General features: G+C 37.3%; 12 protein-coding genes, 2 long non-coding RNA genes and 1 pseudogene across 50 annotated transcripts in view; 13 read left to right on the top strand and 2 right to left on the bottom strand.

The window, feature by feature from the left end:
• Positions 1–877: 877 nt before the first annotated feature.
• Positions 878–17656, top strand: LOC127972269 (alpha-2-macroglobulin). The gene is made up of 34 exons (XM_052575665.1): positions 878–984; positions 1427–1607; positions 1754–1910; positions 7587–7639; positions 8045–8065; positions 8616–8781; positions 8885–8969; positions 9137–9251; positions 9359–9479; positions 9576–9685; positions 9801–9971; positions 10058–10297; positions 10409–10621; positions 10708–10857; positions 11031–11156; positions 11285–11372; positions 11628–11769; positions 11989–12214; positions 12285–12411; positions 12490–12611; positions 12709–12760; positions 13209–13292; positions 13379–13555; positions 13704–13779; positions 13953–14109; positions 14521–14595; positions 14674–14836; positions 14925–15118; positions 15200–15412; positions 15535–15653; positions 16377–16458; positions 16536–16607; positions 17200–17305; positions 17429–17656. Exons 1-34 carry the CDS (start codon positions 899–901, stop codon positions 17467–17469), a joined length of 4311 nt encoding a protein of 1436 aa, XP_052431625.1. The 5' UTR covers positions 878–898; the 3' UTR covers positions 17470–17656.
• A 4073-nt stretch (positions 17657–21729) lies between these two features.
• On the top strand, positions 21730–50303 carry LOC127972281 (alpha-2-macroglobulin). Its single transcript, XM_052575686.1, has 34 exons — positions 21730–21870; positions 22057–22237; positions 32058–32214; positions 32813–32865; positions 32989–33009; positions 33118–33283; positions 33372–33456; positions 34335–34452; positions 34557–34677; positions 34765–34874; positions 34963–35130; positions 35223–35456; positions 35568–35780; positions 35882–36031; positions 37076–37201; positions 37377–37464; positions 37829–37952; positions 38180–38405; positions 38476–38602; positions 38681–38802; positions 38901–38952; positions 39023–39106; positions 39187–39363; positions 39473–39548; positions 43418–43574; positions 43665–43739; positions 43818–43980; positions 44069–44262; positions 44344–44556; positions 44682–44800; positions 45046–45127; positions 45786–45878; positions 45972–46077; positions 49063–50303. The coding sequence occupies exons 1-34, from the start codon at positions 21788–21790 to the stop codon at positions 49101–49103; spliced, it is 4305 nt and encodes a 1434-aa protein (XP_052431646.1). The 5' UTR covers positions 21730–21787; the 3' UTR covers positions 49104–50303.
• A 2296-nt stretch (positions 50304–52599) lies between these two features.
• Positions 52600–103604, top strand: LOC127972265 (alpha-2-macroglobulin). 27 transcript variants are annotated; one of them, XM_052575656.1, is made up of 36 exons: positions 52618–52822; positions 89996–90144; positions 90318–90498; positions 90586–90742; positions 91385–91437; positions 91553–91573; positions 91958–92123; positions 92215–92299; positions 92369–92486; positions 92591–92711; positions 92798–92907; positions 92990–93157; positions 93250–93483; positions 93595–93807; positions 93910–94059; positions 94660–94794; positions 94971–95046; positions 95730–95853; positions 96176–96401; positions 96472–96598; positions 96677–96798; positions 96897–96948; positions 97027–97110; positions 97191–97367; positions 97467–97542; positions 97701–97857; positions 97948–98022; positions 98102–98264; positions 98353–98546; positions 98628–98840; positions 98963–99081; positions 99264–99345; positions 99538–99630; positions 99724–99829; positions 102893–102969; positions 103083–103604. In XM_052575656.1, the coding sequence occupies exons 2-35, from the start codon at positions 90059–90061 to the stop codon at positions 102931–102933; spliced, it is 4305 nt and encodes a 1434-aa protein (XP_052431616.1). In that variant the 5' UTR covers positions 52618–52822; positions 89996–90058; the 3' UTR covers positions 102934–102969; positions 103083–103604. The 27 variants fall into 27 exon arrangements, with proteins under 27 accessions (XP_052431615.1, XP_052431616.1, XP_052431614.1 ...); XM_052575652.1 differs by lacking the exons at positions 52618–52822; positions 89996–90144; positions 90318–90498; ... (24 more) ...; positions 98102–98264; positions 98353–98546 and adding exons at positions 57634–57782; positions 57978–58158; positions 58265–58421; ... (24 more) ...; positions 74587–74780; positions 75324–75425 and having other exon boundaries at positions 98730–98840; XM_052575655.1 differs by lacking the exons at positions 89996–90144; positions 90318–90498; positions 90586–90742; ... (30 more) ...; positions 102893–102969; positions 103083–103604 and adding exons at positions 57634–57782; positions 57978–58158; positions 58265–58421; ... (29 more) ...; positions 76359–76464; positions 80979–81364 and having other exon boundaries at positions 52600–52822.
• Positions 103605–103756: 152 nt separating this feature from the next.
• Positions 103757–105335, top strand: LOC127972280 (alpha-2-macroglobulin-like; annotated as a pseudogene).
• A 9833-nt stretch (positions 105336–115168) lies between these two features.
• On the top strand, positions 115169–148370 carry LOC127973058 (alpha-2-macroglobulin-like). The gene is made up of 34 exons (XM_052577090.1): positions 115169–115316; positions 137720–137977; positions 138151–138331; positions 138436–138592; positions 139204–139256; positions 139369–139389; positions 139783–139948; positions 140040–140124; positions 140194–140311; positions 140416–140536; positions 140622–140731; positions 140820–140987; positions 141080–141313; positions 141425–141637; positions 141732–141881; positions 142162–142168; positions 142904–143027; positions 143350–143575; positions 143646–143772; positions 143851–143972; positions 144071–144122; positions 144201–144284; positions 144371–144547; positions 144647–144722; positions 144881–145037; positions 145128–145202; positions 145282–145444; positions 145533–145726; positions 145808–146020; positions 146135–146253; positions 146485–146566; positions 146738–146830; positions 146922–147027; positions 148084–148370. The coding sequence occupies exons 2-33, from the start codon at positions 137892–137894 to the stop codon at positions 147015–147017; spliced, it is 4050 nt and encodes a 1349-aa protein (XP_052433050.1). The 5' UTR covers positions 115169–115316; positions 137720–137891; the 3' UTR covers positions 147018–147027; positions 148084–148370.
• Positions 115417–139755, top strand: LOC127972279 (ovostatin). 4 transcript variants are annotated; one of them, XM_052575683.1, is made up of 6 exons: positions 115417–115574; positions 115751–115931; positions 116036–116192; positions 116840–116892; positions 117010–117025; positions 139530–139755. In XM_052575683.1, exons 1-5 carry the CDS (start codon positions 115489–115491, stop codon positions 117010–117012), a joined length of 480 nt encoding a protein of 159 aa, XP_052431643.1. In that variant the 5' UTR covers positions 115417–115488; the 3' UTR covers positions 117013–117025; positions 139530–139755. The 4 variants fall into 4 exon arrangements, with proteins under 4 accessions (XP_052431643.1, XP_052431645.1, XP_052431642.1 ...); XM_052575685.1 differs by lacking the exon at positions 139530–139755 and adding an exon at positions 117170–117187; XM_052575682.1 differs by lacking the exon at positions 139530–139755 and adding an exon at positions 117361–117488 and having other exon boundaries at positions 115418–115574.
• Positions 148371–153462: 5092 nt separating the features above from the next.
• LOC127972267 (alpha-2-macroglobulin) lies at positions 153463–174879 on the top strand. 2 transcript variants are annotated; one of them, XM_052575660.1, is made up of 35 exons: positions 153463–153629; positions 153772–153952; positions 154231–154381; positions 154480–154532; positions 154765–154785; positions 154896–155064; positions 156717–156801; positions 156881–156992; positions 157107–157227; positions 157477–157586; positions 157791–157949; positions 158183–158404; positions 158493–158705; positions 160556–160705; positions 160793–160981; positions 161143–161239; positions 161344–161502; positions 163796–163889; positions 163991–164216; positions 166199–166325; positions 166404–166525; positions 167568–167619; positions 167719–167802; positions 167887–168063; positions 168152–168227; positions 168394–168550; positions 168884–168958; positions 169037–169199; positions 169282–169475; positions 173256–173468; positions 173555–173676; positions 173785–173875; positions 173969–174031; positions 174163–174268; positions 174348–174879. In XM_052575660.1, exons 1-35 carry the CDS (start codon positions 153541–153543, stop codon positions 174386–174388), a joined length of 4464 nt encoding a protein of 1487 aa, XP_052431620.1. In that variant the 5' UTR covers positions 153463–153540; the 3' UTR covers positions 174389–174879. The 2 variants fall into 2 exon arrangements, with proteins under 2 accessions (XP_052431620.1, XP_052431621.1); XM_052575661.1 differs by lacking the exons at positions 173555–173676; positions 173785–173875; positions 173969–174031; positions 174163–174268; positions 174348–174879 and adding an exon at positions 169562–169622 and having other exon boundaries at positions 173256–173405.
• Positions 174880–182820: 7941 nt separating this feature from the next.
• Positions 182821–207888, top strand: LOC127972268 (alpha-2-macroglobulin-like). 2 transcript variants are annotated; one of them, XM_052575664.1, is made up of 35 exons: positions 182821–182980; positions 183132–183312; positions 183542–183733; positions 183832–183884; positions 184105–184125; positions 185825–185993; positions 187273–187357; positions 187432–187540; positions 187646–187766; positions 187895–188004; positions 189875–190030; positions 190265–190486; positions 190572–190784; positions 191235–191384; positions 191471–191650; positions 191794–191884; positions 191977–192126; positions 197382–197478; positions 197587–197812; positions 197883–198009; positions 198088–198209; positions 198763–198814; positions 198916–198999; positions 199086–199262; positions 199351–199426; positions 199590–199746; positions 205713–205787; positions 205866–206028; positions 206141–206334; positions 206416–206628; positions 206715–206836; positions 206945–207035; positions 207139–207201; positions 207361–207466; positions 207552–207888. In XM_052575664.1, the coding sequence occupies exons 3-35, from the start codon at positions 183547–183549 to the stop codon at positions 207590–207592; spliced, it is 4203 nt and encodes a 1400-aa protein (XP_052431624.1). In that variant the 5' UTR covers positions 182821–182980; positions 183132–183312; positions 183542–183546; the 3' UTR covers positions 207593–207888. The 2 variants fall into 2 exon arrangements, with proteins under 2 accessions (XP_052431624.1, XP_052431623.1); XM_052575663.1 differs by having other exon boundaries at positions 183583–183733.
• Positions 192133–196141, top strand: LOC127972283 (uncharacterized). Its single transcript, XR_008157063.1, has 2 exons — positions 192133–194619; positions 194770–196141. It is a non-coding gene; the product is annotated as an uncharacterized LOC127972283 (long non-coding RNA).
• A 3886-nt stretch (positions 207889–211774) lies between the features above and the next one.
• Positions 211775–213213, bottom strand: LOC127972282 (uncharacterized). The gene is made up of 4 exons (XR_008157062.1): positions 212641–213213; positions 212239–212394; positions 211994–212064; positions 211775–211846 (listed from the first exon to the last, which is right to left on the bottom strand). It is a non-coding gene; the product is annotated as an uncharacterized LOC127972282 (long non-coding RNA).
• Positions 213214–216874: 3661 nt separating this feature from the next.
• On the top strand, positions 216875–223719 carry tbcela (tubulin folding cofactor E-like a). Its single transcript, XM_052575675.1, has 7 exons — positions 216875–217017; positions 217164–217303; positions 217792–217973; positions 218105–218361; positions 218501–218627; positions 218754–218870; positions 220312–223719. The coding sequence occupies exons 1-7, from the start codon at positions 216876–216878 to the stop codon at positions 220628–220630; spliced, it is 1284 nt and encodes a 427-aa protein (XP_052431635.1). The 5' UTR covers position 216875; the 3' UTR covers positions 220631–223719.
• A 695-nt stretch (positions 223720–224414) lies between these two features.
• usp2a (ubiquitin specific peptidase 2a) lies at positions 224415–247555 on the top strand. 3 transcript variants are annotated; one of them, XM_052575673.1, is made up of 14 exons: positions 224415–224605; positions 226842–226929; positions 230809–231499; positions 240353–240403; positions 241291–241414; positions 241502–241613; positions 241922–242032; positions 242125–242189; positions 243657–243760; positions 243842–243919; positions 244010–244088; positions 244285–244392; positions 245201–245321; positions 246442–247555. In XM_052575673.1, the coding sequence occupies exons 3-14, from the start codon at positions 230855–230857 to the stop codon at positions 246515–246517; spliced, it is 1674 nt and encodes a 557-aa protein (XP_052431633.1). In that variant the 5' UTR covers positions 224415–224605; positions 226842–226929; positions 230809–230854; the 3' UTR covers positions 246518–247555. The 3 variants fall into 3 exon arrangements, with proteins under 3 accessions (XP_052431633.1, XP_052431632.1, XP_052431634.1); XM_052575672.1 differs by lacking the exon at positions 224415–224605 and adding an exon at positions 226241–226353; XM_052575674.1 differs by lacking the exons at positions 224415–224605; positions 226842–226929; positions 230809–231499 and adding an exon at positions 236360–236881.
• Positions 247556–248814: 1259 nt separating this feature from the next.
• On the top strand, positions 248815–250129 carry LOC127972278 (GTPase IMAP family member 8). Its single transcript, XM_052575680.1, has 2 exons — positions 248815–249238; positions 249417–250129. Exons 1-2 carry the CDS (start codon positions 249211–249213, stop codon positions 249986–249988), a joined length of 600 nt encoding a protein of 199 aa, XP_052431640.1. The 5' UTR covers positions 248815–249210; the 3' UTR covers positions 249989–250129.
• Positions 250130–251332: 1203 nt separating this feature from the next.
• LOC127972272 (serine/threonine-protein kinase ULK2) lies at positions 251333–280299 on the bottom strand. Of its 3 annotated transcripts, none has more exons than XM_052575667.1 (27): positions 279245–280299; positions 276833–276925; positions 276316–276357; positions 268306–268338; positions 267606–267642; positions 265225–265398; positions 264837–264910; positions 264623–264724; positions 264461–264519; positions 263636–263718; positions 263515–263565; positions 263347–263435; positions 263022–263193; positions 261880–261940; positions 260003–260152; positions 258672–258817; positions 258484–258567; positions 257023–257294; positions 256735–256931; positions 256006–256115; positions 255686–255820; positions 255302–255513; positions 254894–255072; positions 254687–254805; positions 253465–253622; positions 253254–253389; positions 251333–253155 (listed from the first exon to the last, which is right to left on the bottom strand). In XM_052575667.1, exons 1-27 carry the CDS (start codon positions 279332–279334, stop codon positions 253091–253093), a joined length of 3123 nt encoding a protein of 1040 aa, XP_052431627.1. In that variant the 5' UTR covers positions 279335–280299; the 3' UTR covers positions 251333–253090. The 3 variants fall into 3 exon arrangements, with proteins under 3 accessions (XP_052431627.1, XP_052431628.1, XP_052431629.1); XM_052575668.1 differs by having other exon boundaries at positions 255302–255510; positions 279245–280259; XM_052575669.1 differs by lacking the exon at positions 255686–255820 and having other exon boundaries at positions 279245–280260.
• A 1592-nt stretch (positions 280300–281891) lies between these two features.
• The window catches only part of aldh3a2a (aldehyde dehydrogenase 3 family, member A2a), a 7561-nt gene continuing 1094 nt past the window's right edge, over positions 281892–288358 (top strand). Inside the window, exons 1-11 of one of the 2 annotated variants that reach the window (XM_052576436.1) lie at positions 281992–282021; positions 282413–282625; positions 283226–283414; positions 283498–283729; positions 283899–283981; positions 285415–285623; positions 287149–287266; positions 287345–287486; positions 287563–287729; positions 287795–287894; positions 287964–288202. In XM_052576436.1, the coding sequence (XP_052432396.1) occupies positions 283253–283414; positions 283498–283729; positions 283899–283981; positions 285415–285623; positions 287149–287266; positions 287345–287486; positions 287563–287729; positions 287795–287894; positions 287964–288202 (1452 nt within the window). In that variant the 5' untranslated portion in view covers positions 281992–282021; positions 282413–282625; positions 283226–283252. Of the gene's footprint in view, positions 282022–282412; positions 282626–283225; positions 283415–283497; positions 283730–283898; positions 283982–285414; positions 285624–287148; positions 287267–287344; positions 287487–287562; positions 287730–287794; positions 287895–287963; positions 288203–288358 lie in introns of both variants that reach the window. The other variant, XM_052576437.1, reaches the window with a different exon arrangement.

A 288358-nucleotide genomic window follows, 5' to 3' on the forward strand; every position in this document is an offset into this window, starting at 1 on the left:
GCGTGAACATTTAGCCAGCATTATGCAAATCTTCCCACACAGTGATGTAGACATGTGGGGGCGTGTTTAAACAAGCAGTTTTATGGGGACGTGGACAAGTCTTAAATTTATAAAGAATATCTCTTTGGATTTGAGACTTTAGTATTTGCAACTTTACAGATCTTCTTTATGCACCAAGAGCTTCTAACACTCCAAAGAGAAAGGAAAACATTTAAATCGCATCATATGACACCTTTAAGTTTTGCTTCAAAAAAAGTAAACTTCAGTTTTTGCTTTTCAAATAAAAGAGTGATTTTAGTTCAATATGATGCAGGCTCATTTATTGGTAATAAATAATAATAAGTAACACTGATGACAATAAACAATCAAATAATTCTTTTCTTGTTGGGGGCTTGTTTCTGAAAAGCTGTGGTTGCTTATTTTTCTTGTGAGAGTTGACAACTGTTCTCTGAACTTTAAAGATTTCAGTTGAGTGCCTTCATATTATTTACTAAGATTTTAACTGTTCAGTTTATTTTTTGACTGCAAATAAAATTACTATTTAGACTGTTTACATGCTTGGACATTCCAATATGCAACATTTAAGTTTTAAGCTATGTTGTCAACTCAGAATTACATTGTGAAGAACTTAATGTTTATTGAATGTGTATTTTGTGTGTGAATAAAGTTTTATTATATCTTCACCTGAATTTAATCTACTTGTAATATTTTGATGCTTGGTCTTGATCAAACTCATCATTACAAAATAACCAACCAACGCACATTGGCACAAACGGTGTTGTCTACATGGTTGAATCATTAATCAGAGGATCAATACAACTGTTTTTTAAGGACCTCCTTTAGCATGAGACTGCCTTTATAAGAGACATTTCAGTTAATGTCATGATCACTCGTCATCATGGATCTGAACATTACCTGCTGTTGGAAGGGGCTATTTCTGTTCGCTTTCCTTCTTTTCTGTGTCAATGGACAAACATCAGGGCCGTAAGTTTTTTATGATTTCTGCTAAAGACAGGAATTTTATTTTATTTGTAATAAAATCTTGAATGGCAAAAGAATATTTAAATAGTAATAATTAACCTTTAAATTGTGCAGATTCTTAAATATTCTTCATTATACTTTCATTTTAAATATTTAAATTATATATTATTATTATTATCATTTTATTTTATTTTTTCAAAAACTTTTCACTTTAAATAAAAAAGCTGTACTTTTCTGGGACAACTAGAAATGTTTTGATTTTTAGATGTAAAAAAAATTACATTACATTACATTAATCATTGTACTTTGATTTCTCCTGTATTTATTTAACTGGACTGTGTTGCAAGAAAAAAGGTTGGGTTTTTGAAAGACAACTTATAGCATAAGAAACATGCATATCTAAGGACTTCGGGACTATTGTATGATTATTATCTTTTTTAAATAGATATTTCATGGTGACATTTCCTGCAGTGATTGAGTCAGGATCTGAGGCCAAACTGTGTGCAAGTCTTCTCAAACCCAATGAAAGCCTTGTCATGAACATTTATCTTGTAAATGGTGATCAGAGCACTTTACTACTGCAGGAGAAAGCTGAGGAAGAGTTCCACCGCTGCTTTAATTTCAAGGTTTGTCATCAGTAAATTATAATATGTTTGTATAATCATAATGCATCTAGTTTTTTGAGATTGCATGTTTGCAGAGGTTGTGAATTATATAATGTCTACATTAATATATATATATTTTTTACTTTTTTATATATTTTTTTAATCAGGCTCCTCTGGTAGAAACGGAATCTGTGCAGAAAATGAAGGTAGAACTTCAAGGAGAGTCCTTTAAGCTGTCTGAAGAGAGAAAAGTCATGTTCAGATATTACCATCCTCTGACCTTTATCCAGACTGATAAGCCCATCTATATTCCAGGACAGACAGGTGAGCTGTGAATGTTTCAAGTAAAACATGTTATCATCATGCAATGAACTGATGTAGAAACATAGATCAATAATGACTACTGTTGCAAAGTCCAGCATACGAGTAAACATTTCAATGGGTTTGTAAACAGACAAGGGGTTGGGGGGGGGGGGGGGTAGTGAATGTACAGTGCTCTCACCCGCTTTCAGTACCATGAATGAGGTGCTCTTGAGCAACAACCCAAACCCCCAACTGTTACCCGATCGTGCTCCACAGTGACAGAACTAAAGCATATGCACTAGGAGGTAATAAAAATGAAGCAGCAAGCTCACATTAGTGGGTTATACAAACATTGTCAAATAGAATGCAGCCTTGAATGGTGCATGTTTGATTTGTCGAGCCCTCTCGCAGGATACACATACATCACACATCCATACTAATGTCACAAAGTGGGGTACAATCACTAGTTATATTAGTAGTAGGGGTTAAACGACTAGTGATTTTTGAAAGTCAAATTTTATGTGATGAAGTCGACTAGTCGCTGATGACGTCATTAATGAACAAAACCCTAGTTTTTCTATTAGTGAAGCTGTGGGATTTAGTTATTAACAAATACATTATAAAACTTTTCAGTTTCTAAACCATTTTTGTTGAAAAATCACAGAACAGCATTGAGAGTACTTTTCCACGCCGAATGATTCTGTGCCCAAGTGATCTGCAGATGACATACAAGCTGCTGTCTATAGCCTATGTGTGTGCATTAAAGTGCAGCTGTGCATTAGATTAGAATAGCGATTACCTTACCTGTACAATAAGCAGTTTAGAATGTGCGTTCTCCTGTTCAATTTCGAGCATCCAGTAATATAGTCACACATGTCTTGTGGACCTTTCAGAGTATACATTTACTTGTCATTTAAACTGTTTGGAAAGGTAAATTTGGAGCGTAAATGTGGAATTCCTTCAAATGTTTATCCTGTTGCACCCTCTATAGGACCGGCGACAAGTCGACATCAAGCTTAAAGGGTTAGTTCGCCCAAAAATGAAAATTATGTCATTAATAACTCACCCTTATGCTGTTCCAAACATGTAAGGCCTCCGTTTATCTTCGGAACACAGTTTAAGATATTTTAGATTTAGTCCAAGAGCTCTCAGTCCCTCCATTGAAGCTGTGTGTACGGTATACTGTCCATGTCCAGAAAGGTAAGAAAAACATCATCAAAGTAGTGCATGTGACATCAGAGGGTCCGTTAGAATTTTTTGAAGCATCGAAAATACATTTTGGTCCAAAAATAGCAAAAACAACGACTTTATTCAGCATTATCTTCTCTTCCGTGTCTGTTGTGAGAAAGAGTTCAAATCAAAGCAGTCTGGATATCCGGTTCGCAAAGAATCATTCAGTTCACCAAGTCGAACTGAATCGTTTTAAACGGTTCGCATCTCTAATACACATTAATCCACAAATGACTTAAGATGTTAACTTTTTTTTAATGTGGCTGACACTCCCTCCGAGTTCAAACAAACCAATATCCCGGAGTAATGCATGCACACAAACAGTACACTGCTTGAAATGCTGTGAAGATGAACACCGAACACCATTCGGATCACCAGTAGTTCTTTCGGACAGTTCGATTCAATAAACCGGTTGAAGAAAACGGTTCACCAGTTCTTTTGCGCTCGACGTAATGGCATCATTGGCGAGGATTGCCCTTGATTCAAGCCTTCGGTTTACCCGCGCCCATAACACTAGCACAGAATCAGTTCAGAATCAAATCACCAAAAGAATCAGTTCAGTTCAGACGCTCTGTGTGTCAGTCTGCTTCACGCTGAATCACACATGCACAGTATCATCGGCTCCTCGGTTCACGAATCGGACGCGTCTGACAGAAACGGTTCTTGACTCGTGACGAGTCAATGTTTTGTTGGTTATCTGGCTCGGCTCGGTGTTCTTCTTCAGTTCTCGCTTCACAGCAGTTCAGTCAATGTACTGTTTGAGTACATGAATTACTCCGGGATATTGGTTTGTTTGAACTTAAAGGGAGTGTCAGCCATGTTAAAAAAGTTTTTTTTGGGCGAACTAACCCTTTAAAGCGTCATGGCAGGACACTGAAGTCGACTATTCGACTAATCGAGTAGTCGGTGCAAGCCTTAATTAGTAGAGTAGCTAGCTACATGAAAATCATTGAATGTAACTTGAAAAAAGTAATTGTGCTATGGGTGTATAGGCTGCACATACACAGTCACTGTTAATGCGAGCTACAGCATGGCATACCAGCCTAAACAATCTAGCTGAAGCACATGCCGGAGATTCGTCCAGTGGCTGTTCCCTTGCACAGACAAAACAATGCGGTGCAAAAGAGGGAATTATAAAACCTATCAAATGTGGCTTTTAAAGACTATCATGCTGCTCAACAAATATCCTGTAAAGACATACCTTTAGATAAGGCCCATGACAATGCCAAACTCCTCATGGAGTGGGCTCAAACACCTATTGGGCAGTCAACTCTTCTGGAGGCTTAAAACAGACTAATAGCTTCCACTATTTAGTGCAACAGTCTCTTCTCCTGGACTGGATGGCATGTTTAGCACCCACAAAGTAGACAAACAGCTGCTCGTTCACGCAAAACTGGTTGGTTGTGTTCATAAGTCTGCAATGCCCGAGCCAGTCCCAATGACAGGTCCCACTATTTGACAATATTTCTCTGCACAAGCTGGACATGTAGCAGGACGAGAGGAGAACACCCTATTTGTTTGATTTGAAATTCTTATTGCCTGGACCTTTGTCCAGGATTTTCTGAAAATTATGGCAAGAAGCCATTATAGTGACTGACATATGCCAACGCCTATGAAGTAGACATATTTTTGGTCCACCGACACGGTCCAGTCCCTTGGCCACCAATGAGTGCGACCACAGCCAAATCACTTTGTGCAAAAAAGTTGTTTTGTACCATCCATGAGAGATCACAGTTCTGGGGTGGGAAGCATGCTATGAGGGTTAGCGGGCACCCCCCCCCCTCTCTCATTTTATTGGCGGGTCGCAACTAACTTGTTCAGGTGCATACCTCCACCTACTGTACCGGGGTTTGCAACTTCAAGGCTTCACGTACTTCGCATGGAAACACCCTATATGCTGTGCTCTAACCCTGTATATTTAAGAAACTTAAAGATTTAGTGGGCACCCATAGGAAATTGTTCTTTATATCAGGCAGACCACCACTCTGAGAGGGGGAGTGACTGCCACGCATAGCAATTCACCAGTGGAGTGGTGCTATAAACATAGCAGGTAGCAGCTGAAGTGGGGCTCTACACTCACCTAAAGAATTATTAGGAACACCTGTTCAGTTTCTCATTAATGCAATTATGTAATCAACCAATCACATGGCTGTTGCTTCAGTGCATTTACGGTTGTGTTCCTGGTCAAGACAATCTCCTGAACTCCAAACTGAATGTCAGAATGGGAAAGAAAGGTGATTTAAGCAATTTTGAGCGTTGCATGGTTGTTGGAGTCAGACGGTCCAGTCTGAGGATTTCACAATCTGCTCAGTTACTGGGATTTTCACGCTCCACCATTTCTAGGGTTTACAAAGAATGGTGTGAAAAGGGAAAAACATCCAGTATGCGGCAGTCCTGTGGGCGAAAATGCCTTGTTGATTCTAGAGATCAGAGGAAAATGGGCCGACTGATTCAAGCTGATAAAAGAGCAACTTTGACTGAAATAACCACTTGTTACAACTGAGGTATGCAGCAAAGCATAAAGTGATAATTGTGAAGCCACAACACGCACAACCATCTCTAAGCAGGTACTGCTTAAAGCACATGAACAAATGAGAAACTGGTACTCCTCTGAACTCTCCTCACTGCTGACCACTGTGCTGAGACAGGGGACTGTTTGCATCGCATGAATGATTGAGTGACTGAGACTTCTCTATGCTCTGCTCATGGCGTGTCACAACTTAAATGCAGGGGGCTGTCTACATCACGTAAATAAGTGAGCAACCGGACTGTCTCTGCTCTTTTCATGACTGGCCTGAAGGATCTGCTCGCATGCAGTGAACGAGTGAGTGATTGGAAATGCCCTGTGCTTTGCACACTGCTGGCCACCACTCTAAGGTAGGGGGCTGATTACATTAGGGTTGCCTAAACATTGCTTTGAGGCAAGGGGCTGCTGCCATCACATGAATGAAAATGTTCCATACACTGCTGGCCACTGATCTGAGGCAAGGGGCTTCTGATATTGTGCAAATTAATGAGTAATTGGAACTTTTCAATGACCTACACACGACTGTCCAATGTACTAAGGCAGGGGCTGCTAATGTTGTGTAAATAAGTGATCAATTGAAACTGCACTACACTCTGCACACAGCTGACTGCTGCTTGGAAGCTAGTGGCTGCTAATATAGTGTGAATTCATGAGCAACTGGGGCTTTCCTGAGCTCTATATACAACTGGCTGCTGTTTTGAGCCAAGGGGCTACTGGTATGATATAATTGAGCAATTGAGTAACAGGAAATTCTTCATGCTCTGCACGGCAGACCACTGCTCAGAGGCAGGGGGCTGCTTGTGTCTTGCAAATGAGGAACTTTGAGCCTCTGTAAAACTCCTCTTGTAAGCAGCACTGTCAGTTGCAAGGCCATTTTCCCGTCAACTTGAGATCCTGACTTGGAAATGGGGTGAGGAGAATGCTGGAGTCCTGTAGGCCTCATTCACTGGAGAATAGACAAACTCATTTAGCACTGCAACTGCATGGGACAGCCCAGGTAGAGAGGCAGCAAATATCCTTTCCAAAGGTTAGACATGGGAGGTTTAGGTGAACAGGGGATTGACCTATCACAGGGTCCACACCTAAACTCCTAATCTCACTGTGCTGCCACTTCGGTCTCTGCTGTTCGTATAGAGTGGCCTGCTGCTCAGAGAAATTTGCTGTACCGGACAAATCTGTCTTTCTCTCTCTGTTAGAATTAGATGTCGTGAAAGGGGCCGAGTTTCAAGATACACAATGGAGTACACCAAACTAAATGGGGAGGGAGGGCAAAACACTCACATGCAAACAAAACACACTCCTTGTCGGCCGCGCGATCGACTCTCTCATCCATTTGCATAGACAAGAGATGTAAAATCATGATTTCTATCATTTAAAAAAAAAAAAAAAAAAAAAAAATTATATATATATACTGTGTGGGCCAGCCCACATTGGCCATATTTCATTTATATTTTTGTTTAAATTAATACATTTGTTTGTTTAAATTAATAAATGTTTAAATTTAAAATTGTCACTCAAAGCACACTTAGTAATTAACCTCTGCTGCATTTTGAATCAAAAAGCACATTAAAAAACAAATACTACTTAGATTAATATATTGATGCGATGTTCAAAGTAACGTGACTGCAAACTAAACCAACAGGATACTAGAACTGCGGTCCTGAAACTGCAGCCATCGCTATATCGTCCAGTACGGTAGGTGGCGCTGTCACGGAAAACTAGGGTCCTAGAACTGCGGTCCTTGATCAGCGGTCCTGAATCTGCAGCCTCTGGTTGTGCAGGAACATACTATTGCCTGGCTTCAGTACATTTTGGAGAAAGGCGTTTTCCCTAGCAATTACGCAATATTGAGAGAGTGACCTAATAGGGAACTTCATTTTTTTTTATCTTGTAGTGTGAACGCAAAGCAGAGGTTTTAATACACATTTTTGTTTTCACAGTGAACTTTAGAGTTGTTACCATGGATACAAACTTGGCACCGCTTGATCAGCAGGTCTGATTTGTTTTGTCTTAGATTTTTATCTCCCTCATCTTCTTTTGCATTCTGAATACAGATAGATATATATATATATATATATATATATATATGGAGTTCAGATGCAAAAGCCTCTAAATGCCATCTGAAATTTTCATTTAAAATTAGGATTTTTATTAAGCTCCATATGCTTAGGTTGAGTCATTTTACTTTAATGGCAATGTGCAGGTCCTTTTCCAGGCTATTAAAGTGAAAATACTGATCATAAATATAGGAGCCTGATAAAAATCCTAATTTTAGATGAAAATTTCAAATGGCACTTAGAGGCTTTTGCATCTGAACTCTTCATATATATATATATATATATAGCTATTAATCCTTTTGATATCCCAAATAATTTCATAATTATTTGTTATTTTGCAGTATGGTTCTGTCGTGCTTGAGGTAAGAAAAAAAAAACTTCTGTACAGTCATAACAAACACACATTTTAAATTCTTTGCTTCTTTGGCAATTAATGCTTGTGGCTTACCCTCCTTGTGAAGTGTGTCAATTATTGTCATCTGGACAATTGTCAGACCAGCAGTATTCCCCCATGATTGTGTAGCCTAGTGAACCAAACTGAGAGCCCTTTTTGAAGGCTCAGGAAACCTTTGCAGGTGTTTTGAGTTGATTAGCTGATCGGCATGTCACCAGATTCAAATTTGTTGAGATAGTGAATTGGTGTTTTTTTTTTTTTTTTTTTTTTAAATGAGAGCCAAAATCATCACAATTAAAAGAACCAAAGACTTAAACTACTTTAGTGTATGTACATTGAATTTACTTAAAACACAAGTTTCACAGTTTGAGTTGAATTACTTTTCCACAATTTTCTAATTTATTGAGATGCACCTGTATATATTATATTTGCAATTATTGTATTTTCATTAATTCTTTAATGATCAGGAGGACATGTAGTGCTAACTGTAACTAAATATCTGAACTGTGTCTAAATAGGACAATCAGGGTAACAGAATTGGTCAATGGACAAATGTTTCTTCAACAAGATGGATTTTGCAGCGTTCTTATGAATTAAACCCAGAGACACGTCAAGGTGTGTACAGACTGAAGACTTATATTGGGGACAGGATGATATCACATGATTTTGAGGTGAAAAAATATGGTAAGTCATAAAAAGAAATAATTTTCAATATTTCAGTAATATCTTTGTATATTAATTTCTAGTTTGACTACTAAAAATCTAATTTCTACCTTCTGATTTCCAGTTTTGCCAAAGTTTGAAGTTACTATAAAACGACCCAATAAAGTGAGTGTTGATGAAGAAGAACTGGTTATTGAGGTTTGCGGAAAGTGAGTGGTTTATTTTATTAGCTGCGTTAAGAGAGAGTATTTTCTTCTATTGTATTATTTTGAATTCATTTTTTTTTTTTTTTTTTACTGTAATTTTTTTTTATCCTAATTTATTATTTTGTTAACTCAACCCTTGGCTGTATCTGTTGCTTGTACCTTTTTCACAGATACACTTATGGGCAGCCTGTACCTGGTAAATCATGGGTAAAAGTGTGCCGTAATATTCTGCCCTACCATTATGCCTCTGATAGTAATCCATTATGTTTAGAGGAGACCACTGAGGTATGCGAGCTGAAATTCAATACAAGTAATGGTACACAATATATTTCTTCCATTGATCCAAGCAAATCACTCTTTAGTAAATTTATGTGTTCATTTACTATAATTAGATAAAAAAGACAGGCTGTGCCATCCATACCATAGATGTATCAGTCTTTTTGAACTCCACACTAAAGACAAATCTGCAGAATTCTCTTCATGTTGAAGCAACAGTCACAGAAGAAGGAACAGGTGAGATGTTGGATTTGGTCAGATCCTTGTTACACACATTTTCTTTTTTTCTATTTCTTTTTAGAAATGAAAAATAAATATTTTTACCATTTACAGAGATCACCATGACAAAATCTGAAACTATTTCTCTCACTTATGAAATTGGAAAAGTAACACTTACTGACTTGCCCAAAACATATGAACATGGATCAGTTATAGAAGGAAAAGTAAGTCTAAAATTAGTTTGTCTCAGTCTTACAACATTGATTCAACTTCTTCGTCTTCTTCTTCTTCTTCTTCTTCTTATATCATTTATTCCTTAAAAAAACTTATTTTCAACAGATCCAACTCTCAAATTTCAAAGATGCACCAATTCAAAACAAAGTGGTTTATCTTTTGGAGGGCCAAACCTGGTCCTCAAAACTGCTCCTAAATCTCACTACAGACAGTGATGGACTGGCCAGCTTCTCTCTTAATACATCTAGTCTTCCTGAAAAAGATATGACTCTGATGGTATGATCACTTTATTTACCTAGTTTTCTTTTGTGTTTGCTGGAGGGTTCAGTTGTTTGAGCAAATTTATTTTCTTTGTTTTTCAGGCAAGTGTGTATCCAGAGTTACTTTATCATGGTTATGGTTACAAAACACCTTACTTCGCTAATGATAAAAAAACAATTCAGCTTCTCCGGCCTGTCACTCCATACACCCCATCATTAAGTGAACTGATTATAGAAAATATTGAGCAACCATTAAAGTGTGATGCTGAGTTTACAGTGACCATCAAGTATTATTTTATTGGAGAGACTGCTAAAGACTTCAAAACTGACATTGTCTATATGGTGAGAATGTGCAGAATGTACACTGATACACTGATGAATTCATTGTTTATTAACAGTATTAACTGGCTGCACTGGTCAGTTTGTCATTGGAGTGTCATCTGTCTGTTTCAGGTCTTGTCCAGAGGAGTGATTGTTCATCATGGATATGAGAAGGTTGAAGTCAAGTCTTCTAATGGAGCAGCAAGTGGCACAATGTCATTCAAACTGTCTGTTGGTGCAGATCTAGCTCCTGAAGTGCAGATTCTGGCCTACTGTGTTCTGCCCAGTGAAAATGTTGTTGTTCATAGCACAAAATTTGATGTGGAAAAATGTTTCAGTAACAAGGTATGTATTGTATCTTGACAAATAAGCCTCTTGAAACTGTATTTCTGGCTCAGTCCTAAAATAAATAATATTTACTGTCATCACAGGTTTCTCTGCAGTTTTCTCCTGCTAGAGCAGTTCCTGGTGAGAAAAACACTCTCCATCTCTCAGCTCAACCTGGTTCACTGTGCGGCCTCAGTGCTGTAGATCAGAGCGTCCTGATCTTGGAGTCAGGAAAACGTCTGGATACTGACAAGGTGTAAATAATTAAAAATTCATATTGACTACCTGTGTCTTTTCTGGGAATCTACCGGATGAATCAAATGAGAACAGACTATACTTAAATATTTCTACTATGATCCATCTATATTTAAGATTGCATCCTGATCTTACGAGAATAGACATTAATGTGAATGTGGTCATATGACAGATCTTCAACCTGCTGCCAGTGCAATCAGTGTCTGGTTATACTCAAACTGTTGAAGATGAGCAGGGGTGTCTGCATGTGAGACCCCGAAGAGATCTGTCAACAGACAAGGCCTATGAATCCTTAAAGGTTGGTGGATTATATGAATGACAGTGCTGTAGATAATGATTGGGTCAGTTCTGTACATTCATAAGTAATTGCACAAGAAAGCCAAACTGATTGTTCTGACAATTAAAAGTGCCATTTTTCTTTCACAGAGAGTGGGATTGAAGATGGCAACAAATTTGGCTGTGCGACTCCCTCAGTGTTTGTCATACAGAGGCTTGACTTATCACAGATACAGAAGTATAGTTACATGAAGTATCTTTATAATTCACTAAATTATTAAATCTAAATAAAATTCAATTAAAGTTAATGCATTAACTATGACAGCTCTAAAATATAAAAACTACAGTTAGTAAACTAAAATAATTTAAACAAAAAAACTCCACTAAAATAAAACTGTATTATGATGATCTGTTTTCTATTCACTGTTTTACTTTGTATATCTGTTTACTTTGTATACACTGTTTAACTGTACATATTTCCACATCTTTTCAGTTATGTATCGTCAACATGTCTCATATGAGGCAAGGTTAGGGATGTCTCCACTGCCAGATGCTACATCCAGCAGAGATTCTCCAGCAGTGACGATTCGAACCGTTTTTCCAGAAACATGGATCTGGGAGCTTGCTGAAGTGGGGTCTGTGAAACATAATCAGTACTTCTGAAATCATATTGAAACATATCTTTAATAAATCATGTTCCCTCAAGTCCAGATGGAAAAAAAAATCATACTTTCTTTACAGATTCTAAGTAAAAAAAAAAATACTGTGCTGAATATTAAATATAACAGGGAAAAATGGATGCTTAATGCCAGAGTCTGAATCAAATAGACCTGTTGTTGTAATTCCACAAATAGAGACTCTGGATCAGCTCAGGTTCCTGTGACGGTTCCTGACACCATCACCTCTTGGGAGACGGAGGCCTTCTGTCTGTCCTCCAAAGGTCTGGGTCTGGCTCCTCCTGCTCAGCTGACAGTTTTCCAGCCCTTCTTCCTGGAGCTCTCTCTGCCTTACTCCATCATCCGTGGGGAGATCTTTGAGCTGAAGGCCACTGTCTTCAACTATCTGTCCAAGTGCATCATGGTGAGACTTCAGACTTAGTCTTATTCAATCATATCAAATCTGCCACTAATCATGTGTGTTTGATTGACAGGTTAAAGTGACTCCAGCTCCTTCCTCAGACTACACTCTCAAAGCCTCCTCTGATGAACAGTATTCATCCTGTCTGTGTGCTAATGGAAGAAAAACCTTTAAATGGATCCTCACTCCTTCTGTTCTTGGTGAGTTTTCCAGTCTGAATCATTGTTTCTCTGTGTTTGTGTATGTTTGTATCTTCACGTACATGTCTTGTGTTGTAGGAGTCTTGAATATTACAGTCAGTGCAGAGGCTGAGTCGTCCCAGACTGTGTGTGACAATGAGATTGTGAGCGTGCCAGAGAGAGGACGCATTGACACAGTCACACGAAGTCTGCTTGTACAGGTAATTTATCCATGATTTGTCCATGACATCATTTATCCATTACCCTAATGCTGGTTAATACAGTATGGTGTGTTGATTTTATTGTTTTATGTTGCAGGCTGAAGGAACTGAGAAGACTGAGACCTACAGCTGGTTACTGTGTCCAAAGGGTTTGTATACAATTATTTTGAGTCTTAAGAAACAATAATGCTGTGATTATTTGGCTTGTGTTTAGTTTTTAGGGGACCAAGAAAGATTTCAACTAACAAAAAGTTGCTCAGAGAATTTTGATTAATTAAATTTGTTTGGCCGGTTTGTTCTGTAAAGACTAATTAGCCCATTATTTTCTAAACATAAACCATATACCAAAATATGCTCATATGTCTGTTATATTAAAGAGAGCTGAAATTTGTAAACCTTTCATGACAACTGTAATTTCAAAATTGTGGCTATTTTGTCTTATTTTTTACAAAGTGTATTAATCGCAATAATATCTGGCTGTGATTTTATTTAATTTTTATTATTATTTATGGGACTTTACAGACAGTATTAGAATGTTAATTCTATAATGTTACTCTGCTAATCAATGATATTTGTTTCTATCTCTCTGGTTCATAGGTGACAGTCTCACAGTGGAAGTGGATCTGAATCTTCCTAAAGATGTGATAGAGGGATCAGCCAGATCTACTGTTTCAGTCATTGGTAACATTTACATACACAAGCAGAAATTAAGAGTTTGTGTTTGGATTTTTTAAATGTAGTGATTTTGATTTGTCTTTGGTTTTTAGGGGACATACTGGGTCGTGCACTGACAAATCTTCACGGATTACTAAAGATGCCGTACGGCTGTGGAGAACAAAACATGGCTGTTCTTTCTCCTAATATTTACATTCTGCAGTATCTGGAAAACACAGAGCAGCTCACTTCAGCCATCAGAGAGAGAGCCACCGGCTTCCTTAAGAGTGGTGAGAGAAAACAATCATTTCTCAAGAAAGTACTGAGACTGATAATAAATTGTTCATTTTTCAACACGAATGAATGTCAGTCCATTGAGCTGAACAGTCAGATCACCCCAAACAAACAGTTAAAGTAAATTATTATCACAATAAACAGGATACCAGAGACAGCTGAACTACAAGCATTTTGATGGGGCATACAGCACATTTGGTCATGGTGATGGAAATACATGGTAAATATATATATTTTTTTCAATCTTTTGTTAAGGGAGTTTTGTTTGTATTCTACAATTACAGTTAAAAAAGGAAGAAATTTCTATGTTTAAATCATTTGGTTTGAGATATTTTGGGTTTGTTTATACAATGATGACATCTTTTTTTTTTAAATAAAACTTTAAAACACCAGGTTGACTGCCTTTGTCCTGAGGTCTTTTGGCAAAGCACAGAAATACATATTTATTGATCCACAAATTATTCAGAGTGCAAAGGAATGGTTAATAAGCAGACGGGATTCAGACGGCTGTTTTATCCAACAGGGAAGACTGTTCAACAACAGAATGAAGGTCTATCTATCTATCTATCTATCTATCTATCTATCTATCTATCTATCTATCTATCTATCTATCTATCTATCTATCTATCTATCTATCTATCTATCTATCTATCTGTCTGTCTGTCTGTCTGTCTGTCTGTCTGTCTGTCTGTCTGTCTGTCTGTCTGTCTGTCTGTCTGTCTGTCTGTCTGTCTGTCTGTCTGTCTGTCTGTCTGTCTGTCTGTCTGTCTGTCTGTCTGTCTGTCTGTCTGTCTGTCTGTCTGTCTGTCTATCCGTCTCTGTCTGTCTGTCACCTGTAAAATTGTAAATTGACTTAAAAATATATTTTGGCTTTAATTTTAACATCAGTCTTGTGTATATGAACTTTCCTCTAATAGTTTTGAGTGTTACTTTATTTAACTCTATTTCTCCTCTATTCCAGGGTGGAGTGAATGATAATGTGACCATGACGGCCTACATTACTGCATCACTACTTGAACTAGAAACTCCAGTCACAGTAAGTTCATCTACAGGAAACACAGTATAATCTCATAGAAAAAAATACTCACAGCTGCTGTTTCTCTGTTTCTTTCAGGACCCTGTCATCAGTAAAGGTTTGTCCTGCTTGAGGTCTGTCATTGAGGATGTCAAAAACACTTACACCACTGCTCTGCTCGCCTACACCTTCAGTCTGGCTAATGACACAGACACTCGACAGCAGCTTTTCAAGAAACTGGAGGATGTTGCTATTTCAGATGGTAAGATATTTGTTTCTGATGACTTTCTGTTGTCCTATATGACTATACTTTTTTATACTGGTGTCTCTTTTGTCCATGTGTCCTAAAGGGTCTCATCTCCACTGGTCTCAGTCTGCTTCTGCTGATGACTCTGATTCTCTGGCAGTGGAGATCAGCTCATATGTGCTGCTAGCTGTTCTCTCTGCTGATTCACTCACTACAGCTGATCTGGGCTTTGCTAACAGGATTGTCAGCTGGCTTGTGAAGCAGCAGAATGCCTATGGAGGATTCTCCTCCACACAGGTGACTCAAACTACTCAATTCAAACACATGATTGCTGAATAATGGGTAAAAGTCACATTACTGAACACATTTATTTCTCAGGACACAGTGGTGGCTCTTCAGGCTCTGTCTTTGTACGCTACCAAAGTGTTCAGCTCTGACGGCTCCAGCACAGTGACTGTACAGTCAGCAGCAGACACTCACCACTTTGATGTCAATCAGGACAATAAGTTACTGTACCAGGAGAAGCAGCTGCAGGACGTCCCAGCCAAATACAGCATTGAAGTGAAGGGCTCAGCCTGTGTGTCTGTGCAGGTCTGTAGAGATTTCAGCTTCACTCTCTTTCTGTATTTCCTCTCTTAGCTTTTTGCATCTGTTCTGCTATGATATGGTTCATTCGTTTATTTATTTAATTTTGTTCATGTTGACTCTCTCAGGTCGCTCAGTTCTACAACATCCCGACTCCTACTGAAACTAAAACATTGAGCATTGATGCAAAGATTGAGGGAGATTGCAAAACACTGGGGCAAATTTTTTTCTTGAACTTCACTGTCAAGTAAGAACACACAAATACACATTATATATAGGTGTGTGTGTGTGTGTGTGTGTGTGTGTGTGTGTGTGTGTGTGTGTGTGTGTGTGTGTGTGTGTGTGGTTGTGTGTCTCGACTAAAACCTGGCCACAGCTAAAGATTTTCCTAGTTTAGTACTAGTTGACATTTATGCTATTAGTCATGTATCATGATATTAATTTAATTTGTGGCAAGACAGAGACTGTCTCTTGTCTAATATCTAATGTCTTGTCATCTCCCAGTGTTACATAGCAAATGACACTTGTTGTGAAAGGCCAAAATAGCAAATGTTCAATTATATAATGCATATCTCTGGAACAACTCATGGAATATTGTTAAATTTGTGGAAAATAGTGTGATTGCATAGCAAAATGCAAAGCCGACGTATGGCTTAAATGTATGGCTTAAAATTTTATTGTACCTCTCTCATTCAGCACAAATCCAAATGTTCCATAGTTGATATGTAATAATTAATTGTTAAACTATTATTTATTTTGCAATCAAAACTTTCTCCTAAACTTGTTTAAAATAGCATTAACATACAAAAATGGTATAACCATAAGTGGTTCTTGGTCAAGGGTGGTTGTCAAAGTTGACTAATGATTAGGGGACATCACTAATGTATTAACAACAATTTTCACTAATTTGTAATTTTGTTACAGTATGAGGCATTTAAAACCATTTTATCTGTTTGCTTTTTTTTTCCAGATATGATGGTCTACAGGAAAGGACTAACATGGTCATCGTGGATATTAAACTCTTATCTGGATTCACAGCTGATACATCAATGGTGCAGTGTTTCATCACAAACTTCTACAATTTCTAGAGTTCAATAATTTGAGAATAACCATCAATTTTTCCACGCAGCTTGGAATGTACTCCTCACTTGTGGAGCGTGTTGATGCTAAAGATGATCATGTCATAGTGTATTTGAAGGAGGTGAGAGAACAGCAACATTTATATAATTTTATGTCATCCCTAATTTTGAGAATGGGAGAAAACAGGGTGCAATACTGAAAAGTAAAACCTTGTACTATTTGATTCAACCTCTCAATTTTTTCTTTTTTTTTATCAAAATGTTCTTTTTACCTTGCCATTACTTATTTTGCAATCAAGTAATCAAGATGTTTTTAACATTTCAAAACACATTCTCCTGTTAAAAGATGGAATACATTTTGACATGTGACCAACAATTCCAAATCTTGATTTATTGTACAATCTTCTTTTTCTTACCTCACTTCTTAATACAAGTCTGACTTGCTAACAATATGTGACCCTGGAGCACAAAACCAGTCTTAAGTTGCTGGAGTAAAACCTTGTAGGGGTTAAAATGATTTTTTATTTATTTTATGTGTGTGTGTGTGTAATATATATATATATATATATATATATATATATATATATATACCTCATAGCATTTACAATTGCTGAAGATGTTTTGTCCCATGTTTCAAGAATCACTGTCATATTAACTGATTCATAAACATTTTATTATTAATGTCCATGACTGATCAGTTTTTTCCTCCTGCAGATCCCCAAAAATATTCCAAAGAACTACCTGATACAAATGAAACAGGTTCTTCCAGTAAAGAATCTCAAGCCAGCTGTTGTCAAAGTGTATGATTACTACCAAACAAGTAAGATTTTATATGTCAGTGCTGAAAGTTGTTGTCATGTGAGATATTAATTGTTTATTCAGATCGATTCTATGTACATTTTTCCATCGTTGTAAGCATGTTAACATCTTTATTTTTCTTCAGGTGATCAATCAGAGACTGAATACTCCTTCCACTGTCAATGAAGCTGCAGAACTGTGTATGTCACCTCTTTATTCATCCTGGATGAAGATGTTTGAATTTTATCATTTTAATCTTGTATAATAGGCATACTTTTTTCCTTTTCATAAGCCTAAATTTTAATAAACCTCCAAATTGTTTGGCCATGTCTCAACAACCTGAGAATATGATGCATAAAACGGTTGAAAACAAGTTATGGTGATTTGGTTTTGATTTTTCTATGTGTAGAAGCTTTAGCTAAGACAGCATTTCAGAATCAGATGAGGTTTGATACTGAAGAATGATTCCTGTCACAAGCTCAACATTTAATGTCTTCCTGCCCGTCACAAGACCAGTCACCTATGTGCACTACATTTCCCAGAATCCTCCATGGCACACACCTGCTTACTGTACACAATCACTGCACCTGTCTACCATCAGCGTCATCAGTCTTTATAATCAAGCACTCTCACGCTATTTGGTTTCAAGTTTGCTACTCTTCACTCTTATCTGACTCCATTTACCTACCTGTGTTCTCCTACAATCCCTTTGCGCCCTCACCATCTGAAAGACAAAGGAAGGACTCTTGTGACTCACTCAGTTTAGTTCGATTACTGAACTGTTGATGCCTACCTTGCCCCTCTGTTGAATATCCTGCCGTCCTTATCCTCTGTCCATCCATTGAGCCTGTTGTGATTTCCCACTTACCTGAGTGTTCCCTGTGTGTGTTGCTGACAGATACTTTGTAAAATCTTCAGAACACAGTTTAAGATATTTTAGATTTAATTTTAGATTGTAAAGTTTCCACAGTCAGTGATGTTTTGGGGTGCCATGCCATCTGCTGGTGTTGGTCACTGTGGTCCACTGTGATTTCAGAGGTCAAAGGTCAACACAGCTGTATACCAGGAAGTTTTAGAGCACTTCATGCTTCCTGCTGCTGACTAACTTTATGGAAATGTAGATTTCATTTTCCAACAGGACTTGGCACCTGCACACAGTGCCAAAGCTACCAGTACCTGGTTTTAGGACCATGGTGTACTTGTTCTTAATTGTCCAGCAAACTCGCCTGATCTTAACCCCATAGAAAATCTATGGGGTATTTTGAAGATGGAGATGCATGCGATATGCCAGACCCAACAATACAGAAGAGCTAAAGGCCACTATCGGAGGACCCTGGGCTCTCATAACAGCTGAGCATTGCCACAGATTGATCGACTCCATGCCACGCTGCAGTAATTACAAGCAAAACGAGCCCCAACTAAGTTCACGTTCGTACAATGTTTCTAAAAATCCTTTCTTTGTGTTGGTTTTAAGTAATATAATAACTATTTGGGATTTTCCTTAGTTGTCAGTTATAATCATCAAAATTAAAAGAAATAAACATTTGAAATATATATCAGTCTGTGTGTAATGAATGAATATACAAGTTTCACTTTTTGTATGGAATAAGCTAAATAAATCAACTTTTTAATGATATTCTAATTATATGACCAGCACCTGTAGGTTGTAGAATTTTTATATTCTCCTGCATTGTTAATTGAACAGCATCAGCCAACAACTAAATTACATTTAAAAAATAGAAAGAAAAAAAATATAAATGACTAGCAATTTACCCCAAATTATCAGCCTGTCTTAACCCATCAGTCAAGAAAGTAAAGAATGCTATTATTCCGAAAAGTTAAACAACTGTATAAATATAATATGAAAGTGAGATAAAGAGAAAAAAGAATAACAAAAATAAATGATATTACCCCTTTAAACAGAAAAAGTATGTATTAATCCTGTGCAACCAGGATTACCAAAATTATTCCAGAGTTTAGGAGTCATGCGGAAAAGCTCTACACCCTCACATGGACTTTGTTATTCTCTGTGCATTATACAAAACAAAAATATAGTATTGGAACAGCAGCTTCACAAGTCTCTACGTTGAAGGGCAAATTATGGTACTGAATCTCAAGTAAGTATTTTTAAACTGAGTTTCATGACGAGCTTTCAGAAGTAATTTTAGAAGTGTCAAATGATTTTGCAAACATATTACGGTAATTCTCTTACTCCGAATGAGTGGGTGTAGGTGATGTTTGACCCTCAGATTCAGTGTCATTGTTTGTTTAATCAAGGAAGACATCAGCAGCCTTACGTTTTGTTCACTTTACAGTTTGTTCAGATGATACACTATATATATTGTTTACTACAGGTCGTGTGAATTGATAATATAACATTTAGCACAAATTAGCTCAATTCTAATTCACCACTCATGTTTTCATAACAAAATACCTGCATGGTTGAATCATTAATCAGATTTTGTAAGACCTCCTTTAGAATGAAAGTCCATTTATTAGAGACATTTATCTCATGACCTGGATAGTATGGGATGGTCACTCGTCATCAAGACAGTAAATGTTAGCTGCTGTTGGAAATGGCTCCTCTCTTTCTTTCTCGTCTATGTCAATGGACAAACATCAGGCAAGGCACCTCCATCTGCAATGCCCCTTAATAATTTTTGAAGCATCATATAAAAGTTTAACTGGACCATGATCAGAAATCACAATAGACCCATAGGAGATCAAGATCAAAAATCTGATCTGAAGAAAGCCTTGAACAATTAGATATCTGCCTGACTTGTATGAAACCTTTGATATATTAAATTGGATGGCTTTATGAATCAGAATCTTTACTCCCCTTGAGTTGGATGTATATGAAGAAGAGATCCCTTAAACCAGGCCATCTTCTACGAACTGTACTTTAAGTAGTTAGCTAGACAAAAGGTGGGTTTCTTGATGCACAATAGATTCTTTAAATTGTTTGTCTATTTTAACTTGGAAAGTTTGGGGCTGGGTAAGTCAGTAGAATATCTTAAAGAGTCTTAAAAAAAAACTAGAAATCTGGTTGTCTGTGGTAGCCCTAGAGACAAAAAAAGTTTACCAAATATACTTGCAGCCAGACTAATTGTCAGTGTACTTCAAGTGTGTTAATGATTAGTTAACTTGAAGTGTGCTATTTTGGAACAACTTTTTGAATCAACTTTTTTGTACTAAGTGTATTTAAGTTGTAATTAAATTATCCTAAAGTACAACTTTAAGTGTATTTAGTCTACTTTTTGTGCTAAATTGGAACAACTTCAAGTATACTTAGTACATTTTAAGTATAAACCTATTTACAAATTGAACATGTGAGAGAAAATTCACAATTATCTTATTGTTTTTTTATTAATTAGAGGAACCAGACTTCCATTGAAACTTCTCATCCCCTCACTCCCAAGTAAAAACAGAAGGATTCACAATATTATACTAGAAATTGTCAAACTTTGCCAATCTGCATATTCATCTCAAAATCACAACAAAAAAACAACAAAAAAAAACATGGTATATAATCTTCATCATGGTCTAGAATCTTCAGTATTAACAGATTCACACATTTTAATGAGCTGAGGTTTCAGAAGCCATATAAGAAGAGGTCAAAGTATTTGCAGATATGAAGAAACATTTACTCTGAGTGGGTGTAGGGGATTCTTGACCCTTGATTTCAGTATTGATTGTTGACACTGGAAGGAGCCCTAGGGGTATTTTGGTTGTGTGTGTGTGTGTGTGTGTTTGTGTGTGTGTGAGCTTGTTTATGTGGTTAACGAGGACACACATTTTTGGATTATGACATAGGTATGACACAGGTATTACAAAGAGGAGGTGGTTTATGAGGACATTTTTAGTGTCCCTGTAATTCATACTAAATCATACAGAATTAGTTATTTTGAAAATCCAAAAATGCAATGAAAGTTTCCTGTGAGGGTTAGGTTTAGGTGTAGGGTTGGGGTAGGGCAATAGAAAATACAGTTTGTACAGAATAAAACCCATTATGCCTATGGAGAGTCCCCATAAACCACATATACCAACATATGTGTGTGTGTGTGTGTGTGTGGTTTGTTCAGATGATGATGTGTGTATATTTAACCATTTTCTACAGGTTGTGTAAATGACTAAAAACATTTATAAAATATAAAAATAAATATACATTTCCTTGTAAAATAGCAGCATAAATTCACTGTAAACTTTGTTGTTAAACTGTAAACTATGTTTTGAAAATATCTGTATAAGTATTTGTTACAAAGTCATCTATATTGTATTGCAGAAATACTGTAATCATTTTAATATTTACTGTAGCACAGATGTATTTTTCAGGTTTTTGTAGTGCTTATATTACACAGGTTTTCAAACGTTATTGCCTACATGCATGGTTGAATCATTAATCAAATAATCAATATAAATGTTTTTGAAGGACTACCTTTAGCATGCGACTCCTTTTATAAGAGACGGCTCAGTTTATGTCAAGACCTGGATATCACTCGTCATCATGGATCTGAACGTTAGCTACTGTAGGAAATGGCTCCTGTTCTCTCTCCTTCTTGTCTGTGTCAATGGGGAAACATCAGGGCCGTAAGTAAATATGTTTCTATTCATTTAAATTTCTGTATTAATCTTATGTCGCTTTTTCTAAGTTAAAAAAGTGGCAACTAGATCAACACATTAACTTTGTTCTGCAATAAAATCCATAAAAAAAAGTAAATTAAGAAAAAAGAATGTACTACTCAAATCATTGAATGCCTTATCATATCTTTACAGATCTTTCACAGTGACGTTTCCTGCAGTGATTGAGTCAGGATCTGAGGCCAGACTGTGTGCAAGTCTTCTCAAGCCCAATGAAAGCCTTGTCATGAACATTTATCTGGTTGATGGTGATCAGAGCATTTTACTGCTGCAGGAGAAAGCTGAGGAAGAGTTTCACCGCTGCTTTAACTTCAAGGTCTGCCCTTAGCATATTATAATAAATACAGGTGCTTCTCAATGAATTAGAATGTCATGAAAAAGTTCATATATTTCCGTAATTCAACTTAAATTGTGAAACTCGGGTATTAAATAAATTCATTGCACACAGACTGAAGTAGTTTAAGTCTTTGGTTCTTTTCATTGTGATGATTTAGGCTCAGGTCTAATATATCAACTCATAAATAATCATAACAATTATAATACATCATAATACTTACGTATATGTGGTTATAAGTTTAACAGTATGATTATTTATAACACACAATGAGCACCATATTAAATCTACTTCATTAACAGTATAATGGACTGTATCCTATCTTGACATTGTTTATTTAAGATTTTTTTCAAAGTAATTTATTTATTTTATTTGTAGAAAAAAAAAGACAAAAGGGACAATACATATTAATGAAAATATTTCACAAATGTAAATATGCCAGATTATAGCCAAAGGCTAATTTCCATCTGCAGACCCCCAAACAGGTAGATGTTACACATAAATACACATAACTACATACAGACACACTATGCACAGTCTATATACAGAGAAGCAAGTACAATAACAGTGATCACAACATACATGTCCATAATACACTATATCCATGCTACACTAACTCCTATTACACAACCCATATCACACTGATAGTTCTATCCCCTTTATTTTTACAAAACACTAACTCTATTTTACATCTAGTATATATATTTATGATTACTAAACATGCTCACATATTTGTGTGTTCCTCAACCATACTTTTAAACGATTCCTAAAAATAGGCAAACTTGTGCTTTCCCTCACTGACTGAGGGATACTATTCCAAAAGCTCACCCACTGATATGATAGAGCGTTCTGTGAAAAGGATGTCCGCCTAAACGCCAAGACACAGTCACCTCTCATATTGGCTCTAGTCACTCAAGACCCGACAGCACTGATAGACCTTTGTTTAATAAAATCACTCAATGGTAGAGGTGCCAGACCATGTGTAACTTTATAGTTTAAACAGGCTGATTTAAATAATTTGAAATTCGCAAAATTTAAAAACTTATATTTATCTAAAATATTACAATGATGATATGAGGAAGGTTTCTTATCTAATATTTTCAATGCTCTTTTGTAGCATACCTCAATTGGCCCGATAGCAGCATGACTCGTATAAGACCAACTTGTGATACAGTACTCAATATGAGCCAGTATCATAGAGTGCAAGAACGTAATCGCTGCTGTATCCGATAATGAGGTACGCATTTGTTTAAAGTTCCGTAAATTAAAATTTACAGTATTCACAACTTTTTTTATATGTTTTTTAAAAGATAATTTTGAGTCTATCAGAACTCCCAGATACCTGAATTCCTCAACATTAGTTAATTCTTGTCCACTCAAGCAAACTTTTACTGTGGCCACAGTTGTTTTAGGTTTACTAAAACACATTGATACAGTCTTTTTAACATTAAGACACAAGCATTAATCATTCAGCCATTTTTGCAAATCATCTAAAGCGAATGAAAGCTGATGGGCTGCATCCTCAGCACTTTTGGCATGTGTAAAAATCACCGTATCATCAGCATACATAATCGTGTCAACATTTTTGCATACATTGGGCAAACTATTCACATACAATGAAAATAGCAGAGGTCCTAAAATTGATCCCTGAGGAACACCCTGTGTATATTGAAGATTGGGTGACTTACAATTCTTTATTTGCATACATTGTTTTCTATCCGATAAATAAGACTGTATCCATTTAACTGTTTGATTACTAAAGCCAAATGTTAACAGTCTAGACAAAAGCTTTAAGTGATTCACAGTATCAAACAAACGCTTAAGATCAACAAAAACAGCAGCAACATAACTGTTTTTATCTAAATAGAACTTCACCTTCTCGACAAAAACACAAATAGCCATTTCAGTTGAGTGTAGAGATCGAAATCCAAATTGCATAGGGTGCAGACCCGGATTGGAATCATTAAAATGTGCAATGATAGAGTCGGCTATCCACTTCTCCGCTATTTTAGAAAAGATAGGAAGTATGCTGATAGGTCGATAAATAGCAGGGTCTAGTTTATCACCCGATTTGTATATTGGTATGACATTTGCAACCTTCCAACTCAAGGGAACGACTGCCTGCGTAATTGACAAATTAATAAGATGGGTCACAGGCACCAAAATACAAGATTTAAAAAGCTTCAGAAGATTGGTATCAAATCCAAACACATCCCTTGCTTTAGAATTTTTAAATTTAGAGATTATGTTATCTACTTCATTTTCTGTAATTGCGTGTATATTAAACGTAGAATTTGGAGTTACGGCATCCATATAAAGGTCAATGTGGGCCATATTTTGTTGAGAGTCACAAGAGCTAGAAAACAATTGAGCGATCTCATCAATGGTATTTTGAAAATAACTATTTAATTTAGTTGCTAGGTTGAAAGGCTCTGATACCAATTCATTAGCAAATTTTAGTTCAAGGTCTTTATCAGCAATATGCTTGCTTGTACCCAGGAGTTTGTTAATATTTTCCCAAATCAACTTACAATTTCCTCTGGCACCATTAATTACAGACATGAAGATATTTGCTTTTGCTATTCTCAAGGTTTGTGTGACTTTATTTCTTGCGGATACAAAATGTAATCGATCAGTAGTTAATCCAGATTGTAATGATTTTTTTAGTAATTTATCTCTGAGTATCATAAACTGTTTACACTGATTATTGATCCAAGGCAAGGAATAAACTCGTTTCTTTAAATGACCCACTTTCTGAAATTGAGACAGAATCATTTTAATAGTAGAGTATATTAAATCACAACATTGATTAGTGTCATCACATATTACTATACTAGACCAATAAAAAGTATTTAGAGCTGCAATTAAGCATTGTTCTTGGCTCTTTGGAATAAACGTTTGTTTTATATGAATGTTTTTACAGACACTTCTCAATCGTTTTTTAGTCAGCTTTCTAGAAAAGAATATAGCATTGTGGTCAGACAAGCCAGTTAGGAAATGTACTTTTTTATTATTCTATCTGGTTTGTTAGAAAACACCAGGTCTATCAAAGTTTTAGAATGATTTGTTATTCTAGTGGGATCACTGATCATTTGTGTTAATCCAAAATTATCTGTAGTTTCTTTCAGTTTCTTTCTGTCACTTTTGCTGTCCCAATTTACATTTAAGTCTCCCATTAGAATAACCTCATTATTAAAGTCACAACAACTCAGAAGTGCTTTAAATTGATCATAAAAATCTACTTTTGCTGACGGCGGACGATAAAGACATAGAATAGTAAATGACATTTCTGTTGAAAGTGGCACTTTAACTCCAACACATTCAATTGATATTTCAGTAAGCCAAATTATTTGTGTACATTTTAAAGAGTCCTTCATATAAATTAACACCCCTCCTCCCTTCCCTTGATGCCTATCCATTCTAAAGACATTGTAGCCCTGTAATGATACCACTGCTTGTGGGGAAGAGGGTTTAAGCCAAGTTTCTGAAAGTCCTAAGAAATCCACATTTGAGTTAAAGAGAAGATGCTCTAATTGTTCCCTCTTAGGGGCCATACTGCGTATATTCAGATGGCCTCCTAAGAGCCCTTTATTTTTACACTGTGGATCCCATAGTCCTGGCTTGATTAAGAGTCTGAAATAACTTACATGATCGATATTTTTTAAATACCGGGTTCCTTTGTGTGCACATGGATATGATGCGTTGTGAAGCCATACTAGACTTAGTTGTAACAGAATCCAGTAGAGGTGTTATTAGCCCAGATGGCTGCTGTAGCCCAGGTAGCAAAGGTGGTATTAGCCCAAATGACTGCTGTAGCCCGGGTGATGGTATTAGCCCAAGTAGCTGCTGTAGCCCGGGTGATGGTATTAGCCCAAGTAGCTGCTGTAGCCCAGGTATCAAAGGTGGTATTAGCCCAGGTCGTTGCTGTAAACCAAGTAGCAGTGATGGTAATAGCCCAGGTAGCTGCTGTAACCCAGGTAGCGGAGAATGAATTTGCCCGGAGAACTGCTGTAATCCAGGTAGCAATGATGGTATTAGCCCAGGTAGCTGCTGTAACCGAGGTAGCAGTGATGGTAATAGGTCAGGTGGCTGCTGTAGCCCAGGTAGCAGAGATGGTATTAACCCAGGGGGCTGGTGTAATCCAGGCAGCTGTAATGGTATTAGCACAAAGAACTGCTGTAGCCTAGGTAGCAAAGGTGGTGTTAGCCAAGACAACAGCTGTAGTTGTGATACAGGGCTTAAAACAGGCCAGGATTCTGCTCAACATCACCAGCCAGAAGTAGTATCATCAAAAGATTCATAACCCCAGGGAATGATCTAGATGCTGTTTGAACAAGTTTACCTGGGGGCGGTCTAGCATGTCCACAATCCAGGATTCTTGCATACAAAAGATGTTGGCTCCTCTTTGCTGGATAGAGAGTTATCCATTTTCCTTGGACATGTTAAATTCAATAGGATGTAAAAGGACAGGAGAAGACCAGACAAACATAGCAAAGTCCAAGGGTTTTTGATGTACTTTTGTTGCAAACAAACGGGACCTGCCAAACCATGCTGCTGCACCACGGCGGCCATCTTGAGATCTGCACAGTATCTTACTATAGCTTGTGAGTACAGATGTTTAGTGTTTCCTGTGGAGCCAATGTTTATTATTTGATGTGAGCTTAATACTCCTACTGAAAAAAATTATATCTTTTATATGGTTACATTTTATTTTGCTGGTCCCCTTAATCAATTGACTATCAACAACTTTGCAACTACATGCCAACTAACTCTCATTAGAATATTAGTATGCTCAAGAATGGTAGAATGTAGTATGGTAGAATAAGCTGATGTACTTCCAAAGACACAGTTTATCTGTTTGTTGACCATCAAAATATAGTCTTAGCATACAGTACATTTACAGTAGCAGACATACTAATACTCCAATGATCACTAGTTGATATGCAGTTGCAGAGTTACTTATCAACAGCTGTCTAAAGGGTACTATCAAAATAATCAAACTGATATAACAATAAAAATAGTTCAAAGCAAATGTGTCATATTACACATTCATCTGATCTGTTACGTGATCTTATGGCTGTTTGAGAGAGAGTTTTTTAGTTTTTGTTATTATTATTATTTTCATTGCTACTTATAAGTGGGTTTTGTCCATTTTAAGTAAAGTAGCATCAGAAAAATGGCAAGATATGAGGCTTATAATACATTATAACTATATATAAATATAATCCATTTGAAAAGTGAATGCAACGTGTTCATTGTGTTATAAATAATCATACTCTTAATAGCTATAACCTCAAATAAGTAAATATTATAATATATTACAACTTTACTTATGAATATTCATGAGAAGATACAACATATTATAAGTTTTATTATACTGCATAATTCATTCATTATAATGCTTTAAGAATATCCTTATAATGTATTATAAAAATGGGCTTCATAGAGTGTTAATGTAAAACATTTTGCTATTTTTTTTTTTTTTTTTTTGTGAATTGTTGGCCTTCTGGAAAATATTTTTATTTACTGTATATGTACTCAATACCTGGAATACTTTTGCTTTAATTACTGCCTCAAATCAGTGTGGCATGGAGGTGATCAGTTTGTGGCACTGCCAATATGATATGGAAGGCCAGGTTTTTTGACAGTGGCCTTCAGCTCATCTGCATTGTTTGGTTTCTTGTTTCTCATTTTCCTCTTGACGATACTAGATTCTCTATGGGGTTCAGGTTAAGGGAGTGAAAGTGTGAACACACTGTGAACAGTGCAGTTGGGGGATCAGTGCCTTGCTCAAGGGCACATAAGTTGTGGTATTGCCAGCCAGAGATTCAAACCCACAACCCTAGGGTTAGGAGTCAAACTCTTTAACCACTAGGCCACAACTTCCCCAAGGTCTGATGAGTTTGCTGGCCAGTCAAGCACACCAACACCATGGTCATTTAACTTTTTGTGCTTTTGGCATTGTGGGCAGGTGCCAAATCCTTCTGGAAAATGAAATCAGCATCTACAAATGATGGTCAGCAGAAGGCAGCATGAAGTGCTCTAACATTTTTTGGTAAATGGGTGCAATTTCTTTGGTTTCCAAAAAACACAATGGACCAATACCAGCAGATTACATCGCACCCCAAATCATCACAGACTGTGGAAACTTAGCACTGGACTTCAAGCAACTTGGGCTATGAGCTTCTCCACCCTTCCTCCAGACTTTAGGACCTTGGTTTCCAAATGAAATACAAAACTTGCTCTCATCTGAAAAGAGGACTTTGGACCACTGGGCAACAGTCCAGTTCTTCTTCTCCTTAGCCCAGGGAAGACGCCTCAGGAGTGGCATAACAAAAGAAACACGACAACTGTATCCAAATTCCTTGACACGTCTGTGTGTGGTGGCTCTTGATGCCTTGACCCCAGGCTCAGTCCATTTCTTGTGAAGTTCACTCAAATTCTTGAATCGATTTTTCTTGACATTCCTCATATGGTAGCAGTTCTCTCAGTTGGTTGTGTGTCTTTTTCTTCCACACATTTTCCTTCCACTCAACCCTCTGTTAACATGCTTTGATACAGCACTCTGTGAACAGCCAGCTTCTTTGGCAATGAATGTTTGTGGCTCCTTGTGAAGGGTGTCAATGATTGTCTTATGGACAACTGTCAGATCAGCAGTCTTCCCCATGATTGTGTAGCCTAGTGAATAAAACTGAGAGACCATTTTGAAGGCTCAGGAAACCTTGCAGATGTTTTGGATTGATTAGTTGATAGACTGTTGTGAATTGGTGGGTTTTTATTAAATGTGAGCCAAATCATCACAATTAAAAGAACCAAAGACTTAAACTACTTCAGTCTGTGTGCATTGAATTTATTTAATACACGAGTTTCACAATTTGAGTTGAATTACTGAAATAAACTTTTTTACGCCATTCTAATTCAATGAGAAGCACCTGTATTTTCAAATAAATTTCAATCCAATTCAAGTTTTTGTATAGCGTTTTTACAATACAAATCATTGCAAAGCAACTTTACAGAAAATTTAGTTTCTACAATATTAAGTAGTAGCTTATCAGTGGTGACTGTCAGTTTATGTGCATATGGGAGACATTTTCTTAGAAATTAATACAAGATGTAGTCAAACAGACGTTGAACACTTTTAACAGCAATTATTATATGATCACACTTGTAGTAATATTTTGTAGTTCTGTATGTTGTTTCAAGGTTAGCATCATCTGAGGTCCTCTGAGGGGTGGGCATCATCTTTTTTCTGGTGTTCTTGATCCAGACTGAAGCTTGTGTAAATCATATTGGCAAAACAGATAAACAAATAGAGCCATAATTAGCGTAGTTGCTGTTCCAACCAAGTAAAATAAATTAATTTAACCCAAGCTAAAGAATAATAATGCACATTTGATCAGATACAACTGCAGTCACAAATTATGAGATGCATTGTTTGAATGCTTGACGAAAGAGATGTGTTTTTGATCTACTGTAGATTTAAACTGAGAGAGTGTGTCTGAACCCCAAACATTATCAGGAAGGCTATTCCAGAGTTTGGGAGCCAAATGCGAAAGAGCTCTACCTCCTATAGTGGACTTTGCTATCATAGGAACTACCAAAAAGTAGAGTAGCATGGTATAAGGGTAGTTAGGTATGCAGGAGCTAGTCCATTTAGGTCCCTATAGGTAAGTAATAATCATTTGTAACTGATAACTGAACATAATAACTTGCTAGTGCAGCGACTATAAAATTGGCATAATATGATCATATTTTCTTTACCTGGTAAGGTCTCTAGCTGCTGCATTGGACTACCTGTAGCTTTTTTTATTGAAGATGCAGAATAAGCACCTAGACGTCCATTACAATATTCCAGTCTAGAGGTCATTAATGCTAGCTGAACTAGCTTCAGAAACCGATAACATGTTTCGTAGATTGGCAATGTTTCTAAAATGGAAGAATGCTGTTTATGTAACATATTAGACATCAACTTGTCTTTTGAAATTTTCCATAAGACCCAGATTTTTGACTGTAGAGGAAGTAACAGTACAACCGCCTAGTTGCAAACTGTAATCTAAGAGATTGTGTGTACTGTTTTTTGGTCTAATATATATCTCTGTCTCATCCAAATTTAATAGGAGAAAATTATTGGTCATCCTATCTTTTACATTTTTAACACACTCCGTTATCTTAGATAATTTAGAAGTTTCATATGATCTCGTTGAGATCTACTGTATAGTTGAGTATCATCAGCATAACAGTGGAAACTAATGCCGTATTTTCTAATAATATTACCAAAGGGCAACATGTGTATATTGAAAATAGCAAAGGACCTAGGATAGATCCTTGTGGCACTTCATATTTTACTGGTGATAAATGAGATCCTCCCTATTTAAATAAACAAGGATCTAAACCATCTTAGAGCCTGCCCTTGAATACCTGTATAGTTTTGTAATCAACCTATGTGTATGTCATGATATATGGTGTCGGACACAGCACCAAGATCAAGTAAAACTAGCAATGAGATGCAGCCCTGATCTGACACAAGAAGCAAGTATAATTTTAACAAGTGCAGTTTCTGTGCTATGGTGGGGCCCGAAACCTGACTGAAATTGTTCAAACAGATCTTTTTTTTTTTTTTTTTTTTTTTTTTTTTTTTTGCAGGAAGAAGCATAATTGAGCAGACACAACTTTTTCAAATTTTTTGACATAAATGGAAGATTTTAAATGGGCCTATAATTTGCCAGTTCACTAGGATGGTTGTGGTTTTTTAATAAGAGGCTTAATAACTGCCAGCTTGAATGGTTTTGGGATGTGAACTAAAGATAATGAGTTAATAATATTGAGAATCGGTTCTTCAGCTTCAGGTAACAACAACTCTTTCAGTAATTTAGTGGGTACAGGATCTAATAAACATGTTGTTGGTTTAGATGCAGTGATAAGTTTTATTAGCTCTTCCTGTCCTATAGTTGTAAAGCACTGCAGTTTATCTTTGGGTGCGATGGATGAAATGGAAGAATTAGACGCTGTAGAATCTACATTTGTTATTGTATTTCTGATGTTATCTATTTTATCAGTGAAAAAAGTCATTAAGTCATGACTATTAAATGTTGGTGGAATATTTGAATTGGGTAGTGTCTGGTTATTTGTTAATCTAGCCACTGTGCTGAATAAAAACCTTGGGTTGTTTTGTTTATTTTCAATGAATTTGTGGATATGCTTGGTCCTCGCAGTTTTAAGATCCTGTCTGTACTGTAGCTGGACTTACTGTTTTTCCACGCAGTTCTAAAAACTTCCATGTTATTCGTTGGGGGCAACAATTTCTAATGTATTAGAGAAAATAGTGCCCATGTTGCCAGTCATTTAATCTAGTTCATGTGTATTTTGGGGTACAGATGAGATAAATTAGGCAGGTTATTATCAAATCTGTCTTTGGTGGAACAATAGTTCTGCCCTGACAGTAACACTGAGCCATATAGTTAATATCAGCAATATGCACCATGCACAATACAAGGAAATGGTCAATAACATCATCACTTTGAGGTACGATATCAGCAAAATCGTTTTCATCCGATATAATTAAATATAGTGTAAGATTAAAGTGATGAGTGGGCCCAATGACATTTTGCTTGACTTTTTTTTAGGTCAGTAAACGCAAGTCCTAATGCATCGTTTGTATTATCAACATGAATATTAAAATCTCAGACAAATAGTGCTTTATCAACTGTAACCAAAAGGTCATTATAATTCATAATTCATCATAACAGTTTTTGAGATGGTGTGTTTGTAGAGGTTGTGAATACAGGATATTATTTCTCATCAGGCTCCTCTGGTAGAAACAAAATCTGTTCAGAAAATGAAGGTAGAACTTCAAGGAGAGTCTTTCAAGATGGCTGAAGAGAGAAAAGTCATGTTCAGACCTTACCATCCTCTGACGTTTATCCAGACTGATAAACCCATCTATATTCCAGGACAGACAGGTAAGCTGTTAATGTTTAAATATCATCAAATATAGGCCTATACCCCCTCCTTGACAAAGCCTAATATTAGTAAACAATATATTGATACAGTATATTGAGCATCACAGTTTGATATTAACCCGGCTTTGTAATGTCAAACATGTACAGTGTAAAACGAAGCAGTGTCAAAATATCAGTGTCATGGATAAAACATGATGGAAATACTGTATGCTGTATAAACAGTCTTTTAGCTTTTGAGATAAAAAATTGTCAAATGTTGATGGAAAATGATGGAGAGTGTTTTATTCTTTTAGTCAACCTAAAAGTCCATTCAGGAAAAAAAGCTGAAAGTGCAGTGCTGCAGCCTTCATGTAAACAGGTCGCCATGCTAGTGTATTGATGCAGTCAATGAGACTGACTCCATGAACATTAACATTAGAACATTAAACCCAGGAAATATACAGAGTAAAATGTAAGATAAAGAATATCTATAATTTACAGTGAATGAGCATCGTAGAATGGTAGAGTCAGGAAGCTTATGGTGTATTAGATCTGAAATACTCGTTATCAAAATACAAACATGGATTATAATTGTATTTAACATACCTTTTTTTCACAGTGAATTTTAGAATTGTTACCATGGATAAAAAGTTTTCGCCGCTTGATCAGCAGGTCTGGCATGTTTTTTTTTTTTTTCTCCTTTATTTTTAAATATGTTCAACAAGCAAACATGTTGGCTTTTAATCATATCAGTTTTACAACTTTTTTAATTACTATTTGTTTGTTTATTTACAGTATAGTTCAGTGGTACTTGAGGTAAGAACACATTGTGTTTTCAATAATTATTCTGTATGTCTTCATTATTGATCAAAAAATTTGAAAGCTGGTTGTAACTAACTTCACTTTTTGCTTTGTATTAAATAGGACAGTAAAGGTAACAGAATTGGTCAATGGACAAATGTGTCTTCAACAAGGTGGATTTTGCAGCGTTCTTATGAATTAAACCCGGAGGGGCATCAAGGCATGTACAAACTGAAGGCTTATATTGGTGACAGGATGATATCCCATGATTTTGAGGTGAAAAAATATGGTAAGTAATGAATAATTTGCAATGTTTGCATGGGACAAATTTCATACAAAATTAAAATGTGATTAACAATAACTTTCTTACTTTGTAGTTTTGCCTAAGTTTGAAGTTACTGTTACAGCACCAAAAACAGTGAGTATAGATGATGAGTCATTGGCAGTTGAGGTTTGTGGAAAGTGAGTAGCATCTTTACTTAAATTTATTAGAGGGGTCATATGATGCTGCTAAAAGTTGATTCTTTACAAATCTCTTTATTCTGAAAAGTGAGGTGTGCTCTGATTGGCCAGAAATCCAGTGCATTGTGATTGGCTGAATCCTTCAAGTGTGTTACGCCCCTTACCATACTGCAATGCCATCTCTGGGCACGACGAGACAAAACCAATAAAACCCATTGCAAACTAGGCATTTTTTTTTTGCATCTAGTGAGGACTTAATTACTAATTGTAATTACTTATACTGTTTTTTGTTTGTTTGTTTGTTTTTATGTGTTGTGTATTGCACTGCGTAAACATAAAACCATGTTTGCATTTGTAATTGGAGAAACGACAAACAGCAAGTGCTACCCTACACTGCTCATAACTTGCACTTGAAATGTTAGTGGCAAATCAGAAACAGCCTTTGTGTGTAGACGGCATTGTAGGCTACTTTTCAGGAAACAGTCCTCAATAAAATGAGCTGCATAGATTTCTGAATATTTGGATTGAACTGCTCTGGAAAAGTACCGTAAATACAGCTTAATCACTGATTTCTAGTTGTGTCCCCTTTTGGAAGGCCAAACAAAGTAATTTTGCTTTCACAAAGAAACACACAGCATCACACATGGCAGGCTTGAGGACCGGCTGACGGGTGTGGACAAGTCTTAACTTTTAAAAAGAAAATCTCTTTGAGTTTGAGACTTTAGTCTTTGCAAATTTATGGAATTTATCTATTCACAAACAGATTGTAACACTCCAAAGAGAAAGGGACATTTAAAATTGCATCATATGACCCCTTTAAAAACATAAAGAAAGTATTGTTTCCTTCCATCCATCTTTGACTTGTACATGTTTTACAGATACACATACGGGCAACCTTTATCTGGTAAATCATGGGTGAAAGTGTGTCGTGATATTCCACGCTACTCTTACAGGCGTGACAAACACAGTCCAATATGTGTGAATGAAACTACTGAGGTTTGTTAGTGCAGTACCAAAAGTGTCATGTGGCATTTATTTCCTAAATGCAGATTATTAAATTACTCTAATGTATTGTGTTTATGTTCATTAATTTCCATTAGATGAAAAGGACAGGCTGTGCCATCCATACCTTAGATCTATCTGCCTTTTTAAACTCCACATATGAGAATCAGCTGGAAAATTCTCTTCACGTTGAAGCAACAGTCACAGAAGAAGGAACAGGTGAGCTGTTAAGTCTTGAAAGGAGAGCTTTAAAATATGATTTCATTAAAATGCAAGTTTCACACTCCATATATTTGTATTTCACAGAGATTATGATGACAAAATCTGAAACTGTATCTCTTACTTTTGAAATTGGAAAATGCACACTTACTGACCTGCCCAAAACATATGAACATGGATCAGTTATAGAAGGAAAAGTAAGTGTAAAATCATGTTGTCTCAGTTTAACAGGATTATTTGATATGTACAGAATCATTTATTCCTTCAAAATCTTATCTTAAACAGATAAAACTCTCAAATTTCAAAGGCGCACCAATACAAAACAAAGTGGTTTATCTTTTGGAGGGATCCTGGTCTTCACAACTGCTCCTTAATCTCACTACAGACAGCGATGGACTGGCCAGCTTCTCTCTTAATACATCTAGTCTTCCTAAAGTAGACATTACTCTGATGGTATGACAGTTGCTGCTCATCCAACAATTGTTTGATCAGTTAATATTTTGATAACATGAAAATATTGGCACATTCTTTTTCTTTTTTTCCAGGCAAGTGTGTATCCAACGTTTCATGGTTATGGTTACAAAACACCATACTTCTCTACGGACAGAAAAACAGTTAATCTTTTCCAGTCTGCCACTCCATACACCCCATCATTAAGTGAACTGATCATAGAAAACATTGAGCAACCATTAAAGTGTGATGCTGAGTTAACAGTGACCATCAAGTATTATTTTATTGGAGAGACTGCTAAAGACTTCAAAACTGACATTGTCTATATGGTGAGAATGTGCAGAATGTACACTGATACACTGATGAATTCATTGTTTGTTAACAGTATTAACTGGCTGCACTGGTCAGTTTGTCATTGGAGTGTCATCTGTCTGTTTCAGGTCTTGTCCAGAGGAGTGATCGTTCATCATGGATATGAGAAGGTTGAAGTCAAGTCTTCTAATGGAGCAGCAAGTGGCACAATGTCATTCAAACTGTCTGTTGGTGCAGATCTAGCTCCTGCAGTGCAGATTCTGGCCTACTGTGTTCTGCCCAGTGAAAATGTTGTTGCTCGTAGCAAAACATTTGAGATCGAAAAGTGTTTCAAAAACAAGGCATGTCAAAAAAACAAAAAACAAAAACATTTTCCCATTTACACAATAACAGTCATTCTGATTTAATACTGAAATGACTCATCCTGCTGTTGTGGTCACAGGTTTCTCTGCAGTTTTCTCCTGCTAGAGCAGTTCCTGGTGAGAAAAACACTCTCCATCTCTCAGCTCAGCCTGGTTCACTGTGCGGCCTCAGTGCTGTAGATCAGAGCGTCCTGATCCTGAAGCCAGAAAAACGTCTGGATATTGAAAAGGTGTATATGCAGAGATTCAATGTTGTTTACCTACATGTATGTCTTCATAGTTGGAATATATGAGTCTCTTCTATAATCATCATTATTGTTTATGGTGACATGAAGGGAAGGGAAAATTCACCCAAAAATGAAAATTAGTCCATGATTTACTCACTCTCAAGCAATCCTATGTGTAAATTACTATCTTATTTCAGACAAATATAAACAAAGTTATATTTAAAAATATAATGTCTCTTCCAAGTTTTATAATGTTAGTAGCAGTCTAGATTTTGTAGTAAAATAAAGTGCATCCTTTAAATCATAAAAAGTACTCCACATGATTCCGGGTGGTTAATAAAAGCCTTCTGAAGTGAATTGATGCATTTGTATAAGAATAATATCCATATTTACAACTTTATATACCTCTCCATCTCTCTCTTCTGTTAATTGTTGTGCATGTGTCAAACAAAACACTGCTCGTTAATTATTTCAAAAAGAGTTAATTAAGTACAAAATGAGGATTTCTAATGGAAAATGTTGGAGGATTTCAGTATAAGCCAAGAGGAGTCTGGTTTTCTTGTGGTGTAAACAAAACTTAGTCCTTGAGAGACTAGAGTATTCTCACCGGAGCTTATGCTACAGCTACATCATCCATTGAATTGTCACTCTTTTGTGAATGTGCATACGACAGTTAGTGGAAGCTAGAGATTACGGTTGATAAAATTTTACATATGGTTATTTTTCTTACTCAAATGCATCTTTATTAACCCCATGGAGCATTGTGGAGTACTTTTTTATGACAGATGGATGTTCTTTATTTTGCTTCAAAATCTTGTCAACTATTTACTGCCATTATAAAGGTTGGAAGAGCCAGGACATTTTTTAATATAACTCCAACTGTATTCATCTAAGAGAAGAAAGTCAAATTGCCTTGAGGGTGAGTAAATCATGGGGCAATTTTTGGGTGAACTATCCCTTTAAACCTAATTTTCTTTCCCACCGCAACATAAAGATTAAGAGGTACCCTGACATGAATTGTTTAGTGTGAATGTGCTCTCATCACAGATCTTCAACCTGCTGCCAGTGCAATCAGTATCAGATTACCCTTACAGCGTTGAAGATGAGCAAGAGTGTCTCCATGTGAGACCCCGTCGAGCTGTACTGACAGACAATGCCTATGAATCCTTAGAGGTAACAAGTGGATTAATATGTGTAACAATACAGTAGATTAGTTGAGTAACTACATAAATATATCAATGCATGTACTTACAATTCCTCTTATCCTGACAGCAAAAATGATTTATTATTATTATTTTTTTTTTTAATTTATGTTACATTTAATGTGGTTCATTTTGCTGTTGGACAGAGTGTGGGGCTGAAAATGGCTACAAATTTGGCTGTACGAGTCCCTGAGTGTCTGTCATACAAGGGCTTGAGTTATTACAGAAATGAAGGTATAGGTTATATCTGTTATGCATGTATGAGTTCATTAATGCATGCATTTGCTATCAATGATTTAAAATGACTGGAATTATATGTATAAACCTGAATAGATTTTTTTTTAATTCTACTAAAGCTGATACCCCTTTTTTAAAAAAAAAAAAAAGTTACAGTGTAAACTATAAAAAAGAAAATGATATTGTGGTTGAAATGTTGTCATTATATTAATATGAACACAATGTTGTGAATATAGTTTAGATATTTCAGAATATTTCAGTATATAATGTGACTGAGATACAAGACATTATTTCTGTACTAAATTGCTATAGTACATGTTCTGATATGGGTATCACATCATATTGTGTGCTTTTTCCATAGTGATGTATGATTATATGAGTCGATCTGGTATAATGCTTAATTCGGATGATAGAGACTCTTCAGTTGAAGTGACAGTTCGTACTGTCTTTCCTGAAACATGGATTTGGCAACTTGCTGCACTTGGGTTAGTGACAATACTGTCAACTGTCATTCAATATAATCATCAATATAATCAAGTTTAGGGTTCATATAAACACAACTTTCATTGGATTCATTCAGAGTGACAAAAAATAGACAAACTAGAGACCTACTGTGAATCAGATTACCAGTATTTTATGTCTGTGCTGAATATTGTAAAAACAAAACAGCATCATAAAAGGCCAATCAAATACTCTTGTAATATCAACACAGAGACTCTGGATCAGCTCAGGTTCCTGTGACGGTTCCTGACACCATCACCTCTTGGGAGACGGAGGCCTTCTGTCTGTCCTCCAAAGGTCTGGGTCTGGCTCCTCCTGCTCAGCTGACAGTTTTCCAGCCCTTCTTCCTGGAGCTCTCTCTGCCTTACTCCATCATCCGTGGGGAGATCTTTGAGCTGAAGGCCACTGTCTTCAACTATCTGTCCAAGTGCATCATGGTGAGACTTCAGACTCAGTCTTATCCAATAATATCAAATATGCCACTAATCATGTGTGTTTGATTGACAGGTTAAAGTGACTCCAGCTCCTTCCTCAGACTACACTCTCAAAGCCTCCTCTGATGAACAGTATTCATCCTGTCTGTGTGCTAATGGAAGAAAAACCTTTAAATGGATCCTCACTCCTTCTGTTCTTGGTGAGTTTTCCAGTCTGAATCATTGTTTCTCTGTGTTTGTGTATGTTTGTATCTTCACGTACATGTCTTGTGTTGTAGGAGTCTTGAATATTACAGTCAGTGCAGAGGCTGAGTCGTCCCAGACTGTGTGTGACAATGAGATTGTGAGCGTGCCAGAGAGAGGACGCATTGACACAGTCACACGAAGTCTGCTTGTGCAGGTCAGCGCAGGTCAAACAGCTCTCAGACGTCATTTCTTCATGATCCTAATGCTGATTATGTCAGTATGATGTGTTGATGTTACTGTTTTATGCTGCAGGCTGAAGGAACTGAGAAGACAGAGACCTACAGCTGGTTACTGTGTCCAAAGGGTTTGTCTGCAGACAATATTTAGCATTATACGGTTTTTCTGCTCATCACTGATGTGTTTCTGGTCCATAGGCGACACTCTCTCCGAAGAAGTGGATCTGAATCTTCCTAAAGATGTGATAAAGGGATCAGCCAGATCCTCTGTTTCAGTCATTGGTAACATTTACATACACAAGCAGAAATGAGGAGTTTGTGTTTCTAAAATGTAATGAGTTTCACTGGTGTTTGGTTTTTAGGGGACATACTGGGTCGTGCACTGACAAATCTTCACGGATTACTAAAGATGCCGTACGGCTGTGGAGAACAAAACATGGCTATTCTTTCTCCCAATATTTACATTCTGCAGTATCTGGAAAACACAGAGCAGCTCACTTCAGCCATCAGAGAGAGAGCCACCGGCTTCCTTAAGAGTGGTGAGAGAAAACAATCATGTCAAGAGAATACTGAAATACTGAAAAATTAAGTCACAAAACATTTGACTTCAGAAACACGTGATCAACCCAGAATGTTTAAACTTAAGAGGGGACCAGAGACAACTGAACTACAGACATACTAGTGGTGGATACAGCACATTTGGACACGGAGATGAGAATACATGGTAAATATTTGTAACTTTTTACTCTACATAGTTACAAGGTTAAAATTAGTATTTTTATTTTACATCAATGGTATTTAGTTCAATAACGTATAGACTGTCAAATAATTGGTCAGGAATAATCACCAACTTTTATTTTCTGAAATAAAAGTCTGGGTTTACATAATGTGTGTACTGTGTATATTTATTACGTATATATATATAAATACACACATACATGAATATATATATTCAACTATAACATAGTTATAATTCTGAATATATACATGTACATTTTGAATATATAGTTATAAGCCTTAATATATAAATGTAAATTGTGAATATATAGAAGTGAATCTAAATATATACTGTAGTTATAAGTCTGAATATATTCATGTAAATCATTGATATACAGTAAATGCATATCATGAAATCTGAAAATGTGTAAATCCTGAATATACTGTATAGATGCAAATATGGATATATACTGTATTATCTTAATATAACTATCTTTATTATAAGGCTAATCAATATACTTTTTATTATATTTGTGCATACTGTATATAGTTATTTATATAAATATTTACTATATTAATTATCGTAAGTGCAACTCACTAATCTAAACCAAAAGGAGTATTTTTCATATACTTTAAAAAAGGTTGGCTGTGGTGCCAAAATGTCATCACAGTCAATGACAATGCTAATACCCATCTTTTCTACACAGTTCAGTATGGCTGAGAGGGCTAGGACATTGCCAAAACTATATATATATATATATATATATATATATATATATATATATATATATATATATATATATATATATATATATATATATATATATATATATATATATATATATATATATATACAGTATTGTTCAAAATAATAGCAGTACAATGTGACTAACCAGAATAATCAAGGTTTTTAGTATATTTTTTATTGCTACGTGGCTAACAAGTTACCAGTAGGTTCAGTAGATTGTCAGAAAACAAACAAGACCCAGCATTCATGATATGCACGCTCTTAAGGCTGTGCAATTGGGCAATTAGTTGAAAGGGGTGTGTTCAAAAAAATAGCAGTGTCTACCTTTGACTGTACAAACTCAAAACTATTTTGTACAAACATTTTTTTTTTCTGGGATTTAGCAATCCTGTGAATCACTAAACTAATATTTAGTTGTATGACCACAGTTTTTTTAAAACTGCTTGACATCTGTGTGGCATGGAGTCAACCAACTTGTGGCACCTCTCAGCTGTTATTCCACTCCATGATTCTTTAACAACATTCCACAATTCATTCACATTTCTTGGTTTTGCTTCAGAAACAGCATTTTTGATATCACCCCACAAGTTCTCAATTGGATTAAGGTCTGGAGATTGGGCTGGCCACTCCATAACATTAATTTTGTTGGTTTGGAACCAAGACTTTGCCCGTTTACTAGTGTGTTTTGGGTCATTGTCTTGTTGAAACAACCATTTCAAGGGCATGTCCTCTTCAGCATAGGGCAACATGACCTCTTCAAGTATTTTAACATATGCAAACTGATCCATGATCCCTGGTATGCGATAAATAGGCCCAACACCATAGTAGGAGAAACATGCCCATATCATGATGCTTGCACCTCCATGCTTCACTGTCTTCACTGTGTACTGTGGCTTGAATTCAGAGTTTGGGGGTCGTCTCACAAACTGCCTGTGGCCCTTGGACCCAAAAAGAACAATTTTACTCTCATCAGTCCACAAAATGTTCCTCCATTTCTCTTTAGGCCAGTTGATGTGTTCTTTGGCAAATTGTAACCTCTTCTGCACATGCCTTTTTTTTAACAGAGGGACTTTGCGGGGGATTCTTGAAAATAGATTAGCTTCACACAGACGTCTTCTAACTGTCACAGTACTTACAGGTAACTCCAGACTGTCTTTGATCATCCTGGAGGTGATCATTGGCTGAGCCTTTGCCATTCTGGTTATTCTTCTATCCATTTTGATGGTTGTCTTCCGTTTTCTTCCACGTTTCTCTGGTTTTGCTCTCCATTTTAAGGCATTGGAGATCATTTTAGCTGAACAGCCTATCATTTTTTGCACCTCTTTATAGGTTTTCCCCTCTCTAATCAACTTTTTAATCAAAGTACGCTGTTCTTCTGAACAATGTCTTGAATGACCCATTTTCCTCAGCTTTCAAGTGCATGTTCAACAAGTGTTGGCTTCATCCTTAAATAGGGGCCACCTGATTCACACCTGTTTCTTCACAAAATTGATGACCTCAGTGATTGAATGCCACACTGCTATTTTTTTGAACACACCCCTTTCAACTAATTCAACTAATTGCCCAATTGCACAGCCTTAAGAGCGTGCATATCATGAATGCTGGGTCTCATTTGTTTTCTGAGAATCTACTGAACCTACTGGTAACTTGTTTGCCACGTAGCAATAAAAAAATATACGAAAAACCTTGATTATTCTGGTTAGTCACATTGTACTGCTATTATTTTGAACAATACTGTATATATATATATAGTGACTGAGGTGAAAAGAGACAATTGCAGCAGCATGTGATAGACAGTAAAAGTTAAAATAACTAATATAGTAAGATATTTGCATTGATACAAGTACATACATAAGGTGTTACTGAAAAAGTTTATCCCTGACTGTAGTAAAGCAAGTTTTTACACACACACACCCACGCATACATGCACACACACGCAGTGAAGTAATATGATTAATAAATGAGCATGCCAGCTGATGTTAAATTAATACACCATGGCTTTGTGTAAAAAACACAAAAGACAAGATACAATATTAAAAGTAAAGAGTTTATGAATTACATACATAGGCATAGCGTTTACATAAAAAAGAAAAAAGTAAGAACATTTAACTATTGACATAACTAATAATAAAGATATTATATTTATGCTGAAATGTAGACTGTATACTGTATATTCAGATATGCATTTATATATTAAAGATTTATGAACATTGTGATTTACTGTTACACAATTAGAATAATAAATATAAATTCACAAATTACATTGATGTATTCAAAATTCATATTTACCTCATTCTCTCAGACTTTAACTATATATATTTAGATTTACATTTATATATTCAGAATTGTAACTATATATTCAGATTTATAGCATATTTTTCTTAAAACTGCTGTAATGTGGGGAAGCTGGATGAAACAGGCTGAGGCTTGAATCTAGGTGCAAGTAGTTTAAATAAGATGACTAAGTGAACAAAAACAGGAAACACAGGGAACTAAGAAACAAAAGCACGGGTAGAAACGACACCAATAACATTCAACAACTGACAAAACACAAGTTTGACACAAGGGCCATATTTATACACAGTGGAACACAAGGAACCAATGAATTGCTATGGAGACTGGGAGTCGGTGTGGTGGTTCAATGAGTGTCTATGCCAACTAATGAGGATAGCTATGGACACAGACACAGCAGACAGGGGAAAAACACACAAGGAACATGTGACAGCTGCTCGAAATGTACAAAATGTATATATTAAATGATCATGAATCAATTTGCCAAACTGTGTTTCTGTCTTATCCTGAATCAATACAGTAAACCTATAATAAGTTTTTATATTCAGACTATTTTAGATTGGTTTCTGTTAGTAACTACTGCAGGGTAGCCCAATATCTGCCAGTTTCCTGCTACAGTGTTTTTCAGCAAGATGCATTCGGTTCTCTTTATTTCTGCTAGAAAAATTTTACAAACTGCAGCTTTAAATATATACATGCGTGCATAATAAATATAGACAGTACATACACATAAACACAGTATTTTATTTTGGATGTTATTAATCGCAATTAATTGTTTGACTAATCAACTGAAAATAAATAATGACATTGTTTAAATGAAAACTTTCAAAAACCAGGTTGACTGCCTTTGTCCTGAGGTCTTTTGGCAAAGCACAGAAATACATATTTATTGATCCACAAATTATTCAGAGTGCAAAGGAATGGTTAATAAGCAGACGGGATTCAGACGGCTGTTTTATCCAACAGGGAAGACTGTTCAACAACAGAATGAAGGTGTGCTATTGGTCACTAAACATTATCACAGAAACAATCTATCTGTAACAAAAATGTTTTACTTAATGTTCCTCTAATATAAAACTGCAGGGTGGAGTGAATGATAATGTGACCATGACGGCCTACATTACTGCATCACTACTTGAACTAAAAACTCCAGTCACAGTAAGTTCATCTACAGGAAACACAGTATAAACTCTGAAAATTACGCTCACAGCTGCTATTTCTCTGTTTTTGTCTCAGGATCCTGTCGTCAGTAAAGGTTTGTCCTGTTGTAAGTCCATCATTGAGGATGTCAAAAACACTTACAACACTGCTCTGCTCGCCTACACCTTCAGTCTGGCTAATGACACAGACACTCGACAGCAGCTTTTCAAGAAACTGGAGGATGTTGCTATTTCAGACGGTAAGATATTTGTTTCTGATGACTTTCTGTTGTCCTATATGACTATACTTTTTTATACTGGTGTCTCTTTTGCCCATGTGTCCTAAAGGGTCTCATCTCCACTGGTCTCAGTCTGCTTCTGCTGATGACTCTGATTCTCTGGCAGTGGAGATCAGCTCATATGTGCTGCTAGCTGTTCTCTCTGCTGATTCACTCACTACAGCTGATCTGGGCTTTGCTAACAGGATTGTCAGCTGGCTTGTGAAGCAGCAGAATGCCTATGGAGGATTCTCCTCCACACAGGTGACTCAAACTACTCAATTCAAACACATGATTGCTGAATAATGGGTAAAAGACACGTTACTGAACACATTTATTTCTCAGGACACAGTGGTGGCTCTTCAGGCTCTGTCTTTCTATGCCACCAAAGTGTTCAGCTCTGACGGCTCCAGCACAGTGACTGTACAGTCAGCAGCAGACACTCACCACTTTGATGTCAATCAGGACAATAAGTTACTGTACCAGGAGAAGCAGCTGCAGGACGTCCCAGCCAAATACAGCATTGAAGTGAAGGGCTCAGCCTGTGTGTCTGTGCAGGTCTGTAGTGCATTCAGCTTCATTGACTCAATCTCACGCTTTCCTTTCTTAGAATTTTGTGGTTAATTTGCTGTGAGGTGGATTGTAAATGTTTTTTGTTTGTTTGTTTGTTTGTGTTGAATCAGGTGGCTCAGTTCTACAACATTCCCACTCCTACTGAAGCTAAAACACTGAGCATTGATGCTAAGATTGAGGGAGATTGCAAAACATTGGAACAAAATTTCTTTTTGAACTTCACTGTCAAGTAAAAACAGATTTAAATTATTATTATGGCTACTGTTTTGTTTTAATATGTATAATCACATCTTTAGTGAATGCCTAAAATTACTGACAATGTGAAAAATTATTTCTCTGTAGTATCAGTTGTAAAATGCTGTAATTACTTAGAAAAAAAAATGGATGCATTTGCTTGTTTAAATGCATATGTTTTGTTCCCGTTTGTTTGTGTTTTTAGCATTAAATAAGGCCTGTTAATTTGCTCTTTTTAAGGTACGTTGGTCCCCAGGAAACAACTAACATGCTCATTGTGGATATTAAAATCTTATCAGGATTCACAGCTGATACATCAATGGTGTGTTTGGATGTATACAGTAATGTGTATTAAAGTGCCCCCATTATGGGTAATGAAAGGTTAATATTTTGATTTTGGGAGTTCCCAACAACAGGTTGACATGCAGCTCAAAAAACAATTTATTGTCTTATAATAGGCTTTTTTTTTTTTTACCTCACTTGCTCAATGACTCCCAAACGATTCGCTCAACAATTAATTTTTCCACACTTGGATTACGAGTCCGAATCTCTAATCATTAGGCTATTTTTCACTGCTCCTAAAGCACACCTTGTGGCAAAGAATGAATTTGCATTTTCATTCAGACAAACGTGAAAAGACAAACAATTGGGCAGGCAATACAGCTTGGGATTCATTTAAAAAACTACTAATTTCATCGAAACAGAATCAACTTTCTTCAAAGAGATAATAACATTATACATGGTGTACTTTCACATTTAACACTTTACAGGATGTTTTCATTTACTTTGAGCTGTGTTGCACACTGCATAAAACGTCATTTTCAAAAATCCATAATAAGGGCACTTTAAAACAAAGATGTTTAAACATTTTTACTTCTGTTTCCTTGCATGTTTGATTTACTTTGCAAGAACTAAAAGAAAAAACACATAATCATCATCATAATCCTATTTTCATATTAGTAATTCTATTTTCCCTATAGCTTAGAACATCAATTGGTTCAGCAGTCCTTGCTCAGAAGTATGTGGAGCGGGTCGACACAAAAGAAGACCATGTCCTAGTTTATTTAACAGAGGTAAATAAATAATAACAATTATAAAATTAGCTTGTATTAAATAATTTCCATGACTAGTACTGTATATATGTATTTTTGTTTATCCTCCTGCAGATTCCAAAACATATTTCTATGAATTACATGATGCAAATGAAACAGGTTCTTCCAGTGAAGAATCTCAAGCCAGCCGTGGTCAAAGTGTATGATTACTACCAAACAAGTAAGATTTTATTTTAACATAAAAAAAAAAGTAAAGGTATAGAGTTTAATGCCATTTTGATTAAATAAATAAATTACAGAGCATGTAATTCATAAACTCTTTACTTTTAATATTGTATCTTGTCTTTTGTGTTTTTGACACAAAGCCATGCTGAATTAACTTACCATCAGCTGGCATGCTCATTTATTAATCATATTACTTCACTGCGTGTGTGTGTGTGTGTGTGTGCATGTGGGCGTGTGTGTAAAAACTTGCTTTACTACAGTGAGCGATAAACTTTTTCAGTAACACCTTATGATAACTTTCATTAATAAATAAAAAATAAAAAAGGAATCATTACTTAATATATGTTCACTTATCTAATGGTGCTTGTTAATGTTAACTAATGAACATTCAATGCATTAAACTTTAAGTTAAAAAAGTAGAATATGCTAATTACGTTTGACTTTATTTTAGATTGTAGTTTAAGCAAGTTTTATTTGAAAAAGCTTAATAGTAAATAAGACACAATTAGACAATATTTGAATAAAATAATAATAATGATAACAACAATGAGAACAAATATATATTTGCAACAACTGGTAGAGTGCTTAATGCTGCATGCATGCGCACTGTTGTCAAGGTAACATTTGGTCAGTCATTCCCTTTGCCAAGAGAGTTCCAAATAATTATATGAGACAGTAATGCCCTACATCCTTCCAAAAAACACCCTTTAAGGGCTCTCCCCATCGAAGGGGGTAGAGGATAGGGATACTCACTTCTGTTTGGAATTCGCCCATTATAAAACAGATAGTTCCGGTCCTTGATTCTGATTGGTTGACCCATGTTCGAAGCTGTTGTAAATTAAACTACAAACTGTAATGTATTCAAGTGTGATACGTGATGATGTAAGTGAATAACATAAAAAAAAAAAACATGTGACATGTAAGAACAAGGAGGTAGAAAAAGCATGAGAGTTCTAGAGTCATAGTGTGTCATCTCATTTAATGATTAAAAAGCAACAATACACAAACATACACCTTTGTTTACTTCTGTGTGATGCTCAGCAACCACTTTGTTAGAACCCCAACTGTTTCTGAGGAACTACATAGCTGCGTCCCAAATGGCGCACTCATAAACTATGCACTTATGCATTATGTACTCAACCATGTGGTGTATGAATTATATAAAGTTTTTTTTCATAATCAGAGACTGATAGCCCTACCCATTCACTACGTAATTAAAGCTGTGACAGATGAGGACATGAAGTGTCCAACATGCCACACTTTTTCTCGGTTAGTTAAGCGCATCAAAATTCACCTTTTCTATTGGGAATTTTCAGTGTTAACTGAACACTGCACTACTTGCACTATTTATACTACAAAAGGTCATAGAATATTGTATAAGTATTTTATGTATTGTATAAGTGGATGTACCTTATGTTTAATAAAGTTTGCTAAGATGGTCTACTACTTCCGGTTAGTGTAGATGGATACACACTCTTACGGCTTATATCGCCTACAACACATTTTGTGGGGGTGAAAGTAAAAGTGATGTGACATTCAGCCAAGTATGGTGACCCATACTAAGAATTCATTATCTGCAGTTAACCCATCCAAAGTGCACACACACAGCAGTGATTATACACACACACTGTGAACACACACCCGGAGCAGAGGGCAGCCATTTATGCTGCAGCGCCCGGGAGCAGTTGGGGGTTCGGTGCCTTGCTCAAGTGCACCTTAGTCATGGTATTGCAGGCCCAGGACTCTAACCCACAACCCTAGGAGTCATACTCTCTAACCACTAGGCCCAAAACAAACAAGCATAAAAGTGTTAAATAAAAACTACGAATATGGCAGGTAGAGAGAGCAATTTGAGTGATAAATAATCAATGTCTAACCTAATGAAAAATATTAATTCAATGTTATACGTTATATTTCAGCTGCAGCAACACTGTAAACTTTTTTAATGATACATTAAGTCATTAACTTTTAATTGCATCATGCAAACACATGAGCAGAGTTCTCAACATGATAGACCCACGACTAGCAGATCAACGTGCCTCTTCATTCTCTCCAATACAGTAGGAAATAAAATTTAAATGGAATGAAAAATAAAAATTTGGATGATGTTAACTGAGAAAAGATGACTGAGAGTGCAGTTTAAACAGTAAAGGAATCCACATAACTAAGCAACAGAGCAACCGTTAAAAAGAAGCAGCTACGACAAAGTAGTAGTGTATGTCCCAAAGCTTGTGTGCTATTCTTCTACATGCTCAAAAGTATAAATTCAATGTTATAAATTCACAGTAAATCACAGCTTCTTAGGGCTTATTGCTTTAATCATGGTCATATATCTGGTCTGTTTGATGCATAGACTTCTATTATTTGCACATCTTAAATCATTTATTAATTATTTGTTAATGTTTTTGCAGTATCCAATCTAAAGTGGAAACTATTCATCAATTGTAAATGTTTAAAAACATTTACTGATCATTAATACCTTTTATGAGCAGTCATTTCGATGGCAAAAATAACCAGAGCTTACCAAATTTCACATCTTCAAATTGATCCCTGTACACTTCTGACCAGTTCCCCAACCTTAAACTTTCCTTTACGACCAAACCTGTCCCTAACTCTAACCGTATCACACCTCAACAGCAGCAGTTGTGCGTAAAAAAAAGCTTTTAATCATTGTATAAGATCTGATACAATTATTTGTAGATTTTCAAGATGTCCATGATATGAATTAGAAGTTTAATGACATTTGTAAGCATTTAAATTTACATGAAATGTTAATTGTTAGGTAATGTTTAATACATGTATTAATAAACATTAACAAGGCATATTATTTCACATTTCTAGATATGAGAATATATATAACTAATGGTTCATTAAGCATTACATAATGTTTGTTAATGTTTTATTAATGAAAGTTATTATAAAGTGTTACCACTGCTATTCTTCTCCTAATTTGTGTGTTGATGTAATCTTCTTCCTTCAGGTGATCAGTCAGAGACAGAGTACTCCTTCCACTGTCAATGAGGTCATCACCTTCAGTTCTGCAGCTCATAATGTGAGCAGTTATTCTCAGTGGCATTGGTTTATTTTATTTCTCATTTTCCATTTGCATTTTCAAATGTGTAATCAGCGGCACTCACAATTTTATTTGTTATTTTTTCTTTTAGCAGAATGTGTTTGATCTCATTATAGAAAATTATGAAACCACCAAAATATTGTACAATAAACTGTAACGTCTTCAGAACATCCCAGGAAAAAGCTGCTCTATAAATCTATGCTGCCTTCAAAAATCGATCAGGTGAAGGAGACAGGAATAGAAGCTGACATTGGATTCAGACATGCCTTGCTGCCTTCCTACCTTGGAATGCATCCTCCAAAGGCATCATTTTTCAGCTTTCGGGTGCAGCCAGGGATAAAGTGCTTCTAAATACTCTTTTCCTAAATCCTCTGTTCTAAAGCCTAGCCATAGCTATCTTGAAGGACATTTTTTCTCTCTTGTTGGACTGCAAGGAGACGAGGAATGAATATGAAGGAGTGAGGAAGCATCCAGGAGAGCTATAAGTGAGAATGCATAGGTGCATGCTTATGCAGAAGTCTTGTTTTATTTTGGAAAACCTGATGCATGTAAAAATTCTCCTCCCCTGCCATCATTTTGTTTCACCTTTCACCTTTGTTTCTCAGTGTTTGGACCCTCTAACTCTAGCACTCTCTACTCTAATTATATTCTTTAAAAAAGACTTGCACTCTATTAATTTACTGCTTGTTTTCTTAAAAACTTGTTTTCTTGCTTTCTAATCTTTTTTATTCTGTATTTTTATAATTTTGTATTATATGTTTTCTTTTCATTATACAATTAACAAAATAAAAAACCTCTAACACTGTTTGCTCTATTTTTTCTATTCTATTCTATTATCTCTTTTCTTTTCTTTTTATTCATTATAATATTTTAAAACCCCTTGCTATGTGTACTGCGTTAAGCTAAATGAGACTTATAGCACTTATATATCATTGATCTTTTGTTGATATTGATTGCTTCCATTGTCCTCATTTGTAAGTAGCGTTGGATAAAAGCATCTGCTAAATATAAATGTAATGTAGATTAAAATAAGCATTGAAAACAATGGTGAAATTTTACGTGTAGAAGCTGCTATGGCAACAACATTACATTTCAGAATCAGATGTTTTATGGTGATGCTGTAAGAAAATAAAGATGAGCTTGATGAAGATGTTTATTGCAACATAGCAGTGTCAATGTACATTTAGTACCTTGGATTCAATGGAGTCAGAATGAACACCTAACATCCTAAACTCAAAACATTGTTTTAAACAGTTACAGTTTACCTCCCTTAATGTAAATTAAGTTGCTAATCTTGTAACAGCTGTGGTGCATGAGTTCTGACACTCCATTGTCTAAGATGGTTCTCAGTGTTTCACACCTATTCCCATTCTACCATTGGTCACCATTTGCTCAGGATGTGATCATCACAAATGATCTAGAAACAACTGAACTGACTTTCTTCTTTTCAGAATCAGAAATCAGAATCAGAAAGAGCTTTATTGGCAAGTATGTTTGCGCATACAAGGAATTTGTTTTAGTGACATAAGCTTCCAGTACACAGAGACACCAACACACAGACAAACAAAAAAAAAAAAAAAAAAAAAAATGTAGTCAAATAAATATGTATATAAACAATTGTGCTATAAATGATAATGGGATAGGATTGAAAAAGATGCAGGGATGTACTAGGATGGAGGGGTAACAAATAAATATAAGGATGTTGCACTTTTGTTTGCATAAGCATAAGTGGGGAACATTTAACTGTTCATGAGGTAGATTGCCTGGGGGAAGAAACTGTTTTTGTGCCTTGCTGTTCTGGTATTTGCGGCTCTGAGACGCCGGCCAGATGGCAAAAGTTCAAAAATGGGGTGACTTGGATGTGAGGGATCCAGAGTGATTTTATGAGCCCTTTTCCTCACTCTGGATGTATACAGTTCTTGAAGGGTGGGCAGGGGAGCACCAATAATCCTTTCAGCAGTCCGAACAGTTCTCTGTAGTCTTCTGATGTCCGATTTTGTTGCTGAGCCAAACCAGACAGTTATAGAAGTACACAGTACAGACTCAATGACGGCTGAGTAGAACTGTTTCAGCAGCTCCTGTGGCAAGTTAAACTTCCTCAGCTGGCGAAGGAAATACAACCTTTGTTGGGCCTTTTTTACAATGGAGTCAATGTGATTGTCCCACTTCAGGTCCTGAGAGATGGTGGTTCCCAGGAATCTGAATGACTCCACTGCAGTCACAGGGCTGTTCATGATGGTGAGTGGGGAAAGTGCAGGGGGGTTTCTCCTGAAGTCTACGATCATCTCCACTGTTTTGAGCGTGTTCAGCTCCAGGTTGTTAAGACTGCACCAGACAGCCAGCTGCTCAACCTCTTGTCTGTAAGCAGACTCATCACCGTCCTGGATGAGGCCGATGACTGTAGTGTCATCTGCAAACTTCAGGAACTTGACAGAGGGGTCTTTAGAGGTGCAGTCGTTGGTGTAAAGGGAGAAGAGCAGAGGGGAGAGAACACATCCCTGAGGGGCGCCAGTGTTGGTGGAGCAGCTGTTTGATGTGAATTTCCCCAGTCTCACTAACTGTTGCCTATCTGTCAGAAAGCTGGTGATCCACCGACAGATAGAGCTAGGAACAGAGAGCTGGGTCAGTTTGGTCTGGAGGGTTGTTGGGATGATGGTGTTGAAAGCCGAACTAAAGTCCACAAATAGGATCCTCACATAAGTCCCTGTTTTGTCCAGATGTTGCAGGATGAAGTGCAATCCTATGTTGATTGCATCATCCACGGACCTGTTTGCTCGGTAAGCAAACTGCAGGGGGTCCAGTAAGGGTCCATTGATGTCCTTCAGATAACCCAGAACCAGTTTTTCAAACGACTTCATGACGACAGATGTTAGAGCCACAGGTCTGTAGTCGTTAAGTCCTGTTATCTTGGGTTTCTTTGGGATAGGGATGATGGTGGAGCGTTTGAAGCAGGAAGGTACTTCACACAACTCCAGGGATCTGTTGAAGATCCTAACAATTAAGCCATGTTGGGAAATAATCATGATTGAACCTCTATTGTTACAGGATATATGGGTTGGGGCAGCCTGTTGTTTCTTACAATACCTTGTGAAATGTTGTTATATTTGAGATCTGCTTTTTAACCTTCTTAAATTAATGATGTCCATTTTATTTTATTTTTTACTATTGTGAAAGTCATGAAATTTGCCAAGTATGTTAACTCATACTCGGAACTGGTGCTCTGCATTTAACCCACCCATCCAAGTGCACACACACAGCAGTGAACACACACCTGGAGCAATGGGCAGATATCCTTCAACCAGGAATCCTTCCCCAACTCCTGCCAGCAACAAGACTCGACCTGTGTGACCTTCGCGTTTTATTTCATGTGATATCATTCAATGCAAGAGCCTGCAATGACGCGGTTTGACCAGTGTGGCGCAAGACTGTAATTCAGTCACCCCAGATGCAATTCAAGAGAAGAAGACAGCGCTTCAGAGTGGAAAACGCAGCAGAGCTGAACTTGAGACTGCTGAGGGGCGTTTGGATGATTATGTAAACATATGCTGCGCACTTTCATCTCAATAACATAATTAATACAACCAAAACTGATTGCAGTGTGAAAGCAGCAGTGTAAAACGCATCTGATTACAGCGATCTGGATGTTTGCACGAGCTCTTGCAGTTCGGTAAAGTACTCCAGTTAAATCATGTCATGTTTATTATACTGTATTACTTTAGTACTTTATGCAATACATATTGTTAAATCGAGCAGCTTTACAATATTAAACATGAAAAATCAGAGTCATTGTTGCTTTCATTTCGAATTACAACCTGATTTTCTGTTATAAAGCAGATCTGCAGTATGAAGTGAAGGTAGCTTTAGGGCTGGTCCGAATACCACGTGATGAGCTTTTCGGTTCGCGAAAGAACTGAACTGACAGTTGACAGAACTGCTGTGAACAGGGCCATAGCTGGGGTTTACAGGGCCCCGGTGAAGGTTGTACCAGTAGGTCCTGTTCGAAATTGTTTACTTTTTATGTTCGTGCTATTTATTTGTGCCGTTTACACATAAGTTTTTTTTCAAGTCTGTAGGTATCCAGGATCAGAAACTGAATAATTAAATGTAAAATAGTACTGCATAGTATTCAATGTAAAAATTAAATATACAATCATACCAAAATGTATTCAGATGCTGTCAACATTTCTCACATTACCACAGTTTATTTGCTATAGTATGGAAAATCTAATTCTGTGTCGAAGTGATGATGTGCATTATTCGCAACTCTTTTACTGGCTTTTTGAAGAAAGATCAAGATTTTTTCGCCCCGAAAAAAAATATGTGCAAACTGTAATGAAGCAGAGATCCGTTAGTTCCTCACTTTCTGCACTGACGCAGAGATTGTTTGCTTGCTTCAGTGAAAGTATAGCATGCCTAACATTTTCGACTTGTACATTACACGTCACGCGTCCTTTCGGGATCTTTACGGGTTGTGTGTGAAAGCACGCACATATCCCGGGTAATCACTGGTAGTGTGAAAGTGCAAAACCTAGCGACCAGGGAACAATTGCCGACACACTTTACCCGTGTATTTGCCGGAATGGCAGTGTGAAAGGGGCTTATAAGAGACAACCAATGCATGCAATATAATACACATCCAATTTTTTTCTACTTTAACCTAAGACATAACCGAAAGTTTTTTTTTTTAAACATACTTTCCAAAACGGGTAATTTTAACTATTTTTTTATGTATTTGTTGGCAAAAGAGCAAAAAGTATGGAGTCAAAATAATGCCGTAGGCTATAGATACGGAAAAAAAAATTGCAAACAAAATTAAAGAATTGCAAAAGAAAATACATAATTGGGAGAAAAAAATTAAGTGTTGCAAACAAAAATAAAGAATTGCAAAACTTAAATGAAATAACGGGAATGCAATGATTTTGCAAAACATATTGTCCATGGCCATATCTACTAATTTATTTGCAATTCTGCTTTTATTTTGCTTGTCAATTTAGTTTGAGCTTGCGATACTGTTCTCCCTTTGCGCTTCATTTTCCTGCTCGTCTCGCTTTGTGACACTGTTTTGACATGGGGGTGGAGTCAAATGCTATTGAATAAAAAGAAGCAATCCACCCGCAAGCCTCTGCTCATCATGACAGTACCTGGATCAGTGAACTGCATCAAAAACGTCACTTCCAAGTAGGCATGTTGTACACGTCCATGTCTTTTGTCTCCACCCCCACGTCAAAACAGTAGCAAAAAGCGAGACTCTAAAGACTCTATAGTCCCTTTTGCACTGCAATTCCAGAAGATACACGGGTAATGTGTCCCGGCAATTGTTCCCGGGTCACTAGATTTAGCATTTTCACGCTGCCAGTGATTACCTGGAATATGTGCGTGCATACACACACAACCCATAAAGACACTTGACATCAGGGTGTGACGTGTAATATATGAATAAAAAACGCTAGGCACATTAACTTTCACTTAAGCTGACGAACGATTTCAGCTTCAACACAGAAACTGAAGAACTAACTGACCTCTTCTTCGTTACAGTTTGCACATAATTGTTTTGTTGCGAACGTTGATCTGCCTTCAAAACAGCTGGTAAAAGAGTCATGCGTCATCACTACAACACAGCCTTTACGGCATTAGTCCTGGCTTTTGTTCACAAAGTGAACTGAACCCAGCAATGTTACTAGGTCCCCGACCCGGGATCAATCCCGGGACATGTTTGAGTTCACACAGAAGGCGACCCGGCAGTTTTCCGGCATTTTTCCGGGTCCGATGTGCAATTTGAAAGGGGTTTCTGTTTAATAGGAATAAGGGATGATTTAGGAAATACCTGTACTGTATTTATAGTTAAATACGCAAATACGTTGTGCGTTTAACAGTTTCTGTAACTTATTACACAAAGGGCAACGCTGTTTAGCTGTGTTAACTAGATGGTAAGGCTGTGCAAAAAAATCGAACGCAATTTTCATACACATCTCGTCAGTAAAAACGCTCCTGTGATTATAAGTACATCTCCAGCACGTGCGTTCAGATCAGGATTGCCAGGTTTTCAAAACAAATCCTGCCCACTTGCTTCTCAAAACTAGCCCAATCGCGTTTCCAGGAGGGCAGCGTGCGTGCAGCTGGTGTCGAATCACAACACAGGAACCACTGGCCCAACTCATTACGTATTTCTGAAGGAGGGACTTTATAGAACGAGGAAGTCATCAGCCCGTTTTTATGACATTGAAAACAGCGGTATACAGATAGGAGAATTGTGTGAAAATTTTTTTTTTACATGCGAACCATGAACACATGTTAAATTGCACAATGTAAACACAATCAAAGCATCAAAAAGCACGAAAAACAGGGCCTTTAAAGATGACAAGTTCACAATTTGAGTTTGTTGTGAATAGAGCATGAACATGAGTAGAGCAGGTCATGATACTCATCTGCAGTGTGCTGGTTAGAGCGGTTCTCGTTCTCGAGTCAAGAACTGGTTGTATCAGTTTTCGGATAACCAGTACACTGAACTGAGAACCATTTCTTTTGGACGCATCCGATTTGAGAACCGAGGAGCTGATGATTCTGCGTGAAGCAGACAGACACACAGAGCGTCTGAACCGAACTGGTTCTTTTGGTGATTGATTCTGAACTGATTCTTTGCTAATGTTATGAGCGCAGGTAAACTGAACGTTTGAATGAACACAACATTAACATTTAGCCAACCATGTTAGAACACACACAAATCAAGAAAAACAACACTGGAGAGAGGCAAATCATGTGAATTCTCGCGAATCCTACTGCTGCGCTTCTGATCTGTTTCTGGTGTGAGTAGGCACCGCGTGGAGGACGTAACAAAATCTCATCGGAGCCATAATGCGCTGCTGACACATGCATTGGAAATCAGGGGTAAGGGGACATTCACATATCGCGACTTTTGCTCGCTCAATTTCGTTATTTCAAATGTAGGCGCGTTCATAATAGAAACCACATGCGTGTGGTGCGACGTGCTGGTTTTTTCCAGGCGTTTCTGCACTACATTGAGTTAAAAACATCTCAACTTTTCATAACGCCGCAAGTGCACCACAGGTCATGTGACAAGAACCAACCAACCAGCTTCCTCATCATTTCCATTCATTTGAAACCTCAGCAGAATTTTTTTTGAAGAATGGGGTGCACCATTTTCTTTTTAAATAAATCTTGTAGCAGAGTTACAGCAAGTGTCTTTCGGTGGTGGAAATCCATTGCTGAAATTTCCTTAAAAATTAATCTCAAAATTTAAAATCAAATGCCAACCCACTGAACGCATATTCGAATTATCGAATATTCTGATCCAACCCTGCTAATGATAAAATATTTTTATTAGTGGGAAAAAAATATTACTTAATTTAAGTGAAAGTCAGGTAAGTCGTGGGTTAGTGGTTAGCCCTAGGGTTGTGGGTTCGAGTCTTGGGCTGGCAATACCACGACTTAGGTGCCCTTGAGCAAGGCATTGAACCCCCAACTGCGCCCCAACTGTGAAGGTTGTGCTTGAATAAAATATTTTATCCCAAAATAAAGCATATCATCCCTTACCTTTATTTTGTTTCATATCTATATGACTTACAAAAAAGGAGATGTCATGCAGAATAATGTCATTCAGTGACTTTTTCATATGTCTAACTAAATGGTGAATGAGAGAGTTTATCTGTATTATCTCATTTAGTGCCAAATACATTTATTTGTATTAATTAACTGTATAATAATTGTAATTACATAATATGATTTTCAAAAGCTAATTACCTTCATTTATTCGTTACAGTATGTATAACTCAATATTTTAACTAATTGCAAAAGCTGAATAATCAAATTCTACTGATTAATCAGTGAAATAATCAACGATTAGTCGATTAATCATAATCATTAGATTAATTGATTATCAAAATAATATTTTGTTGCAGCCCTAATCTCGAGTATTATCAGATTTAAAAAATAAATAAAAATAATGAGCTTCTGAGGTTTCAGAAGCTATATGAGAAGAGGTCCAAGGATTTGCAGATATGAAGAAACATTTACTCTGTGTGGGTGTAGGGGATTCTTGATCTTGACCCTTGATTTCAGTATTGTTTGTTGACTCTGGAAAGTGCCCTAGGAGTATTGTGTGTGTGTGTGCGTGTGTGTGTAGTTTGTTCAGATGATGATGATGTGTATATGTTACCATTGAAAAACAATCTAAAATAAAATATAGAAATAAATATACATTTTCTCATATAACGGCAGCATAAATTCATTGTATAACTTGAAGTTTTTTCACTGTTAAATTTTTCTAAATAGCTATATTTATAACATAATGTGTCTTTTATATTTAGCTGCATAAATTTTAATATTTACTGTAGCACAGATGTATTTTTCAGGTTTTAGTAGTGCTTATATTGCACAGGTTTTCAAATGTTATTGCCTACATGCATGGTTGAATCATTAATCAAATGATAAATATAAATATTTTTGATGGTCCACCTTTAGCATGAGACTCCTTTTATAAGAGACGGCTCAGTTTATGTCAAGACCTGGATATCACTCGTCATCATGGATCTGAACATTAGCCCCTGTTGGAAACAGCTCCTTCTGTTCTCTCTCCTTCTTGTCTGTGTCAATGGACAAATGTCAGGGCCGTAAGTATTGCTTCTATAAAAAAAAAAAAAAATCATCATATGTAAATCATCTTGAAGCTTTTTCTCATTTAAAAAATGGGAAACTAAATCAACACATTAACTTTGATGTTTTGCAATAAAATCCATTTCAGAATTAAAAAAACAAAACAAAAACGTACTACTCAAAATGATTGAATGCTTATCATATCTTTACAGATCTTTCATGGTGACGTTTCCTGCAGTGATCGAGTCAGGATCTGAGGCCAGACTGTGTGCAAGTCTTCTCAAGCCCAATGAAAGCCTTGTCATGAACATTTATCTGGTTGATGGTAACCAGAGCACTTTACTGCTGCAGGAGAAAGCTGAGGAAGAGTTTCACCGCTGCTTTAACTTCAAGGTCTGCCATCAGCACATTACAATAAATAAATATTTGTTTCATCATCTAGTTTTTTGAGATAGTCTGTTTGCAGAGGTTGTGAATACATGATATTATTTCTCATCAGGCTCCTCTGATAGAAGCAGAATCTGTTCAGAAAATGAAGGTAGAACTTCAAGGAGAGTCTTTAAAGATGTCTGAAGAGAGAAAAGTCATGTTCAGATCTTACCATCCTCTGACCTTTATCCAGACTGATAAACCCATCTATATTCCAGGACAGACAGGTGAGCTGTGAATTGTTCAAAGTTTTAAAAAAGGTGAATGCTGATGTTGACAAAGTGTCAAATGTGTACAGTGTAAAACGATGCAGTGCTTATAAAAAAAGGTTCCCAATCACGTGCCTCTTTATTTACGAGCTTCGGGCAGTCACAGATATACCGTGCATTGTATAAACAGTCATTTCAGCTTTTGAATGAAAAATGTCAAATGTTGATGGAAAACACGCAGGAAGAGTGTGTTTTATTCTTATCATTTTAGTCACCATAAACGTCCATCCAGGAAAAACCTGATAGTACAGTCTGCAATAAAATGAGGATGTGCAGAACGGGAGCCGTTGTGTAAACAGGTCGTCATGCTAGTGTATTCGTGCAGTCAATGACACTGACTCCACAAATATGCAAATAGAACATTAAACTCAGGACTTAGAAATGCACAGTGGGAAACGTAAGATAATGAATATAATCTTGAGTGAATCATGAGCATCAAAACATTTTAAGCAAGATAAACCAAGACTCTATTCAGGACAAACTGGATGGTGCAATCAGGATTAGCAGGCCATTAGATCTGAAATATTGGTTATCACAATAAAAACATTATAATTTTGTTTATCACACATTTTTGTTTTCACAGTGAATTTTAGAGTTGTTACCATGGATAAAAACTTTTCACCGCTTGATCAGCAGGTCGTGTTTTATTTATCTCTTCTTTATTTTTAAATATGTTCAACACAAACATGTTGGCTTTTAGTCATGTAAGTTTTACCAATTATTTAATTACACTTTGCTTTTCTTACAGTATAGTAGAGTGATACTTGAGGTAAGAACACAAACCTTCTGTATTCATGACAAGCACAACACTGACTTTTATTTTTGCAGTTATTGTGTTTTCCGTAATTATCAATGTTGCCAGGTATTTTAACACTTGTGGGTTGCTTTTCTTTTTTGCGGGTTTAAGTGACACCAATACCTGACATTAAATTCAATTTTTTGGGCTGGGTTCCCCTGGCATGTGAATTTAACCCGCAAAAAAAAAAAAAAAAAAAAATAATAATAATAATTTTAGCATTATTGTGAAAACATGGCAACCCTGGTAATTATGCATTTCTTATTTTTTGGGCAGAATATGTGTAGTTGGCTGTTACTAACTTCACTTTGTGTTTGGTATTAAATAGGACAGTAAAGGTAACAGAATTGGTCAATGGACAAATGTTTCTTCAACAAGGTGGATTTTGCAGCGTTCTTATGAATTAAACCCGGAAGGCTGTCAAGGCATATACAAACTGAAGGCTTACATTGGTGACAGGATGATATCACATGATTTTGAGGTGAAAAAATATGGTAAGTCATAACAAATTATTTGCATTATTGGCATGGGACAAGTTTCAGAAAAAAAAAATCATGATGCAATTAATAATATCTATAACTTTCATCCACTTTCATAGTTTTGCCTAAGTTTGAAGTTACTGTGACGGCACCGAAGACAGTGAGTATAGATGATGAGTCAATGGCAGTTGAAGTTTGTGCAAAGTAAGTAGCATCTTAACTTAAACATATTAAAAGCATAAAGTCCATCTTTGACTTGTACATGTTTTACAGATACACATACGGGCAGCCTTTATCTGGTAAATCATGGGTGAAAGTGTGTCTTGATATTCCACCCTACTCTTACTGGGGTGATAAACACAGTCCAATATGTGTGAATGAAACCACTGAGGTTTGTCAGTGCAGTACCAAAAGTGGCATGTGGCATTTATTTCCTAAATCCAGATTATTAAATTACTCTAAGGTATTGTGTTTGTGTTCATTCATTTCCATTAGATGAAAAGGACAGGCTGTGCCATCCATACCTTAGATCTATCTGCCTTTTTAAACTCCACATATGAGGATGAACTAGAAAATTATCTTCATGTTGAAGCAACAGTCACAGAAGAAGGAACAGGTGAACTATTAATAACTGAAATTAATTTTAAAATATTATTTCATTAAAATGCAAGTTTCACACTCCATATATTTGTAATTCATAGGGATTACCATGACAAAATCAGAAACTATTTCTCTCACTTATGAAATCGGCAAATGCACACTTACTGACCTGCCCAAAACATATGAACATGGATCAGTTATAGAAGGAAAAGTAAGTCTAAAATCATGTTGTCTCAGTTTAACAGCATTGATTGATATGTACAGAATCATTCATTCCTTCAAAATCTTATTTTTAAACAGATCAAACTCTCAAATTTCAAAGGCGCACCAATACAAAACAAAGTAGTTTATCTTTTGGGGGGAACCTGGTCCTCAAATATGCTCCTAAATCTCACTACAGACAGCGATGGACTGGCCAGCTTCTCTCTTAATACATCTAGTCTTCCTAAAGAAGACATTAATCTGATGGTATGACAGTTGCTGCTCATCCAACAAGTGTTTGATCAGTTAATATTTTGATAACATGAAAATATTGGCGCATTCTTTTTCTTTTTTTCCAGGCAATTGTGTATCCAACGTTTCATTATGATGGTTACAAAACACCTTCCTTTTCTACGGACAGAAAAACAGTTCATCTTTTCCAGTCTGCCACTCCATACACCCCATCATTAAGTGAACTAATCATAGAAAACATTGAGCAACCATTAAAGTGTGATGCTGAGTTTACAGTGACCATCAAGTATTATTTTATTGGAGAGACTGCTAAAGACTTCAAAACTGACATTGTCTATATGGTGAGAATGTGCAGAATGTACACTGATACACTGATGAATTCATTGTTTATTAACAGTATTAACTGGCTGCACTGGTCAGTTTGTCATTGGAGTGTCATCTGTCTGTTTCAGGTCTTGTCCAGAGGAGTGATCGTTCATCATGGATATGAGAAGGTTGAAGTCAAGTCTTCTAATGGAGCAGCAAGTGGCACAATGTCATTCAAACTGTCTGTTGGTGCAGATCTAGCTCCTGCAGTGCAGATTCTGGCCTACTGTGTTCTGCCCAGTGAAAATGTTGTTGCTCGTAGCACAACATTTGACATTGAAAAGTGTTTCAAAAACAAGGTATACATTATTTTTTAAAGCACCCTGAAAAAAAATCTGCCCATTTACACAGTCATGGTCATTCTGATTTAATACTGAAATGACTCACCCTACTGTTGTCGTCACAGGTTTCTCTGCAGTTTTCTCCTGCTAGAGCAGTTCCTGGTGAGAAAAACACTCTCCATCTCTCAGCTGAGCCTGGTTCACTGTGCGGCCTCAGTGCTGTAGATCAGAGCGTCCTGATCCTGGAGTCAGGAAATCGTCTGGATACTGACAAGGTGTAAAGGCTTTAAGATGCTAGTGTCTAATATGTTCACCATTATTGTTTAAAGGTTACAATTTTTACGCAAAATAAAGTGCATCCATTTCATCATAAAATGTACTACACATGGCTCCGGTGGGTTAATAAAGGCCTTCTGAAGTGAATCGATGCATTTGTATAAGAAAAATATCCATATTTATAACTTTATAAACCGTAATCTCTAGCTTCCGGTGTTGTACATTTGTTCAAAAAAAGAGTGGCGTTTTAGCGGATGATGTAGGATGTAGGTAAACACAGAATGTGGAAGAACAGAGCAGAGCACAAAACAAAACATCGGTCACGAAATAGAAGTATGGAGGATTTTGTTATAGGCCAAGAGATTACTTTTTTCTTTTGCTATAATTAAAACTGTCGTGTGTACAACAGTTAGTAGACTCTAGAGATGATGGTTATTTATTGTGGATGTGCTCTCATCACAGATCTTCAATATGCTGCCAGTACAATCAGTATCAGATTATCCTTACAGCGTTGAAGATGGTGAGGAGGAGTGTCTGGATATGAAACCCCATCAAGCTGACAAAGCCTATGAATCCTTAAAGGTAACAAATGGATTAATATGTGTAACTGCAGTAGATTAGGTGAGTAACTACATGCATAAATATACCAATGCATATGCTTAAAATACCTCTTAATCTGAGAGCTACAACTATTTTTAATTTATTTTTTTCTGTTACATGTGGTTCATCATTGTTGGACAGAGTGTGGGTATGAAAATGGCAACAAATTTGGCTGTGCGAGTCTCTCTGTGTCCAACATATATGGCCTTTGATTATTATTCAGGTAATATTTGTTACTGTATATATGTATGTGTTCATTCAGACATACATTTGCTCTCAATAATTTAATATGACTGGAATTCACCATTATTAACCAATTTTTCACTGCAAAAGCACATATGTATGACTCTTTATTTGTTAAGTGATAATCGTGACAGTTGTCTGATCTGTAAAATCAGCAGTTTTCAAAATTTGTGACATCAAAGAACTGCTCGAAAGAGCTGCACCACCCAAAATGTAAAGGCCCATTTATTCTGTGAGAAAAGTGTAAATGTATGAAGATAACATGTTAAAGTTTAGTTTGCTGGCTTTTATATTCTTATTTTACTTATTATTATACTTTTTATTATTTTGACCGTGTATCTGTTTCTTCAAACTATTTTATGAGGGGCCATACAAGCCATAATTCCTTCTGGGACTCTCACACACTTACATTCTCCATTCACATGCATATATTCTTGCTTTCACACACTTGCATTCTCTTTTCACATACATACATTTCTACTCTCACACACACATATTCTCCTTTTACATTCATATATTTTTTACCTTTTTTTGGTATCAATTACTGTCCTTTTTAAGCAGGAAGTCACTCTCAGACCAGGAAATACATGTGCAAGACTCAGCTCTTCTTCACAGTTTTACAGTTGTGCTATTCAACATCATCCTGTTTTCTTTTCAAGTACATATTTTAAGTTTTTAACTTTAGAATATTGTTATCTAACCTATGTGTTCTACAGATCTGTGTAAAGTGTTAAGACACTGATGGTATTTACAGGGCTTTAGGCTAAGGAAATTTACTAGTTGTCCGGTTCGGTCAGTGGTTTGAATTTCTTTACTTGCCCTGACAAAATTTTCACAGTACTTGCCACAATCAATCAATCAATCAATTAGAATTATTGTTTTCATTGTTGACTGCAACATTGTATTGTAATAAATAATAACCATTTTGCACCGATAGGTACAATAGTTCAAAGATAAAACTGAAATGAACCATGCTTTTTCAGGTCTTTCAGGTAGGTCTAACTATTCCAGTTAAGGCAAGGCAAGGCAAGGCAAGGCAAGTTTATTTATATAGCACATTTCATACACAATGGTAATTCAAAGTGCTTTACATCAAAGAAAGTAAAATAATCATGAAAAATAAGAAAAAAAAATAAAACAAGCAATTTTAAAACTTTTAAAATGATTAAAACGTTTACTTAAAATCAATTTAAAAACAGTTAGAAAATGATTTTATATAAAATAAAACAGTAAAAATATAGTGCAATCAGTTTGGACATAGCACAGTGGTCATTCAATAAATGCACAACTAAACAGATGGGTTTTGAGTCTAGATTTAAATGTGACTAGTGTTTTAGCACATCTGATCTCTTCTGGAAGCTGATTCCAACTGCGGGCAGCATAGTAACTAAAGGCGGACTCCCTTTGTTTTGTGTGAACCCTTGTTATTTCTAACTGACTTGATCCTAGTGATCTGAGTTCTCTGTTAGGTTTATATTCAGTTAGCATATCTGCAATATATTTCGGCCCTAGGTCATTTAGTGACTTATAAACGAGTAAAAGTACTTTAAGATCAATCCTAAATGTAACTGGAAGCCAGTGTAAGGACCTGAGGACTGGGGTGATATGCTCAGATTTTCTGGTTCTAGTCAGAATCCTGGCAGCAGCGTTCTGGATGAGCTGCAGCTGTCTAGTGGTCTTTTTGGGAAGGACGCTGAGGCTGAGGAGCCCATTACAATAGTCCACCCTGCTGGTGATAAAGGCATGTACTAGTTTCTCCAAGTCTTGGCTGGAAACAAAACATCTAATTCTTGCAATGTTTTTTAAATGATAGTATGCTGATTTAGTCACTGCTTTGACATGACTACTGAAACTAAGGTCTGTCTCCAGAATCAAACCAAGATTCCTGACTTGTTTTTAGTTGTATGACCCCTAGAGTCAAGGAATGCATTCACCTTGAGAACTTCATCTTTGTTTCCAAATGCAATGACTTCAGTTTTTTCCTTGTTTAACTGAAGAAAGTTCTGGCACATCCAGAATTATTAATTTCATCAATGCATTTGCAGAGGGAGTCAATGGGGCTGTAGTCATTTGGAGATAAGGCTAGGTAAATCTGGGTATCATCAGCATAGCTATTTGCCTCAGTGGAAGCATATACAGGTTAAACGAGCGGTGCAAGAATTGAGCCTTGTGGGACTCTGCATGTCATGGACGTCCACTTAGACTTATGCTCTCCTAGACTCACATAATAGCCTCTCCCTTCTAAGTATGACCTGAACCATTTAAGTTAAGGATGCACTTATGAATGAATATTTTATTATTACTATTTATTATTATTAGTTTTATTACCTTAATTATATGTGTTTCTGCACTATGTTTGTACTTTCTGTACTGGAAACTCCTGACAAATTTTATTCTGTGTGTAAACACTTGGCAATAAAGCTCTTTCTGATTTTGATGAAAATGCCAATTCAATCTCTGACAGCAGGTGGCGCTTGTAGAACAGTAGTCTAGCACTGAGTTATTGCTGCATGCAGAGCTGCGCTAATTAACACTCCTTTAATGTGTATTTAACAAATAAGAGGTGTATTGTATTTAAGAGGAAAAAGAAAATGCCATCGAAACTTTTCTGAAGACAGTCAGTTCTCCTCAGAAATACATCCATATTAACCTCACCCTAATTACATAATTATGATTTGAATTAATATAAAGATATCGCTGTCCCTAACTTGCAACCTCCCACTTAATTCACTTCCTAAATTAAGTGAAAAAATAAATAAAAAAATAAAACACTTGGGCGCTTAATTATAATACGTCTATCTGCTAACACGACTGAGGCTGAGCCAGTGTTGTAGCAACAATCACTTTCTGGGGAATAATTAACTCAAATGAAGTGAATATTCATGAGTCTATGAATATAACGTGCTTATTGCTTACAAATATTAAATTACCCAAAGAGGGAATATTTAATCATTTAAAGGTAACCTTTACTAGAATTAATTTAAGTTACTCTAGACAATCTGTTCGTCCAGCAAACTGGAAGCTAGACTTCCTTATCAAAATTCAATAAAAATACCCTTCTTACAAACTCCAAGAAATATTAATCTTCTGACCAGGAAAAAACAATATTTGCTGTGTCTGTACTACTAAGATTACTGAAATTAATTCATATAAAACAAAGCTCGTAGCGTAGATCACACGATTCAGGGACTTCGATCTCAATGAGCAATAAAACAATTCAATTCAAGCAAATTATAGGATTTAATAAAAACAGACTAAAGAGTACATAACTACAATTCACACGGAGTAAATATGATTATATAGCAAAACGAAAATACAATTTAAACAAGGTAAACGAACAAGAATAATAATGAGATAAATGAGAGAGAGAGATAAAGAGAGGGAGAGAAAGTGAAAGTGAAAACCAATCTCAGCTTGGCAATTTCAAACAGTTAACTTTCCAAGAGACCCCAAGTCATTGAATAATTTCACAAACATGGAATAGGCTAGACAACCTTAAACAGCAATTTTAGTTGCGATATAAGAAAGTACTTGCTTTGATCTGGCTCTTGTGTGTAGCTGCGCTCAAATTGTCCATCCGTGCGGCCTCACCGCGGTTCTTTCAAGAGCAGATGATGCGTGAGCTCGATGGTTAACGCGAAGGTAAACTTTGCCAAAAGATGATTAGACTTAAGTTTGTTTGGCTCGTGAAAACAATTGAATGAAGTCAAATATCCGAAGACAATAAAGAAAAACTAAATAAAGAAACGAAAAGTAAAGAAGAATAAACGGAGAACTTAAAGAAACAATAAAGAAACGAAAATTAAAGAAGAATAAACGGAGAACTTCTTGAAGTCCGGTTGCAAAGCTGGGAATCCTCTTTTCTCTCTGGCGGAATGCCCAGAATACAGGTTTCCCTGAGCTTTGACGTAAAACCAGGTTTACACCTATTTTTCAGTATGAGCCAATGAAGTGTAAACAAACTGAGGCGGGAAAAATCTTCTTTGTTTGCTGATCTCCCCCCACTGGTCTAATTTATGGCAATGAAAAAATTAAAAAAATTTCTTAAGCAAGATCGTTCCTCTGAAACAATGCATCTTTTTGTAATTTGCTATCAAGATTCGTTACAGTCGTGTTTTTACGATTATACAGACACCAAGAACTATGATTTTACCAATCCCGTATACAGAGATACAGAGTTATTCTTAACTAAATGCATATAAAGTTTGCATTAAACACACAGTAGCATTCATATATTCCACTATGCCACATACATACTTTTGAGCACAAAAAGGGAGACATTAAAATACATTTAGAGGTAGTTTAAGTAAAAAGGTCCATGGGCTAGCCAAAAATGCTTGTGCCTGTTTTTGAATGTGTGTGCGTCTTTTGAGTGTGGGTGCGTCTGTTTCGCTGGAATGTGTGATCAAAAAGGGTTTTGTCTTCCCTTTTGAAGTTCGATATCGCATCTCTGGATAGTCTCCAAGGCGTTATAACTCTCATCCACGCCAGGACATTGCCGTCATGGCGGCGCCCAGGGTGGTGAGTTATGTTGTAAGAGGGTTGTAAAACGAAGGTCCTTGTTTTTTCTTTAATTCACATTCTGGTCTTTGAGTGTAGAATGTGTCAAAGGGTCAGGATTCATTAATATGGAACAGATGGTTGAATACCATCCGCTCATTGGTGTTACAGTGTCCTCAATCACAATTCGCTCAAAGGACGAGGCCATGTAACGATGATAATATTTATTTATTTATTTTTAAACCCAGATAACTTGCTGAAATACTTCTGTGGCTGCCTCATCTACCTCAGCCATGCTGATCAAGACCTGTCCCAGTGACCCTGTTTCAACTAAACGTATTCCGTTTCATCTAAACGCCTTACGTTTCCACTATACTCCTTCTGTTTCCACTATACTGTCTCTGTTTCCACTATACTCTCTCTCGCATATACATACATTATATACACGTATGTGTGCATATGTATGTATGTGAAAGGAGAATTAATGTGTGTGTGAGAGTAGAAATATAAGTATATGTAAGGAGAATGTATGTGTGTGAATGCAAGAATATATGTATTTGTAAGGAGAATGTATGTGTGTGAATCCAAGAATATATAAATGTGAAAGGAGAATGTGTGTCCATGCAAAAATATATGTACCATATTTTTGGACTATAGCCAAAGTCACACCTCAGTATAAGTCGCATTACTCCAAAAAAACGTCATTACGAGGAAAAAAACACATATAAGTTGCACTGGACTATAAGTCGCATTTATTTATAACCAAGAAACAAGAGAAAACATTACCGTCTACAGCCGCGAGAGGACGCTCTATCCTGCTCAGTGTAGACTACAGGAGCACTGAGCAGCATCTCTGGCAGCATAGAGCGCCCTCTCGCGGCTGTAGACGGTAATGTTTTCTCTTGGTTCATGTCAAATTAATTTTGATAAATAAGTCGCACCTGACTATAAGTCACAGGACCAGCCAAACTATGCAAAAAGTTTGACTTATAGTCCGGAAAATGCGGTATGTGAAAGTAGAATATAAGTGTGTGAGAGTGCCAGAATGAATTATGGCTTGGAAGGCCCTTCATACTATTTGATAAGCAGTGTTGGGTATAGTTACTTTGGAAAGTAATTAGTTAGGTTACAACGTTACCATCAATTAAAAGTAATCAGTTATGATACAGCGTTACCTATTCATAAAAGTAACGCGTTAGAGTACTCATGCGTTACCAAAAATTAAAAGCCGTTTGCAGCGGCTCACACATGACAGACACAGCCCCCGGCCCCTTTAAATGCACCTAAAAGTCGTGACTCCCGACAATGAATAACGTCAGTCATCCGACTTAATTAACACTGCAGGATAACAATAACAGGAAAGACAGTCAGCAATCGGCCATTCCACATGGCGTTTTATTTATTTATTATCACAGAACATATTATTAATCAAAATTCGCACCTACCCAGCCCGGGTAGTCTAGGCTACTGTATATTATGAGCACCACAAGATAACTCCTGATTTTTCTTTAACTTTAAATAATGCAGTTATCAAAGTACAAGTATGCTTACTTGTAAACACAACCTTAAACAGGCGTGCAGATTTAAATCCATTTAGAAATGATGAACAACCAGCCAGCCAAAGATCTAACAGAAATTAACAGCTGCCTGTCAAACAAAAATGATAACAAACCGACCGAATTAAATCCTTCACTGCCACACAGGCAAATGACAAATCGCTTAATAGCCGAACTAATTATTATTAAAGTGTCACTCACAGAGTGTGCATTTTACCGTTATGTTCTTTTCTTTTTCGTTGACAAATTGAAAATAATGTGCGTACTTCCATAAACCAAACGCTGTCCTCTCTGCCATCTAGACGGGAGTTCGAAAAAAAAAAAAACACACACACACACAGGGTCAGGCGCAGGGCACAGATGCATCACAGCCATTGACTTTACGATCACAGAGTTTCGGCTCCGCTGATACATCCGCAGGTGGCACAGTAGACCTAGGACTACTGTCTGACAAAAAGCAGGCTGCAGTCGGGATTTTCCTTTCCTTAAAATAACGGCTTACTTAAAAAAAAAAAAATAACGAAGTTACTGATTACTTACGCACGAAACTAACGCGTTAAGTTACACATTTCAGGAAAAAAGTAATTAGAGTACTCTAACGCGTTACTTTGTAACGCGTTACCCACAACACTGTTGATAAGTTAGAATCCAAACAGTTAGTTTTTTTCTTTCTTTTTTTACACTTTTTTCATTTACATTTTTGTTCGATTCAACTTCTTTATGTATAAATTATTAATTGGCCCCATGATTTAAAAAAGCAGATTTAAATTTATATTACATTTAAATTTATAATGTATATTACAAAAAATTGAAATAAATAGTTACAGTATAAACAATAAAAGGGAAAATGGTGTCATTGTAAAATAACATATTTTAGGGTTTAATGTTGTGAACACAGAATACAGTTTAGATATTTCAGAAAGTATATAATGTGATATAGAGTATTTGTGTACTAAATTGCTACATGTCCTGATTCAAGTGTCACATCTTTACCTGTGCTTTATTTCAGTTGGTGATTCAATATCATATGATTCTGAAATGGATTTGAATATGAATGAGGGAGACTCTTCAGTTGAAGTGACAGTTCGTACTTTCTTTCCTGAAACATGGATTTGGCAACTTGCTGCAGTTGGGTTAGTGACAATATTGTCAACTGTCAACATCATTTAATATCATACTAAAACCACAATAACTGTAATGCTTCTCTTGGCACTGCACGTCCAATGAGTTTTTGTTACACTTTAAAAAATGTAATGAGCTAATTACTAGGTAACAATGTTACACATAATATTTTTGAGTATTTTTTCAGGCTTGATTTTTTTTTAATGGATTTTACCTGAATAAATTATGTGAAATCGCCTAAATTAATTAATCTCTGACACAATTAATTTAATACAATTAGGGAAATGTTTTCATTCATTTTAAATGTATTCTTAAAAAAAGTCTGTAATTTTGAGTGAGGTCTGTTTGTATTTTGTTATTTTATACATTTGCAATACTGTATACAGCAAAACAGCTTAAGCGGGAAAATACTTGAAATACTGGAAAAGTACTGCACTAATACTAGCAAAGCTACTGCTCATTAAACAAGGATTGATGTCTTAGAGGAGTATTATCCATAACCATAAGCTCTACTCATCTGCACAGTGGTAACGATAGCACTGTGCAATGGAAACTTCAATGTAACAGAAACTATTACAATTGTCAAACATAACTGAACATTAAACAATAATAGATCCTTCCCTTCTCTCAAAAACATAAAATAGCATTTAATTTCCAGATGTACTCCCCATATCCATCCATATGCAAAGCATGCTGGGAACTAACAATCACCTAATTGAGCTAATTCTCTTAAAATAAATAAATTTATGCATTTAGCAGACGCCTTTATCTTAACCGACTTACAGTGCACAAATAGGTTTTATAAGTAAAAAGTCTTCAACATTTTCTATACAACACTGAATCACAATTTCTTTAATGAAATCCACACATTATTTTTAATTATCACCTTAATTTTTTTTTTAATGAAAATTACAAGACCAATGATTCATTTTTTACAGTCTAAGAATATATAAATTCACATGTAAATGAATGTGTGAATTGGACTGTTTTAGATTCATATAAACACAACTTTCATTAGATTCATTCAGATTGATGAAAATTAGACAAACTAGAGACCTACTGTGAATCAGATAGTCAGTGTTTTATATCTGTGCTGAATGTTGTAAAAGCAAAACAGCATCTTAAAAGGCCAATCAAATACTTTTGTAATATCAACACAGAGACTCTGGATCAGCTCAGGTTCTTGTCACGGTTCCTGACACCATCACCTCTTGGGAGACGGAGGCCTTCTGTCTGTCCTCCAAAGGTCTGGGTCTGGCTCCTCCTGCTCAGCTGACAGTTTTCCAGCCCTTCTTCCTGGAGCTCTCTCTGCCTTACTCCATCATCCGTGGGGAGATCTTTGAGCTGAAGGCCACTGTCTTCAACTATCTGTCCAAGTGCATCATGGTGAGACTTCAGACTCAGTCTTATCCAATCATATCAAATCTGCCACTAATCATGTGTGTTTGATTGACAGGTTAAAGTGACTCCAGCTCCTTCCTCAGACTACACTCTCAAAGCCTCCTCTGAGGAACAGTATTCATCCTGTCTGTGTGCTAATGGAACAAAAACCTTTAAATGGATCCTCACTCCTTCTGTTCTTGGTGAGTTTTCCAGTCTGAATCATTGTTTCTCGGTGTTTGTGTATGTTTGTATCTTCACGTACATGTCTTGTGTTGTAGGAGTCTTGAATATTACAGTCAGTGCAGAGGCTGAGTCGTCCCAGACTGTGTGTGACAATGAGATTGTGAGCGTGCCAGAGAGAGGACGCATTGACACAGTCACACGAAGTCTGCTTGTGCAGGTCAGTGCACGTCAAACAGCTCTCAGACGTCATTTCTTCATGATCCTAATGCTGCTTATGTCAGTATGATGTGTTGATGTTACTGTTTTATGCTGCAGGCTGAAGGAACTGAGAAGACAGAGACCTACAGCTGGTTACTGTGTCCAAAGGGTTTGTCTGCAGACAATATTTAGCATCATAGTGTTTCTCTGCTGATCACTAATGTGTTTCTGTCTCTCTGGTTCATAGGTGACAGTCTCACAGAGGAAGTGGATCTGAATCTTCCTAAAGATGTGATAAAGGGATCAGCCAGATCCTCTGTTTCTGTCATTGGTAACATTTACATACACAAGCAGAAATGAGGAGTTTGTGTTTGGGTTTTTAAAATGTAATCAGTTTCAATGGTGTTTGGTTTTAAGGGGACATACTGGGTCGTGCATTGACAAATCTTCACGGATTACTACAGATGCCGTACGGCTGTGGAGAACAAAACATGGCTATTCTTTCTCCCAATATTTACATTCTGCAGTATCTGGAAGACACAGAGCAGCTCACTTCAGCCATCAGAGAGAGAGCCACCGGCTTCCTTAAGAGTGGTGAGAGAAATGAGTCAGGTCAAGAAAATAAGTCTTGATACTTTTGACGTCAGACACACTTAATCAACCTAAACATTTAATCACTATCAAACTTAACAGGATACCAGAGACAACTGAACTACAGACATACTAGTGGTGGATACAGCACATTTGGACATGGAGATGAGAATACATGGTAAATATTTGTAACTTTTTACTCTCACTTTTTTCGAAATAGTTACAAAGTTAAAATAGTAAGCAGATAGGTGGTATTTAGTTTCAATAATTTATGTACAGATTTAATCAACTCAAACAACTAATTATATTATTTAATTTAAAACTTTAAAACACCAGGTTGACTGCCTTTGTCCTGAGGTCTTTTGGAAAAGCGCAGAAATACATATTTATTGATCCACAAATTATTCAGAGTGCAAAGGAATGGTTAATAAGCAGACGGGATTCAGACGGCTGTTTTATCCAACAGGGAAGACTGTTCAACAACAGAATGAAGGTGTGCTATTGGTCACTAAACATTATCACAGAAACAATCTATCTGTAACAAAAATGTTTTACTTAATGTTCCTCTAATATAAACTGCAGGGTGGAGTGAATGATAATGTGACTATCACAGCCTACATTACTGCATCACTACTTGAACTAGAAACTCCAGTAACAGTAAGTTCATCTACAGGAAACACAATATAAACTCAGAAAAATTACGCTCCCAGCTGCTGTTTCTCTGTTTTTGTCTCAGGATCCTGTCGTCAGTAAAGGTTTGTCCTGCTTGAGGTCTGTCATTGAGGATGTCAAAAACACTTACACCACTGCTCTGCTCGCCTACACCTTCAGTCTGGCTAAAGACACAGACACTCGACAGCAGCTTTTCAAGAAACTGGAGGATGTTGCTATTTCAGAAGGTAAGATAGTTGTTTTATTTATATACAGGTCCTTCTCAAAAAATTAGCATATTGTGATAAAAGTTCATTATTTTCCATAATGTAATGATAAAAATTAAACTTTCTTATATTTTAGATTCATTGCACACCAACTGAAATATTTCAGGTCTTTTATTGTTTTAATACTGATGATTTCGGCATACAGCTCATGAAAACCCAAAATTCCTATCTCAAAAAATTAGCATATTTCATCCGACCAATAAAAGAAAAGTGTTTTTAATACAAAAAAAGTCAACCTTCAAATAATTATGTTCAGTTATGCACTCAATACTTGTTCGGGAATCCTTTTGCGGAAATGACTGCTTCAATGCGGCCTGGCATGGAGGCAATCAGCCTGTGGCACTGCTGAGGTGTTATGGAGGCCCAGGATGCTTCGATAGTGGCCTTAAGCTCATCCAGAGTGTTGGGTCTTAAGTCTCTCAACTTTCTCTTCACAATATCCCACAGATTCTCTATGGGTTTCAGGTCAGGAGAGTTGGCAGGCCAATTGAGCACAGTAATACCATGGTCAGTAAACCATTTACCAGTGGTTTTGGCACTGTGAGCAGGTGCCAGGTCGTGCTGAAAAACGAAATCTTCATCTCCATAAAGCTTTTCAGCAGATGGAAGCATGAAATTCTCCAAAATAAAACACAGTGGACCAACACCAGCAGCTGACATGGCACCCCAGACCATTTCCTTCTCCCCAGTCTTCCTCCAGACTCTGGCACCTTGATTTCCGAATGACATGCCAAATTTGCTTTCATCCGAAAAAAGTACTTTGGACCACTGAGCAACAGTCCAGTGCTGCTTTTCTGTAGCCCATTTCCTGCACACGCCTGTGCACAGTGGCTCTGAATGTTTCTACTCCAGACTCAGTCCACTGCTTCCGCAGGTCCCCCAAGGTCTGGAACCGGTTCTTCTCCACAATCTTCCTCAGGGTCTGGTCACCTCTTCTCGTTGTGCAGCGTTTTTTGCCACAGTTTTTCCTTCCCACAGACTTCCCACTGAGGTGCCTTGATACAGCACTCTGGGAACAGCCTATTCGTTCAGAAATTTCTTTCTGTGTCTTACCCTCTCGCTTGAGGGTGTCAATGATGGCCTTCTGGACAGCAGTCAGGTCGGCAGTCTTACCTATGATTGCGGTTTTGAGTAATGAACCAGGCTGGGAGTTTTTAAAAGCCTCAGGAATCTTTTGCAGGTGTTTACAGTTAATTAGTTGATTAAGATGATTAGGTTAATAGCTCGTTTAGAGAACCTTTTCATGATATGCTAATTTTTTGAGATAGGAATTTTGGGTTTTCATGAGCTGTATGCCAAAATCATCAGTATTAAAACAATAAAAGACCTGAAATATTTCAGTTGGTGTGCAATGAATCTAAAATATATGAAAGTAAAATTTTTATCATTACATTATGGAAAATAATGAACTTTTATCACAATATGGTAATTTTTTTAGAAGGACCTGTGTGTGTGTGTGTGTGTGTGTGTGTATGTATGTATGTATGTATATATATATGTATACACCTTTTTTATTTTTTTTGAGTTACCATGTCTCTTTTGCCCATGTGTCCTAAAGGGTCTCGTCTACACTGGTCTCAGTCTGCATCTGCTGATGACTCTGATTCACTGGCAGTGGAGATCAGCTCATATGTGCTGCTAGCTGTTCTCTCTGCTGATTCACTCACTACAGCTGATCTGGGCTTTGCTAACAGGATTGTCAGCTGGCTTGTTAAGCAGCAGAATGCCTATGGAGGATTCTCCTCCACACAGGTGACTCAGACTGCTCAAATCAAACACATGATTGCTGAATAATGGGTAAAAGACACATTACTGAACACATTTATTTCTCAGGACTGTCGTGGCAAAATTTAAATCAACTCTCATCAGCATAAGAGACAGACTCATTCTCAGGTATAATTAAAAAGAAAGCTTTTATTCTTTGCAAAGAAGGTCAGACAGTCATACAGCAACACTTGAGTTCCTGCAGAGTGAAACCGACCCAGGAAGAGGGCAGTCCTCCACCTTATATACCTCTGCTCTTCCAAGGTTACACAGTTTCAGCAGCTGTAAATTTCCACACATAACAAGGAACACTCTCTATGGGCTGTTTCTCACACATTTAGGACTTAGGTGACCCCCTCAGGTCATCCTCAGACATCATCCCCCCACTATATGGCCCAATGACCCCCTCAGGTCATTCTCAGACATCTGTTTTCCCCCCCAGGCATCACCCTTCTGAGCCCACACAGTAAAGAAAAGAAAACACATGCTTATATATACAGAAGCAATGTTAAATGAATTTTTCCACCACAGGACACAGTGGTGGCTCTTCAGGCTCTGTCTTTGTACGCCACCAAAGTGTTCAGCTCTGACGGCTCCAGCACAGTGACTGTACAGTCAGCAGCAGACACTCACCTCTTTGATGTCAATCAGGACAATAAGTTACTGTACCAGGAGAAGCAGCTGCAGGACGTCCCAGCCAAATACAGCATTGAAGTGAATGGCTCAGCCTGTGTGTCTCTGCAGGTCTGTAGTGCATTCAGCTTCATTGACTCAGTCGCTCTCTTTTCTTTCTTAACATTTTGCTGCTGTTTTTTCTTTTAATGTTGACATTCTCAGGTAACTCAGTTCTACAACATTCCCACTCCTACTGAAGCTAAAACACTGAGCATTGATGCAAAGATTGAGGAAGATTCCAAAACACTGGGACAAAATTTCCTTTTGAACTTCAATGTCAAGTAAAAACAGATTTAGATTTTTTTATAGCTACTGTTTCTTTTATTATATATAGATACCTCTTTATTTAATGCCTAAAAATTTTGACAATCTTAGTTGTAAAATTCTATAATTGCTTGGATAAATTTAAAATCATAATAAGCATTAAATCAGGGCAGTACATTTATCTTTTAAAGATATCATGGTCCCCAGGAGACGACTAACATGCTCATTGTGGATATTAAACTTTTATCAGGATTCACAGCTGACACATCATTGGTGAGTTCAGGTGTATAAAGTTATTGTGCATTAAGAAGACACACATTTTTTTTTACACATTTTTACTACTGTTTTTTTTTTCATGATAGCTTTAATTAGCAAAAACTGAAAAAACACCTATTCATCATCATCATATTTTCACATTAGCAATTCTATTTTCCCTATAGCTTACAACGTCAATTAGTTCAGAAGTCCTTGCTCAGAAGTATGTGGAGCGGGTTGACACAAAAGAAGACCATGTCATAGTTTATTTAACAGAGGTAAGTAAATAATAACATTTATATAATTAACATGTATTCCATAATTTCCATGAATGGTACTGTATATATGTATTTTTTGTTTATCCTCTTGCAGATTCCAAAACATATTTCTATGAATTATAAGATGCAAATGAAACAGGTTCTTCCAGTGAAGAATCTCAAGCCAGCAGTGGTCAAAGTGTATGATTACTACCAAACAAGTAAGATTTTATTTTAATATTCAGAAAAATTTAAAGGTGACGGTGTGTAGTTTAATGCAGTTTTCATTAGATAAATAGCAAAACGTATAATTCACAAAATTTTTGGTATTATTAATATTTTATCTTGTTTTTTGTATATTGTTGACACAAAGCCATGCCGTATTATTTATTGGTGTCCTCATTTAATTAATCATATTACTCACTATTGTCTAATTAAAGGTTATAGTAACCACTAACAAATGTTACAACTATTTTCATGATAGATGTATTGCATTTTCTAGTATATATATTGTCACGGGCTGAAGAATCACACGACAGGGTTTAGTGCAAAAGTGAAGCCCCGGAGGGTGTATTTATTGACAGGTGCTTTTAAACCGTGACGTTGCCAGTAGTGTCAGGTGCTCGTCCTCAGTGCCACGTGATCCTGTTTGCCGGCCGGCTGAGTGCAATGGGACTTGGTGTCCTGTGCTCGGGTGGCGGGCTGGTCGATCCGCAGCTTTCTGGAGGGACAAGAGACACAACATTAGTTTCTGTCGTCTGGAGATCCTCTCTCCCTGTGTCACCCTTAGGCGCAGCTTTTATGGTCCTCTTCTCATCCGCTTCAGCTGGGACCGATCAGCCGGCTGTGATCGCGTGCAGGTGAATCTCCCTCGTTGCCAGGGTGACGCTGATAGGTGCCCGGGACATGGCTCACACCCCCGCCCCCTAAGCGCCGTCCTGGTTCCTCGGGCGAGGGGGGAGGTGGGGGCTGGGGGAGGAAGAGTACCTGACAGACCTGCGAAAGCTGTCCACAGGCGGGAGAGTCCATCTGCATTGGTGTTGGCGGTTCAAGCTCGATGTCGCACATCAAAGTGGAAGTCCTGGAGCGCCAGGAACCACCACGTCACCCGGGCATTGGTGTCCTTAGCCCGGGCCATCGACTGTAACCGGGCGTGATCAGTGACGAGGGTGAATTTCCGTCCCAGTAGGTAGTATTTCAACTCCAGGACTGCTCACTTGACGGCCAGCGCCGCCTTCTCCACTGCTGCGTACCGTTGTTCTGTTGTGGACAGCTTTCGGCTGATGTAGACCACCGGGTGCTCCTCACCGTCTTGTGCTTGGGATAGTACGGCTCCCAACCCGTTGTCGGATGCATCCGTCTGCAATAAGAAGGGATAGAGAGAATGGCTGACACTTTTCCCTGTTGCGGACGGATCAGGCCCCGGCCCACCTGGAAACTGAGGTATTTTGCTTTAGGTAGGGCGAGGTGGCATTTCTTGGGTTGGCGGTGAGCCCTGCCTGACGCAGCTCGAGAAGCACCCTCCGGAGCCGCTCCAGATGGTCCTCCCAGGTCTCCGAGTGGATGATGACATCATCGATGTAGGCTGCGGCGTAAGCTTGATGGGGTCTCAGCACGATGTCCATCATCCGCTGGAAGGTAGCCGGAGCCCCTTGCAGCCCGAAGGGGAGAACCCGGTACTGCCAGTGGCCAGTGGGGGTGGAGAAGGCGGTCTTCGGTTTGGCAGTCTCCGTTAACTGTACCTGCCAATAGCCCCGGTTCATGTCCATGCTAGAGATCGAACGTGGACATGAACCGGGCTCTCCCCAGCCGCTCCAGCAGCTCATCGACACGGGGCATCGGGTATCCATCGAATTCGGAGACCTCGTTTAGGCGGAGGAAGCCGTTACAGAACTGGAAGGGTGCCTTCCGGTTTTGGGACCATGACTATGGGAATGGACCAGGGACTGCGGGAGGGCTCAATGATCCCTAGCTTCAGCATCTCTCGTACCTCCCCTTGACTGCGTGTCGCCGTGCCTCCGGGATTCGGTAGGGCCGCTGTCGTACAATGGTCCCTGGCGGTGTGTGTACGTCATGCTGCAGCAGGCGGGTTTGCCCGGGACGTGGGGAGAACACATCAGAGAACTGACCGAACAGATGTTGGAGCTCCGTCTTCTGGGCGGCCGACAGGTGAGTCCTCGTCCCCTCCCAGCGCTTTAGGAGATTGATGTGGTGCAGTTGGCTTTCCTTCCAGCGCCCCGGCTGGCGTACTCTGTAAGTCACGGGCCCCACTTTCTCCGCGATGATGTATGGGCCTTGCCATTTGGCAAGGAATTTAGACGCTGCTGTTGGGACGAGGACTAGGACGTAATCACCTGGCTGGAATTCCCGTGGTTGGGCCGCCAGGTCATATCGTCGACATTGAGCTTCTTGGGCGTCCGCCAGGTGTTCCCGGACGCGGAGCATGATGCGGTCGATCCTTTCCCTCATCTCCCTCACATGCTCGATCGTGGTCCGATGGGCGGTCGGCTGCTGCTCACAGGCCTCTTTGGCGACATCGAGCAAGCCACGGGGCTGCCGCCCAAACAGAAGCTCGAATGGTGTGAATCCTGTGGAAGCCTGGGGGACTTCCCGGATGCCGAAGAGGACGTACGGCAGCATTTTATCCCAATCCCGTCGGTCGTCCGCTGCCACGTGGCAGAGCATCTGCTTTAATGTTTGGTTAAACCTTTCGACCTGCCCATCGGTCTGAGGGTGGTACACGGTGGTCCGAAGCTGCTTTACCTTCAGGAGGTGGCAGAGGTCAGCCATCGTCCGGGACATGAAGGGGGTGCCCTGGTTGGTCAGTATCTCCCGGGGTATGCCGACCCGGCTGCACAGTAGGAAGAGCTCCTGGGCCATGGCCTTGGATGTGGCTTTGCGCAGTGGAATGGCTTCGGGGTATCGGGTCGCATAATCCACGATGACTAATATGTGTTCGTGTCCCTGGGCGGACTTTGGCAGCGGCCCTACAAGGTCCATTCCTATCCACTCAAAGGGCAACTCAATGATGGGCAGCGGGATTAACGGAGCTGGGGGAGGAGTTTGTGGCGACGTCCGTTGGCAGTCCGGACAAGCCTGACAAAACTGCGTGATCTCCGCCTCCATGCCGGGCCAATGGAACCTGCCTCGGATTCGTTGAGTGGTGTTCTGCGCCCCCTAGGTGGCCCGCCATAGGATGGGAATGGGCGAGCTCGACGATTGTCTGTGTCTTTGTGCGTGGGACTACCAACAGCTTTACCTCCACCCCCCTTCGCTGCGCGACACAGTACACCAGGCCATTCTGGATCACGAAGTGTGGGGTTGGGTGTGGTGGTGGTTGGACCTCTTTCCCCTCAACCACTCTCACCTGCTTCCAGCAGTGCTTCAGCCGATCATCCCCGAGCTGCTCCTTCATAAAATTTCCCCCACCCCGCACCTGCTGGAACACATCATAGAAAAGGTTAGAACTTTGGGGGGGGGGGACTCACCATCTCGGGCGCTGTCCGAAGCCAGGAGGACAGGGCGCCGTCGGGGACCTCGGCTGAAGTTCTTCCTCTTATGGTGGTTCCCGGCAGGGCTGGCAGGGCAGGTGACTTGGGTGAGCAGTTGGTCAAAGCCTGGCCAGTCTCTTCCCAACAGGATGGGCATGGGCAGGTCCCTGACTACGCCTACTTCCAGTGGCCAGGTGCTGGTCCTCGTGGAGAGAGTCCCCCACCAGGTGGGTACGTTCTGGGTGTCCCCATGGACACAGGTGATGGTGAGGCGGGCTTTGGTTCCCATCCGTGGGGGAAACAGGGAGCACTGGACCAGGCTTACCGCACTTCCAGAGTCCAACAGGGCTGTACACGGACGGCCTCTCGTGGTGGCTTCAAATGGACGGCACAGCCGCCAGCGAGGCGCGATTGGGAGAGGGTGGTGGCTCCGTTGGCATTAGCTCGTCCTTCTGGCGTGCGTCGCTTCTGGTACACCCTCCGGGGAAATGCCGGTGCTCGCTCCCCAGCCTCTCGTCGCATCGTCATTTCCGCAAGTCTAATTCTGGCCTTGTTTGCACCTTGTGGTGAGCCCGCTGTATTTTATCTGGTGAAGTCTTCTCTTAAACATGTACCAAACGGTTGATTTGGCCATTCTGAATGTTCCTGCCATTCTGAATGTTCCTGCCATCTCTCTGGTGGATTTGTTTTGTTTTGTTTTTGCAGCCTGACAATTGTCTGTCTCACCTGCATGGGGAGCTATTTGTCTGCATGATGGAAAGGCAAATGGCACACTTAAAATCATCTCCAGACCTTTTACCTGGTTAACTTAGAAATAACTAAGAAATAGCCCACATCTGTCTGTGAAATAGCTTTTGAGTCAACTGTCCAATTACTTAAGCTCCCTTGTAAAAAAGGGGGAGGTACATATTAAAGAGCTGTAATTGCTTAACCTTTACTTCACTTTACTTTCACTACAATTGTGATGAGAATACCCTCACATTAAAGCACAGGGAGTGCACTTTAAGCCCACATTTGTTATATAACTGTAACTTGAATATGTTTTGGTCAACAGTTAGAATAATAAAAATTGTGCCTGTGTACAAAATATTTATGGACCTGACTGTATCTAAATACATACACTATGTTTAATGAAAAAATGTTACAACTATGCATGTGAAGATTTGTTTTACTACAGTGAGCAACAATGAACCAGGCCAGAGCCTTCTATTAACTTGTGTCTTGATATTACCTTCTTTCTTTAGGTGATCAGTCGGAGACCGAGTACTCTTTCAACCAAGGGTGTTACTTTGGGTCTACCATTGGGGGGTTTAAACTCGCAGCATATTTATTAATTTATGTATTTCTTGAATAATTTTCTTGTGTAAAAGGTACCGTTCCTGTATTAGAAATACATTGTGATACTTTTACTGATTTAGGCTACTTAACATAAATACAGCTAATCACTTGACTATTTATGCCATAACCTGACTATTTATGGCATGCCTTCCACTGTCAATAAGGTCAAGCATTTCAGTCCTACAGCTCATAGTATAATGACACAGAATACAAAATGTATTTTAATACTGTATGAGTAGTTATTCTTAGTGGCATTGTTTGATTTCATTTGTAATTTTTATGTATTCTTTTATACAGTATTGTTCAAAATAATAGCAGTACAATGTGACTAACCAGAATAATCAAGGTTTTTCGTATATTTTTTTATTGCTACGTGGCAAACAAGTTACCAGTAGGTTCAGTAGATTCTCAGAAAACAAATGAGACCCAGCATTCATGATATGCACGCTCTTAAGGCTGTGCAATTGGGCAATTAGTTGAATTAGTTGAAAGGGGTGTGTTCAAAAAAATAGCAGTGTGGCATTCAATCACTGAGGTCATCAATTTTGTGAAGAAACAGCTGTGAATCAGGTGGCCCCTATTTAAGGATGAAGCCAACACTTGTTGAACATGCATTTGAAAGCTGAGGAAAATGGGTCGTTCAAGACATTGTTCAGAAGAACAGCGTACTTTGATTAAAAAGTTGATTAGAGAGGGGAAAACCTATAAAGAGGTGCAAAAAATGATAGGCTGTTCAGCTAAAATGATCTCCAATGCCTTAAAATGGAGAGCAAAACCAGAGAGACGTGGAAGAAAACGGAAGACAACCATCAAAATGGATAGAAGAATAACCAGAATGGCAAAGGCTCAGCCAATGATCACCTCCAGGATGATCAAAGACAGTCTGGAGTTACCTGTAAGTACTGTGACAGTTAGAAGACGTCTGTGTGAAGCTAATCTATTTTCAAGAATCCCCCGCAAAGTCCCTCTGTTAAAAAAAAGGCATGTGCAGAAGAGGTTACAATTTGCCAAAGAACACATCAACTGGCCTAAAGAGAAATGGAGGAACATTTTGTGGACTGATGAGAGTAAAATTGTTCTTTTTGGGTCCAAGGGCCACAGGCAGTTTGTGAGACGACCCCCAAACTCTGAATTCAAGCCACAGTACACAGTGAAGACAGTGAAGCATGGAGGTGCAAGCATCATGATATGGGCATGTTTCTCCTACTATGGTGTTGGGCCTATTTATCGCATACCAGAGATCATGGATCAGTTTGCATATGTTAAAATACTTGAAGAGGTCATGTTGCCCTATGCTGAAGAGGACATGCCCTTGAAATGGTTGTTTCAACAAGACAATGACCCAAAACACACTAGTAAACGGGCAAAGTCTTGGTTCCAAACCAACGAAATTAATGTTATGGAGTGGCCAGCCCAATCTCCAGACCTTAATCCAATTGAGAACTTGTGGGGTGATATCAAAAATGCTGTTTCTGAAGCAAAACCAAGAAATGTGAATGAATTGTGGAATGTTGTTAAAGAATCATGGAGTGGAATAACAACTGAGAGGTGCCACAAGTTGGTTGACTCCATGCCACACAGATGTCAAGCAGTTTTAAAAAACTGTGGTCATACAACTAAATATTAGTTTAGTGATTCACAGGATTGCTAAATCCCAGAAAAAAAAAAATGTTTGTACAAAATAGTTTTGAGTTTGTACAGTCAAAGGTAGACACTGCTATTTTTTTGAACACACCCCTTTCAACTAATAGCCCAATTGCACAGCCTTAAGAGCGTGCATATCATGAATGCTGGGTCTTGTTTGTTTTCTGACAATCTACTGAACCTACTGGTAACTTGTTTGCCACGTAGCAATAAAAAATATACTAAAAACCTTGATTATTCTGGTTAGTCACATTGTACTGCTATTATTTTGAACAATACTGTATGTGTACTCAGTGGCAGCAGCCCACTCACAATTCGTCATTTGTTCTTATCTTTTAAAAGAACTTGTTTGTACTTATTATGGAAAATAAAGATTTTGCATGCATAAGGAGTCTGACAACAGCCTGCACTCCACATAGAGATCTTATCTCATCATCGTTGGGGGGGGGGGGGGGGTTGATTCAAGGTCCTGGACCTCTCTTAAGCATTAAGAGACCCCCATTGTGCCAAAAAAAAACCTTGGTTTTTCAATAAAGCTATAATAATTGAAACATGAAAATTACGTGAAAAGTGTGGTTTCTGTATTAAATTTAGAGCTGCTCACATATTTCTTTTAATGTGATTTTACAGCATTTACAGCATTACACACATTAGAACCAATCACACACGATTCTATTGAGTTTATGAACACAATGGCCTATCAGAGGTGTTCAGATTAGTCATTGCTGAAATCTCAGTTTTGTTCAGTGCGCGCATCCTAAATTCTTATTCATCATAAGCAACAAAGTGCACGTGTATTAACTATATAAGTTATATAGGACATATAAGATATTATTTTACAGTGTGGACAGCTTCATTGATTATAACAGGAATTTTGAGTGCTTAAACTCTAGCTAAACTGAAATTTGTAATATTTTTTAATGTGAATGTTCTTTGCTCGCTTTCTCCATAATTTACCCGTGTTAATTAAAGATATTTTGTTTTTACCATAGAATGTTTGTATTGAGTTATGATCACTTTAAATAAAAAATCAGTTGTATTAAATATTTAAAAATAAATTACATAGTTAAATTACCTTCTATTAACTAAATCAAATCAATAATTGAAATGATTGTTAATAGCTTACAAATCATTTGCATTAGAACTTCTGGAAAGCTTATTGCTTACATAAAGTAACATCAGCTCATTCAAATTCTCTGATCGGGCCTGTCCAAATACCCACACTTATGATCCGCTCTTTAACTAAGCTACAAGAATACTTTTTGTATACACCAATAACAGCTTTATTGAACAATTCTTCTCCTCCAAATTACATATTCCGAAATTATCAAAGAGTACCATGACACATCCACGTGCAATTCCGGTTGTGGCTAGAAAGTGATACAGCTTAAACAGGAAGCTAACAATAAATTAAATTTTCATCCCCAATAATTAATATGCTACTATTTCATTTTATTTTTTTAGTCATGACTGTGCAAGAGGTTGCAGGTTTCAAAATTTAAAAATAATACAAAATATCCAGGGTTGGAATTAGTTTGCAATTTGGATTTTTATAAGATCCTTTGTTTCCTGATAAATGCCGTCTCAACTATTTCTGAAGTGCTTCTTGTTGGAAAACAATCTTACCAGAATGTTTTTCTGTTGGAATTGTGTAGGTCCATGTGTTTTCTTTTTTTTTTCTGTCTTTTTTTTTTTTTTTTTTTATAAGCTGTTAAATTATTAAGCAGTGACTCATGTAGTTATTTTTTTTTTGTGTTTTATGTGGTGCGCTGGGCATATATTTTTAATTCCTGATTTGTTCCCTGACATGATGCTTGTTGCAAAGCAAAAGTAAAATTTTGGTAAAATAAAACACTTCTTTTACAAAGAACACCACTTTCTCAGATAACAAACTGAAGCAACTCCTGCATAGATTGCAATATCCATTCTCGATCCAATGATTTCAACTAATTCAGCACCACCCTCATGGACAGCACCGGGTAACATCACACGTAAGAAGGTTTCATGTTAACTCTGAATTCATTTTTTTAAATGGCTGTTTAAATATCAAGAAATGCTCAATATAATAATGCATTTTGTCAGACTTTGAATTATTATTTTTTTCTAAATGCTACAGTAAAACCTAGTGAAAGTTGACAGAGACAAATTCTTGGGTGTCCTGAAGAGTAATTTGTTGAAAATTTTATGTTAATTCTTCAGAAATTTTAAAAATGCATGTAGAAAAAGCACGAAATAGTCAGTCTTATGTATTTTAACACTTTATTTTCCTCCCAAACTAAGCAGTAAACTGTATATTTTATAATATGCAATATTAATATGCTTTAAAAAAAAAAAAAAAAAAAAAAAACTTCTTGTTTTGGGGCACATTTAATTAATAGCTGCTGAAATATTGGTCTTCCTCAGCTTTTTGGCCACTTCATGTATCCGTACCCTAATTTAACAGATAGGCCTTCAAAACATGTCCACGGTGGCAACAGTGAGAATAAAGTTAGGCCCTGAGATTTTCCTCTGAAATGCAACTAACACCTCAAAAATGCAGAACATGCTTCTGGTTCCACAGCAACCAAAGACAAATTGTCTGATAACACTAGTTTTATGGCTCAAAGGAATGCGGGCAAAGCTAATATTACTCAAGTGTCTCTAAAACGAATTAATTTATAGGAAAACCTTTCTTTGAATGAAAACACATATGCCGGGCTTATCGAACAATTGGACCAAAAACAGCATGTTTGGCGCCCAAGTCCCGCTCCCGAAAGCTCTGTACCTTTGAAAAAGTACTACCTCGCAAGCAGGGACTTTCTGAGGGGCATTTTATTTTACCAGGAACTTTATTTAAATCCTGGTTCCTGCGGTGGCAACACATCAAGTACCAGCCCATAGTCCCTAGTTCCTGGGTAAAGTTCCAGCAGTGGAAACGCAGCTATATACTTCAGGTCATTGTATAGTGTATGTTGTTACTCTTCATGTATGTTGGTTTTTTTGTATTGTAAACCGTTTTATGCAAGCTTATGATAGAACCACTTGTTCGTGTAATCTTATATGTAATTTTGCATTAACACTTAATAGAGTTCCATATAAACTATCAGCCAAAGGGCCGTAAAACTAATATCGCCAACCTCCTGGTTGGAATTTCAGCCTTTCTCACTGGACAAGCCAATCTTCTCACACCTTAAAATGCTTACGCACAGTTCCGCCCAGCTTTTTCTTCTTCTGCTTAATTTTCTCTCTTAGCCTTTTTTTTCCACTTTCCACTGGGAAGAAATGATTACCATCAAGTCAGAACATCTTTGGAATTCATCAATCTTCAAACCCAAAAGAACATGATCACAAGTCCAAAAACCTTAAGGCTATCAAGACTTTCATCTTAGACTGCATCCAGACACTTGTCAACAACCAAGGCAATGCAATGATCATACATTTAACTAAACGAAACTATTCCCCTTTTTCCTGACATTAATTTGTTCATTTGTAAATTCTATGTTTCTAGCTTCCGGTCTCATTTGCGTCCAGCTATTTTTAGATGTACAAAACAGTTTGTTTTGCTGCTTGACATTGACAATTGATGTGTCGTGTTATATTATTTTAATCTGTTACCTTAAAGGGTTAGTTCGCCCAAAAATGAAAATTATGTCATTAATAACTCACCCTTATGCTGTTCCAAACATGTAAGGCCTCCTTTTATCTTCGCAACACAGTTTAAGATATTTTAGATTTAGTCCGAGAGCTCTCAGTCCCTCCATTGAAGCTGTGTGTATGGTATACTGTCCATGTCCAGAAAGGTAAGAAAAACATCATCAAAGTAGTCCATGTGACATCAGAGGGTCCGTTGGAATTTTTTGAAGCATCGAAAATACATTTTTACGAAAATACGATTTTATTCAGCATTGTCTTCTCTTCCGTGTCTGTGTGAGAGAGAGTTCAAATCAGAGCCATATAGATCAAAGCAGCTGGATTACCGGTTCACGAACGAATCATTCAGTTCACCAAATCGAACTGAATCGTTTTAAACGGTTCGCATCTCTAATACGCATTAATCCACAAATGACTTAAGCTGTTAACTTTTTTAATGTGGCTGACACTCCCTCTGAGTTCAAACAAACCAATATCCCGGAGTAATGCATGCACTCAAACAGTACACTGACTGAACTGCTGTGATGAACACCGAGTCGAGCCAGATAACGAACAATAGACTGACTCGTTCACGAGTGAAGAACCGGTTGCATCGGTGTTCGGATCACCAGTAGTTCTTTCGGACAGTTCGATTCAATACACCGGTTGAAGAAAACCATTCACCAGTTCTTTTGAGCTCGACGTTGGCGATGATTGCCCTTGATTCAAGCCTTCGGTTTACCCGCACCCATAACACTAGCACAGAATCAGTTCAGAATCAATCACCAAAAGAATCAGTTCAGTTCAGACGCTCTGTGCGTGACATAATTTTCATTTTTGGGCGAACTAACCCTTTAAAGGGATAGTTCACCCAAAAAAGAAAATTATGTCATTAATGACTCACCCTCATGTCATTCCAAACTCATAAGACCATCTTCATCTTCGGAACACAGTTTAAGATATTTTTGATTTAGTCTGAGAGCTCTCAGTCCCTCCATTGAAATTGTGTGTACGGTATACTATCTATAGTTATAAAGGTAATAAAAACATCTTCAAAGTAGTCCATGTGACATCAGAGGGTCAGTTTGAATTTTTTGAAGCATCAAAAATACATTTTGGTCCAAAAATAGCAAAAACTACGACTTTATTCAGCACTGTCCTCTCTTCCGGGTCTGTTGTGAGGGCGTCCACTACAGTTTGGTGATATCGGGTTCGTGAAGGAATCACACGATATAACCGGATCTTTTTGAACCAGTTCACCAAATCAAACTGAATCGTTTGAAAAAGTTTGCATCTCCAATACGCATTAATCCATAAATGACTTAAACTGTTAACTTTTTTTAATGTGCCTGATACTCCCTCTGACAAACCAATATCCCGGAGTTATTCATTTACTCAAACAATACACTGACTGAACTGCTGTGAAGAGATGAACACCAAGCCGAGCCAGATAACAAATGAATGATTGAGTCGAAGAATGCAGATCATATTTATTTTGCTTTAGCATGAAGCTGCAGTTTCACAATACTCGAATTACACTTGAGTAACATGAGTAACAGTAAAATGCTCCAGCCACTTTTATCTTCATGTCTTTTGCTTGCCATCACAAGCCCACTCTCCTTTGTGTCAGTTTTAGTTTGTTAAAAGCAATGAGTGCATTAGCCTTTTATCTGACACTTTTTCTTTGATGTTGAACCACTCCGCCCCTGCCCAGCAGTCAAAGCGGCATTATGTTGCAAAGGTGTGGACTCAGAAGAAGGCTGCAAGGGTTAAGGGTGCCATTTGGTACAGGGCCATGCAAGTGCTGCAAAATCCAGGTTGCGGCTCACTTGACCACAGTAGTTTTGCGGCACTCTTAAGCCTAAAAAAACATGGTTCCACAGTATTTTCCATATATATGTTATCTTAAACATTTTAGCACTTCTGGTTTTCTCTCAGAGTCAATGGGTTTTTTGAAAGTGAGTTTGATTAAATCCCCTAAAATAAGGTCCGTGGTTCACACAAGCTTAAGATACATTCTTAAGTTGCTAATGAGTTGCTAAATGGGACTACAGGCACTGTCAGAGACATATATGGCTTTATCATACACCCGGTGCCAGGCACAATGTTAAGTGTTTTTTTTTTTTTTTTTGCTAGTTTCAGCCCGACGCAGTTATCATTTTCATGTCCTGTGTCACATTGTTTAAATAGCAAATGCATTTGTGCGCTCATGGGCATGCTGGCCTGAAAACGAGGTGTGTTCAGGCGCATTATTAGCGTGTTGCTATTTTGAAGCAACTGAAAATAGACTTGGCTTTAGACCAGGTTTTAGTTAGTCAGTTGCACAGTCTATTTCAGTTGCTTTTTTTTTTTTTTTTTTTAAAGAGCGCGTTCGTATCGGGTCCACAACGCATCCACAACCATACACTCTGCTTATTACACACAGACCCACATGGAAAAAATACTATAGTAATTTATAGTAAATACTGTAGTGTTTTTGAACCATTCTATAGTAAAGTACTTGAATTAATTTTGTTGTGGTATTTCTATAGTTGCTGTGGTAATATAACAACTTTAGTAATGTAAACAAATTACTTTACTTTTGAAACATTTAAAGCAGGCAGGGTTAATTTTACAGTGGTACTCAACACTGATTACTGCCAGTCCTTCTTCACTTGAATTAAGGTTATAATACTTTAATTGTAAAGTACAACCACCTCAGAACTGGACTTAAGCAGCTCTTTTAACTTTTTTATTTTACTTTTTAAGGTTAAATACATGTTTAAAATAAGATAAAGTTTAATAGCTTTTTTTTTTATCAAATCTTTGCATAGTCATGACAGGAAACACTGGCATCTGACAATGCATTAAAGAATAATAATAATAATAATAATAATTGTTTATATATACTTGTTTAGTTGATTTTTCAATATCGTGGTATGCCAGTTTCAATTCTCATATCTGGCACACTGCCTATGTCTCGTCCTCACTCAGTTTAAAGTGCTTCCACACAGCTGAGGTCTTCGGCATTTTTGTTTTCTCTTCCAGATGAACTGTATCATGACGTTCATGATTTTCCACTGTAATTTTATAACGCAGCTCTTTGGAATGTAATACAAATGCATAATTTTAATGAGCTGAGGTTTCAGAAGCTATATTTAAAGAGGTCAAAGGATTTGCAGATATGAAGAAACATTTACTCTGTGTGGGTGTAGGGGATTCTTGACCCTTGATTTCAGTATCGTTTGTTGACTCTGGAAAGAGCCCTAGGAGTATTTTGTGTGTGTGTGTGTGTGTGTGTGTGTGCGTGTGTGTGTGTGTGTGTGTGTGTGTGTGGTTTGTTCAGATGATGATGATGTGTATATTTTACCATTTTGATAAAAACAATATAAAATAAAATCTAAAAATAAATAAAAATGTTCTCGTATAATGGCAGCATAAATACATTATAAACTTTGAGTTGTTAAACTGTCAAATGTTTTGTAAATACCTATATAAGTATTTATTACATAATGTGTCATTTATATTTAGCTGCATAAATAATCATTTTAATATTTACTGTAGCACAGATGTATTTTTCAGGTTTTAGTAGTGCTTATATTACACAGGTTTTCAAACGTTATTGCCTACATGCATGGTTGAATCATTAATCAAGTGATCAATATAAATGTTTTTGAAGGACTACCTTTAGCATGCGACTCCTTTTATAAGAGACAGCTCAGTTTATGTCAAGTCCTGGATATCACTCGTCATCATGGATCTGAACATTAGCCCCTGTTGGAAACAGCTCCTTCTGTCCTCTCTCCTTCTTGTCTGTGTCAATGGACAAATGTCAGGGCCGTAAGTATTGCTTCTATAAATTTTTTATATATAAATCATCTTGATGCTTTTTCTCATTTAAAAAATGGCCAACTAAATCAACACATTAACTTTGATGTTTTGCAATAAAATCCATTTCAGAAAAAAAAAATCATACTACTCAAAATGATTGAATGCTTATGATATCTTTACAGATCTTTCATGGTGACGTTTCCTGCAGTGATCGAGTCAGGATCTGAGGCCAGACTGTGTGCAAGTCTTCTCAAGCCCAATGAAAGCCTTGTCATGAACATTTATCTGGTTGATGGTAACCAGAGCACTTTACTGCTGCAGGAGAAAGCTGAGGAAGAGTTTCACCGCTGCTTTAACTTCAAGGTCTGCCATCAGCACATTACAATAAATATATTTGTTTCATCATCTAGTTTGCAGAGGTTGTGAATACATGATAATATTTCTCATCAGGCTCCTCTGATAGAAGCAGAATCTGTTCAGAAAATGAAGGTAGAACTTCAAGGAGAGTCTTTAAAGATGTCTGAAGAGAGAAAAGTCATGTTCAGACCTTACCATCCTCTGACCTTTATCCAGACTGATAAACCCATCTATATTCCAGGACAGACAGGTGAGCTGTGAATTGTTCAAAGTAAAAAAAAAATGTGAATGCTGATGTCATCATACGCCCTGCTTGACAAAGTGTCAAATGTGTACAGTGTAAAACGATGCAGTGCTTATAAAAAAGGTGCCCAATCACGTGCCTCTTTATTTACGAGCTTCGGGCAGTCACAGATATACCGTGCATTGTATAAACAGTCGTTTTAGCTTTTGAAATAAAAAATGTCAAATATTGATGGAAAACACGCAGGAAGAGTGTGCTTTATTCTTATCTTTTTAGTCACCATAAACGTCCATCCAGGAAAAACCTGATAGTACAGTCTGCAATAAAACGAGGATGTGCAGAGCGGGAGCCGTTGTGTAAACAGGTCGTCATGCTAGTGTATTCGTGCAGTCAATGACACTGACTCCACAAATATGCAAATAGAACATTAAACTCGGGACTTAGAAATGCACAGTGGGAAACGTAAGATAATGAATATAATCTTGAGTGAATCATGAGCATCGAAACATTTTAAGCAAGATCAACCAAGACTCTATTCAGGACAAACTGGCTGGTGCAATCAGGATTAGCAGTCCATTAGATCTGAAATATTGGTTATCACAATAAAAACATTATAATTATGTTTATCACACATTTTTGTTTTCACAGTGAATTTTAGAGTTGTTACCATGGATAAAAACTTTTCACCGCTTGATCAGAAGGTTTTGTTTTATTTATCTCTTCTTTATTTTTTAAATATGTTCAACACACAAACATGTTGGCTTTTAGTCATGTAAGTTTTACCAATTATTTAATTACACTTTGCTTTTCTTACAGTATAGTAGAGTGATACTTGAGGTAAGAACACAAACCTTCTGTATTCATGACAAGCACAACACTGACTTTTATTTTTGCAGTTATTGTGTTTTCAGTAATTATCAATGTTGCCAAGTATTTTAACACTGTTGTGGGTTGTTTTTCTTTTTTGCGGGTTTAAGTGACACCAATACCTGACATTTATCCCCTGGCATGTGAATTTTACTATGGGAACACCATAGTATTTTACCCTCTAAAAGTTTTACAGGGGGACCCCCTGAGCTAATTTTGGGCTAGCTTTGATTATCAATTAGGCAAGTTTTATTGTGAAAACCTGGCAACCCTGGTAATTATGTATGTTATTTTTTGGGCAGAATATGTGTAGTTGGCTGTTACTAACTTCACTTTGTGTTTGGTATTAAATAGGACAGTAAAGGTAACAGAATTGGTCAATGGACAAATGTTTCTTCAACAAGGTGGATTTTGCAGCGTTCTTATGAATTAAACCCGGAAGGCTGTCAAGGCATATACAAACTGAAGGCTTACATTGGTGACAGGATGATATCACATGATTTTGAGGTGAAAAAATATGGTAAGTCATAACAAATGATTTGCATTATTTGCATGGGACAAGTTTCGTAAAAAATCCTAATGTTATTAATAATAAATTTTGTCCTCTGTAGTTTTGCCTAAGTTTGAAGTTATTGTGACGGCACCGAAGACAGTGAGTATAGATGATGTGTCAATGGCAGTTGAAGTTTGTGCAAAGTAAGTAGCATCTTTACTTAAACATATTAAAAGCATAAAGTCCTTCTTTGACTTGTACATGTTTTACAGATACACATACGGGCAGCCTTTATCTGGTAAATCATGGGTGAAAGTGTGTCTTGATATTCCACCCTACTCTTACTGGGGTGATAAACACAGTCCAATATGTGTGAATGAAACCACTGAGGTTTGTCAGTGCAGTACCAAAAGTGTCATGTGGCATTTATTTCCTAAATCCAGATTATTAAATTACTCTAATGTATTGTGTTTGTGTTCATTCATTTCCATTAGATGAAAAGGACAGGCTGTGCCATCCATACCTTAGATCTATCTGCCTTTTTAAACTCCACATATGAGAATCAGCTGGAAAATTCTCTTCATGTTGAAGCAACAGTCACAGAAGAAGGAACAGGTGAACTATTAATTACTGAAATGAGTTTTAAAACTGATGTCATTAAAATGCAAGTTCCACACTGACCATATATTTGTATTTCACAGAGATCACCATGACAAAATCTGAAACTATTTCTCTCACTTATGAAATCGGCAAATGCACACTTACTGACCTGCCCAAAACATATGAACATGGATCAGTTATAGAAGGAAAAGTAAGTCTAAAATCAGGTTCTCAGTTTAACAGCATTGATATGTACAGAATCATTTATTCCTCCAAAACCTTATTTTAAACAGATCAAACTCTCAAATTTCAAAGGTGCACCAATACAAAACAAAGTGGTTTATCTTTTGGAGGGATCCTGGTCTTCAAAACTGCTCCTAAATCTCACTACAGACAGCGATGGACTGGCCAGCTTCTCTCTTAATACATCTAGTCTTCCTAAAGAAGACATTGATCTGATGGTATGACAGTTGCTGCTCATCCAACAAGTGTTTGATCAGTTAATATTTTGATAACATAAAAATATTGGCACATTCTTTTTCTTTTTTTCCAGGCGAGTGTGTATCCAAAGTTTCATTATCATGGTTACAAAAGACCTTCCTTCTCTACGGACAGAAAAACAGTTAATCTTTTCCAGTCTGCCACTCCATACACCCCATCATTAAGTGAACTGATCATAGAAAACATTGAGCAACCATTAAAGTGTGATGCTGAGTTTACAGTGACCATCAAGTATTATTTTATTGGAGAGACTGCTAAAGACTTCAAAACTGACATTGTCTATATGGTGAGAATGTGCAGAATGTACACTGATACACTGATGAATTCATTGTTTGTTAACAGTATTAACTGGCTGCACTGGTCAGTTTGTCATTGGAGTGTCATCTGTCTGTTTCAGGTCTTGTCCAGAGGAGTGATCGTTCATCATGGATATGAGAAGGTTGAAGTCAAGTCTTCTAATGGAGCAGCAAGTGGCACAATGTCATTCAAACTGTCTGTTGGTGCAGATCTAGCTCCTGCAGTGCAGATTCTGGCCTACTGTGTTCTGCCCAGTGAAAATGTTGTTGTTCATAGCACAAAATTTGACATTGAAAAGTGTTTCAAAAACAAGGTATGAAAAAAAAAGAAAAAAGAAAACCCATTTTCCCATTTACACAATCACGCTCATTCTGATTCAATAATGAAATGACTCACCCTACTGTTGTCGTCACAGGTTTCTCTGCAGTTTTCTCCCTCTAGAGCAGTTCCTGGTGAGAAAAACACTCTCCATCTCTCAGCTGAGCCTGGTTCACTGTGCGGCCTCAGTGCTGTAGATCAGAGCGTCCTGATCCTGGAGTCAGGAAAACGTCTGGATATTGAAAAGGTATAAAGGCTTTAAGATGCTAGTTACTACTATGTTCATCATTATTGTTTAAGATGACATGGGTGTTAAAAGAATAGTTCACCCAAAAATGAAAATATATTTAGTGTACTGGCTCTTCCAAACCTCATAATGACAGTAAATGAGTGTTAAAATTTTGACGCAAAATCCAGTGCATCCATTTCATCATAAAAAGTACTCCACATGGCTCCGGTGGGTTAATAAAAGCTTTCTGAAGCAAATCGATGCATTTGTATCAGCAAAATATCCATATTTACAACTTTATAAACCGTAATCTCTAGCTTCCGCTGTCATACATGTCTTTACGAAAGAGTGGCATTTTAGCGGATGTTGTAGGATGTAGGTAAACGCAGAACGTGCAAGCACAGAGGAGAGAGCAAAACAAAACACTGATCACAAATTAGAAGATGGAGGATTTAGATATAAGCCAAGAGATGACTGTTTTTCTTTTGCTATAATTAAAAACTAGACTAGCAGAGAGACTAGCATATTCTGGAATGCCACTCTCTCGTGAACATGTGTACAACAGTAAGTAGACTCTAGAGATGATGGTTATTTATTGTGGATGTGCTCTCATCACAGATCTTCAATATGCTGCCAGTACAATCAGTATCAGATTATCCTTACAGCGTTGAAGATAAGAGGGAGTGTCTGGGGTGGCAGGCTGTGAGTCTCCATCGAGCTGTACTGACACACAAAGCCTATGAATCCTTAAAGGTAACAAATGGATTAATATGTGTAACTGCAGTAGATTAGGTGAGTAACTACATGCATAAATATATCAATGCATGTGCTTAAAATTCCTCTTAGTTTATATATATATATATATAGTATATTTTTTATTTATTTTTTTTTACTTCTGTTACATGTGGTTCATCATTGCTGTTGGATAGAGTGTGGGTCTGAAAATGGCAACAAATTTGGCTGTGCGAGTCTCTCTGTGTCGAGTAAATATAGGAAAATTTTTAGGTAATATTTGTTATATATGTATGAGTTCATTCAGACATCCATTTGCTATCAATAATTTAATATGACTGGAATTCACCATTATTAACCAATTTTTCACTGCAAAAGCACATACTGTATGTATGACTCTTTATTTGTTTTGTGATAATCGTGACAGTTGTCTGATCTGTAAAATCAGAGGTTTTCAAAATTTGGGACATCAAAGAACTGCTCGAAAGAGCCGCACCACCCAAAATGTAAAGGCCCATTTATTCTGTGAGAAAAGTGTAAATGTATGAAGATAACATGTTAAAGTTTAGTTTACTGGCTTTTATATTCTTATTTTACTTATTATTATACTTTGGATTATGTTGACAGTGTATCTGTTTCTTCACACTATTTGATATGTTAGATGTACAAAGCTCACTTACATTTTTGTTAAATTCAACTTTTTTATGTATAAATTATTAGGCCCCATGATTTAAATTAATAAGCATATAAAAAAAAAAATTTGAAATAAATAGTTACAGTATAAACAATACAAGATATTGTAGGGTTAATGTTGTGAACACAGAATACAGTTTAGATATTTCAGAAAATATATAATGTGATAGAGATACAAATTTGTGATTTTGTACAGTATTTGTGTACAAAATTGCTACATGTCCTGATTTAAGTGTCACATCTTTACCTGTGCTTTATTTCAGTTGAAGATTCAATATCATATGATTCTCTAATGGATTTTAATATGAATAAGGGAGACACTTCAGTTGAAGTGACAGTTCGTACTTTCTTTCCTGAAACATGGATTTGGCAACTTGCTGCAGTTGGGTTAGTGACAATATTTTTAACTGTTAACATAATTTAATATCATATTAAAACCACAATAACTGTAATGCTTCTCTTGGCACTGCACATCCAATTAGTTTTTGTTAAGAATACATAAATTCACTTGTAAACAAATGTTTGAATTGGACTGATTTGTATTCATATAAACACAACTTTCATTAGATTCATTCAGATTGATGAAAATTAGACAAACTAGAGAACTACTGTGAATCAGATTACCGGTGTTTTATATCTGTGCTGAATGTTGTAAAAGCAAAACAGCATATTAAAAGGCCAATCAAATACTTGTGTACTATCAACACAGAGACTCTGGATCAGCTCAGGTTCCTGTCACGGTTCCTGACACCATCACCTCTTGGGAGACGGAGGCCTTCTGTCTGTCCTCCAAAGGTCTGGGTCTGGCTCCTCCTGCTCAGCTGACAGTTTTCCAGCCCTTCTTCCTGGAGCTCTCTCTGCCTTACTCCATCATCCGTGGGGAGATCTTTGAACTGAAGGCCACTGTCTTCAACTATCTGTCCAAGTGCATCATGGTGAGACTTCAGACTCAGTCTTATCCAGTCATATCAAATATGCCACTAATCATGTGTGTTTGATTGACAGGTTAAAGTGACTCCAGCTCTTTCCTCAGACTACACTCTCAAAGCCTCCTCTGATGAACAGTATTCATCCTGTCTGTGTGCTAATGGAAGAAAAACCTTTAAATGGATTCTCACTCCTTCTGTTCTTGGTGAGTTTTCCAGTCTGAATCATTGTTTCTCTGTGTTTGTGTATGTTTGTATCTTCACGTACATGTCTTGTGTTGCAGGAGTCTTGAATATTACAGTCAGTGCAGAGGCTGAGTCGTCCCAGACTGTGTGTGACAATGAGATTGTGAGCGTGCCAGAGAGAGGACGCATTGACACAGTCACACGAAGTCTGCTTGTACAGGTCAGCGCACGTCAAACAGCTCTCAGACGTCATTTCGTCATGATCCTAATGCTGCTTATGTCAGTATGATGTGTTGATGTTACTGTTTTATGCTGCAGGCTGAAGGAACTGAGAAGACAGAGACCTACAGCTGGTTACTGTGTCCAAAGGGTTTGTCTGCAGACAATATTTAGCATTATAGTGTTTCTCTGCTGATCACTAATGTGTTTCTGTCTCTCTGGTTCATAGGCGTAAGTCTCTCAGAGGAAGTGGATCTGAATCTTCCTAAAGATGTGATAGAGGGTTCAGCCAGATCCTCTGTTTCAGTCATTGGTAACATTTACATACACAAGCAGAAATGAGGAGTTTGTGTTTCTAAAATGTAATGAGTTTCACTGGTGTTTGGTTTTTAGGGGACATACTGGGTCGTGCACTGACAAATCTTCACGGATTACTACAGATGCCGTACGGCTGTGGAGAACAAAACATGGCTATTCTTTCTCCCAATATTTACATTCTGCAGTATCTGGAAAACACAGAGCAGCTCACTTCAGCCATCAGAGACAGAGCCACCGGCTTCCTTAAGAGTGGTGAGAGAAATGAGTCAGGTCAAGAAAATAAGTCTTGACACTTTTGACGTCAGACACACTTAATCAACCTAAACATTTAATCACTATCAAACTTAACAGGATACCAGAGACAACTGAACTACAGACATACTAGTGGTGGATACAGCACATTTGGACATGGAGATGAGAATACATGGTAAATATTTGTAACTTTTTACTCTCACTTTTTCCTAAATAGTTACAAAGTTAAAATATTAAGCAGATAGGTGGTATTTATTTTTTATATTTTATGTACAGATTTAATAAACTAAAACAACTTACGATATTATTTAATTTATAACTTTAAAACACCAGGTTGACTGCCTTTGTCCTGAGGTCTTTTGGCAAAGCGCAGAAATACATATTTATTGATCCACAAATTATTCAGAGTGCAATGGATTGGTTAATAAGCAGACGGGATTCAGACGGCTGTTTTATCCAACAGGGAAGACTGTTCAACAACAGAATGAAGGTGTGCTATTGGTCACTAAACATTATCACAGAAACAATCTATCTGTAACAAAAATGTTTTACTTAATGTTCCTCTAATATAAAACTGCAGGGTGGAGTGAATGATAATGTGACTATCACAGCCTACATTACTGCATCACTACTTGAACTAGAAACTCCAGTAACAGTAAGTTCATCTACAGGAAACACAGTATAATCTCAGAAAAATTACGCTCCCAGCTGCTGTTTCTCTGTTTTTGTCTCAGGATCCTGTCGTCAGTAAAGGTTTGTCCTGTTGTAAGTCCGTCATTGAGGATGTCAAAAACACTTACACCACTGCTCTGCTCGCCTACACCTTCAGTCTGGCTAAAGACACAGACACTCGACAGCAGCTTTTCAAGAAACTGGAGGATGTTGCTATTTCAGACGGTAAGATATTTGTTTCTGATGACTTTCTGTTGTCCTATATGACTATACTTTTTTATACTGGTGTCTCTTTTGTCCATGTGTCCTAAAGGGTCTCATCTCCACTGGTCACAGTCTGCTTCTGCTGATGACTCTGATTCTCTGGCAGTGGAGATCAGCTCATATGTGCTGCTAGCTGTTCTCTCTGCTGATTCACTCACTACAGCTGATCTGGGCTTTGCTAACAGGATTGTCAGCTGGCTTGTGAAGCAGCAGAATGCCTATGGAGGATTCTCCTCCACACAGGTGACTCAAACTACTCAAATCAAACACTTGATTGCTGAATAATGGGTAAAAGACACATTACTGAACACATTTATTTCTCAGGACACAGTGGTGGCTCTTCAGGCTCTGTCTTTGTACGCTACCAAAGTGTTCAGCGCTGACGGCTCCAGCACAGTGACTGTACAGTCAGCAGCAGACACTCACCACTTTGATGTCAATCAGGACAATAAGTTACTGTACCAGGAGAAGCAGCTGCAGGACGTCCCAGCCAAATACAGCATTGAAGTGAATGGCTCAGCCTGTGTGTCTGTGCAGGTCTGTAGTGCATTCAGCTTCATTGACTCAATCTCTCTCTTTTTTTTTCTTAGCATTTTGCTGCTGTTCTGTTATGATATGAATCTTTTTTTTTTTTTTTTTGTTCATGTTGACTCTCTCAGGTGGCTCAGTTCTACAACATCCCGACTCCTACTGAAGCTAAAACACTGAGCATTGATGCAAAGATTGAGGGAGATTGCAAAACACTGGGACAAAATTTCCTTTTGAACTTCACTGTCAAGTAAAAACAGATTTAGATTTTTTTTTATGGCTACTGTTTCTTTTATTATATATAGATACCTCTTTAGTGAATGCCTAAAATCATTAATTCCTTGGATAAAAAAATTATGCATTTGCTAGTTTAAGTGTATAAGTTGTGCTCCTGATTCTTTGTGTTGTTAGCATTAAATTTATCTTTTAAAGATATCATGGTCCCCAGGAGACGACTAACATGCTGATTGTGGATATTAAACTTTTATCAGGATTCACAGCTGACACATCATTGGTGAGTTCAGGTACATAAAATTATTTTGCATTAAGACAAACATTTTTTACACATTTTTAGTACTGCTTTTTTAGTACACATTTTTAGTACAAACTTTTTTTATGTTAGCTTTACTTTGCAAAAACTGAAGAAAAAAAAACACTTAGTCATCATCATCATATTTTCATACTAGTAATTCTATTTTCCCTATAGCTTAGAATGTCAATTGGTTCAGAAGTCCTTGCTCAGAAGTATGTGGAGCGGGTCGACACAAAAGAAGACCATGTCCTAGTTTATTTAACAGAGGTAGATAAATAATAACAATTATAAAATTAGTTTGTATTTAATAATTTCCATGACTAGTACTGTATATATGTATTTTTGTTTATCCTCCTGCAGATTCCAAAACATATTTCTATGAATTACATGATGCAAATGAAACAGGTTCTTCCAGTGAAGAATCTCAAGCCAGCCGTGGTCAAAGTGTATGATTACTACCAAACAAGTAAGATTTTATTTTAACATTCAGAAATAAATGTAAAAGTACACAGTTTAATGCCATTTTGATTAAATAAATAAATTACAAAGCATGTAATTCATAAACTCTTTACTTTTAATATTGTACCTTGTCTTTTGTGTTTTTGACACAAAGCCATGCTGAATTAACTTACCATCAGCTGGCATGCTCATTTATTAATCATATTACTTCACTGCGCGTGTGTGTGTGTGTGTGTGTGTGTGTGTGTGTGTGCATGTGGGCGTGTGTGTAAAAACTTGCTTTACTACAGTGAGCGATAAACTTTTTCAGTAACACCTTATGATAACTTTCATTAATAAATAAAAAAATTGAAAACAAATCATTACTTAATATATGTTCACTTATCTAATGTGCTTGTCAATTTTAACTAATGAACATTACCAAATGATTAACAGATCATTATTTATTGTAAATTGAAATGCTTACAAATGTCATTAAACTTTCAATTGATGTGATCATGCATGTTTTAAAAATCTTCAAATGATTTTGACTGATAGTTTACAATGATTAAAAGCTTCATTAATTAACCATTTACAAACGTTATATAATGCTTAACTGATCATTAGTTATTATTCACAAATGTCATTTAACTTTCAATGCGTTAAACTTTAAGTTTAAAAAACGTAAGTAGAATATGCTAATTACATTTGTCTTTATTTTAGATGGTAGTTTAAGCAAGATTATGCAAGTTTTATTTGAAAACGTTAGATAGTAAATAAGACACAATTAGACAATATTTGAATAAAATAATAATAATGAGAAGAAATACATATTTGCAACAACTGGTAGAGTGCCTAATGCTGCACTCATGCGCACTGTTGTCAAGGTAACATTTGGTCAGTCATTCCCTTTGCCAAGAGAGTTCCAAATAATTATATGAGACAGTAATGCCCTACATCCTTCCAAAAAACACCCTTTAAGGGCTCTCCCCATCGAAGGGGGTAGAGGATAGGGATACTCACTTCTGTTTGGAATTCGCCCATTATAAAACAGATAATTCCGGTCCTTGATTCTGATTGGTTGACCCATGTTCGAAGCTGTTGTAAATTAAACTACAAACTGTAATGTATTCAAGTGTGATACATGATGATGTAAGTGCATAACATAAAAAAAAGCATGTGACATGTAAGAACAAGGAGGTAGATAAAACATGAGAGTTCTAGAGTCATAGCGTGTCATCTCATTTAATGATTCAAAAACAACAATACATAAACATACACCTTTGTTTACTTCTGTGTGATGCTCAGCAACCACTTTGTTAGAACCCCAACTGTTTCTGAGGAACTACATAGCTGCGTCCCAAATGGCGCACTATAGACTATTCATTCATACACTATGTACTTATGCATTATGAACTCAACCATGTGGTGTATGAATTATATAAAGTTATTTTGTCATTCATAATCAGAGACTGATAGCCCTACCCCTTCGCTAAGTAATTAAAGCTGTGACAGATGAGGACATGAAGTGTCCAACATTCCACACTTTTTCTTAGTTAGTTAAGTGCATCACCCGGGGATTTAAAATATAAAAAAAATATAATGCTTACAACACATTTCGTGGGGGTGAAAGTGAAAGTGACGTAAGATTCAGCCAAGTATGGTGACCCATACTAAGAATTCATTATCTGCAGTTAACCCTTCCAAAGTGCACACACACAGCAGTGATCATACACACACACTGTGAACACACACCCGGAGCAGAGGGCAGCCATTTATGCTGCAGCGCCCGGGAGCAGTTGGGGGTTCGGTGCCTTGCTCAAGTGCACCTTAGTCATGGTATTGCCGGCCCGGGACTCAAACCCACAACCCTAGGAGTCATACTCTCTAACCACTAGGCCATGACTTCCCAAAACAAACAAGCATAAAAGTGTTAAATAAAAACTACGAATATGGCAGGTAGAGAGAGCAATTTGAGTGATAAATAATCAATGTCTAACCTGATGAAAAATATTAATTCAATGTTATACGTTATATTTCAGCTGCAGCAACACTGTAAACTTTTTTAATGATACATTAAGTCATTAACTTTTAAATGCATCATGCAAACACATGAGCAGAGTTCTCAACATGATAGACCCACGACTAGCAGATCAACGTGCCTCTTCATTCTCTCCAATACAGTAGGAAATAAAATTTAAATGGAATGAAAAATAAAAATTTGGATGATGTTAACTGAGAAAAGATGACTGAGAGTGCAGTTTAAACAGTAACGGAATGCACGTTACTAAGCAACAGAGCAACCGTTAAAGAAGCAGCTACGACAAAGTAGTAGTGTATGTCCCAAAGCTTGTGTGCTCTTCTTCTACATGCTCAAAAGTACAAATTCAATGTTATAAATTCACAGTAAATCACAGCTTCTTAGGGCTTATTGCTTTAATTATAGTCATATATCTGGTCTGTTTGATGTATAGACTTCTATTATTTGCACATCTTAAATCATTTATTAATTATTTGTTAATGTTTTTGCAGTATCCAATCTAAAGTGGAAACTATTCATCAATTGTAAATGTTTAAAAACATTTACTGATCATTAATACCTTTTATGAGCAGTCATTTCGATGGCAAAAATAACCAGAGCTTACCAAATTTCACATCTTCAAATTGATCCCTGTACACTGCTGACCAGTTCCCCGACCTTAAACTTTCCTGTACGACCAAACCTGTCCCTAACTCTAACCGTATCACACCTCAACAGCAGCAGTTGTGCGTAAAAAAAAGCTTTTAATCATTGTATAAGATCTGATAAAATATCGTTGTCCATGATGTCCATGATATGAATTAGAAGTTTAATGACATTTGTTAAAATTTTACACGAAAGGTTAATTATTAGGTAATGTTTAATACATGTATTAATAAACATTAACAAGCACATTATTTAACTTTTCTAGATATGAGAATATATACGAACTAATGATTCATTATGCATTACATAACGTTTGTTAATTATTTATTAATGAAAGTTATTATAAAGTGTTACCACTGCTATTCTTCTCCTAATTTGTGTGTTGATGTAATCTTCTTCCTTCAGGTGATCAGTCAGAGACAGAGTACTCCTTCCACTGTCAATGAGGTCATGACCTTCAGTTCTGCAGCTCATAATACTATGTGAGCAGTTATTCTCAGTGGCTTTGGTTTATTTCATTTTCCATTTGCATTTTCAAATGTGTAATCAGCGGCACTGACAATTTTTTGTAATTTTTTTCTTGATCTTATTATAGAAAATTATGAAACCACCAAAAATATTGTACAATAAACTGTAACGTCTTCAGAACATCCCAGGAAAAAGCTGCTCTATAAATCTATGCTGCCTTAAAAAATCGATCAGGTGAAGGAGACAGGAATAGAAGCTGACATTGGATTCAGACATGCCTTGCTGCCTTCCTACCTTGGAATGCATCCTCCAAAGGCATCATTTTTCAGCTTTCGGGTGCAGCCAGGGATAAAGTGCTTCTAAATACTCTTTTCCTAAATCCTCTGTTCTAAAGCCTATGACCAACCAATCAAAATTCAATCTTGAAGGACATTTTTATTCTCTTATTGGACTGCAAGGAGGCGAGGAATTAATATGAAGGAGTGAGGAAGCATCCAGGAGAGCTATGAGTGAGAATGCATAGGTGTATGCTTATGCAGAAGTCTTGTTTTATTTTGGAAAACCTGATGCATGTAAAAATTCTCCTCCCCTGCCATCATTTTGTTTCACCTTTGCAGTTGAAATAAATCGAACATCTCATAAATTTCAACAGGGCATCTTGCTTTATTGATATTTAATATGAATGTCTTAAAACTATGGCAGATCCCATAAGCATGGCTGATGATGCTTTAAAGTGACGCTTGAGTGATTAAAAAATATTCCAGTGTACAAATAAGCATTCCTATGATTCCGTCATCCTCCATGCCAGCCCCTCTTTAATGGAATGCTTATGTTTTGAAGTTCAGTGAAGTTGAAAAAAATCATAAAAGTGATGCAAAAGCAACTAAATAGTATAAACAAGGTGCAATTAAAAGAAATTTATCTGCAAACTAAATGTTTTAATAAAACCAGCAGGAGAGCATTGATGTGTACACTGAATATGGTGACAGTAAAGCGTGTTACAGCTAATTTATTGAATGTATTACAATATTTTTTTTCATAAAAGAATATCATAAAACAGCTGTAAAAGCAATTTTCGTGAAGTATTGTCGTATAATCAGCAGTAGAGAATTGATGGCATTACACTGAATAATAGTGAAGTTAAGTTATTTTTTTTATTTATTTTTTTATTATTATTTTAAGTTACTGATTTTTTTATGCATATAAAATATAAACATTTTGCTAAAGCACATTTGTTCAAACTAAGTGTTGTAGGATAAACAGAGACCATGTGCAAATTGAATTTAGTGACACTACAGTTTGTAACATTGAAGTTGTTGACAATTTTTTAAGTAATAATTTTCGGGTTTGCACTTTGCCTCGGATCCCTTTGGACTTCTCTTCGCCACCTGCACATACTGTAGAGATTCATGTGTTTTGTCCAGTGCAGAGGAAGCCTTGTTTCAAGGAAAATTAGTTTGTAGCTCATTGTATTACTTTGATTGAAAAGAAGTGTTGTTTAACTCACGAGTTACTGATCCATGAAATTTGAATCTGTGAATATCCATATTTTTCTTCCTTTAAAAGCAGGTGTTGACATTTGTACATCTTATGGGTCTAGCTTCTGCTCTCATCTGCATCCAGCAATTTTTAGCTGTACAAAACACCTCGTTTCATTGCTTGATATCGAAAACTGCTGTATCTTACCATATTATTTTAATGTATTAACAATTATGAGCACTGGTTTGTAGTGCAAACAGTTTTACTGTTTACAGCATGTTGTTATTCGGTTAAGGCTAAAGGCTAATTATCAAAATTATTGCTTGGAACAATTTGGTAGATGCTGGATATTGGTAGGGACCTATCAGCTCAGGTTCCTGTCACGGTTCCTGACACCATCACCTCTTGGGACACGGCAGCCTTCTGTCTGTCCTCCCAAGGTCTGGGTCTGGCTCCTCCTGCTCAGCACACAGTTTTACAGCCCTTCTTCCTGGAGCTCTCTCTGCCTTACTCCATCATCCGTGGGGAGATCTTTGAGCTGAAGGCCACTGTCTTTAACTATCTGTCCAAGTGCATCATGGTGAGACTTCAGACTCAGTCTTATCCAATCATATCAAATATGCCACTAATCATGTGTGTTTGATTGACAGGTTAAAGTGACTCCAGCTCCTTCCTCAGACTACACTCTCAAAGCCTCCTCTGAGGAACAGTATTCATCCTGTCTGTGTGCTAATTGAAGAAAAACCTTTAAATGGATCCTCACTCCTTCTGTACTTGGTGAGTTTAAGCTAAAGTTAAGCTAAATGAGACTTATAGCACTTGTATATCATTGATCTTTTGTTGATATTGATTGGTTCCATTGTCCTCATTTGTAAGTAGTGTTGGATAAAAGCATCTGCTAAATGTAAATGTAATGTAGATTAAAATAAGCATTGAAAACAATGGTGAAATTTTATGTGTAGAAGCTGCTATGGCAACAACATTACATTTCAGAATCAGATGTTTTATGGTGATGCTGTAAGAAAATAAAGATGAGTTTGATGAAGATGTTTATTGCAACATAGCAGTGTCAATGTACATTTAGTACTTTGGATTCAATGGAGTCAGAATGAATTCCTAACATCCTAAACTCAAACCATTGTTTTATACAGTTACAGTTCACGCCCCTTAATGTAAATTAAGTTGCTAATCTTGTAACAGCTGTGGTGCATATGTTAATGAGTTCTGACACTCCATTGTCTAAGATGGTTCTCAGTGTTTCACACCTATTCCCATTCTACCATTGGTCACCATTTGCTCAGGATGTGATCATCCCAAATGATCTAGAAACAACATAACTGACTTTCTTCTTTTCTCTAACAATTAAAGGGGGGGTAAAATGCTCGTTTTCACTAAATATCATGTTAATCTTGAGTACCTATAGAGTAGTACTGCATCCTTCATAACTCCAAAAAGTATTTAGTTTTATTATATTCATAAGAGAAATATAGTCTGTACCGATTATTCCCGGAAAAAACACGAGCGCCTGGAGGCGTGACGTGTGGGCGGAGCTAATGAATCATGAGCGCCAGTTGCGTTGAGAGCGTTTGAAAGCTGTGACAGCTCTGAAGGCTGAAACTGAACGAGAGCAGCAGCAGCAAGGACTCGCTCCGAGTGGGGCTCGAACCCGGGTCTCCGATGGGAGGCGGACGCACTAACAAGGAGGCAGAGATATTTTAAGCAGTTTTACTCACCGCCTGTGGTTCCAACACACAATCGTGACCCTTTTTCATTGGGATTGCATCATCCTTAAGAAATAAACGATACGCAAATCCGTCATCAAACTGGGCTTTGTTTGTAAAACAAGCATTTTAGAAATGCAGGGAACATACACAAACACTTGCACAACTCCGTTGATGCTCTGTAAAAATAAACTCCATCCACTGGTCCCTTAATGCTGTTTTTTCTTTGGTAATCTGTGCAGAGTTGTCTTGCCCTGGCAACCAAAAACACACTCCTTTTGTGACATTTCACGACGCTCTCGCTCTGATCAGTGATTGTCTGTGCTCAGCCTCTCAGTACTCTGCTATACGGGAGTGCGTGCTCTTCCGGCAAACGTGCCCTCAGGACCCATATAAGGAAATTCCGCTCCATCTAATGTCACACAGAGCCATACTCGAAAAAAAACTTTCCGAAACTTGTGACAAACCGGAAGGAGTATTTTTGGAACAGAAATACTCCTTCAAACGTACAACTTCATTTTTGAAACTTTGTCCATGTTTAGCATGGGAATCCAACTCTTTAACAGTGTAAAAAATAGCATTTCACCCCCCCTTTAAGCCATGTTGGGAAATAATCATGATTGAACCTCTATTGTTACAGGAGATATGGGTTGGGGCAGCCTGTTGTTTCTTACAATACCTTGTGAAATGTTGTTATGTTTGAGCTCTGTTTTTTAACCATCTTAGAATTTATGATGCCCATTTTTTTTAACTATTGTGAAAGTGAAGTGAAAGTCATGAAATTTGCCAAGTATGTTAACTCATACTCGGAACTGGTGCTCTGCATTTAACCCACCCATCCAAGTGCACACACACAGCAGTGAACACACACCTGGAGCAATGGGCAGATATCTTTCAACCAGGAATCCTTCCCCAAGTCCTGCCAGCAACAAGACTCGACCTGTGTGACCTTCGCGTTTTATTTCATGTGATATCATTCAATTCAAGAGCCTGCAATGACGCGGTTTGACCAGTGTGGCGCAAGACTGTAATTCAGTCACCCCAGATGCAATTCAAGAGAAGAAGACAGCACTTCAGAGTGGAAAACAAGGGACAAGGAACTCGACCGGAAGTTGAAGTCAGGTGGGGGCTGCCATCTTTTAGCAGAACTTCACTTGCGTTAGCATTCCCATTGACTCCCATTCATTTTGGCGTCACTTTGACAGCGAATAACTTTACATCTGAGGCGTTTAAAGACTCTGTTTGTCCATTATTTATTTCTAAAGATACACGACAATGTATAAAGGGCTCCATTACCTTCTATGTTACATTATGGCCCCGTATAAACAGTTTTTGTAAAAAATAGGCTAACGATTGCGTCATAAGCACTCGGCAATTAACTTAATATGACGTACTGGCGTTACATTTTAAAATACTATACAAAATAATTAATCAGAATACTTACTCCTGCTCACTCATGACAAAGAACTACCCGCTCAAGCTCGCCGTCTCTGCAAGATTAACGATGGCAGTTTGCACGCACAGCCACTTAGAAGATTTGCATCTGGCAGACAGGTTGCTGACGTCGTCAAGCTTCGTTTGAGTCTGCGCGTCAGAAACGGAAGTGCTAAAAAACACTAAAACTGGGCTTCATTTGTCTCAATTGAGTTCCAATGGGGTCGCTGTGTCCATTTCTTTTACTGTCTATGGTGGAAAACGCAGCAGAGCTAAACTTGAGACTGCTGAGGGGCGTTTGGATGATTATGTAAACATATTCTGCGCACTTTCATCTCAATAACATAATAAATACAACCCAAACTGATTGCAGTGTGAAAGCAGCAGTGTAAAACATATCTGATTACAGCGATCTGGATGTTTGCACGAGCTCTTGCAGTTCAGTAAAGTAAAGTAACTCCAGTTAAATCATGTCATGTTTATTATACTGTATTACTTTAGTACTTTATGCAATACATATTGTTAAATCAAGCAGCTTTACAATATTAAACATGAAAAATCAGAGTCATTGTTGCTTTCATTTCGAATTACAACCTGCTTTTCTGTTATAAAGCAGCTCTGCAGTGTGAAGTGAAGGTAGCTTTAGGGCTGGTCCGAATACCACGTGATGAGCTTTTCGGTTCGCGAAAGAATCGTTCGATTTTAGTGAACCGGTTGATCCATTTCACCCAATCGAACTGAATCGTTTGAAACGGTTCGCTTTCCCAATAAGTATTAATCCACAAATAACTTAATCTGTTAACTTTTTTAACGTGGCAGACACTCCCTCGGAGTCAAAATAAACTAATATCCCGTAGTAATTCATTTACTCAAACAGTACATTGACAGAACTGCTGTGAACAGGGGCAATAGCTGGGGTTTACAGGGCCCCGGTGAAGGTTGTACCAGTAGGTCCTGTTTGAAACTGTTTACTTTTTATGTTCGTTCTATTTATTTGTGCTGTTTACAGAATGTTAAAGTTTTTTTTTTTTCAAGTCTGTAGGTATCCAGGATCTGAAACTGAATAATTAAATGTAAAACGGAAGCTATTGCATAGGGAAGTCGTGGCCTAATGGTTAGAGTGTCGGACTCCCAATCAAAGGGTTGTGGGTTCTAGTCTCGGGCCGGCAGGAATTGTGGGTGGGGGTAGTGCATGAACAGTTCTCTCTCCACCTTCAATACCACGACTTAGGTGCACTTGAGCAAGGCATCGAACCCCCAACTGCTCCCCGGGCGCCGCAGCATAAATGGCTGCCCACTGCTCTGGGTGTGTGCTCACAGTGTGTGTGTGTGTGTTCATTGCTCTGTGTGTGTGCATTTCGGATGGGTTAAATGCAGAGCACAAATTCTGAGTATGGGTCACCATACTTGGCTGAATGTCACTTCACTTTCACTTTCACTTTCACTTCACTTTCAATGTAAAAAGGAAATATACAATCATACCAAAATGTATTCAGATGCTGTCAACATTTCTCACATTACCACAGTTTATTTGCTATAGTATGGAAAATGGTACTAAAATATAACATTAACACTGTTCAACTGTGTCAGAACAAATGAATCTTGATAATGTCAGATAAATTTGATAGATATATAATGAATTACAATCAACAAAAACTTCAGACAACTGATATGTATGACAATATTTACTCAACTATCAAAACTTTGTTGACCTATTACCAAGCAATGCTTAATTTTGTTTAGACTGTGGTGTGAAAAGGTTGGATTAGCAATTCAGGAAAAAACACAAAAGCAAAACATGGTCCTTTATGGTACTGAAAAAAATTTGGTCTCAATTTTATTATTTTTATTATTATTAGTAGTAGTAGTAGTATACAATTTTACTAGTGGTCCACTGTATGAAGGATTTTTGGGTATAATATGTCACAGTTCACTTTATTTTGCTGTACTCACTTGCGTAAGTATATTATAGTGTCCTGTACCTACTAGTAAAAAAAAAAAAAAAAAAGATATCTGATGTCTGAATAATTTTTTTAGTTTGTTTGACTGTGCATTAATTCTGGTTAAAACTACAAAGAAATTCAGTCAAGAGCAGTGAGTGATTTTCTTTCTTTCACTTTCTTGGATTAACATTACAGCAGCTAGTAGTTAAATTAGTCGCGGTCACTTAAGCCCCTTTCACACCTAGTGACATTGCCGGGTTCAACCCGGGTCGAGCGCTGTGTGAACAAAAGCCAGATCTAATGCCGTGTCGAAGTGATGACGTGCATTATCGCGCAACTCTTTTACCGGCTTTTTGAAGGAAGATCAACGTTCGCAACGGAAAAAAAATATGTGCAAACTGTAATGAAGCAGATATCAGTTAGTTCCTCACTTTCCACGCTGACGCAGAGATTGTTCGTTTGCTTCACTGAAAGTATGACATGCCTGACATGCCTAACTCTTACATTACACGTCACGCGTCCTTAGGGGATCTTTACGGGTTGTGTGTGAAAGCACACACATATCCCGGGTAATCACTGGTAGTGTGAAACTGCAAAATCTAGCGACCCGGGAACAATTGCCGGCAGACTTTACCCGTGTATTTGCCGGAATGGCAGTGTGAAAGGGGCTTATAAGAGACAACCAATGCATACAATATAATATACATCCGATTTTTTTCTACTTTCACTTAAGACATAACCGACAGTTCTTTTCAAACATACTTTCCAAAACAGGTAATTTTAACTATTTTTTATGTATTTGTTGGCAAAAGAGCAAAAACTATGGAGTCAAAATAATGCCGTAGGCTATGGATACGGAAAAAAAATTGCAAACAAAATTAAAGAATTGCAAAAGAAAATAAATAATTGGGAGAAAAAAATTAAGTGTTGCAAACAAAAATAAAGAATTACAAAACTTAAATGAAATAGCGGGAATGCAATTATTTTGCAATACATATTGTCCATGGCCATATCTACTAATTTATTTGCAATGCTGCTTTTATTTTGCTTGTCAATTTAGTTTGAGCTTGCGATACTGTTCTCCTTTTGCGCTTCATTTTCCTGCTCGTCTCACTTTGTGACATTGTTTTGACATTGGGGTGGAGTCAAATGCTATTGAATAAAAAGAAGCAAGCCTCTGCTTATCATGACAGTATCTGGATCAGTGAACTGCATCAAAAACGTCACTTCCAGGTAGGCATGTTGTACACGTCCATGTCTTTTGTCTCCACCCCCACGTCAAAACAGTGCCAAAAAGCGAGACTCTAAAGACTCTATAGCCCCTTTTGCACTGCGATTCCAGAAGATACACGGGTAATGTGTCCCGGCAATTGTTCCCAGGTCACTAGATTTAGCATTTTCACGCTGCCAGTGATTACCTGGAATATGTGGAATATTGTGACGAGACAGCTGCCTCCTCCCTGATTGTCACCGGCACCCCGTTCTAAATCGCCGCCCTTCACCAGGCTCCCGACTGGAGTGGGTGTGTGAGAGGAGGGGCGCTAGACGAGTCAGGGCTGGCGGCGTGTGATGGGGCACACCTGAAGGAAGTGGAGCCTCATTACCGCCGCTGTTTAAAAGCCCAACGCGCCTCTCCTCAGGAGACCGGTCTCTTCCCCGTGCATGCACGCTGGTGTCCTCGTGGGTCCAGGAAGGGAGCGTTGAGGGACTCCCGCGCCACCAAGACGTGAGCTGCCGGACCCGCGATCCGGAGGAGAACCGCACCCGTCTACACGGCCGACGGGCCAGGATGCCGGGCCGTCCATCCCCTACCAGCGCTGCGGCAAATGAGAGAGACGCGGCCGCTAGGAGAAGCCGCCGCCCCTCGCGCCCCGGACCTAGGAGGGGAGCGCGTGCGGCCGCCGGACTCCGCCCCTTGCCTGGACCCTTCCTCAATGAACACTGCCCGACCCACACGAACCCCGCAGCACAACGAGGACACCAGATCCCCTGTTATTTTGGACACTTTCCCCCTTTGGCCACTTTTATTCCCTTTGTTTTATGATTTCTGTTAATAAAAGCCTCTCCGAGGCCTGACGCCACGCCCACTGTGTCTGTCTTGTGCTCCTCCCGTGACAATATGCATACACACACAAACCATAAAGACACTTGACATCAGGGTGTGACGTGTAATATATGAATAAAAAGCTAGACACATTAACTTTCACTTAAGCTGACGAACGATCTCAGCTTCAGCACAGAAATTGACGAACTAACTGACCTCTTCTTCGTTACAGTTTTTTGTTTTTGTTACATATTTGTTTTGTCGCGAACGTTGATCTGCCTCCAAAACAGCTGGTAAAAGAGTCGTGCGTCATCACTACAACACACCCTTTACGGCATTAGTCCTGGCTTTTGTTCACAAAGTGAACTGAACCCTGCAATGTTACTAGGTCCCCGACCCGGGATCAATCCCGGGACATGTTTGAGTTCACACAGAAGGCGACCCGGGAGTTTTCCGGCATTTTTCCGGGTCTGATGTGCAATTTGAAAGGGGCTTCAGTTTAATAGGAATAAGGGATGATTTAGGAAATACCTGTACTGTATTCATAGTTAAAGGTCCCGTTCTTCATGATCCCATGTTTTAAACTTTAGTTAGTGTGTAATGTTGTTGTTGTTGTTAGAGTATAAATAATATTTGTAAAATTCCAAAGCTCAAAGTTCAATGCCAAGCGACCCATGTAGACCCGTTTGGACTACATCCCTCTAGTTCCTGCAGTAATGACGTCACTAAAACAGTTTTTTGACTAACCTCCGCCCACATGAATACACAAAAAAGGGGCGTGGTCTTGTTGCCATCCGATGAAGAAGAGGAAGAGTTGTGTTTGTGTTTGTCGCCATGTCATCGAAACGCTGTTATTTTCATCTCGGTGTCCAATCACCTTTGTTTGGCCTTCCCAGGGACGCTGTACTTAGAGATCAATGGTTTCAAACTCGTTTCCCGAAAATTATAATCCACATGTAAAACTATGTGCAGCACATTTTGAAAGATGGAGCAGTTCCCTCTTTGTCTGGAGAAATCGTTGTTTATGGACCACAACCGGAAAGTGTATTTTATTATTTAAGTTTGTGCGTTTAACAGTTTCTGTAACTTATTACACAAAGGGCAACGCTGTTTAGCTTTGTTAACTTGATGGTAAGGCTGTGCAAAAAAATCTAACGCAATTTTCATACACATCTCGTCAGTAAAAACGCTCCTGTGATTATAAGTACATCTCCAGCACGTGCGTTCAGATCAGGATTGCTTTTCAAAACAAATCCTGCCCACTTGCTTCTCAAAACTAGCCCAATCGCGTTTCCAGTAGGGCAGCGTGTGCTAAGCTGGTGTCGAATCACAATACAGGAACCGTTGTCCCAATCAGAACTCATTACGTATTTCTGAAGGAGGGACTTTATAGAACGAGGAAGTCTTCAGCACGTTTTTATGACAGTGAAAACAGCGGTATACAGATAGGTGAATTGTGTGAAAAATACTGTTTTTTTACACGCGAAACATGAACACATGTTAAATTGCACACTGTAAACACAATCAAAGCATCAAAAAGCATGAAAAACGGGACCTTTAAAGATGACAAGTTCACAATTTGAGTTTGTTGTGAATAGAGCATGAACATGAGTAGAGCAGGTCATGATACTCATCTGCAGTGTGCTGGTTAGAGCGGTTCTCGTTCTTGAGTCAAGAACCGGTTGTATCGGTTTTCGGATAACCAGTACACTGAACCAAGAACCGCTTCCGCATCCGATTTGAGAACCGAGGAGCTGATGATACTGCGTGAAGCAGACAGACACACAGAGCGTCTGAACCTAACTGGTTCTTTTGGTGATTGATTCTGAACTGATTCTTTGCTAATGTTATGAGCGCAGGTAAACTGAAGGATTGAATGAACACAACATTAACATTTAGCCAACCATGTTAGAACACACAAAAATCAAGAAAAACAACACTGGAGAGGCAAATCATGTGAATTCTTGCGAATCCTACCGCTGCGCTTCTGATCTGTTTCTGGTGTGAGTTGGCACCGCATGGAGGACGTAACAAAATCTCATCGGAGCCATAATGCACCACTGACACATGCAGTGGAAATCAGGGGTAAGGGGACATTCACATATCGCGACTTTTGCTCGCTCAATTTCGTAATTTTAAATGTAGGCGCACCGGAAGGCATGCTCATAATAGAAGTCACGTGTGTGTGATGCGACGTGCTGGTTTTTTCCAGGCGTGTCTGCACTGCATTGAGTTAAAAACATCTCAACTTTTCATAACGTCGCAAGTGCACCACAAATCATGTGACAAGAACCAACCAACCAGCTTCCTCATCATTTCCATTCATTTGAAACCTCCGCCGAAATTTTTTTGAAGAATGGGGTGCACCATTTTCTTTGTACCTAGATCGTGTAGCAGAGTTACAGCAAGTATTTTTCGGTGGTGGAAATCCATTGCTGAAATGTCCTTAAAAATTTATCTCAAAATTGAAAATCAAATGCCAACCCACTGAACGCATATTCGAATAATCTAATATTCTGATCCAACCCTGCTAATGATAAAATATTTTTATTAGTGGGAAAAAGGGTTGTGGGTTTGAGTCTTGGGCTGGCAATACCACGACTTAGGTGCCCTTGAGCAAGGCATTGAACCCCCAACTGCTCCCCGGGCACCGCAGCATAAATGGCCACTGCTCTGAGTGTGTGTTCACTGCTGTGTGTGTGCACTTTTGATGGGTTAAATGCAGAGCACGAATTCTGAGTATGGGTCACCATACTTGGCTGTATGTCACTTTTCACTTTAGTTTGGTTTGCAGAGATTAAAACTTGATCTAGCTCAGGATTGTTTTGATTATCTTGTTCCTTTAAGGTATTTTAAGAGTAATTTTTGTTGTGAAGGTTGTGCTTGAATAAAATAGTTTATCCAAAAATAAAGCATCTCATCCCTTACCTTTATTTTGTTTCATATCTATATGACTTACAAAAAGAAGATGTCATGCAGAATAATGTCATTCAGTGACTTTTTTATATGTCTAACTAAATGGTGAATGAGAGAGGTTATCTGTATTATCTCATTTAGTGCCAAATACATTTATTTGTATTAACTGTATAATAATTGTAATTACATAATATGATTTTCAAAAGCTAATTACCTTCATTTATTCGTTACAGTATGTATAACTCAATATTTTAACTAATTGCAAAAGCTGAATAATCAAATTCTACTGATTAATCAGTGAAATAATCAACGATTAGTCGATTAATCATAATCATTAGATTAATCGATTATCGCAATAATATTTTGTTGCAGCCCTAATCTTGAGTATTATCAGATTTAAAAAAATAAAATAAAATAATGAGCTTCTGAGGTTTCAGAACCTATATAAGAAGAGGTCAAAAGATTTGGAGATATGAAGAAACATTTACTCTGAGTGGGTGTAGGGGATTCTTGACCCTTGATTTCAGTATTGTTTGTTGACACTGGAAGGAGCCCTAGGGGTATTTTGTGTGTGTGCGTGTGTGTGTGGTTTGTTCAGATGATGATGATATGTATATGTTTGTTACCATTGAAAAACAATCTAAAATAAAATATAGAAATATAAATTTTCTCATATAACGGCAGCATAAATTCATTGTATAACTTGAAGTTGTTTCACTGTTAAATGTTTCGAAATATCTATATTTATTACATAATGTGTCATTTATATTTAGCTGCATAAATAATCATTTTAATATTTACTGTAGCACAGATGTATTTTTCAGGTTTTAGTAGTGCTTATATTACACAGGTTTTCAAACGTTATTGCCTACATGCATGGTTGAATCATTAATCAAGTGATCAATATAAATGTTTTTGAAGGACCACCTTTAGCATGCGACTCCTTTTATAAGAGACGGCTCAGTTCATGTCAAGACCTGGATATCACTCATCATCATGGATCTGAACATTAGCCCCTGTTGGAAACAGCTCCTTCTGTTCTCTCTCCTTCTTGTCTGTGTCAATGGACAAATGGCAGGGCCGTAAGTAGTGCTTCTATAAAATTTTTATATATAAATCATCTTGATGCCTTTTCTCATTTAAAAAAGGGCCAACTAAATCAACACATTAACTTTGATGTTTTGCAATAAAATCCATTTCAGAAAAAAAAAAAAATCATGCTACTCAAAATGATTGAATGCTTATCATATCTATACAGATCTTTCATGGTGACGTTTCCTGCAGTGATTGAGTCAGGATCTGAGGCCAGACTGTGTGCAAGTCTTCTCAAGCCCAATGAAAGCCTTGTCATGAACATTTATCTGGTTGATGATAACCAGAGCACTTTACTGCTGCAGGAGAAAGCTGAGGAAGAGTTTCACCGCTGCTTTAACTTCAAGGTCTGCTATCAGCACATTACAATAAATATATTTGTTTCATCATCTAGTTTTTTGAGATAGTCTGTTTGCAGAGGTTGTGAATACATGATAATATTTCTCATCAGGCTCCTCTGATAGAAGCAGAATCTGTTCAGAAAATGAAGGTAGAACTTCAAGGACAGTCTTTAAAGATGTCTGAAGAGAGAAAAGTCATGTTCAGACCTTACCATCCTCTGACCTTTATCCAGACTGATAAACCCATCTATATTCCAGGACAGACAGGTGAGCTGTGAATTGTTCAAAGTAAAAAAAAAAATGTGAATGCTGATGTCATCATACGCCCTGCTTGACAAAGTGTCAAATGTGTACAGTGTAAAACGATGAAGTGCTCATAAAAAAAAGGTGCCCAATCACATGCCTCTTTATTTACGAGCTTCGGGCAGTCACAGATATACCGTGCATTGTTTAAACAGTCGTTTTAGCTTTTGAAATAAAAGATGTCAAATGTTGATGGAAAACACGCAGGAAGAGTGTGTTTTATTCTTATCTTTTTAGTCACCATAAACGTCCATCCAGGAAAAACCTGATAGTACAGTCTGCAATAAAACGAGGATGTGCAGAGCGGGAGCCGTTGTGTAAACAGGTCGTCATGCTAGTGTATTCTTGCAGTCAATGACACTGACTCCACAAATATGCAAATAGAACATTAAACTCAGGACTTAGAAATGCACAGTGTGAAACGTAAGATAATGAATATAATCTTGAGTGAATCATGAGCATCGAAACATTTTAAGCAAGATCAACCAAGACTCTATTCAGGACAAACTGGATGGTGCAATCAGGATTAGCAGGCCATTAGATCTGAAATATTGGTTATCACAATAAAAAACATTATAATTATGTTTGTCACACATTTTTGTTTTTCACAGTGAATTTTAGAGTTGTTACCATGGATAAAAACTTTTCACCGCTTGATCAGCAGGTCGTGTTTTATTTATCTCTTCTTTATTTTTAAATATGTTCAACACAAACATGTTGGCTTTTAGTCATGTAAGTTTTACCAATTATTTAATTACACTTTGCTTTTCTTACAGTATAGTAGAGTGATACTTGAGGTAAGAACACAAAACCTCCTTCTGTATTCATGACAAGCACAACACTGACTTTTATTTTTGTAGTTATTGTGTTTTCCGTAATTATCAATGTTGGCAAATATTTTAACACTGTTGTGGGTTGTTTTTCTTTTTTGCGGGTTTAAGTGACACCAATACCTGACATAAAATACACATTTTTGGCATGTGAATTTAAACCAACCAAAAATCTTTATTTTATTTAAAAAAAAATATATTATAATAATTTTAGTTTTATTGTGAAAACCTGGCAACCTTTTTTGGGCAGAATATGTGTAGTTGGCTGTTACTAACTTCACTTTGTGTTTGGTATTAAATAGGACAGTAAAGGTAACAGAATTGCTCAATGGACAAATGTTTCTTCAACAAGGTGGATTTTGCAGCGTTCTTATGAATTAAACCCGGAAGGCTGTCAAGGCATGTACAAACTGAAGGCTTACATTCGTGACAGGATGATATCACATGATTTTGAGGTGAAAAAATATGGTAAGTCATAACAAATTATTTGCAGTATTTGCATGGGACAAGTTTCATAAAAAAATGAGTAGAACTTTATTTTACAGTCCTGTTCCTCATGTACATACTATGTACTTATTATAGTAATTACAATAACTATGTAACAACTAGGTTCTAACCCTGAACCTACCCCTAAACCTAACCCTACCTTGTATTACCAGAACTTTCTTAGATAAATACACTGTAAGTACACTATAAGTACATATTATTACACGTACTGTAAAATAAAGTGCAACCAAAAAATCATAATGCGATTAATAATAACTATAACTTTCATCCTCTGTAGTTTTGCCTAAGTTTGAAGTTATTGTGACGGCACCGAAGACAGTGAGTATAGATGATGAGTCAATGTCAGTTGAAGTTTGTGGAAAGTAAGTAGGATCTTAACTTAAACTTATTAAAAGCATAAAGTCCATCTTTGACTTGTACATGTTTTACAGATACACATACGGGCAGCCTTTATCTGGTAAATCATGGGTGAAAGTGTGTCGTGATATTCCACACTACTCTTACTGGGGTGATAAACACAGTCCAATATGTGTGAATGAAACCACTGAGGTTTGTCAGTGCAGTACCAAAAGTGGCATGTGGCATATATTTCCTAAATCCAGATTATTAAATTACTCTAATGTATTGTGTTTATGTTCATTAATTTCCATTAGATGAAAAGGACAGGCTGTGCCATCCATACCTTAGATATATCTGCCTTTTTAAACTCCACATATGAGAATCAGCTGGAAAATTCTCTTCATGTTGAAGCAACAGTCACAGAAGAAGGAACAGGTGAACTATTAATTACTGAAATGAGTTTTAAAACTGATGTCATCAAAATGCAAGTTTCACACTGACCATATATTTGTATTTCACAGAGATCACCATGACAAAATCTGAAACTATTTCTCTCACTTATGAAATCGGCAAATGCACATTTACTGACCTGCCCAAAACATATGAACATGGATCAGTTATAGAAGGAAAAGTAAGTGTAAAATCAGGTTGTCTCAGTTTAACAGCATTGATTGATATGTACAGAATCATTTATTCCTTTAAAATCTTACTTTTAACAGATCAAACTCTCAAATTTCAAAGGCGCACCAATACAAAACATAGTAGTTTATCTTTTGGAGGGATCCTGGTCCTCAAAACTGCTCCTAAATCTCACTACAGACAGCGATGGACTGGCCAGCTTCTCTCTTAATACATCTAGTCTTCCTAAAGAAGACATTACTCTGATGGTATGACAGTTGCTGCTCATCCAACAAGTGTTTGATCAGTTAATGTTTTCATTACATGAAAATATTGGCACATTTTTTTTTCTTTTTTCCAGGCGAGTGTGTATCCAAAGTTTCATTATCATTATCATTATTATTACAAAACACCATACTTCTCTAAGGACAGAAAAACAGTTAATCTTTTCCAGTCTGTCACTCCATACACCCCATCATTAAGTGAACTGATTATAGAAAACATTGAGCAACCATTAAAGTGTAATGCTGAGTTTACAGTGACCATCAAGTATTATTTTATTGGAGAGACTGCTAAAGACTTCAAAACTGACATTGTCTATATGGTGAGAATGTGCAGAATGTACACTGATACACTGATGAATTCATTGTTTGTTAACAGTATTAACTGGCTGCACTGGTCAGTTTGTCATTGGAGTGTCATCTGTCTGTTTCAGGTCTTGTCCAGAGGAGTGATCGTTCATCATGGATATGAGAAGGTTGAAGTCAAGTTTTCTAATGGAGCAGCAAGTGGCACAATGTCATTCAAACTGTCTGTTGGTGCAGATCTAGCTCCTGCAGTGCAGATTCTGGTCTACTGTGTTCTGCCCAGTGAAAATGTTGTTGCTCGTAGCACAAAATTTGACATTGAAAAGTGTTTCAAAAACAAGGTATGAAAAAAAAAAAGAAAAAGAAATCCTATCTGCCCATTTACACAATCACGGTCATTCTGATTTAATACTGAAATGACTCACCCTACTGTTGTCGTCACAGGTTTCTCTGCAGTTTTCTCCCTCTAGAGCAGTTCCTGGTGAGAAAAACACTCTCCATCTCTCAGCTCAACCTGGTTCACTGTGCGGCCTCAGTGCTGTAGATCAGAGCGTCCTGATCCTGGAGTCAGGAAAACGTCTGGATATTGAAAAGGTATAAAGGCTTTAAGATGCTAGTTACTACTACGTTCATCATTATTGTTTAAGGTGACATGGGTGTTAAAAGAATAGTTCACCCAAAAATGAAAATATATGTAGTGTACTGGCTCTTCCAAACCTCATAATGACAGTAAATGAGTGTTAAAATTTTGACGTAAAATAAAGTGCATCCATTTCATCATAAAAAGTACTCCACATGGCTCCGGGGGGTTAATAAAAGCCTTCTGAAGCAAATCGATGCATTTGTATTAGCAAAATATCCATATTTACAACTTTATAAACCATAATCTCTAGCATCCGCTGTCAAACATGTCTTTACGAAAGAGTGGCATTTTAGCAGATGTTGTAGGATGTAGGTAAACGCAGAACGTGCAAGCACAGAGGAGAGAGCAAAACAAAACACTGATCACAAATTAGAAGATGGAGGATTTAGATATAAGCCAAGAGATTACTTTCTTTTGCTATAATTAAAAACTAGACTAGCAGAGAGACTAGCATATTCTGAAACGCCACTCTCTCGTGAACGTGTACAACAGTTAGCAGACTCTAAAGATGATGGTTATTTATTGTGACTGTGCTCTCATCACAGATCTTCAATATGCTGCCAGTACAATCAGTATCAGATTATCCTTACAGCGTTGAAGATAAGAGGGAGTGTCTGGGATGGCAGGCTGTGAGTCTCCATCGAGCTGTACTGACACACAAAGCCTATGAATCCTTAAAGGTAACAAATGGATTAATATGTGTAACTGCAGTAGATTAGGTGAGTAACTACATGCATAAATATATCAATGCACATGCTTAAAATTCCTCTTAGTTTATATATATATATATAGTATATTTTTTATTTATTTTTTTTACTTCTGTTACATGTGGTTCATCATTGCTGTTGGATAGAGTGTGGGTCTGAAAATGGCAACAAATTTGGCTGTGAGAGTCTCTCTGTGTCCAGTATATATATTATATATAACTTCAGGTAATATTTGTTATATATGTATGAGTTCATTCAGACATCCATTTGCTATCAATAATTTAATATGACTGGAATTCACCACTATTAACCAATTTTTCACTGCAAAAGCACATATGTATGACTCTTTATTTGTTTTGAGATTATGGTGACAGTTGTCTGATCTGTAAAATCAGAGGTTTTCAAAATTTGTGACATCAAAGAACTGCTCGAAAGAGCTGCACCACCCAAAATGTAAAGGACAATTTATTCTGTGAGAAAAGTGTAAATGTATGAAGATAACATGTTAAAGTTTAGTTTACTGGCTTTTATATTCTTATTTTACTTATTATTATTATACTTTGGATTATGTTGACAGTGTATCGGTTTCTTCACACTATTTGATATGTTAGATTTACAAAGTTCACTTACATTTTTGTTAAATTCAACTTTTTTATGTATAAATTATTAGGCCCCATGATTTAAATTAATAAGCATATAAAAAAAAAACTTGAAATAAATAGTTACAGTATAAACAATACAATATATTGTAGGGTTAATGTTGTGAACACAGAATACAGTTTAGATATTTCAGAAAGTATATAAGATACAAGATACAGAATTGTGATTTTGTACAGTATTTGTCCTGATTCAGGTGTCACATCTTTACCTGTGCTTTATTTCAGTTTATAATGCAGTATCATATGATTCTGAAATGGATTTGAATATGAATGAGGGAGACTCTTCAGTTGAAGTGACAGTTCGTACTGTCTTTCCTGAAACATGGATTTGGCAACTTGCTGCAGTTGGGTTAGTGACAATATTTTTAACTGTCAACATCATTTAATATCATATTAAAACCACAATAACTGTAATGCTTCTCTTGGCACTGCACATCCAATTAGTTTTTGAGAATACATAAATTCACTTGTACATGTCGTACGTCAGACACACTTAATCAACCTAAACATTTAATCACTATCAAACTTAACAGGATACCAGAGACAACTGAACTACAGACATACTAGTGGTGGATACAGCACATTTGGACATGGAGATGAGAATACATGGTAAATATTTGTAACTTTTTACTCTCACTTTTTTCGAAATAGTTACAAAGTTAAAATAGTAAGCAGATAGGTGGTATTTAGTTTCAATATTTTATGTACAGATTTAATCAACTCAAACAACTAATTATATTATTTAATTTAAAACTTTAAAACACCAGGTTGACTGCCTTTGTCCTGAGGTCTTTTGGCAAAGCGCAGAAATACATATTTATTGATCCACAAATTATTCAGAGTGCAAATAAATGGTTAATAAGCAGACGGGATTCAGACGACTGTTTTATCCAACAGGGAAGACTGTTCAACAACAGAATGAAGGTGTGCTATCTCTAAACATCAACACAGAAACAATCTATCTGTAACAAAAATGTTTTACTTAATGTTCCTCTAATATAAACTGCAGGGTGGAGTGAATGATGATGTGACTATAACAGCCTACATTACTGCATCACTACTTGAACTAGAAACTCCAGTAACAGTAAGTTCATCTACAGGAAACACAGTATAAACTCTGAAAATTACGCTCCCAGCTGCTGTTTCTCTGTTTTTGTCTCAGGATCCTGTCGTCAGGAAAGGTTTGTCCTGCTTGATGTCTGTCATTGAGGATGTCAAAAACACTTACACCACTGCTCTGCTCGCCTACACCTTCAGTCTGGCTAAAGACACAGACACTCAACAGCAGCTTTTCAAGAAACTGGAGGATGTTGCTATTTCAGATGGTAAGATATTTGTTTCTGATGACTTTCTGTTGTCCTATATGACTATACTTTTTTATACTGGTGTCTCTTTTGTCCATGTGTCCTAAAGGGTCTCATCTCCACTGGTCTCAGTCTGCTTCTGCTGATGACTCTGATTCTCTGGCAGTGGAGATCAGCTCATATGTGCTGCTAGCTGTTCTCTCTGCTGATTCACTCACTACAGCTGATCTGGGCTTTGCTAACAGGATTGTCAGCTGGTTTGTGAAGCAGCAGAATGCCTATGGAGGATTCTCCTCCACACAGGTGACTCAAACTACTCAAATCAAACACATGATTGCTGAATAATGGGTAAAAGACACATTACTGAACACATTTATTTCTCAGGACACAGTGGTGGCTCTTCAGGCTCTGTCTTTGTACGCCACCAAAGTGTTCAGCGCTGACGGCTCCAGCACAGTGACTGTACAGTCAGCAGCAGACACTCACCACTTTGATGTCAATCAGGACAATAAGTTACTGTACCAGGAGAAGCAGCTGCAGGACGTCCCAGCCAAATACAGCATTGAAGTGAATGGCTCAGCCTGTGTGTCTGTGCAGGTCTGTAGTGCATTCAGCTTCATTGACTCAATCTCTCTCTTTTCTTTCTTAGCATTTTGCTGCTGTTATGTTATGATATGAATCTTTTTTTTATTATTTTTTTTATGTTGACTCTCTCAGGTGGCTCAGTTCTACAACATCCCGACTCCTACTGAAGCTAAAACACTGAGCATTGATGCAAAGATAGAGGGAGATTGCAAAACACTGAGACAAAATTTCCTTCTGAACTTCACTGTCAAGTAAAAACAGATTTTGATTTTTTTTTTATGGCTACTGTTTCTTTTATTATATATAGATACCTCTTTATTGAATGCCTAAAATTATTGACAATCTAAGTTGTAAAATTCTGTTGTAAAATTCTGTAATTGCTTGGATAAAATTTTTATGCATTTGCTAGTTTAAGTGTATAAGTTGTGCTCCTGATTCTTTGTGTTGTTAGCATTAAATCAGGGCAGTATATTTATCTCTTTTAAGATATCATGGTCCCCAGGAGATGACTAACATGCTCATTGTGGATATTAAACTTTTATCAGGATTCACAGCTGACACATCATTGGTGAGTTCAGGTGTATAAAGTTATTTTGCATTAAGACACACATTTTTACTACTGTTTTTTTCATGTCAGCTTTACTTTGCAAGAACTGAAGAATAAAAACACTTAGTCATCATCATCATATTTTCATATTAGTAATTCTATTTTCCCTATAGCTTACAATGTCAATTAGTTCAGAAGTCCTTGCTCAGAAGTATGTGGAGTGGGTTGACACAAAAGAAGACCATGTCATAGTTTATTTAACAGAGGTAAGTAAATAATAACATTTATATAATTAACATGTATTCAGTCATTTCCATGACTGGTACTGTATATGTATTTTTTGTTTATCCTCCTGCAGATTCCAAAACATATTTCTATGAATTACAAAATGCAAATGAAACAGGTTCTTCCAGTGAAGAATCTCAAGCCAGCAGTGGTCAAAGTGTATGATTAATACCAAACAAGTAAGATTTTATTTTAACATTCAGAAAAATGAAAACATTCATTTAATAAATCGTATTACTCGCTATTGTCTAATTAAAGGTCATAGTAACCACTAACAAATGTCACGATTATTTTCATGATAGATGTATTGCACTGTCTAGTAAAATGTTAAGATGTTAATATATATATTGTTAATATCTAATATATCTAATATATATATATATATATATATATATATATACACTGTATATCGGGTTCATATATATTTGAACACTGACACAATTTTCTTAATTTTGGCTCTTTTTGCCACCAGAAATAAATTAAACTGAAACAAACAAGATTTTATTGAAGTGCAGACTTTAAGCTTTCATTCAAGGGGTGAAAAGATATTGTATTTGTTGAGAATCCTTTGCTTAAGCCACCAGAGACTGGGTTTCCTCCTATTTGATGCTTTGCTAGGTGTTTGTTTGTGGGTCTTTATGACTTTAGTTTTGTCTTCAGCAAATGAAAGCATGCTTTATTGGGTTGACATCAGGAGATTGACTTGGCTGTTGCAGAATATTTCACTTTTTACCTTCAAAAACTCCTGGGATGCATTTGCTGTATGTTTTGGATCATCATCCATTTGTAATTTGAAGCACTGCCCAATCAACTTTGCTGCATTTGTCTAAATCTGGGCAGACAGTATATCCCTTTACACTTTAGTATTCTTCTGGCTGCTTCTGTTCTCTTCGTGCATGCTCATGCCAGCACACTGCTCCACCATGTTTCACTGATGATGTTGTTTGCTTTGGATCATGAGCTGTTCCAAGCCTTCTCCATTCTTTTTTTCTTCCTGTTATTCTGGTACAGGTTGTTCTTAATTTCAGCCATCCAAAGGATGCTTTTCCAGAAGTTGGGCTTTTTTGGAAGTGTTATTTTTTATTTTTTTTTCTAGTTTCTAGAAGTCTAATTCTGGCCTTGTTTGCACCTTGTGGTGAGCCCGCTGTATTGATGTGGTGAAGTCTTCTCTTCAAAATGTACCAAACTGTTGATTTGGCCACTCCGAATGTTCCTGCCATCTCTCTGGTGGATTTGTTTTGTTTTGTTTTTGCAGCCTGACAATTGTCTTTCTCACCTGCATGGGGAGCTATTTGTCTGCATGATGGAAATGCAAATGGCACACTTAAAATAATTTACAGACCTTTTACCTGGTTAACTGATGTAGAAATAACTAAGAAATAGTCCACATCTGTCTGTGAAATAGCTTTTAAGTCAACTGTCCAATTACTTAAGCTCCCTTGTAAAAAAGGGGGAGGTACATATTAAAGAGCTGTAATTGCTTAACCTTGACTTCAGTTTACTTTCAATACAATTGCGATGAGAATACCCTTAAATTAAAGTTCAGGAAGTGCACTTTAAGCCCATATTCATTACATAAATGTAACTTGAATATGTTTTGGTCAACAGCTAAAATGATAAAAAAAAGTGTACCTGACTGTAACTACATACATACACTGTTTAATCAAAATCTGTTGCAAATATGCAGGTGAAGATTTGCTTTACTACAGTGAGCCACTGTACAATGATACAGGCCAGAGCCTTATATTAACTTGTGTCTTGATATTACCTTCTTTCTTTAGGTGATCAGTCGGAGGCCGAGTACTCCTTCCACTGTCAATAAGGTCATGCACTTCAGTCCTGCAGCTCAAAGTATAATGACACAGAATACAAAATGTCTTTTTAATACTGTATGAGTAGTTATTCTTAGTGGCATTGTTTTATTTCATTTGTAATTTTTATGTATGCTTTTATATGTGTACTCAGTGGCAGCAGGCCACTCACAATTTTATTTATAATTTGTTCTTATCTTTTAACAGAACTTGTTTGAACCTATTATGGAAAATAAAGATTTTAGAGATTGTTCATGCATAAGGAGTCGGACAACAGCCTGCACTCCACATAGAGATCTTATCTCACCATCATCGAGTGTTGGTGGGGCAATGAGTGCTCTTAAGCATTAAGAGACCCCCATTGTGCCCCAAAAAAACTTTTTTTTTTTCAATAAAGCTATAATAATTGAAACATGAAACTATTGAAAATGAAAATTACGTCAAAAGTGTGGTTTCTGTATTAAATTTAGAGCTGCTTACATATTTCTTTTAATGTGTTTTTACAGCATTTACAGCATTACACACATTAGAACCAATCACACACGATTCTATCGAGTTTATGAACACAATGGCCTATCAGAGGTGTCCAGATTAGTCATTGCTGAAATCTCAGTTTTGTTCAGTGCGCGCATCCTAAATTCAAATTCATCATAAGCAACAAAGTGCACGTGTATGACCTATATAAGTTATATAGGACATACAATATATTAATTTACAGTGTGGACAGCTTCATTGATTATAACAGGAATTTTTAGTGCTTAAACTCTAGCTAAACTGAAATTTGGAATATTCTTTAATGTGAATGTTCTTTGCTCACTTTCTCTATAATTTACCTGTGTTAATTAAATATATTTAGTTTTTACCATAGAATGTTTGTATTGAGTTATGATCACTTTAAATAAAAAATCAGTTGTATATAATATTTAAAAATAAATTACATCGTTTAAAAAAATACCTTCTATTAACTAAATCAAATCAATAATAGCTCATTCAAATTCTCTGATTGGGCCTGTCCAAATACCCACACTTATGATCCGCTCTTTAACTAAGCTACAAGAATACTTTTTGTACACACCAATAACAGATTTATTGTACAATTCTACTCCTCCAAATTACATATTCCGAAATTATCAAAGAGTACCATGACACATGCACGTGCAGTTCCGGTTGTGGCTAGAAAGTGATACAGCTGAAACAGGAAGCTAACAATAAATTAAATTTTCAACCCCAATAATTAATATGCTACTATTTCATTTTATTTTTTTAGTCATAATTATGCAAGAGGTTTCAAAAATTACAAATAATAAAAAATATCCAGGGTTGGAATTAGTTTGCAATTTGGATTTTTATAAGATCCCTTGTTTCCTTATAAATGCCATCTCAACTATTTCTGAAGTGCTTCTTGTTGGAAAACAATCTTACCAGAATGGTTTTCTGTTGTAATTGTGTAGGTCCATGTGTTTTCTTTTCTTTTCTTTTTTTTTTTAAGCTGTTAAATTATTAAGCAGTGACTTATGTAGGGTTTTTTCTTTGTGTTTTATGAGGTGCGCTGGGCATATATTTTTAATTCCTGATTTGTTCCCTGACATGATGCTTGTTGCAAAGCAAAAGTAAAATTTTTGTAAAATAAAACACTTCTTTTACAAAGAACACCACTTTCACACATGACAAACTGAAGCAGCTCCTGCATAGATTGCAATATCCATTCTCATGGACAGCACCTGGTAACATCACACATAAGAAGGTATGGTTTGTGGGAAACACGTAACATCCAAAGGTATAGTTTGTGGGAAAATGCCTAAAAATGGTATACCTTTTTTAAGATATACCTTAAGAGTCTTCGGGAAATACACATCAGTGATATAATGTATCGTGACAGGTTTTTGTCTTCAATTTTCTCCAAAAACTCTAAAGTAAAGCCCAGTGAAAGTTGACACGAACAGAGTCATGGTCTTCTGGAAGAACATTTTATTTAAAGTTTCATGTTAACTCTGAATTAATTTTTTAAATGGCTGTTTAAATATCAAGAAATGCTCAATATGCATTTTGTCAGACTTTGAATAAAAAAAAAAAATCTAAATTCTACAGTAAAACCCAGTGAAAGTTGACACAGATTCTTGTGTGTCCTGAAGAATAATTTGTTGAAATTGTTATGTTAATTCTTAAGAAATGTTAAAAATGCATGTAGAAAAAGCAGGAAATAACCAGTGTTATGTATCTTAACACTTTATTTTTCTCCAAAACTGTCACGGTTGGTAAACCTTGATCTCTGGGTGTTTGCACTTTGTGGTGAAGTCTGTTGTGCTTCGCGTCTGCACTGATTAATTTGTGGGCGTCATCACGAAACCATATCCTTTTTTCTCATGGACTCACCTGTTGCTTCCATTGTGTTAGGTCACCTCTGGTTAACCAAACATAATCCACAAATGGAATAGGGTTCTAACACTGTCACATTGTGGAGTGAAAGTTGTCATGAGTCTTGTCTGGTTTCTGCTTGTCCTGTTGTCCCTGTTTCTGTCTTTCAGAAGGAGAACATGGTTTTCCCAAACGTGCCCATAGAGTATCTGGACCTGAAGGAAGTGTTCAGTAAGTCCCGTGCTGCTTCTCTTCCTCCACATCGTCCTTACGACTGTGCTATAGATTTAGTGTCAGGTAAGTCTCCGCCTAAGGGCAAGTTATACTCTCTGTCTATTCCTGAGAGGGAGGCCATGGAGAAATACATTTCTGATTCCTTAACCTCTGGGTTCATCCGTCCTTCCTCTTCTCCAGCATGGACGGGATTCTTTTTTGTGGGTAAGAAGGATGGTTCCCTGCGACCTTGCATTGATTACCGAGAGCTGAACAACATCATGATAAAGAACACCTATCCTTTACCACTCATGTCTTCAGCTTTCGAGAGGTTGCAGGGAGCATCCATATTCACAAAACTGGATTTACTTAATGCTTATCATTTGGTCCGCATCAGGAAGGGGGATGAATGGAAAACCGCCTTTAACACCCCTAGAGGGCACTTTGAATACTTAGTGATGCCGTTCAGGCTCTCCAACTCGCCCGGGGTTTTCCAAGCACTCATTAATGACGTGTTGAGAGATATGGTAGATCAGTTTATATATGTTTACCTGGATGACATACTGATTTTCTCTTCATCTCTCCAGGAAGGGCTGGTGGCACAGGTGTCCTAGCTCACCCAGCAGATCCATCAGCTCACATCTCCCACTGTGCCCATTGCACCGCCTGCGCCGTCCGTCCCCCGGGAGACCCCCCCAGGACCACTTCCGGTCAGAGCCGTGACTTCCGGTGCCTGAAAACTATTCTGGTGAGCCAGCATTTTGCAAAACTTTCTTAACCAAGTGTTCAATGCATTTCGCTCTACAGCCCCGCACCTTCGCCACCGAGGAATCAAAGGTGGCATTCACCCTCACGTTACTGTACAGGAACACGTTCAACATGTCAGACGAGTGCTCCAGAGGTTACTTGAGAATGGGCTTTATGTCAAGGCGGAGAAATGCGTATTCCATGCACAGTCTGTTCCCTTCCTAGGATATATCGTCTCGTCTGAGGGAATACGTATGGACCCTGACAAGGTTAAGGCTGTAATAGATTGGCCATCCCCAGATTCCTGTAAGGCCCTACAGCGGTTTCTGGGGTTCGCCAATTTCTATCGGCGTTTCATTTGCAATTTCAGCCAACTAGCCTCACCTCTGACAGCCTTGACCTCCCCCAGTGCTCCGTTCAGGTGGGCGTTCGCTAGCCTCAAGAGCCGCTTCATTTCGGCTCCCATCCTTGTGGCCCCTGATCCCACACGGCAGTTCGTGGTGGAGGTCAACTCGTCAGAGGTGGCGGTAGGAGCAGTGTTGTCCCAACGTGCTGCTTCGGACGATAAGGTACATCCTTGCGCCTTTTTCTATCATCGACTATCTCCTGCCAAATGTAATTATGACATTGGCAATAGAGAGTTGTTGGCCATCAAATTAGCATTAGAGGAGTGGCGTCACTGGTTGGAAGGTTCAGGGGTTCCTTTTATTGTTTGGACCGATCATAAGAATTTAGAGTACATAAGAACTGCCAAAAGACTCAATTCCAGGCAGGTTCGGTGGGCACTTTTTTTCGGTCGTTTTGAGTTTACTTCAAAGAGTTTACTTTGGTACACCCGGGTTCCAAGAATGTCTAACCCGACTCTTTATCACGCCATTTTGATCCCTCCGCCCGCCCGGTGACTCCCGAGTGTATTTTACCTGAGAAGTTAGTGGTCTCAGCACTCGTATGGGAGGTCGAGTTGAAGGTCAAGACGGCCTTACAAGGGGTAATGCCTCCGTCCAGTTGTCCACCGAACCGTTTATTTGTGCCGGAGGAGTTAAGGTCCGAGGTTGTCCAGTGGGGTCATTGTTCTAATGCCACCCAGGGATAAGTAGAATTAATGGGTTGGTTAGACAACGATTCTGGTGGGCACGTATGGCTTGTAAAATCCGCGAGTTCCCTGTCCCTTCGAGACCCTGGTCCCACATCGCTCTAGAGTTTGTTACCACCCTCCCGCCCTCTAATGGCATGACGGTCGTTTTGACCGTAGTGGACCGGTTCTCGAAGGCGGCACATTTCATTCCCTTGCCCAAATTACTTACAGCCAAGGAGACAGCGGTCACTGTCCTAGATCACATCTTTCGGCTTCACATGGCCTCCCGGTAGACGTGGTTTCTGACAGGGGATCTCATCCCCAAAGTAACGGACAGTCTGAGCGAGCCAACAAAGATTTATAGAGGACGTTGCGATGTTTGGTCTCCAAGAATCCTTCTTCCTGGAGTCAACAACTCTCTATGGTGGAGTACGCCCACAATTCTTTGCCAGTGTCAGCTACGGGCCTTTCTCCGTTTCAGTGTAGTGTAGGGTACCAGCCACCAGTCTTTCCCAGTCTGGAATCTGAAGTCACGGTCCCCTCTGCTCACGCGTTTGTCCAGAGGTGCCACCGCACCTGGACCAGAGCCCGCGAGACTCTGCTCCGGATGAGGGAGCGCACTAAGGCTAAGGCCGATTGCCACCGGTCAAAGCCTCCTGTTTACATCATGGGTCAAAAGGTGTGGCTTTCTACTAGTAACATTCCTCTGCGTTCCGTTTCTAATAAATTAGCTCCCAAATTTATTGGCCCATTTACTATCACCAAGATCATTAGTCCGGTGACAGTCCACCTCAAACTACCTCCTGCGTACAAGAGGATACACCCCGCCTTTTATGCGTCCAAAATTAAACCCATGTTCTATGCACATATTAATCCGCCTACTCCGGTTCCCCCACTGCCACGTCTCGTAGATGAGGAACCGACTTATTTGGTAAATCATATTCTGGACTCGAGACGGAGGGGATGAGGATTCCAGTACCTGGTGGACTGGGAAGGTTACAGTCCGGAGGAGAGGAGTTGGGTACCTGCTAGGGACATATTGGATCACTCCCTTATTGATGACTACAATCAGCAGGTAGGCCCTTCAGGAAACTCCAAGAGGAGTTCTTAGAGGAGGGGGTACTGAAGTCTGTGTGTTTCACGTGTGCACTGATTAATTTGTGGGCGTCTCCGTTAATTGTCATCAGCAACAGCTGTCACTCATTACTCATCTCCTATATATTGGCTTGTCTCACGTCTTGTGTTTGTGAGATCGTTGTCAAATGTAATTTACCCTGTTTGTCGTCTTCAGTGTAGTCTGCATTGGATGTCTGTATTTTCCCAGAATCTCATCTACTCTACGCACTTCCGCTCAGCTACAAACACTTACCTTCGGCTCTATTCCCTGCAGTTCCTGTGCCATCCTCTCCTGCTGCCATCTCATCGCCGATTCCTCACCTCCTCACCACCATCTTGGATTATCGTCTTCCCAGCCTCATTGTTCCCTCGTGTTTGTTTACTTTCATTAAAAACTGTTAACTCACATTTGTTTCCAGCCTTTCCTTCACCCCACCATCACAAAAACTACACAGTAAACTGTATATTTTATAATATGCAATATTAATATGCTTTTTTAAATATTTTTTTCTTGTTTCGGGGCACATTTAATCAATATCTGCTGAAATATTGGTCTTCCTCAGCTTTTTGGCAACTTCATGTATCCATACCCTAATTTAACAAATAGGCATTCAAAACATGTCGGCGGTGGCAACAGTAAGAATAAAAGTTATGCCCTGAGATTTTCCTCTGAAATGCAACTAACACCTCAAAAATGCAGAACATGCCTCTGGTTCCACAGCAACCAAAGACAAATTGTCTGATAACACTATTTTTATGTCTCAAAGGAATGCGGGCAAAGCTAATCTTACTCAAGTGTCTCTAAAACAGATTAATTTATAGGAAAACCTTTCTTTGAATGAAAACACATATGCCGCGCTCCCACTGAAATTACCCAGAACAATCGGACCAGGAACTTTGTGGCCTAATGGTTAGGGAGTCGGACTCACAATCGAAGGGTTGTGAGTTCGAGTCTCGGGCCGGCAGAAATTGTGAGTGGGGGGACTGCATGTACAGTTCTCTCTCCACCCTCAATACCATGACTTAGGTGCCCTTGAGCAAGGCACCGAACCCCCAACTGCTCCCCGGGCGCCGCAGCATAAATGGATGCCCACTGCTCCGGGTGTGTGTTCACAGTGTGTGTGTGTGTGTGTGTTCACTGCTCTGTGTGTGTGCACTTCGGATGGGTTAAATGCAGAGCACGAGTTCTGAGTATGGGTCACCATACTTGGCTGAATGTCACGTCGCTTTCGCTTTCACTTTAGACAGATATATGAGCACTGAATATACTGGATATGTGATTCTCCAAAATCTGCTAAACATATTTTAAAATAGGTTCTGTCTTTATAAGTAAACCACAGATTTGGGTTTTGAACAACAATATTCTTGCCTGAAATACTTTTAAAACTATTCATTTCATGACACAATAACAGTAATATTTTGAAAATGATCCGAATAAATGGTGGTTGAAATCACAATGCTGCGTGAACTATAGCTCCCGTAAGCTCTGGACCTTTGAAAAAGTACTACCTCGCAAGCAGGGACTTTCTGAGGGGGATTTTTTTTTTTTTTTTTTACCAGGAACTTTTTTTTTTTTTTTTACCAGGTACCAGCCCATAGTCCCTAGTTCCTGGGTAAAGTTCCAGCAGTGGAAACGCAGCTATATACTTCAGGTCATTGTGTACTGTATGTTGTTACTCTTCTTGTATGTTGTCTTTTTGTATTGTAAACCGTTTTATGCATGCCTATGATAGAACCACTTGTTCATGTTATCTTATATGTAATCTTTCCATGCTTAATATCTATGGATTTGTCTTTTGATGATCTAAACAAAATTTATATTATATGTATGTACATAGACAAAATATTAAAGTTCTAAGAAGCTTTAGTAATTTAGCATTAACACTCAATAGAGTTCCATATAAATTTTCAGCCAAAGGGCCGTAAAACTAGTATCTCCAACCTCCTGGTTGGAATTTCAGCCTTTCTCACTGGACAAGCCAATCTTCTCACATCTTAAAATGCTTACGCACAGTTCCGCCCATCTTCTTCTTCTTCTGCTAAGTTTTCTCTCTTAGCCTTTTTTTTCACTTTCCACTGGGAAGAAATGATTACCATCAAGTCAGAACATCTTTGGAATTCATCACTCTTCAAACCCAAAAGAACATGATCACAAGTCCAAAAACCTTAAGGCTATCAAGACTTTCATCTTAGACTGCATCCAGACACTTGTCAACAACCAAGGCAATGCAAGTATCATACATTTAACTATACGAAACTTTCCCCCTTTTTCCTGACGTTAATTTGTTAATTTGTAAATTATATGGCTCTAGCCTCCGGTCTCACTTGCTTCCAGCTATTTTTAGATGACATTGACAATTGATGTGTCCTGTCATATTATTTTTATCTGTTATCTTAATTAAAAACACCTTTTACTGCAGTTTTACTGTTTACTGCACGTTGTTATTCTCCTCTTTATTTTCCTATAGCGGATAATGAAATGGAAGTCTCACCCATAGGCTTACTTCCATGCTGAAGAAAAGGTGGATAGACCCCATTATAAACAGCGATAATGGTTTTACTCAGGTGGTTAACTGACTCTTTCCATGAATGCATTCTCTGATTTTTCTAATGGCTTCATTCATCCACTTTACTCTCCTCTTGCATTTACGCATGAGTGTATATACAGGTAATTCTCAATAAATTAGAACATCATGGAAAAGTTAATTTCTTTCAGTATTTAAAATCAAATGGTGAAACTCATGTAATAAATTCAGTACACACATACTGAAGTTGTTTAAGTCTTTGGTTCTTTTAATTGTGATGATTTGGGCTCACATTTAACCCACCAATTCACTATCTCAAAACAATTTAGAATACTTTATAACACCAATAAAACATTAAGTGAATTGTTGTCCTTCTGGAAAGTATGTTAATTTATTGTACATGTACTCAATACTTGGTAGGGGCTCCTTTTGCTTTAATTACTGCCTCAATTCAGTGTGGCGTGGAGGTGATCAGTTTGTGGCACTACTGAGGTGGTATTGAAACCCAGGTTTCTTTGACAGTGGCTTTCAGCTTATCTGCATTTTTTTGGTCTCTTTTTTCTCATTTTCCTCTTGACAATAACCTCTTGAAAATAACAGTTTGTGTCTCCAATATGCATTAATCCACAAATGAATTAAGCTGTTAACTTTTTTAATGTGGCTGATACTCCCTCTGAGTTCAAACAAACCAATATCCCGGAGTTATTCATGTACTCAAACAGTACACTGACTGAACTGCTGTGAAGAGAGAACTGAAGATGAACACTGAGCCGAGCCAGATAACGAATGAATGATTGACTCGAAGAATGCAGATCATATTTATTTTGCTTTAGCATGAAGCTGCAGTTTCACAATACTTGAATTACATAAGTTATGAGTAACAGTAAAATGCTCCAGCCACTTTTATCTTCATGTCTTTTGCTTGCCATCACAAGCCCACTCTCCTTTGTGTAAGTTTTAGTTTGTTAAAAGCAATGAGTGCAATAGCCTTTTATCTGACACTTTTTCTTTGATATTGAACCACTCCGCCCCTGCCCAGCAGTCAAAGCGGCATTATGTTGCAAAAGTGTGGACTCAGAAGAAGGCTGCAAGGGTCAAGGGTTAATCCAGGTTGTGGCTCACTTGACCACAGTAGTTTTGCGGCACTCTTAAGCCTAAAACAAAAAAACATGTTTCCACAGTATTTTCCATATAAATGTTATCTTAAGCATTTTAGCACTTCCGGTTTTCTCTCAGAGTCAATGTTATTTTTTTTTTGAAAGTGAGTTTGGTTAAATCCCCTAAAATAAGGTCCGTGGTTCACACAAGCTTAAAGCTGCAGTCGGTAACTTTTGACACTCTAGCGGTTAATAAACAGAACTGCTTGCGTCTTGCGGAAGAACATCGTAGCCGGAACTACTTCTCTCTGTTTATGTCTATGAATATAAACGCTTATTATAGGTGCACCCTAGTGATTCAGGACAAGCTAAAAACACGGTTTGGAAAATGGATTCATGGTGTACTCGCTTATTATATACATTTTGAACACAAACAAAGTTACAGACCGCAGCTCTGATTGGTTGTTTCTTAACGGGAGCGATGTATTTCTGCAAATGGCAATAGGACCACTGGGAGGAGCCAGAGGAGCTTGATTTTTTTCACAGATTATCTGTCTCATATTCTACTGTCAGGACATAATGACAGGTTTAACAAATATGTAAAAAATATATTTTTACAAAAGTTACCTTCTGCAGCTTTAAGATACTTTCACGTTTTATTATATGTCATAAAACACACCAGTTTCACCCCACTCGTTATTTTTAAACTAATACATTTCTTTTAAAAAAAATCAGGTTGCTAATGAGTTGCTAAATGGGACTACAGGCACTGTCAGAGACATATATGGCTGTATCATACACCCGGTGCCAGGCACAATGTGAAGTGTTTTTTTGCTAGTTTCAGCCCGACGCAGTTATCATTTTCATGTCCCGTGTCACGTTGTTTAAATAGCAAATGCATTTGTGCGCTCATGGGCATGCTGGCCTGAAAATGAGGTTTCAGGCGCATTATTAGCGTGTTGCTATTTTGAGGCAACTGAAAATAGACTTGGCTTTAGACCAGGTTTTAGTTAGTCAGTTGCACAGTCTATTTCAGTTTCCTTTTTTTTTTTATTTAAAGAGCGCGTTCGTATCGGGTCCACAACGCATCCACAACCATACACTCTGCTTATTACACACAGACCCACATGGAAAAAAATACTATAGTAATTTATAGTAAATACTGTAGTGTTTTGAACCATTCTATAGTAAAGTACTTGAATTAATTTTGTTGTGGTATTTCTATAGTTGCTGTGGTAATATAACAACTATAGTAATGTAAACAAATTACTTTACTTTTGAAACATTTAAAGCAGGCAGGGTTAATGTTACAGTGGTACTCAACACTGATTACTGTCAGTCCTTCTTCACTTGAATTAAGGTTATAATACTTTAATTGTAAAGTACAACCACCTCAGAACTGGCCTTAAGCAGCTCTTTTAACTTTTTTATTTTACTTTTTAAGGTTAAATACATGTTTAAAATCATAAGATAAAGTTTAATAGCTTTTTTTTATCAAATCTTTGCATAGTCATGACAGGAAACACTGGCATCTAACAATGCATTAAAGAATAATAATAATAATAATTATTATTATTATTATTATTATTATATACATAAACCAAAATAGGAAAAGAAACCGTTATCGAATAAGCATGTGTCCTATTCTGTGTCCTCAACTCCTGAAACATTGGTGTCTCATATTTTAAACATGTATGTATGAGAATATTAAGATGCAACTCCCTTTGTAATCATTAAAATTTTCATAATTAACTGTGATTTAATTCCACATTTTTTTCTAAGTAACTGTAATAGATTACAGTAACATTCATTTCATAATTAAATTAGGTAATTTAGTTACTCCTGTTTGCTGGGGAACACACCATCCAGAAGCGGTGCTCTCATGGGGGCAGGGATAATATGCTCTGAGAATGAAACTACACTCGTGATATAAAACACACAGGTCTGTCAAGAACAATACTTTTAATAAAGACCCATTTTTCTTAGGCTGGGATTTTTTTTTTTTTTTTTTTTTTTTTTTTTAGTATTTTCCAAGCAAATTAAGTGCAAGTTTTTATCATGTGTAAAATTACTGATTAACATGGTGGATAAAAGCGGCTTGTTTATATATACTTGTTATATATATATATATATATATATATATATATATATATATATATATATATATATATATATATATATATATATATATATATATATATACACAATATAAATATATATATATATATATATATATATATACAATATAAATATATATATATATATATATTTATATTTATATTTATATAAAACTTGTTTAGGTGGTAATATCGTGGTGTGCCAGTTTCAATTCTCATATCTGGCACACTGCCTATGTCTTGTCCTCACTCAGTTTAAAGTGCTTCCACACAGCTGAGGTCTTCTGCATTTTTGTTTTCTCTTCCAGATGAACTGTATCATGACGTTCCTGATTTTCCACTGTAATGCTTATAACGCAGCTCTTTGGAATGTAATACAAATGCATAATTTTAATGAGCTGAGGTTTCAGAAACTATATTAGAAGAGGTCAAAGGATTTGCAGATATGAAGAAACATTTACTCTGTGTGGGTGTAGGGGATTCTTGACCCTTGATTTCAGTATCGTTTGTTGACTCTGGAAAGAGCCCTAGGAGTATTTTGTGTATGTGTGTGTGTGTGTGTGGTTTGTTCAGATGATGATGATGTGTATATTTTACCATTTTCTGTAGAGTGTTTTTGATAAAAACAATATAAAATAAAATCTAAAAATAAATAAAAATGTTCTCGTATAATGGCAGCATAAATTCATTATAAACTTTGAGTTGTTAAACCGTCAGATGTTTTGTAAATATCTATATAAATATTTATTACATAATGTGTCATTTATATTTTACTGCATAAATAATTATTTTAATATTTACTGTAGCACAGATGTATTTTTCAGGTTTTAGTAGTGCTTATATTGCACAGGTTTTCAAACGTTATTGCCTACATGCATGGTTGAATCATTAATCAAGTGATCAATATAAATGTTTTTGAAGGACCACCTTTAGCATGCGACTCCTTTTATAAGAGACGGCTCAGTTTATGTCAAGACCTGGATATCACTCATCATCATGGATCTGAACATTAGCCCCTGTTGGAAACAGCTCCTTCTGTTCTCTCTCCTTCTTGTCTGTGTCAATGGACAAATGGCAGGGCCGTAAGTATTGCTTCTATAAAATTTTTATATATAAATCATCTTGATGCTTTTTCTCATTTAAAAAAGGGCCAACTAAATCAACACATTAACTTTGATGTTTTGCAATAAAATCCATTTCAGAAAAAAAAAATCATACTACTCAAAATGATTGAATGCTTATCATATCTATACAGATCTTTCATGGTGACGTTTCCTGCAGTGATTGAGTCAGGATCTGAGGCCAGACTGTGTGCAAGTCTTCTCAAGCCCAATGAAAGCCTTGTCATAAACATTTATCTGGTTGATGGTAACCAGAGCACTTTACTGCTGCAGGAGAAAGCTGAGGAAGAGTTTCACCGCTGCTTTAACTTCAAGGTCTGCTATCAGCACATTACAATAAATATATTTGTTTCATCATCTAGTTTTTTGAGATAGTCTGTTTGCAGAGGTTGTGAATACATGATAATATTTCTCATCAGGCTCCTCTGATAGAAGCAGAATCTGTTCAGAAAATGAAGGTAGAACTTCAAGGAGAGTCTTTAAAGATGTCTGAAGAGAGAAAAGTCATGTTCAGACCTTACCATCCTCTGACCTTTATCCAGACTGATAAACCCATCTATATTCCAGGACAGACAGGTGAGCTGTGAATTGTTCAAAGTAAAAAAAAAAAAAATGTGAATGCTGATGTCATCATACGCCCTGCTTGACAAAGTGTCAAATGTGTACAGTGTAAAACGATGCAGTGCTTATAAAAAAAGGTTCCCAATCACGTGCCTCTTTATTTACGAGCTTCGGGCAGTCACAGATATACCGTGCATTGTATAAACAGTCATTTCAGCTTTTGAAATAAAAAATGTCAAATGTTGATGGAAAACACGCAGGAAGAGTGTGCTTTATTCTTATCTTTTTAGTCACCATAAACGTCCATCCAGGAAAACCTGATAGTACAGTCTGCAATAAAACGAGGATGTGCAGAGCGGGAGCCGTTGTGTAAACAGGTCGTCATGCTAGTGTATTCTTGCAGTCAATGACACTGACTCCACAAATAAACAGTGTGAAACGTAAGATAATGAATATAATCTTGAGTGAATCATGAGCATCGAAACATTTAAAGCAAGATAAACCAAGACTCTATTCAGGACAAACTGGATGGTGCAATCAGGATTAGCAGGCCATTAGATCTGAAATATTGGTTATCACAATAAAAACATTATAATTATGTTTGTCACACATTTTTGTTTTCACAGTGAATTTTAGAGTTGTTACCATGGATAAAAACTTTTCACCGCTTGATCAGCAGGTTGTGATTTATTTATCTCTTCTTTATTTTTAAATATGTAACACACAAACATGTTGGCTTTTAGTCATGTAAGTTTTACAAATTATTTAATTACACTTTGCTTTTCTTACAGTATAGTAGAGTGATACTTGAGGTAAGAACACAAACCTTCTGTATTCATGACAAGCACAACACTGACTTTTATTTTTGCAGTTATTGTGTTTTCAGTAATTATCAATGTTGCCAAGTATTTTAACACTGTTGTGGGTTGTTTTTCTTTTTTGTGGGTTTAAGTGACACCAATACCTGACATTTATCCCCCGGCATGTGAATTTTACTTTGGGAACACCATAGTATTTTACCCTCTAAAAGTTTTACAGGGGGACCCCCTGAGCTAATTTTGGGCTAGCTTTGATTATCAATTAGGCAAATTGGGCAAATTATTGTGAAAACCTGGCAACCCTGGTAATTATGTATTTCTTATTTTTTGGGCAGAATATGTGTAGTTGGCTGTTACTAACTTCACTTTGTGTTTGGTATTAAATAGGACAGTAAAGGTAACAGAATTGCTCAATGGACAAATGTTTCTTCAACAAGGTGGATTTTGCAGCGTTCTTATGAATTAAACCCGGAAGGCTGTCAAGGCATATACAAACTGAAGGCTTACATTGGTGACAGGATGATATCACATGATTTTGAGGTGAAAAAATATGGTAAGTCATAACAAATTATTTGCATTATTTGCATGGGACAAGTTTCATAAAAAATCCTAATGTGATTAATAATAAATTTCATCCTCTGTAGTTTTGCCTAAGTTTGAAGTTACTGTGACGGCACCGAAGACAGTGAGTATAGATGATGAGTCAATGGCAGTTGAAGTTTGTGGAAAGTAAGTAGCAACTTTACTTAAACATATTAAAAGCATAAAGTCCATCTTTGACCTGTACATGTTTTACAGATACACATACGGGCAGCCTTTATCTGGTAAATCATGGGTGAAAGTGTGTCGTAATATTCAACGCTACTCTTACTGGGGTGATAAACACAGTCCAATATGTGTGAATATAACCACTGAGGTTTGTCAGTGCAGTACCAAAAGTGGCATGTGGCATTTATTTCCTAAATCCAGATTATTAAATTACTATAATGTATTGTGTTTATGTTCATTAATTTCCATTAGATGAAAAGGACAGGCTGTGCCATCCATACCTTAGATCTATCTGCCTTTTTAAACTCCACATATGAGGATGAACTAGAAAATTCTCTTCATGTTGAAGCAACAGTCACAGAAGAAGGAACAGGTGAGCTATTAATAACTGAAATGAGTTTTAAAATCTGATTACATAAAAATGCAAGTTTCACACTCCATATATTTGTATTTCACAGAGATCACCATGACAAAATCTGAAACTATTTCTCTCACTTATGAAATCGGCAAATTCACACTTACTGACCTGCCCAAAACATATGAACATGGATCAGTTATAGAAGGAAAAGTAAGTCTAAAATCAGGTTGTCTCAGTTCAACAGCATTGAATGATATGTACAGAATCATTTATTCCTTCAAAATCTTGTTTTAAACAGATCAAACTTTCAAATTTCAAAGGTGCACCAATACAAAACAAAGTGGTTTATCTTTTGGAGGGATCCTGGTCCTCAAAACTGCTCCTAAATCTCACTACAGACAGCGATGGACTGGCCAGCTTCTCTCTTAATACATCTAGTCTTCCTAAAGAAGACATTAATCTGATGGTATGACAGTTGCTGCTCATCCAACAAGTGTTTGATCAGTTAATATTTTGATAACATGAAAATATTGGCGCATTCTTTTTCTTTTTTTCCAGGCGAGTGTGTATCCAACGTTTCATTATGATGGTTACAAAACACCTTCCTTCTCTACGGACAGAAAAACAGTTCATCTTTTCCGGCCTGTCACTCCATACACCCCATCATTAAGTGAACTGATCATAGAAAACATTGAGCAACCATTAAAGTGTGATGCTGAGTTTACAGTGACCATCAAGTATTATTTTATTGGAGAGACTGCTAAAGACTTCAAAACTGACATTGTCTATATGGTGAGAATGTGCAGAATGTACACTGATACACTGATGAATTCATTGTTTGTTAACAGTATTAACTGGCTGCACTGGTCAGTTTGTCATTGGAGTGTCATCTGTCTGTTTCAGGTCTTGTCCAGAGGAGTGATCGTTCATCATGGATATGAGAAGGTTGAAGTCAAGTCTTCTAATGGAGCAGCAAGTGGCACAATGTCATTCAAACTGTCTGTTGGTGCAGATCTAGCTCCTGCAGTGCAGATTCTGGTCTACTGTGTTCTGCCCAGTGAAAATGTTGTTGCTCGTAGCACAACATTTGACATTGAAAAGTGTTTCAAAAACAAGGTATGAAAAAAAAGAAAACCCATCAGCCCATTTACACAATCATAATCATTCTGATTCAATACTGAAATGACTCACCCTACTGTTGTCGTCACAGGTTTCTCTGCAGTTTTCTCCCTCTAGAGCAGTTCCTGGTGAGAAAAACACTCTCCATCTCTCAGCTCAGCCTGGTTCACTGTGCGGCCTCAGTGCTGTAGATCAGAGCGTCCTGATCCTGGAGTCAGGAAAACGTCTGGATACTGACAAGGTGTAAATATGGATATTTTGCTAATACAAATGCATCGATTTGCTTCAGAAAGCTTTTATTAACCCACCGGAGCCATGTGGAGTACTTTTTATGCTGAAATGGATGAACTTTATTTTGCGTAAAAATTTTAAATAATAATGATGAACATACCTAACATACATAACGTATATATATATATATATATATATATATACATATAGTATAATTTTTATTTGTTGTTTTTTTTTTTTTTTTTTTTTTTTACTTCTGTTACATGTGGTTCATCATTGCTGTTGGATAGAGTGTGGGTCTGAAAATGGCAACAAATTTGGCTGTGAGAGACTTTCTGTGTTCAGTATATACTGACAATTTTTTAGATAATATTTGTTATATATGTATGAGTTCATTCAGACATCCATTTGCTATCAATAATTTAATATGACTGGAATTCACCACTATTAACCAATTTTTCACTGCAAGAGTACATATGTATGACTCTTTATTTGTTTTGAGATTATGGTGACAGTTGTCTGATCTGTAAAATCAGCAGTTTTAAAAATTTGTGACATCAAAGAACTGCTCGAAAGAGCTGCATCAACCAAAATGTAAAGGACAATTTATTCTGTGAGAAAAGTGTAAATGTATGAAGATAACATGTTAAAGTTTAGTTTACTGGCTTTTATATTCTTATTTTACTTATTATTATTATACTTTGGATTATGTTGACAGTGTATCGGTTTCTTCACACTATTTGATATGTTAGATGTACAAAGCTCACTTACATTTTTGTTAAATTCAACTTTTTTATGTATAAATTATTAGGCCCCATGATTTAAATTAATAAGCATATAAAAAAATTTAAATGAATAGTTACAGTATAAACAATACAAGATATTGTAGGGTTAATGTTGTGAACACAGAATACAGTTTAGATATTTCAGAAAGTATATAATGTGATAGAGATACAAAATTGTGATTTTTTTTTAAAAAATTGCTACATGTCCTGATTCAAGTGTCACATCTTTACCTGTGCTTTATTTCAGTTTATAATGCAGTATCATATGATTCTGAAATGGATTTGAATATGAATGAGGGAGACTCTTCAGTTGAAGTGACAGTTCGTACTGTCTTTCCTGAAACATGGATTTGGCAACTTGCTGCAGTTGGGTTAGTGACAATATTTTTAACTGTTAACATAATTTAATATCATATTAAAACCACAATAACTGTAATGCTTCTCTTGGCACTGCACATCCAATTAGTTTTTGTTAAGAATACATACATTCACTTGTAAACGAATATGTGAATTGGACTGATTTGTATTCATATAAACACAACTTTCATTAGATTCATTCAGATTGATGAAAATTAGACAAACTAGAGACCTACTGTGAATCAGATAGTCAGTGTTTTATATCTGTGCTGAATGTTGTAAAAGCAAAACAGCATATTAAAAGGCCAATCAAATACTCGTGTAATATCAACACAGAGACTCTGGATCAGCTCAGGTTCCTGTCACAGTTCCTGACACCATCTCCACTTGGGAGACGGAGGCCTTCTGTCTGTCCTCCAAAGGTCTGGGTCTGGCTCCTCCTGCTCAGTTGACAGTTTTCCAGCCCTTCTTCCTGGAGCTCTCTCTGCCTTACTCCATCATCCGTGGGGAGATCTTTGAGCTGAAGGCCACTGTCTTCAACTATCTGTCCAAGTGCATCATGGTGAGACTTCAGACTCAGTCTTATCCAATCATATCAAATATGCCACTAATCATGTGTGTTTGATTGACAGGTTAAAGTGACTCCAGCTCTTTCCTCAGACTACACTCTCAAAGCCTCCTCTGATGAACAGTATTCATCCTGTCTGTGTGCTAATGGAAGAAAAACCTTTAAATGGATCCTCACTCCTTCTGTTCTTGGTGAGTTTTCCAGTCTGAATCATTGTTTCTCTGTGTTTGTGTATGTTTGTATCTTCACGTACATGTCTTGTGTTGTAGGAGTCTTGAATATTACAGTCAGTGCAGAGGCTGAGTCGTCCCAGACTGTGTGTGACAATGAGATTGTGAGCGTGCCAGAGAGAGGACGCATTGACACAGTCACACGAAGTCTGCTTGTACAGGTCAGCGCACTTCAAACAGCTCTCAGACGTCATTTCTTCATGATCCTAATGCTGCTTATGTCAGTATGATGTGTTGATGTTACTGTTTTATGCTGCAGGCTGAAGGAACTGAGAAGACAGAGACCTACAGCTGGTTACTGTGTCCAAAGGGTTTGTCTGCAGACAATATTTAGCATTATAGTGTTTCTCTGCTGATCACTGATGTGTTTCTGTCTCTCTGGTTCATAGGCGACAGTCTCACAGAGGAAGTGGATCTGAATCTTCCTAAAGATGTGATAAAGGGATCAGCAAGATCCTCTGTTTCAGTCATTGGTAACATTTACATACACAAGCAGAAATGATATGTTTGTGTTTGGGTTTTTAAAATGTAATGAGTTTCACTGGTGTTTGGTTTTTAGGGGACATACTGGGTCGTGCACTGACAAATCTTCACGGATTACTACAGATGCCGTACGGCTGTGGAGAACAAAACATGGCTATTCTTTCTCCCAATATTTACATTCTGCAGTATCTGGAAAACACAGAGCAGCTCACTTCAGCCATCAGAGAGAGAGCCACCGGCTTCCTTAAGAGTGGTGAGAGAAATGAGTCAGGTCAAGAAAATAAGTCTTGACACTTTTGACGTCAGACACACTCAATCAACCTAAACATTTAATCACTATCAAACTTAACAGGATACCAGAGACAACTGAACTACAGACATACTAGTGGTGGATACAGCACATTTGGACGTGGAGATGAGAATACATGGTAAATATTTGTAACTTTTTACTCTCACTTTTTCCTAAATAGTTACAAAGTTAAAATATTAAGTAGATAGGTGGTATTTATTTTTAATATTTTATGTACAGATTTAATCAATTAAAACAACGAATGATATTATTTAATTTATAACTTTAAAACACCAGGTTGACTGCCTTTGTCCTGAGGTCTTTTGGCAAAGCGCAGAAATACATATTTATTGATCCACAAAATATTCAGAGTGCAAAGGAATGGTTAATAAGCAGACGGGATTCAGACGGCTGTTTTATCCAACAGGGAAGTTTGTTCAACAACAGAATGAAGGTGTGCTATTGGTCACTAAACATTATCACAGAAACAATCTATCTGTAACAAAAATGATTTACTTAATGTTCCTCTAATATAAAACTGCAGGGTGGAGTGAATGATAATGTGACTATAACAGCCTACATTACTGCATCACTACTTGAACTAGAAACTCCAGTAACAGTAAGTTCATCTACAGGAAACACAGTATAATCTCAGAAAAATTACGCTCCCAGCTGCTGTTTCTCTGTTTTTGTCTCAGGATCCTGTCGTCAGTAAAGGTTTGTCCTGCTTGAGGTCTGTCATTGAGGATGTCAAAAACACTTACACCACTGCTCTGCTCGCCTACACCTTCAGTCTGGCTAAAGACACAGACACTCGACAGCAGCTTTTCAAGAAACTGGAGGATGTTGCTATTTCAGATGGTAAGATATTTGTTTCTGATGACTTTCTGTTGTCCTATATGACTATACTTTTTTATACTGGTGTCTCTTTTGTCCATGTGTCCTAAAGGGTCTCGTCTCCACTGGTCTCAGTCTGCTTCTGCTGATGACTCTGATTCTCTGGCAGTGGAGATCAGCTCATATGTGCTGCTAGCTGTTCTCTCTGCTGATTCACTCACTACAGCTGATCTGGGCTTTGCTAACAGGATTGTCAGCTGGCTTGTGAAGCAGCAGAATGCCTATGGAGGATTCTCCTCCACACAGGTGACTCAAACTACTCAATTCAAACACATGATTGCTGAATAATGGGTAAAAGACACATTACTGAACACATTTATTTCTCAGGACACAGTGGTGGCTCTTCAGGCTCTGTCTTTGTACGCCACCAAAGTGTTCAGCGCTGACGGCTCCAGCACAGTGACTGTACAGTCAGCAGCAGACACTCACCACTTTGATGTCAATCAGGACAATAAGTTACTGTACCAGGAGAAGCAGCTGCAGGATGTCCCAGCCAAATACAGCATTGAAGTGAAGGGCTCAGCTTGTGTGTCTGTGCAGGTCTGTAGAGAATTCAGCTTCATTTACTCAATCTCTCTCTTTTCTTTCTTAGCATTTTGCTGCTATTCTGTTATGATATGAATCTGTTTTTTTTTTTCATGTTGACTCTCTCAGGTGGCTCAGTTCTACAACATCCCGACTCCTACTGAAGCTAAAACACTGAGCATTGATGCAAAGATAGAGGGAGATTGCAAAACACTGGGACAAAATTTCCTTCTGAACTTCACTGTCAAGTAAAAACAGATTTAGATTGTGTATGGCTACTGTTTCTTTTATTATATATAGATACTTCGTTATTGAATGCTTAAAATCATTGACAATCTGAGTTGAACAATTCTGTTGTAAAATTCTGTAATTGCTTGGATAAAATTTTTATGCATTTGCTAGTTTAAGTGTATAAGTTGTGCTCCTGATTCTTTGTGTTGTTAGCATTAAATCAGGGCAGTATATTTATCTCTTTTAAGATATCATGGTCCCCAGGAGATGACTAACATGCTCATTGTGGATATTAAACTTTTATCAGGATTCACAGCTGACACATCATTGGTGAGTTCAGGTGTATAAAGTTATTTTGCATTAAGACAAAATTTTTTTACACATTTTTACTACTGCTTTTTTCATGTCAGCTTTACTTTGCAAGAACTGAAGAAAAAAAACACTTCATCATCACGTCATCATCATCATTTTTTCATATTAGTAATTCTATTTTCCCTATAGCTTACAACGTCAATTAGTTCAGAAGTTCTTGCTCAGAAGTATGTGGAGCGGGTCGACACAAAAGAAGACCATGTCATAGTTTATTTAACAGAGGTTAGTAAATAATAACATTATATAAGTAACATGTATTCAATAATTTCCATGACTGGTACTGTATATTTATTTTTTGTTTATCCTCCTGCAGATTCCAAAACATATTTCTATGAATTACAAGATACAAATGAAACAGGTTCTTCCAGTGAAGAATCTCAAGCCAGCAGTGGTCAAAGTGTATGATTAATACCAAACAAGTAAGATTTTATTTAACATTCAGAAAAATGTAAAGGTGATGGTGTGCAGTTTAATGCATTTTTTATTAGATAAATAACAAAACGTGTAATTCCGAAACTTTTTGTTTTTATTAATATTTGATCTTTTTTTATGTTGTTGACACAAAGCCATGGTGTATTATTTTGCCATCAATTAGCATCCTCATTTAATAAATCGTATTACTCGCTATTGTCTAATTAAAGGTTATATTAACCACTAACAAATGTCATGGGTTCATATATATTTGGACACTGACACAATTTTCTTAATTTTGGCTCTGTATGCCACCAGAAATGAATTAAAATGTAGCAAACAAGATTTTATTGAAGTGCAGACTTTGAGCTTTCATTCAAGGGGCTGAACAAAAATATAAAATGCTTAGGAATTACAATCATTTTAATACACAAATGTAATTGGACAAAACAATATAATCATAAATAATATTAAAAAATATATATATTGTATTTGTTGAGAATCCTTTGTTTAAGTCTGGAACTCATGGACATCACCAGAGACTCGGGTTCTTCCTCTTTGATGCTTTGCTAGGCCAAAATGCAAATGGCACACTTAAAATCATCTCCAGACCTTTAACCTGGTTAACTGATGTAGAAATAACTAAGAAATAGCCCACATCTGTCTGTGAAATAGCTTTTGAGTCAACTGTCCAATTACTTAAGCTCCCTTGTAAAAAAGGGGGAGGTACATATTAAAGAGCTGTAATTGTTTAACCTTCACTTCAGTTTACCTTCAATACAATTTTGATGAGAATACCCTCAAATTAAAGTTGAGGGAGTGCACTTTAAGCTCATATTCATCATATAACTGTAACTTGAATATGTTTTGGTCAACAGCAAAAATGATAAAAATGGTGCCTGTGTACAAAATATATGGACCTGACTGTATCTACATACATACAATGTGAAAATCTGTTGCAAATATGCATGTGAAGATTTGCTTTACTACAGTGAGCAACTGTACAATGATACAGGCCAGAGCCTTATATTAACTTGTGTCTTGATATTACCTTCTTTCTTTAGGTGATCAGTCGGAGACCGAGTACTCCTTCCACTGTCAATAAGGTCATGCACTTCAGTCCTGCAGCTCATAGTATAATGACACAGAATACAGAATGTCTTTTTAATACTGTATGAGTAGTTATTCTTAGTGGCATTGTTTTATTTCATTTGTAATTTTTATGTATGCTTTTATATGTGTACTCAGTGGCAGCAGGCCACTCACAATTTTATTTGTAATTTTATTTGTAATTAATCTTTTAACAAAACTTGTTTGATCCTATTATGGAAAATAAAGAATTTAGAGATTTTTCATGCATAAGGAGTCTGACAACAGCCTGCACTCCACATAGAGATATTATCTCATCATCATTGAGTGTTGGGGGGGGGGGGGGGGGGGGGTTGGGGGTTGGGTTATTCAAGGTCCTGGACCTCTCTTAAGCATTAAGAGACCCCCGTTAAGGCCATTAAAAGTGAACTTGAGGAGTTTTCCCTGGTTTTTCACTAAAACCATCATAATTGAATTAAATAATTAATAAATGCAATTTCGACTATTTCTGAAGTGCTTCTTGTTGGAAAGCAATCTTAACAGAATGTTTTTCTGTTGGACTTTTTTTGTTTTTATTTTTTGGTAAAATTTGTTAAATTTTTAAGCAGTGACCCATGTAAGTTTGTTGCATTCAAGGATTTTTGTGTTTATATTTAAAATCAACCCTTCTTTTACAAAGAACACCACTTTCACACATAACAAACAGAAGCAGCTCCTGCATAGATTTGCAATATCCATTCTCGATCCATCGATTTCAACTTATTCAGCACCACCCTCATGGACAGCACCTGGTAACATCACACGTAAGAAGGAATAGTTTGTGGGAAACACGTAACCTCCAAAGGTATAGTTTGTGGGAAAACGCCTAAAATGGTATACCTTTTTTAAGATATACCTTAAGAGTCCTCGTAGTGCACTAAAAGGCAACGATATCAGGAAACACACACCAGTGATAAAATGTATTGTGACAGGCTTTTTATTCAAGTTTTTTTTCAAAAACTCTAAAGTAAAACCCAGTCAAAGTTGACTTGAACAGAGTCATGGTCATCTGGAAGAACAATGTATTGAAAGATTCATGTAACTCTGAATTAATTTTTAAAATTGCTGTTTAAATATCAAGAAATGCTCAACATAATAATGCTTTTTGTCAAACATTACATTAAAAAAAATTCTAAATTCTACAGTAAAACCCAATGAAAGTTGTCACAGACAGAGTCTTGGGTGTCCTGAAGATTAATTTGTTGAAATGTTCATGTAAATTCTCAAGACATTTTTAATCTGTGTAAATAATCAGTGTTATAATGTATCTTAACACTTTATTTTTTCTCCAAAACAACACATTAAACTGTATATTATATCATTTTCAATATTAATATGCTTTTTCTTGTTTTGGGGCACATTTAATTAATTACAGCTGAAATATGCATCTTCCTCAGCTTTTTGGCCATTTCATGTACCCTTATTTCACAAATAGGCCCTGTCCCAAATGGAACACTTTATGTGGACTTGCTGTTTGCCAGACTTGGACAATGGCCACTGAGTGGCCATGAGACCGTAGGGTGTCCCGTTCCTCATTTAAGCTTTCAGAAGGGTGCTCACAAGTGTCCCCTTTGCGACTTTTATCCACACTTCTGGCAGACTTATACCTGACATCAAGAACAGACTGGGACCTACAAACAGTCACTACTGTCTCCATTGCAGTTTCCATTAAATGGGTCATATGATGTTGATAAAAAAAAATAAAAAAACATTATTTGGTGTAATGCAATATGTTTATGCGGTTCAAAGTAAAAAAATAAAAAATAATAATAATAAAAAAAAAAATATATATATATATATATATATATATATATATATATATATATATATATATATATATATATATATATTATATAATGAACATTATTGTTGCAATTGTGTGGCAAATTATTTAAATATGAAAATGTACTTACAGACTGTGAGTCAGAAGCTCGAGACTGGCCTTGCAAAGTTGGAACTGCCCCACTTTATAGAAACAAAGTGGGGCAGTTTTTGTTGTTGGCGTCTGTACTGCGTTTGAGCTCCGTCACTATATTCTTTTTATCGACTATTTTTAACTTAAAAATCAATTTTATACACCATCGTTTCCGTTTATATAATGTGTGATTATATCCTCTATTGTATTCTGCAACAAAAACAATCAGAGCGCCTCGCTATCACTAGTTTTATTTTGATCTCCCGGGTCCATTACTATTGTAATGCACTTCTAGGTGGTTGTCCTGCTTCGTCAATAAACAAGCTACAGGTAGTCCAAAATGCAGCAGCTAGAGTCCTTACCAGGTCAAGAAAATATGATCATATTACCCCAATTTAACAGTCTCTGCACTGGCTACCTATTAAGTTCCGTATCAGTTACAAATTATCATTACTTACCTATAAGGCCCTAAATGGTTTAGCTCCTGCGTACCTAACTAGCCTTCTACCACGCTACAACCCATCACGCACCCCAAGGTCACAAAACTGGACTTTTGGTAGTTCCTAGGATAGCAAAGTCCACTAAAGGAGGTAGAGCTTTCTCACATTTGGCTCCCAAACTCTGGAATAGCCTTCCTGATAATGTTCGGGGTTCAGACACACTCTCTCTGTTTAAATCTAGATTAAAAACACATCTCTTTCGCCAAGCATTCGAATAATGTATCTCTTAAATTGTGAGTGTAGTTGCATCTGATCAAATGTGCATTTTTATTCATTAGCTTGGGTTAAACTAATTTTACTTTGTTGGATCAGCAGCTATGCTAATGATGTCTCTATTTTATTTCTATGTTTTGCCACGGGATTTTACAACTAACAATTATTGCTACATGTGTGACTGCATCATATAACAATTACTAATTAATAATATTAATAATGTTCATCGTCTAGCTGACTACGTCTTGTATACATTTTTTTCTAAAAATCCTGTCAAACCTGCACAAACTGACAGTCACCACCATAAGCTACTACTAAATATTGTAGAAACATAATTTTCGGTAAAGTTGCTTTGTAACGATTTGTATTGTAAAAAGCGCTATACAGATAAACTTGAATTGAATTGAATTGAATTGAATGGAATACCAGCATTGTGGGCTACTCTCACAGGAAACAGTTCTTGTCCACTGCAAAATGTGCTGCAGACATCTTAATATTTGGGTTGAACCATTCTGGAACAGCGTTGAACCACTGATTTCTAGTTGTGTCCTCTTTTGGAAGGCAGCGTTATGTAAATCTTCCCACATCGTGATGTAGACATGGGGGACATGCTAGAATGAGCCATTTTAGGTAGGTGTAATTGACTTTAACTTTGATAAAGTATATCTTGTAGCATTGGGACTAATCAGACACACAACTATTTATTATATTTAACAAATAATGCCTAACGCACCCTTCACCTAACCAAAGTGCAAGCTATGAGTGTCTATGGAACCCTTTTCCCCTGAAATGCAACTAATGCCTCAAAAAGGCAAAACATGCCTCTGGTTCGATAGCAACCAAAGACAAACTGTCTGATAACACTAGTTTTATGGCTCAAAGGAATGCGGGCAAAGCAACTTTTACTAAAGTGTCTCTAAAACAGACACAAAATGACCATATAAAGGAACTCTAGTCTAATTAATAAATGAAGACTAGGCAAATATTCTGGTAACGTAGGTCTGCGCACGTTTCTCAATACAAAGTATGCATATTTTTTACAATAAAACTAAATAGGATATCAATACCTCTGCCTCCTTTCATTTTCATTTAAACATAATAATAGCAGCAGATGTGTATTAGTTCAGTTAAATGTGTATATATACAACCATTACAATGAAACAAAATAGTATATCAATTGCCTCTTTTTATTTTCATTTGACATGAAGAATCGCTTGGCTAGTCAGAAGGACTAGCCGAGTTGACACTGCTTCAGGCAGATATATGAGCACTGAATATACTGGATATATGAGTCTCCGAAATCGGCGAAACACATTTTTAAATAGGTGTTGCCTTTATAAATAAACCACACATTTGAGTTTTAAACAACTACATTCCTGCCTGAAATACTTTTAAAACTACATTTCATGAAACAATAACACATATTTTGAAAATGATCCGAATAAATGGTGGTTGAAATCACAATGCTGCGTGAACTCAACCAATCAGCATGTTTAGCACCCAAGTCCCGCTCCCGAAAGCTCTGGACCTTTGAAAAAGTACTACCTCTCAAGCAGGTACTTTCTGAGGGGCTTTTTTTTTTTTTTTACCAGGAACTTTATTTAGATCCTGGTTCCTGCGGTGGCAACACACCAAGTACCAGCCCATAGTCCCTAATTCCAGCAGTGAAAACGCGGCTATATACTTCAGGTCATTGTGTATGTTGTTACTCTTATTGTATTGTAAACCGTTTTATGCATGCTTATGATAGAACCACTTTTTCATGTAATCTTATATGTAATCTTACCATGCTTAATATCTATGAATTTGTCTTTTGATGATCTAAACAAAATTGTATATTATATGTTGGTACATAGACAATATATTAATGTTCTAAGACGCTTTAGTAATTTTGCATTAACACTCAATAGAGTTCCATATAAACTTTCAGCCAAAGGGCCGTAAAACTAGTATCTCCAACCTTCTGGTTGGAATTTCAGCCTTTCTCATTGGACAAGCCCATCCTGAGAGGCTTGAATCTTCTCAGACCTTAAAATGGTCACACACAGTTTTTTTTATTCTTCTGCTAAGTTTTCTGTCTTCCAGATAAGGATGTGATCTAGAAAGCTTCTAAGGACACCCTAAGCACATGCCAGGCCCTCGGCCTTAACTTTCCATTCACCAAAGATTTTCCATTCACCTAGGATCTCAGCTAGAGTCTCTCTAAGCTTTTTTTTCACTTTCCACTGGGAAGAAATAACTACTATCAAGTCAGAACATCTTTGGAATTCATCATTCTTCAAACACAAAAGAACATGATCACAAGTCACAAAACCAAAAGCCATCACGAGTTTCATCTGAGACTGCATCCGGACACTCGTCAATGACCAAGGCAATGCAAGTAATGTACATTTAACTAAACGAAACTTTAGATCCCATTATAAACGGTGACTCTTTATGTGCACTTGCAGTCTGCCGGACTTACAATGGCTGCCGGGTGTCAGTTAAGTCTATAAGACTGTGCGGTGTACCATTTCTCATTTAAGCATTCGAAAGGGTGCTTGAAAGGGTGCAAGACAGATGTTGTGTAAATGGTGCTTCCAGGATTGGTCACGTCTGAGGCGATTCACATAATGAGATAGCTCAGTCATGTTATCAGAGAACAAGGGTTACGTGAGTAACCTTCAGTTAATCATCATTGAGGTCAAGTGACCAGTCAAATAAACAAATACTGTGTTTGTAAAAGCTAAAAGACATTTGTACACTCTTGTTCTTCACATCCCTTCATGATGGCTTTTTTTCTTGTGTTACTCAAAAGAGTAATATTAATAACATGTGTTCTACTGATTTCTGTCTATCAAGGAACCTCTAGGCCGTAAGTGTTATAACCTTTTTTGTTAATATAACCTATCCTTTCATGTGTGTGTATTTGTATGCATGCTCTTATCTCATAGTAACTATAATTAGTTTCACACATTAAAAGGGGGTTATTAAGCACATGCAGTTTTTCTTTGCAGAATGTTCATGGTGACATTTCCAGGTGTTATAAGATCAGGCTCTGAAGCTAAACTATGTGTAAGCCTTCTGAAACCAGAAGAAAATTTGCAGCTTACTATTTCTCTGGTTTACTTTAACCAGAAGAGAACACTTCTACAGGAGAGGACTGAGAAGGAATTCCACCACTGCCTTGACTTTCAGGCCTGCTATTACATTTATATTATTCATTGAATGATCTGCTAGTTTAAAACAACATATCCATTTACAAATCTACTTTTGTAAATATTGTAGATACAGAAGAATTTGAGTATTTGAGCATTCCATGTAATATTGTTATGAAAAATATGGTTTATCGAGACTGGCAAAACAATAATCAAAGAATCTTTTCAAGTTAAATATTTTAATATCAAATAGATTAATATAAACTAAAAATAATCACTATGATACTGATTTGTAATACAACTGCATGTGATCAACAGGCTCCTAAGTCTGATTCAGTGCAGGAGATCCAAGTGGAAGCTCAAGGGAAAAACACTCAAATGATTGAAAAGAGAAAAGTCAAATTCATGTCATATAATCCACTTACAATAATTCAAACAGATAAACAAATCTACAATCCTGGACAAACTGGTATTTTTTTCTTTATATCCAGCTTCATTGCACTCTGAATACAGTCTGCTTTCATGCTTTGCTGGCCTTAATGTTTTATGTCTTCCGCAATTTTACAGTTCAGTTCAGGATTTTCACAGTGGACCTAAATTTTAAACCAGTTGATGAAACAGTAGGTTGCAATTTTTATGTTTTGGATTTTGGGTAAATATGGCATAATATTGGTCCAATCTTTAGCTGACCTCATTAGTCATGTTTGCATTTCAATGTGTTCAAAAATATACAGGACCTGAAATGCACTTTCAGACTTGGACCTCAGAGTAAACAGCCGCAGGTTAAAATTTAATATCTGATCAATGAGTGTTATGCAAACCATGACTAATGTTATGCGTTTTCATCCACAGTACAAACTCATAACAGTGCAGGTAAACTTCTTTATTTGTTTTCCCCTTTTAAACAACACATTTCCCTGCATAAATGTTCCCGTTATTGCCATGTTGGTTGTCTTCAGTGCCTTCTCATATACTGTAAGCAGGATAATCGAATGAACCGGATTAATCAGTGGATTAATGCCACATCAACCCATGGCAAGATTCTGCAACTATCCCATATGTTGAATCAAGAGGCACCTGTTGGTTCATACGAGCTTTTTGTAGAGACTAGCAAACAAACAATTACAAAAAAAATTCTTGTTAAGGAGTATGGTGAGTAATAGCTTACTTTTACAGTATGATCTATAAAATAAAGGTTCCCCTTCAGTTGGTCACTTTCGACGTCATGTCATGACCGATGAATTGGGAATCTCGCCAGTGAGACCAATCTACTTTGAGTGTAAACTAAATGAGCCAATGCACATTGACATGCAATATTTGCATCTGCTACATCCTGCAGTGTGGGTATGAATAGGCAGCAGGTGCAATGTAATACATTTTCAGAAGGCAATTCCACTCTCTCCGGGTATGGTAGCACTGTCTAAATAAGACCCAGAGATGATGGCTAGGCTTTCCCAGGCTGCCAAGAGGGCAGGCTCATGTGTAAACCTAAACCGTGTTTTGTAGCAATCCGTGTGCAAAGGATCACTTTTCTCGGGATGGAGCTGCATTCGGTCGAACAGACAGCACACCTCACAGAGGAATGTGCTTAGTCAGTGTTGAGCTGCTTGAATTCGTTCAAGGACAGGTCAGCAGTGCTACTGAAATTTTCCCCTGAAAAAGGCAGACCAGGTCCTAGCTTTGCTCTGCCTGTCTGCACTCTGCGACTGTTCATGGACGTAACACAGAGCTTTAGCACTTCAGAGCAGCTCTTTGTCTGTTACAGAAGCCACCAGAAAAGGAAGGCTGTCTCCAAGCAGAGGATGGCCAACTGGATAATGGATGCTGTCACCTTGGCTTACCAAGCACAAGGCGTGCCCTTAATACTCATGTTGCAAGCTCACTCTACCCAGAGTATTTCATCTTCCTGGGCACTGGCACATTGTGCCTCACTGACAGAAGTTTGTAGGACTGCAAGCTGGATGACCCTTAACATGTTTGCTAGATTCTATAGCCTTCGTGTTGAGCTGGTATCATCCCATGTTCTCACCTCGAACAGGTAGAAGCACCAAGAGTAAAATCACCACTTTCCTTGTAAAGTCTCAAGGAGTGGATTATGCAGGAAGAGCAGTGATTGACCTTCTCTGCACAATACCTTTCCCATTTATATCAGAAGGCTTAGACAGAGCACTGGAAGGGGCAGCATCAGTGGCACTTTGATAGGAATTCCCAATTCATCAGTCATGACGTGAGATATAAAGTGACAAACTTGACTAACCTTCATTTCTTGAAGGAGGGAACAAAGAATTCACGTCCTGTCACCACAGCTGCTGGACCACTACTAAGTCACCAGGTTGTGGGCTTGGCTCCTCAGTGAAAACCATATTATGCATTTCACCTGCTGCATATTTATACCCATGCTGCAGCACAGCATTCAGATGCAAATATAACATGAAGTCTGAAGCAGATTGGTCTCTCTGGCGAGATTCCGAACTCATTGGTCACGAAATGACGGCTCCGTTCCCTCCTTCATGGAATGAGGGTTACACAAGTAACAACGATTTTCCATAAATGGGGTTTTCACAATGCTCCCATAGATCAAGGGTCCTGAAACAGTTTGGTGTCAACCCGTGTTTACAATGCTATAGTACCATTTTATTGTTCCCACAGTTTAAAGTTCACAGTGTGGCAAAACAGAGAAACTCTACACACAAGCACTTCAGGGGAATAGAGACTTTATTTTTTGGTTTATTACTCTGAATCAGTTTTATTGGCTTTTGTTCTTTGCTAAAATTGCTAACATCACAACTTATTCTATGATTTAGTTCTTCCGAAATTTGAAGTGAAATTATACAAGCCGAAGACAGTGAGAGCGAATGAAGAGGAAGTAAAGCTGGGGGTATGTGGGAGGTGAGGTGATATGAGCATAAAATATGAACACCTTTTGTTAAGCAGGAATATCAGTTAATATACAGTATGTCTTCAACAGGTACACCCATGGACATCCTGTACAAGGTAGTGTGAAGATGGGACTCTGCAAAACCGTTCCATTGTATGCCCCTCAGTATCAAACTCCACTCTGTGTTAATAGGTCAGCATTAGTAAGTATGACTAAATGTGTTTATTATTATTATTATTATTATTATTATTATTATTATTATTATTATTATTATTATTAACTGCTAGTAATTATTTCTGAATTATTTTTTTCCTAGCTGAATGAGACTGGCTGTGTCTCCGAGATGTTTCCCATGTCAGTCTTTATCAAAAGATCGGAGATGTATAACAGGGAACAGTCTCTTGATTTTACTGCATCAGTAACTGAGGAGGGAACAGGTGTGTATGCTGTAACAGACTGATGCAACTGATCACTGATAAATCAAAAAACAAAAACAGTATCATAGATATTAAACTAATACTTGCTTATACATATATATATATATATATATAAAATATGTGTGTGTGTGTGTGCGTGTGTGTGTGTGTGTGTGTGTGTGTGTGTGTGTGTGTGTGTGTGTGTGTGTGTGTGATTAAAATAATGCCCTCCAATTGTTCCTATGATTTCACCATTTTTGGTTTTTCCAGACATCTCTATGGAAAAGACTGAAAATATGATTTTGACCTATACTATTGGTAGCATCAAATTCATTAACCTGCCAGAGTTCTTTGAAAAAGGATCAGTCATACAAGCAAAGGTGTACTGTTCCTTTGAATTTTAATTACATGAATTACTTGCAAATATTAGTAATTGCATTACAGTGTTAACTACATTTTATTAGAATAAATCAAATACAAGATTTAAATAAAATATTAATTGAATAAAAATAGGTGGTTGCTATGTTAATAAAATGTATATTTGACTGCCGTATATCCTTGATGAGGTTCTGTTTTTCCAAAAGGTTAAAGTTGAGCTCTCCAAAGGAACCCCAATTCCTTACTTTAAGGTTGTTGTTCATCATGGCCTGTCTATTCCTCAAGAAATTACCACAGACATCAATGGGTTGGCCCATTTCACAATTAATACATCCCTTACAATAACTACATATATGCATGTATCGGTAAGCTTATCAGTTTTATGTGTGGACAGTATGTGATGATTTGTATTTAGACCAATCTATAATAGATGAATTCAAGCATAGTACTGCTGAAATAAATGTTTCACCTATGTTTGCAGTTGTAATATGTATTATTCACCAGTGCAAATCTTAAGCGTTCAGTTATTTCTGCATTTAGTTTAGTCAGTTGCAGCTTGTTTTTCTGACCATGTGTTTAATTGATCTACTTCTGACAGGCACATGCTTCATCAAACAGTCAGTTTAGTTCTTCATACCATTTTGATTCTGCACACAAAACTCTGCAAATAAAACCCAAAGAAGGCCCAGAAAAAGTGAGTCAGCTGGTTATAAAGGCTCTAGAGGAACCGCTGAAATGTGAGGAGGAGATCTCAATAACCGTGCAGTACACTATTGCTGGAGAGACTGTTGAAAGTGGTTCTGTTACCATAGTCTACCTGGTGGGTGCAGAAACTAAACTCAACACTGCACGTTTTTTTTTTGTTTACCCATTTTATTCACTGGATTTTTTCTTTTTTTTCCTTTCAGGTTTCATCCAGAGAAGAGATAGTACACCAAGGCTATGAAAATGTTAAGGTGAAAAGCTCTGATGGAGTGGTGGAGGGAGAAGTGATGTTTAAAGTCCCTGTTCATGTCCGGATGGCTCCTAAGATGGAGTTTCTTGCGTACTGTGTGCTGCCCAGTGAAACTGTACTAGCTGCTTCCAGAACATTTCAAACTGAGAAATGCTTTGAAAACAAGGTATGCTGGCTGAGTCCATTACAATTACAGTGGTGACTGCATGTATGTAAAGATAATGTACAGTCATTGAGTATATTTTGTGTAATAACCAGCTGACTGTACATTATCCCACCTTTTACATGGCTACACACTAAATTAATATACTGTATGTGTGGGATAAAATGTTGAAATACAGTACTTCTAGAATTTATCTATATAAAGGCTTTTCAATAAATTAGAATGCTGAGGAAAAGTTAATTTATTTCAGTAATTCTACTCAAATTGTGAAACTCATGTTTTAAATAAATTAAATGCACACAGACTGGAGTAGTCTAAGTCTTTGGTTCTTTTAATTGTGATGATTTTGGCTCACATTTAACAAACACACCAATTCACAATCTCAGCAAATTAGAATATGATGACATGAATCAGCTAATCAATTCAAAACATCTGCAAAGGCTTCCTGAGCCCTCAAAATGGTCTCTGACTGTCATTGACACACTTCACAAGGAGTGCAAGTCACCAAAATTCATTGCCAAAGAAGCTGGCTGTTCACAGAGTGCCGTATCCAAGCATGTTAACAGAACACTGAGTGCAACGAAAAAGTGAGGAGGAAAAAGATGCACGACCAACCGAGAGAACGTCAACCTTATGAGGATTGTCAAGCAAAATGGATTCAAGAATTTTAGAGAACTTCACAAGGAATGGACTGAGGCTGGGGTCAAGTCATCAAGAGCCACCACACTCAGACGTGTCAAGGAATCTGACTACATTTGTCGTATTCCTCTAGTTTGGCCACTCCTGTACCACAGACAAAGTCAGATGTCCTGGGCTAGGGAGAAGAAATGGACTGTTTCCATTGGTCCAAAGTGCTTTTTTCAGATGATAGCAAGTTTTGTATTTCATTTGGAAGCCAAGGTCCTAGAGTCTGAAGGAAGGGTGGAGAAGCTCATGCACGTCCTGATTTTGCCAAGTCCGATGTGTTCCTAGGTCAACATATTTTGTTGACCCTGGAACAACATTTTACTCCAAAAATATATTCTTAACCATATCCCTACACCTAAACCTAACCTTAACCATGAGTAATCCCTAAAATCAGAGGAAATGATAGATGAATGACACTGATGTACAAGCACCAAACACTGATTTTAAGCATAAACTTCACAAAATCTATAAACTGGTTCTTCAAATCTGATTGGTTAATCACAATGTTGTTCCAGGGTCAACAACGATGTTGTCCCAGGAACATGTCTCACTTGGTAAAATCAGGTTAGGCAGAAGCTCATAGCCCAGGTTGCTTGAAGTCCAGTGTTAAGTTTCCACAGTCTGTGATGATTTGGGGTGCAGTGTCATCTGCTGGTGTTGTTCCATTGTGTTTTATGAAAACCAAAGTCACTGCACTTGTTAACCAAGAAATCTTGCAGCACTTCATGCTTCCTTCTGCTGACCAGCTGTTTGAAGATGCTGATTTCATTTTCTGGCACCTACCCATACTAGCAAAAGCACCAAAAGTTGGTTAAATGACCATGGTGTTGGTATGCTTGACTGGCCAGCAAACTTACCAGACCTGAACCCCAGGGAGAATCTATGGGCTGTTGTCAAGAGGAAGATGAGAAACAAGAGACCAACCAATGCAGATGAGCTGAAGGCCACTGTCAAAGAAACCTGGGCTTCCAGACCACCTCAGCAGTGCCACAAACTGATCATCTCCATGCCACGCTGAATTGAGGCATGAGGCATTTAGTATTGATTACATGTACAGTAAATGAACCGTAGTAGTAATTATTAATGTGTTGTAGTATGTAGTAATAATTGGTTGAAATACTTTGATTTTGTTTTAAAATTAAAGACTGGACCACTGTGTGTCACAGGTGTCACTGCGGTTTTCTCCGAGTACAGCTGTCCCTGGTGAAGAAAACATTCTCCAGATCTCAGCTCAGCCTGGTTCACTGTGCGGACTTAGTGCTGTAGATCAGAGCGTCCGGATTCTAGAGTCCGGAAAACATCTAGATGCTGAAAAAGTAATTTAAGTTTCAGACCTATCTTCAGACCTGTCACTTTTCACAATGAAATAACAAATTCACTGTATTTCTGCCATCCTTCTGTAGATTTTTAAGCTGTTGCCAATCAGGCTTTTTCCAAATAACATTGAAGACGAAGAGGATTGTTTAAATATTAGATCCATAAGAAAGCCCCGGTATCTCCCTCCTTCACCTCCCTATAGTTCATATAGACGGTTATCCCCATACTATGACCTTTCAGAGAGGACAGCAGATGCTGTCTATAATACATTCAGGGTAAGTGTTTAAAACCTTTTTGGTTTGAGGAACGTGTGTTATTTGAAAGGTTCATTGTGATTAATATTTGGGTCAAAGAAAGTGTGCAGTCAGATGCAGCTAAAATACTTTTTTAGTAACATATTCTGTCTCTAATCTTTTTACATTGTCATCTGGATAAGAACATGGGGCTGAAGGTGGCAACAAATTTGATCATTAGAATGCCGTCTTGTATTAAAATCAAAGATGTAGTTTATCACAGAATGGAACTGTGCAACAGTAAGAAATCTGTTTATTTTTCTTCCTCTTCTCTTTTTATGTGTATGCACCATGGACATTTTCTAAAAATAAAGTGTAATAATAAATGTTCTGTTGAATTCCAGGATATGGTTTTATGGATTTTGGTTGCCCTCAAGTTGAAGGTTTGCCAGGTCTGCCGGGTCCCATGGGTCCCATGGGTCCGCCAGGTCAGCCGGGTCCAATGGGTCCAATGGGTCCAATGGGTCCAATGGGTCCAATAGGTCGAGGAGGTTCAGCTGGAGGTCAGGAATATGATTTCTCCCTGTTTATATATATTTACTTCTTCTCTCTCTCTCTCTCTCTCTCTCTCTCTCTCTCTCTCTCTCTCTCTCTCTCTCTCTGAGAAGCATGACCCTCATCTCAAAATGGCAAAAAACAATTACTAAAACTCTAAAACGGTGCATTTTCAAATCTATGCATATTTGATACACGGATTGCTTCTGACTGCACTGTGGCAACATATAGCCTAGCAGTTGTGTAAGGGACACCCTTAGCATCTCAAGTTCAAAATGAACACTTGTCAAGCACCAGACACTACTAAAAATTACTTGTGGCTAGTATATGAAACCAGTTAGGGCAATTGTGAAATTGCAAGGACATCATTTTAATTCCATAAATGTGAAATTAAAACTAGGGCTGGTAAGCGATTAAAATGTTTAAAAATCGAATGAATTACATGATGTGGTGATTAATTAATCAAATTAATCGCACATCAAATTTGGAGAAATTATTTACAAAAGATAATTTAAAGTAATTTTTGTGTAAAGAATCAGGCAATACAAAAAGTAGGTTCAGCAAGAAATTTTTAGAAATTTTAGAAATGTATTCCTCTATAGCCTACTCTTTTGGACCACGTGAGTAAATGATGACAGAATTGTCATTTTTGGTTGCGTGAACTATAACTTTAATTATATATTTTCTTAATTTTATTATTACTACTATGAAAATATGAAATTATTTAATGAAATGATACTCTAAATTAAAATAAAACTAAAATAGCCAGTAGGTGTTGGTAAAGTCATCGAGTCATTTATTCATTCACTTGATTCGTTCAAATGGCTGATTCATTCAGGAGTGAAGTAAAGTGTTCTTTATGTACAGTATGGTTCGTTTAATCATTAGGCTTGTTCAGTTTGAAGCGTCATGACCATCAGACCAATCAGTGTGTGACATCAAAGTACCGCAAGAGCTTAGAGAGCAGACAACTCCTTGTGCTTTTGAATCGCTCTCGCGGTACTTTGATGTAAAACACTGATTGGTCTGTGCAGCACCACTTCAAAGCCAAATCATATGCCAATGGTTCAACGCACGAAATGGTTCACCAAATTCGTTCAAAACATAGATTAAGAAATGAAATGCGGCTGTGGGTTGCTCGGAGATAAACAGTTCTACTCTGTCTTTATCTTCTGTTTGGCAAAATAAAGCAAAGCAGACAACATTGAGTCTGAAATAACACAATATTAACTTCATAATGAACTGTTGTGATGAGTGTCACATTTGCACTAGTGTGATATTGCGCTTAGCCTACAGCTCGTGAGATATTTCTTAATTATGTAATGTAAATATGAGACACAATCTCAAACTGGCATTTTGCCCCATATCTTGAATTTTTGGGATATTCTCTAGGCTCCATGAGGCATAGAGTTGTTGCCCTGTATCATATTAGTCATCAATCGACTGTATGAAATGGCACATGATACACACAGGTCTGGGGCGGAGCAACTGTGTTAAATAGCCTTTATATAAACATCATATAATAGTGTCACTATATATATATATATATATATATATATATATATATATATATATATATATATATATATATATATATATATATAATAAAAAGCTTAATCAACTATTTAAAATAGTATTTTTTTATAATTATTTAAATAATTAACGAAATATAGACAAAGCAGAACCCCAGTAAAATACATTCATCTGAAATTCTTTGTCTATGATTTACATAGCATTTGAATATTTACTTGCCCAGATTTTAATTGATTCTAATTAATGTCATCAAAGCAAAACTATGAATTCAAAGTGAATGACCTAGCTTATATATTATTATCCTATAAGCTATAATTAAAAAATAATAATAATAAAATACCCCTCACCGAAAACTACTCACAGAATGTGCTTTTAGTTTTAATTTTGCAGTGATAAAATACTCGATGGCTCGAAAATTCATCTTATGAGATACACTAGCTTAAAGATAAGTTTAATACACAAGTCATATAAAATTATAGTTAGCTGGGTTTGCCGTTAATGTTCTAAGCCATTTTCTAAAATTTTAGTGAGAATAGTATAGAAATGTGGTTTTCTACATTTAGAAAGCAAAAATTAAGACTAATAAATAATAGGATTGTTTTTCCTGTAAAATACAACAACAACAGTAATAATAAGAATAATAATTAATTACAGTTCATAATGGAGTGATTCAGAATTTCCTTGTTTATTTGTTTATTTATTTATTTTATTTTATTATTTTTTTTTTTTATTATTAATGGTCAATTTCATGGATCTGAAACATCCCAGGCACAGAAACTGAAAACACACCTGAAGAAATTCCTGAAGAAACCATTCGCACATTCTTCCCAGAAACTTGGATCTGGGAACTTGTTGAGATGGGGTGAGTGAATGATGGGTTAGATGTCTGAAGGTGCTACCCACCAACTTAAAATATTTTTGGTACTTGATTGGTATAAGTCATGTTCATAAATTTATCTTCAGGGACTCTGGATCAGCTCAGGTTCCTGTCACGGTTCCTGACACCATCACCTCTTGGAAGACGGAGGCCTTCTGTCTGTCCTCCAAAGGTCTGGGTCTGGCTCCTCCTGCTCAGCTGACAGTTTTCCAGCCCTTCTTCCTGGAGCTCTCTCTGCCTTACTCCATCATCCGTGGGGAGATCTTTGAGCTGAAGGCCACTGTCTTCAACTATCTGTCCAAATGCATCAAGGTGTGACTTCAGACTCAGTGCCCTATTTTAACGATCCAAATGCAAAGTGTAAGGCGCACGGCGCACCCAGGCGCAGGCGCATGATCTAAACGGGTTGTCCCTATTCTCTTAATGAGTAATGGGTGTTTTGGGGCATAACGTGCAATAAACCAATCAGAGTCTGGTCTTCTATTCCCTGTAAGACCCAGTTGTGCTTTACACGGCAGAATTTGGCAAGCGCAAAGATAGAGCGCGTCTCCAAGATGAAACTGAGCTGCTCGTGTACGAGCAAATAGCCTAATTGTGATACATGTGATGATTATCCATTATGATATTTAGGCATTTATATATATATATATATATATATATATATATATATATATATATATATATATATATATATATATATATATATATATATATATTCAATTAGCCTACAAAAAAATCTTATGCATTGCAATCCTTTAATTTTTAATATTTGGCATGATGAGCACAAATGCAAAAATGAGCACAAATGCATTTGCTAATTAAATGACGTGGCGATGGATGGGAAAATGCGAATGCTTGCATTTGCACTGCGCCTTGTGTCGCATTGTGCCGGGTGTATTATAGGGCCCTCAGTCTTATCCAATCATATCAAATATGGCAAAAAAAAGAATCAGCTGGTCAATAGGGGGCGCCACCCCGATTAATTTAGCCAAGGAAAAAGCCTACTTCACCATGTTAAAACTAAGTTAAATATATTGCAAAAAAATGATGAAATTGCATTATTCATTCATACTATTGAAATACCATTGTGTATGAAATGTGCTAGATAAATAAACTTGCCAACAGGTTGTAATGTTAGCACCTTTTAAAAATCAAAAATCAGAACTGTATTTCGAGCACCAATTCCGAGTATGGGTTACCATACTTGGCTAATGTCATGACTTTCACTTAAATTTTTTCACAAATGTTGTCTACTAGGTCTGAGTGTCTGAGTTCTGATTGGCTTGTTTCAGACGGTCCGCTCTGAGCCCCAGACCAGATCATTCAGTTATGCCTGACAACTTGGCAAATATATTGTCAATACCATTAAATTTAAGATTTAAAAAAAAGAAAGAAAGTTATGGTCTATAAGTAATTAGGAGATCACAGTTTTTGCTTATTAATATATTGGGCTTTTTTAAGTCAAATTATTGAACTATTTTCACAGACTTTAAACTAAGATCTTGAAGATTTACTATCCTATGCTTTTTTTTTTTTTTTTTTTTTTTTTTTTGGAATGATTATAAATGTTTAGTGATTACTTTACTGATAATACACCCATATTAAGATACACTGATTTGGTATCTTATTTTCTGCTTTAACATTAGAATTTTCAACTTCCACTTTTAAGCATTAATGATTCATTATGGACCCTTTTCACATGACTGTGACGACGCATTTCAATTCATGGAAGTTTATATATATATATATATATATATATATATATATATATATATATATATATATATATATATATATATATATATATATATATATATATATATATAACACCATAATTTGTATTATATCACCTTTGCATCAAATTACAAATAAACTAGTTAAGGCTCATGTGAGGGTGTTTCTAATGTAGCATCTAATGGAGAGACGGTAAATTTAACATCATTCTCTCTTCTGCGTTATCAGTCTCTCTTTTAATTGTTTTTTTCTTTTTTGAAAATAGTGAAAACACTATTGTGGTCTGTGGAGTTTTTCTTTTGCTATTTGAGCAAATGTGAATACAAAATTATATTTGTGGTATTCCTATTTGCTGCTCTTCAAATTAATCCAACCATGATGACTTCCACTGCTGAGAATTCCGGAAATATGAAAAGGGTCCATTATGTCACTTGTTAAATGGTTATTTAACCATTTCATTCCTTAATTGCATTGCCATTGTGATTCAGTTTTTTGTGCCTTCCAAAATATTTTTTTGCATCAGCTGTCCCTGCCACTAATCGTGTGTGTTTGATTGACAGGTTAAAGTGACTCCAGCTCCTTCCTCAGACTACACTCTCAAAGCCTCCTCTGAAGAACAGTATTCATCCTGTCTGTGTGCTAATGGAAGAAAAACCTTTAAATGGATTCTCACTCCTTCTGTTCTTGGTGAGTTTTCCAGTCTGAATCATTGTTTCTCTGTGTTTGTGTATGTTTGTATCTTCACGTACATGTCTTGTGTTGTAGGAGTCTTGAATATTACAGTCAGTGCAGAGGCTGAGTCGTCCCAGACTGTGTGTGACAATGAGATTGTGAGCGTGCCAGAGAGAGGACGCATTGACACAGTCACACAAAGCTTGCGTGTAAATGTGGGTAAAAACATATTATGCAAAAACAATGCATAAATGCAAGTTACACTGAGCAAAATTATAAATGCAATAATTTTGTTTTTGCTGAACTCAAAGGGCCCTATAATACACCGGCACAATGCGATGCAAGGTGCAGTGCAAGTGTGTTTGCTAGTTTCAGTCCGGCGCCGTTCGCATTTTCCCATCCAGCGCCACGTCTTTTAATTAGCAAATGCATTTGCACTAATTTTTGCGCCCATGGGCATGCTGGTCTTTGAATGCACAGAGATACCATGACAAGGTCCTGAGGCCCATTGTTGTGCCATTTATCTACCATCATTATCACCTCATGTTGCAGCATGATAATGCACGGCCCCAATGCAAGGATCTATACACAATTCCTGAAAGCTGAAAACATCCCAGTTCTTGCATAGTCAGCATATTCAACGGACCTGTCACCCATTGAGCATGTTTGGGATGCTCTGGATAGGCATATACAACAGTGTGTTCCAGTTCCTGCCAATATCCAGCAACTTCACACAGCCATTGAAGAGGAGTGGAACAACATTGCAATCAACAACAAGATCTACTCTATATGAAGGAGATGTGTTGCACTGTGTGAGGCAAATGGTGGTCACACCAGATAATGACTGGTTTTTGTACCTCCCTAACCCCCCAATACAGTAAAGCTGCACATTTTATAGTGGCCTTTAATTGTGGCCAGCCTTATGCATACCTGTGCAATATTCATGGTGTTTAATCAACATCTTGATATGCCACACCTGTGCGATGAATGGATTCTTTCGAAAAAGAATCCAAAGGAGAAATGCTCACTAACACAGATTTAGACAGATTTGTGAACAATATTTTGAGAGAAATAAGCCTTTTGTGTACATAGAAAAATTCTAAGATCTTTGAGTTCAGCTCATGAAAAATGGGGACAAAAACAAAAGTGTTGCGTTTATTAATTTTGTTCAGTGTCTGTTATCTAAAACTCATCCTTTATATTGCAGTTAAAGTCCAAAAAAGCTAAACTGTGCTAACATTAACCTATGTTCCTCAGGCTGAAGGAATTGAAAAGACTAACAGCCACAGCTGGCTGCTTTGTCCCAAAGGTAATATTTGTGAACTTTTATGCCATATACAATGTTTCAAAAAGATCATTTTAAATCTGCTTCCAACTTTATGAATTGCTTCTGTGCCTCCATTTACAGGGCAAAACCTCTCAGAGGAAGTAGAGCTGACATTTCCCAAAAATATGATAGCGGGATCAGGAAGAGCTACTGTTTCAGTGCTTGGTGAAGAAAAAAAAGCCATAACTTAAAATCAATACTGTCTTGTAAATATTTTTAATGTAGAAATGTACAATCATCATCTTGCAGGAGACATATTGGGTCTTGCACTGAGGAATCTTGATGGATTACTACGGATGCCGTACGGCTGTGGAGAACAAAACATTGCAGTTCTTTCTCCCAATATTTACATTCTGCAGTATCTGGAAAACACGGAACAGCTCACCTCAGCCATCCGAGAGAGAGCCACCGGCTTCCTTAAGAGCGGTGAGATGACAATCACAATAATTTAATTCTGCTTAAAATGTTTTTCAGTACATTTGAGGAAAATAATCTGATCCAAAATATTGATCAGGGTACCAAAGACAACTCAACTATGAGAACTCGGATGGATCATATACTACATTTAAAAAGGGAGAAGGAAATACATGGTATGAACTGTTTTAACCTCATAGATTAACCATTGCACAAAACCCAAATGTCCAGCAATTAATATTTTTTCAAATGGAAATATTGTAATAAAATCTAGAATTACAAAAATCTTTGTAGTCTTGTTTTGAGTCTGAATTAATGTATTAAATTTAATTTAACTAACAGGCTGACCGCATTTGTGCTGAGGACTTTTGGGAAAGCACAGCGGTACATCTTTATTGACCCCCAAAAAATTCAGAATATAAAGCAATGGCTGATACGCCACCAAAGACCAGCCGGTTTATATGAGACCAGGGGAAAACTCTTCAATAACAGAATGAAGGTAAAACAAATTGCAAAGTATATGAGAAGTGTTTATTTATGTTCATTATAAATCAATTAACATTTGTTTTCTGTGGAAAAAAAAAATCAATCAATTTAATCACTGAAAATATCTAAACATTCTTAAAACAAGATATTTATTTAAGATACAAATTGTAAATGTAATTTGTTTTCAAAGAATATGTTTTTAATGAAGAGCATTCTTATCCCATAGTATAAAATAAAATATATTCAAGTTCAAGTTTGGTTGTCTTGTTATAAAAAGCCAAAATTGCTTATTTAAAAATTTACATTTTGATAAAAGATGCCTTTATTTGCTATCTGTGTTTTTTAGGGTGGTGTAAGTGACAATGTGACCATAACTGCCTATATAACTGCATCACTTCTCGAGCTGAACACATCCGTTACGGTCAGTACAGTCTACATGTTTTCAAGCATAAACTGCACTATTTTATAAAGCTCTTATCTTCAACTGTTTCTGTTGTAGGATCCTTCTGTGAGCAAAGGTCTGTCATACTTAAAGCGTTTTGTTGGTGATAACCGAAACACTTACACCACTGCTCTGCTCGCCTACACTTTCAGTCTGGCTAGAGACAAAGTGACTCGAGACTATCTTTTAAAAAAGCTTATGGACATTGGGATTTCAGAAGGTAAGGGATCTGTAATAAGTTATGCTTGTCACACTTTGAAGTGTAAATCTCATTTATCATGGATCCCAAATCTTTTTTAAAGGGTCTCATCTCCACTGGTCTCAGTCTGCTTCTGCTGATGACTCTGATTCTCTGGCAGTGGAGATCAGCTCATATGTGCTGCTAGCTGTTCTCTCTGCTGATTCACTCACTACAGCTGATCTGGGCTTTGCTAACAGGATTGTCAGCTGGCTTGTGAAGCAGCAGAATGCCTATGGAGGATTCTCCTCCACACAGGTGACTCAAACTACTCAAATCAAACACATAACTGACAGCAAGTTTGTTTCTCGCTGTCTTTCAGATGACCTTGTACTGTTACATAGGGCTGGGCGATATGGAAATCAACTTGAAAATGTAACTACAATATGATTCTCAAAAGTCAAGGTAATTTAAATAAAATATGACTGAAGTGACTATTAGTAACCACAATGAACAGCAGCTTTCAGTCTGTCACCGTGATGAAATCTAATATATGAAAACATGAAATATCAGAGATACAGTAGTATTATATTATAGTATTCTAATAATGCAGTGCAAGTTAAGAAAAGTTCAACTCCATCTTCTTGCATTTTTTTCATATTCTACTGCCCGCGTCACATCTTTGTCAACACAGAAGTGCATTCTGTGTGAATGGTGCCTAGCGATATGAACATGTCACACGTGAGCGGTTAATCACATGCGCTGACATGCTGTGGGATCATTTTTTTATCTTTACAGTTTTCATTGGCATATCGTCAAAGAGTCTAATTCGAACTTTTGATAAAAAAGAATCATGGCAAAAAATTCATTTTTAATTAATCGATAAAATTACATTACAATGTTAACTAGAGTTGGTCATCACCAAGTGCCTTATGATATGAGACAAGTCAAGATTCAGTGTCTGTCTGTAGCAAACATGAGAAGTCTGAATCGGTATCAGTATCTCATTATCTTCACAATGTCTCGTAGAAGAGCATAGACAACACTGAGAAATGCATGTTTAGCTAATTTACACATGCTACTGCTTTATATCAGTAAACTAAATTAATGCTGCATCAGTGATGTGCTGTGTGAACAACAAGAACTGCATTATTTTGTGGTTTAAAGTGGTCATATGACGTTTGCTAAAATGAATATTATTTGATGTATTTGGTGTAATGTAATGTGTTTATGTGGTTTAAGGTTCAAAAACACATTATTTTCCATATAATGTACATTTATTGTTGCTCCTCTATGACCTACCTTTCTGGGATGCGTAGATATTTACAAAGCTCATCGTTCTGAAAAAGCGAGGAGTACACTGATTCGCCAGCTATCCAGTGCTTGTGATTGGCTAAATGCCTCAAGCTTGTGACGGAAATTTTACGCCCCTTACCATACTGTGGTGCTGTCTTCCAGCAAGATGTGACAAAACCAATAAAACACATGACAAACGAGGTATTTGTTGTATCCAGAGGGGACAAATTTTTTTATGCGTTGCGTTGCTTATCGCACTGCGTAAACATAAATCCATGTCTGCATTTGTGATCAGAGAAACAACAAACATGCCTACTCTACACTGCTCAAAACTCACGTTTGAATAGTCAGTGATAAATTCTTCAAATATAGAAAAAATTTACTTACAGTACAAGCTGTAAGTCAGAAGCGCCGGACTGTCCTTCCAAAGTTGGAACAGCCTCACTTTATAATAACAACTTTGTTCCACAGACTCATTGTAGGCTACTGGTTCAGGAAACCGTCCTCATTCTCCATAAAATGTGCTACACACATCTGAATATTTGGGTTAAACTGTTCTGGAACAGTGTTATAAATACAACTTAAGCACTGATTTCTAGTTGTGTCCTCTTTTGGAAGGGCAAACAAAATAGTTTCACTTTTACAATGAAACACACAGCATCTTTACAACATGGCCGCAGCTGCAACAGCGAAATAAAAGTTATGCCTTCTTTCTTTTGCGTGAACATTTGGGTGGCATTATGCAAATCTTCATAGACATGTGGGGGTGTGATAGAATGAGCCGTTTTAGCTAAGGAATTGTTGACTCTTAACTTTTATAAAGAATATCTCTTTAGGATTTGAGACTTTAGTCTTTGCAACTTTACAGATCTTCTTTTTGCAACAAGAACTTGTAACACGCCAAAAAGAAAAGAAAAATTTAAATCGCATCATATGAGCCCTTTAATGTATTGGTATAGCTCTACAAAAAAACTGATATGGTTTTCTCATAGTTTCAACTTTCACCAAAAAAGGGTCACACAATATGGTGGAAAACAATTCACAAGATTAATTAAATTAATGCATCAGATCAATTTTCAGTTGTTTTCAGTTAAATTTTAACCTGTTAATTGTCACCCCGTCCCGTAATACTATATTACAATCAAATCTAATCTAATCTTGACAAACTATATATCGTTGGAACGGTCTAAGACTCCCAAATATATATTTTACCAAAATTTTTTGTTAAAAATTATGTAGGAAAAGTAAGAGATGAATTTATGGCAAGAGTGCACCCTCAGAAATTTACATTACAAAAGGAGCTTTGACCTTTGTTTAAAAAATAGACTTCCTCATTGCCTTTTTCTCTATCACATTTTAGAAATCATAAGAAGTTATATATCACTTGAAAACATAAAATCTCAAAATTCATCCTTCAAAACCCATTTTAAAATCAGACATTGCATTACCATGTAAATGGTACATCAAAGTCATGTTACAAAATGTTTTCAGTCATGAATTATAAATATTTAGGTTTGCATCATGCACATTCATGTCTATCTTCAAAAACGTGAGTGACAGTTAACAGGTTAAGCATCATTTTTTCTGGGTGAAGTAAACCATAGATCTGTTGCTAAGGTGATCATTTACACACTGTTGCCCAGCATAAATGACATTCAATGGAAATCTAAACAAAGGTTTAATGAGCAACTTACAAATAAGAACAACATGCAGAAACATGAGAAAGATTAAATTGCAATATTGGGAGATACAGAGCCTTATTTTAAAGATCTAAATGTAAAGTATTAAGCGGAAAAACAGTCTGTGCGGCAGGGCGCATTTTTGGAATGGGTTGTCCTTATTCTCTTAATAAGTAATGGGCATAGCGTTCAATAAACCAACCAGAGTGTCATCTCCCATTCCTTATCGGTATTTACATGGCGGAATTTGTTGGCGGAAAAGCTGAATGCTTCTCAAGCAAAGAAACCAATCATCTATGGGACAAGAAGGAATACACTGACTTATTAAACACACTGATTAAACTGAGGGGTTCAACGAGTGATGTTTTTCTGAAATTACCTGTTAAGTGGCCAGTCAATCTTTCAGTCTTTCAAATAGCTCCGCACGATGAGTCAGTTAATATATATGCGTGTCTATTGACACGATTGTTAAATTTCATTCATCATTATAAGTAGTAACAGGCTGAATTGCCTGATTCTAATTCACGTAATGACTATCCATCATTAAATTTTATATATATGTAGCCTACACAATAATATTCTTACACCGTAATCCTTTTGTTATTTGGCATGTTTGTGTGATGCGCATCCCTGTGTGTAAAAAGCAAAATCAATGCGCACTGTGGACCCTCCCAAAGGCACATTTTCTACAAACACGCTCTTTAAAGGTGCTGTACTGAACTTTTGTAAAAAAAATATTTTTTATGGGTGCAAATGCATTTGCTAATTAAAACGACGGCGCTAGACAGGAAAATGTGACGCCGGACTGAAACTAGCAAACACACTTGCACAGCGCCTTGCGTCACATTGCGCCGGGTCTATGATCGGCCCCATAGTGTGACAACTAAAACCTTTATCATTTTATGCTAGTCTGCAATTAATGATGAACTGCCTCTAACTAAAAGTTGAATGTTTACTATTGTCCTTTTGTCATTATAAACACACTACTTTAAATACCTTTTAAATACTGCAAAGCTGCTTTGACACAATCTGTATTGTTAAAGCACTATATAAATAAAGGTGACTTGACTTGATTGCTGAATAATGGGTAAAAGTCACATTACTGAACACATTTATTTCTCAGGACACAGTGGTGGCTCTTCAGGCTCTGTCTTTGTACGCTACCAAAGTGTTCAGCTCTGACGGCTCCAGCACAGTGACTGTACAGTCAGCAGCAGACACTCACCTCTTTGATGTCAATCAGGACAATAAGTTACTGTACCAGGAGAAGCAGCTGCAGGACGTCCCAGCCAAATACAGCATTGAAGTGAAGGGCTCAGCCTGTGTGTCTCTGCAGGTCTGTGAACTGCAGCAAAACAAATTAAAACCACATTATGACGACAGCTTAAAGAGATGTCCTAATGTTCTGTGACTCTTTTCTAGATGACTCTTTTCTACAATATCCCCACTCCCAAGGATTCTAAGGCATTACAAATCTTTTCTAGGACTGAAGGTCTGTGTCAGAGCGGGAAAGAACAAATTCTGGATGTCGTATTAGATATTATGTAAGAGTGGATTTTAATTTACACCTTAGCTCTCAGCACGTTAGGATTTAATTCTTTAGTTGTTTATTGTAGTATTCTATATTTTTTAACTTTTTGTTATCTGTTCAGTTATACTGGGACACAAGACAGTTCAAACATGGTCATTGTAGATATGAAACTCTTGTCTGGTTTCAAACTAGAGCCCTCTTCCCTGGATGTGGTGAGGCAGTTTAAGTTACCATCCAGGACAGTAAAAGCTATGCATTTCCCCAAATGTTTACTAATATTTTAAGTTTATGCTGTTTTTCCACAGTTAAAGAAAGCAGTGCATCGTGTTGAATCCAAAGACGACCACGTGATCATGTATCTTCAAGAGGTGGGAATGATGACATGTATGGTTTATAATGACAACCAGTGTGATTAAAAACAACTATCAAATCTGTTTTAAAACCTAATAGCACTGATTAATTAAATATAAGTTATAATGAATATATCCATTATGAACAGATCCAAAAGAACATGTTCCTTCGCCAAACACTACGCATTAAACAAATCTTCTCAGTTAAAAACCTCAAGCCGGCTGTTGTAAAAGTCTATGATTATTACCAGACCAGTAAGTCTAAATTACTGAGCACTTATTTACACAAAATTAAGTCTTGGCACCTTTGAAGCTTTTTAAATCTTGTTTGCAGGTGAGCGATCTGAAGCAGAATACTTTAATCACTGTGCCTGAGGAAGGATGCCACAGAAGAGACAACATGTCTTTACACCAATTCAGTGTATAATTTTAGGTTATTAAATTGAATTGGCATGTATAGTTATGTACCTGAAAGCTTTCGTTTTCGTATTGTCTTTTAGGTTCCCAATTATTTCATGCATGATTAGGGCTTTTCATTTGTGTTTTATTATTATAAAGCACACAAATATTGAGATGTATGTAAGCCTTAGCTCATAGAGGCATTATTATTTTAGAGAAATATTATGCTTGTTAGTCATTAACTTTTAATAACACATTATCTTTATAGCAAATATAATTGTTTTGATTGCTGTTTACCTATTCTCTGTTAGTGTCATTATGAATAGATTACTCTATATTTGTGAAAAGAGCAAACAAAGATTGAAAAATGTTCAGTAAATTTGCCCAGTACCCTTTAGTGTTCTTTTAGATGATATCAACTATCAATATCTCCACAACATCACTCAATCAAATAAATATGAAATGAACATCTTTGTCCTGACATTATTTAATATTTTCATACTATATAAAAATATATAATAATATTAGTAAGGCCAGTAAGTTCATGTCCACATCAGTGTTATAGATTTTGTAATTATTTTAATAGTTCCTAGAGGTTTACTTATAACAGTGGTTTTCAACCTGTGGTCCGGTGGTATTGCAGGTGGGCCGCCAATTATTTTCTGTCCATTTCCAGTCCATTCTAGGGCTGTGCGATTAAAAGAAAACGTCCTAAAATCACGATTTGAGCGTGCGCATATGCCTAACTCCAGGTTCACACACTGTCTGTGATGCGCCTTTTTTCTGAGCCAATGTTGACGGATCAGAGCGTTCTCACTGCGGTAAAAGGCTAGAAATAAAAACGTGCGAAAATAATTCATGTCTAACACATGAGCATAGAGTGAATTTGTTAGTGAACAGGATGCAGTTTAAGTGAGAGGAGACACGTTTTAAGTGTGCACACTCTCTCCTCGCAAAGCAGCGTGTATCTGAGCAAGCACGACCGAGATAGGTATAAACGGAGGTCGGAGCCAGCTCCAAATGGGCGGGTCAGCTCCAAATGGGTGGGACTTCAGCTCCAAGTGGGCTGTACAAACCTCCAGAGCCTTTTGATTGGTTTATTTAATGTCATGGGGTTAATGCACGCTGCTAATCCCCCCCTCCCTACAAAAAAAAAAAAAAAAAAAAAAAAAGACAACGTCAATTTCCCAAGGCTTTTCAGCATCAGGAAAGAGGAGTTTGAAGGGGTAAGTCTACTTGTACAACGTATTACAAGTTGCGAAAAAGTGCAGTATCTTGGCGGTTGATGTTTTAGTCTTGACGTAGTTAAATCATGATTACAAGCTCATTGCATTGAAGTTTGAAAATGGGAGGACATTCATGTGCAATTTTTTTTACCTTCAAAACTCATATTTACGATTATTCCGAAAGCACGTTAAGACAGCATTAGCAGCACAGATAAATTACATCTTTATTGTGTCTGTTACCCTTTTGTGCTAAATATTTCTGCAATACATATAGGATTTACGCTGCAGATTACGGACACTGAAGACTAAGCAGGTATTGTTACTAACGTTACGTAAAATATGCAGGCCTATGTATTATAACTGCACTGATATTTAAGCGATCAATAACTATTAATAGATTTAGTACAGTGTTCCATAAGAATGAGTCTTAGTTAAAACTCCTAACTGATAATGCTTGACTTTAACAAAGCTGGTCATTGTTTCAAAACAATTTTTAAATGTTATCTATTTTTATGTGTAACGTTAATCCAAATAATGTAATGCAATTGAAACATTTGGTTTAATTACCAAATTTATTTTTCAATTTAATAATCATAACAGTGGATATATGAGGATAACTGCAGTGTCCACCTCCATGCATTACATATCAACAGGTGTAGAATTAATTTTGTCATTGTAGGAAACACAAACAAACAAAAACATTATGTGTAAACTTTGTGTTACAGAAAGTTCAAGTCTGGGTGGCCAAAAGTTACATTTCGGTGATCTGCTTACCCAAAGGATCACTTTCCTGTAAACTTTTTTTTGTTCTTTATGCATCAAGATGTGTAATTTATTTTTTCTGAAGATTTTTGACTAATGTGTGTGTGTATGTGGGTCTTTGTGTGGATAAATTATGTTCATACTTTAAAGGTGGACATTTGCAACAGCGCTTGTCCCTAAAATTGCTCCAGGGGTATGGTCAGAGACTGTCCTAAATGACAAATGTTGGAATGTAAATGACATTACATTCTGTGGACGTCTCACATAAATGTGCATTGTACTTTAGTTAATGTTAACTTGTCAACAGTAACTAAAGTACAATGCACATTTATGTGCACATTTATGTGCATTGTACTTTAGTTAATGTTAACTTGTCAACAGTGAATTATTTTAGGATGTCATTGGACTGAATGTTTAGTGACTAATGACACTTCATTTCAGTAAAAATATAATCCATAGACTTGGAGTGATAGCAGCTGCAAAGTGTTCAAATGCTGATAAAAATCAAGCAGGTTAAAACCTCAGATTCCTTAAATATCTGTTCTAGAGGACTGTTTGGGGTTGGAAAGATTTTGTTCTGGTTTTGAAGTCTGATGCTTCATTTATTTGTTCAGAAATGCAGTAGAAACATTCATATTGTAAATTGTAATAATATTTTACAATAACTCTTTTCTTTTTGAGGCAGCAGCGGATCTACCCCAATCATCATTAACGGGACCACAGTGAAGAGAGTAAGCATCTTCAAATACCTTCAAATGCCCTGCAAAGAGTAGCAGAGCACATGTCCAGAACATCTCTCCCCTCTCTGCAAGACATCCAAACCAGGAGCTGTAAATCTAGGGCTGTTAAGATCCTGCTACAGTCAGGCAGACGCTTCTGCAGTCTGATGGCAAAGACGGAGAGGCTAAGGAGGAGTTTCTTCCCTCATGTTATCAGACTACTAAACATGGACATTAAACACACTGCACTTTATACACTGGTTGTTTAGGGCTACAATAACTCTCTGCACACTGCGCTTTTTTGACAACCTAACTAGGCATTTCATCCTCACTGCACATTGTTTACATCTCTGCACATCATCTGTGTAGCAGTTTCTGTGTAGCATCTCTACAAATCATCTGTGTAGAAGTTTAATACAGTATATTGTGTATATTTCATTATTTGTATTTAATTATCTCCAAAAAAAAAAACTTTGTATTTTGTTCCTGTTGTTTCATTATTTGTATTTAATTTTCTCTTTTTTTTTTTTTTTTTTTTTTGCACAGTCTAAAAAGAGTATGCCAGACCTACATTTCACTGCTTTTTGCATGTCATATAACAAATAAAACTTGAATTTTTAATGGTTTGGAGCGTTACCTGTGATTGAGTTGGTGATAAAAAGGAGATGGGGAAATGAGTCTTAAATTGGACTTTGGTACGTCTTGGAATGTTTTTTTGTTATTATTATTAACTCTTGTATTACTATTTAGATTTTTTTTTCTTTTTTTTTAATTAATTGTTTATTTGTAAAATGTACTTCCACATGTGGCCTTTTGTAATGTTGTTTCACCTAGAGCCAAGGAGGTTGTAACAATCTAAACAATATAATTCTCCCTCAGATTTCAAACTTGCATTAAAGAAAAACATTCACATACAATAAACATTTTATTGCTCTAAATTACTCATTCATTTTCTTGATACTGATATAATTATAAAATTAATATAATTTAATATACTTGAATGTTTGCAGTTGTCACAAAATTATATAACCTCTTGTTAATAAAATTGAAACTACAATAAAAAACAATAAATCTGTTTTTCATTAGTATCGCTACTTTATGCCATCCTCATTCGCGCGCACCCTGGCAATGACCCAATGTGAAACTTCCGCTTAAACCCCGCCCATTTGTATAAGTCCCGCCCACTTGCGGCAAAAGCTCCTCCCACTTGGAGGTCTCCGGGCTGCAGCGATACCTACTTGGCACGACCGGTTTTGTGACAGAGCAAAGGAAATCTGCTGCGAACAGAGAGATTCGCACTCGTGCATTATTTTAATGTGCTTTCGCGTTATATTTATGCGCTCTCACTGCTGACCGCATACACATACTGTATACACACTGCAAACACCTGAGGCACCGCTACAATTAATGAGCTCTATGAACAATGCATGGCAAAAAAGAAAAAAAAGTCCCTGTATACAGGATTTTTTTTTATTTTTTTATTTTGCCACAAGTCACATGCACATGCCACATTTTTTACATCTTCACTATAGTGATAATTTTGACTTATGTCTGTTCTAGAGATGTTACAACTTTTTTGAAAACCTGATTGGTTTTCTTTTGGAAATATGTTTCAAATTAATCCTGAATGCATTTATGACTGTAAAAGCACAATTGCAAAATTGATCAAAAAAAAGAAAACTAGGGCTGTGTCCATATCGCACAGCCCTAGTTTATTCAATAAATATAGTTTAAAATCTAGCTTCTGAGTACTAAGTTATTAACCCAACAATAGCGGGGTCAGTTAATTTTTTTGAAGTGGGCCGCGCAAACATATGTGTTTGGTTGTGTGGGCCGCGAGTTGAAAAAGGTTGGGAACCACTGACTTATAATGTTAATAAAGTTTTTTTCACCAAAAGAAATAAGTAAGAGTAAGACTTGTTCCTGGATCAACATCTTTTGATGAATAGATCAACATTATTGTCCAAAAATAGACTTATCCCAATCCCTACGCCTACCCTTAATTTATTCCTAAAATCAGTGGGAAAGGATAGCTGATTAACAAGGGTATAGAAGCACTTAACCCTGATTGTGCCTAAAACAGATATTTCCTGAAAGGTTATATCTCAGTTCTGATTGGTTGACTGGAATGTTTTTCCAGGATCAACAAAGATGTTGATCTAGGAACATGTTGTACATGTTGTATCACGCTCACCATCGCATGTGAGTGTTTTGACAGCACGATCAAAATAAAACATAATTTCCAGACATTATGAAATAATTTACTGTTAGATCTAAAACCGCTTCATCTTTCAACAAATGTACACTGACACTGGTTTGCAAAGCAAAGCAAAATACAATCCTTTGACATGATCCGGGATGCCATTAAAAATAAACTATCCACTTGTTCCTTACGCTGGGAACCTTCTGATATCTGTTCAAGGTGTGAACGAGATGTTTAAACTAAACATGTCAAAGCGAACGTTCTTTCAGTCTATTTGTCCTACTGACGACAGACTCAAACATGTGGACTACTGAAAGCAAACACACATCTCTATAATGTATCTATTGTAGACAAGATAGTGGCAGCTTTTGATGTGATGCTAAATAAGAATGTTGCATGACTCTCATCATGTAATCAAGTGTCAACCATTAAACGACTGGATGCCAGTGGGCATTGCCTATGGTGAGAAGATGACTATTCATCAATGTCCTACTCTGAAGGCAGTGTTTATGCAAATGTTTGTTCTCCCATGACGTCTTCATGCCCTCAGATCCGAATGAGCCATTTTTAGAGCTTGATAAAATAAATGCTTTGTTTACAGTGAGGAGGACATTTTAAGTTATGAAACCTGCAGGATGTTTTAATGGTACAAAGACCTCTCATATGCCAAAAGATCAAGGTAAATTTGATGTCTCATGTCATCATGACCCCTTTCAAATATCATATAATTTGACTCTTTCATGACAAAAGCAAGTCTATTTCAGGATCATTCAAAAAACAGGCAGTTCCACCTCAAACTCAAGCCATTGACTGGGGTAGAAGCTGACATGTAGGATGCCTTGAATACCATTTTGAAACCACCGTTTTGTAAAATTGACCTATGAGTGGCTTGGCTATCTCTGCAATTTAAACTAGCAACTACAGTATTTAATATTGAATAATGACACATTTTGTCTTTTGAAACTTTTTGGTAGCTGTGTATTTGCATAAGGTGCATATGGTGAGCTGGTGCAATGGAAACTTATGAAGGCTGCACCTTTTTGCAGAAGTACAGTGCATTTTGTGAATCAGAGACTGCTGTTTGAAGTCCTTGACACTTAGCATCCTTCATAGCATACACAAGGCAATTTCATTTCAACAGAGGGAAAGTGCATGTGACATCAGTGCTTCAACCATAATTTTATTAAGCCACAAGAATACTTTTTGTGCACAAAGACAAAAATAACTTCATTAAATAATTTCTTCTCCAAGAAAAGAAGAAATATTTTCTTGGAGAAGTCGTTATTCTTAAGTTTTCTCGTAACTTCATAAAAAATTACATGTAACCCACTGATGTCACATGGACTATTTTAATGATGTCCTTATTAGGTTTTTGTGCCTTGACCATGGCCTAAGCAGATCCCTTCCTGTCTATGCAGGGTCAGAAAGCACTCAGACCTCATCAAAAATATCTTAATTTGCATTCCACAGATGAAGGAAAGTCTTGCTGGTATGAAACATCATAAGAGTTTTCATTTTTGGGTTAACGATCCCTTAAGGTCTAATTATTTGAATGATTATTGCGTCTTTGTAGGGAAGTCGTTGCCTAATGGTTATAGAGAGTTAAAGTGCAAAAGCAATTTTGAAATTAACGGTTTAATTTAGTGTCGCACAGAAAATTCTAATCACACAGGTGCAATTGTATGCTTTAAAGGGTTAATTATCAACACATTTTTGTCTTTTAGAAGCTGCATTCAAATCCATTTAGCTCAAAAATCTGAGGGGCACCTGCCACCTTTGCCTCTGTATGTCTACAGGTGATGACAAACAAATCGTTGTTGTAAATTGAACTTGATCCGTCCTACAACAAGTTCCAAGACTGTCATGAGGTAAATTAGTCAGTTCATTCGAAGATCTGCAGAGACAGGAGGTTGCATTAATTTAATGTTCAATGTAGTTTTAGATTATTAGCAGATTGTAGATAAGCAGATTGTAGACACATCTTCATTAATTTAGGCTTACAATGCTTTCGGGAAATGCAGCCCAGTTTCATATGAACTAGACTTTTGTTTTCTTTTTCTTTTCTTTTTTTAAGATGAAGTCAAATGTTGTAGAAAGAGATGAGTTTTCAGTTGTCGCTTGAAATTTTCAGGAATCCAGCATTCTGTATAGGTGTGGGAAGATCATTCCACCAGCCAGGAATGGTGAATCAAAAAGTTCTGGCAATGCTAGGAGAGACTATGCTGTGTCCAAATTCAGGGTCTGCATCCTCCTTAGGATCCTTCCTACCCGGTTGAAGGAGGATGGGTCCTCCGACGACCGCAAAAACCGGAAGTCGGTGTTTGTGAATTTGGACAGCCTACCCTTCTTTCAGTTCCCTCCCTTAACCGTTGCTCATATCCTGTCGCCTAGCAACCGTGACAGCGCCAAGCAAGACGCCGGTGAAGAGCTCATCGTTCTCTCCCCGGAGCTTTATAAACACTTCTGTCTGCTCTTTCGTCCTTAGAAGCGTTAAAACAGCTTCAATCACTAACAAATAAGCTGTGTGTAAGGGGATATTCACACAGGCAGTAAGGAAGAAGCTAGTTTACAAAAGTAAACGTTTTTTTTTTTTTTTTACATATACACGTACACATGTAAAAAAAAATGCTTAACGCTAAAACAAAATGCCTAACTAGAAAACCACTGAAAATATATCTTTTTGAAAAGCCAGTTTTTAAAAAACATCGAAAATAATACTCCTCCCCCACTCCGCTACCGCTCGCTTCGTCCTGCCGAAAAGAATTATGGGATAGGTAGGACGCGAAAGGATCCATCACACCCATCCTTCGAATTCGGGGAAAAGGAGGACGCATTTGTGGGCCGCATTTGAAGGATCCTACGAATTTGGACAGCCTTCGTCGCGGCGCTGTGACGTAACATCCTTCAAATGCGTCCTCCGAAGGATGTAGACCCTGAATTTGGACACAGCGTATGTGCCTGTATGATGGGTCCCAGTAATGTAGTGTATACGGAGAAGAGGACGGGTCCAAGAACTAATCCCTGAGGAACCCCAGTGACCAGTTGATATGCTTTGGATACCTCTCCTCCCCAGGCCACCCTGAAAGACCTACCAGTGAGACAGAATTCAAGCAAGTAAAGTTGAATTTGATATGATGCCCAGTGATGAGAGGTTGGACAGGAAGATCTGATGATTCACAGTGTCAAAAGTGGCAGATAGATCAGGCAGAATGAGAACTGATGATTTGGAATCAACTTTTGCAATCCGAAAGGCTTCAGTGACTTACAGTAGCGCAGTCTCAGTTGAATGTCCACTTCTAAAACCAAACTAGTTAGCATCCAGTCGATTATTATGTAGAAGAAAAACATATGCCTAGTTAAAAACAAATTGTTCAAGTGTTTTCGCTATGAATGTAAAGAGACAGGTCTATAATGATTAAAGGTTTATTTGTTTTTGTTTTTTTAAGCCCTTCATCCTGTACAGCTGAACAGTTAATCATCACTGAGGTCATGTGACATTCAAATAAACTAAAAGGGTTTGATAACGTTTTAGACGGTTAGATGCTGGTACATGGTCTTCATATGCCTTCATGATGGCTTTTTTTCTTGTGTTCCTCAAGAGAGGAATATTAATGCCGTGTCTTTTATTGCTTTCTGTCTATCAAGCAGCTTCTCAGCCGTAAGTGTTAGAAATTATTTTAAATATTTGTTTGTCTGTTTGTTAAATATATCTGTTTTAATTTGTATGCCTGCTCTTAATTCAGAGTAACATTTATTACTTTCACACATTGAAAAGGGGTTTACGAAGTGCATGCTCTTTCTTTTTGCAGAATTTTCATGGTGATATTTCCAGGTGTTATAAGATCAGGCTCAGAGGCTAAACTGTGTGTGAGCCTTCTAAAACCAGAAGAAAATCTGCAGCTTACTATTTCTCTGGTTAACTTTAACCAGAACAGAACACTTTTACAGGAGAGGACTGAGAAGGAATTCCACCGCTGCATTGAATTTCAGGCATGTTATTACATTTATGTTTTCAATGAACGACAAACATATTCATAAAAAATATATATATAAACATATATATATATATATATATATATATATATATATATATATATATATATATATATATATATATATATATATTAGCTAAATGGAAGGATATTGGCTGTCAAAACAACAGTTAAAAAATATATCTTCAGGTTAAAATATTTTAACATTTTAGATATTTTCTCCCTAGAAAAGATGACACTTATTTGTGATACAACTGCATATGTTCAGGCTCCCGACTCTGATTCAGTGCAAGAGATCCAAGCAGAAGCTCATGGGAAAAACACTCATCTGATTAAAAAGAGGAAAGTCAAATTCGTATCATATAATCCATTTACAATAATTCGAACAGATAAATCAATCTACAATCCTGGACAAACAGGTATTTTGCTTTTTATTCAGCCTTAGTGTGCACTGATCACAGTCTGTTTACATCCACTTCACTGGCCTTGATTTTTAATGCCTTCCTCAACTTTCCAGTTCAGTTCAGGATTTTCACAGTGGACCTAAATTTTAGGCCAGTTGATGAAACGGTAGGTTGCAATTTTTATGTTTTTAATTGTGGGTAAAGAGAGCATTATAATGAATGTTAAATGTTTAGCCAACCTTATTAGTCATGTTTGCACAAATATACAGTACCTAAAATGCACTTTTAGACTTGGACCTCTGAATAAACAACCCTGGGTTTTTGAACAACCATGATCAATGCCTGTTATGCAAACCAGACTTAATGTTATCTGTTTACATCCACAGTACAAACTCATAGCAATGCAGGTAAACTTTATTTATTCTTTTCCCCCTTTTACAAAAAACTTTTTGGTAACACTTTTTAATAACATTCAGTTGTTTTTTGGCATTTATAAGTGATTTAGTTAATGATGAACTAATAATTTAGAAAACATAATTATGTTTTCATACATGATTAATAAGTGATATGTTAATATTTGTGTCTATGATTTGTAGATTGAGTTATAAATCATGTACAAGTGATTAGATGATGATTAACTAATCATTTACAAAACATGACTATACGTTCAAAAATTAAGTAATATGCTATTGATTTATAAATCTGTCATGTTATCTTTAAAAAAAATGGCATATCATGAAATAATTAAACATATCCTTAGTAAATGGTTTATAAGTAACTAGTTAATATTTAATTTATCACTTATAAATCATTGAAATGTCAACATTGTACTATTATCTAACAGCATTAAAAATACGCCACATGTCAGAAAAGACTGTCTATATGCTCACCCGTCAGCCCTTACATTGTAGTACACACTACAAAGTATTCAAAACCTTTGTAATAAATAATTTACAACACTTTCTGCATCCTCTATTCTAAAGTGTAAACTACTCATTCGTACATCTTTCACTCAAGTGTGAATACTCACACAACCCATAACTGGCAGGTTTTTAATAAATACAGGTATAATGTTGTTTATAGTGAATGTACCTATATTTTTTATATATACTATAAACTATAAACAACATTTATTTTAAACTTCAAGCATGCACGAAGAAAAAGAGAAACTAGCCACCTGGGTGAAATGCGCTAGGCTATAATTGTCTCTGTCATTCTGCATCAATGCAAATTTGTGCAGGGCAGGCTGCACATGTTTAGCTTGCTTTAAAATTATGGATTTTACTCGTATGTGAGGGTCCGAGTACAGTGCGCAAAATACATCACCAAAATAGTATGCGCATACTCATAAAATGTATAATGAGTTTTGTGATTACATTATTCAGCTGCAACAGAGCAGCTCTAATGCACCATTAAAATGAACAGTAAAAGTGGCAAAAGCTTATACAATACATTTTAACAAGTATAATTAAGTGTGGAGATAATTGAAGGGAATATCTGTTTGTTAAATGAAGCCAGCTAACATTGTTATTAATTTTATTATTATTATTATTATTATTATTATTATGTCTCTGTAGTCTATATTTTTAAAAAAGGCAAATGCTGTAAAATAAAACAGGTGTAATATCAGCGAGTACCAAAAATAAAAGTATCAATATCTGACTTCTGAAAAAAAGTGGTATTGGTGCATCCCTAATTTTACATAACTTATTAGATTTGTAAATCGTTAGCATATTATTTAATAATCATTTGTGAGTGTACAGTCATGTTTTGTAAATTATTAGTTAATCATCATCTAATCACTTTTAAATTATAACTTAATCTACAAAACATAACTGTACCACATCACTTATTAATCATTTATGAATACAGTCGTGTTTTGTAAATTATTAGTTCCTCATTAACTAATGACTTGTTAATTAACAAAACATACACAAATTGCAAGCATATCACTTATTAACTGCTTATGAATGTTTTGTAAATGATAAGTTCATCAGTAACTAATCAATTATAAATGATTTACAACTGAGTGTTACCAATTTTTTGTGCATAAATGTTACTGTTACTGCCATGTTGGTTTTCTTCAATGGCTTCTCATATAAACAGGACAATCGAATGAACAGAATCAATCAGTGGATTAATGCCACATCAACCCATGGCAAGATTCTGCAACTATCCCATACACTTAATCCAGAGGCACCTGTTGGTTCATATGTGCTGTTTGTAGAGACTAGCAAACAAACAATTAAAGAAAATTTTCAGGTTAAAGAGTATGGTGAGTATGACATACATTTTCAGTATGCTATAAAAAAAAAATACAGGTTCCATAAACAGGGCATTAACAGCAATGCCATACAAAAGGGGTGTCAGACTCAATTCCTGGAGGGCCGGAGCCATGAAGAGTTTAGACCCAACCTAATTAAACACACCTAATCCAGCTAATCAAGTCCTTTAGGCTTATTTGAAAACTACATGGTATGTGTGTTTGGAGCAAAAGTAAAAAGGCCCTCCAGGAATTGAGTTTGCCACCCCTGCCTATAGAAGAACAACTTTAGAATAAAACTTTATTTTATTTTATTTTTTTACTTTCTGTGAACAGTTCTTAAAAGAACAACTATTTAAAGGAATAGTTTACCCCAAAATACAAATTTGCTGAAAATGTATTCCCCCACAGGCCTTCCAAGATGTAGATAAGTTTGTTTTTTAGCACAAAAAGATTTTTGGAGAAATGTAGTATTTTCTCTACAATGGATCCTGCACTGAATGGGTTCCGTCAGAATGATCTACCAAAAAACATCACATGTAATGAACACAAATGAACACCTTGTAAAGCAACACGCTGTGTGTTTGTAATAAATCTCTCATAAAGACAATTTTAACTTTAACCTATTGCTTTTGCCTAAAATGTAAGTACTCTTTCCATAATATTGCAACAATGTAAAGTTATCACATCTGAATCAGGAGAGAAATATTCACAGATTAAGATAAAAGTGACAACAAATACTGTATTTTGCTAGATTTTGTTATTAGAGGACAACAGGGGATGGAGTTTGTCACTGGAGGTAGAGGAGTATGGAGAGTTTAAGGTTAAAAAACCTTGGATTTGTTTCTTACAAACATGCAGATTTTTTCTTTACAATATGTTAATTGTAGGACTGGATTCATATGGATTATTGTGATGTTTTCATTTGCTGTTTAGACTGTCATTCCGATGGCACCCATTCACTGGCTGCAGGGTAATTGTTGTCACGCCCCTGGATTCATTGTGTCGTGTCTCCACATGTGTTACGTGTCCCCATTAATTATTCCATGCACCATTGTGTTTCCCCAATTATCCTGTGTTTATAAGCCCTAGTCCTTTCAGTTCATGTTTGTCGAGATTGTACATCCACAATATGTGTTTCATGTGCTCCTGTCTTCATGAAGATTCTTCATTAAATGCTAGATACCAATAAAGAATCTTGATTGCATACACTGAGTCAGTTTTCTTATTTTTTGCTCTATTTTTACCTTAGCTAAAAGTGTCTAATGTCACAACTGTTTTTGTGGTTCAGTTCTACCAAAATTCGAAGTGAAATTACTCAAACCAAAGATAGTGAGAGCGAATGAAGAGGAAGTAAAGCTGGGGGTATGTGGGAGGTGAGGTGATTTGAACATTAACTTTTAACACATATGTTAGGCAGGAAGATCAGTTAACAGTATGTCTTCAACAGATACACCCATGGACATCCTGTCCAGGGTAACGTGACGATGGGACTCTGCGAAACCATTTATTATCCCTTTCTGTCTCAAACTCCACTCTGTGTTAATAGGTCAGCAGTAGTAAGTATGACTAAATGTTCATTGTTTTCTTTAACATTTTTATGCTATTAATTATAAATATGTTATATTGTTTAATGTTATTTTATTATTATTATTATTATCTAGCTAAATGAGTCCGGTTGTGTGTCTGAGATGTTCCCCCTTTCAAACTTCATGAAAAGACCAGAAGCGTATTACATGAAACAGTATCTTTATTTCACTGCATCAGTAACTGAAGAGGGGACAGGTTTGAACTATAACATCTGACATGTTTGCATGAAAACAAAAGAGCTCGATGTACTGACAAATCAAAAATTGTTAATACTTCATGAGTTGTGATAAAGATTTTATAATTTGCCTTTTTATGTTTTCCAGACATCTCAATGGAAAGGACTGAAAATGTGCTTCGGACCTATACTATTGGTAGCATCAAATTAATTGACCTGCCAGATTTCTTGGAGAGAGGATCAGTCATACAAGCAAAGGTTACAGGGAATTAGTCTTTCTTGTTTCTAAATGTATATATCGTACGTATATATATATATATATATATATATATATATATATATATATATATATATATATATATATATATATATATATATATATACAGTATTGTTCAAAATAATAGCAGTACAATGTGACTAACCAGAATAATCAAGGTTTTTAGTATATTTTTTATTGCTACGTGGCAAACAAGTTACCAGTAGGTTCAGTAGATTGTCAGAAAACAAACAAGACCCAGCATTCATGATATGCAGGCTCTTAAGGCTGTGCAATTGGGCAATTAGTTGAAAGGGGTGTGTTCAAAAAAATAGCAGTGTCTACCTTTGACTGTACAAACTCAAAACTATTTTGTACAAACATTTTTTTTTTCTGGGATTTAGCAATCCTGTGAATCACTAAACTAATATTTAGTTGTATGACCACAGTTTTTTAAAACTGCTTGACATCTGTGTGGCATGGAGTCAACCAACTTGTGGCACCTCTCAGTTGTTATTCCACTCCATGATTCTTTAACAACATTCCACAATTCATTCACATTTCTTGGTTTTGCTTCAGAAACAGCATTTTTGATATCACCCCACAAGTTCTCAATTGGATTAAGGTCTGGAGATTGGGCTGGCCACTCCATAACATTAATTTTGTTGGTTTGGAACCAAGACTTTGCCCGTTTACTAGTGTGTTTTGGGTCATTGTCTTGTTGAAACAACCATTTCAAGGGCATGTCCTCTTCAGCATAGGGCAACATGACCTCTTCAAGTATTTTAACATATGCAAACTGATCCATGATCCCTGGTATGCGATAAATAGGCCCAACACCATAGTAGGAGAAACATGCCCATATCATGATGCTTGCACCTCCATGCTTCACTGTCTTCACTGTGTACTGTGGCTTGAATTCAGAGTTTGGGGGTCGTCTCACAAACTGCCTGTGGCCCTTGGACCCAAAAAGAACAATTTTACTCTCATCAGTCCACAAAATGTTCCTCCATTTCTCTTTAGGCCAGTTGATGTGTTCTTTGGCAAATTGTAACCTCTTCTGCACATGCCTTTTTTTTAACAGAGGGACTTTGCGGGGGATTCTTGAAAATAGATTAGCTTCACACAGACGTCTTCTAACTGTCACAGTACTTACAGGTAACTCCAGACTGTCTTTGATCATCCTGGAGGTGATCATTGGCTGAGCCTTTGCCATTCTGGTTATTCTTCTATCCATTTTGATGGTTGTCTTCCGTTTTCTTCCACGTCTCTCTGGTTTTGCTCTCCATTTTAAGGCATTGGAGATCATTTTAGCTGAACAGCCTATCATTTTTTGCACCTCTTTATAGGTTTTCCCCTCTCTAATCAACTTTTTAATCAAAGTACGCTGTTCTTCTGAACAATGTCTTGAACGACCCATTTTCCTCAGCTTTCAAATGCATGTTCAACAAGTGTTGGCTTCATCCTTAAATAGGGGCCACCTGATTCACACCCGTTTCTTCACAAAATTGATGACCTCAGTGATTGAATGCCACACTGCTATTTTTTTGAACACACCCCTTTCAACTAATTCAACTAATTGCCCAATTGCACAGCCTTAAGAGCGTGCATATCATGAATGCTGGGTCTCATTTGTTTTCTGAGAATCTACTGAACCTACTGGTAACTTGTTTGCCACGTAGCAATAAAAAAATATACGAAAAACCTTGATTATTCTGGTTAGTCACATTGTACTGCTATTATTTTGAACAATACTGTATATATATATATATATAATCATCATTTTGACTTGGCTTTTTCATTTAATAATCTTTATCTTCATTTTTTGTTTGATTAACGCATGTCATGATGAGTTTCTGTTTTATCCACCAGGTTAAAGTTGAGCTCTCCAAAGGAACCCCAATTCCTTACTTTAAGGTTGTTGTTCATCATGGCCTGTCTATTCCTCAAGAAATTACCACAGACATCAATGGGTTGGCCCATTTCACAATCGATACATCCCTTTTGACAAATGTCATTTATGTATCGGTAAGCTTATCAGTTTTATGTGTGGACAGTATGTGATGATTTGTATTTAGACCAATCTATAATAGATGAATTCAAGCATAGTACTGCTGAAATAAATGTTTCACTTATGTTTGCAGTGGTGAAATGTATTATTCACCAGAGCAAATCCTTAAGTGTTCAGTTATTTCTGCATTTAGTTTAGTCAGTTGCAGCTTGTTTTTCTGACCATGTGTTTAATTGATCTACTCCTGACAGGCACATGCTTCATCAAACAGTCAGTTTAGTTCTTCATACCATTTTGATTCTGCACACAAAACTCTGCAAATAAAACCCAAAGAAGGCCCAGAAAAAGTGAGTCAGCTGGTTATAAAGGCTCTAGAGGAACCGCTGAAATGTGAGGAGGAGATCTCAATAACCGTGCAGTACACTATTGCTGGAGAGACTGTTGAAAGTGGTTCTGTTACCATAGTCTACCTGGTGGGTGCAGAAATTAAACTCAACACTGCATGTTTTTTTTGTTTTCCCATTTTATTCACTGGAATTTTTCTTTTTTCTCTTTCAGGTTTCATCCAGAGAAGAGATAGTACACCAAGGCTATGAAAATGTTAAGGTGAAAAGCTCTGATGGAGTGGTGGAGGGAGAAGTGATGTTTAAAGTCCCCGTTCGTGCCCGGATGGCTCCTAAGATGGTGTTTCTCGCGTACTGTGTGCTGCCCAGTGAAACTGTACTAGCTGCTTCCAGAACATTTCAAACTGAGAAATGCTTTGAAAACAAGGTATTAGTCCATTACAATATGGAGATTGCATGTATGTAAAAGATGTAAGAATGTACAGTCTGTGAGTTTATTTTGCAGTAATGACCAGCTGACTTATTGCTACTCATCAAATAAATGTTTTTATTTATTTTATGAACAAATTGCTTTTTTAATTATAAAATTGTTGCTAAGCTTAGTTGATTGCTTTGTGCATTGTAATGGATGATTTCAAGGGAGACTTCATTTCATTTATGTAGATGAGTGGACTGATAAACAGCATTGCCTTGGAAAGCAAACAGCATTGCCTTGGACAGCAAACATTGGGAAATATTAGATCTGAGAATCCTCTTAATGCCATGTCAGAAGCATTCCAGATAGCCGTGTAATAATTAGTCAGAGTATTTAGTAACGATTGGTTGAAATGCATTGATTTTGTTTTAAAATTAAAAATTGGACCACTGTGCATCACAGGTGTCACTGCGGTTTTCTCCGAGTACAGCTGTCCCTGGTGAAGAAAACATTCTCCAGATCTCAGCTCAGCCTGGTTCACTGTGTGGACTCAGTGCTGTAGATCAGAGCGTCCGGATCCTTGAATCCAGAAAACGTCTAGATGCTGACAAAGTAATACATATTTCAGACCTGTCTTTGGTTTTGATACTTTTCACAATGAAAATTCTAAAATCACTATTTCCTCCATCCTTCTGAAGGTTTTTGACCTGTTGCCACCCAGGCTTTTTCCATATGATATTGAAGATCAAGAGGATTGCTTTAATGTTAGAACTATAAGAAGTTCTCTGATTCTGCCTCCTCCACCTTTATATACACCAATGCTATCCTACCCTTACCCCTCAGAGAGTAAGGCAGATGCGGTCTATGCAAGTTTCAAGGTAAATATTTGTGTGTTTGAGGCTTGTTTCATTTAAAATGTTTATTTTGATTAATGATTTAAGACAAAAAGTATACAGTTATCATCGGAAATTTTTTTTAGTAACTGTTGTCTCTTGCCTTTTTACATTGTCATCTGGATAAGAACATGGGATTGAAGGTGGTGACAAATTTGATTATTAGAATGCCATCCTGTTTTAAATTCAGAGATGTGTTATATCAGAGAATTTTTGGTGGTAAGACATCTGTTTATTTTCTCTCTATATGTATGTACCATGGATATGTTTAAAAAAATTATTTATAAAGGAAATGTCCTGTAAAATTCCAGGTTTTATGGGTTTTGTTCAACCACCATCTTATGGAGCCTTAGGAGCTATCCCAGGATATGATGGACTTGGAGCAGGTCTAATAGTTGAAGGGGCTGGAATAAGTCAAGTGGGTCTAGGAAGTTCAATTGTAGCATCTGGAGTTGAAGCAGGTCAGGAATATGTTTTTCCCATTTTTATAGTCTATATATTTCTGTTTTCTCATACCTGAGAATTATGACCCATGTACATTTCAAAAATTACTAAAACTGTGAAATGTTTCATTTCAATGTTTCATTTTTATTTTCATATATTGATTGCTTTTGTCAGCAAATCTAGCAGCTGTGGATGGGACACCCTTGGCATCTCAGGTTCAAAATTAATACTTGCCAAGCACCCAAAAACAAAAAAAACGCTGTTGACTAGTACCTATATGAAACAGTGTTACTCGCCAGTTTTGATAAATGTGAAATTGCAAAGGAACAAATTTCATGGGTCCTGTTCCAGTGACAATCTGTGGTGTTTTATATTTCTATACATGCACAACCATTTCTGAAACCACAGACAACCCTATTATGGCCATCACATAAAAAGGTATAAATCCTTATAGAGCAGTGAAAAATAATTGAATTGAATTGAACTGAAATTTATTTGACAAGTTTATAAGCAAGTATTCCATACACTTTAGAAAACTGTCGAGGATAAAAACACAATAAAGCCCTTGGCTTGTTTCCATTGCAGCCCTCGATGTTAATATAAAGGTTATGTGTACGTGCAGAATAGACAGAAAAACTGTATCTCCTAATCATAATTAACCACATCTATAAAAATCTAATTTTTATCAATATTGTAGAGATAATTCACCAAAAATACAAATCAAAACTGACAATAAACATCACACTAAATCACCACAAAACACACTAACTACCCTCACCAAACAGCCATCTTTTTTTTAAACTCAAAAATTATTTTACTCCCTTTAATGAAACTGGTAATTTATTCCATGAAATAGCACTAGTATATAAAAAATAATTTTTCCCCACCAAACTCTTAAATTTAAATCAACAAATATTAAAATCTCTACCCCTAGTTTTATATAAATGCTGCTGACTCACAATATAAAAATTATTTTCTAAATAACTTACATTACTGACAATTCTGTGTCAGACCCATTTTTAAAAATATCTTAAAACTTTCACTGTGTAAATGCGCCCTAGAATGTACTTTTAAAATTATCAGAACCAATTTATTTTGAGCCTTTTGCAATTTATTCTTCATAACTTGGGGACAACTATTATACCAAAAGGAGGAAGCATGATGAGAATGTGAATGAGTGAATGTCTAATAAACCGGCTTGCCATGCTAAAAACTGCCTTTCTAGCCATAAAATCACCTGTTAATTTTTAATCTATTAAACAGCCCAAATAGTTTACTACAGATGTTACCTCTGTGGCCTTACCATTTATCTTAACCAAAAAGGTATCATCCTTATTTAATTTAATTTTAGATGCAAAAAGAATGGCCTCAGTCTTTCCTGCATGTAGGGATAGTTTATTATCTAAAAACCATTTAGACATCACCTCTAGCTGCAAAGTCTTCTTTTCTTTTATGACCCCCTTATCCTGATGAGATATTAAAACCGCTGCATCATCTGCATACATAATAAGTTCCTCTTAGCATGCTGCTTTAAGATCATTTATATATAAAAGAAAAAAATAAGGGACCTAAAAGGAACTCCAGAGTTAATAAATAAAGGACTAGACAAAATAGAGAATTCTCATCAAAACCAACTGCCTTTAATTTGTACAGTATATATCTTCCGTCTCCTGTGTTCCTGTACATGACAGAAGGACTCCATCAAATCAGATCCAGCGGTGTGGGATCTTTTTTTTTTCTCTGTTCCCTAGCCAGCATGGAGGAGCAGAGGAGAAGATTCGGTAAATTAACCACCCTCCGTCAAAGGGGGAATGAGGTGGGTGGTGTAGCACTGGAGTTCTGGACGTTGGCGGTAGGATTGGGGTACACTGATGAGGCCCTGATGAGGCCCTACACTGATGAGGCCCTTAGGGTACACTGCCTGGATGACCCTTTGCCTGGGGCGGAGATGAAGGGGCTGGAGATCCTGGACTTTTGGGGGTTCACCAGTTACCTACAACATCAATCTCAGTGGGATACCTCACCCACACCTGTCTCTCCCGGTGGGTCTACAGACAGTAGGACCTCCAGCCCAGCACCACTGCACAATATGGCCACCAGCCCAGTGCCACAGCACAAGATGACAGCCACAGTTGACCCTCCAGAGTCGGGTCAAGTCACCATTGACCTTCCAGAGAAGGGTCAGGTCACCGATGACCCTCCAGAGTCAGGTTAAGTCACCGTTGACCCTCCAGAGGCAGGTCAAGTCACCGTTGACACTCATGAGTTAAGCATTACCACAGTTAGACCTCAGGAGTCAAGTCAAGTAACCGGTGATCTTCAAGGACAAAGGCAAGTCGCCATTGATCTTCATGGGCAAAGGCAAGTCACCAATGATCTTCATGGGCAAAGTCAAGTCACCAGTGTTCTTCATGGGCAAAGTCAAGTCACCAATGATCTTCATGGGCAAAGTCAAGTCACCAATGATCTTCATGGGCAAAGTCAAGTCACCAGTGTTCTTCATGGGCAAGGTCAAGTCACCAGTGTTCTTCATGGGCAAAGGCAAGTCACCAATGATCTTCATGGGCAAGGTCAAGTCACCAGTGTTCTTCATGGGCAAGGTCAAGTCACCAGTGTTCTTCATGGGCAAAGTCAAGTCACCAGTGTTCTTCATGGGCAAGGTCAAGTCATCGACTATCTTCATGGGCAAAGGCAAGTCACCATTGATCTTCAGGAGCAAATGCAAGTCACCATTGATCTTCATGAGCAGACTCAGGTCACCAATGATCTTCATGAGCAGAGTCAAGTCACCATTGATCTTCCTGAATCCAGTCTAAACTCTGCGGAACTACAAGAGTCTCTACACGTCTCTGCTGAACTACCAGAGTCTCTCCACGTCTCTGCTGAACTACCAGAGCCTCTCCTCGTCTCTGCGGAACTTCCAGAGCCTTGTCACATCTCAGCCGAACTCTCTGAGCACTCGACTGATCCTGTCGTGGCCACGGGGGCCACCCTTAACTTGTTCATGTTCTCTGTTTCAGACTGGCCTATCCAGACTTGCTCTCCTGTGTCATCGATCCCACTGTGGTGGTCCTAGGCGCCGCCCTGGTGGGCCCCTGTCGCGACCGCACGGCTGTGGTGGTCTTCTGCGCTGCCCTAGTGGGCTTCTGTCTCAAATGCACAGATGTTTTGGTCTTCTGCGCCGCCCTGGTGCGCTTCTGTCTCGACCGCATGGTTGTGGTGGTCTTCTGCGCTGCCCTGGTGGGCTTCTGTCTTGACCGCACGGATGTGATGGTCTTCTGTGCCGCTCTGGTGGGTTTCTGACTCAACCGCATGGCTCCAATTCCACCTTGCTCTACCCTGGATTCCTGCCCTGTTGGTTCGGCCCTGGGCCTCAGAACTTTCTGTTCTCTCATGGACTTATGTTTTGTTGTTGTTTTGTTTTCATTTTTTTTGGCACTTCCTGTCTCTGTTACCCTCTATTACCTGGCTCTGCTTCCCTCCCACTGGTCCTCCGCCGGTCCACCTCCCTCCTGGTCTCTTTGTTTTTGCTTTTTTGCACTTGTCTCTGTTTCCCTATATTACCTGGCCCTCCATCCCTCCCTCTGGTCCTCCGCCAGTCCACCTCCCTCCTGGTCTCTGTGTTCCTTAGTCTGTTCTTGGGTTCAGGTGGAGCATCTGGTAGCTGGGGGTAATGTCACGGTGTCTGGTCGCTGTTTCCCTGGGTGTCCACTAGTGGTCTCACTTCCCCATAGGCACCTCACCTCAGGCACTAAAATTCCCACAAGGCCGTGTCCCTTCATCACAGTAATTGCACTCCTGTTAATTGCACTCAGGTGTTTTCACTTCATAGTCATTAACCTGCCTATTTAAACCAGTCTGTTTCTGTTTGTTTCATGGAGTCCTTACTTTCCGTCACCAAGTTTCCTCGCGATCCTTGTGTTCAAGTTTCTTGTTCCCTGTTTGTTTGTTTTGGACTGATGTTTGGTTATGACCCCTGCTTGTTTGGTTTCTGATTTTGGATTACCATATTAAACTCACACTGCACTTGGATCTTCCGTCTCCTGTGTTCCCGTATGTGACAGTGACACTGAAGACTGGAGTAATGATGCTGAAAATTCAGCTTTGAAATCACAGGAATTCATTACATTTTAAAATAGTTATTAAAATAGAAAATAGTTTGTAATAAAATAGTTATTTTTAAATAATATATTTCACAATCTTACTGTTTTTGCTGCATTTTGGAATGCAATTTTAAATGTAACTTTACAATCAGTATTAATGTCCTTTAGCTTAGTATTCTGAATGATGTTTATAATGGTGTGCTAGTAGTGATACTAGCAGTTAAATATTAATAATAGACAAAACTATAGCGTATTTACAGATGAAACTGACCTGCACTGAGAGCCCTGAACAGGTCAGTGATGTTGCTACATTTCACCACGGAAATTACGTGAGCCGATTTGTATAGAGCAGCATAAATATGTTTATTATTGAATGAAAAAAATCTGAAATTATCATTTTGGTACATCAAGAAGGCATAAAAATAAAGAATTAATGATAATAATAATAAAACAAAACAGGGCAGCGGACCAAATCAGCAGCCAGGACACCGGGAATTTTCCTGGTGCTCCCAACGGCCAGTCGGGGCCTGGCCTATTTGGACTCAATCCAGTACACACTAATAGTCAGCTTGTGATCATGGCCTGTCTGAAGACTGTTAAACGCTAAATTACAGCATGATTTGCAGCACTGATCATTGCTGCAAATGGCACTGCCACTGACTGTCATCTGTAGCTATTAAAGGCAGTGCTCCTTGCTTGCTTTCTGTATATTTAATCTATTCATATTAAACATATTGGGCATATTTAAATATAAAATATTGGGCAGCATGTTCATTTTTCTCAAATGCAGGTCCGGGTTTATCAAACAGGACCAGTGCAGGACTCTGTGTTTTCATTTACACACAAGCAGCTCATTGTGTTTTCAGTGGCTCAGAGTGGCTCAGTTAAAAGTAAATGCTGCTTCAAACAAACTCCATCAATGCATTTGCTTTGAGTTTGGGACACTTATAACATGGATTTGGGAACAAATGTGTCAACGTGCCAGTGATCTTCCCAATTTTTGCCATTGTTAATGAAAATAATTTATAATCTCTTGTCCATCCTCAGGTTCTCCATACAGTAATACTACTGTTATTATTATTATTAAATACTCCTTTTTTGTACAATATAGGATGGTTCAGGTTTTCATTGTTTAACCCTTTTGTTTTTTTTGTTGGTCAATACTACAGGTTATCCAATAAATGGGATTGATCTCACATTTCTACCCGAGGAAACCATTCGCACATTCTTCCCAGAAACTTGGATCTGGGAACTTGTTGAGGTTGGGTGAGTGAATAATAGTTTAGAAAAAAAGTCTGAATGTGACACTCCCTTAAAATACATTTGGTCCTCATTTGGTAAATGTTATGTTAAAAAATGCAAATTACTCTTCAGGGACTCTGGATCAGCTCATGTTCCTGTCACGGTTCCTGACACCATCACCTCTTGGGAGACAGAGGCCTTCTGTCTGTCCTCCAAAGGTCTGGGTCTGGCTCCTCCTGCTCAGCTGACAGTTTTCCAGCCCTTCTTCCTGGAGCTCTCTCTGCCTTACTCCATCATCCGTGGGGAGATCTTTGAACTGAAGGCCACTGTCTTCAACTATTTGTCCAAGTGCATCATGGTGAGACTTCAGACTCAGTCTTATCCAATAATGTCAAATATGCCACTAATCATGTGTGTTTGATTGACAGGTTAAAGTGACTCCAGCTCCTTCCTCAGACTACACTCTCAAAGCCTCCTCTGATGAACAGTATTCATCCTGTCTGTGTGCTAATGGAAGAAAAACCTTTAAATGGATTCTCACTCCTTCTGTTCTTGGTGAGTTTTCCAGTCTGAATCATTGTTTCTCTGTGTTTGTGTATGTTTGTATCTTTACGTACATGTCTTGTGTTGTAGGAGTCTTGAATATTACAGTCAGTGCAGAGGCTGAGTCGTCCCAGACTGTGTGTGACAATGAGATTGTGAGCGTGCCAGAGAGAGGACGCATTGACACAGTCACACAAAGCTTGCATGTAAATGTGGGTAAAAACATATTATGCAAATAAAATCAATCAATAAATAAACACGTATTTATATAGCACATTTAAAACAATAAAATTGACCAAAGTGTTTTTTTTTAATTACTCAAATAAAAAAGGCACAAAAAAGGCACAATCATATGTTAAAGCAAACTCTGAGATGATCTTAAATGTCTAGCAACACAATGACACTGTAACATGATATGTTCTTTGGAGAATGACCATGCAAACCTTTTAAAACCATGACCAAAACTTTCTAGCGGACTTTAAAATAAAAAGAAGCCAGTGCAAAGAAGCCAGCTTTGGAGAAATGCTGGACCTTGTGCCTGTCAATAGTCTTAATCTGGATGAAATAAAAGCATGAATCACAGTTTTATGTCATTAAAAGACAAAATTCTCTTAAATTCGGCAATGATCTGCAATTGATAGAAGCCACTTTTAACCATGGCATGCAATGCACTATTGCAATTTATATAATCTAAATCTCTACCTTTACATTGCAGTCAAAGGTCAAAAGAGGCTAACTGTGCTAACATTACCCTGTGTTCCTCAGGCTGAAGGAATTGAAAAGACTAACAGCCACAACTGGCTGCTTTGCCCCAGAGGTAATGACTGTGTACTCATATATGCCATAAAAATGTTGAAAGAGGAAGAATGAATTGATTATTATTTGATTTATTAATTGCTTTTGTCCCTCCATTTACAGGCCAAAACCTCTCAGAGGAAGTAGATCTGACATTTCCCAATAATATGATAGCGGGATCAGGAAGAGCTACTGTTTCAGTGCTTGGTGAAGAAGAAAAAAACTTACCTTTACATCAGTACCATCTTGTGAATACTTCTGATGTAGAAATGTACAATAACGTCCTCTTGCAGGAGACATATTGGGTCGCGCACTGAGGAATCTTGATGGATTACTACGGATGCCGTACGGCTGTGGAGAACAAAACATTGCAGTTCTTTCTCCCAATATTTACATTCTGCAGTATCTGGAAAACACGGAACAGCTCACCTCAGCCATCCGAGAGAGAGCCACCGGCTTCCTTAAGAGCGGTGAGATGACATTCAGAGGGGTTTCATACTATTTCTAATGTTTTTCAGTACATTATAGGAAAATAATCTGAACCAAAATATTGATCAGGGTACCAAAGACAACTCAACTATGAGAACTCGGATGGATCATATACTACATTTGGAAAGGGAGAAGGAAATACATGGTATGAACTCCTGTTTTAACCTCATAAATAAACCATTACACAAAACCCAAATGTCCAGCAATGAATATTGTTTCAAATCAAAAGATGGTAGTACCTTAAAAGCCACATCACAAATCTCTCTGGTGAGTCTGAATAAATGTATTAAATTTAATTTAACTAACAGGCTGACCGCATTTGTGCTGAGGACTTTCGGGAAAGCACAGGGGTACATCTTTATTGACCCCCAAAAAATTCAGAATATAAAGCAATGGCTGATACGCCACCAAAGACCAGCCGGTTTATATGAGCGCAAGGGAAAACTCTTCAATAATAGAATGAAGGTAAAAAAAAAAAATTACGAGGTATATACCAATATTTATATAAATCAGTGAACTTAATCCATTTTCCACTATAAATATCTATATTACATAACATTCCTAAAATAAGAAATAGTTATTTTAAGTACAAAATTGTTAACATTTGTAAGTTTTTATTCCATGTGTAAATGTTTGTTATAATGAAGCAAAATTTGTACATGCTTGCTTAAAATTATGAAAGGAAAAAATACAAATAATATAGAATAATAAAATATATTGTCTGAAATAAGTTCCTTTACAGGAACTCGAGCTGCGTCGAGCGCTTTGGGGAATGTCCCTGATGAGACCGACTCTGAATATCGTGTGCAATCTGTCCAACGGAAGCGCGTGACGTCACTGGCGGGGTGACGTAGCGACCAGGAAGCTACAAAAGCACATGCCATACAGCTGGCTTCAGCTTCATGTCTGTCAGCAAGCGCTCTGTGTGTGCATGTCAACAAAAGTCTGTCCCGTTGGTCCTATTTATTGTTGTCTGTCTCTCAAGCATTAAAAGATCGCTAGAACAGCTCAATATGCCTAAAGGGGGCTGACTGTCCGCATTGTGATCGATTGACAATGCGGATGCTTCGATCCCGGAGGGCTTTCTTCAAAGAGGGAGCCTTCACCAGCGTTCCCCGCGGTGCTGGCCCCGCTTCTGCCTAGGCAGAACGGCTGCTGCACTCGTGGGGTTCGCAGGTGGATCTGTCAGAGGGAATGGATACGGACCAGTCCTTATCTCCTTCCTCATCTGCCAGATCCGGCACCCAATCACGCTCGTCGGTTTCTTCCCCCCAGGGTGAGGGATCAGCTCTTCACCTCTCTTCCTCCAAGGAGGTCGATGTGGAGACTGTTGCTGGGGATTCGCCACCCCTGTCGCCCCAATATGAGGAGCTTTTGGAGTTGGTTACACGCGCAGTCGATAAATTAAAAATCGAATGGCCTGCTGAAAAACATTCTGAGCCGCAGAGAAGCAGGTTAGATGAACACTTTCTGCGGCCGAAGCAACCACCTCCACGTCGGAGCCTACCATTTTTTCCCGATCTCCACGACGAAATATCGAGATCGTGGAATCATCCTTATTCGACCCGCCTCTTTGGCCCCGATTCACTATATTATGGCAATGTGATGGGGCTGGGAGAGTGGGGTTATAGAGCGGTGCCACGGGTCAAACAGACACTCGCGGACTATCTGTCGCCCGGGTCGGCATCGTCGCTAAAGGCTCCGACGTTCCCCGCAAAGCCTATTAGAGTTACATCATCACTGGTGGGCAAAGGTTATGTGGCAGCAGGTCAGGCTGGGGCTTGCCTTCACACTATGGCAGTCCTACAAACTTATCAGGCTGACCTGCTAGGAGATATTGACGAGGGGAGGGGATTAAGTCTGAAGATATCGAAGAACTTAGAAAGACTGCTGATCTCTCCCTCCACGCCACTAAAGAGACCGCTCTCGCGATTGGGCGGTCTATGGCAGCCTTATGGCAGTGTATATTCCTGGGAGATTGAATGTGGGAGCAGACATACTGTCAAGGCAGGGGCCGAGGCCCGGGGAATGGAAAATTCACCCCGAGGTGGTGAGGCAGATATGGAGAGTGTTTGGTACAGCCCAGGTGGACCTCTTTGCGACTCAGGAGACATCGCATTGTCCCCTCTGGTTCTCTCTAGTTCATCCAGCTCCTCTGGGACTGGACGCTTTGGTACAGACCTGGCCGAGGCTTCGTCTGTACGCACAGATCTAGTCTCGCTCCTCGACGGCTCTCCACGGGAGATACCGATCAGGACAGACCTACTCTCACAGGTGCAGGGTACGATAATTCACCCTCGCCCAGAGTTGTGGAAGCTGTGGGTGTGGCCCCTGAGGGGGCACAACTGTTAGCAGCTGGTCTCTCAACTGAGGTTGTTGAGACTCTCCTTCAATCCAGAGCTCCCTAAACGAGTGCAGAGACCGCCAGCTAGACCCAGCAAACTGCCCAGTTGGTACAGTTCTGGAGTTTCTACAGGCTAGGCTCTCTGCAGGGTTTACCCACTCCACGCTGAAGGTTTACGTGGTGGCCATTGCGGCCTAACACGCCCTTCTCGATGGCCAGCCTCTGGGAAGACATCCCCTAGTTACACGTTTCCTCCACGGTGCGCTGAGGCTGAGACCTCCAGTATGATCCAGTGTTCCCCCCTGGGATTTGGTTGTGGTTTTAGCAAGTAGGTATCGCTGCAGCCCGGAGACCTCCAAGTGGGAGGAGCTTTTGCCGCAAGTGGGCTGGACTTCACGGAGAGCTCCAAGTGGGAGGAACTTTTGCCGCTAGTGGGCGGGACTTTTACAAATGGGCGGGATTTAAACGGAAATTTCACATTGCGTCATTGTCGGGGTGCGCGCGAATGAGGATGGCATAAAGTAGCGATACTAATGAAAAACAGATTTATTGTTTTTCATTGTAGTTTAAATTTAATTAACAAGAGGTTATATAATTTTGTGACAACTGCAAACATTCAAGTATATTAAATTATATTAATTTTATAATTATATCAGTATCAAGAAAATGAATGAGTAATTTAGAGCAATAAAATGTTTACTGTATGTGAATGTTTTTCTTAATTGCAAGTTTGAAATCTGAGGGAGAATTATATTGTTTAGATTGTTACAACCCCCTTGGCTCTAGGTGAAACAACATTACAAAAGGCCACACGTGGAAGTAGGCTACATTTTACAAATAAACATTTAATTTAAAAAAAAGAAAAAAAAATCTAAATAGTAATACAAGAGTTAATAATAATAATAAAAAAACATTCCAAGACTTAAGAGGAAAATAATATTGGTACCAAAGTCCAATTTAAGACACTCATTTCCCCATCTCCTTTTTATCACCAACTCAATCACAGGTAACGCTCCAAACCATTAAAAATTCAAGTTTTATTTGTTATATGACATGCAAAAAGCAGTGAAAAGTAGGTCTGGCATACTTTTTTTAGACTGTGCAAAAAAATAAAAAATAAGAGAAAATTAAATACAAATAATGAAACAACAGGAAAAAAATAAAGTTTTTTTTTTTTTTGGAGATAATTAAATACAAATAATGAAATATACACAATATACTGTATTAAACTTCTACACAGATGATTTGTAGAGATGCTACACAGAAACTGCTACACAGATGATGTGCAGAGATGTAAACAATGTGCAGTGAGGATGAAATGCCTAGTTAAGTTGTCAAAAAAGCGCAGTGTGCAGAGAGTTATTGGGTAGCCCTAAACAACCAGTCTATAAAGTGCAGTGTGTTTAATGTCCATGTTTAGTAGTCTGATAACATGAGGGAAGAAACTCCTCCTGAGCCTCTCCGTCTTTGCCATCAGACTGCAGAAGGGTCTGCCTGACTGTAGCAGATGAAACAGTGGATTTCCAGGGTGGGTGGGGTCTTTAAGGATCTTAACAGTCCTAGATTACATCTTCTGGTGTGGATGTCTTGCAGAGAGGGGAGAGATGTTCTGGAGATGCGCTCAGCTACTCTTTGCAGGGCATTTGAAGGTATTGAAGCTGCTCACTCTCTCCACTGGGGTCCCGTTAATGATGATTGGGGTAGATCCGCTGCTGCCTCAAATAGAAAAGAGTTATTGTAAAATATTATTACAATTTACAATATGAATGTTTCTACTGCATTTCTGAACAAATAAATGTAGGGCTGGTGAGCATCAGACTTCAAAACCCTAACAAAATCTGTCCAGCCCCAAACAGTCCTCTAGAACAGATATTTAAGGAATCTGAGGTTTTAACCTGCTTGATTTTCATCAGCACTGGAACACTTTGCTGCTGCTTTCACTCCAATGCTATGGATTATATTTTTACTGGAATGAAGTGTCATTAGTTACTAAACATTCAGTCCAATGACATCCTAAAATAATTCACTGTTGACAAGTTAACATTAACTACAGTATAATGCACATTTATGTGAGACGTCCACAGAATGTAATGTCATTTACATTCCAACATTTGTCATTTAGGACAGTGTCTGACCATACCCCTGGAGCAATTTTAGGGACAAGCGCTGTTGCAAATGTCCACCTTTAAAGTATGAACATAATTTATCCACACAAAGACCCACATACACACACACATTAGTCAAAAATCTTCAGAAAAAATAAATTACACATCTTGATGCATAGAAAGAACAAAAAAAAGTTTACAGGAAAGTGATCCTTTGGGTTTGCAGAGAGAGGCGGTAACCAGATCACTGAAATGTAACTTTTGGCCACCCAGACTTGAGCTTTCTGTAACACAAAGTTTACACATAATGTTTTTGTTTGTTTGTGTTTCCTACAATGACAAAATTAATTCTACACCTGTTGATATGTAATGCATGGTAGTGGACACTGCAGTTATCCTCATATATCCACTCTGTTATGATTATTAAATTGAAAAATGAATTTGGTAATTAAACCATATGTTTCAATTGCATTACATTGTTTGGATTAACGTTACACGTAAAAATAGATAACATTTAAAAATTGTTTTGAAACAATGACCAGCTTTGTTAAAGCCAAGCATTATCAGTTAGGAGTTTTAACTAAGACTCATTCTTATGGAACACTGTACTAAATCTATTAATAGTTATTGATCGCTTAAATATCAGTGCAGTTATAATACATAGGCCTGCATATTTTACGTAACGTTAGTAACAATACCTGCTTAGTCTTCAGTGTCCGTAATCTGCAGCGTAAATCCTATATGTATTGCAGAAATATTTAGCACAAAAGGGTAACAGACACAATAAAGATGTAATTTATCTGTGCTGCTAATGCTGTCTTAACGTCCTTTCGGAATAATGGTAAATATGAGTTTTGAAGGTAAAAAAAAATTGCACATGAATGTCCTCCCATTTTCAAACTTGAATGCAATGAGCTTGTAATCATGATTTAACTACGTCAAGACTAAAACATCAACCGCCAAGATACTGCACTTTTTCGCAACTTGTAATACGTTGTACAAGTCTAGACTTACCCCTTCAAACTCCTCTTTCTTGACGCTGAAAAGCCTTGGGAAGTTGACGCCGTCTTTTTTTTTTTATTAACCCCATGACATTAAATAAACCAATCAAAAGGCTCTGGAGGTTTGTACAGCCCACTTGGAGCTGAAGTCCCACCCATTTGGAGCTGACCCGCCCATTTGGAGCTGGCTCCGACCTCCGTTTATACCTATCTCGGTTTTAGAGGCTCTTTGTAAAGCTCAATTCGAGCCAAAACAAGACATCTCAGATAGACATCTGACGCTTAAAACTGCCCTGTTTCTGGCAATCACCTCACTAAAGAGAGTTGGAGATCTTCAGGCCCTTTCGGTGGCCCCTACTTACCTAGACTTTGCCCCTGGTATGGCCAAAGCATTCTTATACCCTCGAGCAGGTTATGTTCCAAAGGTTCCCTCTGTTACACCACAACCTGTCGTACTGCAGGCCTTCTGCCCTCCTCCCTTTCGGGAGCTAGACCAGGAAAAGCTAAATTGTATGTGTCCAGTGCGAGCACATCGTTCCCCAAACCGCTCGACGCAGCTCGAGTTCCTGAAAAGGAAAGTCTCAAGGTTACGAATGTAACCCTGGTTCCTTAAAGGAACGAGAAGCTGCGTCGCAGAGCCATACTCCCGGCACCCCTGCCGGCACTTGCTTCCCTACTCAAAGCTGAAGCCAGCTTTATAGCTTCCTGGTCGCTACGTCACTCTGCCTGTGACGTCAGGCCCTTCCGTTGGACAGATTGCACACGATATTCAGAGTCGGTCTCGTCAGGGACGTTCCCCAAAGCGCTCGACGCAGCGTCTCGTTCCTCCAAAGAACCAGGGTTACATTTGTAACCTTGAGACGTTTTAATGACTTTAGCAATTTTAGTTCTCAATATTATATGTCTTGTTAAGAAGTCAAAATTGCTTATTTAAAAATGACCATTTTGGTAAAAGATGCCTTTATTTGCTGTGTATTTTAGGGGGGTGTAAGTGACGATGTGACCATAACTGCCTATATAACTGCATCACTTCTCGAGCTGAACACATCCGTTACGGTCAGTACAGTCTACATGTTTTCAAGCATAAACTGTACTATTTTATAAAGCTCTTATCTTCAACTGTTTCTGTTGTAGGATCCTGCTGTGAGCAAAGGTCTATCATACTTAAAGCATTTTGTTGGTGATAACCGAAACACTTACACCACTGCTCTGCTCGCCTACACTTTCAGTCTGGCTAGAGACACGGACACTCGACATCAGCTTTTCAAGAAACTGGAGAATGCTGCTATTTCAGATGGTAAGAAATTAGTTTCTGGTTACTTTTTGTTGTCTTTCATGACTTTAATTTTTTTTTTTTTTTTATTATTTTGTTGAGTTAATGGTGTCTCTTTTGCCCATGTGTCCTAAAGGGTCTCATCTCCACTGGTCTCAGTCTGCTTCTGCTGATGACTCTGATTCTCTGGCAGTGGAGATCAGCTCATATGTGCTGCTAGCTGTTCTCTCTGCTGATTCACTCACTACAGCTGATCTGGGCTTTGCTAACAGGATTGTCAGCTGGCTTGTGAAGCAGCAGAATGCCTATGGAGGATTCTCCTCCACACAGGTGACTCAAACTACTCAAATCAAACACTTGATTGCTGAATAATGGGTAAAAGACACATTACTGAACACATTTATTTCTCAGGACACAGTGGTGGCTCTTCAGGCTCTGTCTTTGTATGCTACCAAAGTGTTCAGCTCTGACGGCTCCAGCACAGTGACTGTACAGTCAGCAGCAGACACTCACCACTTTGATGTCAATCAGGACAATAAGTTACTGTACCAGGAAAAGCAGCTGCAGGACGTCCCAGCCAAATACAGCATTGAAGTGAAGGGCTCAGCCTGTGTGTCTCTGCAGGTCTGTGAACTGCAGCAAAACAAATGAAAACCACATTATGACGACAGCTTAAAGAGATGTCCTAATGTTCTGTGACTCTTTTCTAGATGTCTCTTTTCTACAATATCCCCACTCCCAAGGATTCTAAGGCATTACAAATCTTTTCTAGGACTGAAGGTCTGTGTCAGATCGGGAAAGAACAAATTCTGGATGTCGTATTAGATATTATGTAAGAGTGGATTTTAATTTACACCTTAGCTCTCAGCATGTTAGGATTTAATTCTTTAGTTGTTTATTGTAGTATTCTATATTTTTTAACTTTTTGTTATCTGTTCAGTTATACTGGGACACAAGACAGTTCAAACATGGTCATTGTAGATATGAAACTCTTGTCTGGTTTCAAACTAGAGCCCTCTTCCCTGGATGTGGTAAGGCAGTTTAAGTTACCATCCATTACAGTAAATGTTGCACATTTCCCCTAATCTTTTATAATATTTTAATTTGCACTAAAAAAAAAAAAAAATTTCACAGTTAAAGAAAGCAGTACATCGTGTTGAATCCAAAGACGACCACGTGATCATGTATCTTCAAGAGGTGGGAATGATGACATGTATGGTTTATAATGATAACCAGTGTGATTAAAATAATTAACTATAAAATCTATTTTGAACCCTTATATAATGTAGCAAAAATGCTGTACAATCTCATAGCACTGATTAATCTAATGTAATTTGAGTTTTATATGTTTTACAGGTTCAGAAGTACATGCACATCCGCCCAGCACTACGTATTAGACAAATCTTCTCAGTTAAAAACCTCAAGCCAGCAGTTGTAAAAGTCTATGATTATTACCAGACCAGTAAGTCTAAATTACTCAGCACTTAATTATTTCTAGACATTAAAGTCTTGGCACCACAGAAGCTTTATTACATTTTTATTTGCAGGTGAGCGGGCTGAAGCAGAATACTTTAATCACTGTGCCTGAGGAAGAATGCCACAGAATAGACAACAGATGTCTTCACACCAGTATTCACACATTCGATATGTTACTCTGCACAATTATATTGGATTAGCATAAATAATTTTGAAAACACACACACACACAAACACACACACACACACACACACATATATATATATATATATATATATATATATATCTATATATATACTTCTCACATGACAACTCTTGGAGGGATTGACACGGTAATGTACATGACAATGTTAATGTGTTTGGTCTTAACGGAATAAATCTGCTGCTGCTGTGGTTGCTTTAATAGAGCAAGTACCGAGACCTGCTTTTGCCAATTACATCCACAACATGCTGATGTAAGAATGTAAGAACAAAAACAAACACATATAATATATGAAATAACCCTGATATAACATACATGAATCACTCCATAGCAAATCTATACAGGTGGGGCTGGGAAAGGCAGGGGGTTCTAAAGCCTGCTGCAACTGCTACAGCAAGCACTACCCAAGTATTTGAATGTTGAGCAGGTAGCTCATTGGCTGCTGATACTACAAGGACCAATTAGCTGTGCCATGTGATGATATCATTATGTCAGATTGAGTGAACTTAGAAAAAATTAAAAAAAAGCATCCCCTCAGTAAAACTACCATCCTCCCTTACGATTCATACATTTCTTTAAAAAGAAGACAACAGAAAAGGGATGATTTCTCCTTCATTAGAATTTAAAAACATTCCCCTGACATAATGTTATTGTGCTGTATGTGAAGTCTATTGGATGAAGTCTATTAGAATACAGGTAAAATAACCTTATTGTAGCCGCACTGGGTCACTGGGTTGTACATAATAATTAACTCAAATGATATACTGTATAGGGAATTTGAATAATTAATCAGGAATATGATTAATATATATCTCATATGACAGTTACACTAAATTTTATTGATTATGAAAAATAGCTCAATTGCATTCATCAATAACTCATTACAGGGCACTGTAATTTACTCATTAATATGTCAATATTCCATTCTTCATATCAATTATTGTGATATCTCTTACTATAAATTACTGCAAATCAAACAGTGGTTTGTCCAGCAAACGGCCGTAAGATTAACTTATCAATTTTCAATAAAGTTATCACTTCTTATAATTCAAGGAAAAATATTCTCTGGCCATGAAAACATTATCCTATCATTATGATAAATTTAGTTTCTAAAAGTAAAGCTTGTAGCTAGATCAGGCATCTCATTAACTCGTAATGTGAGCGTGTTAGACAAAGGCAATCATGGATATAAATGGTTTTTTAATAATTGAACTAATAATACATCAAACTACAAATCACACAGAGTAAATACGCGTACGACACTACAGACAGTAAACTTTGTACAGGACATAACGTAATCCAAATAAGGGAGAGAAAGAGAGAGAGAGAGAATGAATGAGAGATAAGGGACGAAAGAGAGGTGAGATAGAGCGTGGTCACAAAAAGAGCTCAGTCATGCAAACTCACAAGTACAGTAACCCTTGGACGCCAACAACGACTCAAATCATAGACAAACTTTAAGCAGCATTTAAATCTCCATAGAAAATGATACTTGCAGAGTCTTTGTGTGACGGCAGACCGGCACGCGCGTGAGCTGCGCTGGAGCTTGGCGTGAGCGTGGTCTCTTTGTCTTCCGGCCCGGGGCTGCTGCGGAATCGCGCGGAATTTGAAAGGTCCAACAAACAATATTTCAGAATTCATCTTCCTTGTGTGGAGAGGCGAATAGTTGAATAAACTTAGTAAAGAAAAGAAACAAAAACAACGGAAACGAAAGCTTCCAAAGGAGCCCTGAGAATGGCTGTCCTCTCAGCCCCTGTGCTGAGGGGGACGGTGATAGGAGCGCGGCCCAAGACGCACAGAGGGACGAGCAGGAGCGACCAGGGTCGAAGCAGGAGGGAAGGGAGTAGGAGTAAGAGAGAGGGCGGACCTTCTTAGATCAGCTCTTATGGCTTGAGATGGTTCACGCCTCTGTTCGCGTGAACAACCAATGAACGTCCGCGATCTGAAGCGGGAAAAAGTTCCTTTGTCTCTGTGGAAACACCCACCCTAATAACTTAGGCTTGTCAGATCTCAGCAGTGATATTCTAGCAAGTTCGTAATTCAAGATTAATACATTTTTACACACCTTTTATACAGGTGGATAGTTGGGTCACAACATGACAATTCCAAAAACACCAAACAGTACATATATAACTGATAGAAACACGAAGTTACATTCAAATGCAGTATTACACACATTTAAAGATTAACACACAATAAAATTGTGGATACTCCAATTTTTAATTATGGAAAACATCTAATGTACCAAAAAGAAATACTTAATACATTTAGAATTCATAAAAACAAAAGGTAATAGTTTAGAATGCATTGAGAGAAGATGCCAGTGACTTGGCTTCTTCCTGTCCTGTTTCCCAGTGGGGTCATAAAGTTTTAAGAGCTGCAAAGGGGGTAGTGTTACACTCAGATTCTATTTGAGAGCATTAAAATTAGGAGACACATTTTCACATTTTAGACACAATTTATAAGTCAGCAAAATATAATCCTCGCATAACAAGGATTAACCATTTTATGCAACACAAACCTATTCCAGATACATATCTGGAATAGGTTTGGACTTACATAAAGAGCATACAAAAAGTTTTTTTTGTGTGTGTGTGTGTGTGTGTGTGTGTGTGTGTGTGTGTGTGTGTGGAATGTGTTTCGTTTCTCCTTTGAGGCTCGCACGGGTGACTCTGGAATTTCTTGTCGTAAATAATCTAAATCCAGCCAGGCTGGCGCCAGGCCAGGCATTTAGTGTAAAAAGGTTTCATTTTATATGCCTGAATTTAACCCATGAATCGATGACCTGCATATCTGTTACATTATAATTCAATAAATTAAAGAAAAAAAAAATACCCAGTAATGAGTTTTTAATTTCTTTGCACAAGCAATGTAATTTTCAGAATTTTAGTAAGCCTACATGCGGAAGCACAAACATATTCATTTTATACAACAGTGCATTGTAACACGATGTTTCATTCCTTGAATGAATCGGTTTTTGAACTAATAAAATAAGCCAATGATTCAAAGGCCCATTCAGATGGTCCCTAAATCCTAATGTGCATACTATCCAACCTATCTGACGCTTGCTGCTGTCTACTGGTGGTTTTATTGTCATCATTATTTATCCATGACAGGCCTAAACCAGCCAAGGTTTTAGCACAAATGCACATTTAGCAAAGTAGGATAGGAGTTGTGGAAGTGTACATAAAACTTTAAGCGTAAATTTAATTTGCATGCGCAAGATAAGCTTTGTGAAGGTGTAAATCGCATTTCAAGCGTAAGAAAAAAATTATTTGTAGCATTTTACTGTCATTCATAAGTGTAAATCAAGAATTGTGAAACTGCAGCTTCATGATAAAGCTAAATAAATATGATATGCATGCTTCTGACTTCCATTTTTCTGCGCTTACACTTTTGGCACGTTGTTGTCGCTAAAATACGATCAAAAGTACTGCAAGCATGTGAACAGTGATTTGCAAGCATGAACAGTGAACAGAAAGCATTCTAAAGAACTGCAAAACAGATCAACTGCATAGAACCAGTCTGTGTGTGTGAAAAAACTTGCTGTTGCAAATGTCTAAATGATATGTTGTGCATGTGGGGCAAAAAGTTACCAAAATAAACTGATATGTACAGCTCCATCTTTCTTTTCTCTGCGCTTACAATTTTGGCACGGTTCTCTCATGCTTTGGTCAAATACCTCAAATCAGTAACTTTGGATAACAACAATCTTTCAGACAAAGTGCATTTTTACTTTGAGAACAAGAACATACTGTAACATCATCATTCTTAACGTTGAGACAATAACAACATGTTGCTCAATTTTTAGAGGAATTTATTTTGAGTGGTGAATATTTGTGGATAGGTTTCATCATGCACACTTATGTGTATTAAAGCAATATGCATTCCCAGAGACATTTCTGGAGACTTTAGTTTACAGGAAAGAGTGGCAACTCTATTTGTTAATAATAATAATGAATACATTATACCTATATAATTTTACAATCTTATTTTGGTTTTACAAAATAGGTCTGCTTACAAAATGAGACAGCTGGTTCTGCAAAGCTTTAATTGTACCCTGTTTGGGCCTCTGGGCTGGTTCTTGGATTGTTGAATTTGATTTTTTTGAAATGGATATAACCATCCAAAGACCACAAGGCTGCAGCCACAAAACCCACGATCTGTGGAAACATGTTGCATCGTAATGTTTGGGTCATTCACAGTGAGTATTCACATAGGTTTGAAAAATTATGAATGATTTAAAGTCTGCATAGTGCTTAAAAAGATAAAGAGAGAGTTCAATGAATGGAGGATGTACGGTTTCTCACCCCTCCGCTCAAAGTGGCCTTCACTGTGTATGTGGAAACTGCTACCAGGCTAAGAATACACATCAGTGCAGCTGCAAAGAACGAGTTGAACACATCCTGTGAGAACATGAGGTCATTACCAATGGTTCTGTTTGCAAAGCTGCAGTGGCAGGCACTGGTTGTGTTATACAAAGTTCTCTGAGCAATAACAATGCTGCAAAATATGTGCATTCATTCAATCAAACACACTAGATTTATGCTCTTACAATAAGAGGCCAGAAGAAGAGAGTGAAAATCTTGTTGAGTTTCAGTAGGTAGAGCAGAAAAAAACCAAGTGTGATGAAAAATTCCATGCATGTCGCTGCAATGTAGGGCGGCCTAGATGCCACTGCATAACGCACAAAAGCCACAAAGACACATACCTGAAAATGAAAAAAGTGTATTTAAGGACTTATGGTAAGATGACTAGATGTTACTTGACTGAAATGTAAAGTGTAATGCGATTTTAGTTAACAGGCCTACATTGTTCCCTTTTTAAGAATGTATCAAGCCTATGCAATAACTATTTAAATAAGTAAGTGATTGCGATTAGTTGAGCATTTTTTCGTTCCAAAAAAAAGGATCACAAATATGAAAACAATCATGTTAAATTTGTAAAGATGTCTCACCATTTCTGACATTTTCAGTAGACCTTTTGCGGACTTCAAAAAGGCCAAATCAACTTCCATTTTGGCATTAATATGATCTCTGAGCATATGTTTTATGTCGATGAGTAGTTCTCATAAAACAGATTGTCAAACTTGGCACATTACTTCCTGAGTGAGAGTTTACTCTTAGTCTCAGGAAATGACTAAATACCTTCTTTTTTATGTGAACTGTTTTAGCAGGCAATCTAATTCAGTCTAATTCAAGAATCTGCGGGTAATATTTCTGCATGCACTGGCAATTTTGTAAAGTGCAAATCATAAAGTGATAAACAGTACTGTATTTAGCATAGCTATGTATTGTACAATAGCTGGTCTATGATCTGGAGAGCACTGTGATTATGCCAATGAGATCTATATAGGCTACTTATTGAAGTCATGCCAATCAAAATAAAACTTATTGCATTGTTTTAACTCTTTCATTTATAGATCACACAATATTTTATTAATTTGTTCATTCAAATTAGTTTTGTCATTTGGAGGTTGGATCCAGTGTTGAGTACTTGAGACTCAGACTCGGTCTGGAACTCGGTCTCGACTCTCGAGACTGTATTTTAATGGTCTTGGGCTTGTCATGGACTCGTGTGCATTATGACTCGGTATTGACTCGGACTCGAACATATTATAATAATTAGGCATGCTCAAACACAGAATTAGTTAAGAATAAAACATATGGTGAAGAAAAGATAAAACATTTCATAGGTCCCTAAACATGTAATTTTTGTTAACCTTTAATAAATTATTGTAAAAATTTATAAGTGTTAATTAATTAATTAGACATGCTTTTTGATTAATACAATTAAATGTAGCCATTAAAAAGCAGTTGATAAAAAATAAAACAGGAAAAATTGTAATCTAGAAAAATTTAAACGGAAAAAAACGAAATTTAGAAAAAAATAAAATGGAATTTTGTAAAAAAATAAAACAGATTTCATAAAAAAAAGACAGTAAAAGCTTTCATAGGGCCCTATGACTGACACGTTCAAAGGTTGGTGATTTTCTTGTGACGTGAGATGTTAACGTAACGTTGGTGCAGAGGCACTTACTGTAGCAAATGTATAAATGACATGCTGTGCATGTGGGTCAAAAAGTTCCCGAAATAAACCGATATGTACAGCTCCGTCTTTCTTTTTTTTCTGCAAGATTCTCTCAGTGAGGCTCTCGCTGACTCTCCATTTACTCTTATCTGATTGGTAAATAAACATATCATATGCCAAAACATTAATCTTAATTTAGTTCTCACTGCCATAATGGTACTTTTAACGTACACATAGGCTACATTAAAAATTGAAATTTAACAAATTAATTAAAACATGATACTTTTAAAGTTGTGTACCATTAGGCTATACTCCCATGTGTTTATACTGAATTGTGAAATCGCCACGCCCCTAACTATGACTAGATGCCGACTGTATGCAAACAACTTCTTGATCATAAAAAATAAAAAAAAAACTTATTGATCATGAGCCCAACAACCAGAAAGTCAGGAAATCGATTATTTTTTGCATTGATTATTATGGTTGTACAAATCCAAGCACCAAAACAACCCTCCATGTTTTCTTTAAATGAAAAATATGCATTTTCATTCATTCAAAGGCTATTGTTGTAATATTTTAGTTAAAAACTTTAAGTGCCATTGTTTAAAATGTTTTATTGACTGACGTTTCATCGACCTTAAGTTGTTACATTTTAAATCTCATGCCATTTTGTAATTTGCAGTTCACCTCCTAAATAATACACTTGTGAAGCCACAATTTTATATTGGTACAATTTACTCCGGCTAATTATTATTTTTTTTTTAGGAATAGCTGTTCATAAATAGGTTAAATAAACAATTGTGATTATTTCTTTATACTTGCTTGCAGACATAGCCTACATTGCGGTACAGTGCAAATATTTAGATCCCTTATTTTCTTAAAGAATAAACACTATTTTCTTAAAGATTAAAAGATAAAATATCACAAATGTCCCTTATTTTCTATTTCTGAATTTATTTGGCAACCCTAATTATGACGTAATTATCTTTTGACTCCCCTAACACTGGCACCTTGCTCAAAAAACAGCAACAACAACAACAAAAACATAAGCGAGCAAAAAATAAAAGACCAAAGAAATGGATAATCGAAAGTGCTATGAGATGTTTTTCCACCACTAGAGGGAAGTATTAAGCGATCAGAATCAGCACTACGGTTTGTGATATTTGGTCTGAAATCAAAGATATTTCTGTACCTTACTAGAATGTTCTGCCCATAGACTGTATAAGGTTCTGGCATGATCAGTGATGCTTAACTAACTCCTCCTCGGTCAGTCACGAGTGACCCTCTGCACTGACTCATCTTTTCTGATCATCTTTTGCATTATTAGTTCATGGTGTAAATAAAATATAAAATAATGAATACATAAAAAAACATGGAAACTACTCGATCTATAAATGTATTTAAAATTGAGAAAAAAAATGCCTTTTATTAAATGCTTGTTATTCTCTGCTCCGCCAGCGAGGGCGCTCAGACGTAGAGCACAACTGAACGGGCCAATCAAGAGCACCCAGCTGGAGTGACGCCACTTCCGTGACAGATTTATCAACAATAACAAGAGTGACGCGGAGCAGTTTGGAGAGTCTTGACAAATGACATGACGTGGTTAAACTAACGGTTGGGAGTTGGTTTTGATTACAGCGTCCTGTCTCGAAGCTCATTCAGTGTAAGACACCTTCTGATGATGGAGGGATGTTCTCGGCTCAAGCTAGCTAAATATTAGCTGAAGTATGATCCTTCTCAGGTGTTGACTTACAAAGATGCATTCTCGTTTCGCGTCGTCTGTTTTGGTGACTGGTGCTGTCAGCTTTAATATACATATCCTCGTACAGTAGCTCAACAGAATTTACCTGACACTGATTTAGCATGTCCTGGTAACGTTATATTATAAAATCACTAACCTTTATTGTTTGCGTGTGTGTACATGTTTATGAAGACATACATTTGTTTAATGGCATGGGTATGACATGGGTATTGCAATGTAAGGGTGATTTATGAGGACACTTCCGGTGTCCTCGTAATTCAAAAGGCTTAAAAAATGATTTATTTATTTTGAAAATGTTAAAATGCACAAAGTTTTCTGTGAGGGGTAGGGTTGGTGCAGGGCGATAGAAAATGCAGTCTGTACAGTATAAAAACATTGTGAATATGGAGTCACTGTAAACCATAAAAAACTAATTGTGTATATGTGTGCTAGCTTTGTAGGGCAAGGATGGTCTCTTTGAAAGTTATTTCTGTATGCTAAGATATAAACAAATATTCTGTAAATTACAAAATATCAACTCATTTATTGCAACTGGCTGTATAATTAAACACAACTAAAATAATTGTTTCATAGATTTTATTCTTTAATTTCAGCCATACTCTACAGCTACTATTTGACATTATTTTTATGTAATAGGTATTTGTTAATCTGCATTAAATGTGCAACATGTTGTCAAATGTAAAGACATCAGTTGATACTCAAAACGCTAGACTTCAATGAAACTGCTTTAGGCAGTGTATTGTCTTGGCAACTTTTTGTGTAACAAGTAAGCTATTGTTCTTTTAGTACTGTTATATACACAGCTGTCGAAAGAGTGATTACATGCTGCTGGTCTCTTTTTCATGTTTCCCTTAGGAGCCTGTAAACCTGCTCTGAATTGTAACATCATTAATGTTTTTCATATGCATATTGAGTGTGTTGGCTTTGTTGAGGCAGATTAGAGTAGTTACAGCTGAAGGTGAATTGGTCATCTGTCCTTGTGGTGTCTTCTTTCTTCAGAGCGCCGTTATCTCTGAGAAGTACCGTGAGGACGCTGCGCAGAGCCCAGTCTCTTTGCTGGTTTGCAGCCACTTCTTTCCTTTGAACCCTGACACTCAAAGGACAAATAACTTTAGTAGTAAAAGTAAATGTTATTTTATGGCACAGCTGTGACTTTGGACCTGTGAAGACAAATTGCACAGCAGGTGAGAGCCATTAGTATTCTTGCTTTTCATATTGGTTAATCTAGGAAAAACATATTTGATATGCTTATTCATTAGTGGATAATTTTTGCACGATCATGATTTTTCATGGCCGATTGTAATGACCCTGATATAGTTTAATGACACACTTTGTCTCTATAAACGTTTTGTCAACTGTGTATCTACAGTTGCATAAGGTGCACAGTGTTAACCGGTGCAATGGAAGCTTCTGAGACAGAAGGCCGCAGTTTTATGCAGGCGATCTGTGAGAAGTACAGCCCGGAAAACTTCCCTTGCCGTCGGGGTCCTGGCCTGGGTGTCGTGGTTGTGCCGTCTGTACATCAGGGATCACCTATGAAAGGTGAGGCTTGGGTTAGTTAAAAACAAGTCATGTAAGGTTCCTTTAGTTTAACAAGTCATGTAAGGTGATTTTAGTTTTTCCTTCAGCAGCTGTAAGCTGTTATTGCGTTTTGTGGTCCATTAGTAATGTGGTCATTCTGCCTGCAGACCGTCTGAACCTGCCCAGTGTTCTGGTTTTGAATGGCTGTGGAATCAGTCATGCAGGAGAAGAGGGAGAAATCGCTGCCTTCTGTACTCATGTTGTTGAACTTGATCTGTCCCATAACAAGCTCCAAGACTGGCATGAGGTGAGTTAGTTGGTCTGAGGATCCACACTTTCATTTTCAGCCAATTTCATATGCTGTTATATTTTTTTCTGGAACACAAAAGGAGACATTTTTAAAGAATTGCTAAACAACCTTATGTTGTAAAACAGCTATTCAAAGTGAAGAAGTTGTCAAGCTCCAAATAAAAATCCAGAAAAAGTGCCAAAAAATTCCTTTATTTGAGAAACTGACTGAAATGACTGATTTTATGATCTGTAAATATACAGTACTATTAATAAATAAACATACACTACTGTTTAAAGATTTGGGGTCAGTAAGATTTTTTTAAAGATAAACTAATTTACCTTTATTCAGCAAGGACACATTAAACTGATCAAAAGTGACTAATGGCATTCATAATGTTATAGAAGTTTCATTTTACATTCTATTCATAAATGTGTGTGTGTGTGTGAATATTCTACATTTTTATGTCCCTAAAATGTGTCTTTTAACCCTTCGATCTGTTCTAGATCGGCAAGATTGTTTCTAACATCCCGAACCTGGAGTTCTTGAACCTCAGCTCTAATCAGCTGAGTGATGCAGTCTTGGAACCGGACTGCACAAAGGCCTTTTCTAGCATCCGCCGCCTCGTTCTTAACAATACGCAGGTGTCCTGGGAAACAGTGCACACATTCACACAAGAGATGCCTGAGTGAGTCGTTTTTGTTGTTTTGAGAAAATATATGCCCAGACTGACCAGCTCTTTTCTTGCTTTAAAGTGAACCAGTAGATTTTATGAAGTTGTCTCTGGTATGACCACTAATAATGATCTGTTTTGTCCAGACTAGAGGAGCTGTTCCTGTGCCTTAATGAGTACACCACTGTGACACCGGCCGCCATGCCCTGCCCCACACTGCGTCTGCTTCACATCACAGATAACAACCTCCAGGAGTGGAGTGAAGTACGAAAATTTGGCTCCATGTTTCCTGCACTCGACACTCTGGTTATGGCCAACAACAACCTGAGCTCCATCCAAGACTCGGTAGAAATCCTTCAGAGGCTCTTCCCTAACCTTCGAAGCATCAATCTGCATAACTCAGGTATCATTGTGTTAGTGACAGTTGCTGGGAAATGCGTGTAAATAATCATAGTATGTGTGTAATTCTCTATTTATTACTATTTTAGTACAGTGTAATTACATAAATCCTATAAAAACTTTTTTTTTTTTTTGTGAGATAGGACTTAATCGATGGGAGGACATTGAGAAGCTAAACTGTCTGCCCAAACTAGAAGAAGTGAGGTTGCAAGGCATTCCTCTACTGCAAGCTTACACAAGCATGGAGCGTCGCAGTCTAATGATAGCCCAGTAAGTCCAATGCATCTTTCAGGGATGAATGTTACGACAGAGTAAATAATGGCAGAATTTTCATTAGAAACTGATAGTAATGTTGTAGAAATGTTGATGAGAAGATGTCATTGCTCTTGCCTGCAGACTGCCATCAGTGACCTCCCTGAATGGGAGTGTCGTGACGGATGGCGAGAGAGAAGATGCTGAGAGATTCTTCATCCGTTATCACTTGGATCATTCAGAGGAAGCGCTGCCCCACAGGTATCTTATGCATGAACACTGTAGTATAGACCACTGGTTCCTAACCCTGGTCTTGGAGAACCCCCAACACTGCATGTTATTGATGTATGTCTTTTCTGACACATGTTTGATGCCTTGGAGTCTTTGCTAATGAGCTGATGAATTGAATCAGGTTTGTTAGATTAAGGTGACATCTAAACTGTGCAGTGTTGGGGGTTCTCTAAGACCAGGATTGGGAAACACTGGTGTAGACTATTTAGAACCTTATTGAATAGCTCTTGGACTCACACCTTGTCTACACCAGATGCAAAGAATGTAACTAACCACAATAGTGTATACTTGATGCAGTCACCAACTGACAAATCACCAACAGTGAACTGGTGCCCCAGTCTATTTATGACATACTTGAAGCACCTGCTCTTATTCTAACACACATAGACAAAGGACAAATTGATTTGCAGTATCTTGGTTGCTTCAAGTGTAGACAGATTTTAGCTGTTTAAACGATGGTCAACAACTGTTGCATCTGGTGTAGACACCGTATCAGGCAGCGCTGTTCTTTAAACTTTTGGTCTGTGTACTCATACAGACTGATGCCTGTGGTTGTTTCCTTGAAATCCATACATTTCATTCCATTATCTTGTGGTCTGTCCAACTGTCCAACATTCAGCATAAACATGGTTCGGAAACATTCTGTATTTACAATCAAATAGTATGTTTTTTATGTTATAGGATTTTGCTTTATTTCAATGCAGCTGACTTTTTTTTACTATGTATATATATATATATATATATATATATATATATATATATATATATATATATATATAACACATATGTCAATTTTGTAAGAAGTATTATTAACACCATAAACACACTATAAGCATATTAAATAAAATGTATTGTTTATTAAATAATTATAATTTAATGTAATTATTCTTCCTATTATAAATAATTATAAGCTCGATTTAAACTTATTATCCCTCTAAGTTGCTAGAAGTGAAAGTAAACATTTTCTCTAACCTTTAAATTCACCTGAAAGAGAGATTTGTCTTTAGAAGACAGTTCATGCTAAACCGCAAGTGGCAGTGCTGAGAATGCAACAGAAACCTTTTTTTACACTTAAAATGTTGTATGTATACATTTCAGAACAAAATATTTTTGCATACACTGTAAAAAAAAAAAAAAGGTGTGAATAAAACAAATATTTTTTTCAATTATGTTTTACAAGTACATACTATTACAGTCTTTAAAAAAAATCACATTTACTTCAATGTGCTACTTGTAGTTATTTGTAAAATTTACTAGTAATTTCTCAGTGAAAATTGTTCCAAAGACAGCTTTTTTGCAGTGTAGCTAAAAGTGCTTGCTTTACAGTATTTTGACTTTTTAAGTAGGATTTTTGGTTTACCCATGTAGTGAAAGGCTGAATTTAATTTAAAATTTGCATTTCGCTTTGGAGATATCACTGCTTGGTGACCAAATATGGGAAACTGGCTCCTCTGGCTGAGATTGACCTGAGACCACGTTTCCATGCCAAAGTGGAGGTACGCTATGAAGAAAAAGTGGAGCAGGTGAGTATCCGTTTGGACCAGACGGTCGCAGGGCTGAAGAAGCAGCTGAGGACTGTTGTGCAGCTCCCCACCAGCAACATGCGTCTGTACTACATCGACAAGAGTTCTGCCTTTGGCCCCGACGAGTTGAAGTACAACGCACGGGCCTTGCACTCTTACAGCATTCAAGATGGGGATGAGATCCTGGTAGTTCCCAAAACAAAATAACCGTCTTTTTTCAGGATCACAAAAAAAGCTATATTTAAATAACCAAATCCAATTTTAATTAGCGCCATCTAAGCTCCACAGAGTGAACGGGACTGTCTTTCAGGGAAAAACCTCTAGGATTTGCAGGGGCTTTAGTTCGGCAAATAATCTGTCACATCTCTACACGGTCATAAGAAACACCGTGTGCACCTTTGGTTTTGTTGCTGTTATTAAAGGTTTGCTTTTTGTCTTCAGACTTCACTAGCACCCATGTATTTTGAAATGCCTGTTTCTTCAAATATAAAGCACAGCAGAGGGCTATGGCAGCCCAGGATGTGCTTATTACAGATTTTAAGACAATCACCCATAGCTGAAAAAAAATGTTGCACTGCACTGATGTCTTAAAGAAGAAATCATGGATATCCATTGCCTGCTGATGTGTGTTGTATGCTGTCAACCGTTATTTACATGCAAAAGACTCTCGGGCCTTATATATTATATGGGCAGTGCTAAATTCACATGAGGAAAGATTTGCAAAACATCTTATTCACAAATGTTTTTAAATGTCCAGTTCGATTTGATTATCCTATTGAAGAATCCAGAAGGAAATTGCGGAGTCGCCTGCATTTGCTATTTTATGTGGTATCTTTTTGTTTTGATCCCTCAGAATATGTATTTTAGTACTTTCTCTGCCGCATTGGAAGTGGGCACTTAAACTTGTACCTCCAATACAAAGCATATGCTGAGAAAAGTGCTTATCTTCATTTCATTTGCATCCATATTATGGAGTGTGTTTATTTTCTTTTACTCGCAGAATAATAAGTGGCAAATCATCAGTCCACCAAAGATTACATATGTATTATAATATATTTATTCACAGTATTTATTATTGAGTTACTGATTGGTGTTATTTATTAAAAATGAAACAAAACAAATCGATAGCAAACCAATCAATGTGAATGACTCTATCTGGCCAGAAAAACATAAGCAGGAAATTTGGCTCATATGTTAATTTAAAAGAATACTCAAAATGTTCTCGCCCTCAGGCCATCTAAGATAAAGATGAGTTTTTTTGGCCATTGGAAGAGATTTATCATTACATCATTTGCTCGCCAACGGATCCTCTGCAGTGAATGGGTGCCGTCAGAATGAGAGTCCAAACAGCTCATAAAATCATCACAATAATCCACAAGTAATTCACATGAGTCCAGTCCATTAATGAATGTCTTGTGAAGTTAAAAGATGCATGTTTCTAAGAAAAAAATTTGTAAAGGTGAAATTGCTTTCTCCAGTGAAAAAGTCCTCTCATCTAAATCAAAAGAGATGTGCATATTTCTTTCCTGATTCAGACAAGATTACTTTTCAAGCACTATTTCTAAGTGAAATAGTCCAAAACAGTTCTAAACCTTATCAGTGGATTTCAATGTGAGAATACAACAGGGGATCGACAAGTTGAGTCATATGGATTATTGTGATGTTTTTATCAGCTGTTTGGACACTCATTATAATGGCACCCATTCACTGCAGAGGATCTGTTGGTGACCAAGTCATGTAATGCTAAATTTCTCCAAATCCATTCATTTATAATTTCCTCATGTTGATCCAAACCTTTATGACTTTATTTAATCTAGGGGGCATAAAAGAAAATGTTTTTTGATGGTATTTTATCCATACCAAAAGGGAAGCCAACATTCTTCAGAACATCTTTTGTGTTCCACAGAAGAAAGAAAAATCATACAGATTTGGAATGTAAGTTATCAACGGTTTCATTTGTGTGTTTTTTATTTTTTTATTTTAACTTTTTAAAAACACAGAAATGTTTTATTTTGTTTATCATTTTAAAGATACTGCAGCTTGACTAAAATGTGTGTTGAAATTCAGAAAGTTCATTCTACAGAATGAATGTTTAGTGACTGAAACTGGTGAAAACCTAGTTTGTTGTATTTTTTATTTCATATATAACATGATAGCATGATTTGAAGGATGGACTGAAAGGAAAAGCACTGAGATACTTTCAGCATCACTGTCAGTGTGCCACATTACACTGACACTCGCAAATGCTTAGGTTAGATGAGCTTTTCTCTTATGTACTGATATATAAAAGTGTATGAAATTATGTGAAAATGTTGAAGGCTAGAAGCATTTCTCATTAAACATTCTAGTCAGTAAGACGTGATTTTGAATTAAGTTGTCATTCAGAATTTGGAGTCAGTTTTCACATCATTGTATAACCAAACCGTGAAATGAGTAGAGATTTAATTATGACTTATATGAGTATAACTTAAACTGAAGTGGAACATGAAATGTTAAAATCAGCTTGCAGATTTAAAAAAATGTTGTTAGGTTGGAGAAAGAAAGTTGATAAAGATGAAGATTCTAGCATCCTCTATGCCTTTCTCTTTCTGCTTTTATCTGCGACCCCTAATCAAACATTAAAGCAAAATGAAGAACTGTCTCTCTCTCTCTCTCTCTCTAGAGATTTCCCTTTTAGGTTTTTCACATTTGCATAATTATTATTATTTTTACCTATATGTATGCATTATTGATATTCCAATTTTACGATCCTTGAAGGTAATGCCACTTAAACTGTGACTGGCGCATATGAAGTGTGAAGATGAAAGTTAAGTTTACCACTATACCACTCGACATTTATTTACCAGACATTTTTCAATAATTGTGACTCACAGTACACTATTCTTTTTGTATCCAGATTGTACATTTAATATTTATTTTGCTGTTTTTGTTAGGATATTATTTGTTGAATTGTTTCTCAGTTAGCATTATCTGTTGTACATTTGCAGTTCTTAATCTTCAGTTAAAGTTAATTTTGTAAAGGGTGTGTAAAAGGCTGTTAAGCATCAAAGGGAGGAGAATTCCAGAGAATAATTTATCTAATGGATGCATTAGGCCTGTTATTGTAATGAACACTTACATATTTCAAGTTGAGTTGCACACAGTCACTCCATTAACGTGTTACCATTTTAAAATCAGATTTGACTGTTTTATACCATTGATTTGCCAGCGTATGTGCACAATAATGTATCTATGTTTGAAAGTTGGAAGTGTGTCAAAGGCTAAGCAAAAATAAACTTGTATTTTACTGGCTGTCATTATAGTAGTTTGTGTATTACATTATTTATTGATATTTTGAAATAACATTTAGTTTTAAACATTTTATTATTATTATTATATATTTTATAAATTCTAAATATATATTAGCCTTATTTTTTTACTTGAAGTAATATTAGTATTGTTTTTTTTTATATAATTATATTTTATTTTATTTGCGTTAACTAAATTGGTTAACAACATTGCTGTCATGGCCATAAATATGTTTAAGGTAATTTTGATTTTACATACACAATAGCATTGTTTAAAAATCTATATCTATATATATATATATATATATATATATATATATATATATATATATATATATATATATATATATATATATATATATATATATATGAATAAAATGTGTAAATCATTCTGCCTTACGTTTCCTTTTGTGTTCCATGTGAGGAAGAAAGTCATGCACGTTTGAAGCAACGTGAGTGAAATGATACAGATTATATTTATTTATTTATTTTTATTTATTTATTTATTTTTCCCCCTTGGTGTATAATCTGTTCCTTTAAAACGCACCGAGATCTCTAATCTCAAAAGTGTTTATTCACGTCGCCAGGGTTACAGTGTGGGTGGTGGCATTGTGATGACGTTCGAGAGCAGAATTAACCAATGGGATGAAAGAAACGCTCTCCGACGTCACCCTTAAAGTGAGCAACCGTTTTTTGACTACAAGTCAAGAGCTTGGAATATTACAAGGACAGAGACAACCAAAATGCCTCGGTTATTATTTACATTGTGTTGAAGAGCATCAGTGAACAATTGTGTATCGGCTGCAAGAGTTCAAAGTGGCTTACGTGGAAGTCTCACTCACGGTGGGCTCTGTCCTGAAGGAGCGAGGGGAGGAGGATGGTCTTGCTCGGATTGGTGAGTAATGCTGTAAAAGCTCGCACTCGCACAGTCTTCGCCGTTTCCACTGATTTACTCGATTCGGAAGCTTCTGGACGATTCACTAATTACATAACATCGACTGGCGAGCTTTCTTGGGTATAAATGTATGAAATGACTCGGTAAATCGCGAGTTGGGTATTTAATTCTTCAGACCCAGTCCTGCAGATTGAATGTATTCATATGAATACAAAGTCTTGAAATGTTTAGTATCGTGTAGGTCAGTTTGGTGCAGTCTCTCTTTTTAAGGCAATAGTAACATAAGCTGGACATTTATTCAAAGTGCTCGTGTTGTGTTTTGTTTATCCAGTAACGTTACTTGGTGAAGTTCAGTGATGTAGCGCTGTACGCTGCAGCTCGATCACGTGACACGCTGCTGAAGGACGGGAGACTGAGCAGTGTGTAACCTTTTGATACCATCTCTTTGTTTTGGCCTTGACCTTGATTTTCCCTTATTTGCCTGCTTCTAGTTAAAGTAGTTTATAAATATAATACTTATTCATATAATATGTAAATTAGTGTCATGCAGCGTTGTTAAAACATACCCCACCATCAGGATCAGTTGTAACAGTGTTACGGTGACAAAAAAACAATAAGATTGAACAAAGTTGAACAACATGGGATTTTGGAATTTGCCAGTATTATGAAATTATATGTCCTTAACATATATGGAGGTTAAACTGATGGTGTTATAAGCAACAGTTAATGTTACAACACCCCCAGTCTCTCCTACGATATCCGAGCCAGACTCGTTAAAGTCTCATCAGTAATGTTTTCTTAAAACTTGCAGGTAGCCTGCATTATAATTTTGTTGTTACATAAGCTATCGACTCTGTTTGTTTTAGAAGTATTACAGTAAGTAGTTCGGGTGGTTACTTACGCAAATTACAATCTCCAATAATTACTAAATGATTAAACTCTCCGAACAGTTAACTCAACAGTTATCCCATATTTATCCTGACTGGCTTTTTTTGACCTTTGACAATAATGTAGTTCTTTTAGTACATCTGTCCCTCAGTCACTAGGATATTAAGCCCAGCTAAACAAGCCATAGACATAATGAGAAGTAGCTTCTTAATTTAATATTTTAAATATTAAATATGTTGCATATACAATTGTAATATTATATAAACATAAAATGTTTAATTATGTAACTTACATAGAATAATTAAAAAGAAAAAAATTCTGTAGAAGCTTTTAGATTATTAAATCAAAATCAATGGGTTCCCCTTTTGAAAAAAAAAAAAAAAAAAAGATTTGCCATTTAGTTTTACATGTTAATCCCATCTTTTTTTCATTGTCTTCTTTTTGTAGACAGTGTTACAAAATGTTAATTTAATATAACTGCATATATAAAGTAGAAAATAAATATAAAAACACGCCATATGTCTTATATAAAATGTTATATTTAATTATTTTATATAAACATAGGAAATTATATAATCAAAAAGATATTTCATATGTTTACATCAAACATTTCTAACTGTAAAAAATCTTATTGTAAACCCAGTCCTGCCCATAAAAAGTCTTAATACGAATCCTTTAAGTACAATTCGGAATGCAGGAGTGTTGAATGACCCAAGGAGGTCATAGGCAATTGCTATATTTACCAGCTCAGTAATATGATCTCTAGCATTCTGGATCACTCTGCTCATGCAGTCCTCTGGTCCTCTCACTCTTGAGCTACAGCCTCCAAAGCAACACGCTGTCCATGGAAGATACTACTGGTGAGCCTCTTCTCCAAATCGACTCGCTCTTTTCTTTAACTTAAGGCTGTTTTGACTGCTATCCAGTATTGTGAGTTCTATGGGAGAGACCGCGTGACATTCTCAAGTCATCAGTTGTTAGGTTCTCTATTGTTATCCATTCAGCCTAACCAGGGTCTGGATTGTAATGAAAGTCTAACATTTAAACTGAGGCATAGCAATACAGAACATTTGTAAGCGTAGTTTTAAAAGATGCTCTCATATACCTCTTTATTAACCTAGGAATGAGTTGTCATGTATGCTTTTATATTTTGTATGTCTCATAGGCTTTATATAGGCCAGTTTCCTTATTATTTGTCTAGTACTAAGTGTGCTTTTATATTTATATATCTGTATAATATGTTTTATGGCCATTTTTTTGATTAAGCTGTATATTTTATTTTATTTTATAAACACTGCCTTCACCAAATGTTCCTAAACCCTCTTCTGTATTTTTGTTGTCTTCTTAGGTTTGAACATTGAACGGTGTATGTGAGGTATAATGAACCGCCACCTCTGTTTTTCCATCTGCTAGAACCGAGAACGGCTCTATTTACAGTAGGTACCCCGAACCTAACACCCACCTGCTTGCGCACTTTACACACATGATACCGAGAGAGTGCTGTGGCACTTACAAACAACATACAGAGTTGCAGTTTGTCTCTGGAGATTTTTAGGGTGTGTTAATCCAGTGCAAGTTATTGGGTTCATCTTTTGAAATTAAAAAACACCAAAGCAGTTTTGTGTGTCTGTACACCTGATTTGTAATTTTAGTTGCTCACGTTAATCCCCATTGTCTCCTTTTCATAGACAATGGCCCTAATGTCAGAGTGTTACAAAATCTGTATTCCACATTCCTTATTCAGGATTGTCTACGCTCGCTGTAAATGATTTAAAAACCTGAAATGACCTGCTGCCTTTAAAATTTGGTCTGATGTTGTCTTTCCAGAATGTATAAGCATTGAAAATAAAGACTAAACCAGTGCAAGTCTGATTCGCGTAACATAGCTGAGAATAAAAAGGTAGATTTTGAGTTTGGTTTGGCAGGTTTTGTTGCGAGGCGAGTCTTGCCAGATTGCTTTTGGTCATAGGAGGGGGCTGAGGCGTCAGTTTAGCCACCGAGCTCTTATCTGCTCACATTTCAGGGTAAATATAGCTGTACCCAAGACTTTGCCTCAAGTCTAAAGCATTTTGTTTGTGTTGCTAACACAAACACCTGCACAAGTTTTAGATTATTTTTTTATTTTTTTTTTGTAGGATGGTCTAATGTCACGGCGGCTTTCTGGAGACCGGTTTTGATATTTGAAGTTATACAGCACATTCCCAGCTAAACTGTATTTTTATTGACCTTTTGACGCTTCTTTGAAATTCTTAGTGCATTTTGGTTTCTGTTGAGGCATGTTTCTGTATCAGAGTAACAGTCAAAATGTAATTACGTGGCTAACATTTTTAACAACTGTTAAGTCACCTTTTCATTTTTTTTGCTCTGAGGTGGAAACCGGCTTTCATAGCTTTCCAAATGCTGAAGAGCTAAAAGTAGGTGTTGTGACGTGTTAGATGTGAATGTTAAGGAGCAGTGGTGGTGTGCACGTCATGACAGCACGTCTATCAGCATGAATGCAAGTGTGGATGTCTGTCAGGCATCACGGGGCTGAACTACGTCTGCTTTGACAAGTCGTCATCTGTCACATGCTTGCAGCCGGAGACTATCCCACAGCTCAGACCCTGACCACTGACTAAACCCCCACTGACTTCTGACATACTGAACCAGCATTCTGTGAGGAAGAAAAAGTCCAAAATCCAGACTCATTCTACTAAAAAGGTTTAATTCTGTGAAAAAAATCTAAGTTTCTTTATCAGTAGTAACTAATAGCTAATATTTCTCACAAAAGATGACTGCAGACAACAGAGCCTGCTTCTATGATTTAGCATATTTGTATTTAGTGACACAATTTTGTTCAAAAGATAAAAAAAGAATACTTTTATTCAGCAAGTGTGCATGAAATTGATCAAATAAATGCCATTCATTTGAACTTTCATCAAAAATATTAAGCAGCACAACTGTTTTCAGCACTGATAATAATAATAATACATGTTTTCCTGAGCAGCAAATACGCATATTAATGTGATATTGAAGTCTGAAAATATATTAAAATAGAAAATGGTTATTTTAATACTGTTATATTTTACAATATTACTGTTTTTCTTGTCATTCTTTAAATCAAATATATACAGGGTTGGTGAGCATAAGAAACGTCTTTAAAAATATTTTTTTTAAATCTTACTGACCCTAAGTTTTTTAACAGTATTGTTTAATACATTAAATCCCTGACACCTTGACATTTTTGTCTGTGTTTTTTAATGATCTTGAAGTAAAAAAATAAAAAAAAAACTGTCTTATCTCCTCATATCAAAAGTTTTTTCCCTAGAATATAGCAGCTCATTCACAAGGATCTTACTTGTAAATGTAATTTAAATATCATATTCAATATTATTTATTTAATAGTGATATATTATAAATATGCAATAATAAAGAGAGCACATTATTATCATTCTTTGTTTAATAATATTAAATTAATAATAATAATAATAATAATAGTTAATTTTACCCATGTCCTCTGTCATCAGTTGCCTTTTTTAATATAAACCTCAGATTTGTAGGCAAGAAGTTGCCATGTTGGCAAAACATTGCCTCAGTTAAGATTGCCAGCTCTGCATTTCTTTGATTGTTAATCAGTTTCCACCTCATCTATTAATGAAGTGCAGCACAAACGAAATGTTTTCTACTACTTCTTTTTCTAGACTAGTTTGTCGTGGCATTACAGCGGTTAGAATATTAAGGAGCTTTCTCAATACCATATGGTAGGGTTCTTTTGGCTGTTTTTATTCTGGCCAAAGAGAGGGAACACAATGTGAAAGCAGTGAACAAGAGTTCTTAAGAGTTCTCGTCTGGTGAAAGCTTGTTAGCGTCAGTCTGCCATGTGCTTTGGACTGCCTGCAGCGTGCAGCCTATAGCCTAGATCTATGTGTTGAATTATTGATGCATTTGTGAACGCTGCACTCAGAGAGGGAGAGAGAGAGAGTGCACAGAGAGATAGATTAAAGAAATAAGAGCCATCACACTGAACCCTATACGGATCAACGACACCAGATACTTTTATTTATTCAGACGCTGCACTGCCTTGTGAACAAGAGCCCGTCTCTCCACAAGAACAAACTGTGCCGCCATAACACACGTCCCGGCTCTGGGAGCTCTCTTGTTTCATTCAAACAGTGGGGTCCTCAGTGCGGTGCTCGGGCTGTACCACCAATCCAGGCCCCCTATGAAAACAATGGCACTCATTTTGTTCGCCAGCTGCATTCAGGGTACCGTGCTAGCAGTGCAGCCCCCATAGGTTGCGTAATATCACCCCTCGCAGTGTGTGTACTGTGTTTGGACGAGAGTCACATGCTGCTACTCATGGAATATGTTTTCAGGATCAAGCGCACAGAACACAAGAGACTTCAGGGCATGACACAGTCATTCAAAATTCATAACAGGTAGTGTTTATACCCTACCATTTTGACTGAAATTGCCCAACTGAAGAGAGACACTCTTTCCCTAAGGCTGAAATACACACGTAATGAAACAGCCGACCTTCAGTGTGTGGGATTTTGAGGCATTTTGGAATTTGTTGGTTGATATGAGCTAAAATGATTTATATCTCATCAGTCAGTGTAGATGTCAGATGGGGCCCCTTTGACATAGTGCACTTAAAAATAACTTATATTTATACATAGCAGCTGTAGATGCACAAAATATCTGTACCATTTTGGTTATTAGCTGATATTATTATTATTTTTTTATTTTTTATTTTTTTTATTGGCTTTTATTGGATATTTAATTGTATTATGCATCTAAATTGAGATATAAATGATCACTTAAAGGTATAGTTTACCCTAAAATTAAAATTTGATGTTTATCTGCTTACCCTTAGGGCACCTTAGGTGACTTTGTTAATACAGTAGAACACAGACGAAGATATTTAACTCAAACCTTTGCAGTCTGTCAGTGTTATAATAAAAGAAAATGGGATTCACGCTTTGAGGGTCCAAAAAACATACACAAACAAAACCAAATTAAACCAAAATTTATGTGTAAAGACATGAAATGATGCATCTTGCAAGAAACTGAACAATATTTATATAATTTTTTACCTCTGTATCATTTTTGGTTTAACTATACATCACCAGTGAGGTTTAGCATTTCAACGGAAGTTCCAGTTATAACATTTTAATTGAAAACTACTCAAGGTCAAAAACATTTAAAACTATAAAAAATATGCATGTATTAAACAGATTTTAATTTCATGCCGAATTTAACATGGGAAATAATAATTGGTTTATCTATATTGGCCAGAATTTTTATACAACAGATTTTCTTCTTTTCGTTCACAGAGTCCATGCAGCCTGAAATCGTCTCACGTCCAGCTGAGCTCCCAGCATGTCTCGTGTCTCCTCTACAGCGAAACGCTATGGCGGCTCTTCTTATACCAGTCACTACAGTTCATATGGCTCCTCCCTGACCTCATCACTGGGCTCCTACGAGCGGGACAAGCTCCCCTATAAGAGCTCCTCCTCAGGCTACTCCTCCTCAAGCTACCTGAGCTCAAGCGCCTCCCGCTCCCGCAACTACAGCTCTTTGTCTGAGCCGGACCGGGGTCGGCCCATCCCTCGCACCGATTTGCTAGGCAGCCGGCGCAGTGAGAGCCTGAGCCGCACACCGGCTAAGGGCTATGGCTCGGGCCTCAATGGAGGCTCAGGATACAGCAGCTACAGCTACTCTCCGTCCCCCACCAGCTACCTCTCCTCCTCACCCGTGTCCTCCAGCATCTCCCTCAGTCGTAGGAAGTCGGTGAGTCAGAGCGATTTGACGCACGATCTGTCAGCTCTGGGCCTGAGCGAGACGTCCAGTGGCAGTGGCCTGAAGCAGTCCTACCAGAGCCGAGGCACTGATGTATCTGACTCCTACAGTAGCGCACGCTCCAGCTACGGCCTCTCACGGAGCTCAACGCAGGACGGCCTGAAGAGCAGCAGCAGCCGATTCTCCTCCAGCTGTCGCTCCATTTCACCAGTCAGAGAGTCCTCGGTAAGAGCATTCATGTTTTCTCATTGGACAGTACCCATTTATTTCCATAACGTGCAGAATGATGCTAGGATTGTGTGTTTCACCGATCCTTAAATTTGCATCACTCTCCTTTCTCAAGTGTTACACAAGTGCCCTTTCGGCTCAAAAGAGTTTGTGCTGAGAGGTGTAAGGAATGTGTAACATTCAGCTGTGTTTCAAGTGTCTCTTGTGATATAAGTGAAGTCATCTTATGAAGTTGCAGATAAAATTATTGATTTGGTCAGGTAAATTTAGAATACTATAGTAACATGAAAACTCTACTATTACATAGGGCAATATGGTTTGGTGTAATTATCATTAACTGCAATTGAATTAATTAAATAGTGAAACATGGTACTGTCGGCTCCCTGCCGTTTTCCGCCAAAATAAAAGCTTAATGGTTTAACGTTTGAAAATGAAGATCGCAGTTAGTGTATTTGTTAATGATGCTAACAACATGCTAGTTATATGCTAATCATGCATGCTTCTTTGAGACCCCCATATCACTGGCATTGAACGATGTAGGACCTTTAAAATGAAGACTCCAAAATAAAAGTTTATTAAGGATTATAATCTAAAACCATATAGCAATATCTTTAATACTTATTGAGTTACAAGCAGGCAATCTTTGGGAAAATAATATATATGGCACTCAGAGAAGTATGTTCAATGCAGTTGTTCTGACTGAAGGAAACAAGATACATTTCTAGTTTAAACATTATTTGTTCTTCAGACAATGCTCTTTCAAAGAAAATAAGTGTCTTTTTTTTTAAGTGACAAACATTTGGTTTTTGACCACTGAAAATGTGTACAATTTAATGATTTACTCCTGGAGCCATAATAAAACAAAATCTATGAAACCGAAAAATATAGGGCCTTAAAAATTAAGATGCCAAAAGGGAATTTTGTTATGACCCAATATATAAAACGGTATTACGTTACAGTTCTGCACACTTATAAAACTTGAAAAGTGATCTTTCCACAGTTTTGAATGGCCACCGTTTGCACATAATGCAACAAAGATTGCTGAAGTCAACAGATTTTACTAATATACCTACCAATATCTGTATAAACAATTAATTGATGCTTCCATCTTTCTGAAGTCATTTTTAACCCCCTGTAATTTGGCTCTGAATCTCAGGTGAAAATCGCCATTTTGACCCCCCTCTACAAAATAGTGGATTACTCAGTAAAGATTCATCCATGACATTTAATATTTTGGCTTTCATAGCTATACATGTTAATCTTTATTCAGAAAACAATATTAGAACAAATTTGAGCCGGGCACCTCTGGTTTAGTTGACATGAAATGACCCAGCTGTGATTTTTTTACATTTTCGAGATTAATGACATTTGTACTTATTCCACTCAAAATGTATTAAAAGTGCAATTTTATATATGATAATCTGTATACATTACAGGGTATACTATGAAGTAAGTAGTATGCTAACTGTTCTAAACATATCCATATTAGAGTTTTGCCATTAAACTACAGAATGTGTTGGATTCACAGTGCTTCTTATGATAAATGAAAATGTCTGCTTACATTATGCTAAAAAATAAGTAAAAAAAAAACCTCTGTTGAATACAGTCTGTGGCAAAAAAAATTTTTTATTAGTTGCTGTTTATGTCATTTATTAAGTTACTGCTCAACAAGGAAGCCCAGGCTAAATGAGCAGTGCTGAGCAGTAAGGTCTGACTTATAGGATAGCTGTGCATTTAAAGGGGTCATGAACTGCCTTTGTTTTTGATTTAGTACTTATGTTATCAATATTTTTACATAAAAACATCACAATCTAGTAAAAGGTTATTTTATGTCCTGTTATTAACCCCACTCATCAGAGCGCTCTGTTTGAATAGGTGTGATGGATTGTAGACTCAGAAGTAAACGCCCACTGCATTGATTCACCAACAGCGTACATTCATTCAATCAATGATGGACACCACTGTGATTTAGATTTAAAATGCATAAATAACTAAATACATACAGTATCAAACGATTTGTAAGAATAGACAAAACAATATGAATTGCAAAATGAAAACAGTTACTCAGAGTTGACAAGTCAAGTCACCTTTATTTATATAGCGCTTTTAACAATACAGATTGTGACAAAGCAACTGAACAGCATTAAATAAGAAAATAGTGTGTCAGTAATGCAAAAGGGCAGTTCATCATTTAATTCAGTTATGTCATCATCCAGCTCAGCTCAGTTCAGTTTAAATAGTATCTGTGCAATTAAGTCAACAAAATTGCTGGAAATTAAGTGTCCCCAACTAAGCAAGCCAGAGGCGACAGCGGCAAGGAACCAAAACTCCATTGTTACATAATGGGGAAAAAACTTAGGGAAAAACCAGGCTCAGTCAGGGGGCCAGTACTCCTCTGACCAGACGAAACCAGCAGTTCAATTCCAGGCTGCAGCAAAGTCAGATTGTGCAGAAGAACCATCTGTTTCCTGTGGTCTTGTTCCGGTTGCCATCTAGGAGACAAGGTTCTCCGCTGACATTCAAGGCAGTAGAGATCCTCTCTAGGTACTTTATTAGTTACCGTTAAACCGTTAACATGTTTCAAGCTATCCAAATATCGAACTGATCCAGTCCAGTGGCACAGGTACATTTCATGGTAACACTATCAGCCCCATGAGTACTAACGTTTGTTAGCACCAAAGTAACACTAGAACACACATTAGGTGTGCGGGATTGTGCACTTGCAGTGCCTTTGCGTTCTTGTGTAGTATATATTTCTAGCCTAATATTTCTGTCCTTATTCTGGTTTATCCAAAGTATTTTTGCCGATCAAATCAGTTGTATCAGTGTGAGGAAAAGCACAGGCTGCAACAAATTTGCCCTGTCACCGACTACTACCATTAAACTACTGCGGTTTCCCAGCCAATAGTAGGTTAGTGTTACTGAGAGTCTTTGCATGGCTGGGCCAGCATCAACAGTTTCCCTGCCACAGTCTGACTCTTTCCATTCAGTGGTTTTATTAATGATGCCAGTCTGTCTCAAACATAGAGACTGTGCACTTGCATAACCCAGGAGTTAGCAGTTCCCGTCATATTTTCTACTACCTACTCATTGAGCCAAGATTTTTTTAAATAACAGGTCTGTTAGAATGTAAGTTGTTCCACAACATTACACTTTTAACATTAACATTAACAAAATGTTTCATGTTTGTTTTGATGAGGCTCAAAACCTACTGAATACAACTGCCTCCTTTTTGACTCTTGGTTATTGGCAGTATATCTCAGAGAACACTGAAAGTTCAGGACTTCTTATTATCTTCACATGAGGTCCTTTAAGAACCCCAGTGAAGATTAAATTCTACAAAGTACAAAGTGTCCCTCTGATGTTTTCCTGTGTTTAAAGTTTTCTGTATGTTGGCAACTGAGATTTGCAGTGTTAAATTTCAATCAATCATCACATGCTGTTTCTTTATTAGAGCGTCAAAAATTTGTGCTGCCGTTTACATAGCATTTCATAACAGGTGACCTGCTTATTTTTATAGAGAGTTTTTGCACATTTCAGCAGAATCAGAGCTTGTATTTTGTATGAAATTCAACTATAGTGGTGCTCTGATGCTCATCATTTGGCTAAAAGCCCAGATGGATCTCTGGCATTCATTCAAAGTGTTTAATTATACATTTCAAGGAACGCATTAATCCACCGTTTCCTTTACCTTTTCACCCTTGCTGTGTTCTGTGGCATGTCAAGGAAGTGTTTTCATTTGCTGTTTGCTGTGTACATAGACTTAGTCATAAGACTGGAAGGGTCAGAGTGATCCATCTCACTTTCTAAAATTCCATTTCACCCAACTTCCTGTTTCTATATAAACATGGATTAACATGCTCAACATTCTGAGGTTTTCTTTACAATGAAATCAACTTCAGTGAGATATGGTGTGAATAAGACATAGCCAGAAAGAAAAAAATAGATTCCTTGAATTCATTGTAAAGACTTGTCTATCCTTCTCAACATCGTTTTCAGATGTGTAAATGCGATATAGCGTCTGCATTGATTAAAGTCTATAGGAATGTGGGATGCATATAGAGCGTGGCCTTCAAAAGTGACATTGTTCTTGTAGGTAACTTTAATGCTGCATTACGTGTTTCCAGTATATCCAGAATTGGGTTGCAGCTGATGACATTTGACCCACCGTCTCATAAGAGCATAACAACCTCAGTGTGTCATTCTCTTTTGGGGCTTAGTGTGTTTCATACCCTGTTCTAATTTCTCTGCCACTTTTACGGGCAAAGTTTAATGCTTCTCTAATACTGTGGTGAGGGTGACAGCTGAGCTGAGTTAAACATGGAGCCCAGCCCAAAAGACTAGACATATTGTCCCACTTTTTGTTGCTTTTACCATTGTTGACAGTTGTTCTATTTTCAGTCTGATTTATAACATTTTTCCTGTCGAATAACTGCAGCTGTAAGTTAATTCTAATGTATTTGTATAGCACGTTTTACAATACAGTTTCAAATCAGCTTCACAAAAAAATTATAATTTTAATCTTTATGATATCTTCATATCTATAGTCGCATGTAGCAAATTAGAGATGGGCAATAATGTAGTTTACATTTTAATTTGTACATAGTATATATCTCTTGTCGTTAATGTATACTTGTATACACAATTTCATACCTGTGTTATAATATAGTATACATTTTGCAACAGTATAAACAAAATGTCCTGCAGAGCCCAACCAACAATTGAAAGAGTTCCATTTTAAAATTAATAGTTAGTCCTTGACAGCCACACGATTCTTGTAAATCTCTGTCATCGCGGCATGTTTAACCCGCTGCCCTCAGTGACATCGGATGCGCGCGCTAGGCTCGTGTGGGCGGAACTGTTGTAAAGACATGGATCCGCGCGCTGCCTCCAGCCTTCAATCTTACAGCTCCCGCTCGCTGCCCTCACTTTTGAGAGCTCTCATCTGTCTACTTCGACGCGGGAGGGAATTCCTCTCTGCATTTGAGAACACGTTTCTTCGTTTATTGTTTTGTGAATAGTGTTCCGAATGTAGTGAGTCGGTCAGCGCGCGATGTTTTTATTCGTCCCCATTGCTGCCTCGCACCGCTGAAGAGGTCGTTTCCTGATCAGGTTGCTCACCTGAAGGACCCTGGAATATTTGATGCGAGAACGTCCATAGTAACGTTAGCTTTTTTCTTAAAGTTAATGTTTACACAGCGCGGAAGGATTTTATTGATTATGCCCAGAATGCGACATTCATATATAGTTACAATACCAGAGGAGCCACCTGCGACTGCGTTCCCCCTTCTTAAACAGGACATGCGGAGGAAAAGCTCCACTATGGCCGGCTGCATGCTGGTCTCCACATTCGTTGGACTTCTGATTAATCATGCCAAGGTATGAGCACGATTCATAGGCGTATTACGGCCATTCGTATTACCATTTACCCTCTACTAACGTTATGTTTTTATTATTTTACTAGGTTCACTACTACTTGTTCATTACGTGTAGGTAAAAATGATTTTATTACTACAAAAATCGCATTTTAGTCTTTGAATACCATCGGGGTTTGTAGCTCATATAAACTATTCAAGTTCTTACTAGTTTATATTATAGTTATTGGTCTATTCCAATAACTCGTTTGATTAGTATTTGTTCAGCTAACCAACAAACATACTAGTCCACTCAGTAACTATTTGTAAAACTAAAAACTGATAACTGTCAGAAATAGATAAGCAGTAACTATCAGAATACATTGTGGTCGTAAGTGAATAGTGTTTATACCTGAACCACTGACATGACCAGTACCAATAGTATAGCTACTTAAGACTAATGGGAAATTAAACAGTAGCAAATCAAGAAAAACTATGCATCAAACAAATACTACAAAATAATTGAATACATACTAGTTACGACTGGAGTAAGTACTGGTGCCTAACTAACTAGTGAAAACATTGGATTCAAGCAATAAAAATAAGTACTAGTAACATAAAATAGATGCTAGTTAATTTCAAGGAATACATGATAAAGCATGAATGAACTGAGGCCCACTGAATAAGCCTTAAAAAGTAGTTCATGCTGTGATGTCATTAATATTGCACTTACCTCCATCAGTAAGCTCTCTTTAATTCTTTTAAGGGATCAGTATTCTGACAGGTCACTGCTTATATAATGCAAATTAATCTTGCATTTGCTCTTTCGGTTCATTTACTTATTCTAACCAATGGCTGCTATGTTATGTGTATGCAGGTGTGCACTTAGAGATAAACTGATGAAGCAGTCTTATCGATGCCATAGAAAAAAGGTTAGGTTTCAATGAGAGCACCTTACATTGGGTTTACCAGAAGGCACACTTCATTAGTTTTTGAAGTGAAGCAACAGCAACCTGCATGCTGCTGATGAATGACGCATGAGGCAGTTCAGAATGGTTGTTCGTTGTTACGTAATAAGCAGAAATCCCATTAGAGCTCACTCCTGCATTCAGCAGTGCTCTCAGTCCTGCCCCATGCCACCAAAGTCAGAACTAGACCTGGTGGAACAACTTTGCCACTGAGCTTTCATTATCTTCCTCGCGATTAGTTTCAGCGTCACGGAATGTGTTTCGATATTCATCAGGACACTTATATATTAAATTACCCATATATTTAGCATGTGTAAACAGGATTTTCTCCATGCAGTTTTGGTGAGTTACCTCCCCCCTAGGTGTGACAAGTATAATGTGATTGTGAAGGACATGGAGTACCAGCAGTGCCTTTATTTTGGCTTCTCTGACACAGGACGGTCCAAATGAAGTGTTTCATACTAATTTAACACATTGGTACATGGGACAGAAATTTTGGCACAGGAGCTTGAGTATTCCTGGGAAATGCAGGTCTACAAACTGTCCGGGTTCAAAAGGCTTCTTTAAACAGACGAAAGTTACAAGGAAAACCTTAACCAGCAGACAGCTAAGAGATGTGTGGAATTATTTGGCTGGGAGTGTAGGTCAAGAGACAAAGTTGACATAAAACAGAGATGGTATAAACTCTAAACAGTACAACGAGTTCATCTCACGGTTTAAGCCAACTACCAGAGATCTTTAAATAATATTATGTGGGTCAGTGTTCGCTGATGACTGAAGGCTGCCAGTCTGGATGTTTCAGCTGGGTATTTGCTCCACATTTTCCTCTCACAGCGAGCTGTTATAAAAGCAGGATTAGTCTTCCCTCACCTCTGTAATGGGGAGAATGCTGAACAGAACACCGTGACCCACTTCCACATTCTCCTGCCAGCAGAGAAATAGAGGGAAAAGAGTGCTACAGAGGAGGATTTGAAACATAAAATCTCACTATACCAACAACACAAAGGCAAAAAAACATATCAAGTTATTGTATTATGTTCTAATGCTTCATTATGCATGGAAATAGTAAAACTGTTCAACTAATACATTGAAGTTCTTCACCCAGTGTTTACAGCTTTGCCTTGGAACTTTCATCATAACTCATTCAGGCAGGTGTTCTTCTTACCCTTTAACAGGTTCCTCCAGAGTTTCCAAATGCACTTTTCATCCTGAGACCAAGTGATGCAAATGTTGTAAACTTATGAGATGTTTATTAGCTGCAGGGTACATGTACCCCTATATTGAGAAGCAACCACAAGCTGCTTTGGCAACAGCAACAGCAACAGCAGCATTGTCTCATTTCACACAGCAGTGGATGTCTGCTTCAGAGTGAATCACAACAACCTAAAATAGACCTACTTTGTACTAGGGCAGGGCGATATATCGAATATTAGCGATAATATCACAATGATTTTGATGACGATGTAAAATTTGAAAATATCGTGAATATGGAATATTTCAAATTCAAGCATACGTATTTTCCCCCAAAAAACGTGTCTGAACGTTTCCCCCAGTTCCACAGTGTAAATTGTGAATTGCATGCACTTAAAAAGTTGACAGAATGCACTTTCTGTATTTGTTTTGCACTTATTGTTACATATAGATATGTTAATTTAATAAAAAGCAGTAAGTGATCACTTGGTCTAGAGTTTTTTTATTTATTATTATTTAAATGCAAATGCAAACATATCGAGATATACAGTATGTATATACAAATGTTTCCTTGATATGCAGCGGGACATGTATACCTCATTTGATGTTTTAGTACAGTATTATGTAGGATGTTGCAGAATTCTGGATGGCCACATTTGCATGGTGTCTTGGTTTAGTGCCTGTAAAAATCCTTTGGCCATCAGAGATGGCTGCCGGGATCAGTGTTGCCGTGACGATAAAAAAATCAGCCAATGAACGGACATCCCATGTGAAAGGATGCTATTTTTGGCAGTGTTGATATTACTCAGCAGAGAAGGACAAATTAGGCTGGTGAGCCTGTTCCCATGAAATGAGCATTCAACATGCATTTTCCATGGAAGCGTGGCTTTGGGTAATACACAGTTAATGAGTTTGTTAAACATTCCTGGTCTGATATATACTGCAAGGTTTGTTCCCCAAATATTGACTGCTGTGCCACTGAGGCGGTCGGGACAAATGGCCAGCACCAGGTAAGTTTGTCAGAGTTAGATCACGTTTCCCCTCCCGTGCGACAGAAAACAACATGGTGTCAGATTACTGGCCGGTCTGCTTTAACACTTTAGCAACTCTAATAAAAAACAGATTATATGGATACATAGATCTCCGCTTCCTGGAACGACTTGGCTTGAGGTGTGGTCACATTTAATCATTCTGGCTGGAAATTCGAAATCCAGTCAAAATTACAGCTAATTTGACCTTTTAAGAGCAACATTTTCGTCCATTTGATAATGTATGATTAGTCGCTGACATCTAGCCTGTGACCTGTGGTAACATCTCATCTCCTCTCTGTTTTTCAGAACTCAAAGAGTGCCCAAGGCCTGGTGGGGCTTCGTAATCTGGGAAACACAGTAAGTGTTTTGAAATGGGATGTACTAGTGTGTACTTGTTTTCAGTAGGAATTTTTGTCCAGTTTTGGCTCAAACTTATGCTTGACTACCTGTTTCTTCAACGGTGGGAGATGTGGTGGCGCTGCTGATGCAGAAATTACATTTCGTCTCTAGAATTTGATTCCCATGTTCACACAAACCAGACAAATCAGTAAAAAAAAATCACACAACAATGAAGTGTGAAGGTCTTCACTGTCACTACTTTTTATCATATACGTAGTACATATATATATATATATATATATATATATATACACTAAATACAGCACATCTAGCGTGCTAGAAATAGATCAAAACTGTCAAATCTCTGATTTTAACACACCTAAGCGGCAAGAAGCAAAAATGTTTTCATATCGATTTCACATTCCTCCATCTGTTTCCATTTGGCAAGATTAGTTTTCATGATGTCTCTTCGCTCTCGCACTCACTTAACTTGCTTCTGCCAAGCAACAGTATGTGTACAGTCCAAAAATAAACTCTTACACATCACAGTCAAATCTGCTGCTGTGAAACTCTAGACGACGTGTCACTTGTTTTGTGGATACCGTTGCTTTCTAATTTCTGCTTAGTGAGCATGTACACAGTGTCATATTTGTAGATAAATATTTATATTAATTAAATGTATGTAGTACATTTTGTCAAAAAATAACATTTTATTTTTTCATATAAAAATTATGTTTTTTATCATGCTCATTGCTCTTTGTGTCTATTTAGTGTTTAATTTTGGCAGTGTATATTTTATTAAATAATCACTGTCATGTAATTCATTTAAATGTTTTAATCAATTACCAGCCCAAAATCGAGCTCTTAATATTTCTCTTCCTTTATCTCTCTCTTTCCCTCGCTAGTGTTTTATGAACTCCATCCTTCAGTGTCTTAGCAACACACAGAGCCTGCGAGACTACTGTCTTCACAACTCCCACCGCCGAGACCTCAACAACAACAGCCGCACAAACACTGCTCTCATGGAAGGTGAGTGCGCTCGCCACCACACAACTCCTGCAGGTTTCACAGCCATCACTAACCGTACTGAAAGCCTCTCTTTGTCTTTGACTTCAGAGTTTGCCAAGCTTATCCAGACAATGTGGACTTCTTCAAGCAGTGAAGCCGTCAGTCCCTCTGAGTTCAAAACACAGATTCAGAGATACGCACCCAGATTTGTGGGTTACAAGTAAGCCTCAGCATCCACACGGTTTTGTTCTGTTCAAAGTGGCCATCTTAGTATCATAGCAGCAAGTTTTACACAAACAAGCACCTCTCAAATAAAAAAAATTACGTTTAGAAAATATAAAAATTACTTATTTACAATAAATCACTACTTTGTTGGTTTTAATCTTTCGGTATTGGTTTTCAATTGTAAATTCAAATCTTGTAGTGCCTAATTTCACTTGTAGCATTAACATCCAATCAGTTCACTTTGTTTATCAGTAGCTGGCTGTAGTTGTGTTATGTATTAAGATGTTTATGTTATCTCTCCAGTCAGCAGGATGCTCAGGAGTTTCTACGGTTCCTGCTAGACGGCCTCCACAACGAAGTGAACAGGGTGACGGTCCGGCCGCGGGGAAGCATGGAAGACTTTGATCACTTGCCGTAAGCGCACTGCCCTTATTTTCCTCAGTGTGGAAAAATGAGATGTAGTGAATTTGATTTTATGATTTATATATTTTGTTCATTTTCTTTAGTGATGAGGAAAAAGGGAAAAAGATGTGGACTAAGTACTTAGAGAGAGAAGACAGCAAAATCGTAGGTAAGTATACACTGCATCAGTGTTATTTTAGTGTTATTTATATGTCAGATATTATTGTTATATTTTAATTTTGTGTTTATTTAAAGTTTTAATAAAATTGTCTTTATTATTGTTAAGTTTTTATTTTATTTGTTTTTTAGTAAGTTTAATACTTGAACAACAAGGCAACATTTAAAGTTTTCATATGTGACCCTGTAGCACAAAACCAGTCTTAAGTTGCTGGGGTATATTTTTAACAATATCCCAAAAAAAAACATTGTATGGGTCAAAATGATCTATTTTTCTTGTATGCCAAATTGTTTTTAAATTTCCTAATTTTTGATTAGTAATATGCATTGCAAATAATTCATTTCGACAACTTCAAAAGGCGATTTTCTCAGTATTTAGATTTTTTATTGCACCCTTAGATTCCAGATATTCAAATAATTGTATCTCTGCACTGTAAAAAATTTCTTGTTGTTTTTACAAAAACTTTTTGGCAGCTGTGGTTGCCAGAATAATTTTGTAAAAATACAGAAAACTGTAAACACATTTACGTCAAAAACTGTTAATTTTACAATATAAAGCGGTAATTTACAAACAAGAAAATGTGAATATAAACCAGTAAATTCAACAACACACAAAATTAAATCTGTTTTGTACCTTGAAAATACTGACAACCACCATAATAATAAAGATGGTACTGTATAAGAGAAAGCCACATGAAGTATCAAAGCTCATCACAAGTAGCTATTTAAACAAAATACTTTCAAACGTGGAGTGTCACGCAGGGAATTCTGGGAATATCAGTTTACAGTTTTAGACTGTAAATTATACATTGATTTGTTCTTTTTTTACTTCTAAAAGCTGTATAATTAACAGAATTTTACTGTAAATTTACATTAAATGCTTTGTTAGATCTTTTACAGTTTTCCCCTGTATTTAGTACGGGAACTTACTGTTAACCTATTATCAGTTTTTTTCCGTAGCGTTTTTACAAAATTTTACAGTTAAAATTACACTTATTTTTTACAGTGTGCCAAATATTGTCAGATCCTAATAAACCATATATCAATGGAAAGCCTGTTTGTTGGTCACGTTGTATACGTTTTTGATATTTTTCATGCAATATTTGGTTACACTTTATTTTAAGGTGTCCTTGTTACCGTGTAATTACACATTTTATACATGTAATTATTAATTTTTACATTTAATATTACATAACTGAGTTAGGATTTGGGTTTGGCTTAGGTTTACTTACATGTAATTATGCAGAATTTGTTGTTATTATAATTGTAAGTACATGTAAGGACACCGTAAAATAAAGTTTTACCCAATATTTATATTTTATTTTATTGCACCATTATTTTGAATAACAAAAATGATTTTAAATAGTTTAGACTGCGCTATGCAAATATCTGAGAGCTGTGGGTTATCATTGTGCTCCATTACAAAGCATAATTCTGCCTGTTCTCTCTCTGTCCTCAGATCTGTTCGTAGGCCAGCTGAAGAGCTCTTTGACCTGCAGTGATTGTGGCTATTGTTCCACTGTGTTCGATCCCTTCTGGGATCTTTCCTTACCTATTGCCAAGGTTAGTTCATTGACGTGCATGGAGCATGGACATGCATTTGGAGAAATGAGTGGGTGTTAATGGTGTTCCTCTGCCTAAAAGGGCTATGGAGAGGTGAGCCTAATGGACTGCATGCGGCTGTTTACTAAAGAAGACGTGCTGGATGGGGACGAGAAGCCGGTAATAGGTTTAATTCATTCCTAGCATTTTAATAATGTGGAAATGTACATGTACCGAAACCTCTAATCGTTCCTCTGTTTTTTCATCCAGACGTGTTACAGGTGCAAAGCCAGAAGACGATGTACGAAGAAATTTACAGTTCAGAAGTTTCCTAAAATTCTAGTTCTTCGTATCCTTTTCTAATGCTGTCTGATCTGTTTGTGATGTCACTCGGTGCATCGGTGCGTTTGTTGACTGTAAGCACAGATAAGATCGGGATGCTGTTTGTGTGTGCAGGAATGTGCTGATGGGTTAGGTCGAAGCGTGAAGTGACAGGTCTCTCTGAGGTCAGCAGTCTCTTCTCTTTAACTGCTTCACTTGTTCAGATCTGAAGCGCTTCTCTGAAGCCCGCGTCAGAACCAGCAAACTGTCCACTTTCGTCAACTTCCCAATGAAAGACCTGGACCTCAGGGAGTTCGCCTCTGACAGAAGCAGTGAGTAAACACAGACTTATTGTGACCGATTTTTTTCAATGTTTAATATAATTTTAATTAAAATGTGATAACTGGATCGTCTGGTAAACGTCTGTCTGGTACTTAGTCCACTTAAATCTTTCTTGAATTTAGATCTGCCTCCATCTAACCAACAAGTATGTCACAATATGTTTCATAGTGCTTTTATCATGGAAAATTACTTTACAGTCTAGAACGTGATATCATATCCTGTAGCAGTAAGGGTCTAGGAGTTTTGTTTTAAATAAACAATTATTTTTACATTATAAATAATAGTTACAAATATTTGATTCAATGCAATCTCACAAAAGACTTAAATATCTTAAATATTACTGCAGAAGATTTAAAGATAATTTTTGGGAGGTCTTAAATTTGGGGATAGAGAAGCTGTAATTGTGGAGAAGCGGCTCCATGTGATTAATAGTCAAAACGTGGTTGTTTTGCTCACAGTTTCAGAGCAGTTAACAGTCAGATAATATCTGCATTTATGTCGGGTGACTGCTTAGTCATCTGCTGTTAATGTATTATGAAAATGTTTACTTTATGGTGTTTCCATTGTAATGGGTGGTGATGATCTCCCTAATCTTTTGAATTACCAGCTAGAAATAACAAAACATACACATTTCAAAATAAGAGACCTAAAATACATCATTATTTTAGGTCTCTTATTTTGAATAATTTAAAATGTACCACTTTTTTTCTGTATATTATTGGTATTTTGGTCACACAGTAAACTGCTGTATCTTGCATTTTGTTCAAGCCTGACTATCTGTGTATCTTTCTGTTTCAGGCAGTGCAGTATATAACTTGTATGCAGTGTCCAATCACTCAGGCACGACTATGGGAGGCCACTACACAGCGTACTGTTGCAATCCTAAAAACGGTGAATGGTACACATATAACGACTCCAGGTACTTGCTTTACTTCCCCTCCTGCTCTTTCTTTCCTTTAGCATGACTACCAGTAGATTTCCCAAAGGTGTATAGCATACATTAGCTTTCAGGGATCTGATCCTGATGGTTAGCATGTAAGCAGAGCTCCATTTGACCTGCTAGCTGCTGTGATTTTCCTATGTCCCATCCTCCTCCACCTCCTCCCTCACTCCTGCACTGCTTCCCACTCACCCTTCCTTAAAAATGCTTCCAATCCCACGTCTTCAACTGTTAATCTCACTCACATTCTACTAATACTATATTCACTGAATAATTGGATGATATTTGGCCATGTTAATGCTATATAATATTTTCCATTATTTCAAATTATATTAAACGCATTACAGTTTAACGTTTAAGTTGAATTGTATTTGAGCTGCATGAACTCCACGTGATCATCATGTTCTCCAGAATGATTTGAGAATGATCTTGAGCTTCATAAAGTCCTGTAGAGCTCTATGAAATCCCCCCCCCCAACCCCCCTCCACAAATTCCATTAATTTTTTTCCAAATTCAGTTTTTTGCCATTTGAATTTTTCTGGATTCTGTTTTTATTTTGTTTATTTTTTCTGAACTCTTTTTTTTATATTTTTTTCATGGTTAAATTACATTTTATCAATCAAAATGTGTCTAATGCTAATTAATTAAAATCATGAAACATATAATTTATTAAAAGTTTAACAAATGGCGCTTTTGCATCCATGGTACGGAACGGTACGGTTCACTTTTGGGGGGTTTTCCACTGGGTACAGTACCTGGTACCTGCTACTGTTTTTCGGTACCACCTCGGTTGAGGTTCCAAGTGAACATTGAGGATCGCGTATCGTGATTTGATTTGGTGTAAATATAATGACCTACTTTTGATTAATTCACCCAAACTATGACAAATTCCATGACATTCCGCGATATACAGTAGATTCCATTTTTATGACTGGATTCTGCAATTCTGTCTATGTTTTCTGTGACGTGGAAATCATATGTTGAATCACGTTGAATTTCTTTGAGTCGTTAAACCTATATTTTCAGTTAGATATTATTCCCAGATTTTCAATGCCAATTTGATGGTCAAAAAATATTAAGTGTGGATTTCTTCTTCCAGAGTCACGCCAATGTCCGCCAGCCAAGTTCGCAGCAGTGACGCCTATGTGTTGTTCTACGAGCGGGCGGGACTCTGAAGACGGACTGTGGACTCGAAGCCTTTGGGCTGAAGGCACGTTACACACTATGCTGCTTCCTTTGGGCTGTCATGGAGAACGAACATCACTGTCTGCTGGCCACCGGGAGAAGTGCACAAAATGCCCTCTCACGCTCCACCACTGTGTTTAAGAGGTCCTCGCGCCTCTGTGTGTACGTGTGTGTGTCAGGGCAGCTCGTCATCAGGCAATAACCCAAGTGGCTCCGACCCAAGACGTCTCTCTATGCACCGCAACCAGACTCATCCCAATGCGCCTTTCTCTTGATCAAGAACGCCTCAATATTAAAAACTTTGTTTCACTTGTTTTGTTTTGGATTTTCTTTATGATGTCCTCCTGGGAGATGAACCGGTTGGAAGTGCACTGTTCAGGCCTGTTACAGTACACCTTGTTCTTTTCATCACCTCTTCCACAATCTTTCGTCCCGTTTACCCCACCCATCATCTTTTCTGTGTATGCTTTGTTCTCTCCTCCACTTTCTGAGGGAGTCACGGGAGTTTGTTTGTTGTGAAAGTCTGTGGTGGTGAGAGAACAACGTGTGGCATGACTTTTATTCAGTGTGGCTGCTATTGATCATTGATTGAACTGCTCTGAATGGAAATGGGGTCGGAAGGATAGGATGGGAGGAAGACATGATGCTGACAGTAAATGGATCCTTGATCTCATGCCATTGAACAACATGGAAAGAATGTTTTGCAAAAGAAAATCGGTATATTTTTATATATGATGCAATATAGAGAATGTACTATATACAGTGGTGCTGAAAATAACCCATTACTGTTGTCAGTTCATTTAACAGAGGTTAGAGAACAGCATCTATTTATGCTTACAGGTCAGAAGACGATGTGATACGAGTCACACGATGGCAGTCAAAATAAAATGATATATGTATGAGGAAATTTTTGAAGAATGAACTGTTACAATCCTTTGTGTTTTGTCTGCGTTATATGAATGAAAAGATTACAAAATAGGGCTTAACAAATTAGTGTTTATTTGCTATTAAATATTATATGAAAACTGTTTTATTTGCCATTTAATAACCCCTTTTATCAAAACTTAAGAACACTCTTTATTGTGTGTGTGTGTGGGTGTGTAGGTAACATTTTACACCAAGGTAATATTAGGTCAATTTGTTAACTAAGTTTAATGCATTAACTAACAATGAGCAATACATTGTTACAGTATTTATTGTTTTGAAGACAGCTGTTCATTGTTAAGGCCCCAATATACTTTAAAAAACTTACTGTAGTTTCTGACTTATTTTGTTTATAGTATATCGGGGCCTTTAGACCATACTCAGGTCTATTAAATTACAATAAATACAATTTTTGATTAATGTAAATCAACGTTAACTAAGGGCAATAAATTATTTTAGAGCTATTTTTTTATTGTAATTGTAACCTAAATTATGAATATCTCTCAGTGGTGATTAACTAGTTTGAGATTAAATATTGGTTTGCATTTACTGTTAAACAATGTTAATTCAATTCAAATTAGGGTATTTATTAATATTCAGAATTATATATATTTTTTGTTTCATTTTAGGTTTTAGTAATTTTGTTAATTTCTGCTTTTGAAATTTGGGTTAAATTTTTTTATTAAAGTTTTAGTTTTAATAAGTTTAGCTTTATTTTTGTAACTTATTTCATTCAGTTGCCAAGACAAGTTGTCTTTTAAGTTTTCCCATCTAACATTTATATTTTATTTCAAAATTTAAATTAAAATAGTTTTAATTTAGTTAACCATAACAACATTGGTAAAAAGGGAATAACATTATTTACTTGTCTTCTATCCATGCTTCCCAATTTATATACAAAATGTGAGAGACCGCTAAATACAGTTTCTAGTAATAGAAATCTTTATATTTATACTGTAACACATTCACTGAAGCTCTTTACACTTACTTGCCGGCAACCCGCCAAAATAAAAGCCTGATGATTTTAAGTTTGAAAATGATGAAAATGCTTTTATTTACTTTTGTTAGACGCTTTTATCCAATGTGACTTAGAATTGGGGAATACATAAAGCGATTCTTCTTAAAGAGGCAAAGTAGTAGTAAATATTAGTATTTTATTTTTAAGTTTACTATAAATTATTATATAAATATAATTGTATTTGTATTTAATATTAGACCTACCTTTCAATTTTAAATAGTATTATCACACATTATTATTTAGTTTATTTTATATATATATAAATATATAAGTAATATTATAATTAGTAATATTATAATTATTATACATTTTTTAATAGTTATATTTGATGGCTCACACTATATGCAGTGTGAGGACAAAAACAAATCTCTTATGATAACCAGACTGAAACAAATAAGTGCACCCCTTCTAATAACTATACCTTGAGAACACGGGATTTGTGCCTTTATTGCTTTACAAAAAAAGTGATAAGCACCGAGTTTGTACCCCATCTGTGGAAACCACCACACAAGTCTTCTGAACCCTTATCAGGCCAGTGTTTTTATAACTAAACTGACCTGATTGACCCTTCCCTGTCAAAACATGTGCGTCACAATGTAGAGGACTTCCACAGAACTAAGAAGTGAACTTTGAAACATGGAAAACAAGGTTTATTGTGTGTTGAACAGTTCAGCAGTTGATTCTAAGTAAAGAGTGGCTTACTGGGAAGAAGGATTCAGAATGGGCTGAAACATTTGAAGAATGGCAGTGAGCACTGAGACACCATATGGTAAGATTCTACATATTTGAACTCAATCAGTCTGTTACATGACTTTTAAAAGGGGAGATGGGGTCGTAAATAAAGCCTTATGACAGATTTCATTAGTATTGACCTTGTTTGGTCTGCTTATTGTGAGTGGTATCTGAATGTACCTTTGATTTGACTGTATTGTCTGGATCTTGGTTAGACAACCCAGAGGCTGGTTCTCTGATGGGACTCGTGCTGCTGGGTCGAAGACACGCTGGTAAGAGCTCATTGGGAGACCTCATCCTCGGACGCAGCGAGTTTGAGCCTGGGAAGAAGACGGCACGGTGTGTGAGGAGATTTGGCTGGGTGTACGGCGTGAGGCTTGCTGTAGTAGATACTCCAGGATGGAGTCTCTTTGGTTTGGCTGATGCCAAACTAGTGAAACAGGAGATCCTGCACAGTGTGATGTTGGGCCCTCCCGGATATCTCATATTTCTCCTTGTTATCCCAGTGGACTCTTTCAGAAAGTGGGACAGAAGTGCTATGGAGAAATATCTGGGTGTTCTTGGGGACACGGTGTGGTCACGCACTCTGGTGCTCTTCACGTGGAGCGATGAGTTAAGAGGCAGCACTATTGAAAAGCACATTCAAAAGATTGGTGAACCTCTGCAGGAGATCCTGAGGAAGTGTGGCCACCGGTATCATGTTGTGAATAATAAATGTCCAGAAGACTTTAATCAGGTCACTGAGCTGCTTAACGTTTTAAAGCAAATGTGTGCCAGGACTGGTTGAACATTGAATGGACCTGTGTTTAGGCCTATATGTAAATGTAATATTTGCGATTGTGTGTTGAGGCAATTCATTGTAATTAGCATTTGTATTTAAATAAAAAAAATAGCTATGTTTTATTTTAGTGACAACTGTCCCACTGGCTGTGGTGTTTTTTTTCTTTCTTTCATTTCTAAACACGGACTTCATTAGAGACAAAGACAAACCTTTGCTGAAAAATGCACAAAACAGTCTTCCATATATAATGTGATTTTAATGGCAAATGTATGTTAGTGGTGCTCTGTGGCCCGGCAGGATTCATAAAGGCTGGATTAGCCTCTTAATTGACCTTTTGCTGGTAGATTGATTGACAGGTGATCTGCAGGGCCAGGCCCTGAAATAAATACATTTAGTAACATAGTAGTTCGCCTTCAATTATGGCAACACTGCACATGTAAAATAAGCTTTAACGTTATTTTGAGCATAAAAACCATTTATGAGACAGTTCTTGTCAGAATTCATTTGTGATTTCATTTCAAATATTAAATATAACCGTAAGCTTAGTGAACAGTTTTAGAGAATTTAATGTTGTCGCATTCATTCAGAGATGTAGGCTAGCTGTAAGCCCCGTACACACGGAAGAACTATAACTATAAAGATAACGATATTAGCGTCCTCAGTGGACAATATCGTCTGTTTATTCTATTCACGCGCTGATCTGACCCTTTACAGCTGTCAATGTTTGTGTCTATAATCACCTAAAAAACTAAAAAAAAAAAAAATGGTCTGAAAGAGATTCCAACGATATCGTTTCTCTGTGCCTTTATCGTTATAGTTGTTGTGTGAACTCTGCTATTCTTTAATATTAAGAACGATTTTTAGAACTATATCTTTCTCGTTATCCTTATAGTTATCGTGCTTGTTGTGAACAGGGCTGAAATAAATGTCTGAGAAGTGTTTCAAAGAGGGCCGCCAAGTAGAATTGCGCAAAGTCGATGTAAACCGTTTCCAATTCGAATGAGAATTCAAATGCAAGTTATGCAAACATTGAATACATTTTAATTTTTCGTGGATTTAGAATTGTTTCAAACTGGATTAATAAATGTTGTGTAAACATGTCTTGCCTGTGCAAGCAAAGTTATCAGTGCGAACGTGTCACCTTTCCATCGATATTTCTGTTTCGATTATTGCCTGCTCCGATGTAAACAAAGTAAGCCTAACTAAAAACTGTTTTGCTCTGTTTTATGTTTGCCTTTTTAGTTGTATCTCACCTTTGCTGCACTTTCAGTACATCCTCTGTATTTTAAATACAGCACTATACAGTAAGTTTCCCACATGTATGCGACACACAATCTGAGACTCAGATAATAGGATAAAACTGATCCGTTTAATAAACAAAAACTGCATTTCTACAGTTTCAGACAACACAGATGCCCTTGGTAAAACACACATATTGATTAAAACATCAACATCTCTTGCTGAAAATCAAGGGAGCAGAGCCATCAGGCTGCATCGGCCGTGATCGTGTCGTGTCGGGCTGTGATAGGCTGGTCGTAAGCGTTTATTCAGAAAGGAAAGGTGCTAAACGAAGGGCAAATACATTCTAATGTTCCACAGGTACATGTGCTCGCTACTAGACTTCTCTACTAGTTCATCTGTACACAGTTCTCTTCAGACCCAGATAAGGAAGTCCTACATCTACAGATATTCATGGATTTGAGGCAGGACAGCCTTCTCTTTCCGTACAGTAAAGGCTTCGTAGGCTCACGAGGGGCCGTGCAGGAAAGAGGGGGCGAGGTGATCAAAAACATATACAAGCCAAAGTCGACTACTCAAAGTCATGCTTTTTAGTTCTTCAGTATCCTGAAACTGGCCACTGCAGCACCTAGGAAGCGTAGTTACACGAACACTGTCATGAGCACAGTGGATGAACGGGGAAAAGCAGAGCCTGGCAGCGGCTCTATCCCATTTACCTGCGACATCCACATCCCGCACGGTCAATGTTTTATCGTACACAAGATATCCATGGGCTTTCATCAAGAGCTGCCATGCAAAGTGAGGTCTTGAGCTTTCTGTGAGGCCTCAGAGAATCTGTGGAAGCTGTCGACGTCTATTGCCTCTACAAAGAAAAAAAATAAGGAAATCTTGTGCTCTTAAGTTGAGGGGCAGGGATGGGGCGGCAGCTTCCACCTTCTTCAGTCACTCCGAAACAAAAACACACACATGCAGAATGTACAAGTATTTAGAGCTTGCGCACAGCGGTAAAAAAAAAAAAAAAAAAGCTACAGTATTAATATGAACATAAAAACATTTTCTGAGTACGGCGGAGTCAAAAGGTAAGTAACTACTCAAGTATTTTGACCACTGTGGATGAAGCACCACGAGGCTCTTATGTGGCGCCATTGTCCATCCAACCTGATGCTCAAGGGCCGTCCAGACACTCGGGAAGAAACCAGAGCCTTGGAGAAGGACGAAGAATCATGATCCCCTCTTCTGCCAGATGTTCTAGGACAAGCGTCTTTCACATCTGCCTCAATAAAGTGCATTTGCTTCAAAGCTGAAATACTACAGATTCCTCTTAAGTCCAACCATGTGATTGTGTATGAGTGCTGTACCAGATATTACAGTCCTGCTTTGGGCTTCACATCCGGCCCATGTCGTCTTTCAACACTATCATCAATAACACTAGCATATTATTAAAAAAAAAAAAAAAAAAAGCAATAAATAATCAGAGCAATGGAGAGCTGTATAAAACAATAAGATCAACTGATTCGCACTGATGTTCATTTCCTGGGCCTCCAAGGATTCCCAGTCCAAAATCCCTTTAGTTCAGGAAAAAAAAAACAGAAGATGGATCCAAATGCAGGTCTAACAGCTGTTTCATACTAATACGTCTGTTTAGTTTTCATCTTTGGTAGTGAACTTGTGCACATCCTTTTCAAAATGTCATCTGCAAAAAAAATGCAATACTTGGTCTGTCGCTTGTGACTGAAAGGAATCAAAAGGAACTGAAAGTGCTTTGCTACGAAACAAAAACGAGGGATTTGTCTTAGTCTTCTCTGTGGTTTGAGAAGATGATGGTCCCTGGAGTGAGAGCACTGGCCGAGATTTTACAGATCATGCTTTTTATTCGTACAGGGTCACGGTGCAGTAACACAAAGCTGAGATCCTCCGGTCCACGCTTGCCTTGTCTGTACAAAAACGAACGCAAAGAGAACAGATGTTAAAAGCGTTTTATTTCAGCTTTGTTTAGTAAACAATCCTAATGAAATGAAGGAAGTTCACTCACATTTGATGACGTTTTCTATATCGGCTGGGTCCTGGAGGATCTTGGACAGGCCTTCCAGCAGCATGGAGGCTTTGTTGTAGCGATATGCGATGTCCTCTGTCTGCTGGAACATCTCGTCTAGTGCAGCCGACTGCACCTGTTCCACAAACACCACACCAACGTTAACCCCTCATTCAGTCACACAACACAGCTCAGGAGCATCCTTACTCACCATCTCTACAGCATGGTTATAAATGAGCTTCTCAGCTGTCACACTGTTGATCTCATCCACAAATCGCTGCTTGTCAGAGAAGAAGTGGTTGAGTTTGTCCGTGAGCCGGCGGCACAAGGAAATGCAGCTCTTGTAGCGCTCGTTCAAACTCTTCACCACTGAAATTCAGAGACAAGATGTGTTAGTCGCTACCTTCTTTACGTTTTTGACTCCAGTTGATATGTCTGGTATTTCTGCTGTAAAGACACAGCTGCTGTCTTTAAAACTTTATTTACTATTTAGATTTTTTTTTTTCCTTATTTCATTATTTTAAGTACATTTTAATTCATTTTATTGCCTATGCCAACATTATAAATTATTAGGTTTTTTAAATGTTTAAATATTATTTACAGACAAAAAGTCATAATACATTAAAATAATCATAACATTTCATTACTACAGCAGTTTCAATAATTTACACATTTACACCAACTTTTCTATTCATTTGTAACTTGTTTTTAGATACTTTTTATTTATTTTTTATTTTTATACTTACAAATGTTAGACAGTTACATTTTCTACACAAAGTATTTTTGAGCTGAACTAGAAAAATGTATAATTATTTGAAAAATGCCCACAACATTTTTATTTTCATAACATTTCTGCAACTAGAAATCACTCTTTTAAAATACCCTCATATATATATATATATATATATATATATATATATATATATATATATATATATATATGTTTTCCTAGAATGTGAGAATCCTTGTCCTTAAAAATGACAGTTGCTTAAGGAATTAACTAAATAAAAAGTCTGTTTAAATATTATGTTTTGGCTTATTTATATTTGAGTTTTGTCTTTTTTAAATGGTTTAAAATAATTTATTTAACAATTTGAACTAAATAATTACATATCAAATTTAGTCAAACCAAAAATTATTCAGAGACCAGATATAATTGTTTATATTATTTTTACTAGCGGGTGCAGGACACTATAGTTCATTTATCCAAGTGAGGATAGCAAAATAAAGCAAACGGTCACATATTATACCCAAATATTCTTCATACAGTGGACTATCAGTAAAATGAATACAAGTAAAAAATTATTCAGACACTTTGACCTGACCATGTTTTAAGTGTTGTTTCCAGAGACTGAATAAAAAACTGTGATAATGTGAGGAATGAATACATTTTGGTTGGACTGTACACACAGCCGTCTAATGCAGCAGCTCACCTTGCTTGACGGCCATGGATGGATTGAGTTTGGCAGACTTGATCTGAGCTTTGGCCAGGTGCAGTGAGGAGGCCAGCAGCTGTGCGGCTTTCATGTACAACACCAGCTGCTCCACCTGCCTGTGTGAGACCATGACCAAAGCGTCACATACTGTAAGCTATGAACTCTCATTGTTCAAGATCACGTGTTTGTGTGCACTCTTCTTACCCCCACTCCTTACTGAGCTGACTGATCTGATCCACCACCACGCTGCCCTGGGGCGGGTAGAGAGAGGCGGCCGACGCACCCAGATCAGGTCCTCCGACCCGTAGAGAAGCGATCTCCAGCACACAGTCCGTAAAAGACAGCATCATCCGCAGGTGCATCAGTGTGTCTGTGTGCTCACGCTGCCAACCACAAACACACGCATGTTAGCGTTTCCCAAGAAAACCTACCTTTATACAGTGGTGGCCAAAATGATTAGAACACTAGTATTTTCACCAGCTAAAAAATGTCAAGTTTACATTTCCAAACACTCATTTTGTCATTAATTGTAATAATCCCGTGAGTCTGTCAACAGCCAGTGCTCCACACAGAGATCTGATCTCATCCAGTCTGTCGTTCCAGCTCTCTCACCTCCATCAGTGTCTCCTCTGGCAGTTCTGGAGCTTCGAAGGTGATGAATCCGTCCAAGCTGGGCGGGGAGGTGCCGTAAGGGACATAGCGCAGACTGCTGGGAGCCGCTTCCGCTCCTGGTGGAGAGCTGCCGATGGTCATGCCTGGGGGGGAGCCCATATACACCTTACCGCTGGTGGAGCAGAGCGAGCCTGCCGAACTGTTGGAGCCTACTGCAGACACACAGACACACACAATCAGCCACAGTCTTATGAATCAGTTAGCTTTAGATCTTGACCTTAATGCATCAGAATGGCTTTAAAACAGTGGCACAGGTACTAAACACATAATGCGGCAGCTGAAGCAGAGATGAATGGGGCAGGTTTATGAGACGAAGCCCCTCACCTGAGGTGGTGCGCGGGCGGGAGGTGAGATGGCTGCAGGTGGGAGGGGTGCTGCTTTTGGGGGGAGAGCCCACTGTGAACACAACGGTGCGGGGACTTGCCCCGCCTGCTGCCAAACCGCAAGGCCCTGCTGGGGCTGGGGAGCGATGCACACAGGGGTCACAAAACACGTACAAACGCCGGCAGCCAATCAGAACACTTCATGCAAGACGGAAGCTTTCAGGAGAAGCTCAAATGATGTCAGTGGGGTAAAATAATTTTGGTATGAAAAACTGAGCTTTACAAAAAGCTGTAGCAAAGGAAAGGGGGGAAAGGGGCTACCTGTGTCCATGGGTCTCTCTGTGTTGAGGCTGTCTGTGCTGCCCTGGTACGGCTGTCCTCCCAAAGTGATCCGCACCGGCTGCTCAGACAGTCTGCCAGCACTTACAGACCTGAGGAAATAAACAGCTTCAGCTTCTAACACAGGGGTCCGTTGATGGCACTTACATCTTGTCTAAATCTATTAAGTTATTTAAATATACATCATTTCTGGTTTGTGAGAAAGTCATAAATGTCAATGGTCTGATATTATAAATTATAATATATATATATATATATATATATATATATATATATATAGATATATACAAAATTCTTAAAAGAATTATTGAAAAGAGAATATTCAAGCTTAAAACGCTTTCTTAAAAAATGAATAATACATTTTGTTGAAATATAAATCTCTAAAAACAAACAAATCACTAAAACAGGAAACATGTACTGTATGTTCATTATTCATAAGCTATATAATACTTTCATAAACTCCTGTTCAAAAGTTTAAGGTGAATATTTTTTTGAAAGAAATCTCTTATTCTCAAAAACGGTGATTATTTAGTCAAAAATTAAACAATGCAAGTCAGGTAATTCTGCAAATGGAACAGCAGCTTACTAGATAAAGTAAGAAGGACTAGCTGATTTTGAGGCTGGTCTCGTCGGTAAACATGAGCACTGACTGCCCAGTTACCGCATGGAGCTCACGTCTCTGAAATCAGTGATGCACATTTTCACACTGACCTGCCAAAGGAAGTCTTGCTGGCCTCTGGTGCACACTGGCGGCTGCTGGGATATGCTGAGCAGTGATGTACACAGAGGTCACGCCCATCCATCAGTGTTTTAACTGGGATAGGGCTGTCGGACATACCCTGCTGAGAGGCCAGGGCCATGAGGTTGCACGAGGCTTGAGTTTTGGGGATTTTGAATGGAGCAGTTGCCTATATGAGAGGGAATTGTATTATTAATGCCAAAAGCTCTTGATCTCAGGCCTGAAACAGGCCTTTTCACCTGACAGCTCCTTAAGCTTACCTTAGTGGGTGAGCCGATGATGGTGGGCAGCGGTGACTTCGTTAACCAGTCAGAGGTGCGAGGGGAGGAGCCAAGGTGCTTGGTGGGGGAGGTGCCTAGGTTGCCGGGGCGACCAAGCTGAGGGGAGTGGCTGGTGGGGTAGGCTGAGGCGGTGGGGTGAACTGGGTCAGACAGCTGCTTGTGTAGCTTCTGCTTGTTCTGGTAAATGTCAGTCAGTATGGGCACACTCTGAAGACGAGCCCCCAGCAATTGAGAGGACGGTGCAGGGGAACCTAAAACATAAAAAGGGTCCATTTAGTAAAAAAAAAAAAAAAAAAAATCTAATTCTCTTCACATTTCTATTCTCATAGTCAGACTAGATTTTAATAACATAGAGGCTAAGTTAATGCAACTGGCACCAGGTACCAAAAGTAGTCGACACAAGAATGAAAATGTAAATGAAAATGTACTAAATTTATTACTTCAGCCAATCTATGATGTATGTTTGTTTCAAAACAGATTTGGCACAATTTAGCATTACATCTCTTGCTCACCAGTGGATCCTCTGCAGACAAACACAGCCTTTCACTTCACAAGATGTTCACTGATGCACTGAAGTTGTGTGGATTATTGTGTTTTTATCTGATGTTTGGACTGTCATTCTGACGGCACCCATTCACTGCATAGAATCCAGTGGTGAGCAAGTGATGTAATGCTACATTCTTAAAATCTGTTCCAATGAAGAAACAAACTCATCTACATCTTGGATGACCTGAAGGTAAGTAAACTATTTATTTAGTAGATCTATAAATGGTTATCAAGGCATTGTAAAATGAATCAAGCTGTTTACACCAAGTATAGAGATACGAGGTATGATGAACAGATTTAATTAAAGGCTTTTACTTACATCTAAATAATGCTAAACACATACACAGAAGCTATGTTTGATTTGCATCTTGAATATTAATCAAAATGTTATGGGTTTAGAATGACATGAGGGAGAGTAAATAATGACAATAATTTCATTTTGGGGTGAGCTATCCCTTTCACCGTAACACATTATTGATATGGCACTCCACATTCATGATCAGCCACTAGGTGGCACTGCAGTATGTAAATGAGACTCTGTAGCACACCGGCCCTCCAGGACCGAGTTTGGACAACCCTTGGTCTAAAACAACAGGGTCAACGAGTTTGTCTCCTGTTTAGACACGATCATTGAGTTCACAGGTTTGAAGGTTTGTGGGTTTGAAGAGGTTTTGCATGAAAGCTCCCAGGAACATGCATTGTTCCTGATCGCTTGTTGAGTTCTCAGCCATAACAAGCAGCTGTATCCATGGAAACCTAAATAACGCAGACACTGGCACCCACCAGGAGGAAGCGACTGTGGCTACCACTTGTGAGACTGTTAATGGTGCCACTTTGAAGAGGAAACAGTAGTGCTGTGTTTTTGTCATGAGAATTTCTCACATGTAAACTCACCGCCTGAGGAGCTGCGGCTGCGTGCCTCGTGGCTCTGGGGATGTCCACAGCAGCAGTGGCAGAGCTGCTCAGGAATAGTGCCCACTGGGGAACAAATACAGAAACAGACACACACAAAATAGGCATGTCAGGACATGTCAGCCAGTTTCCCAATAAACTTAAAAAAGAATGAGAGCAGGAACTCTTACCCAGTGGAGAGGGGGAGTAGGGCCGGGAACTGCCCGTAGAGAGACGTCGCCCCACTGTTTGGACCGTATCTGCAGGGCTAGGTGACCCAGACACCATTTTAGGGAAGCCCATGGGGCTAGTGTTGGAGCGCCGCACTGTGCCTGACCTGTGACCATAAAAACCACTAAAAATCATTCTATAGTAGTGTATGGAAAACCTTACAATTCCCTCACTTTTCTTAACAGCAATTATGCATTCATCTGGTCTCTATGTCATTTTAGTGGATGTTCATTAACTGTCATTTTACACCACAAAGAGTCCCAATACTTTGGATGCATTAAACTGATCAAAAAATAAAGATTTGTATTGTTACAGAAGATTCGTATTTCAAATCAATTCTATTCTTCAAAGAATTCATTCAGTTTATCAAGGTTTCCACAAAAATATTTATCGGCACACCATTGTTTCTCGAGCATCAAATTAGATGCATATTAGAATAATTTCTAAAGGATCGTGTGACACTGAAGACTGGAATAATGACTGCTGACAATTCAGCTTTGCCTTTACTGGATTGTAATTATTATTTTTTTTGTATATACTAAAAAGAAAACAGTCATTCTAAATTCTAATGATATTTTACAACTTCCCAGCCCTAGCTATTTATATAGTAAGGAATTCATATACATTTTTAATGTCCAGATGCTTTTTACACCACTGTATATGAAACACACAATGTGCAGAATATTCTCTGTCTGTACAGATCTTAGGAAAGGAGTTACTGGATTTTATTCGGCTAAAAGTGAGATTCTCAATACTCCTGCCTACCCAAACAAGCCATAAATAATCTTAATGACACAAAAATCACCTGTCAAAGCTTGATAAACTCAGAAATGTTAAATAGTTCAGTGGATGACACCTGGAAAGAAATCATGACTCATAAATCAGGTCTCAAGCAGTGCCAAGGGGTACTTCATCAGCCCGGTGACCGAGCTGACTAACAGGGTGAGATAATGTGAACCAGCTCAGCCCTGGGCACTCGTGATGAGCTTAAGCACTTTTTGAGACACAGGGCAGGTCAGAGTGAAGTAGGCCAAGCAGCTGCTGAGGTCTGGCGTGACTAATAAGGGAATGTGTAACAGTCTTAATCTCCAAAGTCTGCTAGACACCTGCCTGAAGACCCTAAACCCACCTGTTCCCAAAGACAATCCACTGAATCACTTAGCAAATTCTCCCCAAAGTGAAATGATCATACAAAACTGATGCAATCATGTCACTCATTGCATCTTTATGACTTGAACATGCAACTAAAAGCAGTTAGCAGAGTAATTGTTCCTGTTGTTGGATGTCTTACCTGGGAGAGCCATAAAGTGTTGTGGTTGGGCTGCTGGACAGGTTCTGTTTGATACGCTGGTAGTTTCGGACCTGTGTGGGCACAGGTATCGGAGTGGTCTCGCTTCGAGGTGATACCATTTGGGTCTGTCCGGAGTATGGCTGCGGTGGCCTGAGAAACCCAGAAAATAAGGTTGCAATCCAGTCTGAATGCTTTTCCAAACCCATTTATGCTATAAAAACCTTTAAGAAAGGTTGCGATCACTAAATGTAAAGTGAGAAAAGTGTCTAACTTCGTCAAATGAGGTAAGCAAAGCTGTTTCTGCTCAAAGGGCATGGCTGAACCACTTTGGGGTGGAGGTACAGTGTAAACACAAAGCCCTGACCAATCAGTAAAGGGGAGGGAGGAGAAATAGGCGGAGCTTTCAGGCAGTGGCACGTGCTGGGTCCGCCTACTTTCGCCAGTCTCAAACAAAGGAAAACAGCTCATTCTTATTCTATCGGGAACACAATGTTTTTTTTTTAGATGTGTCATGACTGGGTCATGTATGAGGGTGTGCGCACACCGTGTAAACTAAGGTCTGATAAGAAGCAAGGAAGGAAAGTTTTGAGCTCCATACTCATGGATTATACAATGAGTGAAATAGGAGAGTGAGTGTGAGCTACACGTGAACGGTTAAGCAGGCATGGGACAGCAAAACAAACAGGACATAACCGACCAGACTAAAAGATTTTTCTGTATGATTTTCTTTTTTAAATCAATTAATACTTTACCGTCACTTTTGATCTCACTTTGAACTTATTGTATCCTTGCTGAATTAAAGTCATAATGTTGTTTTAAATGCACTGTATAATGTAAAATGTAATTTATAAAAGATTTCTATTTCAAATAAATGCTTCGTACTCTCTATTCATCAAACAGTCCTCCTAAAATGTATCATGGTTACCACAAAAATATTAAGCAGCACAACTGTTTCCAACAATGATCATAAGAACTGTTTCTTGAGTATAAAACAGCTTTGTTAAATTGCACTTATATTTCACAATGATAAAAACAAAGAAAAAAGTTTTGTAAAATGCTTATAATTTAAAAACGTTGTCTACTTTCATTTTTAGCATCGAGTCGAGTATGTTTTTGTCTTTAGTGTATATGTAGTGTGTAAAAAGAATAAATAGACAAGAGAGGAGACAGAGAAGGTGGAGTACGTCTATCTTGTACAAGAGAGGGAAACAGAAAAGCCACAGAGGAGAAGGAAGTGCACCGGCTCTCACAAAAACAAAACCGCTTCTGTTTGACATGACTAACAGACAAAATATGCACAGCATACGAATGTTTTAACCATCACTGTCAGCTCTGGCTAAATTCATGTCAGATCTATTGCATAACGGCACCATCTAGTCACAAAACACCCAATGGACATTTAATTCAGCACCTCTGAACGAAAATAGAGGTCGGTTCACGAGTAAAGGGTGTGGAAACAGTTTTGGATCACATGCAGATGGGAAGAAATGACAGCAGGGTGTCTATTCTTAGGGCAGAAGCACAAACACAACCCGCATGTTTGCTCCCACAGGAATCATTCACCAGCCGTGTGATTCACCTCTCTGTGAGTGGAAGCCACTAAAAATATCTCCAATGACATCAAAAAACCAACGGATCAGTGTGCTAATCCATAATTCCATACTTCCATGAAGCAAACAGACAAAAAAGGATCTACTGTAGATGATTTACCCAGAGTTAATTTTCCTGTCTGCATGTCGGACTCGACCGTGAACTGTGTATCTTTGGCCTGATAAATGTCAATCTGTTAAAATCCTTGTCTAACATTTGCACAGGTTTGAGCTATTAAAGCATTATAATGTATCTTGAGTGGAGCAAGTGAGCGATGTCACACTCACCCTCCACACAGAAGGAATTCACTGGACGGCCTGCGGGCCACTGCACCCATTGAAGGGTCATCTGAAGATCAGAGAAAGAAAGACAGCCGTGAGAATTACATAAACACACAGTCTCACATACACCAACAAATCACAGCGTGTGAGAGCGTGAGCAGCGCTGGAAGGCTTTCGTAGAGCTGACTCAGCTGACGCCTCTCTATACACTAAAAAACACACACAAGCAGCTCCGGCAGCTGCTCAAATATAGTGTGTGTGTGTGTGTGTGTGTGTGTGAGAGAGAGAAGAGAGTAAAAACAGTACACTGCAAATATTCATTTTCTTGCTCTGCATTTTTCGTTTTGGTTTCCAGTAAAAATATCAGAATTTGCTTCTAAATGTAATATCTTACAAAACTATCAGAAGCTACATCATGTATATGGAGTTATATATATGTTTCAATATTTTCTGCTTTTTATATATATTTTGTACAGTTATAAAGATATTTTCTTAAATCATTAGCCAGTGTAATAAGAGAAAAAAAATCTAGTTTTTTCCAGTAAAAATATCTAAACCTACTTACAATATCCATAACAACATTCTCCAAAATTGAGAACATGTATCTTGAAATACATATTTTTCAATTTTTATATTTTAATATATTTATAAAAAGGCTTAAATTAAGGCTTGCCTTAAAAAATACAATTAATTCAAGATTTATTCTCCATAACTGAATGATAATACTGAACCATTTTAAATACATTATACTTAATATTAAAATATGCATATTTTACAAAAATTGTGTAAGATATTAAGGCTTGTTCTCGGAGTTAAATTAAATGTGTTTGCTTTGTTTTCAGCACAAACCTCAAACTCATCTAGATTTAGGATTAAAATTATTGATATTTTTTTTTATAAACCTTACCCACATGTAGTAAAACTGAAGAATATTATTTTGCTTATGAAAGGAAAATAAAATGTGTGAATCATAAAAAAAAATGTTAGTTACATGATCTTACATTAATGGTCAAATAGAGTAAAAAAACGTAGATTATAAAATAAATGTATCTTGTTTTAATATTTTAACTGGAAAAAAGTTAAAAGTTAAAAGTTAAAAAAGTCTGTCTAGGCACGTGGTATGTGTTCGGTGACATCATGTGACTCACAGGACTGTTCTCCAGAGAGATGGGGCACCAGCACAAAGTCGTCAGTGTCGCAGGAGGAGTTCTTGCTGCTGGTGCTGCCGCCCGACTCTTTGGACAGCTGCAGATAGTTGGGAGGACCGAGAGGTGGAGAGGACAACACGTCCTCGGGGAGAGTCTGCATGTCTGGCAGGGACTGCAACACAAAGGTGGAGGTAAACCCTGGATTACCTTTAGCTGAGTCAGTACCATTACCCTTCTGAATGCCATAATCATCTCACACAACACCTCTGCTCACGCCTGTGGCATTGTGACAGTGGATCCAGCATTGACAAAGTTAGGGGCTCACCGGTGGAGAGACGTAACGACAGGAAGGAGAACTGCCACACGTGCTGTCTGTGACCAAGCCAGAACACGTAGGCACTGGCACAGGGCATGCTGGGTAAAACAAAAGCTGTCTTAGTGTCTAGCCACACCTTACTCATCAACTTCGCTCATCAAATGCTCCCTTACTCACATTTTTTAATAGTTGATGTCGGTTCCAAGAAAGGATGACTGAAAAAAGTGTCTGCAGACAGAAGAGTATACAATAAGGGAGAGGGAACAACAAGGTGTTAAAACAACAGAAATACACTGACCAAAATCTATTCGGTCTTTCTGGTTCCTCTGGAGCAGCCCCAGCAGAAGATCTTGCAGTTGAGGAGACGTCTCTCTCGGGATGCTGTGAACAAAGCATTAGTTCTTCAGTAAATAGCAACCAGAGACTGGCCATGTGGAGATAACTGGCTTAATAAAATATTAGAAAGAATAATTAAAAGTGTTGAGTTAATTTTGAGCACATAATACTTAAATTAAGTGTTCTTTTCATTTAAGTTATTTTGTGTATGCACGGTACTGAATTACGTTGCATTTCTTTGATCAAATACATTCAAAGCATTGTGAAATGTTATTACAACTTTAAAGAACTGTTTTCTATATGAATATATTTCAAAATTTAAATTGTTAGGCAGAGCTGAAATTTTACTCTAATTTTTACATGTTACTCCAGTGTTTAGTATCACACGATCCTTCAGAAATCATTATATTATGCAGATTTGCTGCTCAATAAATATTTCTTAATATTATCAGTAATGAAATGCTTGTGCTACTTACTATTTTTCTGTAAACTGTGATATATTTTTTCAGGAGTCTTCAATGGAAAGAACACCAATATTTGGAATAAAAAAATCTTTTGCAGTCTTTACTTTTTTTTTCAATCCAGTTAATGCATCCTCAATAAAGAAAAGTATTATTTTATGTTTTCCAAACTTTTTAACAGTAGAGTATATACGTATCAGCATTTTATTGGTCATTACTATTATTAGGTATCAGTATCTGAAACAGCTATGGTTTTACTTTAAAACATTTAGCATTATGACACATAATACCACGAAAGAAAAACTAAAATGAGTCAGTGCTCTTACTTTGGCAACAAAGTTTTGTTCTTCTCATAGAACATCCTCAAGTCCTGTGGGCTGTTAGCCTGGTCACATAAACACATTAAACACCATTTAAAATCACCATCAAAATAACACTTACTTAGTATTCAGAATATATTACTTTAACTTAAGCGTCCCGAAACTAACCTGGAAAGGCGGCTTTCCCACGAGGCATTGATAAATGACAGTCCCGATGCTCCACAGGTCAGCTTTGGCATCATAGTTCTGGGACATGATCACTTCTGGAGCCTGTGTGAAGAGGTGACAGATTATAAGAATATGATGCTGCCAATGTCTCATGCATCTGCTATAGTTCACAATTCTGAGACAGTGAGACAGAATTCAGCTTGTGGCTACTGACCATGTACATTGGGGATCCACATAATGTGGCAGCCATCATGTTGCTCTGGAGATATCTTGCAAAACCAAAGTCAGCTGTAAAACAAAGAGAGCGCCGGTGTTATTAATAGCAACACGCTGCTGTCTGAGAGTCACGACGTCTAACTTCTGCACAGACTGGGGCAATGGAAACAAAGAACCGGCTGTGTGAACGATCAGAGGGCGGAAACTGTATTACATAGACTGTTAGATATGAAAGATTAGGTACATGCACAGTGGACTCCAAACCTCCTGAGACATTCATTTCCAGTTTTAAGTTTCCAGATTTGTAATGTGGTTTTAAACTTCTCAATTTTACAGTAGATGTACAGCACATAATGTTAGCAGTAAATCTGTGGGTAGAGTGTTACCAATCTTGATGCGTATGCCGTTGATGCTGGACTTCTTGCGGCCCGTGTAGGACAGCAGGATGTTCTGAGGTTTGAGGTCTCTGTGGATGATCCCCTTGCTGTTGAGGATGCGCATGGCTGCTGCAATCTGCTGTAGAAAGACCCTCAGCGTGTCCTCTCGCAAAGTGCCCTTGGCTGAAAGAGCAAAGACATCATACTGCTGAGTAACATTGCTATAAAATCCATTAAGACATTCTATAAAAGCCTAATTTAGCCAGATACCCTTGCAATCACAATGCTTCTAAACAGAAAATTTCCTGAAAATCAATCGGCTTCATGTGTCAAGAAACCGCAGATTCACTAGATTTAAAGAGAAAACTTTTTTTTAAACTAAGGTTGTTTGGCAAGTTTTCTCTGAGGAATGCAGTGATTTCAGTAGAAATCCACATGATTGGAAATTTTGGGTGAGGGTGAAAGATTCCCCGATGCAGTTTCTGATATCGTCACGCAAGTTGGTCACAAATTTGCTGTGATGGCCAACAGAAAGCAGCTTGGTTTGAAAGTGACTTCTGTGCGAGCTCTACTTCACACCACTAGGTTACTGTATAGGCAATGGATCTTTATTGCTGAAATGGCTAAAACTTTGCTAAAGTGACCACACCTTTAAAGGGATAACAACACAGACGTTTCATTATAGTCAGTGAGTCATTTATACTATGTAAGCATAACTCGAAATGTAGACTGACTATTTAAAAGTCATTAATATCCATGATTTTTCACCACACCCAGCCTAGCCATTAGTGCCTGCCAACATTTTCCCAAAATGTATACATTTAATATTTAATGTATTGAAATTAATAACATCATATTTACATTTATAACTGTAAGGTTATTTTTAAAATGTAAATTCTTAAACTGTATTCCGATATTTATTTTATATAAATACATACACATTTTCCACACCCAAATTAAAATTTTCATTAAATGTTAATGGGATAGTTCACCCAAAAATGAAAATTCAAAAATGAAAAATGACACCCACATGTCGTTCTAAACCTGTAAAGACCTTCGGAACACAAATGAAGAGATTTCTAATGAAATCCGAGAGCTTTCTGACCCTCTGCTGTCCATTGATGTCACATGGACTATTTAAACAATGTCTTTGCTACCTTTCTGGACCTTGAATGTCTACAGACAGTCAGACAGTTCCTGGAGTTCATCTTAACTTGTGTTTCAGTGGGTTTCAGTAATTAATGACAGAATTTTCATTTTTGGGTGAACTTTCCCTTGAAGTTTCCTTTACAAAGAAACAAAGAAAATACACAATAAAACCTATAAATGACACAGTAGTTATAAACACATAGAAACTACTACTATTAATATTAATAACTAATAATAATTTGAAAAATGGCATACACGTCAAAACATAACTGATTAGATTACCCATTCTAACTGATAGATAAAAAGTTGACAAGCAGAATTCCAAATGTTTTAAGTTTCCAATGCACAAAAATTAAGACACGGTTACAATGCTGGCCAAAAGGTCATCCTAATTGCTGAGCACTTTTAGGGTGAGTAATGATATCAGAATTCGTTTTTTAGAATGGATTCGTTTTTTAAGAATGTCCACAACACTCAAGAGCATCACAGTCATGTTCTCTCAGCCCCTGATTGGAATAAATGTTCAAATCAGAAGCTGCTCAGGGGTTTTACATGTAGGGATGTCGCTCCAGATCCCCTGTTAGAGCAAAACTGGTGTAATCCACTGAGCTGTTAAGAGGATTCCCTCCACCCAATCTGCTCTATAAACAAAGCAATTATGATCACAATGAACCTCGTACGGATCCCAAAACAGTGTTTGACGTAGTGGTGAGGTTGTATAACTAAAGAACGGTTGCATAATTATACAGGGGGGAGAAGTGTGAGAGGCCGAGACCTGCTGTACTGTGACATCTGTCATGGTTAAACAAAGATAACACTCCATCTGAACATAACAAGGGGTAACAGTCCAGCCAACATTACACGCGCTAAGTAAATGGCACCTGAGTCATCTCTATTATGCCCTGTGCGTCACACATTCAGTGAAAACATGGTTTATAGACCAATAAGATTCCTTTGGCAGAACAAAGACTGTTCATGAACACTCAGACTTCACAGTTTATTCACAACAGGTATGTGGGCAAAGCTTTAAATGATAATAGAGGCAGTAGTGGCTCTCTGAGGGTGTTGGAGGTAAGTGTGTTTTAAGATTGAACCCTGGAGGCAAACACTTCAGCTCTGACTCTCATTTCCCCATTTCATGTGCAAAGAAACCTATTTATAGGTGGACTTTTCTAAAATGTGTTGCAATGCTTTTTTTTTTTTATTTGACACTCCTGACCAAATGATCACAAGCTGCTTACCTTGCAAATAGTCTGCCAGGTCTCCTCCATTGCAGTACTTGAAGAGGAATCAAACAGAGAAAAATAAAACTCAACTTTAAAATCAATACATTTTATTTTATAGGAGTAATCAAAAAGAGCCGTTTTTAACTCTTAAATATTTCCGAACAGATAGAAATAAAAGGTCTCTAGAAATACCTATAACAGTATTATTTATTTTCGGTTTTCATTTGAATTTTAAATAAAGAAATATGTTCCTTGACTTGGACACGTGTTCATGCCATCCACAAAGAGCAAATTGCATCAGTGTGTACCAATTGTGAGTGGCTCTGGTGTTGAGGACTTTGAGTGTTTCAGAGGCAGATCTGTTTGCACAAACACCCTCCTCATGTCACACACACAGGTGCCAATAAACAATACTCAGAAAGCCAGCAGGTTACATTATCATAAGGTACATCAGAAGTGTTGGACTGATATTACACACTAAAGATAGTTGATGTTAAAGCTCTAGAAATTGTTTTTGAGAGCAGCTTTCCCTGAATGGATATTTTTAGTTTGGCCTCTTCATGTGTTTGTTTCTCCTTCACAGACTGCAGTGTTGGGCAATACTATAAAGCATAGCCATGAAAGATTAGGCGCCTTCTGACAAAAACAAGAGCATGTGGAAATGAGAAGCAAGAGAGAGGAGAGAAAGTGGGGTGAATACATGCTTTATGCTCACCTCCATAACCAGGAATACAGAACTTGGCGTTTCCTAAAAAGAAAAAAGACAAGAAACATAATTTTCTCAGAAACAGCACATAACAGCAAACATATGGCACTGATTTGTTTGCACACAGGTTCATATCTTCCAGCAAGCAGGTGGTTGTGGAAATCCAGGCACGTGCGTAAGTGAAAACGACTCGTGTTTCAAATCCTGGCATGCAAACCTCATGTTGTTGAAACCGATTAGATACACTAGCCTCATAACAGCTATTAGGGCTGCTGTGTCAATACTTAAGGAATTCAATTCTGAATGCTGGCCCAATACAAAACACAAGACCCCTGGTTTTTTCTAGGACGTGGGGTGTTACAATAAACAAGACAAGCCACCAATCTACAGAGCTTCCTCCATCATTCCCATCTCAAAATTGTATAATTCATGGTAACTTCTAGTGAATAGATGTTGGCAGCCCATTAATGCAGTTGTGATGGACTGGGCCATTAACAAAGAAAGCGCAGCCATTTTATGTGCTGCTCATAAGTGCTCGTCTGTGGAGAGTGTGTGTGGGGAGAGCTTGTCATAGCGGTATAAAATCACATTACCTCTCGTTCCTCCTCACTGTATCTCATTACCTCACCCATTCAAGATGACTGAATACTTAAAATCCCTGCTACTCCTTATGAAGTTTTAAAAAATGACAGGGTCCTCAAAGTCCAAATTAAATCATAATTGAGTTTAGGGATGTACAATTATTGTGAACAATTCATTGGTGCATGTATGGGGTGTGAAATATATTTGTACCATATTGATTAATGGTCAATGTTGCTAATTTTTAATAGTTTTGTACTAATTTCCCTTGTGTTACCTCTGCCATCATGATGCTATTAAAGTTATTCCTTAATAACTAGCAATACACTGACATTTCGCAAACCAAACATTTTCAGCCAAAACAGCAAAACAAAAAATAAATATAGATTTTTGCCAAAAAAAAATTTGAAGAGCCGAAATTATTGACATTAAATCAACACTACTGCAATAACAAATTAGTTTCTATTTTCTACACACAACGTATATGAGATACAACCATGACCAAAAATTATGTTAGAAGAACAATAAAGAATTTTTTTTTTATATGCAATATCGAGATGCGGCTCATTTTACTATGTTTTTACTGATTTAAAATCAAAAATCAAAAGAGAGCATGGCACACTGAACAACATACCAAGTTCAGTTGAACTTGGCCAAAAAACTTTTTGGTTTTGTTTAAATTAAAACTTTTTTTTTTTTGGTTTGGTAAAAATTCATGCTGGTGGATTCCTATTTCTAATAATTTAACAACACAGCTAAACGTAATCTTACGGAGCCCGCACATAACATGCAAGAAAAAATAGTAGGCTAAATCGAGTGCATGATTTACTAATTCGTTCCCTCAATTTACTAAAATGTACACACGATTACTATTGCGTTCCCTCGATTTACTGTTTCGTTCCCTCGATTTATAAATTGTGCGCCCAATTTACTAATTCGTTCCCTCGATTTTCTTAATCATTTAACAAATCGAGTGAACGCAATAGCAAATCGAGGGAACGCAATAGTAATTGTGTGCACAGTTTAGTACATTGAGAGGGAGGGAATTAGTAAATCGTGCACACAATTTATTTATTTATTCTTGCATGTCATATAAGGGGCTCCATATAATCTTGTACCTGTAGCATTTAAAATGATTGATTTTTGTTTTAGTGTTTAATTTTGATTTAGACACAATATGTTATACATTTTGAAGACTTTTAATATCTGCTAAGCAAAAATCATTATTGGCTTATCAGTATCAACCACAATTTTAATATTAGTACATTCCTAATAAAAAAAAAAAAATGTTTGTCTACGTAAAATTGAATCAAAATGTACAAGCAGCTCATGGGAGGAGGGGCTGATAAACTCGAGGACATCATCAATGCTGCCATCTCAGTCATTTCTTGAACTTGACCTCTTCATCTGTGACTTCATCTGAAGTCAAATGGCCCTGAGCATGACATGCACAAGCAAACACACGGGTGACTTGATGAGAGGTGCAAAAGAAGCCGTTGACCAATGTGGGCAGGAAAAGACAAACAAATAGCTCTGGGTCCAGATTGAACCACATGTCCAAACACACAAGTGCCGCCCTGATCTCCTCCTGCCAATATTTTCCTTACTTTTGGCAAGAGATGCGATTCCACTTTGACTCTTGCATAACAATATGCATTATGATTTAAGAGCAGTGGTAATGTAATTTAAATTTATCATGTAAACAAGGATATAAAAATAGGTCAGACAGTTACCAAACACTGGACAAAACCATCATTTTGAAACTTTCAGAGCTTCAGAAGAACAATGTGCTGCTACTTCTGCGAGGGATATAGCATTAGTTACTTTGTGTAATAAGTCAATAACAGCAATTTTGACAACAGACTTGCATTGCATCAGAATTCCAACAACCATAAAAATCAGGGTAAACATCAAAAAATAAAAAAATAAATAATAATAATAATAATAACAATACTTTTGGATGAAATAGTTTTCAAAAGCCCAAACTGTTGACTGAAAGTTGTAAGCTAAATCAGGTAAACATGACACCAAGAAACATGACACACTTTACCCCTGACCAAAAATTATGAATTTATGCTATTAAAGTAGCAATTTGTAAAATATGTTCATCTGAAATATCAAAAGGCATCTCAATGCCTTAGAACTTTATTGTCACTGGTTTAATTTATCACCTGTGAACAAGACATTATAAAGAGCATAATGAGTTCAAACACCCAATTTAATAACCAGAACCTCATTTTCAGTTTTTACCCACATGAAAATTTTAAATCTTCAGTTAGATGTTTTGCATGCAAAAAAAAAAATTCTCATATCTCCACAGCTAACACAAGCTGAAAATACAGGCACGATATGAAGTCAAAAAGCCGCACGGTCCAGCCAGGCTGTGAGAGTATTGCATCATAACTAGACGTGCTGGGTTACATAGATGGAAAGCAGCCAAAGCATGGCTTTAAATTATGAATGTTTGAGAAACACCACATGTGTGACCAACTGCGAGAGATGGATGTTCTTCTTAGAAACCGGTTTCTAGTTATCTACATGATGAGGGAACAGAACATTCTAGGGTTGTAATGAATACTTGAGGTGTTGTGAGCCTATATAGGCTACACAGACTGTCCTTTTAGACGAGAATGTTTCTAAAGCAATTTCTCTGGAGCTCTGAGTGACACACCAGAGGATGTTTATCAGCAGAAACAGCTAGTGAAGAACATCAGCACATCATATTGCTAGTGGCAAGGCCATGAACCTCACAGTATTAAGAGATAAAGACAAATAAACATGTTTACTTGGGTCTACAACCCACGAAGGGCTGGTAAATAAACAAACAACCTACACTTGGTGACATGTTGGTGGAAATGAGGGCGGACATTTAGAGAGCACTATTACACTAAAAGGTGAAAGAATGGATTCATTTCTAAATGGCAAAGAGCATTATACTACATTGTGATAACAACTTAGGCTTTTAGATGAACAGCTTTTAGTTCCTGCAGGCAGCTCTCGAAGAAAACATTAACAGGTTCCAGATGTTTTCAGGCTGTATTTCTTTCTTTTCTTGCAAACAACACTCACTGCTCAATGTCTTCATTTGCATTCATCCCTCCCCTTCTTCTCAGAAAACTGAAGACAACAAGCCAATCCGTCCTCCACTGGGACACACTGTTCTCTAACAGGAAGTTCAACTTTTGTTTTGACATATGATTGTCTCAATCACATGTGACTCATAAACAACTCTGACTCCTCCTACCCTGCCTCAAAGCCCCGCCCACTCCTCATTCGCATGTTTCCAAGTAGCCGGAATTATTCCATCCCTTTGATCTCCTTACAAATTTCCCTTTCCTTACAAATGTACATGTTCTCTGCATATCTGAACAAAACTTCTCTGTTTCTTCAAAGGATAGTTTGAAGAATGTTTCAACTGATTTTATTCATACAATGACAATCAGTGGTGACAACAAACAACCTTCTTACACACCACTGACATAAATACATGCATCAATCAATCAATCAATCAATCAATCTGAATTTTGTGTATCACACAAAATATAACAATATGTAGACTTGGAATGAAGAAAAAAAAACATTATCGATTTTATTAAAAAAATTAAATAAATGCGCTATGCTTCTAGGCTGTAGAATTTTCTATACATCAATAAAACTATAAAATAATAAGTAAATAATAAAATAATAAGTAAATAATAAAATAATAACAATAATAATTGTTCATGTTATTATATTATTATTATTATATAGTCATTTTGATACTGAATCTAAACAAATTTAGCCTAATTGTGTAGCCCTATATGCACATCAAACCTGGAGCGTTACTATTAAATAAATAAGAAATATTACTATGTAAAAATAAATGTAAAAACTATAGTAAAAAAAAGTTACGTTAGTTTTTTTATTAAACTGTAGCCTTTGCGATTTTATGATTATTTATTGCATTTTTGGTTTTATTTTGACTAACTGTGCAACTCTAATGCTGTGTTCACACCAAATGCGGATATAGCATCTGGCGCGAATGATTTCAATGTTAAGTCAATGCAAAGGCACGTTTACGCGCGTCTGGAGGTCTCGTGGCACGAATGAGGCGTTTAGCGCGGCGCGGAAGACGCGAATTCGCCTCATTCGTGCGTCTAGTTCGCTCGAATGGCGCGAATTGACACGCGAATTGAATTGACGCAGCATAAGGATGAGCTGTAGGGTGAACTATCCCTTTAAAGGAAAAGCACAAGTACACCCGTGTCAGGCAGAAGAAGAATCACCACCCTGTTATTACAGCAGGTCTCCAGCCTCCCTCTGACAGGGCAGGGACATCACTGAATAGCGTTTGACTGGAGCTGCTCAGCTCTCACTGCAAGCCTGTAATTAAAATGGCTGCTGAGATATCTTCAGTTCCATTGGTACAGATCCCCATTGAGGAAGAGCTCAATAACGCTTCAACATCTCTATGTGTACATGCTCTAAACAAGCAGGCACGTGTGAAGTTGGACTAACGTTGGCATTAATCACAAGCAGCCTCCATTCACACTTCTGCATCATGTGGGTTGAGATCGTTATCGGAGCTGCAGGTCTGGCCCGGAGCGCTACCACACTGCATATGCTCCATGTGGCGTAGTGGGATCTGAGGGCCTCCTCTCTCAGTACAGCTTAAATGTGAAAGGGCAAGTGCTCCCCGTTGCTATGATTTAACTAGACACCTCTGGCTGGGTACAAAGAAACTCAATCCTCCTAACAACTTTAATGACAGTGGATTGTAAACAGTCCACGGTAGAGTAATTGGGCTTGGAAGGGAGCACCATCGATATTCCCCAGGGCTCTGTGCTGCCATCAGGAGAGGTGTGCTGGAGAAAGGTCACCTTTTTTCTGTAGTATATGCCTCTTGGTGCCCACTGAGGTAAATGGCCATATGTTTCATTTGAGGAGCAAACAAGCAGGTATCCACTTGCTTTGTATTTACAGCGCTTAAGATAGTGAGAGTGACAGATCTGCAAAGTGAGATAGTGAGTGAGTTCATTAAATCAAGAATGAAGGGCTATATTAGATTCAGAGATCCAAACTAATTTTGTGAGTACTAAACAAGACCACCACAAAGAACACTACTGCCTGCCATTGGGGTAAAAGGATTTAGTGTAATTAGAAAAGTATTTAGTATAATTGTATTATAACTTCATAAGGTGTAAGCTGGAAAATGAAAAAATGTTTTCATAAAAAAGTGCTTGAATAATATATTAGGATTTTTAAACCAATTAATTGCAATAAATTTCATTCAAAATAAACGTTTGTGTTCACATATAAATACATGTATGTATTTAAGATTTTGGGGGAAGTCATGGCGGTTAGACTCCTAACCCTAGGGTTGTGGGTTCAAGTCTCGGGCTGGCAATACCACGACTGAGGTGCCCTTGAGCAAGGCACTGAACCGCAGCATAAATGGCTGCCCACTGCTCTGGGTGTGTGTTCAGTGCTGTGTGTGTGTGTGTGTGTGTGTACTTTGGATGGGTTAAATGCAAAGCACGAATTCTGAGTATGGGTCACCATACTTGACTCAATGTCAAGCCACTTGCAGGTTTTTTTTTTTTCACTTTTACGTGTGTGTGTGTGTATTCATCTTATGTATGATTTATATTATATATGAATATACATATATATTACATATATTTATTAAATATATACATGTATGTGTATTTATGTATACATCATGTAAATATATTCAGTATGCATATGTATTTATTTTATATATGATATATATATATTTATCATATATGAAGATACACTGTTTATCTCATTCTTTTAGTTGGCTGTGACAGGTAGTACAGGTATATATATATATATATATAAATCATGTAGTATTTATTTTTTATTCAATATCTCTATTTTTTGTTATTAATGTGCTGGTTTTATTTTATTTTTATTCAGATGGAACAGTAGCTCTTGAAATGTAAAGATTGTCACTGAACACCCACTATAGAGCACCTTATGGTAATGTTTGTTTGCATTGCTTTATGGATTTCGTAACAATAATTGTTCACATAGAGTACAGAGAGTATGTTTATGACTGCATATCATTTCTGATGCAAATACTAACCAAATACCCTCCCTGCACAAACCCATGTGAGTATACTACATGATTCAGATATCGGTGTCTTTTCCTGGAAGAAGAACAGCTGAAGTACGGAGGGGTGGAATGACTTGAATCTTGCAGGGTAAATTAAGATCTTCCACCTTGGTCCGACTGACCATGTGATTCAGAAGCCAGGAGTTAGCAGATCTCAGCATCGCACACATGCATTTACAGTCGCCTGACTACAAGCGACGGAGCATGCATGTCTCCAAACACAGCTGATGAACCGCTACAGCACGTCACCACTGACACCTACTTCTCAATTTCAGCACAGAGAGGAAAAACACACCTCGGCCCGAATGGGACAGTTTGGTACTACCTGTCACAGCCAACTAAAAGAATGAGATAAACAGTGTATCTTCAAGAACAATCAGCGAAATGAACCGAAACGACTTGTAGTGCACTCAGACCTCTCTGCCCTTGCAGGAGAGATAGATTACACATGAAAACACTCTTCTCCTCAAGTGTCTTCCTGGAGTAGACCAAAAGTCTTGCAGCGTTCAGCACAAAACTGATACAGACAAGCAGGTTTAACTGAAGAATGAGGGGTCCTGCAGGTCGGTGTCGGGTGGGAGTGTTATATAAGCATGCTGCGTGGGAAGAGCAGGATATTTAACAACTCTCTTCACTATATTGGGAGGCATTACATGTCAAAGGTGTATAGGTGACTGAATCATAACAGCCATAATTAAACCCACAGCTTGATCCTGCCATAGACATCAACATCCTTTCAGAACAGTGCCTGCTCTGTCAGCCGAGGGTTTGGACCAATGAAATGGCAGCCCACACCATTCCAGAGGAGACAAACCCACCCCCTGTATGAGCCTGCTGGTGGGATGCAGAAGGAGGAGCGCTGGATACTGATGGATGAATTAGCTTGCTAACAAAACAGGCTGACTTCTGACATTTTCTGCATGGTATGCAGCAGTCAGCCCCAAGGATGCTGAGAAATAATCTTATTTCCTTCTAGCCAGTGACATTATTCTCTAACATGCACTGTGAGGGACTTACTAAGGGTTGCACACAATGTATTTTTGCATTAGGATTTATGTAACTGCGATTAATGACCGCTCTAATGACTTTAGTAGCATTAAAAAAAGATATTCTCAAAGTGGTCTCATGCAATGTACAGCAGGGGTTAGTCAAGAACAGATCATGTGACTTATCATGTGAATGGTGATGTTATATAAGAACTGGGCCAGTCCCACAGGCCCTCACAGCTCTTAGTGGATAGTAGCACAGCACTAACAGCTCTAGGCACCAGAGTAAGTACGGATAAAGCATTCAGAGATTATAGCAATAAAAGAGTGCATTACCTGGACATCATACAGCGCCACAATGTTCTCATGTTGGAGTTCCTGTAAACAAAAAATAAACACGGCCTATAAATACTGTGGCATTGTAAAGATAATATACGAATAAAAGACAGATGCATACTGTAATATAAAGTATTATTTTAAAAATTGCAAATATAATAAACAATATTTGTAAAAAATAATGCACGCTACAATCAGAAAACCTTTTTGAAAAAGATTTATTATAAATGTAATTTATTTCTGTGAGGGCAAAGCTGAATTTTCAGCATCATTACTCCAGTCTTCAGTGTCACATGATCCTTCAGAAATTATTCTATTATGCTGATTCGGTGCTCAAAAAATATTTCTTAATATAATCATTGGTGAAATCAGCGCTGCTTAACATTTTGTAGAAACAGATATAAAGTTTATTTTTTAAAAAAAACATCAACGACAACCCTGATTTGAAATAGAAATCTTTTTATCATTAAATAAATAATGTATTATTATTTTTTTTAAACAAACAATGACAGCTTACCTTTAAAATTTTGATTTCTTTGCCAAGCAGAATCTGAGATTTGGAGAGATTCTTTTTGTTTATACTCTTGATGGCGACCTCCCAATCAGCCTTCTGCAAATATCGCACAAAAGAGGGCAATTATTATCATTAGGCAGGATGGCAGAGGAGGGTTACACGGCCTAATTACATTACTATGAATCCTACAAAGCATTTACTTCTTACATTTTAAGAATTAGAGTTGAAATATTGACTGTTTAACCCTGTATGTGGGAGTCTTTGGTTGAATACACACTAACATTTGCTTCAAAAGCCAATTATTTTATGCTTCATCCATTCTGCATCTATTTCTCAACTTATGACCTGGTAACCACATAAAGCGGAGAGAATGATTGGGATTTGAGCCTTTGGGAAGGACATTTGTGTAAGGTGGGATTCCACAGGGCCACTCACTAGCTTAAAGAAACTGTGTCCGCAACTCAGGGTGGAAATCCACGAATAGAACGATGCTTTTCATGTAAATGTAGGTTAATAGGAGATGTTCCTGCGGCACACTGTGCTGTAGCCAAATGCTGGCAGCACGCAAGAGCGGCTGCGTTCATCTCGCCTCGCTGAAAAACCAACTCAGCCAAGCGTGGTGAAGGCAACCCAGAGAAAATGCTGCTGGCTTCTATACTGACCCCATTCAGTAGATGAGCATTCAGAGTCTCTGCTTTTAATATCACATCTAATCAAGGAATGAGAGACTGAATGCACAACATAGATGTCTAATTTATGTCCTGTATCATTCTAGAATGCATCGATCAGCGGACATAAGCATGTGTGATTATCGTATATTTGTAGGATGAAAATAACTGTCTCACTGGTAGTATTGAGTCAGCTGCTTTGGATGAGGTAGGTGATCATAAATATGTATCAGCTTACTCCTGCTATATATAGTCACAGGCTGATATTGTACTACATATTGTGCATACATTAAGTATTACCTCAAAGAAACATACAGTGTATATGCAACATGCAGAGATAACAAACTGCAATGATCAACAGATCCACAATAAATCATTGACCAGAGGTATGGGCCAATATTAGCATTTGATCTGATTAGAATAGGTTTTTCAATTGTACAGTTGAGTGTTCTGATGCCTGATTTTCATTCTACATTCTAGAGTGTTTTAATGCTGTTAAAGTCAGTATGAAATGGAAATAAATTTCATTTCTAAATGCATGTTATTGATTTTGGGGGGAATTTATCTGTGCACACATTACAGTTTTTATATTTTTTGACCTTTTCTTTTTTAATTAAAATGTCCAAATTCAATCTTGTGGTGAAAAAAACAGGCTCCTCTATGGTGACATATGTTGGACTTCTCCAATCCCATTCAGATCAGTCTTCATCCAATCAACGACTGCTGGACTGAACCAAGACCCTGTTCTAGGCCTATATTGTTTCTTTTTCTTTTTTTCATTTGTTTCACTCGGGTGTATTTCAGATCTGAGAATATAAGAATATGAGAATATTATCAGATCAGCTACAAACTTTTCTATCAGAATATTCCCACCAGTCAGAATGAAACATCACAAATGAGATCTTTTTCATTTCTCTGTAGTTTCTCAAAGACACCAATGAGATAACATAGAGAAACTGGAGATGTAGCATGCTTCTCAGATGTTTCTCATGAGAAAACGACCCAGTAATCTCAGGTGTCTCATGTTTCAGATGAGATCTCAATGATGGAGGCCTCTTTTCCTAAGATTTGTACCAAAGTCTCCAATTCAAATCCCAACAGTTACTATTATTCCATCGTATCAACTCAAGATGCTTGTTTATTAGTTTCTAATAATTTCACTATTTTAAAGTGAATATTTTATATATAGGCCTACTGAATATTTTATAGTGGTATTGAAAATGAATCTAATTACTATTGGACTAGTAATAAAAGAAAACACTAATAACAAACACAGACACTCGTTAATTTGTGCAATGATGTTTTGGCTTGCAAATGTCCTCATAACATCAAGTCAGTGTGTTTTGTGCATTTAGGCAATGTAAAAATCAAGCACAAAATCCTAACACACTGTGGGTTCCGTCCCTCCGCCCAAACCTACAAGTAGACCGGTCAGTCCTATTGACGTCAGACGGCTGTTTTATGAATGAATGACTCCAGCAGTATGTGGCCTATTCTAGCACACGTTACATAAAAACAACCCACGCTTTCTAGTCAAGAACTGCTATGACTGAGAGATGTGCAAAAATGACAATGCATGCACAACACAAATCTATATTTCCCTATTAAAATGCATTTAATACATGTAAATTTGAGATTTAATGCCTCTCTTCCTGGGATGCAAATAGGATAAACTAGACAGATTTTCAGTGAATAATGATGCTCAGCCGCAGGGGCTCGCGCCAGTCATGCGCTTATTTTACATTACCTTTTTATGTCTTCCCTTGAAGACGACTGCAAAGGCTCCGTGTCCGACGAGGTCCTTTCGGCTGTACTCAAAGTCTCCCACCGTCTCCATTTTTTTGGCAGGTGTCCGGTGATACACAACAGCTTGTGATGGAGAGGCTGTGAGGGACAAGTTCTTCAAACTCGCGTTAATCCAGACGACAGTCTGTCCGAGAACCCAGGCATTCCCAAATTATCAATACGAAAGACGACACTTGAGAGTTTCCCAGTTGGCTGGCTTAAAATCAAGAAGACGTCAGAATCAAAACAAAGGAAAAGCTAAATGTGAAGTTTACTAGCTGACGTTAGGTGCGCAGGATGCACGTAACTCGCTCCGTTGTCGCTCTCTGACCCCGTTAACAAGACGCTAGCTAAAAGAAATAGCTATTGATAAATCTCAAACCTATATAGTTTCCAAGCTACATGATGTCAGTTCAGTTTAAAGGGAAAGAAAGAGCTGCAAACGCCCTCTGTCTCTTACTGTGAGAGTGCCTCGTTAACTCAATAGCGGCGCGGAGGGTCATTGAGTTTCCCATCGCTAGCTGGCTGAAAATGACAGCCAGAGGAAATCCAACACTATTTACAATTACAACAGCAGCAGATAAATCGTAATAAATAATAACTAGATGTGTTCCGACATCTAAGTTAATTTACATATAGACAAGCAGTGCCGCTTATATAATGACAGGTCAGTTCCTAAAAGACGCGAGCGTTCCTATTCGCTTGATGCAATGGTCATCTGTCCTTCTGCTTCTATTGCACTCTCCTTCAAATCCATATGATAGTTAATGGTACACCATTTCTTCAGTTCACCCCTCTGTCCTGCTTTCGATCTCGCGGGACAATGCAGGAAAACATCAGTGTGTCAGTTTTAAGAGACGCAGGAAAAGACGTTAAAAGCACGATCCGTTACGAGAAGGGGAATTAACGTCTGTCTTCAGTTCGTTCTGAGAGACTGACCATGATCGCAGCTTGCTGCATTACAATGACAGAGCTCTTACAGGAGAAGACCATCATAGCGTGTTCCTCCGCGCACACGAGTGCTTTGCCCTCCGCCGCGAGAGATAGTCCCACTCGCGTCACAAAGCCTGAGCTCGACAGGAGAACACTAGGCTATTCAAAAGAGAAGAACTTTTTACGATGCTGTGAAAAAGCAAATATTTTTCATTTTCCACCAGAATGTAAATTAATTAGTACTTACGGAAGAAAGAAATATTAAGGGTTAAATTATACCTAATATGTTCAAGAAAAACATGCTTTTGAAATATTAATAATATTGAATAAAAACATAAACGTGATAAGTGCTCGACTCCAGTGCTAATTTATTTTTTATAGAACAAAAAAATATGACAGTGCTTGGTGCGCCCCCTCGCGGCGGCTGACTGTATGAATACGCAAATAAAAACAAAAATGTTTACTTTTGTCATTACAGGCCTCATTGGCATCCTCTGGTGGTAAAACAGACAGCATTTTTGTCGTTTTCCATTTCAATTATCCAAACATTCACAAATTAAGATACATTTACTTCAGCAGTAAAAAACATATAAAAAGTAAGTCAGCTTATGTTTAAAACAAGAAAATATATATAAATTGTGTGAAAACCTGAGGGGCTTCTTCGTGGAGGCTGTCGCTTTCATTTATGGGCCCTGTGAGCTTTCACAGCTGGCAGCTGTAATCAGGTTAGATAACACCTACATCTGCATCTCTGCCAAAACTAGAAGACCCAAAGATTTGGAAGAGCGCTACATGAAGAATGCTGCTGTTATTCCCGACATGCGACAAGCAGCCTCAGTCTCTTCAGTGGATGTGTGTCAGCTCCTCTGCACCAGCAGGAAGAGCCCGTCTCTATCCACGGCCACAGTGTACAGGGCTACCAGGACATTTACCACTCTGTTGCCGAGCCAATGATGAAGACATGCTGTGTTTGCCTCCATCCCTACAGCCTTGAGCTGGAATTGAAGATAAAGCAGTGCCTGTAGGAGCCCATCACTGCTGGAGACCAAGCAGCCTGAAGAATATATTCTCAACGCTAAACCTTCTCCATAGACAGGTCTCATCTGAGATAACAGATGAAGACAAAGCACCTGACTCTGGACAGCAGGAGGTTACCTGATGTTGAAGATCACAGTCTTATAATGATGGGAGCAATGTCAGAATCATCTGAATGGAGAAAAAAGGAAAAAAAAAAATACAGATTATATCAATGTATTGATGGAGGCATCTGTTTGAACATAACAAGGAAATTAAAGGTGTTACTGGTATCAGTGAACTAATGATCATGTGAATAGAGCTTAGAGTTTAGATCGAGGTAGTAGGTTTGTTTACATTTGCCAATGATATTAATGCTCAACCATTTTATATTTACTCTTAGTATAGGCCTATATCTAAATATCTATAATATCTTTATCTATATATCTAAATATCTATATCTTTAATTTAAATTTAAACTTAATATCTCTTGATGTATGGTTAAAAGATGGGCATACAGTCTACAGTAGTTGTCAGTTGAGGTGAGTAATTATTTTTGATGTGAAACTGGGGATTATCAAATGTCTAAAATGTATAATCATCAATCGATTAAAGTATTAATTCATCATAAAAAGCCCTAAAACGAATTAGACTGCAAGGATGTTTTCCCACTCCAGCCCAGCAGGTGGCGGGAAGATGTTTCCCCCTGCTGATAGCACTGGTCCGCAATAAAACACTGAAGAAGAGGACCCCCGACGCTGGTTGATGGTGATGCTGTTGGTGTCTTCAGAGGTAATAATGTAATCTGTCAGTTTCACACATCTGAAAGCTGCCTTTTTGTCAGCAGCTTTGCACATTACAATCTTGCCAGTTATTATTATCGTAATGTGACAGATGTAAAATGTACATAGAAGTTGCACTTCCCTTAAAGTGTGGAAGACTTAAGGATTAAACGTATTTTCCCCACAAATACTAGAGGGAGGTAAAAAAAAATCCACATTTAATTCATAAAATTGAATACTACGTTTTTCCACACGTTGAAATCACGACGCAGAGATTTTCTCTCTGAAGCACAAAGCTCTGTTAACTTGTTTAATCACAATTTTCTTAATGTGCCGATTATGTAGGACTGTAAACCAAATGTGAAATTAAACAAAATTTTTTTGTTCTTGGTTTACTGAAGTCGTCCCCAGCATTTGAAAAAACCACAAAACCGAGGTAAAATTATATGAACGAATCGTTTAGTAAACCGATTCAATGAGATGATTCAAAATCCCGAACTCCAAAAAGTCCGACAAACTCCTCCCACCGGAATTACATAACCAGAGGTCGTCGTCCTAGAAAATCCACATGGAAAAGACAATTTAGACAACAGCTGAAGTAAACAAGAATACATGTAAGTTCTTTCAACAATCATACAGTGTTCACATTTCTGCTTATAGACCGTACAGCTTTCATGCAGGTTGAGTATTACCCTAAATACATTTGGGTCAGCTTAAATTGTTATTGAATGCTTCTTTATCATGATGATCTAAAAAGTATGCACTTTAGTCCAATGAATACAACTTTTTTTTTTAACCCTCTGGGGTCTGGAGAACTTTTCACATTCCCTGACATTTGTGCTTTTTTCAGTTTCTTAAAAACATATGAATAGCTAAAGTTTAATAACACTGTATTCATGACGAACTGGGCTGCACAATTACTCCAGTACTTTACACCCCTGGACATCAGCTATCAAAAGAGACCTGACAAAGTAATCTTTCATGTAAATTTAACTGGGATTCCAATCCAAATGTCATAAACGTACATACGTTTCATGAGGGTATATAGTACATCATCTGAAATATAATGGCCTTTGTGAAATATGCATGCTGCATTGAATTAGAATGGCATTTTTACTGTTTTTCTTTTGAAACTGACTTTCTTTTTTTATTATTTTTTTAGTAAAGAGTATTATTTGCTCAAATTTGTTTTATTAAATCTTCTCTGCTTGTAGGATCACAATCTAGACTGACTTTCCACAATGTCTCGGGAGCAGCAGGCTGTCCAGCATGCCAGGAAGGCTTTCTTAACTGGAAGATCTAAACCCCTGGACTACAGAATTAAACAACTTCAAAACTTCAAGCGATTCATTAAGGAAAAAACAACAGACATTGCCAGTGCCATGAGAAAAGACCTCCATAAGGTGAATCAAAAGTGCAATCTCTGCTTGTTTTAACTGGAATCGGATGTCTGTTTGTATTGAACTTAATAGCTGTGTTTTCACAGACTGCTAATGCAACACAGTTGTTTGAGATCCTTGGCTTGGAGGGAGAAATCAATCTGGCTGTCAGCAAGCTGGCTGAGTGGGCAGCTCCTCGTCCTGTGAATAAAAACCTTCTCACCATTGCAGATGATGTGTACATACAGCCAGAGCCTCTTGGTGTTGTGCTTATCATTGGGGCATGGAACTATCCAATAACAGTTACCCTGCAGCCCCTTGTGGGTGCCATTGCTGCAGGTAAAGCACAAATCTGCTGTTTGTTGAAACTGTCAATATGGCATGTAATTATTACTATTTTAAAAGGTAAAAAAAGACCATAAAATGTCTTTATGTGAGGAACAGATGTAGCTATTCACTAATATTCTCTTTATCGTCACATCTTTCTTTGATCTTTTTGTTTCTGTAGGTAATGCTGCAGTTGTGAAACCTTCAGAAGTGAGCTCCCACACAGCCAAAGTTATGGAGCTCCTGTCTCTCTACCTGGACCCTGTAATTCTTCATTCAATGACATTGTCCTTTTTAAAATGTTATTTTCATTTTATTTGCTTAGTTCTAAGCTTAAATGGATATCTCACCAAAAAATGTAAATCTTGTCATTTATTACTCATTCTTATGTCGTTCCAAACCCGTAAGACGTGTTTTATCTTTGGAACACAAATTAAGTTATTTTAGATTATAGAGCTTTCTGACCCTGCATAGACAGCAACGCAACTGACATGTTCAAGGCCCAGAAAGGGAGTAAGGACATTGTTAAAATGTTCCATCTAGGGATGTCAAAAAAAAAAAAAAAATTCAAATATTCATCGAATTTAAATTAAAAATATACATTCGAATGCAAAAACGTTGCTTTTGAATATTAGGTGTGCGTCGGGCAGCCTTATCAGTGGAGCATGAAATGCGATGACGATGTAAGTGTCATTACATTTTAATGCTTTTGTTAGCCTGTCCAGTTGAACCCACTAAATTTCATTCAAAATTTACAGAAAAAGAGAACATTCAGTGTGGGGAAGATGTTGTTTATGTCATAATCGATTACACAGAAGGCATATTTATTGCATTTTCTAGAAGGACATTTATCTGTGTAGCATTTGCGTCTCGCCCAAGAGAGCTGCATATTTATAAAATAAATGCAAGTTCAACTCTTAAAAAAAACATGTCTCAAGACTTCAAAAAGTTTTTAAATGAAGAAAGTACTCTTTCTGATTGGTTTTTGGTCCTTTGTATTAAACTATACATACATACATGATGCCATTTTGTTTCTAATTTAAGCAACTTTATTAATACAACGTTAACAATGTAAACATTATTTAAAACAGTATGCACTTATTTCAAAGATAGTTGTTATTTTATTATGCTTTAAAGAAACATACATAAAATTTTACTCGATGTGCCCTCTTGTGGCCTTAGGAGAGGGAATCAAAAGTTTTTCCCTCCTTACATGAAATTATGCCCTTTAAATTTTAATATAATTCTAACATTGATAATATTTAAGTTACAATTTAAATGTTAGTTTTTCAGCTATTTTGACGACCCTAGTGACATCAGTAGTTCAAGAATACATTTTGTGCCCAAAAAAATAAAATAAAAATTAAGTTATAATAACAAGCCATCATTTTTGTTTTCTTAGCGCACAAAAAGTATTGTCGTAGTTTCATAAAATTACAGTTACAACCACTGATGTTACATGCACTATATAAGCAATGTCCTTACTATTTTTCTGGTCCTTTAACATGGTAATTAAATTGCAGTCTACAAGGGTCAGAAAGCTCTCAGATCTCATTAAACATATCTTAATTTGTGTTCTGAAGATGAACAGAGGTTTTCAATGTTTGGAACAACATGAGGGTGAGAAATAAATGACAGAATTTTCATTTTTGGGTGAACTATCCCTGTAATTCTACAATCTCTATTATTGTGTTCAGGAGATGTATCAAGTGGTGACAGGAGGGGTTGCAGAGACCCAGGAGCTTCTGAAGCAGCGTTTCGACCACATCTTCTACACCGGGAGCAGCACGGTGGGGAAACTGGTGATGGAAGCTGCAGCTCATCATCTTACACCAGTGACTTTAGAACTGGGAGGAAAAAGCCCCTGTTATATTGACAAGAACTGTGACATCAGAATTGCCTGCCGGTGAGTCTGCCATGAGTTATATAAACCTAAAATAATCAAACATATAAAAGAATAATAATATATGTAGGGAATAATTGAAGACTGGCCATTGAATTATAAAAATAAAAAAAAGCTGCGTATTTGTTGCATGGACGGAGCAGAAAGTGTCTAAATCATATGCACAGTTCCTTTGAATGATAAATGTGTTTTAACAATGCTGATGAACCGAAAATATGAGGGAAACACTTAAAATAACCACATCATTAATGAGTGCAAGGTTTATCTGATAATCAGATGCATGAAAGTAGCATTTGTTGCTATAGAAACAGACATCGAGCACGTTTTCTCTCAGAATCATTCGATGATGGAGAGGAAAAGTTACAACAGTTACTATACCATTTTATTCTGTATAAATGAGATAAAGAAGTTTACTCATTGAAAGAGAAGTGATCTCGCTCTCATAGACGTGCCAGGCTATATCTGCAGCTAAACTGAATAAAAGCAGAATGAACTGATGAAACATTAAGAAAAAAACCCACAATAAATTAAATTTATGAATGATGTAGTGCTAATTGACATATCATTTATTACAGTACAGAAACTATAAAGTATATTTTCTGTGCAGAAAATTAAAATAATAGATAATTAAATGTAGTAGCCTATATAAAACAATCATAAAATTGCCATTAGGAATAAATTATCGATTACAAAGTATTATTGTCGAGCAGTGTATTTGATTTCTTACAGCAAATTAAAAAAATTATAAAAAAAGAAGAGAATTCATTGAAAAAAAAATAATAATTATGAAAATACATAGGCGACATACATAAAATGATGACATTTGTCACTTCAGAAATGATGGCTTACGTCCCTGGTGTGTTGAAATGTTAGTTGATACATAATACATTTAAAGCTCTTTTTTTTTTTCAAATCTTGGCTTACATAAATTTTTACGTATGCCATGTCATGCCATAGCACCATTAAACTAGCATCTAACAATGGACAAAAATGTATTTATTTTTTTTAAAGGCTGCTGTGTAATTTGCCCCCTGACTAAGCATTTAAAGAATTTAGGGGAAGCATTGAAATAATCCTGTGAATTCACTTAAAGAACGCAGAATCGAATCATTATAATCAAATTGAATTTAATTTAATTGTGAATCGAATCGAATTTAATCATTCTAAATTTGCTAAAATTGTTCTAGAATCGATAACCTATGAATCGTGAATAGAATCGAATCGCTGCCTACCCAAAGATTCACAGCCCTTATAAAATGTAATTTTTGTAGGAAAAACGTGGTAATATTTTGTCATTTGTATCCTATTGCTTGTTATATTTATTTGCTCGCTCAGTGTTTATGTGGGTGTGGGTTCTTTTGCTGTAATAAGCTGTGAAGATCTTTAATATAACTGAAATCATTCTGAGTAGTGATATGGAACTCTAATGCAGTCAAGACCTGTTCTGAACCTTTGAAGTAACTAAAATAATAATTCTGAGGCAATTTACTCAGTTTAATGCTGCTTCCCAATGTTCTTGCATCCTTAGCCGCATCACTTGGGGGAAGTACATGAACTGCGGCCAGACCTGCATTGCACCTGATTACATCCTCTGTGAATCCAGCATTCAAGACAAAGTGATTAATGAGATCCAGAAATGTATCCAGGTTTGTTTTTATGTAGATGCTATTGCTCTTTTGACAGTGGGACCTTTTGTCTTCATTGTCTTATTTATTTTCTTGCAGGAGTTTTATACGAATGACCCCAAGAGCTTTGAAGACTATGGCCGAATTATTAACCAGCGGCATTTTAAGAGGATAATGGCACTTACAGAGGGTAGCACAGTGGCTATTGGAGGAGACAGCGATGAATCAGAGTGTTATATTGGTATGCACTCATTTAGCAAAAGTTAGGGAAATATGTAATGCTGTCATGTATTCATGAGCTTTTCCTTGTGCTTCAGCTCCTACTGTTTTGAGGGATGTTACACCAGGATCTAAAGTGATGCAGGAAGAGATCTTTGGGCCAATTCTACCCATCGTTATTGTTAACGGCTTAAAAGAAGCCATTCAGTTCATCAACGAACGAGAAAAGCCTTTGGCACTCTACATTTTCTCTTCCAGTAAAAAGGTAGAGTCATGCATTATTTCCACCAACAGTAAAACAGCAATTGAACATTTAGTATTTCTTCGCAGATCATTAAACAGATGATATCAGAGACATCTAGTGGAGCTCTGGTAGCCAATGACTGTCTGGTGCATTTCACCATAAGTGATTTGCCTTTTGGTGGGGTTGGTGAGTAACTTTAGTCTTTAGTCTTCTAAATCGGCAGAAAAACATTTATTTATGATGTAATTGTAACAGGGAATAGTGGAACTGGTTGCTACCATGGCAAATACAGTTTCGATCAGCTGAGTCACCTTCGCAGCTGTCTTATTAAGAAGCTGAACATGGAGGGAGTGAATCAGATGCGCTACCCACCCCATACAATGGAGAAGTTACGCTGGGCCCGTGTTTTACTCTTGAAGCAAGTTAATCTGGCTCGCTGGCGTCGGGTGGCTCAGGTTGCTATGTTTGCTGCACTGGCAGCCTTTGTGGTGCAGGTGAGATGTTCCTTCAAATGGGTAAATTTAGTAAATAAGAACCAAATATAATGTTTCCTACAGGATATTTCATATTAGGCTGTTTAAAAGTACTGTATGCATACATAGTACATATACATTACCAATCAGAAGTTTGGGGTTGGTGATTTTTTGTTT

The sequence above is a fragment of the Carassius gibelio genome, chromosome B15 (genome assembly GCF_023724105.1).
Source record: "Carassius gibelio isolate Cgi1373 ecotype wild population from Czech Republic chromosome B15, carGib1.2-hapl.c, whole genome shotgun sequence".
NCBI lineage: Eukaryota > Metazoa > Chordata > Actinopteri > Cypriniformes > Cyprinidae > Carassius > Carassius gibelio.

Coding starts and splice junctions, on each gene's coding strand:
- LOC127972269 (XM_052575665.1), top strand. CDS start 899: ATGGATCTGAACATTACCTGCTGTTGGAAGGGGCTATTTCTGTTCGCT. Junction 9,480..9,575: donor AGTCACAGAAGAAGGAACAG/GTGAGATGTTGG, acceptor TACCATTTACAG/AGATCACCATGACAAAATCT. Junction 15,413..15,534: donor CAGCCTGTGTGTCTGTGCAG/GTCTGTAGAGAT, acceptor TGACTCTCTCAG/GTCGCTCAGTTCTACAACAT.
- LOC127972281 (XM_052575686.1), top strand. CDS start 21,788: ATGGATCTGAACGTTAGCTACTGTAGGAAATGGCTCCTGTTCTCTCTC. Junction 36,032..37,075: donor AACGTCTGGATATTGAAAAG/GTGTATATGCAG, acceptor CTCTCATCACAG/ATCTTCAACCTGCTGCCAGT. Junction 38,803..38,900: donor CACGAAGTCTGCTTGTGCAG/GTCAGCGCAGGT, acceptor TTTATGCTGCAG/GCTGAAGGAACTGAGAAGAC.
- LOC127972265 (XM_052575654.1), top strand. Junction 59,233..59,587: donor ATAGTAGAGTGATACTTGAG/GTAAGAACACAA, acceptor GGTATTAAATAG/GACAGTAAAGGTAACAGAAT. Junction 72,584..72,672: donor TGTTCAACAACAGAATGAAG/GTGTGCTATTGG, acceptor TATAAACTGCAG/GGTGGAGTGAATGATAATGT.
- LOC127972279 (XM_052575681.1), top strand. CDS start 115,489: ATGGATCTGAACATTAGCCCCTGTTGGAAACAGCTCCTTCTGTTCTCT. Junction 115,575..115,750: donor AATGGACAAATGGCAGGGCC/GTAAGTAGTGCT, acceptor ATATCTATACAG/ATCTTTCATGGTGACGTTTC. Junction 116,893..117,004: donor TTTCACCGCTTGATCAGCAG/GTCGTGTTTTAT, acceptor CTTTTCTTACAG/TATAGTAGAGTGATACTTGA.
- LOC127973058 (XM_052577090.1), top strand. CDS start 137,892: ATGGATCTGAACATTAGCCCCTGTTGGAAACAGCTCCTTCTGTTCTCT. Junction 143,973..144,070: donor CACGAAGTCTGCTTGTACAG/GTCAGCGCACTT, acceptor TTTATGCTGCAG/GCTGAAGGAACTGAGAAGAC. Junction 146,567..146,737: donor TCACAGCTGACACATCATTG/GTGAGTTCAGGT, acceptor TTTTCCCTATAG/CTTACAACGTCAATTAGTTC.
- LOC127972267 (XM_052575660.1), top strand. CDS start 153,541: ATGATGGCTTTTTTTCTTGTGTTACTCAAAAGAGTAATATTAATAACA. Junction 161,240..161,343: donor CAGAATGGAACTGTGCAACA/GTAAGAAATCTG, acceptor GTTGAATTCCAG/GATATGGTTTTATGGATTTT. Junction 169,200..169,281: donor GGACATTGGGATTTCAGAAG/GTAAGGGATCTG, acceptor TCTTTTTTAAAG/GGTCTCATCTCCACTGGTCT.
- LOC127972268 (XM_052575663.1), top strand. CDS start 182,892: ATGATGGCTTTTTTTCTTGTGTTCCTCAAGAGAGGAATATTAATGCCG. Junction 191,385..191,470: donor AACGTCTAGATGCTGACAAA/GTAATACATATT, acceptor ATCCTTCTGAAG/GTTTTTGACCTGTTGCCACC. Junction 198,010..198,087: donor TCTCACTCCTTCTGTTCTTG/GTGAGTTTTCCA, acceptor CTTGTGTTGTAG/GAGTCTTGAATATTACAGTC.
- tbcela (XM_052575675.1), top strand. CDS start 216,876: ATGGAAGCTTCTGAGACAGAAGGCCGCAGTTTTATGCAGGCGATCTGT. Junction 217,018..217,163: donor TCAGGGATCACCTATGAAAG/GTGAGGCTTGGG, acceptor TTCTGCCTGCAG/ACCGTCTGAACCTGCCCAGT. Junction 218,628..218,753: donor CGCAGTCTAATGATAGCCCA/GTAAGTCCAATG, acceptor TCTTGCCTGCAG/ACTGCCATCAGTGACCTCCC.
- usp2a (XM_052575673.1), top strand. CDS start 230,855: ATGTCTCGTGTCTCCTCTACAGCGAAACGCTATGGCGGCTCTTCTTAT. Junction 242,190..243,656: donor AGAAGACAGCAAAATCGTAG/GTAAGTATACAC, acceptor CTCTGTCCTCAG/ATCTGTTCGTAGGCCAGCTG. Junction 243,920..244,009: donor TGGATGGGGACGAGAAGCCG/GTAATAGGTTTA, acceptor TTTTTCATCCAG/ACGTGTTACAGGTGCAAAGC.
- LOC127972278 (XM_052575680.1), top strand. CDS start 249,211: ATGGCAGTGAGCACTGAGACACCATATG. Junction 249,239..249,416: donor GAGCACTGAGACACCATATG/GTAAGATTCTAC, acceptor GATCTTGGTTAG/ACAACCCAGAGGCTGGTTCT.
- LOC127972272 (XM_052575667.1), bottom strand. CDS start 279,334: ATGGAGACGGTGGGAGACTTTGAGTACAGCCGAAAGGACCTCGTCGGA. Junction 264,911..265,224: donor CGGCATACGCATCAAGATTG/GTAACACTCTAC, acceptor TTTGTTTTACAG/CTGACTTTGGTTTTGCAAGA. Junction 256,932..257,022: donor TCATCGGCTCACCCACTAAG/GTAAGCTTAAGG, acceptor CCTCTCATATAG/GCAACTGCTCCATTCAAAAT.